This window comes from Meles meles, chromosome 15 (genome assembly GCF_922984935.1).
Source record: "Meles meles chromosome 15, mMelMel3.1 paternal haplotype, whole genome shotgun sequence".
Taxonomy (NCBI): domain Eukaryota; kingdom Metazoa; phylum Chordata; class Mammalia; order Carnivora; family Mustelidae; genus Meles; species Meles meles.
This window is the reverse complement of record NC_060080.1, coordinates 22,789,646-23,034,105: the sequence shown is the minus strand read 5'-3', so window position 1 is coordinate 23,034,105 and position 244,460 is coordinate 22,789,646. Positions and strand designations below refer to the sequence as shown.

General features: G+C 40.0%; 4 protein-coding genes, 1 long non-coding RNA gene and 3 other non-coding genes across 12 annotated transcripts; 2 read left to right on the top strand and 6 right to left on the bottom strand.

Annotated features, from left to right (window-relative positions):
- Positions 1 to 17,670: 17,670 nt before the first annotated feature.
- Positions 17,671 to 64,279, bottom strand: WDR43 (WD repeat domain 43). The gene is made up of 18 exons (XM_045979632.1): positions 64,029 to 64,279; positions 55,308 to 55,445; positions 52,255 to 52,376; positions 47,923 to 48,043; positions 47,020 to 47,159; positions 41,710 to 41,812; positions 41,090 to 41,154; positions 39,002 to 39,173; positions 37,026 to 37,112; positions 36,013 to 36,144; positions 34,315 to 34,446; positions 27,320 to 27,406; positions 26,486 to 26,517; positions 25,206 to 25,269; positions 22,684 to 22,797; positions 22,069 to 22,138; positions 19,407 to 19,456; positions 17,671 to 19,302 (listed from the first exon to the last, which is right to left on the bottom strand). Exons 1-18 carry the CDS (start codon positions 64,251 to 64,253, stop codon positions 19,111 to 19,113), a joined length of 2,046 nt encoding a protein of 681 aa, XP_045835588.1. The 5' UTR covers positions 64,254 to 64,279; the 3' UTR covers positions 17,671 to 19,110.
- Positions 35,636 to 35,711, bottom strand: LOC123926274. Its single transcript, XR_006815202.1, has one exon. It is a non-coding gene; the product is annotated as a small nucleolar RNA SNORD53/SNORD92 (small nucleolar RNA).
- LOC123926273 lies at positions 36,469 to 36,548 on the bottom strand. The gene has a single exon (XR_006815201.1). It is a non-coding gene; the product is annotated as a small nucleolar RNA SNORD53/SNORD92 (small nucleolar RNA).
- On the bottom strand, positions 47,470 to 47,554 carry LOC123926275. The gene has a single exon (XR_006815203.1). It is a non-coding gene; the product is annotated as a small nucleolar RNA SNORD53/SNORD92 (small nucleolar RNA).
- Positions 64,280 to 73,391: 9,112 nt separating the features above from the next.
- Positions 73,392 to 89,948, top strand: TRMT61B (tRNA methyltransferase 61B). The gene is made up of 7 exons (XM_045979450.1): positions 73,392 to 75,048; positions 80,145 to 80,247; positions 83,205 to 83,395; positions 87,889 to 87,980; positions 88,435 to 88,661; positions 89,363 to 89,440; positions 89,523 to 89,948. The coding sequence occupies exons 1-7, from the start codon at positions 74,338 to 74,340 to the stop codon at positions 89,564 to 89,566; spliced, it is 1,446 nt and encodes a 481-aa protein (XP_045835406.1). The 5' UTR covers positions 73,392 to 74,337; the 3' UTR covers positions 89,567 to 89,948.
- Positions 89,789 to 125,141, bottom strand: SPDYA (speedy/RINGO cell cycle regulator family member A). 2 transcript variants are annotated; one of them, XM_045979455.1, is made up of 7 exons: positions 124,289 to 125,141; positions 117,129 to 117,381; positions 114,932 to 114,990; positions 112,732 to 112,817; positions 107,775 to 107,946; positions 97,598 to 97,892; positions 89,789 to 89,916 (listed from the first exon to the last, which is right to left on the bottom strand). In XM_045979455.1, the coding sequence occupies exons 2-7, from the start codon at positions 117,361 to 117,363 to the stop codon at positions 89,828 to 89,830; spliced, it is 936 nt and encodes a 311-aa protein (XP_045835411.1). In that variant the 5' UTR covers positions 117,364 to 117,381; positions 124,289 to 125,141; the 3' UTR covers positions 89,789 to 89,827. The 2 variants fall into 2 exon arrangements, with proteins under 2 accessions (XP_045835411.1, XP_045835410.1); XM_045979454.1 differs by lacking the exon at positions 124,289 to 125,141 and having other exon boundaries at positions 117,129 to 117,656.
- A 5,212-nt stretch (positions 125,142 to 130,353) lies between these two features.
- On the bottom strand, positions 130,354 to 172,101 carry PPP1CB (protein phosphatase 1 catalytic subunit beta). Of its 3 annotated transcripts, none has more exons than XM_045979452.1 (9): positions 171,973 to 172,101; positions 171,614 to 171,753; positions 150,545 to 150,676; positions 148,172 to 148,402; positions 145,942 to 146,046; positions 143,553 to 143,624; positions 138,198 to 138,349; positions 135,177 to 135,311; positions 130,354 to 132,213 (listed from the first exon to the last, which is right to left on the bottom strand). In XM_045979452.1, exons 2-9 carry the CDS (start codon positions 171,663 to 171,665, stop codon positions 132,109 to 132,111), a joined length of 984 nt encoding a protein of 327 aa, XP_045835408.1. In that variant the 5' UTR covers positions 171,666 to 171,753; positions 171,973 to 172,101; the 3' UTR covers positions 130,354 to 132,108. The 3 variants fall into 3 exon arrangements, with proteins under 3 accessions (XP_045835408.1, XP_045835409.1, XP_045835407.1); XM_045979453.1 differs by lacking the exon at positions 171,973 to 172,101 and adding an exon at positions 171,905 to 171,950; XM_045979451.1 differs by lacking the exon at positions 171,973 to 172,101 and having other exon boundaries at positions 171,614 to 171,825.
- A 2,313-nt stretch (positions 172,102 to 174,414) lies between these two features.
- On the top strand, positions 174,415 to 195,714 carry LOC123925883. Of its 2 annotated transcripts, XR_006815100.1 has the most exons (4): positions 174,415 to 174,601; positions 188,880 to 188,951; positions 192,056 to 192,133; positions 195,661 to 195,705. It is a non-coding gene; the product is annotated as an uncharacterized LOC123925883 (long non-coding RNA). The 2 variants fall into 2 exon arrangements; XR_006815099.1 differs by lacking the exon at positions 192,056 to 192,133 and having other exon boundaries at positions 195,661 to 195,714.
- The last annotated feature ends 48,746 nt before the right edge of the window (positions 195,715 to 244,460 follow it).

Here is a 244,460-nt window from a genome sequence, read left to right as displayed (position 1 = left end):
GAGCTCAGCCCGGTGCCTGACACGGTCGGTGCACACACGTGCACCCGGGCCCTCACAGAGAAGCACTGTGACATAGATGTGTACTGAGTAACTTCCTTTACCCCTTCTTAATAGGCAGGACACCCAGAATTCTAAAGGACACCCTTCCAGAATGCCCAAAGAAAATACCCTAAACCAAGCCCCCAGGAATAGTTCCCGTAATGGCGCATTTAATAACCACAGCCAGCCCTCAGTCACCAGCCCAAGGGCTTTATAGACTCTAGCTCCTTTATCCCCACAACAATCCTTGTGGGTAAACACTCTAGGCACCTCCACTTTACAGACAGGGAAACTGAAGCCCAGAGGCATCACCCAGGGAGCAGCAGAAGGGTCAGGATCAAAAACCAGCTTTTTAGGGGTGCCTGGGTGGCTCAGTAGGTTAAAGCCTCTGCCTTTGGCTCAGGTCATGATCCCAGGATCCTGGGATCGAGCCCTGCATTGGGCTTTCTGCTCAGCAGGGAGCCTGCTCCCCACTATCTCTTTCTGTCTGCCTCTCTGCCTACTTGTGATCTCTGTCTGTCAAATAAATAAAATCTTTTAAAAAAACAAACAAAGAAAGAAACAGCTTTTCCGTTTCCCTCGCAGGTCTCCTGTACTGTCCAGGACTTCAGGGACCCAGACCCAACTTGCCCTGTGGCCTCGTGCAGATCAGTGCATGTCTCTGTTCCCCATTTTCTCATCTCTAACATGGGAATAAAGGTATTTTCCCGGCTTATGTCAAAGCTTATCCAAATTTAGGGAAGAGAAAAAGAAAGGAAATTAGCATTCACTGATCACCTACTTTGTGTCAAAGCACTCACACTGGTTCTCACATAATGGCTTCTAATTCTGCAAGAAAGATAAGGAACCTAAGCAGAAAGTCACCTGTCAAAGACCTCACAGCCAGGAAGCTCAAGAGTCTGGATTCAAAAGAGGTCTATCTGGTTTCAAAACTTTTGGTTTTTATGTTTTCTGTCCATTTGGTTTTGTATAACAAAATGTTATGGGTACAAGAACCCATTAGGGGCACGTGGGTGGCTCAGTCGTTAAGCATCTGCCTTCGGCTCAGGTCATGATCCCAGGGTCCTGGGATGGAGCCCCCCATCGGGCTCCCTGCTTGGCAGAGCATCTGCTTCTTCCTCTCTTACTCCCCCTACTTGTGTTCCCTCTCATTGTGTCTCTCTCTGTCAAATAAATAAATAAAATCTTAAAAAAAAAAAAAAAAAAGGAACCCATTAACATTGATGATCCAAGTCCCCTTGGGACTCTAGTCTTCTAGAATCCTCATCTGCCCCATGTCCTGCCTCACCAGCCACAGAAAGACTGCAGCTTCCAACTTCTGCAGTTGGGACAGGTGCCCGCCCTAGCCCAAGACCCTCCGCCTCCGAGTCATCTGTAGCACCCTCTGCTCTGTCCCACATCCAGCCAGGAAGTCAGACCCAACCTACTCAGCTTTCAAGGGGCGAAAACCAGAACTGGAGGGTGCCTGGCAAACCTCAAGCCCTGAACATAGAATGCCATATGCACTGCAAACCTTACAAAACTCCTTAAGCCCAGTGAGACTCCTCCTGAGGCCTCTCTGTGTGCTGAGTGTCCCGATGCTTCGTGAAACCCAGGTAGACACTTGTCTTTCTTGCTGCATACAGGAATGGCACATTCTTTTGCTGAGATCAAAGAACAAAGAGCCCGCATGCTGGTCTTGTTGGAGCTCCCCCAACCACCGGGAGTTGGTCTCATCCACCCCAGAGGCAGGGTGAGCCTGTTAGAGGCACCCTCTGAAATGCTGCCCAGGGCCACTGCTGAAGCCATAACTCTCCAAGGACCACTAGGGGGGTCCTTGGGGAACCTCAGGGGGGGTCACTGGGGGGGGGGCTCCTAGGAAACACATCCAGTGGGCACACTTTCCTTGGGACGACGTGTGCCACTTAGAGGAGGAGGGCAAAGGTAAAAAGGACAAAGATGGCCTCATCTCCACCAGATAGACCCACGGAGAGAAAGGGAGACTCCCGGGTTGGGGGGTGGGAGGCTGTGGGGGAAGACAGAGTCAGCAAGTGATGGAGAGAGCCAGAAAGAGAACGTCTATGACAGCCCAGCGCGTCTCGGAGTATGGACGCCAAGTGACCACGTGGGCATTTGCAGTGTTATGGGCAAAAATAACAATTTAACTCTTTGAAAAGATCGTCTCTAACTGGACCACAGATGAAGATGGGGGGACAAACGTACTCTGGGTCAGAAGAATTGATGCGGTACTTGACACCCTGCCGCTCTGTGGTCTGAAGAGTTTTATAACCTCCCTGAGGGTTTACTGAACACGGGGTCACGGGACACACTAGCAACTTTATTTTACTGCATCTTCTCCGCCGCCTTCAGAGCTGCACTCATCTTCCCTTTGTGGATGAGGACACGATACTCAGGGATGGTAAGAGCCTGGGTCCTCTGCACTACTCCAGAGTTTTTGCTGGACTCGATTTCTCTAGAGGAAAAGGCAGGCAGGGCCAGGCAATGGCTGCCTCGGGGAGGGCCAGCGTAGGCCACAGAGATTTCATGCATACAGTTCCTAAGCAGCGGGACCTGTTTTATTTCTAACTTTAAAAGATCCACATTGAGGAAGGAGTGGAGATGCCCTCCACTAGATAAATGGATAAAGAAGATGCGGTCCATAAATACAATGGAATATTACTCAGCCATCAGAAAGGATGAATACCCATCATTTGCATCAACATGGATGGGACTGGAGGGGATTATGCTGAGTGAAGTAAGTCAAGCAGAGAAAGTCAATTATCATATGGTTTCACTTACTTGTGGAGCATGAGGAATAGTGCAGAGGACCACAGGGGAAGGGAGGGAAAACTGAAGGGGAAGAAATCAGGGAGGGAGACAAACCATGAAAGACTGTGGACTCCGGGAACCAAACTAAGGGTTACAGAAGGGAGGGGGTGAGGGAATGGGGTAACTGGGTCATGGGTACTAAGGAGGGCATGTGTGGTGAGGAGCACTGGGTGTTGTTGTACAAAACTAATGAATTGTTGAACACTACATCACAAAATAAAGATGTACTATAAAAACAAATAATAATTCAGATTGATAAATAGTCCAGACTTGGACAAATTTCTTGAAATCTGACAATCCCTAAAAAAATGTTCTCTGTCTTTGCCCACTCAAACAATACATTTGAGGACAAGCCCGGTGGGGGCCCAACAGTGCAACATCAAACCTACGACTTCTCTCCCCCCGCTCCATTAAATAAGTCTTCCTCTTGTAAAATTTTACATTTGCAAACTTGCAGACTTCAAACAACAAAGATGGTTTTCTTCTACACGTGAAATTTCTCAAGTTCAGAGTCTTGCAAATGCCTCTGAGATGCAGTAGGGCTCTCCTGTGAAACTCATGAGCTGTCATAAGGCGGACGAAAAATGGACGCCATTTCTCTGGCGTTCTTGGGGAGTAGGCAGCTGTTATAAACCATCGCTGTGGTGGGGATAGTATGGTCTTATTTTTATATTTATAGATACATATGCACATAGAAAAGTCTGGAAGGATATATGCTAAAACATTACTACTGCTTCCTCCATGATGGAGGGATTATGGATGATTTTTACTTCCATTGGTATTTCAAGGTTTTCTACTATGAACATAGATTATTTATATGCATTTTTAAATTACTATAATAAAGACTATGTAGCCACATAAAAAAGATCAATAATCAAAAGTTAAATGAGACTTCTCCTTCTAACATGATGGACTAACATAGACCAGATTTATCCTCCCACGGTAAACAATTAGAAAAACAGACAAAATATATGAAACAATTATTTTCAGACACTAGACAACAGGCAGCACTGTGAATCCTCCAGGAAAGGAAATGGAAGTAGGGAGGCCTGAAGGAATCCTAGCTTTCTGCTTGGAGGCACGTTGAGACCACAGAGTGGGGAAAGGGAAGCCCAATCTGGCTGTTGTGGTTATGGAGATGGGGGTTCAGAGAAGCTGAGGCAGCCGGAAGTTGCAAGACAGAGTTCTGGTGGAGAGAGATGTAGATAGAAAAGCAGCTTCAAACTCTGCCCAGGCATGCCCTTTAGTCTATTGCATACCAAGAGGCTCAGGTGTAGAGTGCAATCCCAGGAGGTCAGACAGAGAGCTACCAAGAAACAGTGAGCAGAGCAGGTCCCAGAACTTACACAGCAGTTAAGTTCCACCTCGTCAACAAGGAGAGTCTTTGTTGGTAACTCAGGAGCATTCAGCTGGGACTCCTAAAGTTCACACATATTGTGATACACATGGAAACCTAGAGCCATCAGTAAAGAAAACAAAGAAAGAAGTAGAGCAGATAAAGTGTGATTTTTAAAACTATTCAACCAAAAGTCACAAAAGGGGGAGAAAGAACAAAGAGCAAAGGAAATAAATAGACAACTACTAGCAAAATAGTACACTTAACCCCAGTCATATGGATTACCATGGTAAATGGGCATCGTCTAAACATTCAGATCAAAAGGAAGAGAGAGACTGGGCAAAAACAAGACCCAACTACACGCTGCCTTAAAGACATACATTTTCAAATTTAAAGCACAGATAGTTGTGGGGCACCGGGGTGGCTCAGTTGGTTAAGTGGCTGGCTCTTTGTTTCAGCTCAGGTCATGATCTCAGGGTCCTGAGTTGGAGCCAAGTTGGGCTGTGCACTCAGCAGGGACTCTGCTTCGGGGAGTATCTCTCTCCCTCTCCCTTTGTCCCTCCTCCTACTTGCTCTGTCTGTCTAAAATAAATAAATAAATCTTTTAGAAGAATACTTCAAAACATAGGTAGGTGAAAAGTAAAAGGACGGAAAAAGATTTCTATCATGCACATGATAAGCATAAGGAAACTGGAGTGGCTATGTTAAAATCAGACAAAATAGACATTAGGACAAGAAATGTTACCAGGTGTACAGAGAGACATTTCACAATGACAAAGCAGTCCATTCATCCAGAAGATATAGCAATCTTAAATGTGTATGTACCCAATAACAAAGCTTAAAATACATGAAGCAAAAACTGGGAGAACATAATCACATTTATAGTTAAATACTTAGTTGAATAGACTTCTTTCAATAATTGATAGGATAAGTAGATGCAAAAAGTAGAAAACCTGAACAATACCATCAAACAACTTGACCTAATTGATATACTTTTTAAAGATGTATTTATTTATTTGGAAGAGAGGGTGCACCAGTGGGAGGGGCAGAGGGAGAGGGAGAATCTCAAGCAGACTCCATGCAGTGGGGAGACTGATGCAGCGTTCAATCTCATGACCTTGACTTCATGAACTTGAGATCATGACCTGAGCTGAAACCAAGATTTTGGCGCTTAACCGACTGTGCCACTGAGGTGTCCCAGCCTAACTGAGGTTTATAGAACATTCTACCCAACAATAGCAAACACCCATTCTTTTCAAATGCATAAGAAACATTCACTGAGATAGAAAATTTTGTACTGGGCCATAAAATAAGCCTCAGTAAGTGTTCTCTTACCACAACAGAATTAAATTAGAAAGTAATAGTAGAGGGGTGCCTGGGTGGTTCAGTGGGTTAAAGCCTCTGCCTTAGGCTCAGGTCATGGTCCCGGGGTCCTGGGATCGAGCCCCACATCGGGCTCTCTGCTCCGCGGGGAGCCTGCTTCCTCCTCTCTCTCTGCCTGCCTCTCTGCCTACTTGTGATTTCTCTCTGTCAAATAAATTTACAAAAAAAAAAAAAAAAAAGCCTCTGCCTTTGGCTCAGTTCATGATCCCGCAATCCTGGGATCAAGCCCTGCATCAGGCTCTCTGCTCAGCAGGGAGCCCTGCTTCCCTTCATCTCTCTGCCTGCTGCTCTGCCTACTTGTGATCTCTGTCAAATAAATAAATAAAATCTAAAAAAAAAAAAAGAAAAGAAAGAAAGCAATAGTTGAAAGATCCTCAGGAAAGCCCCAAATATATGGAAATTAAAAATCACACATCTAAATTATCCATGAGTCAAAGGAGAACTCACAAGAGAAAAGAAAAATTAGAGAATGTTTTATACTGAATAAAAATGAATACACAGCCTACCAAAATTTGTGAGTTGCAGTAAAGGGAAAGTTTCGTTTTTAATGCTAAACCAGAAACAACCCAAATCTCTATTAACAGAAGAGAAAAACAAATTGTGGTGCACCCATGCAATGGAACAGCACTCAGCAATAAAGGAAACAAACTACAGATTCATGCAACATAAATGAATCTCAAAAACATTGTGTTGAGTAGCCTTCACTGGAAACTCACAACCAAAAGAGAACATTTATATGATTTTACTACCATGAAGCTCTTGGAAAGGTATCTATTCCACAGTGACAGAGAGCCTATCACTGGTGGCCTCAGACTTACAGGAAGGGAGACATTTGGGATTAACTAAGAAGATGCACCAGGGAAATTTTTGGGTTGATGGAAATTTCCTCTATCTGGATCATGCCGCAGTTATACAGGTGTAAATATCTGTTGAAACCCATTGACCTATGTGCTTAAAATGTACGCTTTTATAAATTGTAAATTATACCTCAATAAAGGTTTGGTTTTCCTTTTTTTTAAGCTAGCATCACTACTTGTAAGACCATGTGTCATTATCTCACCTCCTGATGTGTTACAGTATGAAGTATACAGTGTCATCTTTGATGTCTAATCAAAACTAGGAAACCCAGGGGCACCTGGGTGGCTCAGGGTTAAAGCTCTGCCTTCAGCTCAGATCATGATCCCAAGGTCCTGGGATTGAGCCCTGCATTGGGCTCTCTGCTTGGCAGGGAGCCTACTTCCCCCTCTCTCTCTGCCTGCTTCTCTGCCTACTTGTGATCTCTGTCAAATAAATAAATAAAATCTTAAAAAAAAACAAACTAGGAAACCCAAATCTGATTAAGTCTTAAGATCTGTGCTGTTCCATACCACAGCAACATGTAGCTATTTCAAGTAAATGAATGAATGAATATTAAATAAAATGTAAAATTCAGTTACTCAGCCATACTGGCTACATTCTAATGGTTTGATGACCCCATCTGCCTAATGACAACCATACTGGACATTGCAGAGAACATTTCCATCATCACAGAAAATTCTATTGGATGGTACCAAGATGTAACATCCAGATTATAGAAAACCAGAGTTTAGAAGAATGAGTTATACCCACAACAGAGAAACAATCAAATCCAGCATGTGGCTCATTCTACAAGACAACTGGCCTGGTCGCTTCAATGTGTTGATACCAGAGAAAAACTAAAGAGGGAAAGGGAAAGAGACTGTTTTAGAGCAAGAGTAACCAAAGAAGACTTAACCAGATCCAATGAGCTAACCTTGACCAGATCCTGGCTTGAGAAAAAAGACAGCTATTAAAAAAAAGTAAAAGGAAATAAGTAGAAGACATTGGGGGGACAGTTGGGAAAAACTGAATATGAACCAGACATCAGACAACATTAGGGAATTACTGTTAGGTTTTTTTGGGTGTAATATTGATTTGTGATCATGTTGTCAGTCACAATTTTTAGGAACTTCACAGTGAAGTATTTGGAAGTGTCGTGATGTCTCCAATTTTCTCTATAAAAGATGGGCAAAACTAAACATGCCCACAAATATAGAGGATGCAAAATATACTATTAACAATGGTTTGATGTAACTGGTGTGCATACCGATAATTACACTATTCTTTCAGCTTTTCTGTATATTTGAAATTTTTGTAAGTTGGGGAAGGAAGTGGCAAAAATTCTATGCCCCTTCCATCACTGCCATAGTGTAAAATCATGGCTTCCATGGACGAGGTTCTGTAGGGCAGACGAATGCTGTTGGTGTATGTATGTGTGATTTTTCTGACTGTGGCTTTATCATTATTACTTTGTGAGGGAATGGAGAAAGGGAAACATCCATTCAAACTTCCTACGCTGAGCGACTCCCACAGACTGCTGCTTTTCCTGGCAGCTGGCCATTTTGTCAGACAGGCGCTTGTGGTCCCATGAGGGGCCTGGCGGGGGTGGGGTGGGGTGGCACGCAGCAGGCAGGTCTGAGAAGCGAGTTGACAGACCAGCTGCCTACTCCATGGCCACTGTCCGGAGGGGCCAACCAGCTAGAGACTCAATCTCCTCTAAATTCAGGTTCACGTCTGGGTCCCTCTCGCAATGCACGTTGCTGGGTTTGAGACCCTCGGGCTCTGTTTCTGGACCTGGACCCCAGAAAAGAGAGCTGGGCAATTTGCACAAAGCAAGGATGGCACCTAGTGGTTGTTTTTATACTGATGTTGTCCTTCTAAACTGAGAATGTACCAGGGCAACGGGGCAAGACCTGGTGAGGATGGGAGAAAATGTAATGCTCTGGTTCTAAATGCACTCACTGGGCTCAGCAGAGTCACGCCAGGGCAATAAACAACACACGTGTGCACTGGACACAGAATGTTGGATGGGGGACAAAGGACCATGTGGGGCTACCTGAGAAAATTTTGCCATAGGCTCTCTGTTCATCAGAACTCATTTTGGTTTCTTAAATGTGGATAGTCTCCCACGCTTCACTGACCAAGGATTTCAGGCTGAAGGTGTTCATGTTGGAAGTTTCTAGAAGGTACCTAGTAAGCATCTATTTGCTGCTCTCTTTCGTTGTTCTTGCTTCCTAAAAGACCCTCCCTCAGGCAGGGGTCAGTGTAGTAAAGTCATTCTGATTCCTGGTTGGGAGAAGTTTGTGTCCCCTTTTTCATGACTTCCATGGCACCCCTCTTGTGAAAGGAAATGACACTTACTTCATTCCACTTGTTTTCTAGTTAGTTGTTCCACGGTCTCTCCCTACTCATCTCCACCCCCAAAGTAGAAGTGCGGGCAGCAGCAATCCCAGGGAACTTCAACACTGAGTGTCAAATGCAATCGACTGTGTGCAAAGCGCTAAGCACCCAGCTCAGGAAGAAGAGAGACAAAAAAACAAAACAAAACAAGGAAACAAAAACCCTTCCCATTGAAGACACTCACCTGTGCAGAAGCCCAGTCCCTCCCTAGCCTATTGGAGTCCTGAACAAACACACAAAGTCATACAATCCTGAGGTAATGGCCTGGCAAATATTTTGTGCAAGAATCTTGTTTACTTTGCCCAAACTGGGATGTTCAGCCACACACACTCCTTAAGGATCAATTAGATCATTTCTCCCAATGCAATGACCCCAGCCTGAAGAGGTAGAAGCAAGAACCACCATTTCCCAATTTTAAAAAAAATCACAATCATCATGTGATATTCCTATCAAATGGGAAAAATAAATTTTAATGTTAGAATCTTTCAAAATGAAATCAGTTCTCTTAATGCACTGGTCTATTCCAGTCCCACCAGCTGGTCCTGATGCAGTTTGAAGGAATGAGGTGGTTCTATCTTACTAACTTGGAAAGTCCTTCAAAATACGCTGGCTAATAAAAGTGAGTTCAAGGGGCTCCTGGGTGGCTCAGTGGTTTAAGCCTCTGCCTTCGGCTCAGGTCATGATCTCAGGGTCCTGGGATCGAACCCCGCATCGGGCTCTCTGCTCAGCAGGGAACCTGCTTCCTCCTCTCTCTCTGCCTGCCTACTTGTGATCTCTGTCTGTCAAAAAAATAAATAAAATCTTAAAAAAAAAAAAAAAGTGAGTTCAAGTTGCAGAATACGGTATGATTCCATTTTCATGAGAAAAGAAGAAACTATTTCCTAAGAACGCATCTGTATGTACCCAAAAGCATAGGAAAAGACTTGGGTAGGGGGTGCCTAGGTGGCTTAAGCGACTGACTCTTCGTTTAACTCAGGTCATGATCTCAGGGTCATGAGATCAAGGCCCGCATGGGCTCTGCGCTCACTGGGGAGCCTGCTCGAGATTCTCTTCCTCTGTCCCTCCCTCTGCTTGTGTGTCCCTCCACCCACTGGTGCGTGCTCAGGCTCTCTCTCACTCTAAAATAAATATTGTTTAAAAAAAAAAAACTTGGAGGAACCCAAGTTTCTTTTAACCTAAAATAACCATGCTCCCCTCTGCATGTAACCATTGCAAGTGGCGAGAGAGGAAGCCAAGGTGGTGGGCACATTTAGTTTAGCCTTATACCTAGTGTTTTCATCCTTTCTTATAAGAATGTATTTGTGTTACTTGCCTAATTAAGATTTATTTTTTAATGAGGTGCCTAGAGTAATCAAACTCAAAGGCTGAAGGGAGAACAGTGGTTGCCAGGGGCTGCGGGAAAGGGGAGATGAGTCCGTGTTTAAAGCGTGAGGAGTGTCAATTTGAGAAGACGAAACGGTTCCGGAGACGGATGGCGACGGTGATGGTCACACAGTGTGAACGCACTTCCTGACACCGTACTGTGTACTTAAATGGTTCAAGTGGTAAATTTCATACTCTGTATATCCTATCACAACTTAAAACTTGTTAAATGTATTTTTTAAATGCTTAAACTCTCATGAGCAAGACAACAGCTCAACTCACAATGAACCTGGCTTTGGGCAGAAGACCGCTCCCCCTTGACTGAGGTGGGCTCCTGAAGGCACCCCTGTGGCACTAGGCAGTTGGACATGGTAGGCGCCTGACTGAAACGAAGCCAGACTGTCCCAGGACTCGGCAATCCTGACCGGCTCAGGCTCCCAGCAGAAAACAGGGGCACATCTGAGTGTCTGAAGAGTTTCATCACGGGGCTACTTACAATGGTGTGGCCCACTTACAATGGGGTGGCCCAAGTTGGGGGAAATTGGCCAGGGAGGGGGAAGCATTCTAAGACAAAGGCAAAGAAAGCAAAGCGAACTTGAAATGCAGCCATCAGAGGAGCAAAGAAAAGGGACTGTCACTGGCCTCCGGCTAGAGCTAAGCCCTTACTACCCCAGAGCACGGTGGGGAGCTCGCCAGCCCCAGGCAAATCAACATCGCCCTCCTGGCCCAGACATCCATTGCCGATCCCAACCAGCTGCCCACCCAGGAGCCAGGCTGATGCAGTGTGTAAAACTCAGCCTCCCAGGGCACAGAGCAGATGGAGAAAGCCGGAGAGTGGGGCTGGGAAGGCAGAGAATATCCAGCTCTCCCTAGGGTCAGCAGTGGCTGGATTGGAACATCCCAAATGTGGGCACTGTCGGGCAAACGACGGAGAGACTCTGAGGCAGCAGAGGGCAGCAGGTAAGGGACCTCACGAAGACCCTGGCAAGTTCTTGCCCCTGCCACCTGCAGTCCCTCCCCGAGGTCCAGCCGGCTCTGGCTGTGTGCAGAGATGCTTCTGAATTTTAATACACCTGTTTCGCTTAAGCTGCCTCCGGTTAAGTTTTTGTTTCTTACAACCAAAGAATCCTTCCTTAATAATATGGAGGAATGAAAAGGCAAACAAAGATTTAGTTAATATATAGGAATAAAGATACCAAAAATAAAATGAAATTAACTGTGAAGCTACAATAGTTCAAACTACTGAGTACCAACCCGAGAGAGGGGAGTGGACCGAGTGGACAGTACTGAGACAGACCAACGGCTGGAGCACGGGTCTATGGGAGAGAGAGTGTTAGTGGGTGCGGGCTGCTGTAGCAAACTACTACGGACTGGGGGGGCTTAGATGACAAATGACACTCACGGTTCTGAAGGCTGAGAAGTCCACGATGAAGATGCCGGCAGATTTGGTGCGTGCTGAGGACCTGCTTCCCAGCCTGCAGGTGGCTGTCCTCCATGTGTCCTCACATGGAGAAAGCAGAGAGAGGGAGTAAGCTCTCTCGGGTCTTCTCTATAAAGGCATTAATCCCACCATAAGGGCTTCACTCTCCTGACTTGATTAGCTCCCAAAGGCCCCATCTCCAAATACCATCACATCAGGAATTAGGGTTTTGACACAGGAATTGCAGGACACAAATCCGGTCCGTAGGAGACAGTATTCAACAGTGTAGGGGAAACTGATGTGTGTAGGGGGAAAGTAAATTAGAGCCTCATCTCACAGATACTCTGAAAAGAATTCCAAATGGATTACCTGCAGAAACACATTTTTACATTGCAACCTAACACATATATGCCCCTGAACAATTACTCTCAACTACATGCAACGTACTGATAGATTTTATAGTAATTATTTTTTCTACATTGAAAAGTGATAGTTGCAACCAACTTTATTTCCACAAGCATGAGAAATCACAACCAGTGCCTAGAGAAGTAAATGTGAGAGTGGCGGGGGAGATAAAAAGGGACTAAAACAAAATACAAGGAATATCTTCCTAGGGGAAAGGTGTTTTTTTTTTTAACTTAAAAATAAGAAAACTATAAAGGAAAATAGTATCGCACAAAAAAGGAAAAGGCAAACTGGGGAAAATATTTGTGGCATAAGTTTGGCAAGGGTTGAGTATCTTTAACATATAAAAAGCCTTTACAGGTAAATAAGACAAATCTTTTGAGGCAAAGATAAGGATGTGAACTTGCAATACACTATGGAAATACAAGCAGCTATGAACAAAGCAGGTGAACAGAGAGTCATAATAAAGCAGAAACACAAGCATTGCTTGTGGAGCTAAAAAATAAATACAACCTTTTTGGAAAATGATTTAGCAAATTTCTTAAGTCTGAAGAGACTATTCATGTAGAAAGTAACACTACTCCTATACATTTAAAAGGAAATATAAAATGTGAATAAAAATGTTCATTGTAGCATTACTTATAACAGATATAGTTCAAGTATAACATGGCGGGATACTAAAACCACAGACAGCACTATTTCAAAGGATAACTAATGATATTATACAACAAAGGGTAAAACAAACAGATATTAGGATTCCCGTTTCATAAGAAAACTGTGAGCACTCAGGCAAAGAGGAAAAGATTAAAAGTAGGTACACCAACAGTATAAATGGCTATGTTTTATTTTCCTTCTTTATGCTTCTTGCTATTTTCCAAATCTCACTCAATGGATGGCACTAGCTTTTAAAAAAAAAATAGATTTTAAAAATATATTAGAGGGGCACCTGGGTGGCTCAGTGGTTTAAAGCCTCTGCCTTCAGCTCGGGTCATGATTCCAGAGTCTTGGGATCGAGCCCCACATCGGGCTCTCTGCTCAGCGGGGAGCCTGCTTCCTCCTCTCTCTCTCTCTGCCTACTTGTGATCTCTCTGTCAAATAAATAAATAAATAAAATCTTTAATATATATATATATATATACACATATATATACACACACACACACATATATATATATGAAAGGAAAAATGATACATTTTACTTTTCACCTGTGGAAGTGGGGAGGGATGTGTTCACCCATAAGGCTGTGTGAATTTCTTTAAAATGCCAGACACAAAAAGGAGGTTGCCTTAGAACTCACACCCCATCTTCCCCTCTGTTAGAAAAACGTCTGACAAATGTTCTGAAAACTAGCTCCTCACCAAGTCCCGTGCCTTGGTGTTTGGTGTTCACTGTCCCCCAGACACTGTTCCATTTGCTTCTCACGGCATTCTTGTCACAAACAGCACGGTTGTTACCCTCCTGTCACACACCAAAAGAGAAGAAATTACGTAGATTTATCATTGCATCCTGCAGTGTGGGCCCAGCATGGAAGCTTCTGGCCCTAAATCGGGCCCCTCCACAGCATAGCAACTGTATTCACGTTTGCCTTCTTTCATTTCCTGCACCTGACCCTATGACAAATTTTACCAACTGACTTTGCCAGTTGCACAACAATGTAAATGTAACGAATGCCACAGAACCATACATTTAAAAAATCGGTTAAAATGCTGCATTTTAGGTATATTTCACCACGATAAAAGAAAAGAGGGACAGCCACATTTTTGCTAGCATAAATATAATGAACAAGGTCAAAGTTGGGCTAAAAATGGCAAGTTTCTTTCTTAGGTGTAACTGTATGGTGATGGTATCCATGGTCAGGAGAAAGCTGTCCCCTAAATGATTAGAATACCCTAACCAGCTGCCCTAAGTGGGTGTCTGAGGAGACCCCAAACACCAGCACTGCAACCACAGTGACTGTCCTGTTCAAAGAAGAAGGATTAGTATGAAGCGAGAGGACCCAGAGCGGCATAAAAGGAAGCCAAGCGGGGCGCCTGGGTGGCTCAGTAGGTTAAAGCCTCTGCCTTCAGCTCAGGTCATGATCCCAGTGTCCTGGGAACGAGCCCCGCACTGGGCTCTCTGCTCAGTGGGGAGCCTGCTTTCCCTTCCTCTCTCTGCCTGCCTCTCTGCCTACTTGAGATCTCTGTCAAATAAATAAATAAAATCTTAAAAAAAAAAGAAAAAGGAAGCCAAAATCTCAACGCTGCCCATAACACCAGCCGATAAGACTATCCAATTCACCTCTCTTATTCCAATTCCACCCTCTGTTGCAAAGGCAGCCTTCCAGTTATAAAGGCAGCTTCCTCTGCGATGCTGTGGCTTCCCTGCGCAGAAAGAAGACATGTCACCACCCAGCATGAACACTCCGCTCCCCTGGAGACATAGACTTCTCACGGTAAATACACCAGATACCAATTTTTCTTAGAAGGCTGGTTAATGACTTCACTCTATGAAACTGCATCAACTCTAAGGACAAAGATAAAACAAACTTTCTGAACCTGCGAAGCTTTGGCCCAGTTTCAGAGCAACGTGACCACACCGGGCCAGGTAAGGCAGCAACCAGGTGGCCTCAGACTTCAGGGACTGCACTGGCAGACCACCATGCCCCTTCCCTTCCTTCTAACTAGAAAACACACCATGGTGGGGGCGACGTAGAACGGAATGCTTTCACACCTACTTATCTCATCAGGAAATCCTTTACCTTCAGCAGCCAGTAAGTAGAGTATTTCCTCCCTCTTTGAGCCTCTTACTACCTGCAAACAATATGCCAGGCAATTTTTAAAGTGGTGATTTTCAACTTCCGGGTTAAAGGTTGTTTTGTTTTGTTTTGTTTTTGTCAGAGAGAGAAAGGAGAGCACACAGAGAGAGGAGTAGACTCCCCACCGAACAGGGAGCCCGATGTAGGACCCTGGGATCATGACCTGAGCCAAAGACAATTAACTGACTGAGCCGGCCAGGCAACTCAACTTTTGGATTTTTCATTTGACCTTCCTCACCTTAAGTGCATTTATAATCGCCCTGTTCGTCTCTGAATGATCTTACTAAAAATTATCCACATATTTATGACAATCTGATTAGAGTACTGCCAAGTACAGCCCAGCTGGTTTTCTCATGGCAAGGCAGCCAGCTCTGTACAGAAGAGTGAACCGCCCCCTGCCCTGGGGCTCTGCCAGACTGTTTCTGATCTGAATGATGCCTGCTCATCTGTCCACACGGCTGTGGCCTCTCGTTCTGCATCCTCTGATGCAGTATACAATTTGGACACATAATGGGTGGGCACAAGGGACGGTGCTGAGGGGCCATAAAGGTGAAGACCACGACATCAGATTAAAGAAACAAATTGTATGCCTGAGTTGCCTTCAAAGAAGGGTTCAACAAACGGTCATTTATGAAGGGCAGACATCATAACCCCTGCAGCCCTGGAGGATTGACCAGGAACATCACTTACAGTTTAAAGAAATCAGGGCTGAGGGTTTTCATGAATTCAGATTTGAAGAGCATGAAGAGTAAATGAACGCCAATCCTTCCTACCTTGTGGACACGCTCCCTTGGATGGGTCTCTCGTGGTCTTCTCCCATGCTGGGGCACCAGGCCTGGGTGCTCTTCCTCTGTGCCTTCACTCCAAGGGAAGCTCATCCAGTCTTGTAGCTTTACTGTCACATACATGTCAATACCAAATCTCTGCCTCCCTCTCGACCTTTCCCCAAGTCGACCGGGTATGTATACACATGCCTAATTTGGTATCTATAATTTAGCATGTCTGAAACTCAATTCCTGATCTACTTTTCTAAAACCTGTTCCACCCACAGCATCATCCAGGCGCTCTAAAAACAAAACAAAAAACCCCTGGGAGTCTTATCGGAATCCTCTGCCTCTCACACACCTCATAGGAAATCCCATTCGCTCTAACTTTAAAACAATCCCAGAAATCAACCGAACTCCATGACCATCACCCTGACTTAAGTTACCATCATCTCTTGTTTGGATTACTGCAAAGGCATCCTACTGGCTTCTGCCTGTTAGGATGCAGTCCTTCGATTTCTCAACATAGTACCAGGGTGATCACAAAAGCCAGAGCACAGAGCACTCCTCTGCATAAACGTTACAACCACGTTTCACTGAGAGCATGGCTAGTCCCTACAGTGGCCTGAAAGGCCTTATGCAACCTGACTGCTCATTATCTCTGCTAAACTCTTGAAGCATGGCTAGTCCCTACAGTGGCCTGAAAGGCCTTATGCAACCTGACTACTCATTATCTCTGCTAACCTCTTGAAGCACTCTTTCTCCCTCTGTTCGTCTCACTGACCTCTCTCTACAACACAGTAACAGGCATGTGCTAGCCACAGGGCCTTTGCTGTTTCCTCGCTCCGAACACTCTTCCCCAGATATGCAGTTGCTAATTCCCTCATCCCTCCCTATGATCAAATCTCACCATCTCAATAAACTCTAACCTGACGTGTACTTAATTCTGCAACCTACATCCCCCCACATAGATTACCCATTTCCGTACTCCACTCTCCCACCCCAAGTTACCACCCTCTAACATACTACACAGAATCTATTTACTCTTTATACATTGTTTATGCATAGATCTCTCCAGTAGAACATTAGCTCCTCGGGACATAACTGTGACGTATACCAAGCAACTAAAAAATCCCTGGCAGAGTTAGCAATTAGTCAATTATTTGTTAAATGAACGAAATGTAAAATGGCTAACTTCCGCAGGAAACAGCCTTATAAAGCATCAATATACCCAGTGTTCTCACTACCAAGATCCTGTTTCTGACCCTCAAACACCCCTGTGCACTAAAACTTCAAAAGTCCCAAACCTAAGCTTGACATTTACTTATATCAAAACATATTTATACTCAATATATATTCACCTATACCCTAAGTACTTCTTACAAATTAATCTCAAATATCATTACCTATTTAGTATTCTTGCTAAAAAAATTTAAGCCAGAATCTAATCAGACAAATCCAGATTGTTAAAACATTCTCCAACACAGCTTAATTTACATGGAATCATTTAAACATCAAAATCATCACACATACACACTTCTGGATTAACAGAGCAAGAACACAACTGAATACAATGTATAACCCTTGATGCTGATGGAAGGTTAACTTCTCAAAAGATGGGGAAGAAAAACTAATCTCAGAAAAGATGACCCACACACAAAGAATGTTGCCTGGATTAGGAATGGAAAATATAGTGAAAAATACCTGAAACCAGGAATGTCTTTGGGACAAGACTAATTAAGCTATGGATTAGTCTAACCCAAAAAATAATGAGTAAGCAAAATAATGATAACTACACACTGGAGTCCGTGGCTCCCTCATGAGAGTTGGGTGCAGGGAAGTTAGATTCACAGACAAGGCAGAATCCAGTGGATGAGCATTCTCGTCCTGGCCCTGGCAATGCCACTGCAGCCTGGGGCAGCGGAAGCACCGACCAGCAAACGGGGCTGCATCTAAACTCAAAGTTCCTGGTTCTTTCACTGCTTTGCAAATTCTAGGTTTTCCAACAAATCCTGAGAGTGGATTTTTAACTTTTTAATGCTAGCGGAGTAAGATCACTTTGACACCTGCACACGAGCCCAAATATGGCTACGTTCCTCTACAAAGACCACAAGACAAGCACCGGGTAAAGATGAATATTTATTCACTTTACAAAGAGAATGGTATTAAATTGCCATAAACAGTTCCATTTATAGACAAATATAACTGTACATTACACCAGTAGCGGCTCAAACTTGTCTTCCCAAGATGCTTGTGTGGCTCCAGCTCTGTGAGCTGAGCACAGAAATCTCTGTTCTGCCATTAAGCTTAAAAAGTCCCTCAGAGATAATGGTTTTGTGTTTTACATATTCACAGGTGGTAAAAATAAACCCATCTCCCTGGCCCTCCCTTAGAGTTGAGCTTCCATCTGCATGTTCCCTAGAGAGCACTAAACAAATACTGGCTCATTTAATTTAAAAAAAAAAAAAAAAAATTACTGATAATTTGAAAAGGCTTTTGTAGCACACCAAAATACTTATTTATACATACATAAAAAGTCTCGAGTCAGATTTATTATTTTAAAGGTAAACAGATACCCTAACACTGCCAAGAATGGGTAATGAAAAGGAAGGAAAACATTAAATTACTGAATTATAAAAATATTTTCTTTGGAAAAAAATTCCAGCAAGGTTATCATTAATATCTAAAACCAAAGAGAAAAAATAAACAGTTGTTCTTTGATCCATTAGTAATTTAAATAAAAATGAAAACCTCTTCAAAAGCAGCTATAACTGAATTTTTTAAAAAGTTGCAGATAATGAGTACTTCTAAATCTATACACTGATGATTCTTTACAGGCAACTTGCAGTCAAGAAAAATCCTTAATATGGCTAATTCTTCAGTTTTTTAATTACCATAATTTTTTGTGTGTTTTAAAAAAATATTCCACATGACAGCTTAAAAAATAAGTGGCTGTTTGGGGGAAGCACTCCAAATAGTCAACCTGACTCAAATCAGATCACCACCAGTAATGGGTAAGCTAGGGATACTGGTATTTAAAGTTTTTAAATCCCAACCGTTTTTACTCTGAATCTTTAGTTACCCCTTCATATTTTATGAAAATGTACCAAATTAAAAATTGTTTTACTAGTGCCGCTTCGTGTCTGGATCTGATGAAAGATACCAACCTGAGATAAGAGCTGACTCCTTCACAAAGTCCAGTTCTTGAAACCCTACACGGGAAATGTCTGTCTTCACTTATGTCAATTCTTGCTATAACCAACCATACTGGGATATTATATTATAAAAATATACCATATATCGGACACTTATGTCAGTACATTGCAGAAAATGTGTCTATCTGCTGTGTAAAGTTTATTAACATTTGAAGGAAACACTCTTATTTACACAGTGAAGTCTGGGGTGCTCCAGACAGCGAGATGGCATGGGAACCACCACGAGGAATCTGGAAATGTGCAACGGTCCTTGGCGCCTGTCCCAGAGACAACCCTTCCCCGGAGAACTTGGCAGCACTGGGAAGGTGCGCCAGAGGTGACAGCTCCATCAGTTTGCTCTCCGTCCTCATTCTTCTTCACTTTCATTTCCAGGATCTAAGTCAGAATCTCCATTTAATTCTTTCTCACTGGCCACATCCCTGTCCTCCTCCCCATTCTCATCTTTCTCTTCGGCATCTTCCTCTTCCTCTTCGTTCTCTTCATCAACATCCTCGTCTTTTTCACTTTCTTTCTCTTCCTCATCTTCATCCCAGTTATCCTGGTACAAACAGATGAAGCACGGAAAGCACTCATTAAGGACTCGTTTGTAAGAGCGCCAAGGGCGTAAAGGCAGATTTATGCACCAGGAAACAAGGTACTCACATCAGAGTCCTTCTCTGCAATTTCATCATCTGATTCCTCTTCAGAAGATTCTGCAAGGGGAAAAGCCCAGCCTTAAGTTTGTAATCAACAAGCAGAGGGCAGAGCCCTAACAACTAAACAGTCAGATTCCTGAATTTACTTTTAGAAATACTGCATTCAGCTATCATCCATCTAAGCAGTAACATTAATATTCTTACCCGCATAAAAGTCCGTTTATTATGTTCTTCCATCAAGATCTCACTGAGTAGGACAAAATACCAAAAACCTAACAAAATCCATCTTAAAAAAAACTAAGCCGAGGATGTGGAGAAAGGGAACCCTTATGGTACTGCTGGCAGAAATGTAAGTTGGCACAATCACTACTGCAAACAGTATGGATGCTCCCCAAGAAATTACAAAGAAAGCTACCAGATGTTCCACCAATTCCACTACTGGGTATATGTCAAAGGAAACAAAATCAGGATCTCAAAGGGATACACGCACCCCACGCTCACCGCAGTATCACTTACAACAGCCAAGACATGGGAACAACCTAAAAGTCCACCAATGGACTGGACGGATGTTTAAAGAAAATGTGGTAACTCCATTCAGCTATTAAAAAAAGGAAATCCTCCCATCTGTGACAACACGGACTGGCCTTGAGGGCACTGTGTCAGGTGTGTAAGTCTGACAGAGAACAGTGAGTACTGCATGATCGTACTCAGGTGTGCAACCTAAAAACAACAAACCAACAGACACAGAGAACAGACTGATGGTTGCAAGAGGGGTGGCGAGTGGGGGAAATGACGAAAAATCAAAAGGTACAAACTTCTGATTATAAGAGAAGTCAGTCTTGGGAATTCAACGTACTTAACAGTATCATACTATATATTTGAAAGCTGTTAAGAGATGGGCGCCTGGGTGGCTCAGTGGGTTAAGCCTCTGCCTTTGGCTCAGGTCATGGTCTCAGAGTCCTGGGATCGAGCCCCACATTGGGCTCTCTATTCAGCAGGGAGCCTGCTTTCTCTCTCTCTCTCTCTGCCTGCTGCTCTGCCTACTTGTGATCTGTCAAATAAATAAATAAAATCTTAAAAAAAAAAGAAAAGAATCCTTTGAAAGCTGTTAAGAGAGTAAAAGAAGTTCTCTGAGCAACTATGTGTGGTGATAGGCGTTAATTAAACATATAGTGGTGATCAGTTCACAATATATACATAGATCATCAAATCGTTAAGTTGTACACTTAAAAAATGTTGTATGTAATTATAACCTGAATTATATTTCAGTAAAACTGGAAAACAAATGAGGTCTAAGTAATAATCCAGGCATGCTTTTATGTCCTTCAGTTATGTTTTATTATTTTCTCTATAAAGGTTTTATTTCATTTTTTAGGTATTAGATATATATTTAGGTACTTCATAGCTTTCACTGCTGGCGTGAATGAAATCTTTTTTTCCTAATACATTTTCTGATCAGGACACACATCAGTAGACACACAATACATTACTGAGAAAATCATGCTATTGATTCCTTTCTGATCTTGGTGTCCAGTAAACTTACTTACGTCCTATCTCATTAACTGTAGATTCTCCTGCATTTTCTAAGTTGAAAAGGATAACAACTGCCACGGCCAAGGTTCTAGAATTCACTTCTTTCATATAATACCAGGCAGGCTATCCAGAAGCAATAAAAGGTACATTATTGTCTAGTTGCTGACTTTATGGGAATGCTTCTCAACGTTGGTCTGATAGAGATTAAGGAAACTCCTTTAAATTTGTAGGTTACTCATATTATCAATAATGAGATGAAGAGTGAATTTTACTGAATTCTTTTTCTGTATCTATTAATATATATTGTTCTACATTAATCTGTTCATGGTAATTAAACAGATTTCTTGATGCTAAATCATCTTACTTGGTAATGACATATTATCCTACTTAAGTACTTCTGAAATATTAACTTGCTAACTACTCAGGATATTTAAAGACATTCTAAAATGTTTTCTTAACTGTCCTTATCTGGTTTTGACTCATAAAATGCCTGAACTGTTATATTTGACAAAACTGACTTGTTCCTTGAAAGACTGATGAAATTCACCTATAAAAACTCTGTGCCTGGTATCTCTGAGCTAAAGCCACTGGCTTATTCAAGGTTTCTATTTCTATTTCTTTTTTAATTAAAGATTTTATTTATTTATTTATTTGACAGAGAGCATGAGCAGGGAGAAGGGCAGAGGGAGAGGGAGAAGCCAGGCTCCCCACTGAGGAAAGAGCCTGATGCCAGGGCTCAATCCCAGGACCCCGGGATCATGACCTGAGCCAAAGGCAGATGCGTTTAACTGACTGAGCCACCCAGGCGCCCCTCTAAGTCACTTTTGGTCAATCTTATTTCCTAAGATATTATCTCTTATTATCTAGGGTTCTAATGTGCTGGCATAAAAGTTTGTCCATAGTGTTCTCCTACTTAAATCTCTTCCATACCTAGTGCCCTTTCTCATTTAACTGTACGGTATTTGCACCTTCTCTTTTCTTACTGGATCGTATTTTTGCAACAGGTTTGCCCACTTTATTAGAAAATCTGATGTACCATAGTATGATCTTAGTCATGTTCTACAAAATAAGGTAACAGAACTCAATGTTAAAAATGAATATTCCAATTCTAGATCTACAGAAACCTCAAGCCTTACCTTCCTCGTACACCAATTTTGCCTTTTGTGCAGGACAAGTCATTCCCTTTGTTTTTTCTGATGCTGTAACCTGAAAGATAACCAAGTATTTTTATGAAGCGGAGTACAAGGTTATCTTAAGTATGTAGCCACCGCTATGCTCCACCTTCCCCAACAGTAAACTCGTCCTCAACCAGTATGATGGATGACCTCAATATGATGCAGATCAAATACAGGGCAAAAAACAAACTTGTCAAATACAAGAATAAAGAGTTACTCTATAAAAGCTGAAAACCTTTTAAGGTGATCAGAACTTGTTTCCAAAACTGCAACAATATCCTATATTAAGTTAAAATATATGTAAGTTATTATAAATATATATGTTATAAATATCCTGTAACTTGCTATTCATAGTAGCACAGCCATCCTAACTATAATAACAACTGAAATAGGACAGTGAGAACCGTTGAGGAAAAGCTGAAGCACAAGGAAGTTTACTTCCAGTTAAAGACTGGACCCTGATTTATCAATTTCTTGCTGAAACATGGGGCTTTCGCTGCTCAGGTAAACAATCCTTATTCCTCTCTATTCCTATCATATCCAAAGCTTAGCACAAAACAATCTTGATGTACTCACTTGAGTGATTAGAAGAATAAGCTTTCCATGAAGGTGGGAGAGTTTCTGAAAAGTTTTTACTCTGCTTTCCATTAACTGATACAGTGTTCCCAGCTGGGGTACCAGATCAGGCAACTAGGGCGGAAAAAGATATCTCACACTATCATGACAAAGTACAGATAACAGACACATATATAAAGTACAGACAACAGACATACAAATCATGCTCAGATACAACCAAGTATCCAGCCACGGCACCACAAACATCTGCTTACACCTCCTGTGGCAGTGGCTGCTTGGGACATACCCCAGTAACATCTTAAACTTTCACAAGCTGACCTTCAATGTCCTAATGGCAAAAGATGGTGTGCTTTCTAAAATAATGATACAGGCGGGAGGAAGAGGCCTGGGTGGCTCAGTTAGTTAAGCATCTGACTCTTGACCTCAGGTCAGGTCTTGATCTCAGTGTAGAGAGTTCAAGCCCTGAGCCTCCTAAAAAAAGTAAATAATAGGGGCCCTGGGTGGCTCAGTGGATTAAGCCTCTCCCTTCGGCTCAGGTCATGATCTCAGGGTCCTGGGATTGAGCCCCGCATCGGGCTCTCTTCTCCGCAGGGAGCCTGCTTCCTCCTCTCTCTCTGCCTGCCTCTCTGCCTACTTGTGATCTCTCTCTCTGTCAAAAAAAAAAAAAAAGTAAATAATAAAAAAAATTTTTAAATAAAATATTGAGAGGTCAATGTAATTGAAACACTAAATAAAAAAAAACCATCATCACGTATCTCCGGGCTAAAGAGGGTTTCTTCTGAAACTTACTCTTTGATAGTATCACATGATCTACCTCTACCATAAGCAAGCTAAAGAAAGCTTTCCACAGCTTCCAGAGACCAGAAAACAGAGTGACAGAGTACAAAACTGACCTTACAGTATTTCAAACATACATCCTGTTAAAGAACTCTCTGAACCGTACTTAAGGAATTAAAGCCTGAATTTTGTCCCTCTAGGGGGACAAAAAAAAAAGAACCCCACTCTTTGCCCTTTAATTAGCCTTTACTTGCCCTCTGACTGCATATTCAGTCAGAGTTTCATTCAAATGTTAAATTTTAAACAGCAAACACACAAAAATGCGTAAGACAAAGTTTAAGGTGATCACATATCAATTGCCATCATCTCTTTATCTGCCCGTATTCACACAGTAAGCTCCAGGAACAGGGGGACCACAGTATCTTGTCCATTCCTTAAGCCCCGTGCCTAGCAGTCCCTCAGCTTGGAGAAGGTAAGGACAACTGATAAGGAGGAGGAACCAAAGGGAAGGTGAAGGAAAAAGCACTGCTCTCTGACGAGAGAATTCCCACAGGCCCTGGAGCCCTCTCCACACCATGCTTCTTGGGTCTACTGTGCCATGACTGTGAACTTTACACAACTGCTACCCCAGCAGTTCACCCTTGGCTCCAGAAGGGATTTCTCTACAAGGCCTCCTAGGGCTCTTTTCACTTCTAAGCAAATGAATGAAGTTATAAAATAAGTGCTGTCCTGTTCACCCCAAGTCCTGATGCTTGTGGGAATCTTCTAGTGCCCATCGCCCACCACTCAGCCATTCCACTTACCACCACCCTCAACTGATCCCAAGATTCCAAACCTGGGAAACCCCACAGCCACTCTTAGTGTCTTATACCTCCCCTCATTCTAACACCCTGGCAGAGCTCTCCCCAGACGCAGAAAAAACAAACTGCTGGCCTCAAAGCAGGTTATCCCCTTGTTTCCCCTATTTCAAACTACTGAAGGCAAAATGAGCCTGAGACAGAACAAGGACAGCGACCAGGCAGAGTTGGGTGAAAATGTGTTAAGAAAGAAGAGCAATTATGGATTTTCTTCAACTATCCATTTAAAAAATCCTTCTTAAAAAAATCTATTATAAGGTGCTAGGTATTAAAGAGAAAGAAAAAAAGGGAACTGTGTAATTTTATTTCTAGCTTAAAATGTAACTGATTTAATGAGCAAAGAACCCAATTCATATTATGAAATGTATGTAAATATGTGTATTATAAAATTTGTTTCCTGGTATTGATTAAAATTTGATGTTTCCTCTCTTCCATTTGTAATAGAGTTGACAACAGCCCCACAAAATGACAACCATTTAATATTTAATTTTATTTTTACCACAAGCTATCTTCTATTGTCCTGGGACAAGGCAGAACAATGGAGAGGTACACACATTGTAAAAATAATTTTGCTAAACAGGTTATACACATAAAAAAACACCTAAAGGCTAACATGACAGTATGTTACTTTTCTCCTTTCTGTATTTCTCCAAGTTCTCTATAAAATGTATATTACTTTCAAAATCCAGGGCAAAAAAAGGGCCAGTTTTCAAAAGGCAACAATGATGACATTATTACATTGCACCTGGGGTAAAATAAAATCTTTAAAAGCAAGCAGCTGATGGTTGAAGGTTGAAGGGCAGGTAGAAGGAAGATGGTTTCATTAACACAACAGTTTATAATCCTTACTAAAGCCAAACTATTCAGCAACTACAGCTGAAGACTTACTGTGGATAAGTAGGATGCATGGACCGTTAACACACATTTTAGCCACTGAACCATTAAAACAGCACTGAAAAAAAGAAAGAAAAAATCCAAGTAAATGAATATTCATGATTTCAAAATTAAATACAATGGAGTTATAATATTAGATAAACTCAGACCAAGATCTATAAATTATGCCCTGTAAAAAAACAACCCTACTAAATAACCACTGACTTTGATGATCTTCTCGTCCCTCCATGAGTCTATCTGAGATCTGTGAAATAGAACCATCTCTTGGGGAGGAGGGAAGAGTAACATGGACTGAATCGGACAAAACTCTCTTCCTCTAAAACAATTCAGAATAAAGCCAATGCTTTACTCCAACTGATAGAAAGGCAGTAAACTGGGCTCAACTGACTACATTCTTACACCCATTGTCTACTTGCCATCAAGTACAAATAGCATAAGATTTCCATGCCAATTAAAAGACAAATATAGACCTAGAATGTGGAAGCTGGGCTTAATCAATGAATTCGTTGGCTTTTCTTTGTGAGCTCCAAACACGAATGCAGTCTATTAGGGGGAAAAACTTGAAAAGGGGGCACCTGGGTGGCTCAGTCGGTTAAGCATCTGCCTTTGCAGCTCAGGTCATGATCTCAGGATCCTGAGATACAGTCCTGAGCTGGGCTCCCTGCTTCTCCCTCTGTATTCCCCCTATACTCCAACACCACCCCACCCCGCTCATGTTCTCTCTCGCTCTCTCTCTCTCAAATAAGTAACATCTTAAAAAAAACAAAAACAAAAACCAACTACATACTGTAGCACTGAGAATACTACACTGTCAGCTTAGGATCTCTGAGATACCAACTCCCTATTCAAATACTTAATCATCAAATTATTAACAAAAAAGACTCACAAAATCCAGTCCTAACAAAATATTTCCTTACAGTGTCTTACCAACTACCAGAGGTTTGGGGAGTTTGACAAATGGCAATTTTATATCTGATCAGGACTAAATCATTACATAAGACTAATTTGTTACAAGACCTGACAACAAAGCTAGAAAAACTACACAGCATTTTCCTAAAAGAAAGGGAAAAACTATACTAAAATCTTAGGAATAAAAGTCATTCAACTTACAGTAAGAGGGAAGAGCAGTATCTGACCTTACAAATACACAGTCTTACCAATTAAGAGTGTGGAGCTGCCCACTATGTAATTTCAAGTCAAAAACTGTTTTTTTAAACAATCGCCTCTAAAATATTGATAAAATCAAAGCAATTTAAGCCACCTAAATATCTTACCTATTAGGATGTCCCTGCAATCTCTTTGTAAGCTGAGGGAGGAAAAAAACTGTATTAGCAGCCACACTTCAGAGGCAGCCCATATGCACCAATTCCCACAATACACACATCCAGGAGAACAAAGAAAATACAGAAAAAATATTTAAAGGGGCGCCTGGGTGGCTCAGTTGGTTAAGCACCCAACTCTAGATTTCGGCGCAGGTCATAACCTCAGGGTCCTCAAAGTCGTCAAATCAAGCCCTAAACTGGGGCTCCACACTGGGTGGGGAACCTGCTTAAGATTCTCTCTCTCCTCCTCCCTCTGCCCCTCTCCCCAAAAAAGACTTGAGAAATCACTATTCCTAAAGGATTCCTAAATTTCCTAATTCCTTAATGTTCAACCAACGTATCATAATCTAGGAACACATTCCCACATGAAGAATAATTACCTGATAAATATCTAGGCTATAATTTATATAAATGAAAATTTAGAACAGGCAAATCCAGGGACAGAAAATAGTCTCTGGTTGCCAGAAACCCGGGGTAAGGGAGAATGGGGAGTAGCTAACTGGTACATGGTTTTTTTTTTTTTTGGTGTGACAACTGCACAACCTGTGAATATATGAAAAAATACTGAATTATTATGCATTTAAATAGAGTGTATTTTATAGTATGTGAATTTAATCTCAACAAAAAATACATTAAAAAATGTGGACTAGGTAAATTTTTAGTAGATCTATTTTCTACTGTAAATACCTTGCTTGCTTACACACTGCAAATCCGCTTCTCTAAACAAGAGATTTTCTCTTTAACTCACAGTGTTAGGACCTTAAAATGAAAAGAGTATTCAGTTACCTCTTGCAACAACGGAATAACCGCATGCAGGGGCATCCTTAATACAGTCCTCTTAATTAGGTTTAAATTCCTAGTTTGAAGTACTTTCTGTGAGAAAATAAAGGAAACATGAAGATAAGCATATGCAGAAGCTAAAGACACTACAGGAAAAACAGTAAAAATGATTTTTTTTTTTAAATTTAAAAACTATTTAATCAACATAAAATATATTACTAGTTTCAGGGGTAGAATTCAAGGATTTGTTAGTTGCCTATAACACCCAGTGCTCATCCATCAAGTTGGACATCCTTAATGCCCATCACCTGATTACCGCATCCCTCTTCCCATCTCCCCTCTAGAAACCCCAATTTATTTCCCACAGTTAGGAGTCTCTTATGGTTTCTCTCCCTGTTTTAATTTTATTTTATTATCCCTCCCTCGCCCTATGTTCATCTGTTTTATTTCTTAAATTCCACACAGGAGTGAAATCATATGGTATTTATCTTTCTCTGATTTCGCTTAGCATAATAGCTCTAGTTCCCTTCACGTCAATGCAAATGGCAAGATTTCATTCTTTTTGACAGCTGAGTAATATTCCCGTGTGCGTGTGTGTGTATGTACACACATCATCTTTATCCATTCATGTTACCAATGGACATTGGAATTTCGTATTTTGGCTATTGTGGATATTTCTGCTAAAAAACATTGGGGTGCCCCTTCAAATCACTATGTTTGCATCCTCTAGATAAATACCTAGTAGTGTAATTGCTGGGTCATAGGGTAATTCTATTTTTAACTTTTGAGGAACCTCCATACTGTTTCCCAGAGTGGCTGCACCAGCTTGCATTCCCAACAGTAGTGTAGGAGGGATCCCCTTTCTCCGCATCCTTGCCAACATCTGTTTTCTGACTTAATTTTAGCGATTCTGACAGATGTGAGGTGATATCTCATTGTGGTTTTGATTTGTACTTCCCTGACGCTGAGTGATGCTAAACATTTTTTCACATGTCTGTTTTGAAAAACCAAACATTAAACTATCAACTGAATTTTAGGCTGGAGGGACTAACTAGACAATGTTATGTTAATGTCTTTGGCTATCAGGAAAGTATTATCTTCAGGAATCAGGACATTGACTTTCCTACAGATTCTAAACTTTATGAACAAATTTTTGTATAAAATACCTCTAGACACTTAAATACAGTATATGCCACTACAGAGAAGCTGTCAAACTGTTATTTTATGAAGAGACATATCCATATGAGAATGAGCAAAACACACTAAAACCACACTTAGCAACAAATCTTTCAAAATTGACAATTTTTGGATAAAACTTTAAGCCAAACAAAAGATCATATATAATGAGTGCTTGAGTCAAAATCCTGGGAGCGTACATCAACTAGAGAAACCCAGTCTCCACCGCAGAGTACAGAAAAGGAGAGATGAGTCCTAATCCTGGCAGGCCTTTCCATGTCTCAAACCCCAAATGCTTCATCTACAGGAAAGGATGGGAAATACAAGACTTTTCAGGTCTCAAAACCTTGATCTCCCCATTCCTCTTGAATACTTCTATATATTTATTCTTTCCAAAGGGCTTAATTCCCAGAGGAACTTCCCTGATGACGGGCGCATGCTGTTTTGGAGGTGGTTGGTACTACAAAAGTCATGCCTAAGATACAAAGAGTGGAAGTACCAAAGAACAAACAAAATATAGAAAACTGGTTTACAGCCTATTTTAACAGCATTCCTTTCAGAATTCCCTATGAATTTTATTTGCTTATAAAAATATCTTTACACAAAGCCCTTCTAATAAATCCATCAGGAACTATATAAAAACTACACTGGCATAACTACACAGTTTCTCATGCAAAAGAAATACAACTTTTTATACACAATCACTGAAGAAATGAGGGATGGACTGTCCCTATTTAACAGTCCCAATTAACCTAAATTTATATTTTCAAATAATCAGAATACAGGACTCAAAGCAAAATATGTTGATTAGAACTTTTACAGTAATCAGAAGGTGTGTGACAATACTAAACATTCCTCAAATCACCTCATTTTATTGTAACTATTAGTTATCACAAAGTTCCAACAATGTACAGGTTATAGGGAACAATGTGTCTGAACTAGTCTACAAATTAGCGTTTGAGGTAAGACATGTTCTTGTTAAGATTCTGAATTTTCACAGGATGTCCACCAACCCATCAGGTTTCACTATCTTAACTGGCCAAGTAGGGCAGCTGCCCTTCAGGTCAAGGAATACTAACTTGAACCTGCTGCTGTACATTATTTCTACGAAGCTTAGTTATAAAATAATGTAGGAATGAGGGTTTAAAAAATACGTAGTTTGTGAAATCTCCTGGTACTCTAAATGTAAGATGATCATAAAATCTGTTGTCTGAACTGGGACATCTTATAACAACAAAAGAAGTCACTAGTAATTACGATATCAAGAAAAAAGGTATAAACCAGAACTATCAAAGGCAAACAAGAGTACCGATAGCCTAGGGCGCTTGGGTGGAGTTGGTTAAGGGTCCAACTCTTGATTTCCGGTCAGATCATGGTCTCATGGGGTTGTGAGATCGAGCCCGGCCAGCTCTGGACAGGAAGCTTGCTTAAGATTCTTTCTTTCCTTTTCCCACTGCCCATCCCCATCTTCCCTCCCTCTCTCTTTAAAAAAAAGAAAGAGAGAGAGAAAGAACCTATGGCCTAGCTATTCAGAAGTTAAATCAAACTGCAGGGCAGAAGAGTTTTTAACAACCTCTCAAGAAAGTCTTATGCCAACTAACAATAGGCTCTATGATAATTTTCAAATTTAAAATAAACAAGTAAAAATAAGTTATCCCAAAACAAAGTGAAGCGTTAATGGATACAGAAGTTAACATTAACTTCCAATGAAAATATATTTAAAAAACAACCCTATAAACCACAGTTGTAACTAGCAAGAAGATACTAAAGGTTTTTTTTTTTTTTACAAGTCTACACCATAAATGAAGCATAATAAACCTTACACGCCTGAAGTACACTATTTAATCAGTCTGACATAAACATCTGTCCATGAAACTAACACTGTGATAAACATTCCATCACGCTCAAGTCTCCTTGGGTCCCTTAACGTTCTATCCCTCCACCCCCGCCCTCAGGCAACCACTGAACTACATATTGGTCTGCATTTCCTAGCACTGTACGTAAGTAGAATCACAGAGGGCACGCATTCTTTGTCCAGCTTCTCTCTCACAGCGTTAAGTGTGAGATTCATCCATGTTATTGATGTATCAATAATACATTCCTTACACTGCCAGATAAAGAATTTGTTTATCCGTTCATATGAGTAGGGTCACATGGGTGCTGGCTATTAAAAAAATAAAGTTGCTATGACCATTCATGTACCAGTCTTTATATGAATATATTTCTGATTCTCCCAGGTAAATACGTAGCAGGAAAAAGCCTGGGTCTTAAAGCAGATGAATCCTTAACTTTAAAGAAACTGACAAATTGTTTCCCAAAGTAGCTGTACCATTTTATATTCCCAACCAGCAAGATAGGAGGTTTCAGTTGCACCACATTCTCACCAACAGATGGAATAGTCTTTTAAATTTTAATCAATCCATACCGGGAATACAGTGTTAGCTCACTGTCATTTTAATTTGCATTTGTGATGATCAATGATGTATAATACCTTTACATGTACTTATTGGCCATTTGAATTCTTTTATGAAGTATGTGTTCACACCTTTGCCAACTACTTTTTATTTGAGCCTCATTCTTAAGTTTTTTGTATCTTCTGGATATGAATCCTTTGTCTGATGTAGGAACTAAAAATATTCTCCCAGCCTGCAGCTTGCCTTTCCACTCCCTTAACAGTGCTGTTTCTTTTCTTTTCTTTTAAGTAACAGAAATTTATTGAGAATTCCTGGGATGGTGGTTATCACCTCCCCACCTGGAAGGAGGAACCAACACTGCAGGAAATCACTCAGAAATCACAAACACTATCATTTCAAGAGCAAAAGATTTCAACTTTCATTAAGTCCAAATGATCACTTTTTTCCTGTAGTGTGTAATACTTTTTGTGATGCCACCTAAGAAGACTTCATCTGCTAACGTTTGCATAGATTTTATCCTATTTTTTTCTAGAAGTTTTGTAGGTTTGGGTTTTATATTTACTTATTTTTGGTCAACTTTTGTGAAGGGCTGAGATGCATTTTCTTCCATATGGATATGTGGTTGGTTCACGACCAATTGTTGGTAAGATTTTACTTTCTCCATTAACTCATCTAAGTACCTTTACTAAAAACCAATTGTTGAGTGGTCTATTTCTGGACTCTCGACTTTGGTTCCTCAATCTGTATTTTTTTTCTCACTAATATCAAACTACTTTGATTACTAAAACTTTACCTTGAAATCAAGTAGGCTAAACCCTCCAATTTTACTTGGAGATGCTACTGAAATTTAATTGGGAATGTACTGAATATACAGATAAATAAGGGGAGAATTCCTCATTTTAACAGTACTGAATCTTTCAACACATAAAGGTGGTTTACATCACTATATACTCAATCTCTTAATTTCTTATAGTTTTTTGTGTAATCATCAATGTAGAGGGAGAGGCTCCTTTCATAGATTTATCCTAACTTTTGGTACTACTATAAATGGCACATACAGAAATTATTTAAATAAATTTTTTTAAAACCTTAAAAATATCTGTCCTCTGTAGATGCCATAAATTACATAAATGACTAGGCCTCTCTTCTCTTCTTCTCATAAGCTATAGACATTTTCTTTGAGTCAAATTTCCACCTTCCTAACGCCACAAATTTAATGTCAAGTTTCTATGTAAGGATTCTTAACCTCACTTCTAGTAGTATGGTGCATCTCTGCCACTGCTCACGTCCTTCATTCTTGTTGTCCTCCTACTAAATTTCATGTATTCCATAAGGTAATTTTTGGGAATGGGGAAGACTATTTTTAGGAGAAAAAATATATGTATTTTTTTAACTTGCCCCCCTCTCTCTTTTTTTTAAAGAGAGATGTACAGAATATGAGTGCATCGTCTCCTAGGTAATATACTATGGGAAAATCTCCATACTTATTTTTTTATAGGATTATTTGAAACCCTTCACTATAACTTTTACAGGTTTTTTCCAGGATTCTAGTTTCCAATTACTTCTACTGAAATAAAACAATGTATCACCTAAAGATCCTTAATAATGAAAAAGTCTTATGTGTAGAATACTTTACAATTTAAGAAGTGCTTCCATAAAGATCATTTTTCTTCCAACAACTCTGTGACACCTGATGACACAGTCATCTCTGAAGTGCCAAAAAATTTTAACCTGAATCTCTATAAGCTTCTAGAGCCAACTACCAGTGTATAAGAAACATGTCAGAGGAACATGTTAAATGATACCATTTATCAGATTAAATTAAATGACCCAACAATACGGAGTTTTGTGGGAAGCAAAATCCAAAATGTGAGAATCTCTATAGGGCAAAACTTAGCTTCTCCAAAAAATTAGCTGCAAGAGATAGAAGAGACCTCTCTCCCCCATACTGTGTGGACTTTATGGAGATTCTGTTTTGAAGAAAGCAAACATAAAAACTTAAGTTTATGAGACAATCAGGGAAATGCAAACACACTATCTGGATATTTGACGATTCTGAGGAATTACTATTTATTTTTAGGTGTGATAACGGATTGCAGTTGTTTTCAGAGGAGTTGTTATTGTGAGAGTTGAACAGAGATGTATTTATGGGTAAAATGAATGTCCCTATGCTTCACTATAACCTGGGGAGGCATGTGGGCAGATAGATGACACAAGGACAGAAAGATCTGGCTAGTGTTGATAATTTCTGAAACTGAGTGATGAGTTCATGGGGGTCCACGCTAGTAATTATAAATGTTTTGAAATGTTTCTTAAAAAAAAAAACAACTGGTAGCTGATTTAGTTGTACTACTGAGAAAGGTTTCAAAGGACAGTTAAGGAGATAATGGCAGATAAGTTATATTACATTTTAAAAACATTGTCCATTGTTTTCCATAGCTTATTTTTCACCTAGGTTTCCATGCCATGTTAACCAAAAAACCACTTTCCAAATTACATACACTCACAAACCACAAGTAATTTTAAAAATAATTTTAGAATGTGCTGACTTCCCCTCTCGTTTTGAAAAATCACCTTAGACACAAATCGTATTCCCATTTAGATCAAAATATAAATCAGAAAGACACTATTCATAGGTTACCTGAATAAAGTAACATATGAATAAAGTCACATCAATACTAAGTGGCACCATAATATCATTGAATCACCAAGAATAAATGCACTTAAAAAAATGTAAACTGTTTTAATCTAATCAGGAAACGCTTAAATCCAATTTTTACACTTACTTTTTTTCTATAGACCACTATTAAATTCTGGAGTCTAAGAGGATTAAGTAACTTCATACAAGCAGTCACCAACTTACAAACACAGGAATAATAAATGCCTCCTTTATACAAATTTCTAGTATTTTTAACCTCTAAATACTTCACAACATAACCCCCAACCCTCTTGAATTTTTCCCCCAAACCTCCTACCCATTGCCAAGGTTCCACCTCACTGCCCCCTCTCACGGCCAGGGGGACATAAGTTTCTGGAATCCAGAGTAAAAACTCAGGAACGCATTTTCCTACAGAAAAAAATATAAATTGTGATCTAGAATGCTGAGTATTATAGTTCAGCTACACTATGTTTATAAAGGCTTTTGTGAACTAAAGCCTAAAACCTAATAACAATTCATAACAATATTTCTATGAGAAAATGCATTCCAGGTTCAAAATAATTTAATACAATGCCTTTGTAGGTTGGTGACTGTCTGTATAGTGCCACCAAGTGATAAATGTTTGACTAGACTCACAAAATATATTCAAAACAACTACATCATGTGACTATCACTCTGAGTATGCTATGCCAATCACTTTCTAAGAAAAATTAACTGTGTTAATTCATTTTAAAAACTGCCAGAATACTTACATTTAGCATTTCGAAATCATTACTTTCTAAACCCTGTGTGAGAAGAACTGGAAAGCTATTTGTCTGTGGAAGGTCATCCTTTTCTTTCTTTGTATCTATATCCAGTGCTCCCAAGCGCTCTTCAATGCTAATCTGCAGAACAGAAACGATCTATTAATGTTAAACCAGACAAGGCCTAAAGTTGTTCAGTCAAGGGGTGACTGGGTAGTTCTGAGATCGGTGATTCACAATCCAAGTTTCCAGATTCTAGGGGAAAAAAAAAAAAAACAAATGCCCAAGGAACCGTGATTTAAAAACGTAATTCATAAACACAGCTATATAAGATTCAAAAAAGGCAAGCATCTGGCATCTATTACTAAAACACAAGAAAAGACCTATTATGGAAGCTTTGTCATCAGCCCCAGATCTGCAAAAAGGAAACTAGTATTATCAAAAAGAAATTAAAAATAAAGACAACTATGTTGTTTTATTAGTTCCAAATGGTGATTTATTTTCTAGAAGATACTCTACTACAACAAAGTTTCCTTCATAAATACCTAAAATTTAAGTATAAATAAACATGATTCAATTTGCTACACAAAAACTCAATTGTAGGGGTGCCAGGGTGGTGAAGTCAGTTAAGCATCTGACATTTGGTTTCAACTCAGGTGCTGATCTCAGGGTCATGAGACTGAGCCCAATATCAGACTCTGCACTCAGCGCAGTCCGCTTAAGACTCTCTCTCCCTCTCCTTCTCTCCCTTCTCCACCACCCCATGCACACATGCATGTGTGGGCTCTTTAATAACTAAAATCTTAAAAAAAAAAACAAACCCACAATTGTAGAGAATTGATCTCTTATTAAAACAAAATAACCATGTTCTGCCAGCCTCTTAGTAACTAAATTAAAATACAAATGTTCTACAACTACCAAACCAAATAAATAGGCTTTGGCAAAGCTTCCTATTTGGGTTATCTTATCAAAAAAAGCAGGAGGAAATTAAAGAATTGGATTTAGGCCAAGCTAAAAAAGCGGGCACATTATTTTTAAATACAGGTATCATGCTATTGAGAAATAATTTTTATGAATAGCTATTCAGCCCCAACCCCCCAGCCAATAAAGACATTTAAAATCGCATGAAGAAACAGAACACTCTTTCTCTAAAGATAGAATAGTTAAAGCTCTAGAACATTTAGGGTGACAAACATAAAGGGCTGCAGAGACAAGTACAGTAACCACAGGAAGGAAGGTTTAGGGAGTTGAGAAAAAATGAAATTTATATGCACTTTAAGAGGTTATAATGACCACTTCTAAAGACCAACTATCACTGAACTAGCCAGGACTGCTCAGACAGCCAAGAGAAGAGGCATCACTGATGGTCAGCAACATGCGAAACCCAATGGAAATCATCACAGCAAGTCCTGGCTTCATGTATTCAATTATGTGATCCAGCTGACCGCTGACAATGGCCAAACAGCACCCTCTGTAGTTAGTGCAAGTCTGTCTTCTCCCTTAGCCTTAGAAGCGACCAAGTAAACGTCTCACAGACTACAATCTGGAATTTCGGAACCTATGCTGCTGGGGATGAGAAAGAGGGTAACAGCAGCAATCTCAGTGAGTTCCTGAAGTTCCAAGTTTGGCTCTATCCAATATACTTGCTAGAGTCTCACAAGTCACCTTAAATTTCAAACTCAAAAATGGTAAAAGTGATTGTATTACCTCATTTCCCCCCAATTTCCTCTTGCTCTCTACTTCCTCAATTTGTGGAGGAGCAGGCTTGATAGCTGCATGATGACCAGGTACCCCTGGCACTAGAACTTTTGCTTCAGAATTCACCATTGGTGTTCTCACCTGTTGAACACGAACAGCGGGGGTGTAACAAAAAAAATGTCTTAGTCCTGGCAAAACTGAGCCTCAATGAGAAAACAGCATCTAAACAGCTTTTCTACTGGAAAAATCTAATATAACTTAGTATGTTATGAATTAAAGATAAATTTTAACTGAATGTTGGCAAGTAAATTTTTAAATTATAATCTGAAAGTTCATTAACTTTAAAGTTTTCAATACCAAGTAAGAGTAAAAACCAGGAACATTTACAGATTACAGATTACTTAAAAATGTTAGAGTGAAGTTGTATGTTTTATGACCACCTCCAGGAATCCAGCTGGGCCAGAAATGCTCAGACAGCCAAGAGAAAGGTGTCATCTCTGGAATTCAGCCAGAAGCGAAACCATATATGGATGTCATCATAGCATGTCTTGGCTTTCCTTTTCTCATTAAACTGCCAAACATATGATATCTACATGAGGATACCATGTTATATTCAAAACAAAGCATCAAGATAATCATCTTATACAGTGTTCAATTCCAGACCCCTAATTCTAGGCTTTATTCCACCCTTAAATATAAGATTCCTCTCAAAGCTATGCTCCTTTAAATAGTAACATCAGTAAAATAATTTATTGATAAAGGTGATATTTATTTAATGATCATACATGGGGGGAGGGGCTAACTCCAAGGCCTTAAACTTCTACTAGTTGTCTATTCATTCATGTATTCAATAAATCAAGAGCACGGAAACAAAGTGATTTTATAATCTCGTTACCTGAAAATGATTCCTACGAATTTGTCAATTATAAAGAGGATATTAAAGAGTCTAAACATAATGTTATATTTTAATTCAATTTATCCAAATCTCTTTTTTCTCAACTTCTAACATGAAATGCACTCACCTTTGTTACAGCTGTTTCTACTTTGGGGGCCCAGCAGTTTGAAATATCTCTTACTAAACACATATGAGATTCTTTGGAATTTAAAGCCTGGGAATATAATTTTAAAGGGGAGGGGGTGACAAGGGAGGGAAAAAAAAAAAAAAAGGAATGTCAAACAAAGCAACTGGGAATAACATGAAAAGCAAATTCCTACTCATGCATTTTAATAAAAATACAAAAAAGTACAGAAAGGTTCCCCAAAGCTTTTTTCCCCAAAACTGAGCCATTCAGACTGATGATGGCAGCTGAGAAAAGTGGAAAAACACTGAAGATATTAAGCATAATGTGTACTTTCTTCAGTTACGAGCTCCTCAAATTTTTCACATGTATAGCTTTAAAAGATCAACAGGCTTTTAAAATGTAACACATTTTTTAGGGGTGCTTGGTGGCTCAGGTAGTTGAGTGACTGCCTTTGGCTCAAGTCATGATCCCGGGGTCCTGGGATCGGGCCCCGCACTGGGCTCCCTGCTCGGTGGGGAGTCTGCTTCTCCCTCTCACTCTGCTATTCTGCCTGCCTGTGCTCTCTCCCACTCTGTCAAATAAATAAATAAATAAAGTCTTAAAAAAAAAAAAGGTAAGAGATTTTAAAGAAAACATTCCCATCTGTCACCATTGTAAAGAACAGTCTAGGCTACAGGATGCCTGGGTGGCTCAGTGGGTTAAAGCCTCTGCCTTCAGCTCGGGTCATGATCTCGGGGTCCTAGGATCAAGCCCCGCATAGGGCTCTCTGCTCAGCAGGGAGCCTACTTTCCCCTCTCTCTCTCTGCCTGCTTTTGATCTCTGTCAAATAAATAAGTAAAATCTTTAAAAAAACAAACAAACAAAAAATAGTCTAGGCTAAAAAAGAATGGCCCTACCCTAGAACTTCCTACTGCTATACTTTTCACAAGCAGGTCAACCACAGCACTGCTAAAGAACAAAAATGTTCTAGGGTGGACCTCTACATCCTGATGTGGTACTAAACGGGGGACAATCAGACACAGCAAAGTACATGATACCCATACCCCTGAGGCTTTAAGATTGTATGTAATTCTCTATAACCATATAACAAATCCACATCCGGAAGGACACAAAACAAGCAGGAAACAATGGTTTTACGGGCAGAGGAGGCTTAGGGAATCCACATATGACAAGACGACTTAGGTGTACAGCTTAACAAGCCTGTCTCCTTTTTTTATTAAACCATAACCATGTGTTAAATTTTCAAAATGCGAACAGTTAAACTCAACAAGAGCTTAAATTTAAGTTTTAATTAAATGTGAGTTTAAATTAAACTCAACAGAACTTTGCCTGGGCATGTGCTGTTCCACTCATCATCTCCCAGAGGGCCTTACTGAGTAAAAGCAGTACAAACACAAGCTGAAGAAATCACCTACTGGACATGCGCAAACTCACCGAAAGTCTTCAAAGAAATTTCTGTAATCAAAAAGTTAAGTGACTAAAACCACCCATTACATTTCCAGAGAAAATTCAATGAGTACTGTTACTAAGGGCTCTTTCATGAAGATTTAGCTTTTGGGTAACTGGGCAAAATCCACTCATATCTACGCTGATCAGAGTATTTGCCACTAGGGACGTGGGGCTACTGAGCACTTGAAATGTGGCTATTCCAAACTGAAATGTGCTTATAAGTGAAAATATACACCAAATATCAAAGACATAATACCAAATAAAGGAGAGAAATAAAATATCTCAAATAATTTTTCATACTGACTCAGGATTAAAATATTTTGGATACTCTGGGCTAAGTAAAATTAAATACATAGCTCTCACAAACTAAAATAAACCACTCAATGAAAGGTCCTTCAGTTAAGGGAAAATGCATGACTTCTTTTTAAGGATTCCAATAAGCAGACCAATGAATCATTTTGAAATCATTTTTTTCCCATGACCTTGCTGATGCTGCATTGCTCTACGCCAGAGTAGCATTTACGTACCACTCGCTCAATGACGGGCTGAAACCAATTTCCATATACAAGCAACAATGACATTTTGTCTGAGCAAAAACCAGCTGCTAGAATAGGGATGGGTTTTGGTGCTGATTTCTTGCCTTTCCCAGGTGTTGCTATCTGAATTGTGCAGTTTGAAGTCAAAGGCTTTTTGCAGTATCTACAAGTGAAAAAAATTAATTAGAAAATTGAAGTAACACTTCATAAGAATGCTTTGAAGTTGGCATCAAGTCAGGAAATGTAACCTTCCTGTGGCCTCCACACTATAACCAGAGTGACCAGGGTCACCACAGCAGCAGTGTTGCTGTCAAGACCTCACTATCAAAATCTGCCTGGAGACCACGTACCCTTCTATCCCACTGTCAAGCCCCAAAAGGGGCCGAGCTCCAAGTGCTCTCTTGCTGCCTTGAGCTTGAACCCTAGATGACTCTCTACATGTGTTCCAATCAGCTCCATCCCCAATTGTTTCAACCCCCAAAAGCCTCACTATGATCTCTGCAATACAGTTCAGGGAGCAAAATTATCAGCAAAGCGTAATCAACAGAATCTCATCCTCAATTTCTTCTCTAAGGGTTTTTTTCACCTTCTCGCTCTACGCTATCTCATCAGGGCAGATCTCCCAAGTTGCAGCTGTTTTCCCTCCATACTGTGTGTCAGAAACCTTGGACATGATTTAAGTGTGTTCCTTGTTCTTCACGATTATTTTAAGATAAGTAGTCTCCCTCTTTTACCTCTATAACCTTGGAAAGTGTTGTCACCAGATACCAGCTATCCCCCCCTCCTGCTGTCATCCAATGATTTCTGGGTCACTCCCCACCTTATTTCTTAGAGATTCTAGTGGCTCCACTGTCATTCTGTCCAACATTTTAAGTGGTCTCCAAATCCACCACACAGGCTGATTATATTTCTGACATACTATCCTCCCAGTTCCGAACCCTTCTCACCTCCAACAACCATGGCCTCTCACACCATACACATCTTATCACCAGTAAGTACACCGCACTATCCCTATCTTTCCAACTCACTTCCCTTAGTTATCCGGACTCCACCATCATCTCTATCCAGGACTTCTGGCCTCTGCTTTGGCTTTTGATCTCTCTGTAGTCTATTCTCAACACATCAGACAGAACGACTTAAACCTTAATGCCTAAACACTTAGGTTAAACCTCATCAATCTTCTGCATAAAAGCAACTGCTTACTACTATTGCCCAAGGAGAGGGGCCCAAGTCCTCACTGCAGCCCACTACTTCTGGGCCCTCAAATATATATTCCACATACACGTAACTTATGTAATTAAAGGCCTCAAGTGTTACACACGAACTGTTCACAGTGACCTCCACGGAGCAGAACTCAATGGAGGGAGAATTAGGCTTTATAATCAACTGCCTATATAACCAAATGTTTTTAAAATAATGTTTTATGCTTACATATCTATTTTATATTTAAATAAATTGCTACACTAGTATTGTAAAAGGAATGATACCAACTTCACAAAAAGTTGAAACCATTTTAAAATTTACACAACTGAGTCTTAGATCATGTTTATAGAGTATAGCAAAGATTGGAAAACTTTCTATACAGAGCAGATATTTTAATTTTGCAGGGCCACATATGGTCAGACTGATTTCACCCACAGATCAAAATTTACTGAGCCTTGGTCTATGACTACACACATCCCAGCAACAACATTCCCTTCTATTCACCAAAACACTAGCATTACCGTGCTTCACTGATCCACATATGTATTATCAAAGTTAGAAACTAAGGTCTTACCAAGATCACAAGCTAAGTTTTCCAAATGAACCACTTTCTTTTTAAAATGTATTATTAGAACTGCCAACATTTATGAAAGCATGTATTGTAAAACTACTTTACTAACCACAAATATGAAGAAATGGTCAATGACTCCAAAACTCGAGTTCTTATTGGGAATGTATATACTCATACGGATAAAGAATAATGTTTTCAAAATAATCTAACTGAAAAGGAATGTAATGCAAAAAATATTGAGGTGGGAATAAAAAGGAGTAACAAATTAGGAAAAGAAAATAAACTTGACTTGAGAAATTTCTTACCCATTTAGTATGTGTTCAAAAAGATGAACTTGACCATCTCTGCAAACAACAGCTAACTTGACAGGCTAAAAGAAAAATTTAACTGATTACTCTAATGGGTTAATACACTTCAACCTACTCTAATGGATAACTGCTTTAGTAACTTAACCAAATTCCAACTATCCTTCCCCCCCTTCCGTGAAATAACCAAAGAGAAAGTTAGAACACCAAGGGTGCACAACTCCTGCATTTAAAAATCATACTGTCATCAAAATGACAACTGGAGTTGTTGTTGTAAAGCTTAGAAATAAAAGTTTAGGGGAAGAAGAGAACAGCCTGCAAGTCAGAGGAGCAAAGTCACTACTACCAAGTGTGGAGACTGACAAAAGGGACCTGGCAGGTCCTACACAGCAGAGCAGTCAGGATCGCTGAAAATGCCTCTGCACGCTGACCCCTCCCCTCACAAGTGCACTACGATGATTGAATGCTCACTCTGGACAGTCTAAGATTTTTGTTATATTTTCTTCTCCCTCCCTCATGTTCCCTTCTTTCCCAAATCATTAAATCATCAAAACAGTAATTTTATAATAATACAATTTGTGAAATCCAAAAAACAAATTCTCAAAAATCAAGCCATTTACCTCTTCCTTATTTTCTGACAAAGTCAGATCAATATAGACAGGTTCGTCTGTAACTGTAAAAGACATCACTGCATTCTTTTCTTTGTTTTCTGACCGGACCTGCCTAGATAACAAAACCAATGATTAGATAAAAAGAAATTAAAAAAAAAAAAAAGAAAAAAAAAAAAAGATGAGCACCTATGGGGAGTCACAGCATTAGATTTGCCACAGCTTTTGCATCCTGAAAGCCATGTAAGGGGACTACCGATCAAACTTAGTGACCCATCTGTGTCACCGCCATTTAACATGGCTGCAGGGAAAAGAAAAAGCACTAATGCATTTATGCAGATTTGAGCAATGAGTAATGTTCTCTATTCTTTTTCATGAACCTATTTGCCTATCTTGATGCCAATACCATGCTGTATCGTTTACTGTAGCTTGTTGAGTCAGGAAATCAGGCAATGTGAGCCCTCCAACTTTTTTCTGCTTTTTCAACGTTGTTTTGGTTCCTCTAGGTTCTTTGCACTTCCATCTGAATTTTAAAATCAGACTGTCAATGTCTACAAGAGTCTTCTAAGATTCTGACTGTTCTCATTGAATCTATAGATTAATCTGAGGCGAATTTATATCATAGCACTACGAAGAAAAGAGTCCAGAAATAGACCCACAAATATATTTACCCAAATGATCCTCATTATTTGTTGATTCCTTGAGAATTTGTCTACTTGCTAAAATTTATTTGTAAACCCCCAAAGCAGTATTTGTGGAACTTCCAAGGTCTTTAACAGGTATGTTCAGAGCAGTGAAATTAAGAGTTGCCAACGATGTTAAACAAGGCTATATGCTCTGACTTATTTCAGCTCTCATACTATATAGTAATAAGTATTATAAGTATTACTTAGAATACTTAAAAGATTCTTTCTAGTGCCACTTTTTTTGCTTTTATGTTTTTTGTTGGTTTCACTGTTTAAAACATCTCCCAAGTATAATGATGAAGTGCTATCTAGTGTACTTAGGAGAAAAAAGCTGATATTCCTTATGGAAAACAAGTATTTGAGCTAGGTAAACTCTGTTCTGACATGAATTAATGAACTCACACTCTCTCTCTCTCTATATATATATAAAATTATTGTGTTGTGTATATGTGTATTATAGTATGTGTATATAGTTATACACAGCAAGTTATGTGTGTATATAAAATGAATTATTTTTAAACAGAAATGCATAAAACAAGGTTACGTATTGATTAGATGACAAAGATGTGACCGATGCTTGCAGAAACCTAACCCTGTATTTCCCAGATGAATAAATAGTTCAGCATCACCAACTCAGTGCTCATAAGGATTTTATACAACATAACTACTACAAATAATGAGGACTGTATGTGAATACCCATGTATATATGCAAAACCAGTTCACTGGTTCAACTTTTCAACAAATGGTACTGGGACCACTGGATAGTTTCAATACCAAAACACACATTTCCTTTCATTCCTTGGGAATGCAAACTTGTGCAGCCATACTGGAAAACAGCATGCAGGTTCCTCAAAAAGTGATCCTAGCAATCGCACTATAAGGTATTTACCCAAAGAATACAAAAATATGAATTCAAAGGGATACATGCACCCTGATGTTTTTATAATAACAAATACCTACAGTAGCCAAATTATGCAAACAGCCCAAATGTCCATCAATTGATGAATGGACAAATATGTGATACACACACACAAAGACACACTACATTCAATACGGAGTATTACTCAGCCATAAAAAAGAATGAAATCTTGCCATTTGCAATGACATGGGTGGAGCCTGCTTAAGATTCTCTGCCCTGTACCCACCACCTGCCACACACTGGTCTCTCTCAGGAAAAAAAAAAAAGGAGTACACTTGTGATGAGCACCAGGTGCCATATGGAAGTGTTGAGTCAGAATACTGTACACCAGAAATTAGTATTACACTGCATGTTAACTACACACACACTGGAATTTAGATAAAACTTCAAAAAAAAAACAAAAAGGCCATGCATCCTTGTACCCTACACAGAAAATAAAACATACCACAAAATCAAATGCAAGACTTAAAACTAAAACTTTCAGGAGAAAACCTTTGTGACCTTGGATTAAGCAAAGATCTCTAAACATGATCTGGACTTCATCAAAATTAAAAAACTTCTCTTCAAAAAGACAAGGCTATATACAGGAGAAAATACTTGCAAAGTGCATACCTGATTAATGGGTTTATATTCAGAATATACACACAATCCTCAAAACTCAGTAAAAAAAACAAACCCAATAACAGACCAAAATATTTGAATAGACACTTCATCAAAAAACATATCCAGACAGCAAATAGGCACATAAAGATTCTCAACATCAGTGGCCATTAGGGAAATACAAGTTAAAACCACACTGGGGGGGGCGCCTCGGTGGCTCAATGGGTTGGGGCCTCTGCCTTCAGCTCGGGTCATGGTCTCAGGGTCCTGGGATCCAGCCCCGCGTCAGGCTCTCTGCTCAAGCGGGGAGCCTGCTTCCTCCTCTCTCTCTCTACCTGCCTCTCTGCCTACTTGTGATCTCTGTCTGTCAAATAAATAAATAAAATCTTTAAAAAAAAAAACCACACTAGGGTAACACACCTATTAAAATGGCTAAAATTAAATGAGTATATCAAGTATTGGTGAGAATATGAATTCACACTCTTAAACCCAGCTGGTTAGAATATAAAATGGTATAATCACTTTGAAAAAACTTGACAATTTCTTTTTTCATAGACCCTATGCTCAAAGTGGGGCTTGAAGTCACAACCCTAAAATCAAGAGTCATGTGTTCTGACCCAGCCAGCCAAATGCCCAAATTTGGCAATTTCTTAAAAAGTTAAATATAGGGGCACCTGGGTGGCTCAGTGGTTTAAGCCTCTGCCTTCCGCTCAGGTCATGGTCCCAGGGTCCTGGGATCAAGCCCCGCATCTGGCTCTCTGCTCAGCGGGAAGCCTGCTTCCTCCTCTCTCTCTCTCTGCCTGCCTCTCCAACTACTTGAGATCTCTGTCTGTCAAATAAATAAAATTAAAAAAAAAAAAAAAAAAAAGTTAAATATACACCTATCATATGATCCCCCCCCCACTGCACTCCTATGTATTTATTTACCCAAGAAAACTTAATCCTATGTCTATACAAAGATTTCTACACAAATGTCCATTTATTTGTAATGTCCCAAACATGTCAGTAAGCCTGGCCACTGGAGTGAGGATGAGGATTATAAAGGGATATGAAGAAACTCTTAGGAGCAATGCACCTGGTCACTGTCAATTGTGGTAACAATTTATGGATATATACGTATGTTAAACTTTATCAAATTGTATACTTTGAATATGTGCTATTTATTCATAACCCCTAGAAGCAGGAGAATGGTGGACCCCAGGTCCTGGAGAGCAAGAGAAATGGAGAGAGAGGCTGTTGGTGAAACGGTACAAACTTTCAATTATAAAATGAATAAGGTCTGGAGATCTAATGTGCAACATGGTAATTATAGTTAACAATACTGTATTATATACTTCAAAGTTACTAAGAAAATAGATCTTAAAACAAGAAGTCTTGCCAGGGTCTGGGAACTGAGCCCCACAATGGGCTCCCTTGCTCAGCAGGGAGTTTGCTTCACCCTCTCCCTCTGTCCACCCCTGACTTGTGCACGTGAACATACGCACTCTAATAAATGAAAAATAAAATTTAAAAGAATAAAAGACTGAAACACCTGAGTACTATCAGGAGGCATTGGTAGTGTTTAACTTTCTGGCTTTACTAATACATAGAACTAAAAGGAATTATCCCAATAGGCACATCTCAAAATCCAAACACAGGACAGAAAACCAACACAATGTGATTATCAGAGGCGTAATTAGGAACTACGGCTCAGATGATAGTTTGAAGGTTAACAGAGGTCCACAATGTGCCTCATGAACCTGTCCCACCCAACTATGTCAGGATTATTTATCTGATGAGGGCCGCTTCTACATGAATATTATTTGGTGTAAATTCATAGTAACTTTATATGGTCAAGAACATCCTCAAATGATTATTAAGATGAGAAACTACATGTCTTTTAAATCTCCATTTATTTAAAAAAAAAACCGTCACCATCAGATCTCATAGAATCTAAGAAAACTCTTATTTTTCTTAAAATTAAAAACTTTCTGATAGCTGTTTAATACCAAGTTAATTTTTACTTTTAAAAGTAGTGCCGGGGCGCCTGGGTGGCTCAGTGGATTGGGCCGCTGCCTTCGGCTCAGGTCATGATCTCAGAGTCCTGGGATCGAGCCCCGCGTTGGGCTCTCTGCTCCGCAGGGAGCCTGCTTCCTCCTCTCTCTGCCTGCCTCTCTGCCTACTTGTGATCTCTCTCTCTGTCAAATAAATAAAATAAAAAATTAAAAAAAAAAAAAAAAGTAGTGCCAGGTTTCACTCATATGTGGAATATAAGGAACAGAGCAGAGGACAATGGGGAAGGGAGGGAAAACTAAATGGGAAGAAATCAGAGAGGGAGACAAACCATGAGAGACGCTTAATTCCAGGAAAGGCTGTGGAAAGGGAGGTGTCAGGGGTATGGGGCAACTGGGTGAAGGGCACTAAGGAGGGCATGTGATGTAATGAGCACTGGGTGTTATTACACAACTAATAAATCTTATCAAAAATGAAGTACTATAAGTTGGCTAACTGAATTTAAATAAGTAAGTAAATAAATAAGTAGTGCCAAGGGTGCCTGGCTGACTCAGTCAATAGAGCACATGACTCTTGATTTTGGGGTTGTAAATTCAAGCCCCACACTGGTTGTCAACTACTTAAAATCTCAAAATAAATAAATAAATTTTCAAAAAGGAAGTTTCAAGGAAAATTAGGAACAGCAACCATTGCAAAAAGCAAAAAAAAAAAGCGGGGGGGGGCCTAACTGAGAATTTTCATACAAAGCCAAGGAATTAAATGTCCTCAGTAAAACATCAGTCAGTAGACATTACTGCACTAACCCAGAAGTCCTATCTTCTTCAACAAAATCAGAGATTATCCCAAATCTTTAAAAGAAGATTATTTATAATTTGCCCAGTCACAAAAATATTCAGACTGTTCTACCTCTAAACAAACAAAGAGGAGGTTCTATCATATAATGCTCTTAAATTTTTCTCATAAAGATTGGTTTTTTAGGCAGGCTCAATTCTTCTTTACCAGTAAAGGTAAATCTAATACTAAATACAATAAAGTAAGACTCACATTCATCACTTGTATTAAACATACAAGTTGACACATTCTTTCAAGGCAATGCTACCTCCCAGATCCAAAAGACTACATACCAGACATTAAGTAACCGGTCGTGTACTGCTCCAGACAAGAAATAAAGACCAGTGATTCCATCAAAGGGCTGGCTCTCATTAGGAGGTCTGATAGTAGTGAAGATGAGTGTCGAAACTGGTGTTGCATGGCCTGTGAAGTGCTGGAGAAAGTTAAATCTCATTTAGGAGAGGGCACATTGCAGTAAAAAAAAATTAAAAGAGTCCATGTGGACCATAAGCAATATATATGATTCATATTTGAAATCAGAACTCCAGGTAAAGGTAACAGCTAAATTTAATTCTAAGCAACTGGGGTTATTTGTGCTACATTCCTCTCACTTTTAAGAACTCCATCTGAAAATACTGAAAAATCAAAATGTCGTTCTCTTAGGTCCTACCCACAATCTCTCTTTCTTCCATTTTTGCATTAAAGATCCACTTAATTCAATCCATATTTAAAGGGGTGCCTGGGTGCTCAGACACAGCCAAGGAATTGTAGGTCCTCATTTTACTCTCAGTGAGTCGAAACCACAATTTTAGGGCATCATCACAGCACCAAAAGTACACCCCTGAGCACACTCAAAACGTAACACTATATCTCCACAGTCAAATACTACAAATGTACTACCTGCCAGAGGTAAGCTAGAAACCAAAACTATTATCATTACACAGCAGAATAAAAGATTTTTAATTCAAATTCTCCTTATTTGTTCTACTCAAATGCACGTGAAATGAACACATCTAACTTATTTAGTATCAACAAACCAGATTTGGAGACTAACTTTTATCTACTGATTCTGTTATTTGATATGCCTGAAAACAAATCTGTATTCTTAAAACAATATGCTACAGTTCAGACTTCCTGCCCTGCTCCATACTTACTCTAGATGACTGTTAGGCTTACAACTAATTTGATTCACTCACTCTGTAGATTTCTTTGGTCTCCAAAACCCACAGTTTGATTGTTCGACCAGCTGAAAGCAGCATCTTTCCATCTGGGCTGATACACAGGGAGCTGACACTGCTATTGTCGCCTTTCCATTTGCTGTTTTGTGAAGAGAAACAAAAACGTCTCAGTGAATAGGGAGAAAACTTTACTGAGAGCAAAAGGACAGGAAAGAAGCAAATCAGGCATTAAAAATATCACTTAAGGTTCTATGCCATGTTGCAGTCCTTAAAAGCCTGTGTCAAGTGACTAACCGTGGGCACTAAGGTAAAGCCTGCCCAATAAAACAGAGTTTCTCAAGAGGTTCCAGAAAATGGAAGAGTCAGAGTTTTAAGAATGTAAACTGGGTAGTTTTGTGTCCTGTGAGGTATATGTATATCTACCACATATCTACATATGAGGTAGATTTTAATACCCCGGGAACTATCAGGCTGTATACCAGGACCACAAGTCCATTGCATCCCTCTGGAAAGGACTTCCAGAGCAGTTACAAACCACAAATCATAATGGCAAAAATAACCTGATTTAAATAAATAAAACTTCTGTACCACAAAGTAAGTCATAAATTTAAAAGCAAAAGGCTAAGGGCACCTGCGTGGCTCAGTTGGTTTAATGTCTGCCTTTGGGTCAGTTCATGATCTCAGGGTCCTGGTATCAAGCCCTGCATCAGGCTCCCTGATCAGCAGGAAATATGCTTCTCTCTCTGCCTCTCCCCCTCCCGCTCTACCCCCTTGAGCTCTCTATCTCAAATAAATAAAATCTTTAAAAAGTAAGTAAATAAAAACAAAAAACTTTCTAGCAAAAGGCTAGAAAATACCAAAAACATAAACTTTAAGAAAAGGATTAATATTCAGAACACATAAGCTCTATATTCAAGAACTAACTCAAGTTAAAAAAAACTCAAAATAAAAAAACACAAAAGATATAAACAGGCAATTCATACAAGAAATTCAAATTGTCAATACACATGAAAACACTCAACCTCACTAGTACGCAAGGAGATGCAGCAATAGCGTAGACCTTCTCCCTTACCCTTTCCAGCTCCTAACTCTTTTGACAATTTCTCATCAATTCCCAGAGCTGCTACATTTTATATTCCCTATTCCACACCTATTCACTTAACATATATATTAAAAAAAAAAAAAAGACAGGATCACCACCTGACAAGCTTCCCTGAATCCACCTCCCCAGTCAGCACTAAAATGCCGGGACAGAACTAACACCACTGCCACAGCTTTCTTCTATCCCCCATTAAGAACTGTGCAACTTACAGTATAACCTCCTACACTGGCATCACCTGGAGACTTAGAAGATTTCCAATTCCCAAACCCCAACTGGACCTACTGAATCAGCTCTATCTGCACAAGTAATTCACATGCACACCAGAGCCTGAGAAGCTCTAGATTAAAAGATTCCTCTCTAGGAAATATGACTGGTGCCAAAGTAAAAACCCACACATACTGACATCTGAAGGCTTCCCCATCACTCTACAAATGAAGCTCAACAATTGAGCCACCCACCCACACGGGCCTTCCAATCAGCTTTTTAATGTTTCATTTTCAAATAATGACAGGCAGCCATCCTCAGTCATTCGAAGAATGCCTTAAAAGACAGAGGCTAAAATCAATAAAAATCAAAACACATCCTCAAGAGGGAGATGATATAAGGAATAAAAGAAAAATACTTTAAATCCTATACTTATTATCTTCAGGGAGTTAGAAAATATTATACTCGTGAAAGAAACATGGTACAATAAAAAGGAAATGGAGAACAAAAACAAAGTTCCCAGAAGTTAAAAATATGGTTAGAGAAATAGAAAAATTCCCTAGATTTGGAAGATGAAACTGAGGCCATCTTCCCAGTAACAAAAGAAAAGGACAGAAGGGAAAATAAGAGGGAATAAACTTAAGGGATTAGCCCAGGATAAAACATCTAAGTAACAACAGGTTGCACTTAGAGAAAGATCAAAGACAACAGAGGGATGAAATGGTCAAACACACACTAAAATAAAAAGAGCAAGATCTCCCGGACTAATGGTCTCTTGACTGCCAATGTAATTCACTGACTAAACATAAGGACAACCAGTACTGACAGCTAAAAACCAATGAACCAAAAACAAATAAATAAATAAAAATAAATAAATAAACCAATAAACCAATGCTTGAAATCCTGAGAGAGAATTATTTCCAGCCTATAATTATCTTCAAACTATAAATCAACCATGGGGACACAATAACGGTGCTGGTAGACAAGGAAAATCCCACGAAATTTACCATTTGCATACTTTTCTTAGGAAGCTACCGATTGGTGTGTTTTACAAAAAAGAGGAGAGTAAACCAACAAAGAGAAAAAGGGATCCAAGTAATAGAGGCTCCATCTGACAAAAGAATTTTCAGGATGATAATGTAAGAATATCCCAGGATTATTGCTGTTCAGCAGATCCTGGAGGAAAGCGGAGAAGTCCTCCAAGAAACAGATGAAACTGGAGGGAAGCTGTCAAAAAATAATGTAACTGATTAACGAATGTGCCCCAAAATAATATGTTACTGTGAGCATGGAGCTAATGGTAAGTATATAGGAAATTAAGCAATGAACAAAAGGCAATTATACACCCCCAAGAAAATAAGAGTTTTATGCCCAGAAATAATATAAACCTGGTAGAGTAGCGTACAAGGCTCATCTATAATGATATCTAATGCAAACAATGACTAGCCCTTCATCGAAAATTGTAATGTACCAATACTCAGAGAACAGAGAGGGGAGAGGCGAGAGGCCGAGAGCTAAATCCTATTTCTCAACTGTAGAGCCCACCACACAGCGTTAGGATTAAATCCAACACTGTGTACAAAGTGAACAGAGCCTTGAACACTGGTAGCCCCTATGTGAAGGACCTGACATTATGAACTCTCATCCAGACAGCATTTTAAAAAATACAGTTCCAAGGGCCCCACCCCAGACCCAGTGGGTGAGAATCTGCACAGGTGTCTCTGACAGTCATCAGTGGGAAACTACTGCCACAGGTAAACGGAGACACACAATACCGAAACTCTAGGCAGATGACCTGCTCATCTGCACTTCCTGCCCCAAACCCCCTTCAAATTCTAAGCCTCTATCACCACCCCATCTGCTGGGTCTTGCCTTTCATGTATTATTTCAAATTCAACTTCTCTGAAAACTCAAAACCATTTTGTTCTAAACTGTACCTCTATTCACCTAGGAAGTTCACAAAGCTGAAAATGAAGAGCTACATTTAACTTATGTCTGTTACTTAATAACCCCTTCCATGCTACCCAAATGTTCTTAGTTGGTATCTTCTCCATTCTCACTTCCTACTTTTATCATCCCACACTTGAACTACTACAACCACCTGGAATCTGGCCTTTCTGCCTTGTTTTGTTTTGTTTAATGACTTCTCTGCCTTTGAATCAGCTCCTTTCCATTTACTGTACACAATACTGGCAGAGCACCTTTTCCTAAAGCATTATCTTGGTGACTTTATTCCCAAGACATTACCTTCAGTGGTGCTCTCCTGCTTATGACACAGAATCTAAAACTCCAAGAAAACAGTTCTAATGCAGTAGAAAAACACTGTACCAGAATTCAAGATAGTATGAAAGAACTTCTTCCCTGCCACTTATTAGCTATAAGATCATGAGTATCATTATCCTTCCTACTATCATTTTCCTATCCTTCCTATCCATCCTCATCTGCCCAAGTTGAACCAATTCAACATTCACTGAACAGCTACTATAAAGCTTATCACAGGATTAAGTGCTTGAACCAGAAGAGTGTTAAGGCCAGACTCTTAAAATACTTTGGCCCATATCCTCTACCAGCCATTATTCCCTAGTATGTAAATCCTCTATAAATATCTTACTTCCCTTTCTCCTAGCCTTTAGTCTTCTCATCTCCCCACCACCCTTCCCCCCACTCAAAAGGATTCTCCCACCCTCTTTATCCAAATCTTACCTCTCCTAGAAGGCCCAACTGAAATCTCTTTTCTTCCACCAGGCCTTGCCAATGCTATCCAACTCATTCGACCAGTACCCGCATGCTATCTTATGGTATCTCTTGTGCAATTATTTCACTCTTGTATCATTACTTAACATTCGTGTATTAAAATCTTGCATGCCTGATTTGATTAAAAATTCCTTGAAAAGTCTATAACCTCTTTAGTATCTACATTCCTCTCCGTGTTCAGTATCAAACTTGACCTACCACCAAGAACAGTCGATTTGTCCAACTCTAATGCATTTCCAACAATAACCAAGTTACCCCTCCAGTACCATGGAACCTTCAGCATTACTCACCACTTTACTTTGCATGTCTGTGTATTCCATTCCACAATATATTTATCATCTGAACAACTATACAAACAGCCATTGTCTTGATGCCACTGTATGCAATTAACCTTGTTGTCATGTCCACCACTCTACAGATTAAAAAAAAAAGATTAAAAGAAAAAAAACAACCTGATATAACATAATTACACATCCCAGAATCACTACTAACAGTTAACAAAAAAGTCAGGCTTTAACCTAACTAAAAACATCCTAACCTACATCTATCCATTTCTAGTATCAAAACTGAAACAAATCATCTATAAATTCATCAAATGTTAACTTTCTCTTCTCTGCCGAAAAAATACACTTCCACATCATTAAGTCAAAGGATGCTAGCTTTGTTCGTTTTTTAATGATTTTATTTATTTACTTGACAGAGAGAGAGAGAGAGAGAGAGAGACAGTGAGGGAGGGAACACAGCCAGGGGGACTGGGAGACAAGCAGGCCTCCCACTGTGGAGCTCTATCCCAGATGACTTGAACCAAAGGCAGCCTCTTATCAACTGAACCACCCAGGTGCCCCAAAGGATGCTAATTCTAAATGCCACTTGCTTTTGACAGGTATGCCAGCATTAAGACAAGACAGTGGCCAAAGTTTATGATTTACAATATACTATTACATCTAAATCCCGAAAAAGCATGCAAGGTAGGTTATAGAATACCCATTCAAGAAATGAGAAGTTCAGCTACTTACCCATGACCACATAACTAGAAGGAGTCAATCTCAGGATGGAACCTCGGTTCCAAAGACTGATCCCCTTCTACTTCACCAATCATAATCCCAACATCCCTTATTCTGATCATGTTGCTTATTTTTTAATACACTCATTCCCTGTTAAAGATTTATGTATAATCCCATGAAATACCAAAATCTAAAAAGGAGTTCTAGGGGCGCCTGGGTGGCTCAGTAACTAAGTGTCCACCTTTGGCTCGGATGATCCAAGAGTCCTAAGGTTGAGCCCCGTATCAGGCTCTCTGCTCCACAGGAAGCCTGCTTCTCCCTCTACCAAGCCCCCTGCTTCTGTTCCCTCTCTTGCCATCTGTCAAATTAAAACAAACAAACGAACAAACAAAAAACTTTAAAAAGGAGTTCTAGGTTTCATTAGCATTATGTCCACATCCACAGTAGTTAGTTAAAGCAGCTATCACACTGCATGGATTGCAGGCACCTGTTCACCACAAACGATTGATCAAATCAAAGGATGGGCTCCCAGCTACAGTGGGGTAAAAGCCTGCATGAGGACAACACTTGACTTGGAGAGGAGGGAGGAAATAAGAGAAATTCCCTTACTATCTATACCTCTAAATGCTTTAACTCGCTTTACAGTTGTATTTTTATAATATTTAACATGAAAATAAGTAACGTACTTTGAAATGCAGATTTAAAGTCAGATAAAATTTTTCATATATCAAATCAACTGGGCTTTTGTTAACGTTATTGGTGTTTTAATGGTTATTTCCAATGGCGCAAATAATGCTATTGGAAGACAGGTACTCTTTCCATTAGTGACACATAAAATTAGGAAAACTTTCTGAAACTATTTGAATACCATGCATAAAAAGCCTTAACATTAAAACCCTTTCACTCAGGGCGCCCTGGGTGGCTCAGTGGTTTAGGCCGCTGCCTTCGGCTCAGGTCATGATCTCAGGGTCCTGGAATCGAGTCCCACATCGGGCTCTCTGCTCGGCAGGGAGCCTGCTTCCCTCTCACTCTCTCTGCCTGCCTCTCTGCCTACTTGTGATCTCTGTCAAATAAATAAAATCTTTAAAAAAAAAAAACAAAAAACAAAAAAAAAAACCCTTTCACTCATTAATTACAGGTCAGTAATTTTGGGAATCCATGTAAACAGCAAACAAAATGTGTAACAACAAAAAACTGGAAGGCTCCTTAATGGTCAGTAATAGTTAAATCATCAAGGGACTACCCAATTTTGTGGACTTTAGGCAGTCACAGAAAATATTTGTAACTAGTTCTTGACAAATACAAAAACTGCTCATGTTGTAATTTAATGGAAAACATCGGGATACAAAATAGATGAGAATTCAATTAAACATATGCACAATGAAATACACACTCTATTAAACATCTCTTGGTGATGTAAGAATAATTTTTCCCCTTTTCAACATTAATGTAGTTTCAAATTATCTATGGAAAATGTTACTTAAAACAGAAAACACTGATTCATATATACAGAAGCATTCCTATACAAAGACAGAAGTTCAGTGAACACCAAACACGTAATGTAACAGACAATGTCCAAAACAAATTATGCTAAGTTAAATCACTGCCCTGGAGTGCCAAGCTCTCACTCTGCTCTGTGACGGTGGGGCTAGACTCCACAGACCACATTCCTGCTTTGCCAGCTAGATGGCCAGCAGGCACAGCCAATAAGGGGTGCTAGAGACAGACAAAGCTGGAAGAGGAACAAGGGACTTGTTCCATCCTGTCTCCTAGTGTGCATCAGCCCAGCATTTCTTCATCCCAGCAGAGCAATCCTTTTGGTAGAAGCTGAACCCAATATACAACTGTTCCAACACCAGAGGAACAAGTCTCCCCTTCCTTCCAGGACACCAGCAGTCAGTTAAGAGCTCTGTCCTCAGAGGTCTGGCCTCCAAGCCCATGGGGCCACTCTTCCACAAGGGACCGCAAGCAAAGAGAACATCTGCTCCTCAAAGGTTTGTGTTTCAGCAGTAATCCCACCTCCCTCATTTGTTCCCTAGAGGTGGTGAGCTCTTTCCTGCAGTCAGTTTGTGGTACTTAGAACTCTTTCTACCCTTTATTTTAAATCTAGCCAACAGTTCTTCATATTCTCACCTGTAACAAGGATTATGTTACCTATTATAGCTATTAACAAATATTACTGTTCACAATTTTAAATGTGGGGGCAGAAAAATGCCCCTGTAATAAAGATCCTACAACACTATTCTGTTTTGTTTTTAAATCTCTAATGATCAGTTTCCCCATTTCTTTTATATACAATACACACACACACACACACAAACACACTTATCTATACTTACTATCAATTTACTGTGTAATTCTCCTTTTACTGTACTGTATAATAAAATACTACCAACTGCTGTACCAATAGCCAACAAGTCAATCTGGTTATTCGTTCCTATAGCTTCTGATTTCCTTTTTTTCCTCTGGGGACTTTCCTGGGGGGGAAAAGAAAAGGTTCATTTTGTATTTCAAACACAAGACATCATTAATGCATAAATACAAATGCCCACTGACCCACAAATGAAATGTGACTGTTACCAAAAGACACTTAACATTGGCGGGGGGTGGGGGGCGGACAGATGACTCACTCTCAAATGCTTTCTCACTATTTGGGGGGGAAAAATCACCCCAATGGAAAAGAAGAGCTTGTAATTCTCTGTCCCTCTCCCCTCCCTCTCTGGAAGGAACGGGACAAATAGGACACGCTCCTGGTATTCTCTTAAAAGGTCCAAGCAGCCTCACTGCTGCTTCTACCTCTCAGAAATGAGCCACTTGTGACAGGACCAAATGAAGTCTCCATTCCCAAGCAGAGACTACAGAGCCATAGCCAAGCAACCAACATTTCCCCTTTTTCCTCCTCATCTCTCCTGTGTTCTAGCTTCGTTCTCGGGAAAGGGGACTCAAACTTGTTTTTATAAACACACATTTATTTCAGTCTCAGCCAAAAAACAGTCGGAACTAGTAGAGCACAGTAGAAGTTGCCCTAGTGTGTGAGAATTATGGGATAGTCCGAAAGTTCCATGCGGTCTTCTTAGTGATCCTAATCACTTAAGAGGCACAAGTTCCAACCTAGTGTCAAATGCCACAAGACTGCTTTGATTTGCATCAAAAACAGTTCTGAAGCTGACAGTCCAAAGACAATCAATGATCACGACTTCAGGGTATTACATCAAAGTTTACAGTGCTGAGGGGCGCCTGGGTGGCTCAGTGGGTTAAGCCGCTGCCTTCGGCTTGGCTCAGGGTCCTGGGATCGAGTCCCGCATCGGGCTCTCTGCTCGGCGGCGAGTCTGCTTCCCTCTCTCTCTCTCTCTCTCTCTCTGCCTGCCTCTCTACTTGTGGTCTCTCTCTGTCAAATAAATTAAAAAAAAAAAAAAAAGTTTACAGTGCTGAAAACATATAATTTAAGAACTTATTTACCACATGATGTTTTTTAAATTAAAACTTGCCAGCCTGTGCTTTAGTATAAAGCTCTGAGATATCCATTCTTTTAACATAAAATAGACCATTACCACAGGAAAAAGAACATTTTCTCAATAGTGCAAGATTTTTGCTCTACAGCACAAAGCAGAAGCCCAGGATATGTAAAACTTTACCTAATCCAAAATACACCAATGAAAACTATGATGTTAAAAGTGTATAAAGAGTATCAAGGAGTAGAGATGCCTGGGTGGCTCAGTCTGTTAAGCATCTGCCTTTGGCTCAGCATCCTGAGCCAGAGTGTCCCGCACTGGGCTCCCTGCTCAGCGGAGAGCCTGCTTCTCCCTCTGCTTGCTGCTCCCCCCTTCTTGTGTGTGCTCTCTGACAAATAAATAAAATCTTAAAAAAAAAACTATTTTAAAAAAAGAATATCGGGATGCCTGAGTAGCTCAGTGGGTTAAAGCCTCTGCCTTTGGCTCAGGTCATGATCCCAGGGTCCTGGGATTGAGCCCCGAATCGGGCTCTCTGCTCAGCGGGGAGCCTCCTCTCTCTCTGCCCGCCTCTCTGCCTGCTTGTGATCTCCGTCTGTCAAATAAATAAATAAAATATTTTTTAAAATAAAAAGAATATCAACAAGTAGATTTAGAAAGCATTTTCCATTTTATTTTCATTTAGTTAATCTTATGGAGATGTTACATTTGAAGAATTTTCTTCACTTAACACATTAAGGTCAACAAAAAGTGAAAATATTTAACAAAAAAGGTAACTTTTATACAAAGAAAATTACACATTTTGTAAGTCTTAAGAAATGTATCTACATTAATAAACCGCAAAGAGAAGTTATGATTAAACGCCAAAGTATAAGAGGCACCTGGATGGCTCAGTCAGTTAAGAGTCTGCCTTCAGCTCGGGTCATGATCTCAGGGTCCTGGGATGGAGCCCCACATCGGGCTCTCTGCTCAGCAGGGAGCCTGCTTCCCTTCCTATCTCTGCCTGCCTCTCTGCCTTCTTGTGATCTCTCTCTGTGTGTCAAATAAATAAATAAAATCTTAAAAAAAAAAGCGCCAAAGTATAAAAAAATCTGATGGTTTTATCAGTAACCCTTAAATTCCTGAAACAGTGAAACCTTAGCACAAGCAATGTCCTAGGTCCCACCTTCAGTTTAATGAACGTCTAAAGCCACCTCTGAATGATCCCACAAGGCAGATATGGTTTCAGCACAAGGTTATGAACACAAACGCCCATCTCAGGCAAGGGCAGTAGGGGAATGTGTACCAACCTCCTACTACATTTCATCAGAAAACTCTTCTCTGAAAGATTCTAGAAATTATTTCTCCAACTCCTGGTTTTACCAAATCAAGTTAAAATCATTTCACACTGACGTTTCTAATGTGTGAAACAGAGGCTGTTCCAAATACATGTATGCTTTTCTGCAGATACAAATGCATCTGCCTTTGGCTCAGGTCATGATTCCAGGGTCCTGGGATTGAGTCTCTCATCCGGCTCCCGCTCAGCAGGGAACACGCTTCTCCCTTTGCCTGTTGCTCCCCCTGCTTATGTGCTCACTCTCTCTCTCTCTGACAAATAAATAAATGAAATCTTTAAAAAAAAAAAAAAAGCACAAAAAGGGGCGCTTGACTGGCTCAGTGGGAAAAGTACCAACTCTTGATCTTGTGTTACCAGTTCAAGCCCCACACTGGCCATGGAGATTTTTTAACAAAATTTTAAAAAATTAAAAAATTAAAAGCACTAAGAAACTTCATATATTAATCATTAACATATTCAAACCCTATTTTCCCTACCAACAAAATCTGTGTATTTTGGGAGAAGCAAGCAGAGGCAAGTGGAGGAGCATCCACAGAACTTATGCCCAATTTTGAGGATCAATGGTCCAAGCCTAAATAATAACACAATTAATGCAACTCAAAGAACTACTCAAGCATATTTTTGCAGAGCTGGACCATCTTTTTAAAAAATCACTCCCCAGTGAGCAGGATGAGCATGTCTGAACAGGTCACCCAGATAAGTTTATATAAGCAATGTGTATTTTAGTAAAATCTGTTTTAAATATTACCCCTTACCAAGTATTTCTGAAACCAAGAATTTAGTGCTGATAATTACAAATTATGACAGACTTTTGTCAGCATTTTCTTTCAGAATCTGTTGCTCCTGTAATCAAAAACTTCAATGACTCCCCAGGGAAGAATAAATCATTGTACTGGCATCTACAATTTGCCTCCAGACCACCTTTTCCAACCTTATTTCCAATTTCAATTTTTATATTACATTCCCTAATCACTAACATCTTCCCATTTTGCTTCTGCTTTTCCCTCAACTTGGGAACTGCTTTTCCCTCAATTTCCTTTTGGTTAAAAAATCTATACATGCTTCAAGGTCCACCCCAACTCTCATCTCTCTACAAAAACCTCTTCTATATTTTTATGTAAAGACTTTATTTTAGAGAGTGCACGGTGGGGAATGGGATTGGCAGAGGGGGAAGCAGACCCCCACTTAGTAGGGAGCCCAATACAGGGCTCTACCCCAGGACCCTGGGATCATGACCTGAGCTGAAAGCAGATGCTCAACCAACTGAGTCACCCAGGCCCCACCTCTTCTTTCTCTTAAGGCACACATCATACTGTGCTCTGCATTACAGACACGGTATATCTGAATTGTCCACTTCTTCTTTGCTGTGTCTCAATCATACTCAGTTTTACTTCCTCTGAAGTACCTAGCACAAGGTTATGTGCACACTCATTTTACATGTAAATACACCAAATAATGAAAAGGGTTAAAACTTTAGTTCGTATCTGTGACTAAAAAACTGGAGTTTCTAGAGGTACCAGGAGTGAAGACCCCAAAAATGTGATTTCTTTCAAGAGTCTTTTTCAGGGCACCTGGGTGGCTCAGTGGGTTAAGCCTCTGCCTTCGGCTCAGGTCATGATCTCGGGGTCCTGGGATCGAGTCCCGCATCGGGCTCTCTGCTTGGCGGGGAGCCTGCTTCCCTCTCTCTCTCTCCCTGCCTCTCTGCCTACTTGTGATCTCTATCAAATAAATAAATAAAATCTTTAAAAAAAAAAAAAAAAAAGTCTTTTTCAGTGTGAAAGTCGGACTAGGCTAAGCAATAAAGAGTAGCACCGTGGGGCAGCAGGGTGGATCAGTCGTTAACCAGCTGCCTTTGGTTCAGGTCATGATCCCAGGATCCTGGGATCAAGCCCTGCATCGGGCTCCAGACTCCCTGCTTGGTGGGAATACTGCTTCTCCCTCTCCCACTGCGCTCCCTCTCTCGCTGTATCTCTCTCAAATAAATGAATAAAATCTTAAAAGAAAAAAAAAAGTAGCACCAGTCTGAAAAAGTTTATCAGCATTTGATCCAGAAGGCAATCAGAAGGCTGAGTGAGTCCCAAGGGGTTAAGTGCATGATTTACAAAAGCAAGACATAGGGCAGACGTGGTGAAGACAAAGAGGAAAAAGGGAAAGTGCTGAGAAGTCTGAATTTGATCAAGTAAGCAATGACGTTTTAGACTGAGATCCCAAGGAAGAAAAGTTTACATTGAGAGCTAGTACATACACTCATAAAAATATATGTACATATAACTGAAAGCAGCTCCACAAGAAACTTATCCTTTCCATGCAAAATACATTCACTTTTTTTACACTCATTTTTTCAACTCTATCACAACCCACTAAACCTGTTTCGTAATGATCAAAACCTAATTTTGAAAAATCCCGACCTCTAGACACTGAAAATTATGCCCAAGTTTCAAGTTTCAGTCTGCAAGTTAGTCTCCTATGCCTTTTCTTGGCCCACCTTAAGGTCATTTCTCTGGCAAATGTTTAAGTCATGGGTAACAATGAACAAAATGTGTGCATTTTACATGTAATTACATGGTATTTATATCAAAAACAAATTCTAATAACCAGGACCTTCTATTCCTGCCAAGAGTATCTAATCTGCACACTTTTCCTTGTTTTGAAGTTTACATACTGGAGAGACCCTAAGATACAGCACCACACATTCAGGAATATACAGAGACTGCACCACATCTCCAAGGGATAGGAATGGGGATACTCAACTCAGATTCTTCAAAGAAACATTCTTAATGCTACTGTGCTTGCCTTGTCTCATGCCTGAAATGCCATGTGCTTCGTTTAACAAGAACTAAGCTGTGTGAGATCATTTTAATTGCAGTAACAGCAAAGCAGCATGGTAGCTGAGAGGAGACAAAGTCTGTTTCTTCAGGGCTATACACCAGCTAGGGAAGGAAAGTGAAAAGTTTTGAGAGATTTTAGGGGGCAACAAAATAGGGTCAGTTACTAGGTGGGGCTCAGGCACTTATTTTGTGGCTCTGACATATCATTTAACAGCTCAGCCTCAGTTTACACACACACACACCTGAGAAGCTTTAAAAACAGCATCCATCTACAGTCCAACCATGTGTCTCCTTGCACTTTTCTTATCATTTGAGGTCCTCTTCCCCCCCAGGCTACATCAACCAAATGAAATACTCAGCTATTTAATATGTACAAAAACCATCCAAAAACTTCTGTGGCATAAATGTGAGGTATTATGATCATTCTTGGCCAAGAAAACAATACGGTTTTTCTAAACATCCAGGAACCTCTACTTTAACTCTTCTTACCCAAGTAACCCAGCACTAATTCATTTTATTACTCACAGGAGTAACGTCACCAAACTTTGTCCTTGGGTGGCAGATTGCCAATTACTGAACCAGATACAGGATACTCTTATAAAATGATTTACACTGAGGAATGTAGCAGTAAATTATTAAAAGAGCCCAAAGAGAATGCTCACTGTATCATTCAATAATAACACCTAACATTTACTACGCACTTACTACACCAGTCATATACACTGCCTCGTTTAATTCTCAAAGGACCATGAAAGGTGGGTAGCATAATCTCTACTTCATGTTTGAGTAACAAAAATCTTAATTAAGCTGTTGGGAACACAGGCTTCAGAATATCATCCTTACCAAGACTTATACTCTAATCCTCAAAGATTTAAATAGGTTTAATAAAATGAGGGCATCTTAAAACTTCAGTGGCAAGGATCCTAACCCAGGGACCCGGGACCAGAGACTGAAGCAGCTGCTACAAGTCGCTCTTCATTTTCTAGCTTTTAAAAAAAATCACATGACTTTATAATTTTATCCTGTAATAAACACAGGATAATAAATAAAATGTGCGCATTTAAGAGAACCACTTCTCCCTCTAATCTTCAATAAAATTGATGCTCTAGAAGGATACATCCCCAATATGATGAGGACCAAATGTCCTCTCTATATTCCTCCTAGCTCTCAATTCTGTGACTCAAGATCTAGGGTTACAGTGTAAGAACAGTGGACCAGGAGTCAGGGGACCTTGATTCTTTTTTTTTTTTTTTTTTTTTAAGATTTTATTTATTTGGGGACCTTGATTCTTATGGTCATGGTCTCTTTACTGGTTACTAAAGATTTGGTGAAGTCACCTGGAACTTCCTGAGCTCTGACTCTCAGTTTTTAAAAATTTTATTTCAGGACATTTCATAGAGCTGTGTGGCTAAAATGAAAACATGCAGATAGAAGAATACTGAAACCTATACAAACTTTTTTTAAGTAGCCAAATTCTCATTTTTCAATGAGGCCCTCCAAATTAGTAACTTGCTCATTGTGACAAAAGCAAGTTTGAGTTGAGTCCTAGATATGAAACCAAATCCAGATATTTTTCTACTATTTCAGAGTGGTATACATAATCCAAACTCTGACTTTCAACAGGAAATTTAAGATAAGGTCAAAGTTTTATTCCTGAGGCATATCCTGTGACTTAAGTCAATAGAAAAGCAAGGGGGGGGGCAACAAATTTTTACTATCCTAATATTAATTATTATTTGTTGCAGATAATGGAGCACAAAGCTCTAAATACTTGAGTTCTAGTCCTGGTTCTATTTCTGGTTTTTATGCAAGCTGACTAATTTTCCAGAGTCTCAGTTTCTTCTTCACAAACAAGGCAAGAAGTTAGCCTTTATTTACCTGCAAGGACTAACCATACAAATCTGAGATATTAATACCAACACTTGCAGCACTTACATAACACTAATAAATATTTCTACTTTACTAACCACGTTCACCTTCACAACCAACCTGAGGTGGGTACTATCACCCCTCCCTGTTCTACAAACGAGAAACTAGAAGTACAATCACCACTATGAAGCCAAACCTAGATTCAGAAGTAAGCAGTAGAGCTTGGATCCATGCATCTAATCATTGCTCCATGTATTCCCCCAGCATCAGTCTTATCATCTCTTTACAGGACTGTTAAATAGAAACACAGAAAACAATTTTAAAAAAGAAAAATACGCAGACTGCTGTAACTTTAACAATGGCTATGTTTCTTTTTTTCCGAAGTCCAAGTTCGCCTTGACTTAAGAGCCCTGATAAAGGTTTCTTTTATTTATTAACTAAAGTCACTTCATCTAGAAACTAAGAAGCTCTATCTTAAGATCCGAAAAATACCTAAACATACTCACCCAAAGCATAGTTAGATGTACCCCTACTTTCAACCTAAAAATTTAGCACACATTTACCGCACCGTAGTCAGATGGGAGTCAAAAATCTGTCTTGAATAATAGCTTTTGAAGTTTTACACGTAGTGTCAGCTAAACATTCACGATACCTGTTCCTCCAAATCCCATTAGACTAATTCGATTGCCTACCCTATACCTGTAGTACCCACGTGCAACTGCGTTAGAGCAGACGTGGTCGAGTGATTCAACAGTGAATGACATCTTACCTGAGATGGGGCCCTAACAAAAAAGCCTTTCCTAACACGGCAATGTCCTGTCTCAGAGAAACTTCACCTGAATTCACATTCATTACATTAAATCGACTACTTCACTTTACCTCCACATCCTAATACAGACTTCAGACTTGGCTAAAAGGGGGTGTATAAAAGGGCAGAGGTTTAAAAAAAAAAAGGCATAAAGTTTCAAATGACTGAGAATGGAAACGAGCCTGAGAAAGTCAAGAGTTTCAAGAGTGAGACTACCACACACTGGACGTAGAAGAGAACACGTGGTGAGCCTGCACCCAAGGGTTGGGGGGGGGGGGGGTGTCCGGAAGCAAGGAAACAGACTTATTCATTCCAATCTCCTAAGGCAAAGCCGATGAGCTAGAGAAATCAGAATAGGGTACTACAGCCCCAAGAAGGGGCTCTGTCAAAGTCCAGGACGCTAAAGAGCACATGTTGCTGCGCCAGGCTTCGCAGAAAGAAGCCGCCCTGGGGAACTGGGGGCCTACGCGAACATGGCGGCCCCGGCGACAGCGGGGCGCGGGGCGCAGACCGCATGGAGCCAGTCAGGAGGGCTCCAGCCTACGGCCCGTCCAATAGGGCCGCGCCCTCTTTATCGCTACTCTGCGGGCAGGCCGCACGCGGGACTGGCGGAGCGGATCGAGTCCGCGCCGCCGCCGCCGCACTCCGTGCCTCCTCAACCGGGGCCTCGGAGGGCCGCGCGAGATACCGGGCCACGCACCGTCGGACCAGGGGTGAGCTGAGACTGAGTCCGGGCACACGCCCGCCCCCCGCCGTCCCGCCAGCTTTACCTTGGCCTGCAGTCGCGCTGGCGCCCAGGCCAGGCAGGTGCAGGTACCGCTGAGGTGCGCGGAAGGCACGTACTCTTGGTGCAACCTATTGTTGGCGGTCTCCCACACTCGCAACTGACCGTCGGCAGACGCCAAAGCGAAGTAGGCCTGGTTCAGCGGGGAGAAGGCGCACGGAACCCCTGCCGGAGACAGGGGGTCGGCAACACCACGGCCACCCGCCGCCATTGCTGCCCTGGCTCCGCGGCAGCCACGTGTTCGCCTGTGCGCCTGCGCACCGGCGTGGGGCGGAGCCTAGAGGGAGGAAGTGGGGCGGAGGGAGAGCAGAGGCCCGAGGGAGTGGCTCCTCTCGTCTCTAGCGGGTGTTGGGCAGGCCCGACCTGTGGACGGTGGCCTGGAGAGCTCAGAGCTAATTTGTACTGGTTGGAAGAGGAGACGTGTGGAGGGATGTGACTGCAGACTGGAGAGCACGCCCGTTACTTTGAAAAAACAAAAAAGAGAGAGAGAGAGAAAAAGAAAGAAAAAGGTTGGGTTTTGTTTTGTTTTTTAATAACATGATTGAACTCAGTGTTTAAGAGACAATCACTTATAGCGCCGTGATTGTGGCAACTGTTTTGGTTTTTCTTAACCACTTCCAGGCTGTAATCATGTATACATATAACAATTTATTCAGTCATAGTAGTGTGAAAGTAACGGTGGGATCTACTGTCCTCCCACCCACCATTTCGTCAGGATTAATCCCATGTTACTACATCAAATAGATAATTTGTCCGCCATATTTCACCAAATCTATGCATTGTGATTCGAGAAGTGTCAGATTAATATTATTCTGCCCACAGTTTATTGCCCAGCAAGAAAGACAAAAAACGCCACCCTCAGGGATATGGGGAGACTAAAACTTTTACAGCCAGGGAGTGCCACGGTAACATTTGTGTTTTAGATTATTTGTAATGACAAACATGTACATGTTTAAAAGGCCTCCTGGACTCCACGGAGACGGTAAAGAGGCAAGAAGGAAAACTGACACGATATAGGACAGTGCTGGGTCAGACTCAGATGAAAGCAGTAAAGGTGGGGAGAAGCGCCCAGATTTCAGATAGAATCTGAAGTTAAAAGTCAACAGGACTTGCTAAATGATTGCAAAGGGAGAGAAAAAGACAAGTGAAGGATGACTCCAAGGCCTGAGCAAACTCATGAATGGTAATACCATCAGCTAGATTGGGGAAATGGGTTTAGTTGGAGTGGAAATCGAGAATACTGTTTTGGACCGTTAAGTATGAGTAAGCTGAAATCCATGTCAAGTGAGGGAGCTGGGGGCAGCCTGTGCGACTACCCCTCCCTCAGGACCCTCACTGGCCCCTACTGGCTATGGGCTCTCTTGGTCCCCAGAGTGGTGGGGGCTGGGGCTGTGAAGGGAGGAGGCAGGTGACAGTGAGGTCCTGGGGGACTGGAGTTGGCTACAAAAGATCACAAAGATGTAAATTTGGATGCACTAGCATACAGATGCTATTTGAAATTGCCGGACTAGCCAGATCAGGTTGGGTGCAAGTATAGATAGAAAAGAAAGTTTAGCCCCAAACTGTGCAATCTTTAAAGGTCAGGAGGAGGGGAAGATCCAGCAAAGAAGATTAAGAATGGGTAAGATGAAAGCCCAGGAGAGTGAGATGTCCTGGAAATCAAATCTTTGTAAGGATTCAGGAAGGAAAACTTGATCAAAGCCATGTCAAATGCTGTAAGACGAAGACTGAGCATGAACCAGGATTTGGCAACATCAAGGTCATTGGTGACTCTTCAAAAGCATTTTAGGGGCACCTGACTGGCTCAGAAGGCAGAGCATACAACTCTTAAACCCGGGTTATAAATTCAAGCCCCATGCTGGGTATGGAGATTATTTTAAAATAAAATCTTAACACACACACAAAACAAAACAAAAGCATTTGGGGTAGGGGACTTACTATGGAAAGTAGAAGAGAAAAAGGGATGTAAGAGTATACAGAAAAGGGATTTTCATAAAAGTTTTCAAGGATTTCTGTTATAATGGAGCATATATGAGTCTGTATGAAGAAAAGTCTGAGCTAGAGTTATAAAGTAGTCATAAATAAAATAAAAGCTTATTGCACTCACGGTATGTACTGTTCTCTGTGTTTTATGTCCATTAATCCATTTAGTCCTCACAATAGCCCTAGGGTGTAGAAACTGTGAATATCTCCGTTCTTCAGGTAACAAAACTGAGGTATAGAGCTGAGCAGTGGAGGAGGAGCTGGGTTTCTAACCAAAGTCATCTCTGCGTATGAACAACTTGACCCAATGAAACTATACAGAGTTCACGTAGATGACCCTTCAATACCCAAAATGTCTTTCCTTGACTTCCTTCCTTTCTATGATCCTTTCAATGATCTTGGCCTCTACCCTACACCAGCCACTTATTCCCATGGGTCTCAGTCCCATATCTCAGACCTTATCATTACAATAGCTGCACTCCCTTCATAGTCTCAGTTTTCCCACACCACTCTAACCACTGACTCCTGTCTTTCCAGCTTGCTCCCGCCAACTTCCAGGCTCCAGGCAATCCTTCTATCCCACCCAACTGTCAAACCATTGATCCTAGTCTTTTCACCTACCCTCACCCCTCCTCCTTGATGGCTGCTCTTTCCTCTAAATTTATCTTAATCTCAATCATTACAACCCTCAAATCCCTTGCGTCTTTCCCACATCATTGTCCTTCTGTGGTAAAAGTGCAAGCCTGGTCAAATCTAACTCTCTGCCCAGAAGCAGCAGAAAGCAATGAGAGAAAAGTCACAGCTTCCTATTATGATTCATATCCACTTTAAATTCATGGTCACAAACTTCACATGGAAGTCAATGCTGCCAAGTTATCAGTTGTTCCCTGGCCCATTCATACTTCCATTCTTCTCCTAGATACTGATTCATATCTTTCTTCTCCTACCACTTCAAACCTATCCCTCTCTCCCTGCTCTCAGTGAATGACTGTGCTTCCTATTTCTTGAGAAAATAGAAGCCATCACAAGAAAACTTCCACAAGCTTCCAGTACCATGAATTCTAACCAAACTGTACTCCATCGCTCCTGGCACTCCAGATGGATTTTCCATGCCCCTAGAAAAGGCGACCATTCCACATAAGTTCTAGATCCCATTATTCCAAAAAGTCTTTCCTCTATCTACAAGCATCAATTTTACTTCTCAGCTTAATCCTTCTCATTAACATATAAACATACTGGTTTTTTTTTCTTTCTTCCTAAAAAATAATATTTCCTTTACCTTACTTCCCCCTATAGTCACTCTACCAATCTTTTCCTTCCTTAAAAAAAAAGGTAGTCTGATTTTCTTTTTTTTTAAGATTTTATTTATTTATTTGACAGAGAGAGAGCACATGCATAAGTAGGCAGAGCAGTAGGCAGAGGGAGAAGGAGAAGCAGGCTCCCCGCTAAGTTGAGAGTTCAAACCTAGGCTTGATCCCAGGACCCTGGGATCATGACCTGAACTGAAGACAGACGCATGACCGACTGAGCCACCCTGGCACCTCAGTAGTCTAATTTTCTTAATCTCTCTCTTCCAGTGGGACTTTCATCCCAACCCACCACTACCCCAAAATTCCCAGTAGAGCCACCTCTAACCTCCATATTGCTAAATATGTGTCCATTCTAAGTCTGCCTCTCATGTGACTTGTCATTAGCATGCCTGCCTTCCATGACTTCACACCTCTCTGGGTTGCCTCTTACTTCTCTGGCTCTTCTTCTCAGTCTTCTCTCTTGGTTCTTCCTTATCTCTTACTCTCTAACATCAGGGTGCCTCAGGGAACTTCTTTACTTGGGCAAGGGAATTTCCAGAATGAAGACTATACATTTTCCAGCTTTCTCTACAAATTGTGAGGCCATATGACTAGCAGCCAGTACAAAAATATCCTTAAAGTTATGCTATTCTTCATTGCTTTTTTCTTCTTAATTCTTGGAACTCAAATGTTATGGCCAAAAGCTAGAGCATCCATGATGGACTTTGAGGAGAAAACAACATGGTGAGAAGAGTAGAGCAGCAAGGCAGAAGGAACTAGAGACCCTGAAATATGATATAAGTCCTGCACCAATGCCTCGGACCTCTTTTATACAAGAGAAAATAAACATCCCTGTTGTTTAAACTATAGTATTTTGGGTGATGTTACATACAGCTGAACCAACTTGTGCTCATTATTTTATATCCTTTGCCTCAGTTGGTGATCCCACCAGCCATCTAGTTAGCCCCTTGAGAAAGTCAGAAATAAGCCCTGTTTATTAACCAATCCCATATCTCACTTCTGCCCAAACACATAACTCACATCTGATCAATCACCAGATTCTCTTTTTATCTCTTAAATAATTCTCTATTCAATTTCCTTACCTCCATCCAATTCTAACCACGTCTGTTCTTATTGTGCCTTGTCACTCTCACTGGAACTGCCACCAATGCTTGTATTGGACTCCCTTTCTCCATGCCAGTCTGCTGGTATGATCTTTGTAAAATATTAATCTGACCACTCCACTTCTCTACTTAAAATCCTTCACAGGGGCACCTAGCTGGTGCAGTTGGTTAAGTGTACAACTCTTGGTTTCAGCTCAGGTCCTGAACTCAGGGTCCTGAGATCATGCCCACATTGGACTCCATGCTCAGCGAGGAGTCTGCTTAAGACTGTCTCTCCCTCTGCCCCTCCCTGCCATGCTCTCACTCTCTCTCTAAAATAAATAAATCTTGGGGCACCTAGGTGGCTCAGCGGGTTAAATCCTCTGCCTTCAGCTCAGGTCATGATCCCAGGGTTCTGGGATTGAGCCCCGCATGGGCTTTCTGCTTAGTGGGGAGCCTGCTTCCTCCTCTCTCTCTGCCTGTTTCTCTGCCTACTTGTGATCTCTGTCTGTCAAATAAATAAACAAAATCCTTAAAAAATAAATAAAATAAATAAATCTTAAAAAAAAAACTTCACAATCTTGCTGGCACCTATAAAAGAAACTCTATGCTGTTTAATATATTTGGATTACAAAACAATCTGTAAGCTGGTGCCTGTCAGCCTCCCCAACAACATCACTCATTAGACCCTCATCCTCATCTTCTTCTGGTTTCCTGCCCTTATCATCCCTGTCATGGGTCCTGCTCTTTTGCTCTGCCTATAATTTAGGCTAACCCTGTTCCCTCTCTGCCCCAATTCCAGCTCTCATCAAACTTACTAACAATTCAACTTTTTATTGTTGTAGATAAAGTTGTAGATAAAAACCAATTATTTTTATCCTAAAAGGTGTTAGATACTACAATCTCTAATCCTTAACAACATACTTGCAAATCAAGTCAGCAATATATATATATATAAAAAAGATTAAATACCATGATCAATTGGGATTTATTCCAGGAATGCAAGGTTGGTTTTACATTCAAAATTCAAAAACTATAATGTACCATGTTAAGGGAAAAAAGGACTAAAAATGCATGATAATCTTGAAAGATAAAGAAAAAGATTTTAACAAAATCCAACATCCATTCATAATTAAAAACAAACAAACAAATTTTGGGGGTGTCTGAGTGGCTCAGGTCCTGATCTCAGAGTCCTGAGCTCAAGCCCGGTCAAGTTCCAGGCTCAGCACAGAGTATGCTTGAGAATGCTACCCCCTCCTTCCCCTCCAGCACCCCCCACTCCTCCATGACTCGCACTCTCCCTCTCTCTCAGATAAGCAAACAAACAAACTTTTAACAAAGTAGGGACAAAAGGGTATCCTCAACCAGATAAAGGGAATCTACAAAAAACCCACAGCTCACTTCATACTTAATGGTGAAAGATTGATGCTTTCCTCCTAAGATTGAAAATTAATGTCTCATCAATTCTATTCAATATTTTACTGAAGGTTCCAGTTAGTGCAATAAAGTAAATAATGATGACGATGATGGTGGTGGTAGCATCCAAATTGGGGAGAAAGGAGTAGAAGTATTTTTATTCACAGATGACTTATAGAAAATTTCAAGAAATCCACAAAAATTCTAAACCTAATAAATTAATGTACCAAGGTCTCAAGATAGAAGATTAATATATAAAATCAATGATATTTCTTCATTCTATTGGTGGACAATCAAAATTAAATTGAGAATGACTCCATCTACAGTAGCACAAGAAAGAATAAAATACTTGGGAAAAAAATTAACAATAGTTCAAGACCTGTATTCTAAAAAGTATAAAATATTGCGGAGAAAACTTAAAGGAGACCTAAATAAATGAAAAGACATTGCCTGTTCATGAATTGATAAACTCAATATTGTCAAGACAGTGATTCTATTCAGTTTGTTCTACAAATTCAAAACAATCCCTATCAGAATCTTGGCAGGACTTTTTGTAGAAATTGGTAAATTAATTCTTATGCAAAGTGAAATGATTATCTAAAAGAAGAACAAAGTTGGCGTCCTCATACTACCTGATTTCAATTAACAGCTAACAATTAAGCTACAATATCAAGGCAGTGTAAGAACTTCTAAGATGTACTCTCTTAGCAACTTTCAAACATGCAACACAATATTAAAAATTGTTGGGGTACCTGGGTGGTTCAGTTGGTTTAGCACCTGCCTTAGGTCATGATCTGGGAGTCCTGGAAATGAGCCCTTTTCAGGCTCCTTGCTCAGCAGGGAGTCTGCTTCTCCCTTTGTCCCCCCCACCCCCATTCATATTCTCTCTCTCTCTCTCTCTCTCTCTCTCTAATAAATAAATAAATAAATAAATAAATCTTTAAAAAACAATATTATTAACTATTGTCACCACATTATACATTACATCCTCAGGCCTTACTTATTTTATAACTAGAAATTTGTACCTCTTGACCTCCTTTGATTGACTCCTTCGGTTTCTAACATACAACAGTAAATCCTGGAGGTGTTCTACAGAAGCAAGACTCAGGCTCAGCAGTGACTGGGGAAACAAGTGAAAAAGCAAGATAAAAGCAGTTATATTCTCAGATTTAAATACTTTATCTTCCACTAAAACTTTTTTTAGTTTTAGTTTTTAACTAAAAGTTAAAAAAAAAATTACGGGGGCGCCTAGGTGGCTCAGTCATTAAGTGTCTACCTTCAGCTCAGGTCATGATCTCAGGGTCCTGGGATGGAGCACTGCATGGGGTTCCCTGCTCAGCGGGAAGTCGACTTCTTCCTCTTTCCTCTGTCCCTCCACCCTGCTTGTGTGTGCTCTCTCTCTTTCAAATAAATAAAATCTTTTAAAAATAAAATAAAACTTAGATCCATGTAAAGATATACAATGAAATATACAAGTATTAAATATATTTGGGTCATATTTGCATGCTGAATTATTCAGTATAGTCACTTAGGCATCAGGACTACTGGTTTTCTCATTCCCTACTTTCTTCATTCGTTTATTAAGCAAATATTTATCGAGGGCACATTTTGTTCCAGGCACTATGACGGGCAGTAGAATTACAATAATGAATTAGACACAGCTCTCTCCACGATCTTATCCTCCAACTTGGGAAAATGGTAAATAAAGTGATTTCATGTAATCTGACATGCACTGTGGAGGGTTGGCCTGAAGACAGGATATACCAGTGATTTGGACTTACTGTAAGCTCCCATTCTGGTGAGGCTGATAGCTGAAGGATGAGGAAAAAATTATACAAAACACAGGAAAGAAGCACACACAAAGAGGTAGAGGAGCACATCTGTGGAATTAGAACTAGTGATCTGGAGATTCTGAAAATGTGAGTCATTGGCCATAGTACTTCTTGACAGCTATTTGGGCTTTAAAGTAATTGCTCACCTAAACGCCACTAGAAGACAGTGTCTTTCTGACCTTATAACATAAACATGATGAGTTGATGCTGTCTCATACTGTCAGATAATTTCAGAGTGCAGGCTGATTGTTTCATAGGGAAGTCAGAAGGAAAAGGAAAAGTATAGCCAGAAATAGAAAGGCACAGATAGTGGCCTTTTTTTAAGAGCTTAAATATTCTGAAGGATCATGAATAAATAAGGAATAGTTATGTTTTTCAACATATGTTAACGTATTTCGTTAGATGTGTATAGGATAAAACATAACATCCTGTCTTATTCAAACAATATAGTGGGATGTCATTTACTGTTTATAGTTTATCTTAGAAATCAAAGAGATGTAAGTTTTTTCCCATTTTCTGTCAAAATATCTTCTTCTTTCCAAGTCCTACTCCTTCTGAAATAATAGCCAAATATCATTTAATCATCTTTAAGAGATAATAAAGTAGGAATGATAAATTTTAGAACCATTCATAGGGCTTAGGATTCAGAAAGTTCAACTCGGGCCTTCCTTTGACAGTAATAATAAAAAGATTGGTCATAAAAACTAAAAAAAAATCAAAACCAGAAGTGAGACCTACAGGTGGAGTGGAGGCAAGAACAGTTTCTTTATGCATTTTTAGGACTGAAAAGAGAGAAACCCTGATAATGGATTTTTGTGGTGGCTGATGTTTTAGAGAGCACAGTTTAGAAAGTACTAATTTATGTCTTCAAAAGCGATAACAGAACTTACTTTATTAGATTTAAACTGAGCCCATAGCCCTTTGAGCATATTTTGACTTTAACTCTAAATTCAGTTGTACTGTTGACTGGCCTTTGAGAGGGGGTGTTGTAGTACAAAGGGCATGGACTGCTGAACCAGACTGACCTAGATCAGAAACCCTGTCATGCCATTTGTCAGCTTTGGGATGTTGCCAAAATCATTTAACCTCCTGGGTCAGTTTTCTTATGCACAAAGCAGGAATACTTATTTCTAACACAGGGCTGTTGTAAATTTAAACGAAGTAAGTATCTACTGTGCTTGGAATTGTCAAACCCTCCATAAACTTTTGCCAAGTGAATTAATATTAAACAGGTCAGCAATATTTAATGTCAAATTAGACTTTGGACTCTAAAGATAACTTTTTCTGGTTTTGTTTTATTTTTAGGATTAAATCAATTTATTTTTGTTTAACTCTTTTGGGGTGGGCTGCCAAAACCTGGAATAAGTGATTAAAAAATATATTGTATTTATTTTATATATATATAGAGAGAGAGACATAGCAGGGGGAAGAGCAGAAAGAGAGGGAAGGGGAGGAGAGGGAGATTGATAAGGGGCACAATCCCAAGACCCTGAGATCAGGACCTAAGCTGAAAGCAACAGTCAGGTGCTTCACCGACTGAGCCACCCAAGCATCCTTAGAATAAATGATTTTTAAACAGGTTCAATTAAAAAAAATCAGAAAATGCAGATAATCCTTTTTATTTTCTTACACAACAAATTAATTTTCTCACAGTTTTGGAGCATGTTAAGTCCAAAATCAAGTTGTCTGCAGGTTTGGTTTCTTCTGAGGCCTGTCTCGGTTTGTAGATGGGCATCTGCTGCCTGTCTTTAACCCATCTTCCAAGTGTGCCTGTGTTCTAATCCCCTTTTCTTATAAGGACACCACTCATAGTGAATTAGGTCCCACATTAATGACTTCACTTTAACTTAATTACCTCTTTAACCCTGTTCCCAAGTACAGCCACATTCTGAGATACTGGGACTTCAATGCATGAATCTTGAGCAGATTAAATTTAGCAATACCCTTCTGCCCTACAACCTTGTTTTAGCAACGGCTTTCCCCCCCTTAAATAAGATTCTGTTGAGTTTTGGGGGTAGTAAAAGAATTAACTTATATTTTAATTATCAGAAAAAGTTCTGCTAAATAAGAACCCAGTGAGTAACTTCAGTCGGCCCTCCTCGCCTCCCTAAGCCTGGGGCGGGCAAGCAGACAGTCAGAGCCCAGTCGAAGGGAAGAACTTCGCAGTCAGTTGGAAAGGAACGGGGATCAGCAGGTGGCCCTTCCAAAAGGCGACAGTCCAACGCATTCTGGGTTTTTTAACTCCTACATCTTGGGGGTGACCATGTGACGTTCCTCTTTCCGATGACCGACGAGCCGACCCTGGACCAGGACTTCAGTTTACACAGCACTTTGACAGGCTTTGTCTCTCTTTAGCTTCCTGTCCCCAGCGTGAGACTGGTGGGGATTTGTCAGCGGCCAACTGTTTACTCTGCACACATTCCGAAGAGGAAAATGTGCCCCTGCCCCGGACTGTGACTCACTCCTGGGACAGTTACTCAGCGTCACCCCGCAGCCCTTGCGCTCCGCCCCCCACTAGGACCACCCCGCCCCCTGACGCATGCGCAGGTTGCGGAGCTCTTCCTGCGGAAAAGCAGCAGATACCCTGACGGCTGCGTCGTGCGTCCAGCGCGGGGAAAGGGCCTGGCCCGGCTTTACGCCACTTGTGTGCGACGGCGCCTGCGCCGTACACCATGCTGTCAGCCGGCCGGCGAGGTCTGGTCCTCCTCCGGCTGCGGCGCCCCGGGAGGTGGCTAGGGCTCGGAGCTTCTCCGTTCCTTCGGGGCCTTGAGCGAGAGCTCTTGGAGACAGCCGGGTCACTGTGTTGCGAATCCTGTCCTAGAGACGCACGAGACGGAGAGAGACGGCGCGAAGCGTCACGGAGGAAAGCCCCCAGCACAGAGCCTCCATCTCTCCCTCTGCGCGTCCGAGGCACTGGGATCAGATGTCTTTCCTCACTGGAGGTCCTCAGACTGCCGACGCCGCAAGAGGAGTCACCCTCTCGAGAGCGCGAAGACTCGAGCGGATACCAGGGCCAGCCCGGTCCCGTCCGCCAGGGTTCCGGGGGTCCCTTGCCCGCCTCCATGGCCCAGTCCGTGACTGGGGTAGAAGAGCTTCCTGGCTCCTCTTCCTGGCCAGCTTCCAGGGAGGGGCCCTTTCGCGCTGGGGAGCTGATCTTAGCTGAGACTGGGAAGAGAGAAACACAATTTAAAAAGTTATTTAGGTTGAGTAACGCCGGACACTTAAATAGTAGCTGGGGGAGAGTCCCATTCAGCGAGATCGTGGGAAAGTTTCCCGGCCAGATACTGACTACTTCTTCTGGCAAGCAGCTCATGCTGAAGAGGCCGGCATTGGAAGACTATGTATTACTGATGAAAAGAGGGCCTGCCATAACGTATCCTAAGGTAATGCGGTGGGAGTTAGGTGTGTATTGGTTCCAGAAAGAGCCCAGCTACAGTCCCGATTCATGTACTTAAAGCACATTTCAGAACGTTCAAAGTTTTTATTCTCAGATTAAAAACAAAAAACAATGGATGGGACTTATATATTTTATGATTGCGAATTTTAGGAGGAAACAGCCACCTTTTACTTTTATACTGGGAGTGTTGACTCTCATCTGTAAAATGAAAAGAATATTGACCTAATATATAGAGGTATGTGAGCTAATCAGGCACTTATGTTTGTTCCCCATAACCCTTAAGTTCAGGATTCGAAAATGTTCAACCCTTTGGTACCGTTATGGAGATATTTCAATCATCATTTAATTAAATAAAGTGTGTTACTAGGTGTATGTTTCATCAATGGTAGATATGTTACTGTGCTTTTCTCTTTAGGGAAAAAATAGAGTTTTCTATTAAAACATGTAACCTTAAACATTGAACATACAAGAAATATTCTTTATAATAAATTAACTGCCTAGTTTCTTGTTACAACTGCATACGAATCATCCATTGCTAGGTTTATTTCAGTTTTGAATCACAGTCACAGCCCTTGGGTAGAATATTCCTTTGTAACAATTCCTATCCCCAGATGAAGAGTCATTCATCATTTATTCAGCAAATAATTACCTATCTTCTATAATCAGGGTACTATTATAGGGGAGGTATGGTGATGAGCCCCAGTCCTTGTTCTCAACCTGGACGTTACATCCTAAAGGGGGTGACAGAGAACACACAAGTAAATGAAAGGGTGAGATAATTTCAGGTAGTGCTAAGTGCCATGAAGACAAATAGATTAACAATGACATGCTGGGTGACCTGGGGGAAGAGAATACTTTATGTCAGATGGTTAGAGAAGGTCTCAAAAGAGGTACGTTAGATAAGAAACCTTATATAAGGAAAACCCAGCCATGCAAAGATTTTGGAGCCCAGTGTTCTCACAAAGGGAATAGTGCAGAGATCCTATAATGGCTTGAGTGAGTTAGGTGAGGGGGAGAGAATTATGACGTGGTTATTCCATGTGCATTGGGTACCACTGGAATGTTCTAAGTAGGAATCCAATTTATGTTTTTTTTAAAAGATTTTTATTTATTTGACAGACAGTGATCACAAGTAGGCAGAGAGGCAGGCAGAGAGAGAGAGGGGGAAGCAGGCTCTCTGCTGAGCAGATCCCAGGACCCTGGGATCATGACCTGAGCCGAAGACAGAGGCTTTAACCCACTGAGCCACCCAGGTGCCCCTCCAATTTATGTTTTAAAATATCTACCAAGGGACTAAGAAAACCTTTTGAGGCTTTAGGCCGGGGGGGGGGGTACCATAAACTCTTGACAGAAACTGTCTTTTTCTTATTTTCTTTTTCCTCTTCTGACTGTTCAATCTAGCTACAAAAAAAAAAAAAGACTTTTGTAATTTCATCTTGCTTCCCCACATCTTTTTTCCTCCACTAGACAAAACTGAGAGAATAGTTATATTTTATAAAGTTATAAAGATGAATCTTTAGTGCACTTTCTGCCTTTCCATTTGTTACAGATAAAAGTCACAGTGCTCCATTCTGAGGAGGAATTTATGTATGTATGTATGCATGTATGTATGTATTTACTTATTTTAAAGATTTTCTTTATTTGAGAGAGCACAAGTGGAGAGGAGAGGGAGAAGCAGGCTCCCCGCTGAGCAAGGAGCCTGATGCGGGGGTTCTACCTGAGCTGGAGGTAGATGCTTAACTGACCACCTACATACCCTCTTCCATCCTAAAAAGGACTTTAAATACTGGATATTCTAGGTGTTGACTTCTCTTTTTATTTCCCAAGTGGTGGCTACAGGAAATTTGACTTCAACCTTTACAACTTTGAAATGCTTTTTAAGAGAGTACCTCATTAGGGGTGCTTGCATGGCTCAGTGGGTTAAAGCCTCTGTCTTCGGCTCAGGTCATGATCCCAGGGTCCTGGGATCAAGCCTGGCATCGGGCCTTCTGCTAAGTGGGGAGCCTGCTTCCTCCTCTCTTTGCCTGCCTCTCTGCCTACTTGTGATCTCTCTGTCAAATAAATCTTTAAAAAAAAGAGTACCTCAATTGACTTGAAAGCTGGTCTCTGTTTTAGAATTACATAGTTTTGTCTTAATAGTAAAAGTGGTCTGTGGAGTAATTTATTTATTTATTTTTTGGGGGGGAGTAATTTCAAATAAACTTTCTAACAGATACTTGTGAAATGTCAACATTTCACATTGGTCAGTATCAAGCACTTTTAGGTTTGGAGTAGAAATATAAATGGAAACATTCCCCAAATTTTATTTTTTATTTTCTTAAATTTTAAAATACTTATTTGTTTAATTTGAGAGAGGGAGCACACATGTGGGAAGGGCAGAGGAAGAGGGAGAAAATCTCAAGTAGACTCAGTGCTGAATGCAGACCCTGACATGGGGCTTGATCTCAGGAATCTGAGATCATGACCTGGGTGGGAAACCAAGAGTCAAGACAGTTACCTGATGGAAGCACCCAGACGTTCCCGCTCCCCAAATTTTTTATATTAATCTTTTCTGCTGATATGCATGATTGTGGCACTTACAGAAGAACAACGGGAGAGTAGAAGTTGTTGCAACTTAATGAAGCCTGAGTGCAGCCTACTTACTAAATCTTTCCACGGAGGGTTAGATTTATATTACTGAATTAATCAGGAAAGAGATTAGAATTCATGTTGAGGAAAAAATGGAAGTTTGAAAGGGTTGTTGTTACCGGAAGTCCACTCTGGAAAACAGCATGGAGGTTCCTCAAAAAGTTGAAAGTAGAGCTACCCTACAACCCAGCGATCGCACTACTGGGTATTTACCCTAAAGATCCAAGTGTAGCGATCCGAAGGGGCACCTACACCCAAATGTTTATAGCAGCAATGTCCACATTAGCCAAACTCGATGTCCATCACCCGATGAGTGGATAAAGATGATATGTGTGTGTGTGTGTATGTATATATATACACACATATATGTATATATATGCATATATATATAATGGAATATTATGCAGCCATCAAAAAACGAAATCTTGCCATTTGCAACAACATGGATGGAACTGGAGGGTTTATGCTAAGCGAAATAAGTCAGAGAAAGACAATTCTCATATCATCTCTCTGATATGAGGAATTCGAAAGGCAGGGTAGGGGGTCATGGGGGGAAGGGAGGGGAAAAAAATGAAACAAGATGGGACCAGGGAGGGAGAAAAACCACAGAAGACTCTTAATCTCAGGATTAAGGGGGTTGCTGGGAGGTGTAGTGGGGAGGGATAGGGTGGTTAGGTGATGGACATTGGGGAGGGTATGTGCTATGGTGAGTGCTGTGAAGCAAATAATACATTATATGTTAATAAATTTTTTTTTTTAATGCAGAAAACTCAATAGTAGAATGATAGTTTGTAACTTTGGAGGACTCTCCCAATAGCTTTAAATCCCTTTTGGGAAGAGGTAGGGAAGTGATTAAATGCTAACGTCTCCCCTCCCCAAGTTTTGAACTGAAATTGCTAGAATATATATAGTGAAATCCAGTCTAGAAAACTCATCCCATTGATACCATGTAACCTGAATAGCAGGAAGCAAAAGTTAAAGTGTGCTTAAGTTTTTATTTCATAATAGTTGGGTTCTTTATTTTATGTGATCCGAGAAAACAGAATCGCCTTCTGCAGGACATTCCACTGTTAAGACTACCCAAGCTGCTCCTACTTCTGTGTGAAATTGTACTCCCTCCCCACTCTGCCCCTAGCTAGGTGCCTGGTATGTGGGAGAGGTTATGTATGTCTGCAAGACTCAGCATTTGTGAATGAAACTTTTGGACTAATACGTCTTAAAAATTACGTGTCTGTGTATCATTTGGCCCAAGCCTTAGCCCTGCATTTCAGAAAATACATTTTGGCTTTTAATTGGACAACTTAACCTGTTGAACATTTTCTTATGCAACCAAGCCTATATTTAATATACAACTTTTTGTGACTCGACAGGATCCTAGAAATCTCCTCTTTAAGAATTTTCACAGCAGCTTTTCCCGGAGAAGGAAAACTAGTAAAAGCTTCCCAGATGTGCTGCTTATATATTAGCAATTTTCAAAGGTTCAGATAGGGGAGTGTTGAAATACATGCTAGTGTTTAAAATCTTCTGTATAACAGGTAGTATAGTGTTAATGATCAACAGCATGGTCTCTGTGAATTCAACATCCATTTTACTCCTGACTTGCCCACTTAAGTCCTGGCTGTGTGACTTTGGTAAAATTACTTAACGTCTTTGAGTTGTATTTGTAATGGGGATGATGATAGTTTTCTCATATTATTATCCTGATAAAATAGGTTTATGAAAGCAATTTGTATTCTTAAAGAAGCCTGGTTCATGGTAAAGCTTCAATAAATAGCCCTTATTATTATCATCCCTGATACTCCTGTTAACAATTCTTCAGTTACAGCGTTTGTGAAATAGGTCCTCTCTATCACTGGTATTCTAATGCTAAATGAGTTCATTTCCTTTCATACAGAGATTATGTAATACTTCCTAACTGGTCTTACTGTGTCTAATTTTTCTCTTCTTTAGTATATCCTGCATTTCTCTGTCAGGTTAATCTTCATAGAATGCCATGTATATTACCTTGGTGACAAGCCCCAGTTACTGACCAGGTCAAGTTCAAGTGCTTTAGCCTGGCATTCAGTTCTCTCCTTTTCTCTTCTTCTGAGATGAGGAAACTGTGTTTATTCAACCTCTGTTTTCTTTAATACCATTTCTACTTCGTGATTGTTTCCTTAAATTCTCTGTGTCTTTAAGTGAGGGCCTTCTGCTGATATCACTATTCTCTGGGCTTCTATTGCTACTTATTGTCTATAATTTTGGTATTATGCTGAAGTGCTCCTTTATTTGCTAATTGATTGCTGAATCTCTTATTTCGTCAAGTAAAATGTCAACTCTTGGGTAGGCTGGGCCAGATTTTAATACTCTTTTTCACTCCTTTCTTTTCCAGGTCTAACATAGTGTTTGATAAGAGTCTGTGCTTAGTACATATTTATTGGTCACTGAGTCACCCATACTATGTTTCAATCATAGGATATAAGTATGATACTGTTGATGATGGATATCCACCCAGGGGATACTGTTTTGGAAGCTGGCTCAGGCTCTGGTGGAATGAGCTTATTTTTATCCAAAGCAGGTAAGAGACCGAGAGAAATGAGCTGAATTTAGATGGGCAAAGAAAACATTCAATCTTTCATAATAACAGAAAATTAAATGGATAAAGATGTCTTAGAAAATATTCACATAACTGTGATGGAGAGCATTCTCCTTGAAACCAAATGCAGGCAACTGTTTTTCTTTCCACCTTGTATATTTCTTCTAGTCATTCTCTTTCTAACCCTCTCTCCATTTTTTGTGCTTTCTCTTGTGCCTTCCATGTGTTTTAAGGCTTCTTTTTTTTTTTTTAACTGAACTTTTTACTGGGACATAACATAGCTATAGTGCACAGATCCTAAGTGTGTAGACCTCAAAGAATTTTTAATATAGTGATCATACTCAAGTAGTTATCACCCAGATCAAAACAGGGACTGTTGATGCATCACAGAAATTTTCTCATGTCTCCTTTTAGTCATAATCGATTCTCCCTAAAGGTAACCACTGTTCTGCCTTTTACCATCATTGATGTGTTTTGCTTGCTTTGAACCTTCTATAAAAAGAATCATACAGTATGTACTCCCTGAATGTGGCTCCTTTCATCATTCTGTTTGTGAGTCAGCCATTGCGTGTAGCTGTAGTTCTTCCCTTTTAGTGGCTTTGTTTATAAAATAGCTACACCATTTTATAAACAAATCATAGCTTTTCCATTCTGTTCGATGGGCATTTGAGTTGAATATTATGAATAGTGCTGCTCTGAACATTCTTGTATTTGTCTTTTGGTTCATATGTGTACATGTTTTTTGTTAATAACAATTCCAGATGATTCAGTAGGAGAGAATATAAAATGTAGAGGGCGCTCAGCTGCAAAGTCTCTAAAAATTGTCAGTTGGTAAATGTATTGCCTGAGGGCAGCACCTCATCAAAAATCAAGAGGTATACAGTAAACATAAATATCTAATGGATTATTGCTCCCATTGACTGTTTAATTCCTCTGAGTGTCAGGATTGCTTTGGCTGCTCTGGCTGCCGGTGCAGTTGTTCTTCCTCAGTTAATGACGGACCACTGAACAGTGACCGCACTTTCTGTGGGTAGATTTTTTTTTTTAAACCATTCATGTTCTCTTTAGTGCATTCTTTTTTAAATAATAAACTTTGTTAGAGCTGTCATAGGTGCATGTGGGTAGCTTGTATAAAGAATAACGATAGAAATATACTGAATTAAACTTTTTGTTCTTTCACCTAATGGCATTACATACAAACATAATCCAGTCTCTGCTAGGTCAGGAAATCCATTCTGGCCTCCTCAAATCTTTTTTGATTCTTTTCTGTACATAGTTAAAGGCAGTCATTTCTTCACAATCGGTAACTGAATCCTAAATGCATTTGACAGACCGAATTTATAGAAATCTGTGAGAGAGGAGGAGTGCCCATATTTCTAACATCTACAGTGTCAGTGTCATGGCATGAATAATCCCAAACTATGAGCGATCAAGAAATTATTGCTATTTACCTTTGCGATGGATTTTTTTTCCTTCATAATTTTCCAATTATTTAGTGTATGCTATTGTTAACATTAAATTCTGTCCCTTGAGAACATGATGAATTGCAGCTGGAGTTATATTTCAAAAGACATTCTAGAATTTAAATTTTTCATTAGTAAACTGTAGACTTACTGATCTAGGACAACTTCTAAATGATATCAAATAACCTCAAATAGAGGTGGGTGGGAAATGAATCGCCTTTAATTAAAATGCATAGTCTTCTGCAGAAACTATTACTATGACAAACAGTTTAAAAGTTCTTCACACACACACAAAAGTACAAATATCTTTTAAATATATGAAATGCCTAATATCCATATTAACATCCATAACAAAAGAAATGAAAATAGAGCTACCCTACAACCCAGCGGTTGCACTACTGGGTATTTACCCTAAAGATACAAGTGTAGTGATCCGTAACATAGATTAGGGTTTGGATTAGGGCTAGGGTCTAGGTTTCGTCCACAACAAAAGAAATGTAAATTACAACTACAATGATAAAACTATATTCGGTTTTTAGATTGACACAGGTTAAAAGTTTGAAAAGTCTTTGCTGGAGAAAGTATGGAGAAATAGGCACTTTACTACATTGTTTGTAGAATATAAATTGGTATTATTTTTTTGGAGGATAATTTGGCAATTTCAAAATAAAAAAGTCACATACCTCTTGAGCTTATAATTTCATTTTGACGACTTTGTCTTTTCATGGATACAAAGGTTTAGGCAACAATTTTCATTGCAATGTTGTTTGTTAGTAGCATAAGACTAGAAACAAGCTGAATGTTCATCAGTAGATGACCAGTTAAATAAACTATGGTATAGCCATACAATGGAACATAATAGCTCTTAAAAGGAATGGAGTAGATTATTAATCACTGAAATAACACTGGTAAGTAGGAGGAAGTATAGGACAGTATATACAATACATGTATGTGTTTTTTTTATTTTTTTATTTTCAGCGTAACAGTATTCATTGTTTTTGCACCACACCCAGTGCTCCATGCAATACGTACCCTTTCTATTACCCACCACCTGCTTCCCCAACCTCCCACCCCCCGCCCCTTCAAAACCCTCAGGTTGTTTTTCAGAGTCCATAGTCTCTCATGGTTCATCTCCCCTTCCAATTTCTCTCAACTCCCTTCTCCTCTCCATCTCCCCATGTCCTCCATGTTTTTTGTTATGCTCCACAAATAAGTGAAACCATAATTACATGTATGTTTTAATGTGTGTTAAAAACAGGAAAGAACACTAGGTATCTTGCGAAGAGTAAATACCTGGTAATATGGTTCCTCTGAAGAGGAAAATTGGTTAAGGGTCTGGGATAGGATAGTTTTCTAAACCTTGAACTATTTGAATTATTTTTTTCACATCAATGTAATACCTTTGCAGAATATTTTTATATTCTTTTATGAAATGATACAATAGTGAAATATTATAAATTCTTTTTTTAAATTAAGTTGGATCACAAGGACGAGTCATAAGTTTTGAAGCACGAAAAGACCACCATGAATTGGCTAAGAGGAATTATAAAAACTGGTGTGATTCATGGAAAATGAGTCATGTAGATGAGTGGCCAGACAATGTGAATTTTATTCATAAGGATATTTCAAGAGCAACCGAAGACATAAAAACTTTAACATTTGATGCGGTAAGTTTTCTAAAGTGGGTCCTATGATATCTAATACTGACTATGTAGAAAACAAAGATCACACTTCTTTTGTGTGGAGAATGCTCTTCCTTTATTATTTGCCCCATTTCTATCTCTAGGAGTAGGAGGAATATTTTCCTTTAATATTATGGTACGATTTAGAGCAGAGAGATATGCTGAATCAGGTGCCAAAGCTGTTAGTAAGTGTGGGGTAATGACCAGATAGTAAGAGGAGTAGTGGAGCATCATGAACTGCAGCATTTCTAGGATAAAGGAATAATAATTTAGGAGCAGCTTTGGGAGCATATCCCAGTACCTGACATCATGTTGTGAGATTTGGGGGACTAAATAGCCCTCATTTGTGGGGGAACAGGCAAGAGGCATCTTTAGACAGTTAACATGAGGATGTAGATGAGTGTTCAATAAAGATACTGAGGTTGGAGGCATGCATTATGAGCATAGCTCCAGAAGGTGGAGTGGATGGATTTGTGAGGAGGAGGAACAGTGAGAGGTTGAGTTAGGGAGAAGAAATAGAGTAGTATGAAGATAAAAGGATAGATGATGAGGGAATATTTTAGGCTGACCAGTGATGGTAGTGATGTGGGACGTGGAGGTATTTAGTTGGCTTCACAGGTTCAGAATTCTAATGTAAGTTGCCTTATCCTTGATGATTCCATTATCATTTCATAGCTTGGCACTACAGACTGAGATCCAGGTTGTCTTTGCTTTTTTTAATTGGCTGTTGGAAAGTAGGATTACTTTAGGACATTTATGGGGAAACTAGTTGAAAAATGAAGTTCAAAGAGATTTTTTTTTTAATCAGGACTGGTTCCTATCTCTAATATTAATAAAGTCTGTAGTTTTGGTGACTCGGATTCCTGGATACAAAGACCACCGTTCTTTTTCCTCATCCTTGTTTGGCTTGCATATTACAGCTCAGTAAGGGCCAGAAAAGAGTAATTTCTTTTCATAGACCATCCATCAGAATGTTACAGTTACCTGGAAGGTTAATTGTCATCAGAAGTTTGCTTGATGATCATGAAACACAACAAAGGATTTTAATGATACCGTTGAAGCTTTGTAGAAACCTGTCGAACCATCCCTGATCTAAAAGAATATTCCTTACCAGATTTATTTGATGGACTGTCTTGAGTAATAGCGTCAGATGATTGCCAGTATGAGAAATTAGAGGAGGAGGAGCCATACTCCTACCATCCAAAATGATGATAAATTGAACAAATAAGGTGTTAAACCACAAAGACAAAGAACAAAAGGAGAAAAAATGGCTAATAAAATATTTTAAAATTTAAAAAGCCCAACCATCAGAAGAATGAATGGACAAATGGAATACTTTAAAAATAGTGTTATTTAACATAGTGAAATAAATGTACTATACCTACATCAGTATATCTCAAAGACATGGTGCTTAGTGAAAAAAAGCGTTATAAAAGAATATGTATGGAATGGCCGCACATATGTGAAATTTAAAACTATGCAAACAGGACAATGATTACCTGAGGAGAGAAAGGGAGAGAAGAGGAACTAAGTTTTGGCGTCCATTCAGTCTGGTTCACTCTTGGGCTCCCATAAAAGCCAAGATGATCTTGGATAAATTACTTAATCTTTCTGTGCCTCAGTCCCCTCACATATTAAACAGGAATGATAATAATAGTTCATATTTCATAGAGCTGTTAAGGATTAAATAAGACACTTCATAAAAAGTACATAGAACAGTACCTGGTGTATAGTAAGCATTAAAGAAATATTAGCTATGATTTTCATCATTATTATTTCTTTCCTTTTCTCTACCTATTTAGAATCTATTTTTCTCTCAAAGTTTAGATCAAAGACCACCTCTTTCATGGAATGTATTTTACTCATGTAACCGGGGGATTATCCTCATTTTCTGAATTAGTGAACCACTGTTTCTTGATTCAACAAACATTAAAGACCTGTTATGTGCCATGTACTATGCTAAGACAGAAGTGAATTATATATATTTATATATCTAAATATATATAAATATATTTATATATAAAGGAGCTTTCACTTAGAAAATAGACATATAAACAATTACTGGAAAGACTCTGAAGCATGGAACACCATGGCTGTAGAAATTGAGTATCATGAGATGAAACTGCAAATGCAGTCTTAAGGGGCTACATAATGAAGAACACTTATATGTATATTAAGTTAGGCATAGAGACATTTTCTTTTCTTTTTTTTTTTTTTCAAGATTTTTATTTATTTGACAAAGAGAGAGAACAAGTAAGCAGAGAGGCAGGCAGAGGGAGAGGGACAAGCAGACTCCCCGCTGAGCAGGGAGCCCGATGCAGGGCTCCATCCCAGGACCTTGGGATCATGACCTGAGCCGAAGGCAGCTGCTTAATCAACTGAGCCACCCAGGTGCCCCGAAACATTTTCTTATAGATAATGAGAACTACTGATGAGTTCCTAAGTGGAGGAGCAGAATGTCCAGATTCCTATTTTAAAGTAATTCATCAGGTGTAGAATACAGTGATTCAGCAATTCCATATATTGCTCAGTACTCATCAAGATAAGTATACTCTTTCATTTTAGAGTAATTCTGGTGGAAGAATAAGGCTGTGAGTCTATGTAGAGACCTGTTGTAATGTTACAACAAGATACAATGAGGTCCTGATTGAAGGCATTAGCAGCAGGATAAATTTGAGAAAAATTTAATAGATAGGTTTGTGGGGCTGAGTAATATTAATCCAAACAGAAACAACAAAATCCCACAGATTCTCAAAAGAGAATTCAAGGTAAAGAAAATGATGACTCCCAACAAGTTTCTGGTTTGAGCGACTGGATGGATGGAAGTATTAATGGAGAACAGAGTATTCAAGAGCTTTGGCAAGTTTCTTGGTTATGTGATTTTTGGTCCTTGTCATTAACATAAACTATAGCTGAAGAAGCCCATTTATGTTTATGCTGTTGACCCATTGATTCAGTCATTGAGATCTTTCCTTGAAATCTAATAGGCATTTTAACTTCCTGTCCAAACCTGAATTCTTGATTATTTCTGCCAAGCCTGCCCCTCCCATGGTCTTCACCATTTTCCTCATTAGAAAATGACATCTATGTTCTTTCAGTGGCTTAGCTAAAAACACTGGATTCATCCTGACTCCTCTTTCTCTGGTATCCTACAATCGATCCTAGTTCTAATTGGCTCTATCTTTTCAAAATATATACCCACTGGTTATCACATCTAGTGCTCTTTACTATTGCAAGTCACCATCATCCTTCCTTGCCTTCTCCTGGTCTTTTCTATGTGTAGATTTAAAAAATAAGTCAGAATGTACTTATGCCACTGAATGTTACACTCACAATTCATCTCTTACCATTTTCCCCCTTTTGTCTCCACTGCAGTGACAGTGGCCTTCTCAGACTCTCCAAGTATCCTACAGCCTCAGAACCTTTGTATTTGCTGTTCTGTCCATCTGGAGCATATTTCCTCCCTAAATTTCCATAGGGTAAGCTTAATCATTTTCTTCAGGTCTCTTCACTGACCAGTCTATGTATAAAATAGCACTCCCTTTCCATTACTCTCTATCCTTCATATCCTGCTTTATAATTCTATAGTTCTTCATGTCACTTGTCCTCCTCTGACTTATATATATATATTGGATTTTTATTCAATGTCTGTCCCTTTATTAGAATATATGTTCCCTTGAAACGAAATAGAATATAAGCTCCTGTTATATCCTTACTACTTAGCAAAATGCTTGGCACATGGAAGGTACTCAATAAATATTTGGTGAATGAATTAATAATGAATGATGACCCATTAATACTATTTGAAAAACACATAAATAATGGGATAATTTCTAGTTTAGTAAATATGTTGTGTCAACTACTCTTAGCTTTCTAGAGTTATCCATCAATAAAAGCCACTTTATTTTCTATTTTGACCATATTTATTTTTGTTTTAAATGAGTTTGTTTTTTAAATTTCATTTACTCATTGTATTCATTTGGCATCTTTTATGAGTACAACACTGTATTCTGCAGTTGGATGAAGAATAAAGAACTAAGGGTCAGGATTCTTGCATTTTAGAATCTCTAAAATTAATACTCATAACTTTCCTTTTGAACATAGAAATACATATTTGAGATAATGTGAATTTCTGTTGCCGAAAGCTGAACTAAAGCAGTAAAACTTATTTATATACATGTGCATTTGTATATATATGTATATATTAGATACAGCTGAAGAAAGATTCCTGTATTATTGATATTGCCAAGTACAAGACACACCATTATGATTTTCATGTAGTCAAGTACTGTGACATACTGTATAATAATAAGGATGCCTTTTTGAGAGCAGCAAAATGGCAGCAAATAATACTAGAGTTTAAAAAAATGAAGATTTTAACCAGGTAATTGCTTTCCAGAAGTGTATCATTTTACCAGTAAGAAAGAAGACCTGTACTTTAACCAAAACTTAGTCTGATATGCTTTCCCCCCTGACAGGTAGCTTTGGACATGTTGAATCCTCAAGTTGCTTTGCCTGTTTTATACCCAAATCTTAAACAGGGTGGTGTGTGTGCTGTATATCTAGCAAAGTGAGTAATGTGGCTATTCTTCTTTGTTTTGTGATGTTAAACACACTTTTGTTTTATCTCAAGTAGTTGACTATAATGTTCATTTTGTAACCGAATTAGGTATATATGTCATCTTGTAAAACTGTTATGAAATGATGTATGTCCCAATTAATATATATTGCTATTTAAATCACCCTTTACCTGAATGGTAAAATAAGATGCATATTTCTTACAAGTTAGAAAAAAAGTTATAAAAGTTTAATGTGAACAATAATGTTCAATCATAGTCTCTGTATTTTTTTACTTATTATTCTATGAAATTGCGTGTTATGTGCTCTAACTTGCATGTTTATATTTCCCCTTGGTTTAACAATAGCATTTAAATTTGGGTTAAGAGGTATAGTGAACTTAAAATAAGTATCAAGTTATTATTGTAATAGAAATTTAAAGTACTTTTTTTTCACTTTTCTAAAAGCATCACACAGGTTATTGAGCTTTTAGATGGAATTCGCATCTGTGAACTTGCTCTCTCATGTGAAAAGATAAGTGAAGTAATTGTTAGAGATTGGTTGGTTTGCCTTGCAAAACAGAAAAATGGAACTTTAGCTCAAAAAAGAGAACCTAAAATCAACACAGATTTACAATTACATTCTCAAAAGAAAATCAGAATTGAAGGTGAGATGTTTCAAGAGGATGACATTGGTGAGCTTCAATTTTATTTCATACATGTTTCTAATAATAAATGGAGAATAGGTTCCTGACTGTATTGACCAATGATTATAAAACTATTTCTCAGGGATTTATTCTTTTTCTGTAGAGAAATTGAAATGTATTTATTCTGTTAAAATCTCTAAGGGACAGAATAATGACTCTTCTTGCCTTTTATGTAAAACTCTGATACCTTTGAAGTATTGAACTTCTTATAGTATTAATATTTTTCTATCAAGGAGGTTGGCTTATGAAATACTTTAAATATATTAAAGGATATTTTAAATTTAGGGCAGTGATTATTACCGAAGGGAAAGAATTTAATAGGACCTGAAATGCAAATAGCTAATATTCCAAAAAGCAAGTTCCAAGATGCTACTGAAATTCCTCAAAGAGCTAAATTTAGGTCCTTGTTGTGTGTACACACTATATACGCCATGAACAAGTTTTCAAATATCCATTGATTGATGATATATAAGCTTATCCATTTGGTTATAAAACCATATATGTTTATCATTTAATCCTTGACAAATTGTTTCTGTAAGATAACTAGCAGAGTAGCTCCAAAACAAATGCTGAAAAAAAATGTCTGAGAGAAAAAACTTAAAGGGGCAGTAATTTGTATTTTAACAATTTTATGAACAAATTCTAAGATATTTTATATAGCTTATAATATATATTTTGTTCTACAACAGAAGAATCACATTCTGATTTTCCATACGGATCATTTCCCTATATTGCTAGACCTATACACTGGCAAACTGGTCATACAGGTGAGTGAGGTTTTCAAGCCATATTAAATGGTGTTTTCTTCTAATTTTGCAATGACCTTACTTTTTTCTCTCCTTAAATTAGCTTTTCTTGTCAAGCTGAGGAAGTTTAAACCACAACATAACTGAGTACCTCAGATGACAGCAAGTGATTTGAAGATGGAAAAGTATCAAAATAGAACTTTATATTGTGAATCACTACTTTCATAAGTTGGAATTGTTAGCTATCATTATGATTTGTATAACTTTTACATATAATTTTGAAAAACAACAGCTAAAGGAAGATGTGTAACATTTCAAAACTGTTTAAATGTCCCATTTTAACACTTGTCTTGTAGTTAGTTTGACATTTTGTGGTTAATGATTCCAAGTTGGTTTAGTTGAGCCATCTCATTCTTCACTTCCTGTAAACCACTCCATTGATTTGTCTTTCTTCATAAAATTAGTTTCCTTTTCTTTCTTTGATTGATGGTCATTGGCTACCAAAATAAAATATGCATTTTAAGATAAATTTTATGTATCTGTGTATTTTAAGTACATATTTTAATGGCTTGTATCTATCTTAAAAACCAAAGAAATCTGGGTTATAGTAAGTAATAGGAAGAAAACTGATAATGATATAACCATCTTAAAAATTATAAGGAAAGTTGTAACAATTCTTGAATCTCTTTTATCCTTCTCAGAATCAATTTAACTCATTTGAAAAAACATCAGAATTAATTAGGGGTTTATTATTCATATCAGTTATTTAGCATTTACCAGGAGCCCTACATTGTTTTAAGAACTTTATGAATTTTTTTCATTTAGTATGTATAGCTCATCTTTAAGGTTATCCATATTTTACAGATAAACAAAAACTTAGAGTGGTTAGGTTATTGTTTAAATATAGATGTTTTATAGGTTTTAAAGGGTAGTGCCTGGGTGGATAAATGCTGCTATTCCTGGGTTTATCCCTTAGGCTGGAGCTATTTAAAATAATATATATATTCTAAATAACATTTTACATATTTTCCATTATGTGGAAAATTTTAACGTAAAAGCTCTGACTTTTTAGACTGTAGTCTAAAAAAAAAGCCTAGACATTAAATAATCATACAAATATAAAACTAAAATTGTTATAAATGCTCCAAAGAAGTACAGAGTAATATTGTAGGGACTTTGCTCTGGTTAAGTAATTACCTGTGCAAGTGACAATTGAGCTGAAACCTGAATGGTAAGTACAAGTTAATTATAACTTGTAGGAAAATGAGTACAAAAGGGAAAGTACAAAATGAGTACAAATAGGGAAAATGAGTACAAAAAGGCAGCAATGCTGGGGTTGAGTAAAAGAGACCAGAAAAACAGGTAGGGGTCAGGCCATGCAGGATCTTTTAGACCTCTTAAGGAGTTTATTCATGCTAAGAAAAATAGAGTCTCATTGAACAATTAAGTGAAGTGAAGGGTAACATGTTTAGATGTGTTTTGAAAAAAAAATCACTCTGGTTGCATTTCAGGAACTGACTGAATCATAAGCAGAGTAGTCTTCTGGTGTCATATTTTTTTTTTTTTTATTTGACAGACAGAGATCACAAGTAGGCAGAGGGGCAGACAGAGAGAGAGAGAGAGGGAAGCAGGCTTCCCGCTGAGCAGAGAGCCCGATGCGGGGCTTGATCCCAGGACCCTGAGATCTTGACCTGAGCTGAAGGCAGAGGCTTAACCCACTGAGCCACCCAGGCGCCCCTGGTGTCATATTTCTTAATGGTAACTATATGAACAGTTATACAGTAATAATGACTTTACAGTTTTCATTACATTGCCAGATATCTAGAAGCTCTGAAGTACATTTTAAGTTCTGTCAAATACTTCCCTTTTGGGGTGCCCAAGTGGTACAGTTGGTTAAGTTTCTGCCTTTGCCTCAGGTCATGATCCAAGGGTCCTGGGATCAAGCCCCACGTGGGGCTCCCTACTCAGTGAGGAGCCTGCTTCTCCCTCTCATGCTCCCCCTGCCTGTCCTCTCCCTCCCTGTGTCAAGAGGGACAAGAGAAAGGAAGGAAGGAAGGAAGGAAAGAAGGAAGGACTTCCCTTTCTTCTGCCCTTCTAGTTAATCAGTAATAAAATTCTGTCCTTCATGTATTGTTTTGAATGCAAGCTGTAATTGTTCTACTTGGAGAAGGGACTGGGTTAAGAGCAAAGAAAAGTTGTACCTTCTACTCCTATTTCTTTTCCCTTTTTTTTTTTTTTTAAAGTAGGCTCCATGCTGGGCACTGGGCACTGGGCCCAACGTGAAGCCTGAACTCATGACCCTGAGATCAAGATCTGAGCTGAGATTGAGTCAGAAACTTAACCATCTGAGCACCCAGGTGCCCCATTCTATTCCTATTTCATGTAGAATTTTGTTCCTGTTTGGTACACTGTGCTCAATAGTTGTTGAACAAGTCTTTAGCAGTGTCCATTCTAATATTAAGCTAAATTGAAAATCAAACTATATAAGCAAATAAGCATTTATTTATATGGTTGTAGTTCAGCTTAAGCCCTTTCTCCATGTCTCCACTAGAACATTAAGCATGTTTGTAGTCTTACTTACGGGACAGATGAGGTTTTCTAAAGTTAGCCTTCTAAATTCACATTTGGCTGTCATCTATCATACTGTAAACTCCTCCAGATTTGTGACTGACTCAACTGTCTTCCTAGTACCTTCCAGAGTTTCTACCTTTTCCACTCAGTAAATGGTCAATAAAAGTGTGCTGATGGCTGTAAGCCCATACTTGATCATGTATTGTTTTATTTGTTGCTTTGGTTCTAGGGAGAGATTTAGGCACATAGCTCATGGACTATGGGAGAATTGGAAGTTTGAACTCTGTACTTCAGAGGCAGTAGGGACTCCTGAAGGTTCTACAGTCATGTAAAAGGAGGTATTTTTTTTTTTTAAGTTTGTAAGCAGCATCTGAGTATGTAAAGGAAGGGAAAAACAAGTGAATTAGAAATTTCACAGTAATACATAGTATACATTATGAGTTGATTGGTAGTAACATACAACTTTGAGGTGAGGAAAAGGCAGAGATGTAAAAAATATTGTGAAGGAATAACCAGATGTGTTGGTGATTCATTGGATGTAGAGAGAATGAAGCTATATATTTTCAAAGCTTTATCTGCTATTCAGAAGCCGTTTCCCTTCTTTGCTGGGCAAAGCAGGACTTAGTCAATCCTCAGCTCATATATTACTTCCTCTAAAAAGTCTTTTTTTTTTTTTTTTTAAAGATTTTATTTATTTATTTGACAGATAGATCACAAGTAGGGAGAGAGGCAGGCACAGAGAGAGAGAGGAGGAAGCAGGCTCCCTGCCAAGCAGAGAGCCCAATGTGGGGCTCGATCCCAGGACCCCGGGACCATGACCTGAGCCGAAGGCAGAGGCTTTAACCCACTGAGCCACCCAGGTGCCCCTCCTCTAAAAAGTCTTTAAGAAGTCTCTCATCCTACAAAATTAATTCTGGAATCTTTGTGTTCCTAAATGTTGATCATGTAATTAGCATTGCCCTGTTACATCATTAATTTATAAGCCCTCATTATGCCTTATTAAGTATTAGATTTTAAACCTGTATGACTACATCATTTGTAGTGATTGAAATAAATTAAGTTCAGAAAAGGATTTTTTTTTTTGAGGAAAAATTATTTGGTTTTAGATATATAACAGTTGCAATGTCCCATTCCTGCCTATGTGATCCAGGAATAAGATTTGGCATATGCTTTTTTTCCTTTGGCTTCACTCTAAAATCTGAGGCATGCTCTGCATATTCATGTTTCAGATTAATTTAAGTGTCATAAGGCTTAAAACAGCATAAGGTAAAGAGAAAATGTCATTTAGTGTAAAAATAGGCTATTTAGTCAGATAGAAATGGGTCCCATCTTGCTGGTTTTGTTGTTGCTGTTGTTTTACTTTACAACTGTGACTTTTCTGAGTTTGTCACTAAATTGTCACTAAAAAGTGTGTCATGATGCCACTTAAAGATTTCTTGAGCGGGGTGTTCAATGTTAAAGAGACTACCTTTATAATATGCCTGGTACATGATTGGTGATTGTGAGGTATATAAATTCATAAGGAATGCCTCATTTATCTCCCAACCTTGTCAAAGTGCCAACTGTTTTGTTCCTAATAAATGTCATAAGCATGTTTATGTAAAACTTGTTTTTTAAACATGTTCTGAGAGAAATTTTTAAAGGCAGAAAAACAGGTTTTTACCTAAAAAGCAAGAAGTTGCTTGTTTGTGTCTGAAGACAGAAGCACTGATAAACATCTACTGCTATATTTTAGCACAAAAGCCTGAAGTAGAGCATTGGCTCTTTGTGTCTTATAGAATGCTGAATTGAGTTTTCTGCAACTGCAAACCGTTAGGTGTTTCCAACCACCTCATATAGACTGAAGGAAGAAAATTTTGCTAGCAGAGGTCACTACTGGGAATCAGCAGCTGCTGAAGCAATAAGACTGACCACTGCTCCCGATAAGATTGTGTTACCCTTAAATGCCCTCATACCCCCAAAAAGCTCACTTCCAATTAAGCCTACTGAGGGAAAATGAATGTATATGTTTACTGGTCAAGGGTATGTACGCTCAATTATTTTTCTCTATTTTGTCTACCCTCTATCATCCTGAAACAAAAGCTTTACATTTAACTTTAATACTCTGAACAAAAGAAGATTGAGTAAATACTTGTTTCTTCCTGTACAGGATCTGTATATATCCTAAACCAGGGATAGGATGAAAGCACAGTTCCATTTATAACTCCCTTAAGTGTTCCACTTCTCATCCACAGTCCCTCAAAGTCATGCACTTTTTTTCAAAGCAAACTGACTGGCAGAGTTCCTTCTTCCCCGGGCACACTGTGCTTTCCTGTTGAGATACAAAGCCTAAAATATAGTGTTACTACTCTTGAAATCTACAGGCGCTAGTCTGAGTAAACCATAACTACTCATGTTCTGCTTTCTATAAATATCTGTTCAAAGTGAGCCTAGAATTTTCTCCCAATTCACTCCATACAATCTTTCATCAGGAACTTGGTTCTTAGTACTTTCACTGTCTCCTTAGTTCTTAGTAGTCTACTAAAAGACTTCTGTGGCAGCTTATTTTCACCACCAAAGGTGAAAAGATTTCATCAAAGGGGGCAGTAGAGCATAAAAGGAATTCAGGCTGTAGTCTAGAGTCAGACAGACCTGAGTTCAATTGTCGCTCCACCACTTTGGGCAAATGATTTAACCTCTCTAAGCCTCAGTCTCCTTATCTGCAAAGTAGAGATAATAGTATTTATCATAGGGTTGGCTGTGAACATTGAGATTATCAATGCAAAATGTTTAACACATTGCCTGGAACATTTTAAATATCTAGTAAATCTTACAAGAGTCAAAGAGTACAGGTAAAAGTTGCTGGGATAGAGGGGAAGGATGCTAAAAGGCAATTTTTATCTTATAATTTAGCCTATGGTATATCCTACTTACCTTCAGATACAAGTGAACCAATAAAAATTAAGCTTGGAGGTGTTGCAAGGGAAGAGACTGGACAGTCAGTCAAATTTGTTTAGTGATTACTAAGGCCAGGGAATGGAACAATGACTGAGATGTGATTCCTACCTTGAAGAGTCTTAAGAGTTTAGTTTCTCTTTTAATAAAACTTCAGTAGCCACTGTTAATCTCATAAGGATACAACAAAAATAAATATGTGATATTTTGAAGTAATACAGGTCTCATTATAGAATTTAGGAGGAACCATAAGAAATCTCAGTCTTATATCTTACATGGGTGAAAATCTAGAAGGGCTTTATAAGAAGTAAAAGGGATCACTGCTAGTAGAGTATTAATGAGAACTGAGAAGTGTCAGAAATACTCTACCTTTATAATTTGAATGAAAATTATGGTGTGATTGACTAAAAGTATTTCTAGTTCATATGGTTATTTTATAATTAAGGTACCATTGTTGTGCTCGCTTCGGCAGCACATATACTATAATTAAGGTACCATTGTTCAAAGTCAGTCATATAAATCCCAACAAAAATGAAATGTGCAAATATATTATGATACTTATACCATGTCACAATTAAAAGTCAGGTTTCCTAAGACTAATGACATGGGGGAAATGCTTTATGATAAAGTGAAAAAAAGCAAGCTTAGATGTAGTATGCTTCTAACTTTTTAAAAATAGAAGATAGAAAAGTGTATAGTATTACAGAACTATAATGATCAAAATAGGATGGTATTTGCATAAAACTGACCCACAGAGAAATGGAACAGTACAGAGAGCCCAGAAATAAACTCATACAAATATGGCTAATTAATTTATGACAAAAGAACCAAGAAGTGAGAACAGATAGTTTCTTCAATAAATGGTGTTTGGAAAACTGGATAGTCACATGCAAAAGAAATGAAGACCACTGCACAAAAGTGGTTATACCATGCACAAAAAAATCAACTCACAATAGATTAAAGACTTGAATGTAAGACCTGAAACCATCAAACTAGAACAAAATGGGAGACTTTCATCTTGCCAATGGCTTTTTGGACTTCACACTAAAAGCAAAGGTAACAAAGCAAAAATAAATAGCGGGATTACATCAAATTAAAAAGCTTCTGTACAGCAAAGAAGACCATCCACAAAAAGAAAAAGCAGCCTATGGATGGGAGAAAATATTTACAAGTCACATATCTGATAAGGGGTTCACGTCCAAAATATATAAAGAACTCCTACAACTCAAGAGGGGAAAAAAACCACAATTACAAAATGGGCAGAGCCAATGAATAGACATTTTTTTTTCCAAAGAAGACATATAAGCCAACAGTTACACAAAAAGGTGTTCAACATCACCAATTATCAGGGAAATGCAAATCAAAACCACAATGAGAGATCATTTCATACTTGTTAGAATCGTTATTATCAAAAAGATAAGAAATAACAAGTGTTGGTGAGGATTTGGAGAAAAGGGAACCCATGTACACTGTTGGTGGTAATATTAATTGCTACAGCCACTATGGAAAAACAGCACAGTTTCCTCAAAAAATTAAAATTAGAACTACTATATGATCCACCAATTCTACATCTAGGTATCTATCCTAAGAAAACAAAAATCACTGTCTCAAGAAGGTATCTGCACCCCCTTGTTTGTTGTAGCACTTGGCAATAGTCAAAACGTGGAACAACCTAAGTGTTCTCTGCTGATGAATGGATAAAGAAAAATGTGTGTGTATTTGTGCACGTGTGTGTGTGTGTGTAGACTATCATTCAGCCATATAATATTGGAATGGAATATCATTCATCCATAAAAAATAAGGAAGTCCTGCCATTTGTGACAACATGGATAACCTTGAGGGCATTATGCTAAGTGAAATACTTTAGACAGAAAAAAATGTGTGATCTCACTTATATGTGGAATCTAAAAACAAAGCAAAACAAAAAAATGAACTCACAGATACAGAGAACAGATGGGTGTTTTCCAGAGGTAGGGATACACAATGGGCAAAATGGATGAAGGTGGTCAAGAGATCCAAACTTCCAGTTATAAATCAATCTTGGGATACAATGAGCAACATGGTGACTATCGTTCACAACACTGTACTGCATATTTGAAGGTTACTAAGAGAGTATGTAAGTTCCCATCACAAAAAAAATAATTAAACTATGCGTGGTGATAGACTTTTAACTTATTGTGGTAATCATTTCACAGTATGTCAAATCATTACATTGTACACCTAAAACTAATACAATATTATATATCAATTATTCAATTTTAAAAAGTGTATAGCAGAAAACCCATACTTAATCACTGATAAAGCTGGTGAGATTACAAATAAATTTATTTTCTTTTTGAAACTTATATTGAATAAAATATTTCAAAGAAAATGATTCAGGCTCTTCAAATACTTAATACTTTAAAATACTTGAGACTCATGGTATATTAGGCTTCAATTAAAATCACAATAAAAATCTTTTAGTGTAGGTAAGCTACTACAAAAACAGATATGGACACAAGACAAAAAGAAACTGAAAAGGAGAAGACTATCAACACTAATTTAACTCATATTGTTCTAGTATATAAAATTATTATGTATCCCTGCCTGTAAGGACCGACCACAGGTCAATAAATAAGTTGGATTTGTTAATAACTTACATAAATCTAATTCTGACATAGTACTAAATCATACCTTGAGAATAGCTAGAAGCTCGAGAAGGATCGACTACTATGTCCATTGAAAAGGAGTTGTGTGATTCCTGAGTATGTTTCTCCATCACCTCTACTGTATCACTGGATGAAGATGATGAAGACAATCCCAGTCTAACATATCTTCCTTTTTTACCACAGAGTGAACAATCTACTGGTGTGGCACTAGGTCCCCTGGGCAGTTGAACTTCATCTCTGTTGTAGTTTCTAACAGCTCCACTGTGATGCACAGAGCGTTCCCGTTGCCATATATAATGGGTTGGAGCAATAGCCATAACCTATGATGGAAAGCTTTCTTTTAGAATTTTAGAAGACTTTGAAATTTGGTAAAATAAAATACAAAAATACCACTCACAGGCAGCTATCTTTAAAATTAGATCTAAAAACTTAAGTTACTTGATGTTAAAAAAAGAAGAAGAAGAAGAAGGCATCTCCAGATAAGACAGTTTTACCTAAAAGTGATTTCACTGCTAGGATCCTTAAGATAATACAAAGTACTTAAGTTATTTCAAATATTTCAACCTTCCAGGTTTCTCAGTTCTGAATATTCTAAGTTTGGGGTAGATAATACAGTTAGTCCAAAACAAGATGTAATTCTTAACTTTGGAATATACTTGGTTGGAAATAGCATTGTTAAGTTTTCTAACTATGTATGTTAGGCTAATCTTAATATGTTTGCAATTATGGCAAGGGAAATGGTGAATAAGAACATGGACAAGTTACTTAACCTCTCTGTTCCTCAGTTTCCTTATCTGTAATATGGAGAGAATAATAGAGTCTCCTTTAGAGGGTTTTGCAAGAATTAGATGAGGAATTCATTATAAAACACTTAATATTTGTTGCTACATGTTGGGCATTATTCTCCAAGGCTAGATAAAATACTGCCTTTTGAGTCAGGATGGACTTAGTTCCTTAACCTGGCTCTGCCACTTGCTAAGTTGTTGGCAGTATTGGGCAAGTTTCTTAACCTTTCTGAGGCTCAATTTCTTCATATTTAAAATGAGGATACTATCTGCCTCATAGGAGGGTTAGATATGTGTAAAATCCTTATCACATAGTAAGCAGCTGGCAAATGATCGTCATTTAAGGAGTCAAAGTAGGGAAACATACCTACATATTTTGACCACTTGGTGTCTAAAATTTCTAAGCAGAGTGTTAGAATGTTACTTCTAAGCAAAATTGTTCAGTTATAGTTATCAATGATCAAAGTAAATGAGAATTGTAGAATTTGTTAGTTAGGCAGTGCCTTATTAATGCCTAAACCAGTGATTTTCAACTTGTTTCAGGAGCTCTGGGTTTTCACGGACTGTATTAGGGGTCCCAGGATGTGCGATGGGAACACCAATCAAGCAGAGAACCTCAATTTAGGGATTGTGTATAAAATATCGCTTGGAAAGAAAGGAAGCTTTGTTGTTAAAAGTGAAAACCTTAAAACCCCCAGATTGAGACCAGTCCACTTAGAAAACAGGGTACTTGTGGCCTCCCCCAAATTAATGGCATAAAGAATGCTAGCTACGCTAATTTTTAAAGTGTATTTTAGGATTGAATTTATTTTATAATCCATTTCTTAAATCCTTCAAAAAGTTTCAACAAACATGTAATAAAGTAACATTTTTAAAAAAGTAGATGTAAAAATATTAATTCAACAGTATTTCCATAACAATATAAAACTAGGTTCAGAGCTACCTGAAGTGAGGAAGTAGAATATCAGAATTTCTTAAGCAGACTCCCCGCTGAGCAGGAACCCCCCCCCCCCCATGCCGGGCTCGATCACAGGACCTGAGGATCATGACCTGAGCTGAAGGAAGCTGCTTAACCAATTGAGCCACACAGGCGCCCCAGAATATCAGAATTTCTTATTCCTTCCATATTTATCTATTTCTTCCTCAACACTTGTACATCTATATTTCCCATTTTTGGAATGTCCTCTCCCTTTTGTCTTAGTATTGCTTTTCCTTCAACGCTGAACATAAGTCCCACCTTATCTAAAACTCCAGTTTTTAGATTGTACTGTTTTATTGCTAATGCTACATTAGGACTTTTAGCATGTGTCTAGTACTCAGATATACCTTTTTATGAATGTAACCAAGCTACTGAAAGCCTTCTGGGCAGGACTAGTCTCATACACCTATCAAATAAATGCCTTCCACACAATATTATGTAGTTATTGTATATTTCTTATTGACAGATGAAAATAATTAAGAATTAGAAGCCACTGACATTATAAACTTCCAACAACATAATTTTTTAAAGAATCCTATAGCAAATTCTAGTGAGAAGAGCAGAGAAAAATAGGAAGCAAAGGGCACAAAATAGGTTTAGCAAACCGTTCTTTGTATAACAAACTAGGTATCATTCTCTCTGCATGCTAACCCAGCCAGAAAAATGCATGCACACATACTTGTATACTTTAAAATGTTTGCACGTATTTTATACATACAAATATTAGAATATTATTGTGATAACAGCAAATTGCCAGGAAAACTGTAAGAGGGTCGAGAAAGCAGGATTTTGGTCTTAAGTTTATTAGTTCTATGACCTTGGGCAAATTACATAATCTGGGCTCCAGGTATCTTTTGTATAATGAGAAAACAGGTCCTCAAATTCTGTGATTTATGAAAGTAACTTCTTGAAGCATTACTAGCACTTGAGCTACTAGAAATGTTACCCTAGTTTTTACTTTACTCTTCTGTCATTCTTAGTGATTTTTTTTTTTTTTTTGGTGTCTTTGATGGGTGTTCCAAAATTTAATAGTTGGCCCCGTTTTTCTCTATATATTCTACTTCTCTGTGATCTCAAAAGATAGTATAGTGTAGGTGTTAAAAACACTGACTCTGGAATCAGACTGCTTAGGTTTGAATACTAGCGTGCTGCTTGACTAATTGTGTAACTTAGAGAAGTCATTTAGCCCCTCTGTGGCTCAGTTTCCTCTTCTAGGATTATCTAGCCAGCTGTAAGAATTGTTGTGAGAGTTAACATACATGCAGTACCTAAAACAGTACCTGACAAGTGCCCCCAAAATATTAACATTACATTTACCTTGATCTCTTATTTACTCTACCAAGCTTTAAAAATCACTTATATGTGATGACTCATACTTTACTCATACGTGTTGACCATTCAAATTGATTATCCAAATATCACCTTAAGTCATATGTCTGATACCAAATTCCTTATTTTCCCAATAAACCAGTTTCTTTCTCTTGTGATTCCTATTTCCATTATGGAACCCATCACCCTTTCTGTTCTATGGATTTATAACTCTGAACGCTCACTCTCCCATGGGCCCTATATTCAACTGGTCACCGAGTAGTGACAAGTATTATTTCTTAACTGACTTCTCTTTGGCATCACTATCTTTAGCAGTAGGTTTATAGCTTTCTTTCTGAACTACAGCAAGTTTAACAGTTTCCAGTAACTTCCCTATATTGGGTCTCTGCTACATATGGTCACTGAATTTTGTTCAAAACTCTGTTTATATCACATCTCTACTTTCTAAATTCTAATGTGGAATCAAATAGTAGTGGACAGATATATCAGTTCTGATGATACTGTGCCATCTAGGACAGAGTACATCACAACATAAGAACAGAGAAAAGCTTCCTCTTGATAAAACTGCCACCTCCCATCATGCATAAACTGACTGGAACTGGAATCTCATTCTCATCAGATTGGCATATTCCATAATCTATGAACAAATCTAGAAATTAAGCTATCATCAACCTAAATAATTTCCACCTCAGAGGAGCTGATATCCAAAAAGGTAAACTGATTGTAAGATGATAATAAGATCAGAATAAATAGGGAAGTTGTCTTTACTCGTTTCTGGAGAAGCCCTACAAATATTTTTCAATATAATCATACCTCATCTCTTTCCAAAAAAGGATTTGAGGCAGCTGACAAAAAGTAAAAAAAAAAAAAAATCATTAAACTAGGACTCAAAAGGAAAACTTTGGCTAAAGGGAGCAGGAAGACATGCCCATAGTAAAGAGTGATAGAATTAATGCAGTTAGGTATACAACTTGGCTCTTAGCTTCTTTGCAACAAGCAAGGTAAAAAGAGAGAGAGAGAGAGAGAGATGAATTAAACAATTTACACTATCTGAAAGGAGCAAATAAGTTTTTTGATAGTGGTATATAATGGGAAGAGTGCCAAATTTAAGTACTAGCTGGCCCTACCACTTATAAAATGAATGACCATGGACAAGTTACAATCCTTCTAAGCCCCCGTTTTTCATCAGAAAAATGGAGAGAATACTTATGCTACTTCAGTCCTTTTTAAAAATGCTATTTAATTCCTGAGATAAAATAACACAATAGACATAAATGTGTTTTCCAAATTAACCAATATAAGCAGTGGGAAGCTAGCTGTCAGAGAAAACAACACTGGGAAGTCATTAAATGTGAAGTTCTCGGTTTGCCACTCAACTGACATATGATCTTGAGTAAACCTCAACCTCCTCAGTCCTCAGTTTCATCAGATGTCAAATGAGACTTCTACAACCCTCACAGATATTTTTGTGAGGATGAGAATTTATATGAAATTATTTATGAATTTGTACAGCGTAATGCAGATGTAAATTATTGTAAGCCAGTTTGTAAATACTATCATAACTTGGGTTTACTTTAGGATGAGACTAAAGAAACGGGTTGGCAGTAATGTCAATACCTGGCTCTCATTAACAAATGCATAGAATACTTAACTCAATTTCTAACAACATGTCTTGCAACTTTAATGCATCAAACCTCAGGGCAAGAATGATATAATACTTCTTGATAACAACCCCCACAACACTCAACTTGAGTCTTACTCCTAACTTAGCTATTAAATAAATAGTTAAGAGAACAGGATAAAGTCCAGGTAATTTCCTTTCCTATATACCACCATGATTCAACTGGACCTAGTTGAAATAGCTGTAAGAAACCCTATCTCTGTGCCCCTGTTTTAACAGGCAGTGCTAAATCAGCCCAGTGAAGAACTTTTATAGTTTATTGTTTTTCTACTACACAGATAAGAATGTATGAAAAAATGAAAAGGAATCACAAGCTTTACATTCCACTCATTCTGTCAGTCAGCAGTATTTACTGAGTACCAACTATATGCCACACACTGCTCTAGGGACTGAGGAGTACAATAAGAAAATAAAGATCATGCCCTCTTGGAATTTATATTTTAGCAATAGACATTGCACGATAGGTGAAACAATATATTATATGATGGTTACATGCCATGAAGAAAACTGGGAAAATACAGAGGAATAGTGGGAGGTACTACTTGTTATTTTAGCAGCTTTATTGAGCTATAACTCAAATACCATACAATTCACCCACTTAAAGAATACAATGGCTTTTAGTATATTCACAGTTGTACAACCATTACCACAGTCAATTTTAGAATATTTTCATCACTCCGTAAAAAAAGAAATCACACCCCATTTTTCCCTCCCCTCAGCCTCAGGAAACCTCTCATCTACTTTTTATCTCTTTGGCTTTGTCTATTTTAGACAGTTCAGCTAAATGGAATCATATAATATGTGGTCCTTCGTGACTGGCTTCTTTCATTTAGCATAATGTCTTCAGGGTTCATCCATTTTTTTTTTTAAGATTTTTAATTTATTTGACAGATAGAGAGCACAAGTGGGCACAGAGGCAGGCAGAGAGAGAGGGAAGCGGACTCCCTGCTGAGCAGAGAGCCCGATGCGGGGCTCGATCCCAGGACCCTGAGATCATGACCTGAGCCGAAGGCAGAGGTTTAACCCACTGAGCCACCCAGGTGCCCCAGGGTTCATCCATGTTTTAACACATATCAGTACTTCATTCCTTTTAATTGCCAAGTGATATATAATATTGTTTATCCATTCATTTGTTGATGGACATTTGAGTTTTCACTTTTTGATTTTTATATAATAATGCTATGAATATTCATGTACAAGTTATTGTGTGGACATAGCTTTCATTTCTTTTGTGTGTATATAACTAGGACTGGAATTGCTGTGTTGTATGGTAACCCTTTCCTTAGCCTTTTGAGAAACTGCCACACTGTTTTCTGAAACAACCACACTATTTTAAATTCCCACCAGAAATGTATGAGGGTTCCATTTTCTCCATATCCTTTCAACACTTGTTCTATTTGTCTTTTTCATGATAGCCATCCTAGGGGTTGTGAAGTGATATCTCCTTGTGGTTTTGATTTTATGATTCCTTGATGGTTAATGATGTTGAGCATCTTTCCATGTACTTTTTTGCCTATTTGTATATCTTCTTTCAAAAAGCCTTTTTGGATGCTTGCTCTTTTAAAAGTTGAGTTGTCTTTTAATTGTTGAGTTGTTCAGGCTCTTTATAAATTCTAGATACAATCCCTTATTGGACAGATAATTGGTAAAAATTTTCTCCTACTTTGTGACTTGTCTCTTCACTTTATGGTGTTCTTTGAAAGACAAAAATTTTTAATTTTGATGATGATCTCTATTTTCTTTTGATGCTTGTGCTTTTGGTATCATCTCTTCAAAACCTAATGCAAGATAATGAAGATTTATCACTACACCTTCTTTATCACTACACCTTCTTTTAAAAGTTTTATAATTTTTAGTTCTTACATTTGAGTCTTTGATCCATTTTGAGTTAGCTTTTATATATAATGTGAAATAGGGGTCCAACTACATTCATTTGCATGTGGATATTCAGTTGTCCCAGCACCAATTGTTGAAAAGACTATTGTTTCTTGGTACCTTTGTCAAAATTCAATTGAACATAAAAATGAAGGTTTATTTCTGGACTCTTCAATTTTATCCCATTCCAGGAGATACTATTAGATAAAGGGTGGTAAGGAAAGGTTTCTCTGAGATGATAAAGTAGTCTTGAATGAAGGAGGAAGAGAAGTATTCTGTTATCTGGGGGAAAAGTACTCCAAATAAAAAAAAATCCTAAAAAAAAAAAAAAAAAATCCTGAGCTGAGAATGTCCTTGTTGTGTTTAAAGAATGGCAAGGAGGCAGGTGTAGTTGGAGGGAAGTGAAACGAAGTAAAGAAGAGAGTTGGCAGACTAGGTACCATGATAAGGGTTTTGCCTTTTACTTATGTGAGATGGGAAGTCTCTAGAGGATTTTGAGTAGAGGAGTCATGATTTGATTTGGTTCTAATAGATTTAGTCGGGCTGGTGTATGAAAATAGAATACAGGAGGGGAAGATTATAAGAGAGACTACTTGGAAGGTTATAGCAATAACTGAGGCAAGAGGGAAAAAAGTAGGGCTTAGTGGTAGAGGAGGTGAGAAATGGTAGGATGCTAGATTATTTTCTTAAGGTATGGATGTTGGAAGCGAAGGACAACAGCTTTTTTTTTTTTTGGACTGAACTACTAGAATGATGAAGTTACCATTTATTAACATGTGGAATCTTGTAGAAGGAGTTAAGTTTGGAGGTCTATGTGGGGGAATCAGAAACTGGATTTTCAGCATGTTAAGTCTGAGGTATCTACTAGATAATGAAATATAGATAGGGAATTTATATGCACATCTAGATTTAGGGAAAAGATCTGTTGTCAGTGTTGAAGCCTTGAGAAAATAAACTTTTCTGTCAATCTCATTACAGAACTAACTTTACAGCGATCCAAAACTTTTTAGTCTTTTACATATTCACCATTAAGCCATACCATTCTCTGGCTGTTTAACACTCTGATGCCAGCAACGGAAGTAACCCCAGCTCTAATCATGTAAATTAAGTTGCTGCAGTTATAATGCAAGTCGTTCTTAGGAGCGGGTGGGCAATCTGCCATGAGGTGAGCATTACCTAGCCCAGCCTCTTGCCTCTGGTACCCACTCCATGCTCTTAGCTGGGTATTCCATGGGGCTTGTTTACTTTGGAAAAATCAGTGTTCAAATAAGGCCTACTATTATGTCCAAGGATGGCATAGGTGCACAATTTATCCTCTAGGGAGGTAGTGATAAAAAACAGCAATACAGGACTCTTTCAATGCTCTGTAATTGGAATGAGTTGTTTAAATCCTTTTGTGAGGATTCAATAATATGGGGAAGGTATACACACCTGATTTTTCATATTTTTCTATTGAATTCAATTCTGAAAAAACTTGGCCTGCTACTCAGTCTTCTTGGTTATTTTTGAATCCTTTCATTTCCCCCAACATTCAACAATCCTCTTAGTCTGATCCACGATTATGCTTGCTTTCTAATATCTTCATCTCATTAATATAATTAAGAAAGTTAATTCTGGAAAGAGTTCTATGATGCACCTCCAAAATAGTCCCTAAAGTTTGACATAATCCATTAATTGGTTCTTTTGGCCTATCATCATTGAACTGGATATGACTTCATTTCATTATAGCATTATCTAATTCACATTTACCAAACTTCACTGAACTAGTATAGGTTTACAATGATCACTGCCTTCCATTTAATTTTCTATTCTAGAATATTCTTTAGTTTGAAACATTAACTCTTTTCTTTAGTGAAAATAGAATGTTAGATAAAATAACCCATCTTTTGTTTTTATTTTTAAAATTTTATTTAAATTCAATTAATTAACACATTAGTTTCAGAGGTAGAGTTCAGTAATTCATCAGTTGTATATAACACCCAGTGTTCATTATATCACGTGCCCTCTTTAATGCCCATCCCCCAGTTATACCTCTGCCCCACCCCCACCGGCAACCCTGTTTGGTTCCTATAGTTGAGTCTCTTATGGTTTGTCTTTTGTCTCCCTCTCTGCTTTCATCTTATTTTTCCCTCCCTCCCCCTATGATCTTGTTTTGTTTCTTAAACTCCACATATGAGTGAAATCATGATAATTGTCTTTCTCTGACTGACCTATTTTGCTTAGTGTAATACCTTCTAGTTCTATCCATGTCATTGTAAATAGTAAGATTTCATCTTTTTGATGGCTGAGTAATATTCCATTGTATGTATATGTGTATGTATACATATATACATATGCATCCATACCACATCTTCTTTATCCATTCATCTGTTGATGGATATCTGGGCTCTTTCCATAGTTTGGCTATTGTGGACATTGCTGCTATAAACATTGCGGTGCAGGTAACTCTTTGGATCACTATGTTTGTATCTTTTGGGTAAATACCTAGTAGTACAATTGCTGGATCATAGGGTAGCTCTATTTTTAATTTTTTAATTACACTGTTTGCTAGAGTGGCTGCACCAGCTTGTATTCCCACCAGCACTATAAGAGTGTTCCCCTTTTCCCACATCTTCACCAACATTTGTTGTTTCCTGACTTCTTAATTTTAGCCATTCTGAGTGGTGTGAGGTAGCATCTCATTGTAGTTTTGATTTGTATTTCCCTGATGCTGGGTGATGTTGACAGCATTTTTTTCATGTGTCTGTTGGCCATTTTTATATCTTCTTTGAAGAAATGTCTGTTCATATCTTCTACCCATTTCTTGACTGGATTATTTGTTCTTTGGGTGTTGAGTTTTATTAAGTTCTTTATAGATTTTGAATACTAACCTTTTATCTGATAAGACATTTGCATGTATCTTTTCCCATTCTGTCATTTGTCTTTTGGTTTTGTTGACTGTCTTCTTTGCTGTGCAAAATCTTTTTATCTTGATCAAGTCCCAATAGTTCATTTTTGCTTTTGCTTCCCAAAATAACCCATCATTTAATTTTTAGTGTCTTATTGTTTTATCTTAAAAGAATCTGGCACCAAGGAAACATACTTTATGTATTATTCTATGTGAAAAGAGGTACGATTTTTAACATATTTAAATTTTTAAAAAATTTTAGACCATGCAGTTTGCATTTCAATCTTGGGAACTTGAAATTTCACAAACTTTATTTAATGGGAACTATTACTCAGCTCCAAATGTTATTAACATATTTTGGAATGTGCACACTGCTCTTTCCCAATATATTTGTGATTTTTTAGACTACAGAAACACAAACAAAAATACTTACTACAGAAGTAGGCTGCTCTGAAAAACAAATGACAATTTTTAATTATTGTGGTATAAAATTAAAACATCAACATTGTAATATACAAGTTGTACTCATGATAACCATCAGGGTTAACAGTCTACTCTTACATATACAAAAAATGAAATATTAGAAGCACATTAAAAAACAAGACAAAGGAAATTACATAAAGAGAAAACCGAGATTACATATATAAAGTACTTAAAAAATCTTACCTCCTCACAGCATCGCCTGCTTACAATAGCCCTATAGTCAATTCTATCCCAGAGTTGGTCCCTTAACTTTAAGAAATTAGGGAACAATTTTCTCCAGTTTTTCCCTAAAGCCCATGGAAAAATTTCATATTTGGATTCTTCTTCATCTTCTTCAACTGTATTAGCCAGATACCTAACAAAAAAGACCAACAACTCAAAAAAGAAATGGGAAAAGGACATGAACAGGCAGTTCACAGACGGACAGACAGACACACACACGATCGCTTCTAAACACATAAAAGACATTCAACCTTACTCATAATTAAAGAAATGTAGGTCAAAAATAGAAATAGAGTGAATTTTACCTTGTTGAGTTCTGCATATTTTTGTATTCCTATAAATCTTGAGCTTTGTTCTGGGATGCAGTTAAGTTACTTGGAAACAGTCTGATCCTTTCAGGTCTTACTTTTATGATTTGTTAGGTAGATCTGGAGCAATGTTCAGACTGGGGCTAATTATTCCCCGCTACTGAGGCAAGACATTCCTGAGTATTATACTCAATACCCTGTGAATCACGAGTTAATTCTCGCTGGTGGGAACAGGCACTATTTTCAGCCCTGGGTAAACGTAAGGCACCGTTCCCTCTAATCTTTTGTTATGCTCTTTCCCCACACCCAGGTAGATTCCTTATACACATACGGGAATCTGTATCATCTTAAATACTTGAGGGGGTCAGGCACACACAGAAGCAGGAAAACATGATCCATAATAAAAAGAATCATCAGTCAAAACTGACACACGTTAGAAATAATAGACATTAAACAGACAAGGACATTAAAGCAGTTATATTTATTCCAGATGTTCAAAAAGATAAGAAGACACATTCATTGCGCTTCTAGAGATGAAAACTATATGTACAATGAAAAATACATAGAGCGGGACTGATAGACTAAATACTGAAGAAGAAAAGATCTGTGCACTGAAGACAGCAATATAAATTATCCAAAACAGACACACACAGAAAAAGAAATAAAAATAATAGAGGTGAAACTGGAGTCCCTAACGGGTACTGGCTGGACAAAAAAAATTTTGAAGAAATGGCTGAAAAATTTGGGATTTGATGAAAGCTATAAAATATTAATAAGCTCAATGTAACCCAAAGCACAAAATATGAAGAAAATTACAACAATGCACATCATAATCAAATTGTTCAGAACCAGTGATAAAGAGAAAAATTTAAAAGCAGTCAAACAAACAAGCAAACAAAAAAGACATGTTATAAAAAAAAAAAAAAAGACATGTTATATAACACAGAAACAGAGATTAAGGATAGGGATTTCTCACTGGAAACAATGAAAACCCCATAGATGACTTTCCAAGAAAGTTAATTACAAAATACGTAAGAGAACAAGGCACCATAAAATGAAACAGACCCTGAAGTGTGAAGATACTGAAATAGACAAACACCAAAGGAAAAAAGTTCTTAAAAGTAGTAAGAAAGGAAGACAAATGATCCCAAGTGGAAAGTTTGAGATGCAAGAAGGAATAGTAAGCAAAGATGTAAGCATGTGGGTTAATGTAAACAAATATTCAGTGTATAAAACAACAACAACAACAATAATGTCTCTAAGTTTTTGGAGGGCTTTATGTAGAACTACAGAATTGCAAAACAAGAGAATATAAGTTGAGAAGAGGGTGACTGAAGTTAAAATACTTAAGGTTCTTGATTAAAAATAAATGGGATAGAGCTTCCTGGTAGATGAACATGTGGAAATCAGATGTGCTGAGAGGGTATGGAAGCTCCATGCCCTTTTTCCATACCCTGTCCTATGCATCTCTTCCATCTGGCTGTTCCTGAGTTACATCCTTTTATAATAAACCAGTAATCTAGCAAGTTTAAAAAAAAAAAAAAAACAAGTAACTGGGATAACTGTTAAAAGAACAGATATAGGCTGCATAATTTCCTAACAAGTAGAGGACAAAAGGTATCAAAAAGTAAAAATTTTAAAAATCTCAATCAAAAAGAAGGTAAAAATGGAGTGGAAAGAATTAACAGAAAAAGTGGGACATAAAGACAAGATAGTAAAAAAAAAAAAAAAATCAAATACATAAGCAACAATAGAGTATCATTCTGCAGCCAAAATGAATGAACCAGGGCTACTCATTTCAGTATTAATGGATCTCAAAATCCTAAAGCAAAAGAAGGAAGTTACAGAACAGAAAACAACTATTCTACATAGTCACTGTAGTTTAGGAAAAACTAAACAATATATTATTTAGAGGTTTACACATAGAATAAAGAAAATCAAGAAAATTACTACCTTGGAAGGAAGAGGGCTCTATCTGGGAAACTGCACAGGGACCTTCTAAGATTCTGCAATGTTCTCTTCTTGAGTCATGGGTACGTAAGTATTTGTTTTGCTTTTTCTTTTAACATACACACATATATACACTTCATACACTCCTTATGTAGATATTTCACATCAGAGATTTCCAAAAGGTACAGAAGTATATAGTACACTTTTATTTGGGTGATATATACACTGGCTCATGTATAGAAAATTATTTCTAGACAGATACATATGAAATGTTCATTATCCTTGAGGAAGGATGTAAGGTCTTGAGATATAAGGAAGACTTACTTTTAATTGTATATCCACTTATGTCCTTCAAAAAAAACTATATGCATATTCAATTTAGTTACATTAATATAAAATTCACACCAACATATTACTTTATCCTGCCTTAAAAAATTGTACATATATTACCTTAATATACAGCACCTCATTGTTAAACCCATTCAGTTATATGAGTCAAAACATGTCCTCTGAAATTACATAAAGTAATTCCTTAGCTTAGTATCCCTGATAGTTCTTATTCAAGGGTAGATAGAAGCCAGAGGTTGGCCCCTTTCATGCTTATTGACCAAGCAAAACATAGACTATCTATAATGTACTATGGTTCTATGAAATCCTGACTACATTGTAATTCTATTCTAGATTAACAATTTTTCAGGCTCAATGTGATAAAACATCTATATTGTATACATGTAAGTTGTCTTCTAAATTGAAGTAGATTTTCTTGGAGCAGAGTCCATTTTTTTTTTTTTTGGTATAATAGTTAATTATATTTATCCAAATGAAGAATTAAGAACATCCATATGTTAAGGATGCAAAAAAAAAAAGATACACATTCCTTGCCTTTAAGAAACCTACAGTCAAGTAAAAGAGGCAACTTAGTATGAAACAAATAACTGTACAAGAGAATACGGAATCATGACAATAAAAGTTCAGAGTGTTGTAAGAATACATAGAAGGGAAAAGAACTCGAGTTAGAACTGTGGCTAACTGAGAAAATATTTACTAACAACTATTAGGTCAGGCTATATAAAAATTATGATTAGATACAAAATGGAAATTAATAATCCATGTTATTTTTAACATGGAACTTATGCAACATAAAATGCAACTGCATATACTACTACATAGTGTAAACTGACACAGTGCTTTACTGGTTATAAGATTACTAAAACATCAAACAAATCCAATTTCAGGAATCTGGTAAGAATTAAAACTAAAGCTTCTTCTGGTTTGCTTTTAATTTTCAGGTGGGGAAAAACTACAAAATAGATATTGCATCAACATACAGATATAATACTAAAGAGATATGTAAACAGTGGCTAATCACTGAATTTGGTCATTGGCAAGTCACACCTGAATTTGCAACTGAGCTCTGCCACTACTAACTTTTGTGAGATTGGAAAGTACTTATCTTCCTAAGTCTACTTCCCTATCTGTAAAATGAAGATAATTAAATAATGTATTTCATAGAGAAGATTCAAGGAGCTTATAAAAAACATTTTTGGGATATCTTGCATATAACATTAAGTATTAGCTAGTACTATTATATTCCCACAATTTAGCAATCATCACCAAATGTTATAGAGTTCATTTTTCCTCATGCTTGGGGAAGTATGTCTTCTGAACACAAGAAGAGATCGGTTTCTTCAAGTCCTATTCACACTTTGAGTCTGAGTTAAAGACTTTGAGTTAAAACTCACTCATCAGTGCTAACAGTTGTGCTGTTCACCTTAAGTATTCATATGTAGTTCCCTAGTTAAGTCCTTTTAATTCTATCACACATTTCCAACTGTAGTATTATATCTAGGTAGTGGGTAGAAAACGTTTTGAGATTGAGATTGATTTTCTTAAATTATATTGCTTCTAGTAGAATTCTGACCTATAGATCAGAAAGCCATGTTATTAAAACCATTTAATAAACTACAAAGTTAGTATGAACTGTCTAATACAAAGTCAATGGAAGAACTGGAAAACAAACCATATTCCCTGGTCAAAGTTCAGTGCCTTAAGTAAAAGAGTTAAGTCATTTCTAAAGGTATCAGATATGAATAACTTCTATGTTATAGACATAAATCTACAATTAGATGTCTACAGCATTTCCACAAGCTGTTTAATGTAAAAGGGCAATGATGATGATTTTAACCATAAATTTACTGGAAATTTCAAAGAGACTATTTTTGTTTTTAAAACATAACTAAATCCAAAAGAGGAAAATTTGGGATAATTTATATGGAGCACTCTGAAAAACGTAAAAGGTAAAAAACAAAGTTAAGTGGAATACAGGCGTCTAGCAGGATAAGATCAGTGAAAAGAACATAAAAATATCCTACTAAAGTAAAAAAGTATGTCTTCTATATATAAAGGCCTGTTCAAAGATATAGATCAGGTTTTTAAAAGCCTGTTTTTTTTTTTATGAGTTACAATGTTAACTTTATTCACTTATTTCTTTAAGTAGGTTCTATGCCCAATGTGGTGCCCAAACTCAGAACCCAGAGATCAAGAGTTGCATGTTCTACCAACCAAGCCAGCTACTGCCCCAAAATAGTGTGTTTTAAATAAGGTATCACGTATATCACAAATAAGAACCACAAAAATCACTTAGTAGAAAGCATACTTACAGAGCAATAAAGAAATTTATCCTGGTATGCTCATTTATAGTAAATTTAGCTCTCTTGAAATAAACAAAGGTCATAGCCAAAAGATACTATAAGGAAAAAAGTAAAAGTTAATATTAATGTTTTGCTTTCATAAGTAAAACGGCTTTAAAATAGTTATCTTTGAGGTGAATAATAAGCTAAAAACAATAAAGCATGAGTTATTTTTATTACAGAATTATTTGGGTCCTTACTTTTTGACTCCTGTAGTCCCTATACATGGTGAGAAATAGTTCTGAATCATTTATTATGATTAAGATAAGGAAGAACTCCTAAATTTTATTATTGCCAATATTTTTTGAACTAAAAGCCAATTTTTTCCTACCTTAAATCTCAAATCCATAGAGAAGTTGAAATAATAATAAAACAAATAACCATATATCCTTTGCATAGATTCACCAATTGTTAGTATGTTGCCACATTGGCTTGATGCAGATATCTATACAAAAACTTTTTCCTGACTCCTTAACTGCAGACATCCATACTCACTTTTTATTTATTGGTTGATTGAATGATTGAAGGGTGGCAATTTTTAAATTGAGGTATAACTGACAAAGTTGTATATATTTAAAGTTTACAATGTGATGTTTTGATATACATATACATTGTGAAATGAATACCAAAGTCAAGTTAATCAACACATCCATCACCTTATATATCTTTTTTCCTTTTTGTTAAAAACACTTAGGATCTACTCTCTTAGCAATTTCATATACTCACTTTTTAAGATAACCTTTTAAAAATAACTTCTAACCAGAAAGTAGAATACATGGCTCTATTTTCATTGGAAAACAGTGTTTTAAATTTGTTCTAAAGAAGTATCTAGGCTGGTATTAGGACACTATGCCAGGTCCTATCTATCCAAATTAAAAACAACTTATAGTACTGATGTATTAGATTCCCTCTCATAAAATACCTATTTATCCTATCTTCATAGGATTGACTACAAAGGTTATTCCAAATTTTCAAGGTACTTTCAGTAGAGAACTCTTGAAATAGTGTTGATACGGTATGCCAGTTAGTTACTTTAAAAGCACTGCCCCCTGCTGTGCAGCAACTTTAATTACTGCAATGCACTTAATGTTGAAAACTACAACGCCACATGCACATCTACATAGATATTTTATATGAAGGCATTACTGCTAATTTTTAAAAAATTAGTGACTTTGTGAATATGTTTAAAAGGATTTCATCTTCTGGAAATACATCATCTTGAAAAATGTATGGACAAAATATTAGGATGTCTGAGATTTGCTTCAAAATAATCCAGTTTGGGGAAGGATTATAAGAAACAAGCAGAGCCATGAGCTGATGATTATAGTAGCTACATGATGGGCACATGGAGGGTCTTTGTTCTATTTTCTCTACCTTAAGATATATATGTTTGAAATTTTCCAAAATTAGAAATTAAAAAAACAAACTCTAATTTTATCTTTGCTACCTTAAGCTTGAAATAAAAAAGTTTACATCAGTATTAACTTAATAAATATTTAATCATAAGCTAGTCTTCCATACATCCCTTTCCCATTGGTTGTTACATTAAAATTAAGTGTGATGTGAGTCACAATGAATTTTCTGATATGACTACTTGGTCTAAGATGGCATTTATAAAGCTGAAATCATAACTGTTCAGCTAAATCTAAAGAGTATAGAAATATCATGGTCCCTATGTAACGTAAGGTAGCATCATGATGATCTCTTATGAAACACTGATTCTTAAAGAACATAATAAACTAATTTTACTATATGAAATTACTGGGATTTGTTTTATCTAAGTTACCTACAAAATATCAGAATGTATAACAGACTTCCTTAGTGGAATGAATATCAGAATATTCTTTCTCCACACCTTGGGAAAAGGTAGTAATTCTGATCAAAACGTATTAAGTCTATACTCATTTTTATTTCCAACCGGACAAATATGGACTTAAGGCCATTTAAATCTCATCAGTAATATTCTACAATTCCTCAAGTATAAAGTAAATCTCTGACATATGCTAATTTCAAAAATTAATGTGTAAGGACTTCACTTTGAGGGAGCAATGCAGGTTCTTTTTCTAACCTTAATTAATATGATTAAAAATTCTTATACGGCTTTTTTAAAGTTCTGATGGTCTAGTAACATAATAATACCGATTAATGATTACACTGTTACCAAATTTACCTTGTCTGCAATTTTACAGCAGCAGTCCATCCACAAGAAATCTTGAATTAAATCGTCATCTACAACAAAAGATAGCTATGACTTGTCTTTTAAAAACAGAATCCTTCTGAAGAATTAACTTCTAGATAGAGGATTATAAATGGTGCTTAGAAAGCAAACAAAAATGGCCAGACCAGTGTTGTCTAAAATATAGTTTGCATTTCTTTGGTAACCATGGCAAGCACTGTACAAAAAGCTACTGCTTTACTCTTGGGTTTCCCATTTGATTTGCTCAGATAGGAGGGGAAGTGTCAGAAGTGTTTGATTTCTTGACTATCCCAATAGCTCTTCGAGAAAGATGTCTTGGGTAACTCCAGATTAGCTCTTTATTACTTCCCAAAATCTATCTTTACTGGTGGAAATGGAATCTGACAAAAGATAACTCAGTCTTTAGTAAATAATGACTTAATGAATATTACTTGTTTTATTCTACTACTTTCTCCTATTAGATCTCAAGGTATTTTTCGTTTTGAATTCTTCTTTTCATCTCCTATTTATCTCTGCCAATTATCTATTATCTAAATACCAATGAAAATGTCTATATAAAGAAGATTCATAATTTATTAGCTAATAATTATACTGTTTGGAAAAACAGTATTATGACAAAAGATGAACAAAAATACTTTTAAAAATATGCAAAAGTAGGTCAGAAACACTCAATTTTAAAAGGCTAAAACATATAGTCCCAAATATATGAGTAGTTGTCGGAATATAATCTGAGAAAATCTGCCTTTTCCCATTTACCCCCTTCATTTTAAGTTAAATAACAAACAAAACATACTTCTTTATACTCATTTTTACATCCTAGAAATATAAATATACTCAAATATACGGAAATTCCAAGAATAAGTACCATTTTCTTAGACTAATTAATTTCTTCTTAATTTCATTTTTCAAAAGTGAACTCTTAAGCCCAACATGGGGCTCTAACTCATGACCCCAAGATCAAGATTCAGTTGCATGTTCTACTGACTAAGCCAACCAGGCACCCAACTATTTCTTAGCTTACTTACAGTAGACCCAGGTATATTCTCTTTTTCTCATGATCAGTTATGAATAATAAAAACATTTGTGGGTAATGGTTTTGCACTAGTCTCAAAGAGAAAGGGAAACTTATATTAACAACATTCTAGATCCTAACAGGGAATATTCTGGTAGTTCAACATTTTTCTACTTATACTACTTACATTTTTTTCTTCTTTTTTGCTTTTCTTTAAATCTTAACCAGATTGCCCACCTTCCTTCCTTCCTTTCTTTCTTAAGATTTTTGTCTTCTGAGTAGGGCAAACACTCTTGTCCCCAACTCTCTTATACACTTCTGCCTGTCACCTGGATCTAACAGACAATGGTATCTACTTGCTTCATTCCTATAGATATTTACCAGATTCATCTATTCTACTCTTCACTGTAATCTGTATACCTTACCACCTTACCTTAAAAAATCTTCCCTTTCTTGGCTAATAGAAGTAATATAAAGAAATTTCTTTTTTAAGAAATTTGTCAGCAAGTAGTATTGTCTCGTGATCTGAACAAATAAATTTAAACTCAATTTCATTATATGAGTATGATGATAAAGCATAATTTTTAACAAGATCCCCTTATGTGAAGTGCCTGGTTAGTTCAGTTGGAAGAGCATGCAACTTTTGATCTTGGAGTATGAATAGGAGCCCCATGTTGGGTGAAGAGAATACTAAAATAAAAACAAAATATTAAAAAAAATATATTCCCTATATATAATACTGAAGCTTCTCGAGGTTGACCAATCTTCCCACTTTGCTCAGTTTTAGCACTGATAATCCTGGGAAACACCTCAGGCCTAGTCAAATTGGGTCAATTGGTTCATCTGAGACTTCATGCAGCTATTTTACTGAGGTGACACAAAACTCATAATATGAACTTGAATTGCCCAGAATTCACATTTGACACTTGGATTTAAGTAGTCCAGAAGCTAGATGAGTCTGAACTTCTAAACCAAAAGCAATCCAAAATAACAAAAACAAAAACGACCTAAGTAAAACAAAAACAAACTTGTTGGAGACACAAATCTGACATAGAAAATAACATCCTCTTTGATTATTATGAAAACAGTAATAGGCCTTTAGATCCTCTCAGTTTTAAGTACTTTACAATTACTGCTATTAAAATATTTTAAACCTACCAAATAACTTAAAGAAAGCAGTCATTTCCTGACGCTGTATAACGAGACAGGGCCCTTTGGGGCGTTTAGACTTGTTGCTATTATGTACATTTTTTTCAGATGCTGGCCAACTATCTTTAAAAATAGGACGCTTCAGATTAATGGGTTTTTTAGGCTGATGTGATCTATTTGACCCTGATTTTACATGAACAGTGACAGTAGGTGGTGTCTCACAACACAGCTGATTATGTCTCATTTTGGTTTCCCAAGGTTCCTGTAAAAATAAAACATATAATTATTTACCACACTCTTGTTCATTTCTATATAAAAACAACTAATCAGATGACATTACAGATGCATTCATATAAAGTGTTACTGAACTTGCTACTAAAATGTTATTTGTGATAGTGACCCACGTAAGAAATTGCTTTTAGAATTCAGTGCTAAGAAATGCTATGCTTTCTTTGGGTAACCGATATACCTTCTCTTCCCAACAGTAAGATCCTGTACCATTTTTCTTTGATGGCTAGGGACCCAAAACAAAATTTGAAAATTAATTATAGGAACTATGCTGAATATATATTTGTGGTATTCTTTTTTCTTAGTATTTTATTTATTTATTTTTTTTAAGATTTTATTTATTTATTTATTTGACAGAGAGAGAGAGATCACAAGTAGGCAGAGAGGCAGGCAGAGAGAGAGGAGGAAGCAGGTTCCCTGCGGAGCAGAAAGCCCGATGTGGGGCTCGATCTCAGGACCCTGAGATCATGACCTGAGCCGAAGGCAGCGGCTTAATCCACTGAGCCACCCGGTGCCCCTTTTCTTAGTATTTTAAAATTCTGCTTCTATTGACATAATTTTATCATATGGTTATTATATATGCCACTTAAAATTTTTTATGGAAAAAGGCAAACTATTTCCAGAACTAAATTAATATCAGGGGCGCCTGGGTGGCTCAGCGGGTTAAAGCCTCTGCCTTCGGCTCAGGTCATGATCTCAGGGTCCTGGGATCGAGCCCCGCATCGGGCTCTCTGCTTGGCTGGGAGCCTGCTTACTCCTCTCTCTCTCTCTGCCTGCCTCTCTGCCTACTTGTAATCTCTATCTGTCAAAGAAATAAATCTTTAAAAAAAAATTAATATCATATGAAGTCTTATATTGAAAGCAGTCCCACACAAAATATTTTTTTATTGGTTAATTCCTTGATATGTTACATAATTCACTTATTCAACAAGCATTTACTGGTATTTACTGAAAAGATCAAACATTTCTAGCAAAGAAATGTAGGGTATATGTGCTTTAAGGAAGTCTCATAAATTGATCACTCTAATTTTTAAAGTTGTAAGTGTATGACCATATTATTTGAGTGATTGATTATAAGTGTACATGAATGTACAGTGTTATAATCCAACAAAATTAGAAACAAAATTAATTAATTCATCAATACTTAACAATATGTATAATCACTACCATGTTTGGTGGTAATCAGTTCACATAATTACTACAGTTAGTATTACTTTTGTGGTCAAAGTATTTATAGAATAGGAAAAGGAGATAAGCATAGGCAAAGCAGGAAACTACTCTAAGACCCTAATGAGAACCTCTGAATCCATAACTCACAGTGACCCAGGCAGCCATGCCTCCCTTGGTGTTCAAGGAGTTAGGTACAGATTCTCCTTCCTGACCCTCAGAAACCTCCCTGCTGAAGGAAGGAATGGAAAGTAAGATTGGATATAGTAGGGCTAGATCAGCAATGTCCAATATAATGTGAGCCACATATGTAATTTTATATTTTTTAAAGCTGTAGTCCATTAGTATAAATAAGCAAATGACCTGAATTTTAGTATTTTATGTAATCTAGTATGTCTAAAATATCAATTTAGTGTGTAATCAATATAAAAATTAATGAGATATTTTACAAACTTTATTCTTAAACTAACTCTTTGAAAGCTGGTATGTATTTACACATACAGTATATTTCAATTTAGCTACTAAATTTCCAACAGTTAGAGTGAAATGTAGTCCTACCAAAACAATAGTGTGTAAGTAAAAAATATTTTATACTCCTCCAGTAATTAAATAAAAGTAAAAATTCTTCAGTTGCACCATCCACATTTCAACTGCTCAACAGCCACGTGTAGCTAGTAGCTACATATTAGACAGCAAAGTGCTAGATAATGAAGAACTAGGCAGAGGAAATTATATTCAATTGTTCTATAATTGCTTCTCCTTCCTCTGTTTCACTCTCCTCCCCTCACCTCATCTATCTTCTTAGATCCTAAGGGCCAAACCTAATTGAAGGCAATTATGGAGTTGGGGGGTGCTACAAACTCCACAGAAAAAGGAATGAGTGATAAATTATACCTTGAGACTTGCGTAAGAGCTTTCTGCTCTTTCCTACTGACCTCATTGGGGAGACAACTGGAGGTCTCATCTGCATCTTTTTTTTAAAGTAAGAGCAGCCTTACAACATAGAAAGAATTAAATTTGGGCTTTTCAAATTGGGGTGAAGGGGCTAGGCTTGGGGTTGGAATGTACCAGAATATAGAATAACTATGGTATATCTCCCAGGAGGTAAGTTTTACTCAATATTAAGTAAATAACTTAAAATAGTGTTGTTATATTAGGACAACCATGGATATATTGTGGAACAGAATGCAAATACTGTCAATCAAATAAATATGTTCACAGTATAGCTTTATACTATTCCACTAAACCCTTATGTATGTGTTGGGATACTTCAAATAAAATTTGAGGAAATAGAGAAAGAACTGTGTGAAATTCCCCAAACAGAGATTCATTGAAGTTAATCAGTAAACACTGGCTGGAAAGTTATGGAGGAGCTTAAGGACAGAAGCTATCAATGGTATGTTCCTGGTCAAATTCCACCTTGAAATAGTTTAGTTTAATTTAATTTAATTTTTATTTATTTGAGAGAGAGAGATCACAAGTAGGCAGAGAGGCATGCAGAGAGAGAGGGGAAAGCAGGCTCCTCGCAGAGCAGAGAGCCCGATTCGGGGCTCGATCCCAGGACCCTGAGATCATGACCTGGGCTGAAGGCAGAGGTTTAACCCACTGAGCCACCCAGGTGCCCCTAGATAGTTTTAAATTTTGTTTTTTATTTAGATATAATGAGAGAATAGAGTTCTCATGGCAAGTAAGAAGAAAAGAATACAAGGCAAATAAAAATATGAGCCATTTCAGGGGGTATCTGGGTGGCTCAGACAGATAAGCATCTGCCTTTGGCTCTGGTCATGATCCCTGGGTCCTGGGATCAGGCTGTGTCAGGCTGCCTGTTCAGCGGGGAGCCTGCTTCTCCCTTCCCTCTGCCACTCCCTCAGCTTGTGCTTCTCTCATGTGCTCTCTCAAATAAATAAAAAAACTCTTTAAAAAATATATGAGCTTACACTGCTGGTGGGAATGCAAGTTAGTGCAGCCACTTTGGAGAACAGTGTGGAGATTCCTCAAGAAATTAAAAATAGAGCTTCCCTATGACCCTGCAATTGCACTACTGGGTATTTACCCCAAAGATACAGATGTAGTGAAAAGAAGGGCCATCTGTACCCAAATGTTCATCGAAGCAATGCCACAGTCGCCAAACTGTGGAAAGAACCAAGATGCCCTTCCACGGACGAATGGATAAGGAAGATGTGGTCCATATACACAATGGAGTATTATGCCTCCATCAGAAAGGATGAATACCCAACTTTTGTAGCAACATGGATGGGACTGGAAGAGATTATGCTGAGTGAAATAACTCAAGCAGATAGAGTCAATTATCATATGGTTTCACTTATTTGTGGAGCATAAGGAATAACATGGAAGACATGGGGAGATGGAAAGGAGAAGGGAGTTGAGGGAAATTGGAGGAGGAGATGAGCCATGAGAGACTATGGACTCTGAAAAACAATCTGAGGGCTTTGAAGGGGCGGGGGATGGGAGGTTGGGTGAACCTGGTGGTGGGTATTATGGAGGGCACGTATTGCATGGAGCACTGGGTGTGGTGCATAAACAATGAATTCTGTTACACTGAAAAGAAATTAAATAAATTTTAAAAATTAATTAAAAAAAAAAAAAATATATGAGCCATATCAGGAAAAGCCAAGAGATAGGGAGGAAGGAGGAACTAGGAGAGACTATGCTCATATGGCAAAATCCTTTAATGAGTTTTTACATAGACTCCACCAATATGAAAATAATCATACCAGAATTCACACTTGAATAGGGTATTTTGGATTTTTTTTAATAGACCACAGTTAATCTATAAGCATCTGAAATAATTTCTTTTTTCTGGGGGTAATATAAAGAGTGGCAGGGGTGGTGGTTCACAGAACCATATAGCAGTAGTAGTATTTGGGGACTCGTGTGGCTATATGAAAAATCTAAGAGCAATATCCAATGGCAATTCAGGGCAGGCAGGGAAAACTTAATTTCCTTATAATTATAGTCTCACACTAAGCACTTAATATGTGCCAGACAATGTGCTAAAGGTTTTACATGCATTATCTCACTTAATCCTCAGAACTTTTCTATAAAATGGGCATTATTTATCCTTATTTTCTAGATGAGAACTTTGAGGTTTAGGGAAGAAGAAAATGGCCCACGGACACATATTTAGTGAGTGATAAAACTAGGACTTGAATCTGGGACTGTTTGACACCAAAGTCCCATATATTTTAACCACTAAAAAACTTTTAAAAAATTAAATGAAGTCATGTGTAAAACACTTGACACATGGTAAGCAGTCTAATACTACTCACTGTCATCTTGCCAGGAAAACAAAGCCAGCTTATGAGCTTTTGCTTTATAAAAATTTAAGTCTAGCATTTGCATTGTAAATATGGCCGTGACACTGTGACTTAGTGGTTAAATAAGCCATTGTTTTAGGGGAGAAAGACGGGTTAATCACTGTTTTGCTAAAATAATTCTTAAAAAAGAATCCTTATTGAAATGACTATAGCATCTTTCCTTATCATAACCATAAAACTTAAATTGTTAAAAAACAATATAGCAAATTGAAGAAAAATTTTCTGGCAAAATTGCTGGAAGCTTTCGTGGGGCTATTATAAAATCTCCATTATTCTTATGTTTTAAATTTTCTTTCTTTTTTTTTCCTCTTTTTTTTTTAAAGATTTATTTATTTATTTGACAGACAGAGATCACAGTAGGCAGAGAGAGAGGAGGAGGCAGGCTCCCCGCTGAGCGGAGAACCTGATGCGGGGCTTGATCCCAGGACCCAGGGACCATGACCTGAGCCGAAGGCTTTAACCCACTGAGCCACCCAGGCGCCCCTTAAATTTTTTTTCTAATTTAATTTATCACCTAATGGTTATAGAATACTTTTAGACACAGCCAAGCTCTAGGTGTCTAGTAAAATTACAAGCACAGCTGTTTCAATAAGAAGTTGATATCTGATTAGAAATCCAACCCACTAGTGAATAAACCAAGACACTTCAATTAAGTGGTGGGAATAAATGGAAACTAGACAGAATAGGATGACAGGTGATGTGTTACAAAAGGATGTGCATGAAGTGTGAACTTACACTCCTTCCCTTTGCTAAATGTGGCAATCGTTGGAAAGAAGAAAATGAACAGCAGCTAGAAGGGACAATAATCAAAGGAGAATTTTTCTTTTAAAGACAGGATTCTTCTTTTTAAGATTTTCTTTATCTGACAGAGAGAGGAGAGAGAGCACAGCATGGGGAGCAGCGGGCAGAGGGAGAAGGAGAAGCAGGGTCCCCAAGCAGGGAGCCCAATTCCGGGTTTTGATCCAAGGACCCTGGGATCATGACCTGAGCCGAAGGCAGCCGCTTAACCGACTGAGCCGCCCAAGTGCCCCAAGAGACAGGATTCTCAAGTGCGCCTGAAGGCAGAAAGGAAGGAGGAGCCAGTTGAGAGTATATGTTAAAATACTGGAGAATAGACCTTTACTAAGACCTGATTCTGTCTCGCTATGTGACTTTAGGCTATTCAACTCCTGGGAACACCCATGTCCTCACTTATGATATTATGATACTAGAAACACCTGTTTTCTTAGAACCTGGTACATACTAGTTACAATAAAAATTATTAGATATTGTTAATAATCCATATTTAGTAGGGTTAATGAGCAAAGGAACGATATGGATAATGCCTAGCACAGTGCTGAACCCTTAGCAAAAACTCGAAATACAGCGGTACTATTATTTTATCTTTTTTATAGGTAACGGTACCTTTCAAGGAAAGAAGAGTCAGGATATGACAGCCACACTTCATCTCCAGTAATAAATATAATTTAAGTGTTAAAATTGTATTGGTGACAGAGATCATAGGTATTGTAAAATGCGCTTTTGTTAGAGAATAAAATAAGTTAACAGGTGGAATCTCAATTTTGACAAAGCATGGGTTTTTCTGTCTTCAAGTGTTCGACTACTTCACAAGTTTCTTTTCTACAACTCGGAGCTGGCTGGCCTGCAGCCGTGCGGGACCGGGCAGGAAAGGGCACAGCGAAACCGGGAGAACGGCTCGGGCGGAGCACGGAGATGCAGCCGCTCAGATCCCGCGACTACGGTGCGGTGGTGCTTGGGCAAGAAGACGTGATGAAGGCGGCCGAAGGAGAAGGGGCGGACGCAGAATGACACTGGCCCACCCGGAGGATAACTTTGGCCAAGGCCGTCCCCGCCCCCCACCCTCGGGCCTCTCTGCCCCGCTGCGCGCCGGGGGAGCCCGACGGCGACAAGCCGTCCAGGCCCGCGTCGGGAGGCCACCGCCCAGCACGTGCGAGCGCGTCGTCCCTCCGTAGCTCCCGGTTCGCAGCCGGCCCGCGGCCTCCCGCGCGAGGGCACCTCGCTCGCGAAGCCCCCACAGAACGACGGAGGGGACCGGCGAGCTACAGAGGGTAGCGCGCCGGCTCGCCCACGCCACCGCTCGTAGTCGCCTCCCCTCGCCGCTCAACTCCGACCTCGACACCCCCAGCCCCTCTCCCCAGCCCAGGCTCCGCACGCGGGGAGCGCGTGTTCCCGTAGCGGAGAGGGAGCCTGAGGGGACTCACGAGCGGAAGCGCGTAGGAAAGGGGCCGCAACGCCACCCCATCCTCACACACGGTGGGCGGCGGGGCCCGCTGCCAGAGGGATGGAGGGACCAGGACCAGCCGCAGCTGGAGCGTGGCCGGTGAGGCCCGAAGCCAGGGCGGGAGCGGAAGATACCTGCGAAAGCCTTGGGCTGCGGAGAGGGCGCCGGGCCGCGGGACAGCCTCCCCCGGATGCTCTGAGGCCTCAGACAGTTGCTCGCCACTCGCTCCACTGCGACCACTACCCGCTCTGAGACCTCCCGCCTACCGGGAGCGAGGCTCGTTCGGGCCAATCAGCGCACAGAGCCGCCGCCGGGGGCGGGGCCCACCCGAGGTTGCGCGCGCCGCGCTCCCCCAGCCTAGCTCCAGCTGGAGCGCTCCTCCTCCCGCGCGGCTGCTGCGTGCGGAGCCCCTGCTGCCAGCTGACCTACCTGGCGGTGCGGACCCTCTGGGCCCGGTCCTGCCAGAAAGTCGCCACCCTCCCAGACCTCTTCTGACCTCCTAATTTAGCCCCTTCCTCTTGAACGTTTATCAAAGCCAGGACTGTATTCGAGCCTTTTCCCTTCCCTTCGGTTAGATGGAGAGGCCCGGCGGGGCTGGGACTTCAGGTCTTCCCAGCTCCCTTCTACCTCACAGCACCAGGCGGGGCGCCTTGCACACACACACTAGTAGATACTTGATAAACAGAAACGTCAATAGTAGGAGGACAAAGAATCAGAAATTAACTTTGCAGCAGCAATTGTAATGCCCAAAGTTACTGCTACGTTAAATAACTGTATGAACAGAGGAAGAGATCACTTAAACGAAGAAATGTGTGAACACCGTGGCAGAGGTGGTGTTACACTATTTCATTGAATCTACCGTTCTAAGTTGTAAATTATTCTACAGGAACCTTTTCATTTTGGTCTTATTGTAGCCCTTGGCCAGGTGCCTGGGATGTAACTGATGCTTAGTAAACGCTTGTAAAGTTTAGTAAACGCTTTTCATTCTAAATGTATCTCCCCACTTTTTACCACTTTTTCTTTACTCCAGACTTACATACTTGCTTTTCTCAGAGCATCTCTTAAAACTTTCTTCTTGAGCTGGCATATATGGTGCTCTATTTTTCACCTTCATTTAAATTTTCTTATATCTATCCTTTAAGACCCAACTTAAGCCTTTGGCCCATCACCTGAGTACTTAGTGCAAGACTGTGCCATTCTTGAATTCGTGTAGCACCTTCTAAAGCTTTGATTTTTGCAATCTTATTAACCAGCTCTTTAATAAAAAATATTTTATTATGTGTACATATGGATACAATTTTACATAAGTGGTGTTGCATACATACTTTAAAAAATGGAATGTTTGATATGTACAAAAGAATAGTATATATATGTATATATATATATATATATATATATAATAGTATATGTATGTATAGTAACATACATGCAGGCAGCAGAGCATAAAACAAAAACCGGAGAAGCCACTACCCACCGAAAAAGGCTGAACCTAACACCCAAGAAATAGAACGTAATACTGATGAGCTCCTGTATGTTCCCCTCCTCCTCCCCTTACTTTCCTTCAGAGGTGACTTTGGTTTTTCCCATTCCCTTAAGATTTACTGTTATCTTTAAACACAGATTGTTTGTAAATTTAATACTTTGTATTCTTCATAGTTTAAGATTTTTAACATGCTAATGCAGAAATTGTAAATATTTTTTATTGTTGTATAGAATTCTGTTCTATGAATATACTGTAATTATCACCATACTCCCATCAATGGTCATTTGGGTCATTTTTGCTACTGTGAAAACTATGAGCCTTCTTGTACGCAGACTTGGTCATCAGTGGCTGTGCTTCGGTGAGACCCTATTAGTTATAGCTGGTACAGTTTCTGATTAATTGGGTAGTCTGATTGGTTGGTGCCCATGTTTCAAATATTCAACCACTACTGCTTGTACATGCCCCATGGTGCATGCAGCATGTAGTTTTCCTATAAATGCTTTGAAGTGAAAATGATGGGTTTTAGGGTATACAATTTGCAAGATTACAAATGCTAAATTCAATTTCCAGGTAGTTGTACAAATTTTATTATTTTTATTTATAAATAATCTGTATGTTCAACGTAGGGCTCAAACTCATGACCCTGAGATCAGGAGTCACAGGCTCTACCAACTGAGCCAGCCAGGAGTCTCCAGTTGTACCAATTTTAAGAGTTCCCATTGGTCTACATCTTGCCAACTATGCATTTTCAGACTGACTAGATTATTCCTTAAAGTATGTCATAGAGAACACCTTTGGATTTTCTTTTCAACACACTTTTTATTCAACCTCCCAAACCACTTGGCTGCAAGGATAGCAGATGTATTCATACAGTATCATCACTCTTCTTCAGTTGTTGGGAGTCATAAGCATCTTTCATCCAAGCTGGGTCAAATCCTCTTCCTGGAATTTACACTAGCACCCAGAATTCATTGTGGCTGACTACTCTCTTATATTGGAAGCAATACAACTCCTGATACTCCTGTATCAGGATGGTACAATAATCAATCTAACAAAAGGACTGCATTAAATTTTTCTCTAGAATACATTTCTTCACTGTACCTCATTTTTTTGTTCCTTACTGAAAATATCATATCTTTCCCCATACTTGCTTCTATGATACAATCTTTATTTGTTAAACTGAGGCAACAGCCTCTCCATTAGTTTAGATTCCTAATTTTAAGTGTTCATAAATACTAGGCGATTTTTGAAAGACAAAATGTTACACTATACCACTTTTTTAAAAATGTTTGAAGTAGCTCACAACAAAGGTGACCCTAAAGTTAATTAAACAGCAAACGTAGACTACAGAAAGGGGGAGGGGCAAGAAAGGAGCCATAAATTTCTTGCCAAGTTTGATTCTGAACAAGAGGCAATTTCCTGGGGCACCTGGCTGGCTCAGTGGGTTAAAGCCTCTGCCTCCAGCTCAGGTCATGTTCCCAGGGTCCTGGAATCGAGCCCCACATCGGGCTCTCTGCCTACTTGTGATCTCTATCAAATAAATAAATAAAATCTTTAAAAAAAAAAAAAAGGCAATTTCCCCAATATGCCTGTCAGGTGCCACCTGGGAAGTATTTCTTCAAGTAACTGGACACAATTTTTCATGCTTTTAAAATTAACTATTATTATTATTTTGAGAAATAGAGCATGTGAGTTGTATGGAGAGGAAGGTGAGGGAGAGAATCTTAAGCAGGCTCCACGCTCAGTGCAGAGCCCCACATGGGGCTCAATCTCACGACTCTGAGATCATGACCTGAGCTGAAATCATATTGGATACCTAACCAACTTAACTACCCAGGTGCCCCACAACTTCTCATATTTACCAATATTTTACCAAATGAAGATGATAGTTTTGACAATACACTGAGGATAAATGAAATTTGGAACTGTTAAAAACAAGTTCCAGGGTGTTTTTTCTTTTTGGGCTTTTTTTCCCAAAAGATCAAGGTGTCAAAACACCAAGTTTTCAAACTCATTTGCATACATTAAAAAAAACTTGAATGCCTACTATGGGCCAGGCACCACTCTAGAAGCTAGAGATACACCAGCAGGAAAGAAAAAAAGAGACAAAAAATCTTTGCCTATATGAGCTTACATTCAGGTCACAATTAAACTGTCTAAGGGGCAAATACAACAAAGTCTTAAAGGAATGTCCAATATACTAATTGATCTGTACAACGAATAATTGATTTTCTTTAAAAAATTGAATAGACCATAGTTTGCGTTAATCTGTCAAAGAGCACACCCAAAGCGTTTAGGGAACTCAGCTGATGAAAGATTAAGGTACTTCATTCAAAACAGGTGTTACAGTACAGTAACAGAAAGCTTTTAACCTAGATCTGTGATATTATCAAATTAACCTCAGTGGAGTTACCAGGCCCTAACTAGGCATGGGCTATAAAACCCGAGGCAATTATTCTGGGACACGCGGATTTTCTTTTTTCTTTTTCTTTCTTTTTTTTTTTAAGATTTTATTTATTTGACAGAGAGATAGGAGAGCACAAGTAGGCAGAGCGGCAGGGAGAGGGAGAAGCAGGCTCTCTGCTGAGAAGAGAAGGGAGCCCGACACAGGACTCAATCCCAGGACCCTAGAATCATGACCTGAGCCAAAGGTAGCCACTTAACCGACTGAGCCACCCAGGTGCCCCAGAACTTGTTTTTAAAACTTTTTTAGTTAGATACTACACAACAGCTACATGTTGAAAGTTGGGTCCTGGGCGTCACACATTTTTATGAGATAATAAAGTAGTTTATTAATTTTAATTTGGTAAATTGAGTAGCTTCATGAGTTCTACCAATAAATGATTTCTCAAGTAATTCCATCCCTTACACCTGCATGAGAGAGGTAGAGAGACCTGAATGAGAAAGTAAATTACAGTGACTAAGAAGTTTATAAGTCAACTAATACAGGAGGTGGTGGCTGAAGAATTAAGTTTTGACTTTTACAATTTTCTAACTAGGGAACTTGTTTAGAAATTCTGGAATTCAAATGTACAGGTAAAATCCAATTTTAACAGATCAAAATTATTGCACTGAATCTAAATTTCACTTTTGTTGAATAAACATTTTAAAGAGAGCAAAGATAATAAAACTCTATGTGTATACTTACATGGAATCGGTTTATGTCTTATTTAACTCCTGCTCATTTTGCAAGGTATGAAAATCCCTTTACCACTTTAAAATCCCTTTAACCACTTCTTACCTGTTTAAGGAAATTACAAAACACTGAAAACTATTAGCAAAAGGGACACAGTATTTCTCAGTGGAAGCCACTGGTATAGTTAGGCTATTTAGTGTCTTCTCAGGCACAGCTTTGATTCAGGGATGGATTCATAAGGAAAGAAGGAGGAGGGTTAGTTAGGTCAATGTAGATAGACCGGAACAAACCTGACCACTTTCCTTCTCTAAACACATTTTTGGTATATAGATGTGAAAGAAAAGAATTGTTCTTTTGGTTCAAGAGTTATGGTTGCCAAGGAGACAAAGGAACAAACATACCTGAACTTATAAATGATACTATTTCAGTTCCTTGGCTCAATGAATACACTTTAATGTTCTTAAGGCATACATCTCAAGATGTTCCTGGTTTTCCCTCAATGGAATTTTTTTTTGAAAGGCATATATATCCTTTCAACACTCCTAACACTTCCAATTAACTGACCACCTTTTAAAGCTTTAAATTCTTCTTGATGGTATCCTGACTCAACATTTTGCGCAAACCAGTATTGATGTTCATGATTAAATTTGTCCCTAGGCAAAATTAAAATGAAAAATGTTGAAGTTTCAAACACAAGGAGTAGCACAATGTAGTTGATTTTTTCCAGTTAGGAACTAACAAAAATATAACCTGATAATCTGTGATCCATCATACTAGCATGTTTAATTTTAAATGTCATGACATTTGGATTAAAGATAAATTTGAACATAGAAATTAAAAATCAGAGAGGAAGAGTGACATAAATTAGTGACACTAGAATCACAGGGTATTTTTCTCTTAAGAAATGGGAGTTTTACTTATTTGAAGTAGCAGTGTTACCAATAATATTTGTAACATTGTATGACAGAAACTTTTAAAGTGGTTTTTAAGATGGCCAAGTAATATTTTTTTTAGTAATCTCTACACCCAACATGGGGCTCAAACTCACGACCTTGAGGAACGAGAATCCTATGTTCCTCTGACTGAACCAGCCAGGAGCTCAACTGCTTGAATAATTTTTAAACACAGATTTCTAGCCTTTAAATTGAGTGACCAATATTAACATGCTTAATGACTATTTTTTCATATTCAATACTGACCTGGATGAATTACTATAATAACACAGTAAGTCGAATTCAAATTAATAAGTTCTAACACGGAGATTAATAAAAGACTGCCCTGTCTCCTGCCAAAGATTTATTTTTCTAGACCTGCTTCACTATGGCTATTAAGAATACATATCTAAACTTCTACTAGAAATTGCTCAACTTTCACTCCGATTAGGAAGATATTTAAATCACATTACATAAAAGCCTGTGTAACCTAACCCAATACATCATCACATGTAGTATATGAACACTTCCAGAAAAGAATCAACTCAATATATGTCAGACATTAAAATCTATTTGAATAGAATGTGTGTCTAAATGTCTCATTGTAAATGGGAAAAAAAAAAAAAGGAATAAAATGACCAGTCAGGCTTCATATCAATTAGACAACTTTTACTAAATGAGAAAACTACATTTAAAATGTGCTTTAAAACAAAATGGAATTAGAAAAAAAGACATATGCATTTGAAAGAACTTTGCACTGTGCTGAAAATCAAATCTCTTGCAGTAATACAATACGCCAATTCATAAAATGTAAGTTGACAGAATTCTCAATTGAACATTTTCAAAGACAATATTAAGGTCAAGAATTTCACATCAATGGTAGCACATATAGAAGAAGGGCATTATAAATATGATGTCCATCCCTATGAAGCTTACAAATTTGACAATACTCAATAAAAGCTTTTAGAATCACATCTAAAAGGGTCGCATCCAAAGAATTACAAATCTGTGTCCTGTAAGTTCTCCTTCTAAAACCTTTATGTTGACTTTTCTACTCCTTGTCATTTGCTAATACTAACCCTTTAAAAAAAGAGAACAAGAAAAGAAATGCTGCAATAAACCCTTGATCATGTACAGAAATTATTGCTACTATAGTTCACTACAAAGCGTGTCTATACAATATTGTATGAACTTTGATCATGAAAAATCAGAATAAAAATCTTTAGTGACATAAGCCTTACAATCGTATACAACATTCACATGGCAATATTAGACAGTTAAGCACCCAATAACCATAGTTGACAAAATGTCCCACTGACCAGCATTCATTTAAATACATCCTTCGTAAAGAGGGAGGAAAAGAGATAGTGTCAGCTTTCCAAGGCTTGTCAAAAAAGGATTCTCATGTTCTGTGAATCTAAAAACAAATAGCAACAACAACAACAACAACAAAAAACCAAAAAAAAACCAAAACCAAAACCAAAAACAAAACCAATGCAGGTGAGGGTGTTACCAGAAAGTTAAGCATGCCAAAAGGTGTTTCGTGCGAATTAAAACCTAAAGCCAAGGTACCACATAATCACATTACCAACTAGTTGGGTAATACTATATGAGCCTTATCTTAAAAGTTAAATGAAATGCTACTGCACGATAGAGCATCAATAAGTTAAAAATTAGAGTGCACAAATCCAAATCAGTGGCAATTTCTGTATAAAGCAAAATATTCACTATCAGCTGTAAAGTTTGCCCAGTCAAACTGTTTGATTCAATCACTGGATTGGATAGTTTGCCTGTTTTTTAAAAATATCAATCTCTAAAATTCCTTTTTACTGTAATGAGGCATAAGTTTTCTCAGTAAGATCAAACAGGTACATAAGTAAATAAGCAAGGGAAAATAATAGTTGGTGAATGTCTTTAAAGCTCTTCCCACATTTCACTTGAAAAAAATGTTCAGGGAAAAAAAATTTAAAATATTTGCCATTATTCTAGCAAAAACAGAACAAAACAAAAAACAAGCCCAAAATAATTAAACAACCAAGCAACACTAAAACCACATTACACAGATGGATCATCATGCTTTCATCTGGTTTAACTATCACATCTAGTTTAACTGGGATGCTTTTCAACTTTAAAAACTGTGATACGTGAAGATGTAACTTTTAATGGGTAATTTTGAATTTGGATTTAACTTTGCTGAATATTATAACAGAGTATACTTATTACAATACAGTGTAGCACATCTTTCTATTAGAAAAAAATTTAAGATCCTTTACCCGTCTCCTTAAGTTAAAGGTGTGACATCATAAAGGGTGTCAAATGGCTGGATGGTTTTACAGTGCACACTTATATATTATGAAGTATGTCCTTAACAAATCTGATGGTTTCTTTACAGAATTCCTTTCTTCACCTTTTCTTCGGTGGATTAGCTGTTCGAGGTGGAGTGACAGGACGTCCTGAATTCAGTCCACCATACTGGTACTTAGCTTTCTTTTCAGATGGTTTCAATATCTTAAAGTAAATAATTTATTAACAGTGTTATTCTTTCAAAAGCAGGAAGTTAAAGAAAACTGTTAGGAAGTGGACTTTTCAAGAAATAGCAAATTTTAAATAAAATATTTACGTAATTACACAAATTGCAATAAAAGTACAAAAAATAACAGAATTTTCATGAACATTTCTCACATTTAAAGTTTGCAAAGATAACTAAATATCTGAATACTGTTATTATCTGTCATTCTGTTAATTTAATAACAAAAGCTCAAGCACACAAATCCTATCAACTTCCCAATCCTTTACGTTAAAAAAAAATTTTTTTTTTTTTTACTTTAATTTCTTTATTGTGAAAGAGAGAAAGAGAAGGAGGTGGGTAGAGGGAAAGAGAATCTTAAGCAAGCTCCAGTCCCAGTGTTATCACCGTGGAGCCAATGCAGGGCTCAATCTCATGACCCGGAGATCATGACCTGAGCCAAAATCAAGAGCGGGACATTTAAACAACTGAGTCACCCAGGCACCTTAAATTTAAAAAAAAGGGGAGGGGGAGAAGAAGAAAGAAAGAAAGGAAAAGAAAACGAATTTAATTATGTATCTCTGTGGTGAGTGAAGAACACTTAGTTTATGAGTCAAAAGACGGAGCTGGCTACACATGGGAAAAAGTGCTCAAGATCACTCATCATCAGGAAAATACAAATCAAAACTATGCTATCACCTCACACTTATCAGAACGGCTAAATTTAACATAGGAAACAAGATGTTGAGAAAGTGGAGCCCCCTTACACTGCTGATTCTGGGAATGCAAACTGGTGCAGTCACTCTGGAGGTTCCTCAAAAAGTGAAAAATAAAACTACCCTACAACTCAGCAATTGCACTACTAAATATTTACCCAAAGGATACAAAAATACTGATTTAAAGGGATACATGTACCCTGAGTTTTACAGCAGCATTATCAACAGCCAAATTATGGAAAGAGCCCAAAAGTCCATCGACTGATGAATGGATAAAGATGTGGTATAGATATACAGTGGAGCATTAGTCAGCCAAAGAAAAAGAATGAAATCTTGCCCTTTGCAATGATATGGATGGAATTATAGTGTATTATACTAAGGAAAATTAAGTCAGTTTGAGAAAGACCAATACCTTATGACAGAACAGAGGCACAGAAGGGCAAGAAAAAAAAAAGGGAGACAAGCAAACCATAAACCATAAAAGACTCTTAACTATAGAGAACAAATTGAGGGTTGACTGGGGGAGGTAGGCAGGGGGATAGGTTAAATGGGTAATGGGTATAAGGAGGGCACTTGTTACGAGCACTGGGTGTTATATGTAAGTGATGAATCACTAAATTCTATTCCTGAAACTAGTATTATACTGTACATTAATGGACCCTACTACTATTTATTTAGAGGGTAATCAGTCACAAGCTCTTTAATTGTACTTTATGTGTAAATCTTAAAAAATGTATTTAAATATTTTACATACCATGAAGTTCAACTTTAAAATATACAAATCAATGATTTTTAAAATACTTAAAAGAGTTGTACAACCACTGCTACAATCTAATTTTAGAGTTTCTATCACCCCAAAAGAAATCTTGCTCCCATAAGCAATCACTCCAGATTTCCATTCTCTACTCCCCTAACTCCCTTCAACTCCAAGGAAATACTAATCTTTCTCTACTGATTTGTCTTTTCCAGCTATTTCATATAAATGAAATCATACATTGTGACTGACTCCTCTCATTGAGATAATGTTTTTGAGGTTCATTCATGTTGTAGCATGTATCAGTACTTTATTCCTTTTAATTGTCAAACAATATGTCATTTAATGGATATTCCACATTTTGGCAGTTATAAATAATGCTCCTATGAATATGCATATACCTGTATTTGAGTATCTCCCTTCAATTCTTTTGGGTATACCTATGAGTGGATTTGCTGGGTTATACAGAAAGTCTATGTTTAACTCTTTGAGGAACTACCATACACTTTTCAAAAGCAGTTGCACCATTTTACACTCCCTCCATCAATGTATGAAGGCTCCAATTTCTCCATATCCTCACCAATACTTGTTATTGTCTGACTTTTTTACTGTATTTATTCTGGGAGGTGTTAATAAAGTTTTAACCTACATTATACACAAAATTTCAATATACAGAAAATTTCAATATTTACACAAAAAGTGTGTAGAAAAGATTTATGAAGCATTTCTTAGGACTATTCAGAGCATCAGAGGATCTCAGTGAAAGAGAAATTAATTCAATTCCACTATGCTAAATGTTGAAGGATAAGGTCTAGTTCCTATGCATAAATGAGTAGTCACATATTTACACACATCAGCTGTACCAGCTGACAGAAACAGTATAATAAAGGGAAGAAGGATAGGAAAGCCCCTCTACATTTAGATAAAGAGAAATATAGTACACACATGAGAGGGACATAAAACCCTTTGCAAAAACCAAAGTACTGAAGTTGTTTTAGTCTGTGAACAAGAATGATTTTAAGTAGCAAACTATAAAGCCAGAGTTGGTCTATTTCTTGCAAAAGGAAACAAAATCTAAGTTACTAACTGAACTCACATTCTTTTCTTAGGTTAAGTCCCTATTCCAAGAAGTGATACAGGAATTTAACAATTCAAACATCTGCACCAAGAATGACTAACTTAAGTTCTTCAAACTGTAATGTTTGATAATGAAAACAGAAATCTCTAACAAATCTGTGATAATCACTTAAAAAAAAGATTTTATTTATTTATTTGAGAGGAGAGAGAAAGAGAGAGACAGATCATGAGCAGGGGTGGGGGGTATAGGGAGAGAGAGAAGCAGACTCCCCACCGAGCAGGAAGCCCCATGCGGGGTTCAATCCTAGGACCCTGGGACCATGACCAAGCTGAAGGCAGCTGCCCAACTGACTGAGCCACCCAAATGCTCCAGACAATCACTTTTGAATAAAACTGATTTATATATATTATATCATACCTGAAACGAACACATCAAAGTTTCATCCACACTCATCATTCCACCAGCATTATCAAACTCGCCACAGTAATTTGGGGCTGAAAATAGGGTTACCAATTGTCGTTTAGCAAAAAATTCATATCCATCTTCTACCACCTGTGAAAGGAAAGGTCAAAGAAAAAACTCACTTATTTATAACTAATTGTCAACTGTCTATATTGTTTACTGAGATTACTGCGACAAAGACCTAAAAATAAACACTATTTTGTTCTGGGAGCTTGGTTTTTAAACTTGTCTTAGAATACTAAAATTGGTATCCCTTTTCTATAATGGCAAGGTTTAGCTTAAATGAAATAATACATTTGTGATAACTAAAATGTTTAAAAACTATACCATTTCTAAGGCTCTCCATATGCTAATAAGTACAGTATCTATAAGGACTTTGGGTACCAAGTACTTCTTAGATAATGGCATTATATCACAACTATGGAATCCTTAATTCTTTAATGATTTAACATGATTTCTAGAATCTGTTACCAACTTATGAATGATTTAAACAACTTATGTTTCTCAGCTCTACAAATCTGAGAAGTAGACGCAATGACACATAAACATTTTATATTTATTTATGGTAGGCAAGAATAATTTTTGAAGTCTTTTAGGCATCCATCAATTAAGCAAAATTATCCTATAATACTTGCTAATAAAAAAGCACCTCTAAAATAATTTACATTTATTTTTTATTTAAAGATTTTATTTATGAGAAAGGGGGGAAGGGGAGGAGGGAGAGAGAGAGAGAGATTAAGCGCCCATGCACAAAGGGGAAGGAGCAAAGCGAAAGGGACAAGCAGACTCAGCACAGAGCTCAATGTGGGGCTTGATCTCAGGACCTTGAGATCATGCCCTGGCTGAAACCAAGAATTAGACATTTAACCAACTGAGCCACCCAGGCTCCCCCCAAATAATTAATATTTTAAAATAATTCCTACCTTAGTATCAGATAAATGCTCCTACTGTAATTATATCATGGAAGAAATTAGGTATTAACCTTTTCTGTTAAGATCTTGGTCACCTTATCTACTCTAGCTCAGCTATACACAGTGTTTGGCATTCAGCATATCCTTTTAATTCTTAGTTTGCTTTTTCACTTATTCATCACACATTTACTAAACAAACAGGTTTATTGTAAAAGGATGTATTTGTACGTTGTGGTGTTTCCCAGCATTAGGTCTCTTAATTTTAGAGATAATATATTTGACAATAAGCAGAATACGATTTTGGAAGAGTCTGGAAAAAGACTGTCCAAACCAACGTAGTTCAATAACTTGACTTTAAAAGAAAACCATCGTCCATTTCTGTAAAGATCAGTGAAGGGAAATCTATAGTTGAAAAATCTGATTATCAGTGGGTATCTTCTTAGGAAACTTAGCAGCTCTGCACTGTTCCCTACTAGTAGGTTTATATTAGTTAGTTAAATCATAAAGACAATATTTACCAAAAGGAAACTGCCAAAAGCAAAGGATTTGGAGATGGACTTCATTTCAACAGAACTAGGAAATTCTGCTAGGAAAAAGGCATGTGACATATAACATGCAGAGAAAATGAAAAGCCAGTCATCTTTGTTTACCCACAGGATCACATAAAGAAGTAGTCAGGTAAAGCATCCCCCAAAAGGGAAGTATTATGGAATAGCATATACCTAATAAACTCTGCTTTAACAGGCAAAGAAAAAACAAGGAATCTTTAAAAGTATTATACTTAAAATTTCAAATACTTTCAGTACTTTCAAAAGTAGCAAGAAAAAGTTTATAAAAAATACCTGTTAGTGAATGTATTTCATAAAAATTATATTTCAGAGGGCATGAAAACTTGATATATTAAACCATTAAAGTAAGCTTTGTTAATTCATTTATTCAAACACTAAATGCATGTAGTATCTAAGTTTACAAGGCAATGGATTTTTAAAAGTCAAAAAGTCACAATTTCCTCCCTAAAGTATATACAACATAGCAATGGGAGTAGACATTAAAAACAAAACAAAACAAAAAAACCACCCCACAAGTAAACCTAAACTGTATATATAAGGCAGAATTCAATAAACTCTCATTTACATACCAATTCAAAAATTACTAGGATTCTGCTACATTTGTTTCATTCATCACTCTTTTCTTTCTCCTGATGTGTTTTTTTTTGTTGTTGTTGTTGTTGTTGTTTTTTAAAAATAATCTCAACACCAAACGCGGGGCTCGAACTCAGCAGGCTGAGATCAAGAGCCACATGTGCTACTGACTGAGCCAGTCAGGCATCCTTCTGCTGGTATGTTTTAAAGCAAATCCTAGACATGTCATCTTACCTCTATATACTTGAGTATGCATTTCTGAAAGAACGGACATTCTTCTTACATAATAATGCTATTTTCACAAAGCTAAAACAATGACTCCTTAATATCTAAGACCCAGTCTATAACTGAATTTCCCCAACTGTCTCAAAACTGTCCTTTAATACTACTGTCACTGGATTCTTATATAAAATACATAAGACATCATATTAAAATGGGATCAAATGTTTCTAGAAAGCTTCAAACACCAAAAAAATCTGTCAGCATTGCAGAACACTGCAAAAATGTATTTAGTTTGAAACATTTCCTCCCCGAAGGTGAAAAATGGTTAACAAATCATTAGACTGCTAAGTATGAGATCAAGGTATAGGCTTCACCTCTCTTACTACTTTCCTTGTATAATTAGCTTTCTTGGATCTCAGTTTCCTCAAAAATGAAAAAAGGCAGATTTGTGCGAAGTCAGTATTAAAATATTCAAGTTTTATATATTTATTTAGTTTTTATTTTTATTTACTTGACAGAGAGAGAGACAATGAGAAAGGGAACACAAGCAGGGGGAGTGGGAGAGGGAGAAGCAGGCTTCCCGCCAAGCAGAGAGCCCGATGCGCAACTCGATCCCAGGACCCTGGGATCATGACCCAAGCTGAAAGCAGATGCTTAATAATTAAGCCACCCAGGCCCCCCAAAAGTTTTATATTTCATACCTGATGAGCTCGACAAATCAAGTCTAAATCATGACGATTCAGAAATTTACTGACTACATCAGCTCCAAAAGTGAAGGAAACACCACGATCATTTTCTCCCCAGCCTTGCACATCCTTATCTGGGTCAGACCACAGCAAATCACAGAGCAAACCTTTAAAGAATAAAAACATGGCAATGAAAAAACAAAATAAAGTTTATAAAATAAAGTTATCTGTATTACATTTCTTCTATCACATTTCTTCTTGTGTCCTTTTTACCCGTTAATAAATAGTAACAATCACTTGCTCCCTAATATCCTGGCCTACCAAATTTAGCCATGCTTTGCTAGCCCAACCATATAAATGTAATTTTGCCTGGCTGAAAAATAGCACTTTCCAACTCTTTCCACATATAGGAAATGTGTGTACAGCACACTCTAAGCATACAATGTACGGAAAGGCTATTCATTTTTGTACATAGTTTCTCCATGTGGATAAGCAACTGACCCAGCAGCATTCCTGAACTGAAGCTATTTACACTACTTCTGGGTGCCAACCTACTCAATTAATCTATTTTATTTATTTATTTTTTAAAAATCTGTCTTATTTATTCTTAAGCCAATAAGGTAAGAAAGCTTTTAAACACATCTTTATTATTTGGTAGGGGTTGTATCTCCACTTAGTATTTTTCTTCAGGATTGTCTTGGTTACTTTCAATCCTTTGTTCTTTCACATACATACTTCCGAATCAGTTTGTGTAATTCTGTGAACCCAACTAAGATTTCACTGGAACTGTATTTGACCTAGTGATTGAAGGAAGAAAACATTTTTTGTAAAGGTCTGGAGGACTTAAATGAAATATAGATGAACAAAATCAGAACAGATCCCTGGCTTTAGTTCTGAGCATTTAAGAAAAGAGGTCAGAGCTAAAAATATTTATCTGAGTATCTTCGTCATACTCATTATTGTATAAATCTTAGGAGGGACTCAGACTACCTTGGGGATGACAAGTGAGAAAACTAAGAAATGAACTCTAAGAAAGCAAACATTTAATATGCAGGCAGAGGAAGGAGAAAGGGGAATGAGCAAAAAATACTGGGAAGGAATAATCAAAACAAAAGGAAGAGATTAGAAAAGTAGAGCTCTCCTGAAAGGGGTAAGAATTATCCAAGAGTAGGAAATGGTTAAGATTCAAGAACAATGAATAAATGGAACAGGACAAAGACCAAAAAATATGCCATTTATAATTTTATCAGCAGACCTTAATGAAAGCAGGTTGCTGACGGATGAGAAGAAAATGGTTAAAAGTCAAACTATAGTGAGATGAAGAGGGGAGGATGTTGAGATGATGATATTAAGTACTTTTGTAAGAGCTACAGTGCTAAGGGAAGGAGAAATCAGTGCTGAGGGATGATTTGTTTTTAAAATAAGCCAGTTTCAAGATTTTTGTGGGGGGGGGGATTCATGAACTTCATAATACAGGTTCTATCAGGAAAGAACTTCTTTTTGAGTCATGATATAGTTTGTCTTAATAGGGGAATTACTAAAATACCTTGTAGAATTGGTGGCAATGTACTCTTAATTTGTATTACTATTTTCTAAGCTCCTGCTATGATGCCTGACAAGTCCACCAGCATACAAACCCCACTGGGATGGTCTAAATTTACAAGCTCTTCCTGATTTTTAAAGAATCACAAAATGATTCTTTAGAACACACACACACACACACACCCCCAAACACACCACCAGCACTCTATAATTATAGTTTTTCCAGTTTGTTTCTACAGGTGAAGCAATGAGCAAGAGGCCAAGATATTAATCTTTAATTTTAAGGTGACAATAAAACTAGAATGCAGTTGCTTTCCAAATTACTTGGGAAATATGACAGTCTGGATGTATATAAAATCAAACAACGATAACAACAATGTGGTATTTTTCAACCTTAATGGAACCAAGACAAGAATCTCAGAGTCAAAGTTCAACATTTTATAATTCAGTTCTGAAAGAACAAGCATCATATAATCATTTGGCTATTTTTAAAAATGTATTAATTTATAATACATAATATAAACTTCTGAAGATTACAGAGAATACGAAGTGTTAAAATGTCCATTTTCAGCATTTCAAAAACTTGTTTTATCCTTGAAAGTGACTTACGTATGAACTCTACTAACAAAATCTGAAGATGTAATGACTTTACATATGTATTTATATTGTACCTTATTTAAAAAACATATTTTAAATAAATGGCTATTATTTATTTTATTTTTAAAAAAGATTTTATTTATTTGATATAGAGAAATCACAAGTAGGCAGAGAGATGCGGGGAGGGGGAGCAGGCTCCCCACTGAGCAAAGAGCCCGATGCAGGGCTCGATCCCAGGACCCTGAGATCATGACCTGAGCCAGAGGCAGAGACCTAACCGTCTGAGCCACCCAGGTGCCCTATTTATTTTATTTTTAAATTCCATGATCATTAACTTACAATGTTATATTAGTTTCAAGTATACAATGTAGTGATAAAACGTGCCCTATCATTATTTAAATACTAGTTTCTATTAGGTTTAGTCAAATATAGTCTATAATTATAATCAAAATCTGATAAAATGCATGTTTTTTTCCCTTTTGTACTCAAAACAAATTGTTACTTACACAAATTAGTCATGAGGCAACTTACTACAAAATGCAATGCCAGTGGCTTATTGACAAGAGGATCTATACATCTGTTTATAATGGCTGACGTTTAATCATAAGTAGCATTTTGAGTGATATTATCAGGCTTTCACTACACTGAGCAAAACAATTCAATCATACTTGAAATCAAATAGCCAAATGCATGTTCTTAACAGTTCAATTTAAAGGTTTAGCCATGTTTTGCTTAGGTATTCCACTCATGAATATTTTTTAATAACTACTTTTTTATAGATTCTGGATCATATGAGTAGAAAATGGAAAGAAAAAAAAAAGAGTAGGAAATGTACTGAGTAACCATCTAGTTTAGCCTTATTTACCATTTTTTTTTTAAAATATTTTTTATTTATTTGACAGAGAGAAATCACAACTAGGCAGAGAGGCAGGCAGAGAGAGAGGAGGAAGCAGGCTCTCTGCTGAGCAGAGAGCCCGATGTGGGGCTCGATCCCAGGACCCTGGGATCATGACCTGAGCCGAAGGCAGAGGCTTTAACCCACTGAGCCACCCAGGCGCCCCTTATTTACCATTTTTTACCAGTACTTATGAATAATCAAATCCTCTTTACAAAACTACGTATAAGCAATCCTCTTATCATGTGCTACAAGACTTTTGGTTTTTCATTTACATGATCTTAATATACAAAGAATTTCTAGACCCTATGGCAGTCTAGAGCCTAAGGCAAAAGAACTTCTAGACCACCCTCATTTTGAAGATATTCAAGTCTATTGAGAATTGATGAATACAATACATAAAGGTTGAGTCTGATTACACAAATGACAATGGGATAATTAATTCATTAATGTAATTTATTAAAAAAAAGTCTGGCAGAAACTGAAGGGACAGTTTTGCTTATGTTAATGCCTTTTTAAGTAGGCTCCATGCCCAGAGTAGACCCTATTCATGGCCTGAACTCAGAATGCTGAGATCAAGAGTTGGCTGCTTATCTGACAGGGCCACCCAGGTGCCCCTGTTAATGGTTGCAATAGTAAGACAGTGTGATATAATAATGCATTTGGTCTTTGTTCCCATTCCTGGCATAGAGCTCCTAAAACCTCTGGAATTTCCTGACTGACAGGGTTATCTTTTGTTATTTATAAGGAGCCCCTTTCTACCACACTGCATTTATGCTAATGAAATGATTCAAGAGCCCCTAAAGCCGTTCAGGATGGGACCAATCAACAGAAAGACCAAATACATGATTAGAGGGTTGGAATTTTCAGCTGTCCCCTCCCTCTGGAGAGGAGGCTAGAAATTGAGTTCTATGAAAACTCTTGAACAACTACACTTGGGAAGTTTTCAGTTGTTGAGCACACTGATGCCTAAGAGTGTGGAAGCTCTTCACCAACCAATAACCCCTCCCCATACCTTGCCCTATGAATCTCTTCCACTTGGCAGGTCCTGAGTTGTATCCCTTTATGATAAGCTGATGAATATAAGTAAAGCATCTGCGGAGGTAGTTGTGGGAATCCCAGCATTTTGGCTAGGCAGTAGTGTGGGTCTCCAGAGAACCCCACTTGAGGCTGACAACCTAAGTGGGGACAATCTTGTGGAATGGAGCCCTTACCCTGTGGAATCCTGGGTAACTCCAGGAGTTAGTGTCAGAACTGAATAGACTGTCAGACACTCACTTAAGAGCTGAAGAATGAGGTGTGTTGTAAAAACCACATACATTCAGTGTCAGAAAATGGCACAAAGAAAAGTATTGATGTTTTCAGCAAAAGGTGAATGAAAAGCAGAACAATCTTACTGCATTCAACTCGTAAGTTATAGCATTTTATGATATGAATGCCACGTTTAGTACACATCTTAGTATGTACACTAGCACTTAACTATGAATAATTACTATTTAAAAGCTAAAAGGAAAGTTAGGCAACTGTGCCCAGAATTCATTTATAAAATTACATTAGGCCCATTTGTTAATCAATACAGCAATTTATCCCCAACTGGAACTTATTTGCTTTTGTTCTGACTTGCTTCACTTACCTAAGAGTTATTGAATGTCTGAAGAGTTAATTTTCATTATTCTTTCACAACTTTTTCATAAAACTCACCAAGTATCTCTACAACTTTCTGAACTCTCCAAATTTGAAATACAAAAGATGCAAAAAAATAACAGAAAACTGCTAGATAATTTTTAAAAAGGCAATTGTATCTTCAGCTAGGAAAGATTATTTGATTTAAAATTTATTAAATTCTAAAAAATCCTTAAAAACATTTTTAAAATTTTATTCTTTTTAAGTAGGCTCCACACTGAACTTGGGATCTGAATTCACGACCCTGAGATCAAGAGTTGCATGCTTTAACAACGGAGCCAGATAGGTGTCGTACTTTTGACTAATTTTTAACAAGTCTTTGAAGGATATAGCCAATGTTGATATGAATGAGGCCAATGACAGGAAGGTAAGGAAAGTCAATAACAAGATCTTTTGTGATATTAAGTTTAACAGAACTATACTATGGTTACATATGAAATTTAAAAGTACTGCACCTTGGGAAATAATCAGTGGGCAGTAAAATATATTACTGCAAGTAACCTCTAATTAGCTTATTGATGATTTAAAAAGCTCTTATTATTTGTTACATAAACCAATCCTACTGACACTAAATATATAATAAGGTTCAAATTATTTGTTATGTAAACATTTTACATAAAACAACTAATTAAAGTTCTCTGTATACACTCAACCTGTATCAGGGACATCAGTGGGTCTCATAATTCTCCGAATCTGCTCCATAGATTGCAGGTCTGGTGATAGTCCTATAAATAAAAGATGAGTCATACTATTGACATCTAAGCAATTTTTCACTCAAATAAAGAAGCATTTAAAGTAGATTCACTACGTGAAATTAAATATACTTAAGGTTTTTTTTTTTGTTATCCTACTTTATATAATTGAACATTATGATTAGGATCCACTTTTCCTTACCAGGGTAATGAAATTCCCTTTCATTTCAAAAGATTTCTCAAGGAAAGAAATCTTACCACTCTTCTTTCTTTCCAACCATTCCCTGCCCTTCCACAGGAACATATCCAATTTCAATACTTTTTACCATTTCTATCACTTCTTACCACCCAACATTAAACATGTTTTCTTCCAAGTTTAAATGCCTTATTCTATCCCATAAGACCTTCCTACATCCCACTCCAATATGCTCATTATCTTCATAAAAGCTTCAGAAGGATAAGCAAGAAAAAGCACATGAAAACACTCTGCAATCTTTACAAAATGGTACATAAATATAAGCTAGTATTTCTTTTATAGATAAATCCAAGTGCCATCACATACTTCTACATTTCTGTTTTTAGCTATACCAATGTGCAAGAGCTACAATTTCCTAAATGATTAGTATCTACTATAAAATGTTTCAATTAATAGAGTGATTTATGTTCTAGCAGAGAATAAATCATTTTTTACCTCAGGCCCAGACAAGTACCATCTACCTTTTTCAACATTTCCCCACTTAATTCTTCCTGCATATTGACAAAAAACCAATTTTCTTACAGTATTTTTAAAAAAAGATTTTATTTATTTATTTGACAGACAGAGATCACAACTAGGCAGAGAAGGCAGGCAGACGGGGTGGGGAGAAGCAGGTTCCCCACCGAGCAGAGAGCCTGATGCGGGGCTCCATCCCAGGATATCAGGGTCCTCGAGCTGAAGGCAGAGGCTTTAACCCACTGAGCCACCCAGGCGCCCCCTTACAGTATTTTCATTAAATTATTTCCCTATACAAAAACCCAATATGGTAATTAAACCATTCAACAAACTCTGTGCTCAGTATTCAAATCTCTATAATCTGATACGTTATCATTCACCAACATGTACTTGACATTCTAGTTAGGCCAGTCCTCACACATTCCTTGAACTAGACAACATAAAAAAGACTGTCTCAAGTTCTCTTCACCTCTCCAAAGTGTCTACTTACCCTCTAAAACCCACACTTCCATAAACATCTACCCAACAATTCTCTCCCTTTCCAGACTTCATAAAAATTACTCACTACAAATACTTTGACATAATTAAATCTCTTTCATTATACAGTATCTGTTTTGAAATACACTTTATCTCTCTCTTAAAGATTTATTTTATTTCAGAGAGAGCTTGCGTGCATGGGGGAGAGAAGGAAGAGGGAGAAAAGCAGATTCCCTTCTGACTGTGAAGCCCCACACAGTGCTTGATCCCATGACCCTGAGATCACAACCCAAGCCAAAATCAAGAGTCAACCAAGCCCCTGAAATATACTTTCCCTTACTCTTCTGGAATTACACATTTTGTCAACAGGTTTTTAATTTCTCAAGACAGGCAGATCAAACACAGTCTGTATCTTTTTATGGCACCTAGCCAATTGCTAGACACATAATGTTAGTTTTTCAAATGACCTTTCATATACACTTATTTAACAAGTCACACAGAATAACTTATTATTCTGGGGCACCTGTGTCGCTTGGTCAGTTAGGCATCTGCCTTCAACTCAGGTCATGATTCCCAGGGTCTTGGGATCCAGCCCTGCCTTGGGCTCCCTGTAGGGCCCTGCTTCTCTCTCTCTGCCCCACCCCACTGCCCATGCTCTCTCTTGCTCTCTCGGTCTATCTCAAATAAAATCTTAAAAAGAAATAACTTATTCTATCAAAACTGGACACGTTACATAAAGCTCAGAACTCTTGGCATACTGGGAATAGTAAACCCAATTACATTTGGATTCTGATGAAAGGTATTTAAAATAGGCAGGAAAATCATCATGATCCTCTTATTTCTACCAACAGTAGAGGTATCCTTCTGTCAAAACTGAAGCAAAGACATTTTTTCAAAGAAAACTAGTTATTCTCCTCGCATGTAAATTCTTAGAGACAAGTACTAAACTAAATTTTCGTTTTCATTACATATAATAGTCATAAATTTCTGATTACTAAAAGAGATTTTAGCCATGTTTAGAACAGTTCTAATGATTTGAGTTTTCACACCTGCACTGCTTTGTTTTCCCACAATATGCATCTTAGTTACTATATAGGTCTTTTCTAAACAATGTTAGGGCAGTAAGAAAAATCCATAAAGCAAGTTTATGGATTAGTTTACCTCCATGACAACAGAAGATCTTCTCATCCACAATGGCAGCTATAGGCAGACAATTAAAACAATCGGTGAAGGTCTTCCACAATTTAATATTAAACCTTCGTTTGCCTGTGAAAAGAATAAGCAAATAGAATAAATAAATCTATTTTCATGTTATCTCACAGCTACAGGATTATGAATAATTTCAATTTTATTCTTTATACAGTACTTTGTTTTTTCTGTAACAAATAAATATTTCTTATACACTTTTAAAAACTAACTTTCAGCACCTTCCTGTAAAGTTAAAAAAAGCCTGCAAGACTGTGCTACGTATTTTATGGAATGAATATATCAAACACTTTTGTCTTTTAAGATCACTATAATAAAGCAATTTTGAAACAGTCTAATAGACTACTCGTTTATCTTTTCCATTCAATATGCACATTCGTTAAATACCTACCCAAATAAGCAGAAGTGAGAGGGTGCCTCTAGAGACTGTCCATTTTGACTCTAATGCACTGAGTAACACAGCATAAATTTATTGCCAAGAAAGGACAATTTCCAAGTGCCTGATTGGTATCCACTTCTGAGTGAATTACAATTTGGCACTCTTACAGAAAGTATAAATAGAGACACACAAAGGCTATAATTTTCCTGTAGTCTAGCATAAAGAGCTACAAAAAAAGACAATCTCAAGTGTATGTTCACCTTTTTAGAGTTACTTGATTTTCCTGAACTGGACAGTAAGTTGCAGCAACTAACCCAGGGGACGGAGGAAACACATAAGCAATAATTTCCTAAGTTTTTATACCATAATTGCCACTCAGTGAAAAAGTACAACTAAATAATTAGTATCTACTATAAAATGTTTCAATTAATAGAGTGATTTATGTTCTGGCAGAGAATAAATAATTTTTTACCTCACGCCCAGCAAGTACAATCTACCTTTTTCAACATTTCCCCACCTAATTCTTCCTGCATATTGACAAAAAACTCATTTTCTTACAGTATTTTTTAAAAAAGATTTATTTATTTGACAGAGATCACAAGTAGGCAGAGAGGCAGTGTTTAAACTCAAAAGCAGTATTTAAAAACCGTTCTCAATTTCATTTGATGTCATTTCTATCCTTGAGGATATTCAAGTCCATACTATATCCTTAAGAAAGCACCTCTACTCCTGATACAGCTTTATAAAAGTGGTTATAGTCAGATGTACTACTATAAGCCACTTCCTCTCTACTGGTCTGATTTAAACAGATGAAACCATACACTGAACCTCAGAAATAAAGATGCAATGCAAAAATCAAATGTGGCATCAGTCCTATTAGAACACAGCTCCATGAGAACAGAGATCATCTGTCTTGTGCACTGCACTACATTCTTAGTGTTTAAAGTAGTGCCTGGTATATAACAATTCCTCAAACATCAGTTAAATCAATGATTATATAAACCAAGGAGATAGGAGTTTGGACTCTACCAAGAGAAAGGACTCTACCATATTTAAGGTTGGAAAAAAGCAAAAATAGGTTCTAATGGAGAATTCAGCACCAAAAAACAATAAATTCAATTTGAAAATCACTTAATTGGTTCTAAATTATAATTAACCAAACATATATATTCTTTCCCATGGTCTAACAAAAGCAAAAGGCCAAATTCAAATGTAGTAATTTAGTAATAACACTTGGAAAAAACTACTACAAAACACAAATCAGTGATTTTTTACTGATGAAAAAGAGTACAGTAAGATACACCAGAGTAGTTAGTATCCTTATCTCTAGGTTTACAGGCATAGATTAAAATTTCAATACTAAACTTCAACTTTTAAATAATTTCATACAACTTTTCAATATTTCTTATGTCACAGGGCCAATGAGAATTTCCATCATATCATTAAGAATGCTGAGAACTAAAATCTTAATGGACACTAGAAAAGTAGAGGTTATTATCTATAGTGCCCTCTGTTTCATGTGGACATTTTACTCTGTAAACTAGTTACACGTGGGTCTTTCAGTTGTGTAAGCCACAGTCAACCTGAAATAAGACAACCAAGGAGAGCCCAAGGAAGCAGTTTAATTAGTAACATGTTTCCCAGTTCCAAGGCCCTCTACCATGAAAGACTCTTCTTGGTCCAATGCTTGATAAATTGTATTTTTTAAAAAACTGAATCAAAGGAATTTTTTGAACTGCAAAATTCTATTAGGGAATATTAAGGAATTTTCCCATTAATAAAAAATAAATTTTTATTTTTACTTACATTCATCATAGAACCCATAAATGCGATTGATGCTAGCACACTCATGGTTTCCTCTTAACAGAAAGAAGTTCTCTGGATATTTGATTTTATAAGCCAATAGCAAACAAATGGTTTCCAAAGACTGCTTTCCCCTGTCCACATAATCGCCTAAGAAAAGATAGTTGGCTTCTGGTGGGAAACCTCCATATTCAAATAATCGCAGTAAATCTGTATACTGTCCATGAATATCTCCTGAAAATAGAAAAAGCCAATTTTAGAACACTTGGTTACTGTGGGAAGCAACTACAAATGATTCCCAATGTTTACACCCTTGTGTAATCATCTCCCCTTGAATGTGGGCTGGATCTGGTGACTTGCTTCTAACAAACAGGATTCAGCAAAAGAGGGGAGGGCTGTCACTTCTGAGACCGGGTTGCAAAAGATCATGACTTCCACTGTGTTTGTACTCTTCTGTCTTCTCTCATTCCTGATGCAGAAGCCGGCTGCCTTACGGAGAAGAACACATGGCAAAGAACTGAAGGAGGTCTCCGGCCAACAGCTCATCAGGAACCAAGTTCTCACAATCCCCTGGCCCATAAGTAATGGAATCCTTTCACTGAGCCTTGAGATGAATGCAGTTCCAGATGACACCTAGATCACAGCCTCATGAGAGACCCAGAACTAGAGGAGACAGCTAAGCTGTGCCTGAATTCCTGACACACTGAAACTGTGAGGTGATAAATTCATGCAATTTTAAGGCATAAAATTGTGGAGTAACCTGTTATACAACAGATAACTAATACAGTTACCCTTATTAGCTGGTAGTTTAATAAAGGTTACTTTGTTATACCAAAAAGCGACACAAATAGCCAGAATTTAGAAATATTTAGTATGACTAACTTTTCTTACCCTCAAATTTTCTCTGTATCAAAGCATCTGAAAGAGTACCTTAGAATTTGAATCATTTTAAGATGTTATAAATAACTACATTTGCTTCGTTTAGAGTCACAGAAAAGACTGATCATTTCCAGAAAATTTCTTTTTCTTTTTTTAAAGACTTTATTTTTAAGTAATCTCTACACCCAACATGGGACTTGAACTCACAGCCTTAAGATCAAGAGTTGCATAACTCTATCAACTAAGCCAGCCAGGCTCCCGTCCACAAAATTTCATGCTACTTCTTACTTAAAGGTGATACACTAAGCTAATTCATATCTTTAACAAACTTTTCCTTAGCTAATTTCTTTTATTAGTTAGGTATTATGCCAAGAAGCACTAAGCACGTTACTTAAACACAGAAGAAAGCAAAAAAAAGTATTTAAAGAGCACATCAAACACCTGCAGTTTACAAGGTATGAATGTGGATCACTAAGAAACATGCAGGACAATGAAAATTTTTACATATAGAAATAATTTTTGATTGAGCAAAAGATGATGATTAAGTCCATGAAAGCTACTTCATAAACACTAACAGCCACTACAAGTTATCAAATCAAAAGCCAGTATGATACAGTACTTACCCCACTTTCCACTGTTATGTGAACTATAGAAAAATACTTTCTTTACAACAGTTTTTTTTTTTTTTTTTAAGATTTGTTTATTTATTTGACACAGAACGAGAGAGACATCACAAGTAGGCAGAGAGGCAGGCGGGGCTGGGGGCAGGCTCCCCACTGAGCAGAGAGCCCGATGTGGGGCTCCATCCCAGGACCCTAAGACCATGACCTGAGCCTAAGGCAGAGGCTTAAACCTCTGAGCCACCCAGGCGCCCCATATACAACAGTTTTTCTGGCTGTAACAATGCGACCACTCAACCTAAGATTGTGAGTTTTTGTTTTTGGACAGAAGCCAAATATAAATTTGTAATATATGTAATATAAACTGTAATGTTATATCACCTTCAAAATAAAATCATAACAAAGGTAGAACATCATAGATACTGCCATACTGACCCCTAAAACTCTGTTCTTGTGTTTTTTTAACTGGTATATCAGAATACCTATTTTTCCACACCCTTGACAACACTGGATTATCAGTTTTAGACATTTTTTTTTTCAATCTGACTACAGTTTGGGATTTGTTTTTAAATTGCATTTCACTAATTACTAGGGAGGCTGAGGATCTTACGTTTATTGGCCATTTGAATTTCTTCTAAAATCTGTCTTTAAAAAAAAATCTATTGTATTGTCTTTCCTGTTTCTAAGAAACAATCTTTCATAGCAATCTCTGTAACATCATTTTATGAGTTTTAATTTTTATGTTTTATGTAATCAAACCTATCCATCATCTTAAACATAAATTTTGAAATGTTCTCTCTAGATTACCTTCAATGTAAATTCGGGAGGAAAAACTGATATTCAAGTAAACTGTTTCTAGCTCTACCTATTTACATACCACAAATTTTCAGCGGTGCTTCCAACTCCAAAAGAATAGGCTGGCTGAGAAAGATTTCCCGAGACTTGATACATAAGCCCCGAACTTCTGCTTCAGTCATCTGCACAATCTTTCCTGGACGACATCCTCGTACTGTTAAACAATAAGTAAAATGGTCAGTTTTTAAGAATTTATCTACAAAATAATAATCCTTAAAAAAAGTCATGCCCATAAAAATCAAGAAGGTCACAAAGGCAGCAAACTACCAGATACCCTATGGTGTCCTTTGGTTAACAGTAAGACTATCCAGTGATCTTTGGCTTCCATCTCTATTTTTTTTTTTTAAGATTTTATTTATTTATTTGACAGAGAGAGAGAGATCACAAGTAGGCAGAGAGGCAGGCAGAGAGAGAGAGAGGAGGAAGCAGGCTCCCTGCTGAGCAGAGAGCCTGATGCGGGGCTTGATCCCAGGACCCTGGGATCATGACCTGAGTCAAAAGCAGAGGCTTAATCCACTGAGCCACCCAGGCGCCCCGGCTTCCATCTCTATTATTGCTGGTTCCTGATTATGTTCCTCCAGGCTGCTGCCAAAGAAACGCAGTCCTCTTTGTTCTCCAGGGGCCAACCTCACCGCCTAAGAGATCCAAAGGGTTGCAGGGACAGCACCTTTGAGGACAATGCACTCTCTCAGCAAAGTCTTACATTTAGAAAAAGGCCAAAATCCCATCATTAAAAACCAGTGATTATGAAGAAAGGGAAATTAAACAAAAAGTAGCCGTCGGCAGGTGATTCCGTTTTTTCACACACTTCCTTGGACTATTAGAAGCAAGCCTAAGAACTAACCAACCCCCTCCATTTTCCAATCAAAACAAAACAAAATTTAAATGGTACCTACCAGACAGTTATTAAATTTTAATGATTATGTTTACAGTAAGGCATTATATTAAAAAACTCTAAAAGCTATTTAGATGGAGAAAAGCCACTTTTCAAATGAATGAGCAATAAAATCCATGAACTAATAAGTAACTTCTGGAATGACGTGGGGAGGAATGTTACATGAGGAGTTCCTTATTTGCCCTACTGAACTGAAATTGTAATCATTGACTCCCATTATTATCTTCTCCACTGGCTCTCTCTAACTAGACTCCTAGCTCCCATTTAATCTTAACTGAAAAAGGCATTTAAAAAAAGAAAGCAGAGACTGTATCTCTCTATGTCCCCACCACTTCCCATTTCCAATTAAGTCCACTCATTTCTTGTTAAAAATTGCTGATTCTTTTGTAAGGTTGAGAGGTTTAAAAAAAAAAAAGGCCCCCACATGCAAAAGCCATCCATGTAGCTATTCCATTAATATAGTAGTATCTAAGTAACAGAAGAGACAGAGACATTGCTGAAATGTGCTTTAGAAAATATGACAGTTAACAAGATCATCCCTGAAATTCAAACATGACCAGCAGAACTGCTTTTATTATGGGAACTTGGGCATAGCTTCTGTATTAGTACTAGCTCTCAAACATCAATTATCTACTTCCCAGGGATATCTGGATTTTTCTAAGACCAAAATGGGCACCCTACTTTGTACTTTCCATTAAGTATCTACAATACTAGCTTAGATTCAGTTCTCTGTAAAATTCTTAACCTTGGCATTACGTTTTAAAAGCATGGGAAATGATGGTTACAAAATACAGCCCTATCATCAGTGCATCAAGTACCTATCTTCTTTTTGGCATACTAAATAGTATTTTTCTCAAAGGATTAAAAATCTCTCATTGATTTCAGATGACCAATATTTACCTAAAAATAATTATTTAAAGGTAAGAGCAATGGACAAGACAAAGAAAATACTTTTGGCTCCTTTTAGAAAAGTTTCTACAATTTCTGTTATGATTTTGTAGTAATAAAAACACTTTAGGTTACCAATATTTAGTTGTAAACTTGATGACAATCATTATTAAAACCAGTGTGGGTGGGCGCCTGGGTGGCTCAGTGGGTTAAGCCGCTGCCTTCGGCTCAGGTCATGATCTCAGGGTCCTGGGATCGAGCCCCGCATCGGGCTCTCTGCTTAGCAGAGAGCCTGCTTCCCTTCCTCTCTCTGCCTGCCTCTCTGCCTGCTTGTGATTTCTGTCTGTCAAATAAATAAATAAAATCTTTAAGAAAAAAAAAAAACCAAAAACCAACAGTGTGGGTCACTTTGATGAGACAATTTAAAGTGTCTAAATTATAATGGTGAATACTTTATCTCATATTTGTTTTTTCTCTGTAAATTATGTATTTAATTTTGATCTCCCGAGTAAGTAATTTACACTAAGGTGTACTCTAACATTTTTACAGAGCTAAAAATGGTTCAACTTATAAGTCATTCTAATCCATAGAAACTAAAAATTTACCCAAACAAAAACATGCCCCATGAAATTTCATTGATTTTGAAATGCATGTTTTTCCCTAATTAAAGATCTATCAAGTTAGGAGATGCTTTGCAATCAGTAATTTCTTACAATTTTAATTGGCAGTCACTTTAAGCCTTTCAGTAGCATATAAAACTAGTAGTGCCTTTCATAATCAAATCACTTCTATGAGTGGATGAAATGCAGTTAGGGAATCTAAGCATTTTTCTAAAGGTTAGGCATTTGACAAATGACCAAATTTTAGTTCTAAATTAGCTAAATATTTGGGAAAAGATGGCAGCCAGCTAATGGCAATCCCAGCTGTCAGTTCAAAAGTCCTACTCCCTTATGTAAACCCGCCAGTTAAGTACACCCAAATTTCCAAAAGCATTTCAAATTTCTCCCAGTCATCTGAAAAAAAGGAATAAATCAAGGCAGTCTATTACAAAGGGGAACTAGATCACTACCACAATATCCATGAGACATTCAAAAATTTGGGTATATGAGCTCAGATGCAAGTATCTAGCTGGATTATGAAGATACTATAAATCTGCACAATTCATTAGGTACAAAGCAATTTCACATCAATCGTCTCATTTAATCCCTTTGATATCCCAAGAATTAGAAAGGGAAGTCATTATCTATACTATACATGATAGAGCTAAAAACCTTGTACAAGATGAGGGAGCCCACGTTTTATTAAGAGTACAGAGAGTAAAAAGCAGCAGAAAAAAATTTAGAACCAGTCTTCTAACTCAAAATTCTTTCTCCTCTACTACCACACACAAAAAAAAATTTTAGTCAATACTTTACAAGAGAAAAAATTCAGCAGGTAATAATTACAAGCCAGGTAAAAACACAATTATAGCATACTGTTTAGAAAATACTTTGAAATATCACACATATACAGTACAGTACACTAACATGATGGGCATTTACTCAATATATTTTAACTATGTCTACACTTAAGTAGCCATCATCGAAGACACCTGTGTGGCTTAGTCAGTTACGCATCTGCCTTCAGGTCAGGTCATAATCCCAAGGTCCTGGAATTGAGTCCTGCATCAGGCTCCTTGCTCAGCAGGGAGCCTGCTTCTCCCTCTGCCTGCTGCTCCCCCTGCTTGTGCACTCTCTCTCTGACAAATAAGTAAACAAAATCTTTAAAAAACATATTAAAAAAAAAAAAGTAACCACTATCCACGGGCAAGATACAGAATACTTCCAGCAGCCCTGAACCCTTAACCATACAATAATAATGCCCAAGGTTAGTATTTTTACCTTGTCAGTATGATTAATCTGACCCATTTTTGTATTTTGGATAAACAGAAATATACAGAGTATATATAGTATATACTCTTTTGCTCATTGAAATCTATCCATTTACTGTGTTCAGCAGCCACCTAAAGTATTGTATTGTATCAAATACCACACTGTATCAATTCTATTGGGTCACTTCTATTTTGGCGCTATTACAAATGCTCAAGAATATTTGCATATATTTCTCTGGGGTATATATACAACACAGGAGAACTGCTGAGTCATAGGGAAGGCTCAGCTTAATTAAGAAGCTGATATAGCCAGCTTCCTAAAGTAGTTATACCAATTTATAACCCACCAACAATGTTGCTCTACATCTTTACCAACACTGGGTGGTATCAGTCTTAAATTTCAGCTGTTTTATTGGGTGTATGGTGGTATTCAATGAGACTTCAATTTGCTTTATCCTGGTAACTAATGTTGAATATCTTTTTATGTGCTTAACAGGTCATTTAGAAATCCTTTTTTGTGAAGTTCATTTGGACTGTCTCTTAAAAAACTGATCTGTAGAAATTCTATGTCCCAAATGACTCTTTTGTTGGAGCCATGTATTAAAAGTATTTTTTCCCAGTTTATGGATTGCCTTTTCTCTCCCTCATGCTTTCTTTTGATGAAGTTCCTTATTTTAAAGATTTATTTATTTATTTGAGTGGGGGAGTGACCATGGAGGGGGGAGGTGGGGAGGGATAGAGGGAGGGAAAGAGAATCTCCAGGAGACTCCCTGATGGGCTCTATCTCATGACCCTGATAATCGTGACCTGAGCCGAAATCAACAGTCAGACTCTTAACCCACTGAGCGACCCAAGTACCCCAATAAGTTCCTTATTTTAATACATTTAAATCTATTTTAGTTAATTTTAATCAATCTTTTTTGGTCACTGTGTTTTACATCTTGTTCAAGATATTTTTCCCTCCTTTAAAGATATTTCCTTATGTTTCCTTCTAGATTCTTTAATGTTTTCTCACCTATCTTACTTGATAATTCTTAATTTTGTGTCTGGTTTGAGGTAAACACCAAGTTTCATTTTTATCCACACAGATATCCAACTGATTTCGCACCTTTTATTGTAAAAACCACCTTTTCTCCACAGAACTGCAGGGGCAGTGTTGTAGAAAAATCAGGTGACCATATACACAAATGGGTCTATTTCTAGAAATTCCATATAGTCCCATAAACCTGTTTATTTTTATATCAGTACTACACTGTCTTAATTATTGTAGCTTTTTATGAAGTCTTGGTATCTGGTAATAAAAGCATTCCAACTCTGCTAAGATTGCCTTTGCTAATCTAGGTCCTTTTGTATTTCCAAATATGTTTTTAAATTGGCTTTTCTATTTCCCCACACCCCAACTTGTGGGAGTTTTAATTGGGAATAAGTACAGTTCAGGGAGAATTATCTTAACAATTTTGAGTCATCCAATCCATAAACACGGTATCTCTTTTATTTAGGTTGTCATTTGTTTCTTTCAGCAATGTCTTGTAGTGCTTATGTGGCAGTCTTGCACATTTTCATTAAACTGAGTAGAGGGGGCACTGCTGTGTAAACATGGTTTCTTGTTTCATTTTCTAATTGTTTGATATTAGTATCAATTTCACTGATTTTTGAATACTGACTTTGTTTCCTATTCTAACAGTCTGAAGATCTCTTTGGATTTGCCAAGTATACAATCATATCATCTGTGAAGGCAATTTTACTTCTTTTCCAATTTTTGTATCTTATTTTTCTTCACTGAATTTGCTAGGACCTCCATGACAATGTTGAAAAAACTGTGCTAATAGTCTTCTTTGTCTTGTTCCTGAACTTAGAGGAAAGACCATTCAATATTTCACCATTATGATAGCTACAGTTTTGTACATACTCTATTTGGCTAAGAATTTTTATCAGGAAAGGTGCTAAAATTTATCAAATACTATATATTCTCATCTATTGAGATAATCATATAATCCTCCGTCTTACTCTGTTAACATGATTTATATTGAATATTTAGCTTCCCTTGGATTCCAAGAATAAACCCCACCAAATTATGACATTATCTTTATTTTAAGATTCAATTTGCTAATAATTTGCTCATGATTTCTGTGGCTGTATTTATGAGATAGTGGCTGGTAATTTCCTTTCCTTCATATCTGTCAGATTTGGGTATTAGGGCTGTGATTTAAAACAAAACAACAACAACAAAAAACAAGTTGGGAAGTGTTCTTTTTCTGTTTTCTGTGACAGACTATATAAAATTGACCTCATTTCTTCTTTAAATGTTTAGGTCAGTAGTGAAATCAAATGGGCATGGAATTTTCTTTTTGAGAAGTATTTCAAGTATAAATTAATTTTAACATACGCAAAACTATTCAGATTTTCTATTCCTTGTGTCAGTTTTGCCAAAGTCAGTTTTTCATCTAAACTATAAAATGTATTAGCCTTGTTTACAAAATCTTTTGTCCTTTAAAATACGTAAGTATAACTTTTCTCTAAACCACTTGAGGATAGACTGCATATATACATCATGCTCCCTTATCAGTGTATTACTTCCTAAGAATATTCTCTTACATACAGCACAGAATAAGTTATCAGACTCAGGGAATTTAACACTGATCTAAATCTTCAATGTGAAGAATAGACTACAATTTTAAAAACTGTCCTAATCACGTCCTTTATAGCATTTTCTTTGGCTCTTGCACAGAATTCAAGCCAGGATTACATTACTGCTTTCAGTTGTTCCATGTCTTTACTCTCCATTACTAGTCATATCTCCTGTATCTTTTTTGATATTGGTAATTTGTTTTCTATTTTGTATGTTATTAGTATTTCTAGGAGGCTTTTCATATTATTAATCTCTCAACAACTTTATTTTAAAAAATTATACATTTGCTTTTCATATGACTCATTACATTTGATTTCTGCTCTTATCTTTATTACATATCTCTCCTTCTACTTTTTTGGGGGGTTATATTTGCTTATTCTTCCATTGTCCTGAAATAGAAGTTTAATGTTCAGACTCCCCTCTATACACTCACACACACTCACACTCACACACACACACACATACAGCTATAGATATCCCTCTAAGCATTGCTTTTGCTGCAAATGCACAAATTTGACACATATTTCATTATTATTCAGGTCAACATATTTTATAATTTTTAACTGCTATTTCTTAGCCAGTAAGATATGTAAAAAGACACTGCTTATTTCTAAATATTTGAAAATTTTCCAGTTATTTGCTACTGGTTTCTAGTTTATCATTAGTGAAATCAGAGCATCTGAGACCTTGTTTGTTTCAAATTTACTGAGATTTGCTTCATGGTATATCATATGGCATATTTTAGTAAATGTTCCATACATATATTTTTTTAAAGATTTTATCTGACAGAGAGAGAGAGATCACAAGTAGGCAGAGAGGCAGGCAGAGGGGGGCGGGGGGAAGCAGGCTCCCCGCCAAGCAGAGAGCCCGATGCGGGACTCGATCCCAGGACCCCGAGATCACGACCCTGGCCGAAGGCAGCGGCCTAACCCACTGAGCCACCCAGGTGCCCGATGGTCCATACATATTTGAAAAGTGTGTATATCCTGTAGTTGTTGTGTGTCAATTAGGTCAAGTTTATTGTGTTGTTTAAATTGACTAGACCCTTGACGATTTTTTCCCTTTGTTTTATTAGTTACTAAGAAAGGGGGATTACTTAATCCACATACTTGTGGTTTTGTCTATTCTAACCTTTTGGTTCTATCAACTTTTCCTTTTTTGTGTTTTAGATCTATAAAATTAAAATTAAATTTTAATTTTATAAAAACTAAAATTTATAAAAAACTAAAAAATGTAAGATTGTTATATCTTCTTGCTGAATTTATTCTTTTAACATTAATCAATACCCTTCTTTACCTCTAGTGATACTTCTTGCCTTACTATTGCTGGCATATACAGCCAACCCGGCTTCTTTTGGTTAATATGTATATGATGAATTTTTCCCACTCTTGTACTTACTCATCTGTGCCCTTAAATTTAAAATATGTCCCTTGTAGGTAGTAGAATTGGTCGTCTGGGCTTTGTCTTGACTATTTACTCCTTTCTAATTTACTATAATTACGGACGAAGTTGAGTTAAGGTCTACCATCCTGTCACTTGCCTTGTTATCACATGTTCTTCATTCCTTTATTTCTCTTTTCTTGCATTTCTCTGGAATAATCAATTATCTTTAATTATTCCATTTTCTCCTCTACTAGCTTTTTAGTTACATATTCTTTTTCTTTTGGCAGTTACTCTAGAGATGACAATTTTTTTTTTTTTTTAAGATTTTATTTATTTGACAGAGAGACAGACAACTAGAGAGGGAACATAAGCAGGGGGAGTGGGAGAGGGAGAAGCAGGCCTCCCGCTGAGCAGGGAGCACATGTGGGGCTCCATCTAATCCCAGGACCCTGGGATCATGACCTGAGCTGAAGGCAGATGCTTAATGACTGGGCCACCCAGGCGCCCCAAAGAATGTATTTTTGACTGAGTTATCACTTTCTAGCCTTTTATTCTATAGTTGTCCTATATTGCTTCCACACATTTGAAACCCTACAAGCCATAATTATTATTTTAAATAGTATTAATATATATTTACACATATCTATCCTTATTGTTGTTCATTTATTTCTGCAGTTCTGTTCTGGGATTTTCTTTCAACATGAATTTTAATACTTTCTAGTACCAGTCCAAATCAAAACATTTTCTCAACTTTTGTGTCTTCATTTTGCCTTCACTTTTGAAGGACATGCTCACTGTATTTAGATTTCTAGGCAGCATTCTTTCCTTTCCTTCAGCAGACTGAGAGGCTTTTCTATTGTTATCTGGTGTCCATAGTTCCAAGTGATGTATCAACCATCATTGCTCTCCTCAAGGTACTGACTTATTCCTCTGGCAGCTTTTAACATGTTCTTTTTCTTGATTTTTAGTGGTTAAGTCTATGATGGGTCTCAGCAGGGTTTTATTTGTATTTTTGCTACCAAAATCCAGAATCCACGGAGCTTCTTTAATCTGTGTTTTGGTATCTTGATCAGTATTGGAAAATCCTTGGTCAATATTACCTCTAGACTGTATCTCCTTTCCTCCTGGAACTCCCCCATTATGCATGTTAAGCCTTTCGACTATCTCCTGCTTTATTTCCCCTCCATTTTTTTCTCAGCACTACATAATTTCTATACAACTCTTTTTTTTTTTTTTTTTTCCCTAGCTTACTACTGCCTCTGTTTCTAGTGTGCTAATAAGCCCAACTCTCAAATTCTCATTTTTGGCTTATGTATTTTTTTTTTAGTTGTAAAGTTTCCAGGACTCTGGTAAAATTTTCCATCACTTCTTATCTTGAGCATATTAAATCAGTTACAGTCTCTCAGTGATAATTCTAACATCCAAATTATCTATGGATTTGTTCCCCTTTTTCCTCTTGATTTTTGGTCAGTTAAGCCTGTCAGCAATGTCCTGTACATTTTGCTGAATGAAATATCTGATTATTAATGAAAACTGTGTAAGTTCTAGATGACAATCTTCTTTTTAGAAGCAGTAGGTAGAGTGACAATGATTTACATTTTCTTGAGGGCTATGGTCCACTTCAGTTTTGCTCTCAATCTTAAGGAATGGCCATGATGGGGTATCAACAGAAAGTCCCCTCAGAGTGGGGACGCCTGGGTGGCTCAGTTGGTTAAGTGGCTGCCTTGGGCTCAGGTCATGATCCCAACATCCTGGGATCGAGTCCCACATCTGGCTCCTTGCTCAACAGGGAGCCTGCTTCTCCCTCTGCCTGCCGCTCTGTCTACCTGTGTTCACTCTCTCTGACAAATAAATAAATAAAATCTTAAAAAAAAAAAGAAAAAGAAACCTCACAATGTAATATAGCCTCTTTAACTTTGCAGTCTTCAATTTTTACTTCTGTCACTAGGGTAATGCTGGAATCTCTACTCAGAATTTTAGCTTTCCAGTTACTGTTTTCTTCTGGGCTTCTTAGAATCTTCTCTTGCACGTGTGTACCTTAAAAGTCAGTCAATGACTTCAGGAGGGCTAGACTACAGATTTTAGGATTAGTTTATGTGATTCTCTCCTCTTTCAGATTTATGTTTCAACTGTTTTAATGGCCTCAGACATCCATGTCTCCTCTAATCCAGTAAAACTGCCACTTTTTGTTTGGGATCTATTCCCCTATACCTCCAGGAAAAAAGCCAGAGTGACTGGTGAGCTTACTGGTGCTTACCTTTTCTCAAAGATTGAAACCCTCAAACATTTCCTGTGTTGGTTGCTCAAGTAAATATAGAAAAGGACACAAAATATGATTAGTGGCCACACATTAGATTCAGATGATTACATATAAAGAAATTTAAAGAATACCTTGCAAAGGCCTAGACACTACGGTCCTAACCCCATATTTTACCAGCCCTAACTCTATCAGTCCCACTATTTTGGTGGGAGCATTAAAATCTCCTCCTCCTGACTGGTAATCTTTCTGCAAAATCACGTCTACATCAGGAAAGGGGGAAAACATGAAGATCCGAGGATCAAATCCAGCCCAATGCCTGGTTTTGTGAACTGTTATTTTTTTTTTAATGGAAAAAAGACATAAAAATTATATAACATTTCAGTGTCCATATACAGTGTTTTATTTTTTTTTCTCTTCTTCCCACCATTATGTATTATCTATGGGCATTTTGGTCATACAATGGCAGAGTACATTACAGAGTACGTTACAACGGAGACTCAGAGACTGGGCATTCCCCCACTTCACATGGCTTCTTATGGTACTACAAATTTCAGAGATACAATAATAACTCAAAAGTGTCTTGAGTGTCATGCTTGTTGCTGTATTGCAACATTTTGCTTTTAGTACTGCAACATTCTGATTTTATTACAGTGCATACTCATGTTAAATCAGAAAAATAGAATGCAAATGCTACACTTTTAAAGCACAGCGGAGTATGGATTATTTTATTACTGAATTAGATGGCTAGGCATTGTATTTGTAATATTACAACTGTGCTTAAAAACATGTGTATATATATATGTTCACGTTACCAGAATAAGCACTCATCACAACATCCCCATTTCACCAGAAAGCAACAATCAGAAAAACTTTAAAATTTTAAACAGAATCTCATCAAAGCAGAATCTCTTCACAAAAATAAAAATGAGACTGCAACTGAAGTTAAGTTTCTAACCGGCTCATATGTTAGCAAGAGAGAAAAGCCATTTACTAATGATGAGTTAATGAAATCAAGTTTGATTGGAAAAGCCAAAGAAATATGTCCTGAGACAATAAACTTATTTAAGACTATTAACCTTTCTCTAAAAACAGTTCTTGAAATGTTGAGGACAATGAGAGCAACATCAATAACCAGTCAAAAAAACAAAACAAAACAAATGATTTTGAATGGTCTTCCTTGGCTCTTGGGGAGTTCACAGATACTTCTGATACTCAGCTGTTTCTTATCTGGGGAGCCAATACTGAATTAAGTGACTGAAGTTAGCATCTATGAATTGTCTCTGTGGAACTACAGGCAAAAATATTTTCAAGAGGAAAGACTGGGTGGCTCAGTCTTTTAGTGTCTGCCTTTGGCTCGAGTCATGATTCCAGGGTCCTGGGATCAAGCCCCACATCCGGGCTCCTTGCTCAGCGGAGAACCTCCTTCTCCTTCTGCTGCTCCTCTCTGTTTGTGCTCTCTCTCTGACAAATAAATAAATAGAATCTTTAAAAAAAAGGTAAAAAAAATTTTTTTCAAGAAGCCAAAAAAAAACCCAAAACGAAACGTGATGGTGGCAAAAATACAAATGGAACTCAAAAAAACCTAGTTGGACAATTTTACAAAGCTTATGAAAATTTAAAGTGTCTATGGTCCATGAAGCAATTGATCAGCAGAACAGCATTTAATTTTTTTTTTTTTTTTTTAGGGGGGGAGAGGCAGAGGGTGAAGCAGAGAGAATTTTAAGCAGGCTCCCAGCCCAGTGCAGGGCTTGGATCTCATGACCCTGAGATCATTACCTGAACCAAAATCGACTTAACTGAATGAGCCACCCAAGTGTCCCAAGAGAAAGATATTTTAATCGATCAGGTATTGTTGAACCAGTGGTATCACTAGTGAATGTCATTAGTGTTCATGAACTTAACCACGGTCAGTTCCATGGATATTTGTCAGAAATAAAAACCGAGTGTCTTGAATTGCCCCACCACACAGCAGTATGATGGCCTAATAGTGACAGCTTTATTTTGATTTTTTTGAGCTCAGGGCCAATACTGAAATTTTTCTGAATGACAATAATCACTATCACTACTACAGGGAGTTTTATAAATTAAGATTTTGTTGCAAACCTGATGGTGTTTCCTAATAATTCAATCTAAAATGTAAGGCAAAAAATACTTACACGCAAAACATATACTATGGTAAGTCATTTTGATAACTAATGCTGCCTGAATCACAAGCAAATGTCAAAGCTGCTTTATACACTCCCAGTGCTGTCAAAAGTAAAAACAGGATATTCATTTCCTCACAGATTTGCAATGAATATATTTTCTAAGCTCAAACCATAGTTCCAACAACATTCTTTATATCTCAATGCTAGTGCAAAATATATCAACATCTATTTAACTGTGTAGTTGAGGAGCTTCTACCTAGCCCTCTACTGGAATTGATTAGTGTGCAATGTGATGACATGCTAAAAGGCAAGTATCAAGAGGGGAGTAATAGAATTCTATCAATGCTTTCCAAATGATGACTAAAATCATATGCTTGTGGATTGATATCAGTATTTGGAAGTACCTATCTGTGTTAAAAGATACCTTCCAAGATGAAATACGAAGATCTCATTACAGATCAGCATTAACAGATGAACACTTGCAATCGAACCTCAATTAAACAAGATACTATCTTCTCCCAAAAGAAATCCCCTCTCCCTATGACTACACAAATTGTACTCGTTATATTTCAAATTTCATATTCACGTAAAAACTTTTTCAATTCACGTCTGTCTTTTAAGTTACAAATGGTATGTGACATACAGGTGTTTTTATGTGTAGTTTGTATAAACTAAATTTTATGTTTCAATAACCATGTGCTATTTTTTCCAGCAAGTTCTAATAACTGTCTTCTCTAAAATAGAAAGGATGACAAGAAAAAAGAAGCAACCCCACTAGTATCATGTTTGCCCCATGAAATCTTAGTAATCTTCATTAACCTTTAATATTTTAATTCACACTTACTCTACTCTATCCTGTCCCCCCAAATTTACTCAAGGATATATATAAATCAAAAGCAAAGTTAACTTAAATCCAGACCTCTTAAATTTCCCAAATTTTTTTTCCGTAGGATGAAATGGCAATTTCACCATTATTTAGCCCATAAATCTCCCTTTAAGCCACAAAAAGTAAAAAAAAAAATTAAAAAAGTAAAATTTTCACAAGTGGCTAAAATGTGGAATTTGGGTTTTAAGTGAATGAATTAGGCAGCTGTCACAATTTCAATTTAAGTCTCCTGATAGGAATAATTAATGTGGCCTTCAGGAGCTCTGTGCAATACCTCAAACTGTAATACTGTGTATATACATGAACGCATTTTTCTGAGAAGGCCTATGGCTTTCATGAATTCTCAATGGGACCTGTGAATAACCATACGTTAAAAAGGGATTCCAGATACACTGGTAAACAAATGAGAAAAGAGTAAAGAAACGTAACAGATATAGGTGAGAGCCAGATGTTTCAGGAACAGAGACAGAGTACCTAGCTCTAATAGGATCAAAGTGTTATCCCCCTTTTCCACTACGCTGACAACTGCATGGTACAAAATAATGGTGGACAAAACTGCTAGCACCTAGGACAAACCAAAGCAGTGGCGCCAAACTGTAGTGGTAGTTGTGACGGCATTCACTGCCATGCACTTTCAGTAAAACAAAAAGTCCAGTTTCATGGAAGAATGCCCTCGAGTAATAAAAATTGCCAATTTTATTAAATCTCCACTGCTGAGTATGTCTTTTTAATATTCTGTACAATGAAATGGAAAGTATCTATGAGCATTTCTGATGCATACCAAAGTGCAATGGAGGTCTTTAAGAAAAGCACTCGTGTGACTGTTTTAGCTCCAAGCCGATCTAGCCACATTTTCCACAGAAGATTTTTATTGTAAAGCACAACTGACAAACTACAGTTGTTTACACTTAGATATTTAACAGATACTCTTGAAAATGAACAAAGTGAGCCTGTCATATCAAGGAAAACAAGTGACAGCATTTGTGTTAACGATAAAACCCAAGCTTTCAAGTGAAAATTAAAATTCTGGAAACCTTGTACCTAACACTATGAATTTGACAGCTTCTCCATACTTAAAGCCTCTTCAGATATCTTGTAGTATTAACAATTATGATTTTTAAAATATTCTAGATGTGTCAACGTTTGAACATCTGAATAACCTGGTTTAGCTGGTATTTCCAAATGACCAAGGCATGTGACAAAGAATGTGTAAGATACATTTAAAGTGCAAGATCACTGGATTTTCATGTAAAGTAACCAAAAAACTCACCGATATTTCAGATTCCACATTACAACTAAGCTTTAAGAAATTACCACTTGTTGATTTTTAATATAACATGAAAGAATACCCATAATTATCTAAAAAGACTACTAAAATACTCCTTCATTTTCCAACCCTGTATTTGTATGATTAACTCCTATAAAGCCAGACATTAGAGAGATTTAGTTATCACTATTTTTGTTGTTTTAGAAAGCATTATTTATGCTAACATGTAATGGGTTATTACTTATGAATGCATTAGAAAAGATATTTTAAAATTGTTTTATTTCTAATACAGTACTCATTAAGTCACATAAATAAAAGCTCTGGTCCTCTATTCTTTTTAGTAGTATAAAGTGGCTCCTGGACTCAAAAAGTTTGAAACCCATTGGTCTAGTCCCTAGCTAAAAGAAGGCATACAACAAATCTCCTTAAATTACCTTTCACCACTGTGTTCTGCCTGGAAGTATCTCTGTCCCTCAACACCAACACTAGTATGCCAAACCAGATTACAAACTCTGGATGATGGAAATAGGAAAGAAGTGTTTTACACATACATACACATATATGACAAATGTGGCTGTATGCAACTAACATAATATAGAGAACAAAATGTATGTTAGATCCTCACACAGAATAGTCTCAAAAATTACTATGGGGAGTGTTCAGGGCTCAGCAGCATAAAGAGTCCTCTATTACCTATTTCTCAGTTCAGGTTTATACTAAACAGTAACAGCAGCTAACTCTGACCTTTTATTATGTATCATGAATTGTTCAAAGTGATTTATCTGTTCAGTCTCTAAAGATGTATTATGGAAGTAGATATTTAATACCATCCCCAATATGCAGAAGAAACTAAGCCAGGGTTGAAATTAAAATACAGGCAGAACCTGTACCCTAAGCCAGTATAAACATGGCCTCCCACTGTATCAATACTGATGTATCTTGAGCAAATACATAACTGAGTGAATATCTGATTATCATTCAGGATTAGCTACTGCAGTTAAGGCCCAATATTCATAAAATACATTCCTTATGGTCACTGTATAATTTAATCTTTCTCTCTCACACAAGCCTCGTCATTTTCTCTGATTACTTTGGTTCAATTATTTGATAAATATTCAGGTAACATAGTTGAAACCTACAAATACCTATGAAGTTTCCTTCTCAATTTACTAACTGAAATAAAAACTCAGTATAACTGAACTATAACATTCAAGAAAGCTATATAATAGATGTCTTTAAACTTGATTTCTCTCAATCTTGAAAACAGTAGGTAAAACTAGGGGAAAAGTTCAAGTGGTGTTAGACAAATACTCAAAGCAAGAAAATGCTTTGGTCAACCTCTGATTGACTAGATGGGGAACTTAGAGATATTCTGATGAACATTCTGGGAATGAAATTCCCTTACGGTGAAATAAACTGTATCAAAACCTCCAAATTACACAGTGTCGGCACATATCACGACCCAAGGGCAATGTTCCTACAATTAGATAAAGACCTCTTATTTGTCCTTGCACAGATGCACGTAAATTTGGGAAGGCAGAAAGAACCCTGAGGCCAGGGATTTTCAGGAAGATATGTACACCCTCAAAAATCACTCTGCTAGACATGTGAACAGAGTAAAAGCAGAATAAAGGACAATTGCCACTGTCCTTTTACTACTTTTTTCTACTGCATTGCAAGTACCCACCTAGACCAGGGACTGAATTGCTCCATCACTAGGAAAAGACTGGCTACTGGTTATTTATACTTGCTTGACTTCAGAATGAGTTTCTGTATTTTTATTCTTCTACCTCTAAGTGAAGAATAAAGACTATTTCCACTAAAGCATTTTCAATTTTATCTAACAGATGGAAAGCCTCTCTTGTATGGTGTGTTTCAAAAAACGAGGTGTAAAAAAAAAATTGCATTCCACCTACTAATAACCAAGACTTCTAAGGCAATCCAATTCAATCCTGGGGAAAGGCTGAGGTTGTACAAGGAAAGAGATAGAACCCCTATGACTTTCTCCTTCCTGTATTCACTGATCCTCTATGTTTCCAGGGAAAGTGGGCCTTGAAAGGGTTACTTACAGCTGCTAGAAGGGCAGTGACTTCTGTGCCAGGGTATAAATTTGTATCCACTCAAAATTAAATTCTAGAAAATTCAACTGAAAACTCCCATCATCCACTGCCACACCACTGCTAAACCTACTGCATTTACAAACCCTTTCTTCTCTTTGCATCCCTATATTCCAAGTCTTCCAGGATAATCTTTGCTTCAGAAGTCCTTAAATGATTTCAGTTATTATTTCTAGATATCTCAACATATATGCCAATATTATTTTACCTCTGTTAGAATTGAGGACACATAGCTCCAGAATGTCAACACCGTTAAATAGTAAACATGGAAAGTAAGGTAGTAGAGGGGAAAAAAGCCTACTGGATACAATATGCTAACTTCCCCATTAATCCTAAATTTTAATATATAATCCTAGCTCTAGATTCAGATGTGAACAGATTTCTAAATCCCAATGAATTTGAATCTTGGATTTAAATATTTACCAGAAAAGCTCCAGCTCTGCACTCAAATAACAAAATGAAAACAGACCTAATTTCCGAATCAGTTTTTAAAAATGTTCCTCCTTTATATATCCTCTACCTTCTTATCCAGAAAGAAGCAACAGGAGAGAGAGAGTATTCCTCAGATAATCTTCCTTACTCCCCAAACTGCTCTTTTCTAACAGACCTAGCTTTGGCTCTATACACAACACTTTCCCTGCGAAAGCTGAGGTTGCCAGGAGCGCTAGACTAGCACTTCCTTCAAACCGCCTAAACTTTAGACTTCTGGTTCATAATTAAACAATTTAATTGCGGGGGGGGGGGCTTTAAAGAGTCTGGCAGTTCCTCAAAAGACAAACACATAGGCTTACTGTATGACCCAACAATTCCATTCCTAGCTCTATACCCAAGATAAGTGTCCACACAAAAACCTGTACATGTTATAGCAGTATTATTCACAATAGTCAAAAAGGGGAAACAATTCTAATATCTGCCAAGTGATGAATAAATAAAATGTGGTATATTAATACAGGGGAATATCATTCATCCACAAAAGGAATGCAATACTGACACGTGACACAATATGGATGAATTTTTAAAACATGAGAAGAAGCCAATCACAAGAGACCACATATTACATGTTTTCATTTATATGAAATGTCTAGAACAGACAGAATCCTAGAAACAGAAAGAATAGTGGTTACCTAGTGCTAGGAGAGGGCTGAAAGGAAAAAAGCAGTGTTGGCTAATCACAACAGGACTGTGTTTGAGGGTGGTGGTGGTGAAAATGTTCTAAAATTGTGGTGATGGCGGCACAGCTGTGACTATACTAAAAAACATTTAATTATACACTTCGAATAGGTGAATTACGCAGTATACGAATCACATCTCAATAAAATTTTTATTTAAAAAGAGAGCTTTAATGTGGTTTTATTAATCTACTTCATTTAAATCCATTCCTTTTTTAACCTTCAAAAGGACATGTAAGAAAGCTTCCTATGTGCTTGGTCTGTCTCAGCCTAACAGAATTTTTAGAGTATGATCCACAAGAAAGGAAATGATCAGTTTCACAAATTCAGGTATATATAACACAAAGTATATATACATATATGATATACATAATAACATATATGATACATATAATAGGCATGTGTTAATGATCAACTGGTACAAACGAGTTTGTTTTTTAAAAATTTTTATTTATTTGAGAGAGAGAGAATGAGAGAGTGAGCGAGCACAAGAAGGGAAGGGTCAGAGGGAGAAGCAGATTCCCCTCAGGGCAGAAAGCCGAACAAGGGACTCCATCCAAGGACTCCTGGATCATGACCAGAGCCGAAGGCAGTCGCTTAACCAACTGAGCCACCCAGGAGCCCCAAACGAGTTTTAAACACTTGGATGAAGTCTGGTTGGGAACACAGCTAGTGGAAGCAGTTTCTTATCCTATCCTCTTCCCAAAGGCATCAATCTACTCAGTTCATTTCACCTCCTCCCAAAATAAACGCAACATTTCTAATGTGAATAAAGTTTGCAAGGTGATTATGCTATACTCCCACTGCCATCCTAACTCCTTTTGGAACTAATGATCAAAGTAAAAAGCTTTCACTGGGTTTTCCAGGACACCCAAAGGAACTAGATTTAATTTAAAGAACCAGTCAAAAGCACTATTATAAGCCACAAGAATGTGGTAACAGGGTCACTACAGGGGATAGCGTGGCCAGCATCTTTGGCTTTTAGTACCAAGTAAAACCTAAGCCAATATACTGGAGGAATATGCACTATTCACACAATAAATTAGTACAGTGCTTTGCATTAAATGATGAAAATTTTTAAATGTTCTAAAGGCACTTTGAAATTATCATCATATGCCCACTCAAAAAAGAAAAAACACAAAGCAACTCATAAAATATAGTTACTGAAAGTGTTACAGCTAATTGGCAATTTGATATAATGAAAAAAAATCAAGAGCATGTTTTGGAATTACAACCAACATTTTAAAATGAGATGAAGTCCTGCTGATGTCCCCTAATGTGGAGGCACTGTGACCGAATTTTAACTTACATGTTTATTTAATACTTAAAAAAAAAAACAACTAACTGTAGCTACTCTGCTAGATAGCTTTACAAAATACCATCATTTCAATGAGTTAAATTTAATGAGCAAGTAACATCACTGAAAACCAAGGCAGACAAAAAAATTTTTATTTGAAGACTAAAAATAATTACTTTTTAGAAAATCCAAGTCTGTTCTGGATGTCTCTGAATAGGTCTAGATTTTGGAAGGGGAAAAGAAAAGGAGTCTGCAGAATTTAAGAATTCCAAGGAGGTACTGTCAAACTAAATATACTTCCTGGGATTAAGAAGCAAGTAATGAAACTCTACCGATGGGAGTGTGCTGAATATATGAGCAGAGAGGAGGCTGGAAAAGCCCAGAAGTCACTTTAGACTGGGAGCTCCTCGTGTTTTCTCTTTGGATTCCTGGTGACTAGCATAAAGCAGGTCAATAAATGTTTGCAAATTTCAAATGGAAAAAGTCCACTAGATTTCTCATTCCAAAAAAAAAAAAAAAAAAGTGGGGGTGGGGGGGGAACATCATCCAAAACCAGAACCAAACATTTAATTTGAATTCACAAAACTAATGGAATCACTCAGCATATCCTTTTCCCTTCATATCTTTCTTCCAATAAACTTAACAAGCCACTAGTGAAGTTTCTGAGTATCATTAAAAAGAAAAAAGTGCATCTGACTCAAAAGATTAAGGATCAAACATTTAAAAACATGTAAATCTCCTGTTTTATGCATATAAAGTATACAAATATGTAAGTATGAAAAATACAAGGAAAGAAGTTGAGATGCAAACACCAGACTTCTAAAATACTTAAATTTACAAACCAAGCCTGGACTTTCCCCAAAGTTACCTAGACATTAAAGTTTCTAAGTGGCTTTATTTCCCTCTTGGAACAATGCACAATTACAAAATTCAATTTTTTTTCAAAATAAATATCTCACAGACCCAGCAAGATGTTCACATCTGTTAAAGTCCACCAAGTCTTAAGCAGTGAACACTGACTACAGGCACCAGGGGGCCTCCCAGGAATAACTTGATAGTAAAGGAAAAGGTAAGAGTTCCTGGCAAAACTTTGCTTCTTATCCAGTCTTAAGACTGCTGCAAAGCTTTCACATCTGGAGGAAATAAACTGTATTTTGTTACACAAGGGGCACACTGAACTGATGAGATAAGACACATCCACTGAAAAAAGGAACTAGCTCGTCCCCCTCCCCCCAATACAATCTTCTTTGATGAATTTACAAATATAAGTATACACTGCGCTTTCAGTTACCTTCAGGTAATCTGAAAGCAATTAATAAGTGCATATGTACCCCAGAGAAGACTAAATTTTCTTAAAGGGTTATTTTCTTTTCTACGCACTCAAAAAGCAAATTTTAGATAAAGGGATTCACCGACAGAACACTACGATTAACTCTGAATTTTATCCCGGCCTCTCCATCTTTTCCCTTTCCCTCAATCCCCCACCCCAACATAAAACTGTTCAATAAAAACAGAAGGACCCGGAAACTTCAAAAGCCACAAAGACTTGTAAATGCCTTTTAAACACGAAAGCGTTCACAATAGACCTTTTCTAAGTTTGTGCAGAAATTAAATCCCGCTCAAACCCGAAAGCTAATCCCTTCAGCAAACGCGTCTACATATTTCTCCTTTCTCGAGTGCATCTTCAGCTCGATCAAACACTTCTGTTTTACTCCTTTTTTTCCCAAACCAAATAATAAATAGATTCTCAACTCCCGCTAATGTTAACGTATCCTTAAATAGAGTTCGTCCCACAGCATCATGTAAAAATGCAGAAGAGATCCAACAACTGTCTCAAAGAGGTTTTTATAAAATTCACTCCCGGAACAAGAATCGGAGGCAGCCAAAGGCAATGCATAAAGAGAACAGAGAAGAAATACACGTTCCACGGACATACAATGCACAGAAGCTCGCATCCTCGCACCCTCCTTGGGAAGGGTCACCCAGCACCCTTGGGCTCCTCGCATCCCCCGGCCGGGGCGACGCCGTGACGGTCCCCGAGGGTCCGCGGGGACACTGTCAGCCGGGCCCGACCGGGCCCCCCGCGAGGACAGCCCCTCTCTCATTGCCTCCCACGGACCGTGCTCCTGGAGGCCGCTCCCCCCCGGCCAAGCAGCCTCTTCGCCCCCTCCTCTGCTGCCGCCGCGGGGCGGGAACGGGGTCCCCTCGGGTTTGGGCGGCCGAGGGAGAGTGAGGGCTGAAGGGGGCGCCCCCTCCCCGCGGCCGGCCGGGCCCCGCACTCACCCTCCAGCAGTCGGGTGATGAGACTGTCCACGTTCAGCTCCCCGTCCGCCATCTTGTCGGCACCAGACGCTCCTTCCCGGCAGCGGGAACAAGGGCTTCACGGCGGCGGAGGCTGCGGCGACGGCTCGGCGCTCCCTCACCTACAAGTCACGCGGCGTTTCGACCCCGGTTCCAACTCCCCCTTTTCCCCGGGCCCTCCCCCCACCCCCTCCCCACCAAGTAGTGGAGCACGCGTACAGTCGGAGGCACACGCGAGAAATAAATAAATAAACAAGTGGGGCCCCCACGAACCGGGCCGCGTCAGACCCAGCCACCACCTCCTCCTCCTCCACGGCACCGCCCAACTCCGCAAAGCTCACCAGCGCCGCCGACGGCCCCACCCGCAGCGCCACTCACTGCACACCGCCCTTCCCCGCCACCGCGCCACGCAGCCCTCCGCGCAGGCGCACAGCGCACGCCTCCGCGGTCCCACCCCGCCGACAGCCCCGGCCTTCGCGCAATCGCAGTGGACTCGGTTCTCCCGCCGCTGTCGCCGCCGCGGCTTTCGCGCAGGTGCGTCGCCCTCCCTCGCCACTCCCACTGCGCCGAATCGCCGCGGCGGCGCAGGCGCCCCAAGGCTGGCGGGGTTTGCTGGGATGGGGAAGCTCCCATTAAGCAGAGAGCGCGTAGGCAGTGCTGACCTTCCAGCTTCTCAGCCTCCCTGGCCGGTGCGCTCCGCAGGCAGTGTTGTTGGGCCTTTCCCAACTCGTTTTTCTTTTCTTGGCTTCCTTCCCTAGTTTTGCAAGCAATTCTTCATGTTTCCGTTAACCGGGAAACGTGGACTGCATTGCCCATCTTGGAAACCCAAGTTGACGTGTTTGGGAAGCCAGAAGGGGTTACTATCCTGGAAAAGTTTGACATCGCACATAAGGGATTTTATATATCGTTCCACCAGGCTAGTTGCCCAAGTGCCTGGATGAAATATATTAAAGTGGGCTCTGGAACGGTTAGCAATAATATTTCACATGGGTACTGCTCTCTACCTTCTGTATCCTGTTTCCACACATCTTTCATCTCTGTCCACTATGTGCACACTATTTTCCCCAGTGCTTTTTGTTCGTACTTCTATTACATTGCTTAATCATCCTCCCTTGTAACTGTTTATGGATTTATTTCCTACACTGGATTATAACCTTCTACAAGGTAGACTCATCGATGATCTGGCACGTGGAAGAGAAGGACAAGGAAACATGGAAGTTCTGAAGGGTTGGTTGCCCAGCTGTTCTATGCACCACATAATTCTGCCTCTGGAAAGGCAGGAGGAAGAGTAACCATAGAACGGTCTAGACAAGCAAGAGTTTTGTTGTTGTTGTTGTTGTTTTTAATATTTTATTTATTTGACAGAGAGAAATCACAACTAGGCAGAGAGGCAGGCAGAGAGAGAGGAGGAAGCAAGCTCCCTGCGGAGCAGAGAGCCCGATGTGGGGCTCGATCCCAGGACCCTGAGATCATGACCTGAGCCGAAGGCAGAGGCTTAACCCACTGAGCCACCCTGGTGCCCCCAAGCAAGAGTTTTTGCCCTGTTCTAAAAGGTGGTCAGATCAAAGATCTTTACTCACTCCTCAGGTATTTGTACAGAAACTCCGACAAGGCGCATTCCCAGGCTCAAGGCAGTGCTTTTCCCATTCACACATCACGAACACTAGGTAACATTGAGATTCCTGTATTTGCTCTGGCACTGTTCTAAGGCTTCTACATTGTCCTATTTAATCCTTAAATCAGCCCTGTGAGGTAGGTACCATTCTCTCTACTTTGCGGATGGGATTAATTGATGTACAGAATGATTAGATAGTAGCCCCAAATTACACAAGTAACTAACACATCTGGGATTCAAACCCAGGCATCTGGTGCCAGAGTTTGCACTCTTAACAATTGTGATATAGTCCCTCCTGGTATATGTAAGCTGAGTTGCTTAAATATGCATGTTCTATTTCACAAACTTGGAAAATAGAAATCATAGGGATTTCTTTTTGTTTTGTTGTTATTATTGTTGTTGTTTTGGAAGGCCAGGGAGGGCGCTTTGTCCAATCAAGTGCTTTATAATGCCCAGATGACTTACAGAGCAAGGATTTCCTAATGCCTTTTTTCCTTCTTCTAACTTTTTTTCTTCTTCTAACTTTTTCTCCATTTTTGAATTTAGCTTGTACGTTGATGGTGAGCATAGAACAGGTGGTGATCCTGTCTGGAGTGTTTTTCACAGACTTTTATTGCCAGTTCATCTTGGGGGCTTTTAGGGGTGAAGAAAGGGCTCATCACATCCTTATTCTATTAAAGAACACTTTTTATACCCTGTTTTATTCCAGAAGAAGGGATTTACGGTAGCTTATGAAAATATACGCTGTAGGATAAATTAAAAATAAGCACAGAAAAAAAAAGGACAAAAGAAAACAAACTGGGAAAGATAAAATAAAGCCAGCAGTTTTGAATGCAAAATGCATGGAGTAAGGTACTATTGGTTTGCTAGAGATAGGCCACAAATATAATTCTAAGCTTTTTAGCAACCAGGGAAAAGATCAGTTGCAAGTAGAGTAAGTATTCTAGCTTAGCTGGAACTGGGACTTGAATACACCAGCTGTGAAGTTGGATGTCACTTTCCCAGATCTCTTCCATGAAGCTCTTAAAGAGTAATGCTTGGGAACAAGTAAGTGACTGCTTATCTTCCAGTTTTCGTGGGGCCCATGAGTCCCAAGAAAAAGAACTTTGAACCCTGGCCACAATTACGGCTTAAATAGATACAGGCATATTTAATGGACAAGGACACCCAAAGGAAACTCTACTGCACAAGGAGAAAGTCAGCATCTGAAGAGAAATCACCACAAGTGGGGCAAAGAGAGGTCAGTCTCAGCAGAGTTGTGGGAGTCAGAAGGGACGGAAGAGTGGTCCTGAGTACTGCTTGCAGACATCCCTCCTCCAGGTTTTCTAGTGCTTTGGAACCCTGGGAAGGAAAGGGTGAGTATAAAAATGAAAGAGCTAGGGGCGCCTGGGTGGCTCAGTGGGTTAAAAATGAAAGAGTTATATCCCTAGAGGTCCAGCCAACTTTTCTGTGGGATCTCCTTCCAAAAGAATTATATAAGAATTCAGATTCAGAATTCCTCAGGTTTTGAAGTTTAGCTGGTGCATATACTATATATTACTTAACACCCCAACAACTTCTGGGGCAGCTCGCTGTAATCTGAAAGATTTTTTTTTTTTTAAAGAAAATCATATGAATATTCACATCATGTAAGGTAAATAAAACTACATTTTGTCGTATATCAGTACAGGTCAGATTTGCCATTAAAGGAGCTCCCTCCCCCTGCCCCCCCAAAATAAAAATGTATTTATTGAAGGAAATTTGGAAAACAAAGATAAAATATAAAAATCACCTATAATTTCATCAGCTATAGATGACCACTTTCCTGTCTTATACCTGAATACAATCCTAGTTTATAAAATTGGGAAAATAAAATAAAATTGGGATCATGCCTCGCTTCCATTTTATCTTACTTTATTAAATGAATTTTGGTGCTGCATTTATGTGAAACTCAGTTTTCAAAGTTTATTTGGATTTTAAAACATGGGTAAGAGGGGCTTCTAAGGTGGTTTGGTTGGTTAAGTGTCTGACTCTTGACTTCTGCTCAGGTCATGATCTCAGGGTCATGAGATGGAGCGTCATGGAGGACTCTGCTCTCAGTGGGGAGTCTGCTTGAGATCCTTTCTCTCTCTCCCGCTGCTCTTCCCCCTGTTTGCTCGCTCTCTCAGTCTCTCTCTCTCTCTTTTAAGTAAATCTTTTAAAAACGTGGATAAGGGATCAAGGACAGAGGAAGAGGTAAGAGGTGGAGATCTGGAGACCGGAGGAGACAATGCTGTAGGCAGTAGCAACAGAGGCAGTTGGAGCCACCATGAAGATGAAGGGTAGGTGGCTACCAAGTTGAGAGAAACCCTACTTGGCAGATATTGACACTAAGGAGACTCTTGATGTGAATGTGAGCAGCGTCCTATTGGCAGAATGGAGGTCATCAGTTAGGGAAACCAGCAGCTTGGACGAAGAGACATGAGAAGGCTGCCAGCAGTGTAACAGACATTGGTTGGACCAGGTACTGTGGTGGGCAGAAGCCCTGCAGAACTCCCATGCCTGGAAACCAGAAGACTTTACAGCAGGGGACTGATAGGTAGTGGTTCTGACTGCATGTAGGAACTGCCTCTGAACATGTGGCAAGACTTCGGGAAAGGGATCATGGTAAGGTCCTGCTCCTTGTTAGAGCAGGATGGTTAATCTCACAGGCCAAAGGGTAGATGATTAGCTGGGACTCCCAACCCAGGTGGCTTTAGATAGTGGTGTGCTGGACCTGCTTACACGGGCTTGTGAGAGTCAGTTGTTGAACTTTTCAGGAATTCTGCAAACCAGTTGTTAAACAGAGCCATTATTTTAAAATTAAATTTTATAGACTAGTAAATAAATTATACTAAAAACAAAGGTAATAATTACTCCAAAACTCATCATGTCCTATTTATTTTGCTACATTTTACTATTATGTATAGTCTAGTGGTTGTTTAAATTTACTGTATCTGTATGGGGGAAATACTATGCAACAATATGCCACTGTGTATCTCTTGTCCAACTCCATGTTCAGTGACATCACATTGGCCATGGTAGGAATATTTACACGAAGGAAATTAGCAAATGCTGTGAATCTATAGCTATTTCTGCCACCTGGCTTGTTGTTAAACATTTACCATTACCATTGGGTTATACATGACAATATCCTTGGGTAATTCCAGGAGTGTCTATGGAGGGAAATTAGACTTCCTGATATCAAGGGGCTTGGAGAGTCATAATTTGGGGTATCAATAACATCATGATCTTATATGTACTTACTAACAGAAAATGCCTGGGACCCATCAATGCCCATTAGACAAAGGCAGACCAGTGCTCAGAGGACCCCAACCATCACTATGCTGACACCAGAGAGGTGTCCCTGTGGATTGTCCTCAAAGAAGGCACTTTGGAACATAGTGGACAGCAGCGTCATTATTCCTTTTAGTAAACACAGCATAGACTTTCTTAAGAATATTTTATATGCCTTTCAAAATTGGTCAATAGCCAATAAGGTGTGAAAGTAAGTAGGTTTCAGTAGGAAAATGTGGAGGCCATGATAGCGATGTACAGCTCTTTGCTGCCCTGGCTAATCCAAAACAGCTTTATAAATGAATGAATTGACATTCTTTGGGCTGGGCTGTCCTTTCAGAAATATGATTCCTCTTAATCAAGTCTTTAATAAGTCTAGAGTGGCAGCAAGTTCTAAATTTTACTAAATACAGCTTGAGGGCAACCAATCTGTATATATAATATCAAATATTATAGACTTTTGTAGTCAACTCAATCCAAGCAAGCATATTGAGAAACCATACAAGGACACGTGCGTTAGGAAAGGAACCAACCCTTGCGATATGGAGCCAGGCTAAGGTCGTAGATGAGGTCAGGGGCAAGATTTTTTTCTTAAGATTTAGTTGTGGTTTTATTTTATACACATATGAGAGAATAACCAAGTACCGAAGTTATCAGCCAAGTCATAAGGCATGTCCTCAGTCATTTTAGCCCCCCAAATTGTAAAGCCAGGTTTAACCAAGTGCCCTTGGCCAATAACTGCCCCCCCCACCCAATTCTGACCCCCTGACACACACATACGAACCCTCAGTGGAGCATTGTCTCTTAAGCTGTTTCTGGTATAATCTTCATTCTAAAATGATTGAAAATAAATGCCTAGCAATTGAAGGAGTTAACTCGCTATATAGAACGAATAACAATAAGACAGTGAGAGTTGGATGGGCAGCTACCACAAATGAAGACTATTTAATTTTTGAAGAGTCGACCTGTGGTCCTTATTTTTCTCTTGTAATTAGATTACAGGGCCAGCTGTCTATTTAGGTCACTCCTACTTGGTTACAATAAAACCATGTCATCTGCACATATGAAATTGTTTTTAGGTGCTCTCCCATCCTGTTCATTCAAGATATGGGGAAATAACTAAATGTGTTTGTAGGTGAAGAAAAGAATACAAAATATGTGAAAGTTTGTTTCAAGTGAAACAATTTAAATGTTTTGTTTCTAATGATGGCCACTCTCCTCATATGGCAAATCTGAATTTTGTATGAGTCACCTTTTCAGTTGGAGAGGGTTTACTTCTGAATGGTTTCATAAGTCTGTTTCAGTTGGTTTTGGTAAATAAAACAAAGCATTATTAAGTTTTCTAGTGTAGTTATAAATTGAATAGCTTTCCCCTAAGACCTTGTTAAAATTAATGGCATGTATCTCTTAAAACTAAACACAAATGTGTCTGTGAGCTGTAAAAAATATTTATTGATCCAACACTGACAGGTCCTGTTACGTGGGAAACATTGGTTAAATAAAATATTTATGAATTATTATTCAAATCTTGACTGAAACCAAGTCTGGTCTCTTATAAGTACTGTACATTCTTAATTGAAATGTCCTAATGGTACTTGTTGTTTAAGGAAATCTTATAGTGAGTGGACCTTTAAAGCAAAGTGAATAATGAACCAATTAAGTATTTATGAAACATTTAGTATATTTGATTCTCTACTGAAGACATGATCTTCCCAACTATGAAGTAGTTTACTGACTATGTGGGGGAAATGACCACAAAATGATTTGGATAGTGGGAAAAGCATTATCTTGGAGGTGGGAGACAAAATAGCTAAATAACCTGAGACAGATCTTTCTTTTTCTGAATCTTGGCTTTATTACCTACAAAATTAGTTCATTAATAAATGATTAGCAATACTTCTTCCAGTTCTAACGAGTCTTTAATTCTAAGACATAAAAATGAAACCAAAAATGTAACATAATATTGTACAGGCCGTCCCCAACTTAGGGACTGGATCAACTCCAAAAGGTCAATTGTTTGGAACACAGAATATATTTTCCCACAGAGACTGTGGTACAAATGGTGGTTAAATTCCCAAATCAGTCTGCAAAATCAATTTAATCCTTAATGTAACTGTAGGAAAGTATCCATGGTAATGCAGACTCTAACCACCAATTATAACAAAGTTTATGGGGAAAAGCCATTGAGGATTCTAATTTGGCATAGCAGAAAACATCTATCAGCGTTTCCCACTACCCTGTGCAACAGGCACAAAGACAGTTCCTGTCGAAATTCACAGGCAGACCTGAGCCCTAAATTTGAGACTGTTAGCGTGGAGAGTGAAGGAGCCTGGGATACCTCTGATCCTATAAGAAGAGGTGGACTGAGGACAGTTCATGGTGTCTAGGGGTTTGGTTGCCAGGAAGGAGTTGGTTCCAAACCAAAGGAAAGGGAATGTAGGGGAGAAAGGGAGTGAACATATGTGCTGGGAACTTTTTAAAAAAGAATGTTACTATTGATCTCACTCACTTTGTGGTTGAGGAAGTTGAGATCTGGGAAGGTTAAATTGCATTGTCTTAATAATGAAACTAAAACTTGAATCGGAAACTTATGATTCTTAGCCCAGATAGCGACCTACTTCTCCCTCCCTCCCTTCCTTTCTCCTTCTCCCTACCTCTCTCCTTCTCTCTCTCTCTCTCTCTCATTTTTACTTGAAAGCAATGGCATTGTGCAAGCACCCATTCTTTTCATTCCCTTTTCCCTGTGCAGTAATCACCTAGGACCCTGCACCTTCATGCCCATTCTCATTGTTGGCAGCCTGGCCAGCAACCAGCCCAGCAGTTTTCTGTTTTGCCCCAATGTGTTTTAAACAGAGCCACCAGCTCGAAGAATGTAGTCTGGGTCCAGTGGCTGCCATCTGCTCTGATAGCAGGGTGAGTTAGCTCACAGCAGGCTAGGAGTGAGAAGAAAGTGAGTGATTTCACAACGGGTGGCAGTCTTCAGGGATGAGAAGGAAGGAGGGGTTATTTTTTTTTTTTAAGATTTTATTTATTTCTTTGACAGACAGAGATCACAAGTAGGCAGAGAAGCAGGCAGAGAGAGAGGAGGAAGCAGGCTCCCTGCCGAGCAGAGAGCCCGATGTGGGGCTCGATCCCAGGACCCTGAGATCATGACCCGAGCCGAAGGCAGAGGCTTAACCCACTGAGCCACCCAGGCGCCCCAAGGAGGGGTTATTTTCAGCCAGAGCCAGGGGAAGGTTGGAGTGCCTGCCCCATACACCTGAGGAGTGTTCCTATAATCAACACATGATTGTTGGCATGACTCTGATGTGTCCATATTCTTATGCCAGGCCTACAGACCTAGGGCTTAGGAGTGTGGTCCAGACCTAGACCTAAACCTGTTAGAATTCCAAAGAGGGAGAGGGCAATGAGGTTAGGTAAGGACTTTATACAAGTGATGCAACCAAGGGACATGAATAGTGTGTGAAGTATTATGGGGTTAACTTCAGTGTCTTTCAAAGAAAATGTCTATGTGCTTATTGTCAGGATCATCTGGGAACTTTTTCAAAATACCACTACTGTTTGATTCCCCTCCTCCCCCCGAGGAAGTCCTATTTCATTCTCAGCTTTGGGACAGGAGGCTACATATTTTGAAACAATGCCCTGGGGAATTCTGATAGGAACCCATGCATACCTCCTCCACTTTTCATTTGTATAGATCTCAAAAAATAAAACAAAACATAAAAACATTTGTATAGATCTCAAAAAATAAAACAAAACATTCTGAGTCAAGGAGACTGACTCAGAAGAACCAGGGGAGGGCTCTTTGGGCAAAGGGATCATTTCTGGTAAAGTTCAAAAAAGTAGAGGGAGACAGGAGTACTTGGGGCAGAGGTAATGGTAGGAAATAACATGGGGTAATTAAGATGGGCCAGCAAGAGGGAACTGGAATGCTGGGCCAGAGAGTGTAAACCTGAAGCTGTTTGTAAAAGGAAAGGATTATGTGTTCACTTTTCAGCAAATATCTCTTGAGCACCTACTCTGTACCAGGCACTGTTATGTGCTGGCTGTGCAGCTGAGAACAAAAGTCTTTTCCTCATCAAGTTTATATTCTGGTAGAGGTGGTGTAGGGTGATCAGTCTATCCCAGTTTGCCTGGGACTTCCGGGATTTTAGCACTGAAAGTCCTTCGGCCCAGGAATCCCCTGGGCAAACCAGGATGTTTGGTTCCCTAGGAGACAGACGGTGTGTGAGTGTGGTGGTAAGGGTCAGGATGAACAACAAAGCAGGGGAAGGGGCTGGGGATAAAGAAGAATGTACTTTATTTTTTTAAAAGATTTTATTTATTTATTTGACAGATAGAGATCACAAGTAGGCAGAGGCAGGCAGAGAGAGAGAGAGAGAGAGAGAGGAGGAAGCAGGCTCCCCGCCAAGCAGAGAGCCCAATGCTGGGCTCTATCCCAGGACCCTGGGATCATGACCCGAGCTGAAGGCAGAGGCTTTAACCCATTGAGCCACCCAGGCGCCCCAAGAATGTACTTTAGATAAGGTGGTCAGGGAGGATCTCTCTATAGATGTAACAAATGAGCAACAATCTGAACAGAATGAGAGAGAGAACCATTTACACATTTCAGGGTGAGTTGTAAATGGGTGATTATTTCTGGAAGAAAGTACCACCATGTAAGGGCTCTGTGGTGGAGACATGCTTGGCATAGATGAACAACAGCAATTTTGGCAGAGGGGCTGAGAAGAAAGTCAGAAGCAGAGAAGGGCTGGATAGAGTGAACCATGTTAAGGACCTAAGATTATATTCCGAATGTACTGGGAGCCAATGGAGGGTTGAGAGCAGAGGCATGACCTAGTCACTCAGAAATTAGGGTTACAAGAACGGAAACAGGAGGCGCATTTTGGAAGCAACTTCATTCAGAATTCTTGAACAGTTCCTTCTCAAAATGTTTGATCAGAGCAATGTCACTGCCGTAAATGAGCCTGCTATCAGAAGACCAGCCTGGGCAGGCTGGGCTGATCCCCCGCTACCCTACAGGAATGGGCCTGGGAATTAGGAGGAGGAAGCATCTAGAGTTACCTTGGAGATGGGATTAACAGAAGTTGGTGGTGCAGGATTTACAGGGGGTTGAAGGAGAGTGGTGGATCGAAGATGATTCCTAGCTACTCTTTCCCATGCTAGTTTTCCAGGCTTGAATTTCTCCCTCAGTTGTCCAGATCCAAACTTCATGGAAGAAGAGAACGTGTTATACTCTTTTTTTCCAGAATGAGGAAGGTTCCATGACAGAGTAGCTCTTGCTACTCTTGGGATCACACAGACCAGGGCTTACACCCCAGGTCCACCACAGGCAAGCCTCACCCCTCAGGCAGCTCATCTAAGTGTCATCAGTGTCCCCGCCAGTAAAATAGGAATGATGATGCCTCTCCAGCCGAACTAGTTGGAGCACTGAATGAACTTGCACTCAGAAGAACCGAGTTCAGGACATGGCAAACCCTCAATCTGGGTTCATCCTCTCTCCTTGTTTGCACCTTTGGAGTTGAGTATGTATGCCTACCTGCTTTCAGAAGCAATCAGTATTTTATAAGCCATTTTGTGCTCTTTGCCCCCTCCCCCTCTCCCCAACCCACTTATTCCATAAACATGTGTATTGGTGGGGCCCAGCCCCACTTGGTCCCTCTTCTTCATCCTCACTGATACTCCCTCTGTGCAAATCTGCCTCTCTCAGGGCACCTGGGTGGCTCAGTGTGTTAAAGCCTCTGCCTTTGGCTCGGGTCATGATCTCAGGGTTCTGGGATCGAGCCCCACATTGGGCTCTCTGCTCAGCGTGGAGCCTGCTTCCTCCTCTCTCTCTGCCTACTTGTGATCTCTGTCTGTCCAATAAATAAATAAAATCTTTAAAAAAAAATCTGCCTCTCTTTTCACTTGGGCAACCACAGAAACCTCCCTGGTCTCACCCTCCCACCCACACTCTCACATCCTTCAGGCCCTGTACATCACCTACAGAGTAAAAGCCAAACACTGAGCAGCACCTTGCGCAATCCACCTGCCTCTGCTCACTTTGCCGTATTCTGTCCTCCCTGATTTGCCCCCGCCTTTGGCCTGCCCTCCACCCCCGCCAAGTGCACATGTTCATTCTCAGTGCTTCCATTGGGCTTTGCACCTACTGCTACTTATCTCTGCATTATGTCTGTATAAAAGGGTGATGGTATTTTGTGCAGGGGTTCAGAGTTCATGCTCTGCAGCCTCCCAATCTCCATTTCATTCCCAGCCCTGTTACTTATCAGCTAGGCCTAATGAGTAGAGATTAATTTAAAAGATGACTCTATTTCCCTATACTGGAATACTTGACCAAGTTATTTCATCATTGCGCTTCAGGGAAAATGATAATACCCACCTCACCGGTTGTTGTGAATTGTAAGAGTTAATACATCTAAATCACTTAAATAGTACCTCCTATATAGTAAGCCCTCAAGACACATTGCCTATAATTATTACATCTGTCTCCGAGTTTAAGTTCCATGAAGGATGAGACTAGATGGAATTCTCTTTTTACAAAAATCCTCTATTGCCTCTTAATAGTCCTTCAAATGTTTGTTGAACAAAGACCTAAGCAAATCTTCTTTGAAAGACTTTGTCCTTGCCTTTGCTTAGCTGTTTCTTGCCTACAACATTTGGTCTATGTCCAAACTTTTGTTAATAAAAAATGCAGTTATTAGTATTTTTGTCAACCTTTTATTTTCATTCCCATTATTCCCCTGTAGTATATTTCCCAAAGGGGAATTATCAGTTCATGAAAGGAACAGTGTTATAGCTTTCTTACGTATTATCAGAGTGTTCTACAGGGAGACTTGTTCAATGACAACTTAAATAGGAAACCAGTGAAACAATGGTTTTATTTTTCTGTACAAAATATTATGCAGCCATTCAATAACATGTTTCTTCACAATTTAACCTCACTGGGTTTTTATCATTTCCACTTACTTTTGCTAGCTTAATAGGTGGGTCGTGATACATTAATGTCATTTTAATTTGCATTTTTGATGAGCCTCTTCATTTTCCCAGATGGTGATTTACTACAATTATAATCAAATGTGCAAACTTTTGATTCATTCCTCTAAATTACTTATGGAATATAATTAGATACTGGTCATACACATTTGAATCTATATATTTGTATCAATTACTATCAATATATTTTGGATGGGAAGATCCTATTTTTTATGTTTAGCATAGGTATTTTTCTTCATTCTGTGTTTTCCTTTAAATATATATTTTATGTTCTGATGTATTTTTTTTTGTTGTTTAACTTCATCTATTTTGTCTCTATCAATGGTATCCATTAAGTAAAACAGTAGAATATTAGGCTTGGAGGAACTTTACTGTCATGGTGGTTCTTGTTCTTTTTATGGATGAGGGTTCTGGGAGCCCAAGAATCTGACTTACTTAATGCCACAAAATTGTCATTTTTTAGGTAGCTGAAACAAAATTTTCTCTAGTAGCTGGGGTCAATAGAATGTTTTCTAGTTTTAAATAAAATCCCTGATAGTCCTGTGTAGAATGGGATTTGCTTGACCCAAAAGAAATGTAAATGTAATGTCTAAACTACTCAGAGCATGAGAAGAAACATTTGTTTAACACCTTCTGTCAACTATGTACTGTACTGTGTGTGCATGTGTGTGTGCCTGTGTGCACTCATGTGTTGATGGATGTCTTCAAGTGGTAAGGAAAAAAGCAAAAGAGAGAGACACGGAGAGAATCTTTAACTCTTCTCCTCAAGAGTCCTTCTAAACAGTGGTCCATTTGCTCTGATGTCTACAATGATTGATTATCACAGGGTTTTTCAAACAGTGAAAAATTAGAAATAACTTAGTGCCTAATGGTTAAGAGTTAGTCTAGGCATGGTGGTTTCATAGAGTGGAATACTATGAAGCATTATAAATTGTATTGTAAAAGAATATTTAGTGACAGTCTTAAATATACATAATCTAGTGTTAAATTTTTAGAAAGTGAAAAATAATGAAGGAAGGTTTAAATAAGAAGTTATATATCATGTTCATGAATTAGAAAATTCTGTATTAAGATATCGATCTTCTCCAAATTAACCTATAAATTCAATGGACTCCTAATAAAGATCTCAACTATCTTTTTCTTGGTGGAAGGGGGCATCATGGTGGTCAAAGTTGACCAGCTGTCTCCAAAATATATATGGAAATGCAAAGAATTCAAAATAGACAAGAAAATCTTGAATGGAAAGAACGAATTTGGTAGGTTTTACCATCAGATTAGAAGATGTAACATGAAACTACAGAAATTAAGATACTGTTGTATTGGTGCAAAAATGGACAAACTAGTAGAAGAGAATAAAGAGCTCAGGAACAGACTCACACATATGAAGGAGAATGGTCTTTTCTGTAAATTATTATAGAGCAATTAGATATTTTAATGGAAAAAATGACCTTTACTTTATACCATACAAAATAGGTTAACTGGAGATGGATCAGAGACCTAAATGGTAAGAAAATAAAGCTTCTGAAGAAAGCACAGGCGACTATTTCATGACCTTAGGGCAGTCAAAGACTTCTTAAACAAGATACAAGAAAAATTAACCATGAAAGGAAAGATCAATTAAGTTGGATTTCATTAAAAGTAAAAAGTTTTATGGAAGGGTAAAACAAAGGCAGAGAGAAGATATATATATATATATATATATATAGATAGATAGATAGATATATAGATATATATATATCTCGTGTGTGTATGTATAATATATAAATATATACATATCTAACAAAGAACTTGAGTTCTATAAACCAATAAGAAAAAGACAAACAAGCCAATTTAATAATGGGCAAAAGACTTGAACAGGCATTTCATGGAAAAGGATGTCCCACAATATCTAAAAAAGTGTTCAGCCTCATTAGTCACCAGAGAAATGCAAATGAAAACCACAATAAGATATCACCTCATACTCTTCAGAATGACTAACTTTGAAAAGACTAAGAATATCAAGTGTTGGGGAGTGTATATAGTAGAACTCTCACACATTGCTGATGGGGGCTGTAAAATGGTACAATGAACTGGCTCATCTACAAAAGTCAGGTCTAACTACCCTGTGACTTAGCAATTCCACTCCTATGCGTATACCCAACAGAAGTGAGTGCACATGATCACTAAAAAGCACGGACAACATGCTCACGGCAGTCTTATTTTTAATAATCAAAATTTGGAAACAAGCTAAATATCCTTCAACAAGGGAACTGATAGGTAAATTATAGAGTATTAACTTTGTGGAATTTCAGACAGAAAAAATAAACAAAAGCCAGTCCACTGCTGTGTATTAGCAATACGGATGAACCTTACAGGCATCAAAATGAGTGAAGGGGCGCCTGGGTGGCTCAGTGGGTTAAACCTCTGCCTTCGGCCCAGGTCATGATCTCAGGGTCCTGGGATCGAGCCCTGCATCGGGCTCTCTGCTCAGTGGGGAGCCTGCTTCCTCCTCTCTCTCTGCCTGCTGCTCTGCCTACTTGTGATCTCTCTCTGTCAAATAAATTTTTAAAAAAATGAGTGAAGAAAGGAAGACATGGAAAGTGTTTACGATTCCATTTATGTGAAATTCAAAAATATATAAAACAAGTCAATTTAGAATTTACCTATTTACCTATACCTACAGGGATACTGACCAGGAAGTGGCAAGTAAGAATTTTCTGGAGTTTTGCAGAGTTCTTTATGATGTCTAGGTGGTGGTTAAATATGAATATACTTAAATAAAAGTGTGTCTGTGTGTATATATAAGATTAGTACACCTTATTCTCTCTATATATATTATGCTTCAATAAAGAGTATTACAGAACATTTTAGCTTTCTTCTTTTTGCTCTGGGTTCTTAACGTTCTCACTTTTTTCTCAGCTATATTTTCCAAAAAAACCAAAATGAAGACATGATAAATTGTAACAAGAGAAAAACAGAAGTTATTTTTAAAAGCTAGAACTGTATCTCAGCTACCCATCCAGATTTAGTGACTTGAGCCCTGGACCCAGCTAAAAATAGCTCAGGGCCTTACCAGCCTGTGACCCGGGAGCTGGGCAATGTTTAGCAGTCCCAGCACACCAGTGAAATGGGATGGGTTAGGCGGAGCCTCTTGCGGCTGGTAGGTGTGGCTTTCAGCAGGCTGTTCAGATCACACCTGCCATCAGTAACTGGCTGTTTCTCCCACTGCACACCAAGAGCATAGGCTTCCAGTTTGCTGCGAAGTGGAAATGAGAGGGAGGAACAAGAACCCACACTGATTAGAAGGGGAGAGGTCCTGCGTTGTAAGCACATTGGACAAGAAGGAAGTCAGAATAGCTAACCCAGGGTATACCTTCCTTTGCTCTTTGCCAGGTTAGACTTTTAATTTTTGTTTTTGCAAACATGTCTTCATTTTTCCACGACTCAGTTTTAAATGTTATGCTTGCATTTGAAGAAATTAGTTGCAGAACTATTTAGATTGCAAAGATGAGAGAAGCTCCCTGAGCGGTTTTACTGCTGAATCAGCTTAACCTGAAGAATTGACTTCGTTTAACCTCTTCCTTTAATGTGCCCATCTCAATTACAGGAAAGACTAGTAATTATCCGTGTCATGGGGATATTTTGAGGCTTAATGAATGTTTATAACCTGCTCTAAAGTATTCAGATGAAGAGACAGTTGATCGGAATAGTGCTGCCCGAAGTTCCATTTACAAACTCTGACAAGTTGCAAAAATGGTGTGTGCTTCCAAGGGAGCCAATCTGGTGTCTCCAAGATTCCACTTTATTTCATTAGAATCACTGTCACTTGCCCCTTGACTCAGGAGGGTCTATTTCTACATTTTGCTCATTTGTTATAGGAGATTGTAAATATGAGAGTAATTCATAACAAGGGACAACATTTAGGGGGATGACTTTAAATAAGTTGGTATGTTGCTACTGTCAGTAGGCAGAGAAATTTTAGCCCCAAAGTAAGATGCAATCTTTTCTTTTCCTTTCTTTCTTCCCTTCCCTCTTATTTTCTTTTCCTTCTTTTTCTTTCTTTCTTTCTCTCTCCTTCCTCCCTCCCCTTCTTCCCTCCCTCCTTCCTTCCTTCCTTTTGGAATTGAACTTTCAAGATAGGGCTAGGAGTGCCAAACGCTGAGATCACATAGAATCTTTAAGTCAGACACTATAGATGCCATTGGAAGGCTTCTCCAAAATAAGTCCATCCTGCTGCATGGTTTGAAATGGCTTAGGATACTATCTTTTTCATCCTTAAGAAGCAGACACCCTGAAGACACCCTGAAATCTCATCTGTGAAAAACAATCCGAGAGAGGTTGCTAAGACTATCAAGAGCATACTCTTTCTTATCACAGTAGCCAATAAACTTGGCTTTGCTTGATAAAAAAAATTTAAATCTGTTATGAAACAGGTGTAGTGGGCTGAATAATGACAGTGAACCAACAATAACGTTGGTGGGAATAATAAGAGCAAGCATGTATTGAGGGCTTACCAGGTGCCAGACGTTGTTCTGAGAGCTTTACAGGTCTTGACTCACTTGATCCCGGCAATAATCCTAGAAGATAAGACCTATTATTACCTCTACTTTACAGACAAGTAAACTGAGTTTTGGAGAAGTCAAGTAACTAACTTGCCTGAATTATCCAGCTCAGCAGCTAGCAGTATTTTCAAGACACCAATGTGCTTACACCAGAAATCTAGTTAAAATATTGTTGTCAGCCCAAGACCAGAGATTTTGATTCAGATGTGTGGGATGGGCCTAGAAAATGAAATTTCTAGAATTTCTAAATTCTAGAAAAACGCATTTCTAATGAACACCCAAGGCAAATTTATTGTAGGTGGCCTTTTTGACCACCCTTTGGGAAAGAGTGGCCCAGACTTCAAGAAATGAGAGGCTGGAAGTCAGACTTTGCCAGCTTTGTCCAGCAATGGCCTTCCCTGTCCAGCTGAATAGTAAGATCATTTGCCTAGTTGGGACTGTATGTCCTCATGGTGAAAAAAAGGCTGTATCAGGCTGCCGTTGGTTAATGAAAATAGCCCTTCGACACATCCAACTTGATTTGTTCAGCTTCCATATTTAACATTTAACCTTCTGACTTTAATTTGATTTCTTAATAGATTCTCCTACCATGTGCCGACTAACAGACATGAATTTCAGCTGGTAGTTAAAGTTTTCACAGGTAATGAATAAATGGTGTTGTGCTTTATTAATCAATCCGTTATAATTCTGGTTAATGTGACTCAATTCTCTCCTGAATGGACTGAGAACAATGAGTTTATGAACCTGCAAACCTCAGAGCCATCATACATTTTGATCTATTAATCCTGATTTATCCTTTCCTTAGCAGATACACATCACTGAGCTCGAAGATACATTCTGAGACTGAGAATGTTGATACCCACGTCTCTCCAAAAGGGTACGTTTATCAGGTTTAATAAAACAATTCCCCAAAAATCATTCACATGGCTTTCATCTTGCAACTCATCAAAAATTCTTCACATATCCTTTTGAACGGTGTGATCATGAATTTTCTACATCCTTGCCCTTTTGCTCTTCTCAAATGTCATTTGTCTGATTTGGAACATGTATCACCTGGTAAATCTGGAAAAGACACACAAAGGAGTTTGGCCAGAGACAATGCTGTGGAGACTGAACCAAGCCATATTACACACCCATTTTTCCTTATAATATATTTTTTAAATAGAGCAAAAACATGAGGCAGTGTAAAGCAGTTACAGTTTCCATGGTCCTTCTCCATGAGGAAATATCAAGGCATTTGCCTCTCTATACATTCCACATTCTATGCTCTGGGGAAGACATATTGCCACCCTCCTCCTTGCTGGCCACACTCCTGCGGCACTGCCCTTCTCTTCCGCACTCACCAAACCTGCTCCACCCCTCTGTCTCAGGCGTCTTCTACCTGTAATGTTCTTTACCCACATCTTGCCATGATTGGCTCCTCTGTCTTTCAGGTCGCGCTTAAATCTTGCCCTTCAGAGAGGCCTTCACTGACACCCCTTCTAAAGTGTTGCATTATTCAGTCTTATTCTCCATTCAGCACTTAGTGGTTGCTAATATTTTTCTTGTTTGTTTTTTTAATAGTCTGTTTCCCTCAACTAGAATGTAAGCCCCAATGGATAAAGAATCTTCTATTAGGGGTGCCTGGGTGGCTCAGTCAGTTAAGCATCTGACTCTTGATTTTGGCTCAGGTCATGATCTCAGTGTCATGGGATCGAACCCTGTGTCAGGCTCTGGGCTCAGTGCAGAATCTGCTTGTCCCTCTCCCTCTGCTTCTTCCCGTGCTCTCTTTCTCTCTCTCTCAAATAAATAATTTTTTTAAAAAGTCTTCAATTAAATCTTATTTATTTACTTATTTATTATTTATTTATTTCTTTTTAAAAAAATTTATTCATTTAACAGTGAGGGAGAGTACAAGCAGGGAGAGCAGCAGGCAGAGTGGGAGGAAGAAGCAAGCTCTCTGCTGAGCCAGAAGCCAGATGTGGGACTCGATCCCAGGACCCTGGGATCATGACCTGAGCCTAAAGCAGCTGCTTAACAAACTGAGCCACCCAGGCGTCCCTTACATCATATTTTACTCTTGTATCTACAGTGCCCCCAAGTATGCCTAACACAGGAAAATAGATGTCTGAGGAGGAAAAAAGGAAAAGATTGGGGAAAGCCATTTCTGATCTGAGGTTGATTCCAATTGTCAGAGGCATCCAATCGACTAATTCTTCACTTAAGAGGAAAATATTTTTATCCACCTCCTTTGGAAACAAATCAGAGATCTTAAAGACATCTTGACTTTATTGCATAAGACTATTTAACAGATGTTTAAAAAAACATGAGTTACACTGAGAGTCTTTGCTAGATACTTGTCATCATTAGCTCCATCTCAGTAGTTACTCCAATATGAGATCAGGTGCTTGGATTCCGGTAGTTGAGTGTCAAAGTATAATGAAAAACTGTTATGCTAAAAGGCTTTCTTTCCAAAGAGCTCAGAGATGCCTTTTGGCAATCAATGGGGTAATAGTAAAGTATCTTTCCATAGAAATAGGAAATGAGGGTGCCTTCTCAGAGTTAAATCAGTAACACACACACACACACACACACACACACACACACACACAGATTATAAGTTGACTAAAGATGTAAATTGATTGATAACCCATGTAACTGAAGAATTCGGAAACACCCATAGCTTCAGGGTAATTTTAGGATGGCAAGCACCAGAAGGTGACTGTTAATTTAAAAAGTGTAAAGCTGATCAATTGTTTGGAGAAAGCCTGGATGAGTAGAGATGGTGGGCAGAGGTGCTGTCAGTGTATAGAATGGAAGACCTAAGCCTGAAAACCCAGAAGTTGAGGGCACCTTCAAGGGAGAAGGGGCCTTGGCCCAGGGACTTGAGCTGTCAGGTCTCTCTGGCAAAAAATAAGTCATGTACCTACCTCTCCTTACTCAGATTTCATGCTCTAAGTACAGAATTGAAATCATTTTGTTTCCTGTCTACAGGAAGCAAATACACCCCAGTCTGCTGATATGAGGGTCCATCTGCTAGCTGCTTGCATTTATCATTAAAATGGAATACACTTTATTTATTTATTATTATCATTTTTTAAGTGAGCGCCAGGCCCAGTGTGGGGCTGGAACTCACAACCTTGAGATCAACAGTCCCATGCTCTGAGCTAGCCAGGCACCCCCAAAATGGGACACACTTTAATTTTGTCTATACAGCAGTCTCTGTGAGCTTGGGTTAGTGTGAAGCTGCCCCTGAGGTAGAGGTTGAGGGCAGAGTGACTTGTGTTGTCTCTATACGGCATGACAGAGAATGGGCCAGAATTTATATTGCCCTGTGGTGGGCTGGCTCTGAGAAGATGAGGGTTGACCTAAGCTTGGTTACTTCTCTCAAGTTCACCAATCCCATGCTTCACACGAATTCCTGAGAAGATACTGAGTGAGGGAAAGATGAGAGGCCAAGACTGCATTCCAGCTGGACGCAGCCTCGAGAACTACAAGTTCTCAGTGGAGGAGCCGTAAGTACTCTAGTCCATGCGGTGACAAACTTCTATAAAGGACCAAATAATGAACACATTAGGCTTTGCTCCTTGAGGAGACAGGTGAGCCCAGAAAAGGGAACACAGATTGGAGGGGCCCAACAAGACAAGTGCTATTGCTTCCTAGAACACTTGGGAGAACTAGGGTTATTAGAGCTAAAGCTGGGGGTGGGGCAGGGCAAGATGAGGCTTTCTAGAGAACACTGAAGAGAAAATACCCCTTGGCCAGGAATGAGATGAGCTCAGGTAGTTAATTGGTGGAAAGAACCAGATCCAAGGGTCTCTGAAATGTCTTGTAAAGGTCTTCAAGCTACATACTCACTCGTCCATGGATCTGTAACTGACTGGTTCTGTTGGGTTCTGTCAGTCCTCTACCATTGATCTGGGCAAAGGGATCTTCCCCAAAAGCTTGGATAAAGTACCTAAATTGCAGCCCAATGAATGAATTGACATCATTTTGAAACAGGATCCTCCAGCTACAAATGACTATCTGTTTCCTTGAGGGGGGACCAAGACTTAAATGAACCAGCTTTGCTGTTTTGGGGTAAGTTTAGAGACAGTCTAAATATATTTTTTTCCATGGTAGTTTTTTCATTATATGTTTTATTCTTTGGAATTTAAATCACTTTTTAAAAATTCTCTATGCTGTACTTTTTATCCCTGTGACTTATTCATTCCATAACTGGAAGCCTGTGCCTCCCACTCCCCTTCACCCATTTTGCCCATTTCCCTACCCACCTCCCCTCTGGAATCTATAAATAGATTCTGCATTTAGAACATGAAATATGAGTAAGAAGAGGTAGGTAGATGATTGATCAAATTCAAAAATATGCAGATGAACATATAAGTGTAATTGACCAGAGGGGAAACCAGGATCACAGAGCAGTTGGGGAGTTGGTGGCAGAAATGAAAATGGAGCCTGGGTTCCAGGTTCTAATCTTCTCTTGTCACTCAGCTGCAGTGATTCTCAAACACTGCAATGGACAAGGATGGGTGGAAGCAGCTTTTCAAGCTGCATAGTTTGAAAAAGCTCTTATCCCTCCTTACCCGCATTTGACATTCACTTATCTACAATTCATCTTCTGTTGCTTTGGATCTTCTTGAAACCTCTTCAAATAAAATTTAAAAAGACAAACCAAAACAAAACAAATATGAGTCTTATAACGCGAGCTAGAGAATGGTTCTCCTTATTTAGAAGCAGCCAACAGAAGAGCTATAAAGAACAGAATGATTCCTGAATCAGCAAACCCCACAAGTTTGGATGATGCAAAACCAAGAGACAGTGGCTGGGATCAGTCTCATTCACTGGCAAGAAGCCGCCCCATAAATCACAAGATAGAACCATTTTAAGGCCTCTCTCTTCTAAAATAGAAGAGGGGAGTGTGTCAGACTTGTATTTATTCCGAAAGGAATAAAGACAAGTAACTTCTTTTAGAATTTCAATCTGTGGCAAGTAAGTAACTTGAGTAAAATGATGAAACCGTTCTCCACCAAATGAGGGTGAGTCGAAGGTGTCCTGCACTTGGCAAAACCCATCTGTATTAACACGCCTCCCACCAAGTGTAAGAGGTAGCTGTTGGGCTTTAGGTAATGTTTCAGGAAAACGTTAAGAGGAACCTGAAATAGACAAGGGCTGATCTTGACATCAGCTTTATGGAAGTATTGTGGCTTGATACCGGTCTAGCTATTAAGCATCTTCCCTGAAATAATATGAAACTTAGAGTCATCAAGTAGAATCACGTACATTTTAAGTTTGAATGGACTCTAGAGAAGTTACCCAGATGGAAAAACCGAGTCCCTCCTCTGAACTCAAAGTGTTCCCCTTGAGTAGCCCCATTGTCTGAATCCTCTAGACTGGGCTCCTTGACCACAGGGACTTTTTTTTTTTTTTTTAATCTTTGAATTCCTAACACCTAGCTCTGTATCTAGCACTTCCAGAGTGTCCAATAATGTTTGTCAAACCAATCAGAAGGCGCAAAAGTGTAAATCCTGGAAATAGGAAATAAAAATAAATAAAAATATAGAGGAAAATCCTTCTCTGCTCTCCTAGGGCATGGCAGGGCAAAATCACCCCAAAAAGCAAAAGTAAGCTTGACCTCAGCGTGTCTTTTTTTTAGTTGAACACCCCAAGTCACATGAGCATTTGCTAGACTTCCCAGACCTATCACTTCTATCTTTGCCACTAACAGAGCTTGCTTATTTTGTCTTGCGTATCAGAATGAGTTCATTCACAATGAAGTGCCCTGCTTTAATTACAGCAGAAATAAAAATTGGGCAGACAAGTGATTCCCATTCAAGGATATCAGAAATCTTTCACTCTTGAAACCTGAGGTATTAAGGGAACATCAAAACAGCACTGTTGGAAGTTAAAAGTACAGGTGACTTCCTCATGGAAAAAGATTCAATGTAATTCTACCCAATTTATGATTATAATCATTTATCAAATTTAGTAACTGTTGGGAAACAATCATATCTTTTCTGTATCTAAATTATTTGGTTCTTTCTTTTAAAAGAATGAAAATACTATGAGCCCTTAATTTCAATAGCACAAAGAATTGTGCATTGCATATTTTTAAGTCAACCGCAGGACAAAGGGAAGCCATAAAGAATTAAACATCACATTCTCTTAAGAAATACTTTTTTTTTCCAGGATTACATAAATATCTCTGCACTTTTCCATTTTTTTTTTTGAAACCAAGTAACCCTATGACATTTCAAACTGAAATAACTACACATGCAATTTTTATATTGAGGCTAGGATGACTTTTTTTTAGAACCAAGTGTAATTAACCACACACGGCGTATTATTCATTGTCCTATGACCTTTGTTATTTAATTTCATATTCTGAAAATGTTTGTTTCTAAATTTAGTCAGGAAAATGAAGAAATGTCATGGTTGCTTTGTTGGCTGTACATTACAGAGATTATACATAGAATTTTCAAATGTGAATGTTTAGGAAATAAATATTGTTTGCCTGCTTTGACATGTGAAAGGTTTAATAAAGCCCGGTAATTTGGATTTACAGGGGAACTCCCCATCCAAGTTTCAAAAGAATTCTAAGTAACAGTAAAGGGAAGTGCCTGGTAAGGTCAAGGAGAGGAGGGGCAGGTCTATTGCCATAGGGACCAAGAGCCAGTGGCTGTTGTTGTCCCCCCAAAACCCCACTGCACCCCCTCGCTGTCCCTCCTCTCCCATTGTCTCCAGAGACCATGATGGGGCAGGTCCAGATCTGGAGTTCAAAAAAAATTTTTTTTCAAGTTGTACAATCCCATCTTTCAAACAAAAACAAAACCAAGAACATAGCCTACACTACACATCAGGGGACCGGGAGCTGCTGTGGCTGATGTGGGGTTTGGGGGTGGGGGTCCAACACACCACCAGAAGCCAGCTCACCTTCCCCACTCTATGCTGGCTGGAGCCATGGGAACAGTGGGACAGATGGTGCCCTGTGCTTGGTGCCCAGACAAGGGGGCTCCTGAAGGCTACAATCCAGCCCTGGCTGGATTGCCATACCGAGTTCCTTGGTTCAGGGCGGCTTTGACAAGGAGGAGAAGGTATCTTTCATATTTCATTTGCCTGAAGAGGATATGGTTTTTTCCCTAGCACAGAAGTCTTAGGAGCTGGCAGGGCCCAGGCCCAAGGCTGTGGGTGTTTTTGAGAGAGCTTCTAACCCTACTCCTATCCTGATATTTTTGGCCCACCTGTCCTTGGGGTTGTGGTGCTCCCACTAGAGTGAGGAGTCCTCAGATCTGCACTATAGGGCAGTATATTCTTGGCTGTCAGGTCCTGAGCAGGAGACTGTCTCTCAGCCCAGCAGCTTGGCCTCAGCGCTGCGCCGCACCCCCCCCCCCCCCCCCCCCCCCCCCCCGCCTCACTGTGAAGTGGAATGGGAGGCTCTGAATGGGCCCTGCCACCAGCATTGGGAAGTCTGAGCGCCTGGAGCCCTTTTCTGCTTTGGGCTCATTCCTGCTTCTCCTCTCCCCCTTCTTCCCTTCTCTCCACATCTTCACTCCAAAGGAAAAGACTCTTATTATTATTTTTTAAGTTTTTTTTTTTCATTTATTTGACAGAGAGAGGCACAACAAGAAAGGAAACACAAGCAGGGGGAGCGGGAGGGGGAGTAGCAGGCTTTCCACCAAGCAGGGAGCCTGGTGCAATGCGAAGCTCAATCCTAGGACCCTGGGATCAGGACCTCAGTCAAAGGCATCAAGATCAAAAGCTTCTGCACAGCAAAGGAAACAGTCAACAAAACAAAAAGGCAATCCACGAATGGGAGAACGTATTTGCAAATGACAGTACAGACAAAAGGTTGATATCCAGGATCTATAAAGAACTCCTCAAACTCAACACACACAAAACAGAGAATCCTATCAAAAAATGGGCAGAAGATATGAACAGACACTTCTCCAATGAAGACATACAAATGGCTATCAGACACATGAAAAAATGCTCATCATCACTAGCCATCAGGGAGATTCAAATTAAAACCTCATTGAGATATCACCTTACACCAGTTAGAATGGCCAAAATTAGCAAGACAGGAAACAACGGGTGTTGGAGAGGTTGTGGAGAAAGGGGAACCCTCTTACACTGTTGGTGGGAATGCAAGTTGGTGCAGCCACTCTGGAGAACAGTGTGGAGATTCCTCAAGAAATTAAAAATAGAGCTTCCCTATGACCCTGCAATTGCACTGCTGGGTATTTACCCCAAAGATACAGATGTAGTGAAAAGAAGAGCCATCTGTACCCCAATGTTTATAGCAGCAATGGCTATGGTCGCCAAACTGTGGAAAGAACCAAGATGCCCTTCAACGGACGAATGGATAAGGAAGATGTGGTCCATATACACGATGGAGTATTATGCCTCCATCAGAAAGGATGAATACCCAACTTTTGTAGCAACATGGACGGGACTGAAGAGATTATGCTGAGCGAAATAAGTCAAGCAGAGAGAGTCAAGTATCATATGGTTTCACTTATTTGTGGAGCATAACAAAGAACATGGAGGACATGGGGAGATGGAGAGGAGAAGGGAGTTGAGGGAAACTGGAAGGGGAGATGAACCATGAGAGACTATGGACTCTGAAAAACAACCTGAGGGTTTTGAAGGGGCAGGGGGTGGGAGGTTGGGGAACCAGGTGGTAGGTAATAAAGAGGGCACGTATTGCATGGAGCACTGGGTGTGGTGCAAAAACAATGAGTACTGTTACGCTGAAAATAAATAAATAAATTTAAAAAAAAAAAGGCTTAACGACTGAGCCACCCAGGCACCCCAGGAAAAGACTCTTAAACTTTTCCCATCTCCAAGGGTGTGGGGGCATGGTTCATTTTCCCTTCAAGGTGAATTTTAAGTGTGCTCTGAGAATTATGATCACCCAAAGGAATTCCTGAAATTTTTATTTTTATTTTTGGAAAGAAAGGCATAGATTTGGGCCATCCCTCAAATTCCCCAACTCATCCATGATATTTGCCTGGATAACCTGGACCGCTCAGGAAGCAGTCCAGACAAGGGCACAGATGGAGGCCTACATACCCCATGTCTACACATTGACAATTTTTTTTTTTTTAGATTTTATTTATTTATTTTGACAGAGATCACAAGTAGGCAGAGAGGCAGGCAGAGAGGCAGGCAGAGAGAGTGAGAGGGAAGCAGGCTCCCTTCAGAGCAGAGAGCCCGACGCGGGACTTGATCCCAGGACCCTGAGATCATGACCCGAGCCGAAGGCAGCGGCTTAAACCACTGAGCCACCCAGGCGCCCCCACATTGACAATTTTAAAGAGAGCTAAAAGATGTTAGCTAAAATGTGTCATATCCTTCTGTCTTGACAAATCAATGACGAAATCCCAAAAGCTTTACAAAGCTATGGTCTTTATATGATGAAAGTTGGCAATATACCAAAGATGAGTACATTTATTTTTGCACATGAGTACAGTTATTTTGCACATGTTTGGATGAGCTAGAGACATTTTGCATGAGTAACAAAAGACACAATTCACAAATCATTTATTTATTCTACATCTATTTTATTTTCTTCATTTCAGCAAAACCACTAAATGTGTTGTTACATATTTCCATGTACTTTGTGTTCAATTGATAGTAATATAAGATTAAAGATAAAGTGTAATTGTTTTTAAAATGTTTAAAAATTGAGTGTATTTTTATCAAAATTATCAAAATTCAATAAAGCGAGTGGCCATTTTGAAGTTATAATTACTTTGTATATTTTCAAAAGTTATTATTTGAAAATATTTATGCTCTCTATTGACACTGAAAGGCAAAATTTAAAAAGAATACATGAATACACCAACGTCTTAAGTAAAAAATATTTAAATATGGTGGAACTTTTTTTTATTTTTTAACTTTTAAATTTAACTCTCTGAGGGACACCTGGGTGGCTCAGTCAGTTAAGTGTCTGCCTTTGGCTTGGGTCATGATCCCAGGGTCCTGGGATCGAGCCCTGCATTGGGCTCCCTACTCAGCAAGGAGCCTGCTTCTCCCTTTCCCTCTGCCTGCCACTCTGCCTACTTGTGTTCTCTCTCTCTGTCAAATAGAGAAACAAAATCTTAAAAAAAATAAATTTAACTCTGTGACTATTTGGTGGAATCTTATTAAATACATTTAATATACAATTAAATTAGTGCCATCCTAGTGTTCAATATCCATCTGGTTTTCAATACAAAGAATCAGCCTTATGTTTCATGCAAGCTACAGCTACATTTATATATTTAAATTTTAAGAGTAATATGAATTGTTTGCTGTTGCAGAATATCCTCCATCACCTCTAACACCTGTTGCAAATACCATCTCATTGTCCAGTGCGTGCAGGGATGTGAGACAGGAGAACAGAGATGTTCAGCACTCCCGGCTAATGCTACTTCGTTATGCAAGAGTGTATTACATTCACACTCTTTGAGAGAAAGGATTTGACAACTTAATTAATTTGTCTTCTCTTACCTAGGAGCTTCCCCTGCTCAAATCTTTCCAAAGCAGTTTTTATTTCTCATACCACCAGCAACAGAGCCCATGAACCTTCTCTTGTTTTGAAGGCATAGGACAAGAGAGAGGTCCAGTGGTGTTTCTGTGAGTCCTGGTTGGTGTTATCTCAAGAAGACTTGTTTAGGGTCCTGGGGAGCTCTGGGCCAGCGTGGTGTTTTGGGCCCCAAGGTCCAGAGGCACCCATGTGTTCCTCAATCCATCTAGTGTGGGGGGGGTAAAATGCAGTGCAGAGCAGGGCTCTCTGTGGTCCGGTATCAGGGTAGTACTCCCTGGAGTTGTGGGAGAAATCATCCTACAAAAATCCTTGTGTCGGCATTCAAAGGCAGAGATCTGAGATCTGTTGCTTCCACGGAGATCCTGCTCTCACAAGCAAATTGCAGGGGGTCCCTGCATGGCTCCGTCAGTCAGACATTCAACTCTTGATTTTGGCTCAGGTCATGATCTCTGCGTCCTGAGATAGGGCTCAGGGCTGGGCATGGAGCCTGCTTAAAATTCTCTCTCTCCCTCTTCCTCTGCCCCTCTCCCCACCCCAATTGTGCACCTGCATGCATGTATGTGTCCTCTATCTCTATTGATTAAAAAAAAGCAAATTACACATAACAGTTATGCTAAAATTTTACTTGAGAGTAGTTCTTTTTTTTTTCTTTTTCCTTTCTTTTCTGGCTTTTTCCCCCCTTCCTTTCCCTTTTGTTCTTTCCCTCTCTCTCCCCTCACCACCCAACACATATTGCCAGCACAAATCTAAACTGCTCTGGGATCTACCAGTCAATTTGCATTCTGACCTTGGTACTAGATTCCTTCCTTCCTCCCCTACTCCCTCCCTCCCTCCCCTTCCTCCCTCCCTTCCACCTCCCTGCCTGTCTGCCTGCCTGCCTTCCCTCCTTCTTTCCTTTCCCTCTTTTTTCTTTTTGGTTAACAGTCTGATTGAGATATAACTCACATACCATGCACTTTATCTATTTCAAGTATACACATCATTTTTTTTGTATGTTCACCAAGTTGTGCAACCATCATCACAGTCAACTTTACAATATTTTCATCATCCCAAAAGGATGATAGTCATAGTCATTCTTAGACACTCTCCATACCTCCCTGCTCTTTCCCTTCCCTTCCTTGACCCCAGACAATCACTAATCAAGTTTCATCTCTATAGATTTGCCCATTATGGACATTTCATATGATTGGCATCCTATAATATGTGGTCTTTTGTGACTTTTCCTTCACTTATAATGTTTACTTTTTTTTTTTTAATTTTTATTTCTTTGACAGAGAGAAATCACAACTAGGCAGAGAGGCAGGCAGAGAGAGAGGAGGAAGCAGGCTCCCTGCCAAGCAGAGAGCCCGATGCGGGGCTCGATCCCAGGACCCTGGGACCATGACCTGAGCTGAAGGCAGAGGCTTTAACCCACTGAGCCACCCAGGCGCCCCTGTTTACTTTTTTTTAATAAGATTTTATTTATTTATTAGACAGACAGAGATCACAAGTAGACAGAGAGGCGGACGAAGAGAGAGGGGGAAGCAGGCTCTCTGCTGAGCAGAGAGCCCGATGTGGGGCTCGATCCCAGGACCCTGAGATCATGGCCTGAGCTGAAGGCAGACGCTTAACCCACTGAGCCACCCAGGTGCCCCCACTTATAATGTTTTCAATGTTCACCCATGTTATAGCAGGTGTCAGGACTTCATTCCTTTTTGTTGCTGAGTAATAATCCATTGTGTGGTAGAGCACATTTTATTTATCCATTCTTCAGATGATGGGCCTCTGAATTGTTTCCACTTTTTGGCTATTACAAATAATGCTACTATAAACATCGTGTGCAAGTTTTGGGTTGACATATGTTTTCATTTCTCTTAGGTATATACCTAGGAGTAGAATTACTAGGTCATATGGTAACTCTATGGGTAACTTTTTTTTTTTTTAAGATTTTATTTATTTGACAGACAGAGATCACAAGTAGGCAGAGAGCCAGGCAGAGAGAGAGAAGGAAGCAGGCATCCCACTGAGCAGAGACCCGATTCAGGGCTTGATCCCAGGACCCTGAGATCATGACCTGAGCTGAAGGCAGAGGCTTTAACCCACTGAGCCACCCAGGTGCCCCATCTATGCGTAATTTTGAGGACTGTTTTCTGGAGAGGTTGCACCATTTTATATTACCACGGGCACTGTGTGAAGGTTCCAATTTCTCTATATCCTTGCTAACACTTGTTGTCTGTCTTTTTTATTTTAGCCATCTTAGTCCGTGGAAAGTGGTATCTCACTGTGAGTTTGATTTATATTTCTCTAATGGCTAATGACGTTGATAGTTCTTTTTAAGTGACTATTCCCAATGAGAAAGAACAAAAGTCTTTGTGAATGCCCTCACTCAGGGCCTTGCTTATGGTATTTAGAAATAAATCAAGGGTGCCTGGGTGGCTCAGTCATTAAGCACCTGCCTTCAGCTCAGGTCCTGATCCCAGGGTCCTGGGATCGAGCCCCGCATTGGACTCCCTGCTTGGCGGAAGCCTGCTTCTCCCTCTCCCACTCCCCCTTCTTGCATTCCCTCTCTCTCTGTATCTCTCTCTGTCAAATAAATAAATAAAATCTTTAAAAAAAAAAAGGATGAAATCAGCTCATAGGACAAACATATGGGAAGGGACCTGGGACCCAGGGCAAGCTCCTACCACACAGCTCACCTGTGGTACTGGGTGTCCGTTGTTTCCACTGTCAGAAAGTCCTACTCCTTAGTGAGAACTTTTTTTTTTTTTTTTAAATCTGAAACATTTAGTCACTGGGTCTGGCTTTGCTGTCTCAAGCAAGGCAAGCTTTCTCTTTACCCTAGCACCCTTCTCCTTCACTTGACTCAATCCTTCCACATAGTTGTAAAGACCAGTGTTGGCCATCCACTAAGCTGTTCACTTTTCCTTTCCATTTGAGTTCCCATAATGGGGCCGGAGGCTGGTACGTGGACCTGGCCGTGGCAACTTCCAGGCTGTGGCAACTCGGCAGGGCTTCTCAAGGGAAGTCCTGCAAGTCCGAGGGTACAGACCAAAGGGGAAGAAGGAGTGGAAGTAATTTGAAGAAACATTCTGAAATCACCTTGCTTTGTTTCTCATGACTAAACTGATTTTGAAATTCCCAAGAATTTTAAAAGAGGGTACATGAATTTTATGTTTACTGGAAGGAAACCCATGTTAAGAAGGTGTTAGAATGCAGTCTATAAAAACAGAGGGTTGGGGCACCCGGGTGGCTCAGTAGGTTAAAGCCTCTGCCTTCCGCTCAGGTCAAGATCTCAGGGTCCTGGGATCGAGTCCCGCATCGGGCTCTCTGCTCAGCAGGGAACCTGCTTCCCCCTCTCTCTGCCTGCCTCTCTGCCTACTTGTGATCTCTCTCTGTCAAATAAATAAATACAATCTTTAAAAAAACAAAACAAAACAACAACAACAAAAAAACCAGAGGGTTGGCCGTCCTGTTTCCTGCATAAAAAAAGATGCAGTTAACTCATTTCCCTCAGCCTGGCATACTAAAAAGGTGGCTGCCGTGGCGGTGCTCGTGTGTGTGTGTGTGTGTGTGTGTGTGTGTGTGTGTGTGTGCGCGCGCGCGTTCACGTGCCGGTTCACCTATCTCCCCCGCCACCCCGCGCCCGCCCATGAGCCTGATGTTCCCACTGCTCTTCCTGTCCAGTTCTGTGTTCTCCCTCCTCAGACCTTTGTTGAGGATTCTCTCTCCTGCTTCTCCTCAAACTCTGAAACTCTGTGGGCAAAATGCCCTAATTCCTCCTATTTCCCGTTTCCGAATGCCCATACTTCCTTTCTTGAAGGCACTGTGTCCCATTCCCCCTCTCTTAGAGAGACCCCATCCTTCTTTTACTCTCTGCCACCACCTTCGGAGTCTGGACTGCTATGTGGGCCTCTCTTCTCGTCCTTTCGAGTTCCAGTCTCTTTCTACCCTGTGCCATGGCTGCCGTGATGATTTTCTGGAATGACAGACCCTCCCTTCCTATGGAATTAGAAAGTTTTTAACATTCTGAACCTCTTACCTTTGGTGGGGGCACTTCTTGGCATGGTTCTAGCCCAGCAACCTAGTAGCTACAAGTGGCCTTTGTGTGTGGGTGACTAGATCCCTAGGAATGGCTCCCTGAATTCCTTCCTTTTCCCTGGAATATACAGAGCCAGTGCTCCTCTCATAGCCTTTACACTGGGCTGTTTCCTCTGGCTGGAACACCCTTCCAGGTGTTTTCCTTGGGCTCACTCCTTGACTTCCATGACTCAGAGCTCAGATAGCATTCCTCTGAGCCCCTTCCCTGATGACCCTCAAATGTAGCTCAGGGATGGAGGGATTTCTGTCTGCTTTGCTCATTGTTATATTCTTAGCACCTAGAACAGGGCTGGCACATGGCAGGCACTTGAAAAATACCGGCGGAGTTATTAGAACAAAGCAGCTTCTACAAAAAGGACTGAGTTGCATAAGTTGTGGCATTCTGTGGGCAAGACAAGAACAGGAATGAACAAAGAAGGGAGGAGCAAAGAAGAGGAGAGAGGACAAGAGCTCTTGCAGTGTGGAGGACACATGTGGGTAGCTGGAGACAAAACAGGGCACGGGGTTTGGGACCCTGTCTCCACCTTCTCCGACGTGGAAAATAATCTGTGATGTGATTAAAGCCAAATGCAGTTTTCACTCACAGACAAGGACATTCTTGAAGACATCAGAAAAGGAGACAATCTCTCCCCATCCCTCCAGCCGCTCTTCCTCAGTTTCCAGATTTGATCACCAAAATAAGGAATGGGCAGATAAGTGTCGATTCCCACTGCATTTTAGGTGATCCCCTCGCTAAAACTATCAGCCAAAATGGGATCCAAATTCAAAGGACCCACATTATCTAAATGGTCTGAAATTTTAAAAAGCAGTCTCTTCTAAAAGTGCACATTATTTCCTAAGACTCTTGGGCTACTCACTAAAGTGCTTTTGTTCACGATGGAGCGAATTACCTGTCGTGGTAGAAACCGATCGTTTATAAAGGACGCTCCCAGCTCAGAACCCCATTGTGCAAACATGCTTGATCTTTTTTGCCAAACTGGATCTTCTGCTTCCTTTGCCAGCTAAAATCAAATGGATGCATTAGGTCACGGCATTAATATGAAAGTTTTCATCCTTGTTTTTCTTTCTCCTTTCTTACTCCCTTTGTATTACGTGACACAAGTCAGATCCTAATTATGAAATGGAGGAACTCCAGCAGCTTGTTAGCACACCGAGGCTGAGCAACATGGCCCATCTTGTTTCCGCCTCTCTCGGTGAGAGCCCAAGGGTGTTAGTCACATGACTCTTTAGGATGAGCAACCGACTGAGGCTCAAATGACATCACCAGAGTGAATTACTCTGGGACTTTGGAAATCTACAATGTGGGATTTTCCAGAGAAAATGAAACCATCAGCTTTTTTTTTTTTTTTTTTAACAGCTCCCATCCCTACTCCCCAGGCATATAGTCTTCTTTTTCTAGTGGCTTTGCTTTTTGCTTTTTATGTCCAAGAGGAACTTGGTCTAATTTCTCTTTTTGGTACGTGAAAGTGTCACAGAAACTAAGGCTCAATAGATGTGCTATCATTGCCCCTACTAATGTCTTAATTTTTGTTTCTCAGTATAGCTATCCAGCGCTTTAGATATCTGTATGCGCTATTTTTCTATATCTCTGGGTTTTGGTGTATAATGTTTCCTCTGTCTATCATGGTCTTCTCCTTGGCTTTCATTTCAAATGACTCTTGCTACATGAATTTTATTTATTCATTTATCTATTTATATATTTAGAGTTTATTTTTAAGTAATCTCTACAGCAAACGTGAGGCTTGAACTCACGACCCTGAGATCAAGAGTCCCATGCTCCACCAATTGAGCCTGTCAGGTGCCCCTCCTCGTAGGTGAATTTCATTTCATTGTATTTTATTTTTTATGTATTTATTTTTAGAAAGATTTTATTTATTTATTTGAGAGGGAGAGAGACATAGACAGGGAGAGAGAGCATGAGCAGGAGGGAGAGGGAGAAGCAGGCTCCCTGCTGAGCAGGAAGCCTGATGAGGGGCTTGATCTCAGAACCCTGGGATCATGACCTGAGCGAAAGGCAGATGCTTAACTGACGGAGGCACCCAGGCGCCCCCTCTATGTGAATTTTATTTTCATTTATTTTTAAAGATTTTATTTATTTGACAGAGAGAGACCACAAGTAGGCAGAGAGGCAGGCAGAGAGAGAGAGAGAGAGAGAGAGAGAGAAGCAGGCTCCCTGTTGAGCAGAGAGCCTGATGCGGGACTCGGTCCCAGGACCCTGAGATCATGACCTGAGCCAAAGGCAGTGGCTTAACCCACTGAGCTACCCAGGTGCCTAAATTTTAAATATGTGTGTTTAGAGTTCTTACATATCCCTGATGGGTTTAAACCATTATCAAAATGTAGTGACTCACTTTATTTCTAATAGTGCTTTTTTTGTCTTAAGCTCATTTGTTTGATATTAATAAGAGCCACATTAGGGTTTTGTTTTTGTTTGTTTTTTGTTGTTGTTGTTTTTGGTGTTTGCCAGCACTGTCTTTTTGCATTACTTCTATTTTCTGTCCTTTTGCATCCTTAGAGTCCAGAAAGTCTCTTACAACAAGGATATCTGGATTTATAACGTTTTTCAATTTAATATTTTCTGTATTTTTAAGAGGCCAGTTTTGTCCATTTACATTTATTGTGATTACTGAGAATTGATTATTTAGATTTACTGCTATAATCTCATAGCTTGTGTTTTCTGTTTGTACTGCTTTCTCTCTGCTTCCTGCTGTCCCTCTTTTTCTAATGTTGTAATAACCTTCAACTTCACGATTCTTTCATTTTCGTAAACAAGTTGGATGTGCTACTAGTATGGGAGGATTGAACTAGAAGGTTTCTGTCTTCTTGTTTCTTAGAATTTCTTCTTTTAACTAGGCAAATAAGAAAACTCTAGAGGATATGTATGACTACTCATTGTATCATCAAGAAAGAAGAATAGCTAAGAGAAGATCTGGAGAAAAACTGTTTCCTAACAATTCTCACTGGGGTCTAAAGAAGTTTAACAGCCAGGTAGCTGGTTCTCAAAATCACGAGTCAGCATGTAGTGTAATGCTGGATACAGGAAGATGGAATCTGTATAATATGTCTGCTTCTAGTGTGAGGATGGTAGCTAAGGGCGATCCTTGAAAGTTTGCCATGCCTGTACTACCTGCTGTGTGACTGCATGAAGAAGCAATTCTCCCAAGATTTGTCTCTGTTGAATTTACTAAAAAGCCTTCATTCATTCAACGTGCCATAATGGTATTTGGCCCTCTCTTGGCTAGAAATCTAACATAAACAAACAGAAAAGGGAGTCATTAAATTGTGACAGGACTCAGTTATAATTGGACTGCTCAATGATCCAGGATATGCTTACATCACTTTTTGAGATTATCATTTAAATACAAATACATATTTTTAACATATTTATTTTAAGCTTTCCTTTGTAGTATCTTTTTTTAAATTTTTTTTTTCTGGAAAAAACAAGTATATCATAACATTTTAATAGCCTAGAGTCTTGGGTTTGAATCCTGATTCTTCCACAGAGTAGTCATGTGATCTAAGACAAGTGACTTGATCACACTGTCCTTATAGTCTCTGTGAAGCTAATAAAAAATCTTCACATAGGGGTGTTATGAGAATTTGATCAGTTAAAACATAATAAATTATTAGGGTTTTGGCATAAAGTTAGTACTAAAAATTGTAGCTATTGTGATTTCCTTTTAAATAAATAAGGAATTTCTTGGAGTCACTCCTTCTTCAACCCCCTGCCCCCTAACATAGAATAATACATCCTGGGTTGGAGCTGGAACTAGGGAATAATTGATCTCTTTCTTTCAGAGATTTACTAGGCTGATATGGTAGAAATCCCTTTGAAGTTTAAGATACTCTAAAGGAGGTCAAAGTGTGACTTATGTGTGCTATCCTGAGCCAACAGATATCATGGATGTTGGTAAACTCTCTGTTTCAGCAGATGTGTCCTCCTTGATAAGGTTGTCATGACCTTATGCCCTCAAATCTTGATTTCCTCCCCAAACCCACTTAGAAAGCTATCAGGCACCATCTTGCCACTAACCTTCTCATTCTCAGGAATCCCTATTTCAAGGGCTAGAGGGAGTCCTGTCCTCTCATGCTGAGTTAGAATTGGGAAATCATTTTCCTATAGCATGTGACTATTTGCAGGTGATATGTACTATCAAACTCAGTACTATTAAAAATGGGTAGAAAAAGACCTTTGGGACCTACCTGAGATTCTAACTTCTTTAAATAGCATGTTTCCCTATGGAAAATATGTTTCCAGTTCCAAATAACTGATTTACAAATAAAATATTGAAACATAAGCCATTAGGAAAGTGGAGCTGCAATCCTGCACCTCTCTCTCTTTTTAAAAGATTTTTATTTATTTGGGAGAGAGAGAGCACAAGGGGAGGGAGAAGCAGAGGGAGAGGGAGAAGCAGACTCCTCTGCTGAGCAGGGAGCCCCATGTGGGGCTCCATCCCAGGACTCTGAGATCATGACTTGAGCTGAAGGCAGATTCTTAACCAACTGAGCCACCCAGGTGCCCCAATCCTACACATCTTTTGTTCAAGAAAAGGAAGGAACCTTCTGCCAATCACCTGAAGTGTATAAACAGTTGAGCACTCTGCATTTTTCTAAACTGGAATTTAGAGAGGACAGCAGATGAATGGTTTCTTGCCAAGAGCAACACTGGCTCCTTAGTGGACACCAATGAAAGGGACGTTGAGTTAGGTTTGATCCCATAGCCAATCCTGTGCTCTTGCCATATCTGGATGCTGCATTATTCCTTGGATAGTCTTCCTCAGAGGACAGAAGACCCCTTCCCTCCCAAGCCTTTCTGGAAATTTATAAGTATTGCCTAGAGAGGTCCTCTCTGTCTATACTCCTTTACCCAAAATTGCCTTGGCTCTAAGCAGCTCCTAAACTCTTTCCAAGATCATTCTTTGTCCTTCTGTCACTCTTATCTCTGATGTTTGACTGCCCTGGGCATGGATCTCTCACTGATCAGTCAGTTAGCAGGTAGATGCCTGGAGTCCAAAGTTGCTCAGAATTCCTCTAGGCTCTGTGGGAGTACAGAAAAGAAAAAGACAGGATCTCTGCTCTTAAGGAACTCACAAACTAATTCAGGAAGCAGAATATACTAGATCTTAAAACATGGGATTCAAATTAGCATCCCTGATCTGAGTCCCTGGTGCACCATTTCTTCGCTGTGTAATTAAGGTCTCAGTTTTTTCACCTGTACAATGAGGATGATAAAAGTAGCTATCCCATGGTGTTGTCATGAGGATTGTGCTGTGAAATACAGCACTTAGCGATGCCTGCAGAGTAAGAATGCAATGAATGTCAGCACTCATCATTGTTACCATTACTCAAAAAGTCTGAGATGGGGTATAGACTAGTCTGAGTTATGGAGGACCCTAATAACACTTTCCCCAGTGCCCTCTTTAGTCTTCCCAGACCTGGGGGAGGAAATGCTTTCTTGTGGTTCACAAAAGTGGACCGGGATGGATTAGTGGGAGAGGGCTCTTGGGGGCACAGTGAGGAATTTCTCTTGACTTCCTGGCGAAGGCAGTCTTCCTGTCTCGGCTCAGTTCTGCACCCAGCACCTTGTTGGGCTTGGAAACCAAACAGGTGACACTTCCAATGAAGAACTTGCCAGCCAGGTGGGGATTCAAGATGTACATGCATGACGCATATTTAACATAATAATGAAGGAGCATCTTCATTAACAAGATATGTTAACTCCGATAAATGTTTAAGCAAGAAATACTTATTGGTGAGTCTAAACTCTGGACTTCTGGGTAAAATTTTCAGAACGAGTTAATAGCACCCATAACTCTGTGGCAAGCCCCACAGAGACACCCTTTTTTTCCCTATCCTCCCCCCACCAGAACCTTGCCTCTTGGTCCTCTTTGTGTGTATTGGTGTTTCTCTCCCCAGACTATGGTCTGTACCAGCCATGAAACACAATTCTGAATCTTGCCCACAGCTTTGGTGATTTTGGATCAAAGGCTGGAGTGATCTGCTAGGAGACCCCCATGTCTGTTTTCATTTTGAAAGCAGGGACTCGCAGAGTGATGAACAATGAAAGCTCTCCCTTTCAAGGAGTCCGGTTAACTTTAGGTGACAGCTAACTCCAGCCTTTGCTGGAAAGAATGTTTACTTTTCAGGTTTAAGGACAAGGCTGGCTTTCTGGGAGTGTTGCAATGAAGAAATTCAGACAGAGACCTCCTCGGACCTCCTCCCTAGCAAAGCTACTCCATCCGGCACCGTGAGGATAGTACCACAGAGTTTAGGATTTGGGTGTGAGACAGAGCTCTTGTCTGAAGGTTTTTCACCAAATGTCTGTGTGGTTTTGCCTTCTGGAGAAACGGGTGTGTTCAGCAGCAACTCTATCTCCTGGACTCATTCTCTCAGTTGTTTCTGAGACTGTGAGAAGAAAAACAAAAACAAAAAACAGGGTCATGATTCTATAGTTGTTAAAAATGTCCTTATGGAATTTGAAGGCACCATAGGAATCATCAGCAGACAGGAAAAACTGAAGCCCAGAGAAGGCAAGTGTCTTCTTCAAAGTCACACAGCAAATGAGTCAGGCGCAAACCCTGAAGCCCAGGTTTTTCAGCCCCCTGTCCTCTTCTATCATTTTTCTACTTCTGTTGACAACCATGGAGAGTTCTTTCTTCCTTTTGTTGGACTCTTCCTTCTTCCCAAACCCTCTCAAAGAGCTGAGATGATCCAGGAAATCCTAACTCACTTCCAAAGGCACTTTGTTGTCTGTTGGCCATGCTGTATGGCTCGCTGTTTCAATTAAGTTTTTTGACATTTCATAGGAAAGTATGCAAATTACCACTGACTCTAAATAAATCAGAGTTTATTCAGGGTTTATAAATACGGCCAATCTCACTTTCCTCTCATTCTCTCTTTTTCCTTGGCTTTCTTCCCTCCACTCGCCTCCGTGAAGACACTTTCTTTTTTTAAGGCTTTACTTGGGATACATGTTTAATTCTCATCCTTTACATTTTCCCTCCATCCTGTCTTTATATTACCATCATTAATAATGACCTGTGTTGTCACAATTTATATTTTGCAGAATTTTTTGTATATTAATTTTGTGATGTAACTCTCAGCTTTTCTAATGAGGAGGAGGATGCCGATAGGACTAGGTAGAGAGACTTTTGAAAATGTGGGCAGGGTGTTTATGAATGTCTGGGCAGTGGAATATTTTTGTGGCATGGTGGGTGTTTTGAACTCTCTGGAAACTGACAAGCAAGCTCCACACGTACGCCTGATGGAAGTCCTCCAGGCTTTGGATAACACAGGAGCCTTTCAGAGGTCTGAACCGAGTCCAAGTCAAATTACAGCCCAGTGTGCTTGTGCGAATGGAGGCAGAGCAGATCAGAGGGAATGACACCGATCCGGGACCCCCAGGAGCCGGGTGCTGGGTCTACCACGAGCACTAGCTTCCCTGTCTATACAAAGGGATAATAATAGCTCTTACATCATGGAGTTCCTTTGACCATAAAAATATAATAATGTCTATAAAGTGCTGAGCACAATGCCTGGCACGTAATAAACATTTGTTATTTGTAGGAGGCACTAATGGGCTTCTGGGGGAACTGAGAGTCAACCAGAGAAGGCCTCCATTTAGGCAGTGAGGCACCAGGGCTACAGCCAGAGGCTTTGAAGTTAGACAGCTGACTGTAGATCTCAGCTCTAGCATTTTCCAGCTGTGTTATCCCGGACAAGTTACCTAACTTCTTTGGGCCTCACTCCCCATCTCCTAGTGCTGTTGCATGGATTAGCGACACAGCCCACGTGCAGCTCTTGGCTTAGTGCCTGCCACGTAGTAGATGCTGGGTAAATGGGGGTTATTGTTCCAGGGCCTTTGAGAAAGGGGCCATGAGAAACTGAAGGCATGAGGCAAATAAGACAGTTGTTAAACTGGGAGAGGGGAGGAGTTAAAAGAAACTAGGAGAGCAAGATCAACATCTTTGGGGGCATATATTAGTCTCCTGTGCCTGCTGTAAAAGGTTAGCACTAACTTCGTGACTTAAAACAACAGAAGTACGTGCGGGGATGGGTGAGGCTGGTGGTGGGTATTAAGGAGGGCATGGATTGCATGGAGCCCTGGGTGTGGCGCGTAAATAGTGGATTTTGGAACACTGGAAAGAAATAAAATAAAATAAAATGGAAAAAAAAGAAGTTTAGTTTCTGAACAGCTATTGTGTGTATTGAGTACAACAGAATTGGCAGAATAATGGGTTATTTTATTAAAAAAATTTTAATGAAAGTTTAATTTTAATAAATTTAATAAACTGATAAAACAAACAAACAAACAAACAAAAACAACAGAACCGTGTTCTCTCCCAGCTCTGGAGGCTGGAAGTCTGAAATGAGTCTCCCTGGGCTGAAATCAAGGTGTTGGCTACAGAGGCTTTAGGGGAGAATACTTTCTTGCCTTTTCCAGTTTCTGGTATCTCTTGACATTCCCTCCTTTGTGGCTGCATCACTCCAGTCTTTGCCTCTGGCTTCACATGGCTCTCTCTCTCCTCTCTCTCTCTCTTTCTGTGAAATCTCCTTCTGCTTCTCTCTCACAGGGACACTACAGTGGCATTTAGGGCTCACCTGCCCTGGATAATCTCTCCAGGATAATCTCTCCATCACCGGATCCTTAATTTAATCACACCTGCAAAGACCCTGATTGTTTCTTAGAGGGCAGCATGAGGTTCTAAGGATTGGGACCTGATCCCTCCAGGGAGCCATCATTCTGCCTCCCCGGGGGTCTAAAGCCCCCATGGCTGGGCGAGGTTTCCAGCTCGCCTTCCCCTGGAGTGATGCAGCAGGGACTGGAGTGTGATGAGGAGGGGAGGAGAGCTGTCACCAGGGCAGAGGCAAGATGAAACAGGGCAGAGCAGGGACCCAGGAGAGGCTGGCGGGGGTCACGTGGCCTCAGGCAGGCTGACGTCAGCGGAGCCATGGGGCAGAGTGGAGCTCAGCACCAGGATCTGGGCTGGGGCACGTTCCTGGCCTCCAGGAAAAGGACTGAGTCACTTGGACACCGGCCAAGGGAAGGAGGAGGCCAAGGCTTGCCCGACTGCACTGGTGGGTTCAGAGCCATGGTGGGGCCTCAGGCCGAGGGCCCTTGCCCAACCACCCTCAACAGGGGGCCCAGCTGGGCCACGCTGACCAGGATGCAGTCCCTGTCCTTGGCGCACTCACATCCTGGTGGGGGACGCAGGCACATCTCCCTTTTCACAGGGCTCCACAGGGCTTCCCTCTGTATCTTCTCTCTCCTCTTCCATGTGTATCTCTTCCATGGACACTTCTTGGATTTAGGACCCTCTTGAATAATCCAGAATGATCTCATCTTTGGATCCTTGACTTGATTACATTTGCAGGGACTCTTTTCCAAAGACATCATATTCACAGCTTCCGGATGTGGGCGTATTTTTGGAGGTCATCAATCCATCCACTCCACTTCCGCTGTCTGAAGTTACCTGCCCTCTGCTTCATTCCTTCAGGTTCCAGAGAGATGTTACATATTCGGAGCAATAATGCTAATGACTTCATTTCTTATCTCTCTGCCTTACCAGAGAACTCTTGGAGACGTACTGCCTTTGTCAAGAGAATGGCTTTCTAGGAGCTGGACTATCAGGTCCCACTGGAGCCCCTGAAAGAGAGGACTCTGGGAAAATCCTCTGGTACCAGCCACCTTCCCAGGAGATCACAACATCCTGGACTTGCCCCTGTGCTCCAGTCACAGGAAGGCATGGCAGAGTGGGAAGCAGGGTTTCACCATTCCATCTCCTCCTGGCTTTCTAAATAACATTTGCTTCTCTCTGTTCCCAACCCTTCCCTTCCAGCCCAGTTGATAGTAGCCCTACACAGTGCTGAGTAATTTACAAGTATCTTTTTGGGGGCTTGCTTTATTTATTTATTCACTTATTTATTTATCTAATTTTACTTATGAGAGAGTATGTGTGGGAGCACAAGTTAGGGGACGGGGTGGGTAGGGCAGGGGTAGAGGGAGAGAGAAAATCTTTTTTTTTTTTTTTTTTTAAAGCAAGTAAATTCCTTTTATTTTTTTTTAAGATTTTACTTATTTATTTGACAGACAGAGATCATAAGTAAGCAAAGAGGCAGGCAGAGAGATAGAGAAGGAAGCAGGCTCCCTGCGGAGGAGAGATCCTGATGTGGGGCTCGATCCCAGGACCCTGGGATCATGACCTGAGCCGAAGGCAGAGGCTTTAACCCACTGAGCCACCCAGGCGCCCCGGGAGAGAGAGAATCTTAAGCAGGCTCTACACTCAGCATGGAGCCCGATGCAGGGCTCAGTCTCCCAACCCTAAGATCATCACCTGAGCTGAAATCAGACAGACACTTAACCAACCGAGCCACCCAGATGCCCCAATTCAGAAATATCTTACTTACTCCTTAAAAAATTCCTGTGCGTGTTCCTGAGTATCTGTATTGTATTTCACGGAAGAAGACACTGAGGCTTTGAGGTCCAATGGCTGAACCAAGACTTAAAGCCAGGCTGTCTCTTTCTCCAAATCCATACTCTTAACTAAGCCCCTGAAAAAGCTTCTGCAGGTCTTTTCATGGTGTTGTTCTTGGACCTGGGCTGTCGGGAGCATGATGGAGGTGGTCAAGGGACCCAAGGTGGAGGACACTGGCCCTGCTTCCAGAAAGTCAGGATGATGGAGTGTGATAGTTGATCCTTGAGGTCAAGAGTGTGTGTGTGTGTGTGTTTATTTATTAATGCCACCATGACTGAGAGACCCCCTTCTTTTTAGGCATGAGCAGTCCCAGATCAGCAAAACTGAAAAGGATGAATGTTTGAAAGGACCAAGTGGATTCTCCCCAGTGTTTTTGTGTGAGCATGAGTAAAGGCAAGAAAAGGAAGAAAATACCATTGAGAAAACAAGTCTAAGTTTGTGGTAAGGTAGGATGCCTTCGATGCCCATAAAGGTATTAAGTAACCCCATTTTCCCAGACCAAGCAGGAAGAACGTTTGCCCTGGTGATGGTCTGTTGGGCTTAACTGCCTTCCCTCTCAGGAGGGACGGAAACCAACATTAATTGGATTTTCAGACTATTTCCCTTGTGTTACTTAATCCCGAAATGATCCCCTGAGGAAGACATTACTGCCCTCATTTTACAGACAATGCAGTGGGCCTCAGAGGGTGTTTGTGGTTTGCCCAAGGTCACTGGATGAGTCAAGGGCAAAACCACGTTTTGAGCTTATGTCTTCTCACTCCAGTTTCAGAGTTCTGCTTTATATTGTGGCTCCACGGTGATTTGAAAACCCTGCGGTGCTTGATTGCCTGGTTAGACGTGGGGAAGGAGCCACTTGTCTTACAGCAAGGTGAAATCAAGAAACACGGAAAGTCATGACTGGTTTCCCCAACCACCACGTGCCTCCTTATCCCCTCACCCGACTATGCCCACCTCTGCCTAGAAGACTCCTGGAACTTTAAGACCCGCCGTCTCATCTCTTTGAAACTTTCTAGATCCACCTGTCTTTGGCCCCAAGTAGAATAGCTGTTCTTTTTATATACTCCCTCGGACCCACATACGTATGTGTGCGTTACTAACAGGTCACTTTTAATATGCCTGCGTCCCCCACCAGGATGTGAGTGCATCAAGGACAGGGACTGCATCCTGGTCAGCGTGGCCCAGCTGGGCCCCCTGTTGAGGGAGGTTGGGCAAGGGCCCTCGGCCTGAGGCCCCACCATGGCTCTGAACCCACCAGTGCAGTCGGGCAAGCCTTGGCCTCCTCCTTCCCTTGGCCGGTGTCCAAGTGACTCAGTCCTTTTCCTGGAGGCCAGGAACGTGCCCCAGCCCAGATCCTGGTGCTGAGCTCCACTCTGCCCCATGGCTCCGCTGACGTCAGCCTGCCTGAGGCCACGTGACCCCCGCCAGCCTCTCCTGGGTCCCTGCTCTGCCCTGTTTCATCTTGCCTCTGCCCTGGTGACAGCTCTCCTCCCCTCCTCATCACACTCCAGTCCCTGCTGCATCACTCCAGGGGAAGGCGAGCTGGAAACCTCGCCCAGCCATGGGGGCTTTAGACCCCTGGGGAGGCAGAATGATGGCTCCCTGGAGGGATCAGGTCCCAATCCTTAGAACCTCATGCTGCCCTCTAAGAAACAATCAGGGTCTTTGCAGGTGTGATTAAATTAAGGATCCGGTGATGGAGAGATTATCCTGGAGAGATTATCCAGGGCAGGTGAGCCCTAAATGCCACTGTAGTGTCCCTGTGAGAGAGAAGCAGAAGGAGATTTCACAGAAAGAGAGAGAGAGAGGAGAGAGAGAGCCATGTGAAGCCAGAGGCAAAGACTGGAGTGATGCAGCCACAAAGGAGGGAATGTCAAGAGATACCAGAAACTGGAAAAGGCAAGAAAGTATTCTCCCCTAAAGCCTCTGTAGCCAACACCTTGATTTCAGCCCAGGGAGACTCATTTCAGACTTCCAGCCTCCAGAGCCGGGAGAGATTGCATTTCAACTGTTTGGAGCCTCCAAATATGCGAAATTCATCATGACAACGTCAGGAAACTAAGCGAGTACGTGGAAAACCCAGGGCAGCTCAGAGGGAAGGTCTGAGGCGTGTCGGTCTGTAGGTGTGAGCTCCAGCACTTGGAGACGGAGAGAGGCTTCTGGGGAAAGGCCCACTTTCAGTGGCTCTGGTCTCAGTGTACTCCACCTCTGGGCTTTCTCACCTCGTTCGCTCAGGAGCTTCTGCCAGTTTTGGCAACAGCAAGGACGACTAGTATTTATGTAGCTCTTACTGTGGGCCTGCCAAAGGCTCTGAGCGCCAGGCCATGAGCCAGGCAGGCGGGACCCCGGCTCTTGCAGCGTTCCCAGTCTGGTGGAAGTGCACGGGCCCTGGACCTGAGTCCTGGCTTCTGTTCCTTCTGTGGCTCACACTTGGATTTGGCACTGGGGTTGCAGACATGCAGTTCTGACCTTCACCTGTTGCTCTACGTGTTTTCAGCTTCTGCTATTTCCTGGGCCCTGCCCCTCTTCCATCCGCTCCTTTCCCTTTCCAGGGTTGGCACTGGGCTCCTGCTGTATGCCTGGCCCGGCCTGGCCCTTCCGGATCAGGTGACGCTGACTGCTCTATCCGGCCAGCAACCCATCGCGGCCCCATCCCAGCTTGTGAGTCCATTTTCTGGCCTTGGCTCCTAACTTCCTGCTTCGCCTCCAAAATGTAGCCTCACATTTGGTCTTTGGATTCAGTCACTGCTCCTGCTCTCCTGATTTCTGACCCTGAATCAAAAGGGGGTGTTAGTAGTTTGGAGACCTTGGCCTGCCCCAACTCCCTGGGTCTAGGTTGCTGGAGCACCCAGAGCAGGTTAAAGCAGGTCAAAACCAACCAAACCAGATTTCTACGTTGTTGTGATCTTGATATGAATGCCAACTGCACCAACGGACATTGACATTGTCACAGTGCTTCCCAAGTAGGGGACGCTTGGCTGTTTCTTCCTTATGCATTACAGGTTAGCTCGGGTTAAAATAGCCGCACTTTGTAGACAGTAAATGATCTCTTTGTTCAAGGCGATCTATTTATTTTGGTGTGTCTAACACAATGACCAGCACATACTGGCCTCCCCAACTTTCTCTTCAGTTCTCTTAGTCTCTCTTCTCTCTCTCTCTCTCTCTTTAAAAAAGTTTTATTTAGGGGCACCTGGGTGGGTCAGCCAGTTAAGTGTCTGCCTTTGACTCAGGTCATGATCCCAGGGTCCTGGATCAAGTCCCACATCGGATTCTTTGCCCAGCAGGAAGCCTGCTTCTCCCTCTCCTTCCGCCTGCTGCTCCCCCTGCTTGTACTCTCTCTCTCTCTCTATTGAATAAATAAATAAATAATCTTAAAAAAAAGATTTATTTGAGAGAGAAAGGAGGAGGGAGGGGCCGAGAAAGAGAGAGAGAATTCCAAGCAGACTTTCCACACTGAGCACGGAGCCCAGTTGGGAGCTCGATCTCACCACCCTGAGATCATGACCCTGAGATCATGACCTGAGTCATAACCAAGAGTCAGAGGCTTAACCAACTGTGCCACCCAGGCGCCCCTCCTTCTCTTTCTTGCCAAAGGGCAAGAAAGGGTGAAGGTGAACATTTGAAATCTTTAAACAAAAGGAGTATGTGTCTGAGGTTTTTAATAATCAAACTGTACCTCTTTTTAGAACACATCGTTCTGAATGTATCTTTCTGCTTATTGTCCTGCAGTCTATGTGGCAAGGGAATGGGAAGGGGGGCGGGGGGCTGACTTTTACCCCATGTCTCTAAGTACCAGACACCTAGGCAGGTATTTTGCAGATATTATCTGACCCAAGGCTCACAACTATCTCCAGATAGGCTATTATCTCACTTTATAGAGAAGGGAATTGAGGCAGAAAGCTAATAAGACTTGCCGAAGATCATGCAGTTGGTATTGGGAGCTTGAACTTGAACCCATAAAGGGACATAGGTGCCCTAACACAAAAGGAGTCATAATAACGAAACGCTTTTTAGAAATCAGCTGGGAACATAATTCAAACTGTAGTCCAAAACATTCGGGGCCTGTTATCTCTTTGCTGGAAGGAGGGCTGACATGAGTTTTCGAAACCTTGAATTTCTTTCTTAATGGAGGCTTGTAGGTTTAAAAGGAACTGTGGTTGTAGCTGGAGGTTGCCGCCTGCAAGTCTGCTTTTTTAGACTGTGTCTTGCATTAATTAACATTCCCAGAGCTCTTTAAGATATAAAGATAAGAGATGTCATAGACATGACAAGTGTGACTACAATACTGCCCTCAAAGCGAGGAAACATTCCAGAGACATTTCCAGGGCCCAGCTGATGTGTAGGTGGGTTCCAGTGGCCTGCACGGGAGGGAAGGCCTGGTGCTTGGAATCAGACCTCTTCTCTTTGGAGATGCATGAAAATAAAATTCTGCAGGGAGAATTTCAGTGTTTGGGTAGAGGGCTCTGACCGTCCTTAAAGGATAAATGCTCTCTGGAAAGTATTAGTGCTTATCTGTAACTTTCCCCTGAGTGGGAAGGAATTTCAGATCAGGTCCAGACATCAGGTTAGGTTAGAAGGAGAGAAGAGCGGAGGACCTCATGCCAGCGGCTGGGAGGAGGAAGGCTGCCCCAGGCTGATCAGACAAAAATGAAGTCGAAGACCAGCTCCACTCAATCCTGCATTTTGCTTTGGGTTGGTCCATAGAAGTAGGCAGTTAAGGGCCTGGGTATCAGCCTACATTTACGCACTAACTGCACATAACGACCTTAGAAGTCGTTGGAAACTTTGAGAGAAAGAAGATAAAAGCACAGAGTGAGTCAAGGGCAGAAAAGTATTTCAGAAATTGAGTTGAAATGATTTCCCCAGGGCAGGGCTGAAGACAGGGACCCAGATGAAGCAATGACAGATCCGCATATCGTGGGAAGAAGATTTAGAACCATCCAACATGCCTCCATTATCTTTGACAAGACACAGAAAATGCGCTTGTTGCTGTGTTTGCTGGGATAGCTTTACCCTCCTGACAACACCCCTCGGAGACAGTACTGTTACCCATTTTGGGGAAGCCGAGGTCCAGAGAGGAGAAGTCACATGTCCCAGGTCACCCAGTTAGCAGGTACAACCCTGGATCCTGGTGTTCTGTCTCCACAGCTGTCCTCTTCCCACTGCTTCCTGCAAAGGTCATTAACACAGATGCGAGGAACCCAGAGACATGAGTGGACATGGCACAGAAAACCCGAGCTGTGGATTCAGCACATCTGAGTTTGCCCCCGGCTCCCACCCCCACTTGTGGCATTGCCTTAGCAAGCATCTGACCTCTGCCTTATGTTCCCTAGTTACTGAACGGGCCTGGAGCTCCTGCCTCTTAGATTTTTAAGAGGTGCCCTATTCACCTCGCCCCAAAAATAAAATGCAGGTGATGATGAAAAGCATCGTAGCCCACATGCATTGAGTAATTACCATGTGCCGGCCCCTGTTGTAAGCACGATCCGTATATTAACTGCTTGAACTCTTCCCACAACTCTATAAGATGGAGATTACCTTGGTCCCCATTTTGCAGGTGAGGACACCCACACACACAGAGGTTATGTTGCAGAAAGCCCCTTGGGAATAAGTGTAAACGTTCAGTAAGAAAGGCACAGATGGACCCCTGGGACTGGGGCTGGGGAGATCTGTGAGGACTGGGGCGGTGGCCTTGTGCCCACTCTGTGTCCCTCGCGGGCTTTGCTCAGGTGGGAGCTCAGCAGGTAATGTCCTCAGGGATCCGTTTCTTCTTCCAGGTGCTCCCTGCCCATGTCATTTCCCCCAGTGGTGACTCTATCTCCAGCCTATTCCTCCATGCCGCCTGGTAGCTGCAGACCTTGTGACTCAGTTTACCTCTCCTGTTAGGATTTGTTCTCCTCCATCGCGTCTTGACTCCATCATCCCTCACAGTCCCCACCCCTCCAGGACTCCCTGCTTCCTTCTTTCCTTCTAGTTCCAGACCTCCCATCACTTCCCTACCTTCGCTTCTCAGAGTCTGATCCTCGGAGGCAGATCATACTGGCTTCAGCTCCCTAAGCATTTACCGCCAGGAGCACCACCTTCCCACCATCCCACCATCCCCTCCCCCTCCCACGCACCCCCCTCCCCTCAGGGAGTCTGCATGCCAACGTGGAAGACGGAGGTTGGATGTGATTGACCTTTGAGAGCACTCTGCTTCCAGGCAACTATTATTATAAAGGAGCCGGGAGCTGGAACGTGCTGATCCTGACCCAGGGAAGCAGAGTCCAAAGGATGCCCGCCCGGAGCTCCTGGTCACAGGCTGCCCCCAGACCCAATAAGGCATGTGGCATCAAGGTTGAATTCCAGGGGCAAAGCCGTCCATCCAAGGCCTTGCAAAGTAAACAGCCCTTTTGGCTGGCCTTCCTGTTCCAGTGCAACTCTCTCCACTCCACCCCTACCCCTGGTGTGTTAAGAAGCTACAGGTGGTGGTAGTCAAGTCACTGGACAATGGAGTTTAAAAAAAAAAAAAAGTCACTTCGGTTACACGGGGCAAAGCTGGAAGGGCAGAGATACCAAAAGCCCACGGGCCACGCCCTTAGGACCGGTGAAAGAGTGGTTGGAGCTCGGGGCAGTGCACCACGAAACCGCGCGACGCTTCCCGGTCTCCGAGCGCAGGCACAAGCGCCCTGCGCGCAGCCGCCGCGGTGAGTAACGACAGGTGCATTCCCAGCTCCCGCTCTGAAGCGGCAGAGGTCCGGAAGCTTCCCTTCTGGCTTCGCCGCTGCCCCTGGGACTCCTGGGGGACTTCCAGGAGGCGGAGCTGCGGGTCTCCCGGTCCCTCCCCGCAGCGGCCTGGGAGGGCGAGGAAGGCTCCGCTTTCTGGGCGGGAGGAGGGAGCGACCTGCATGATCACACCCACCTCCCCCAAAGCTCCTTTTAGCGCGGGCTGTTCCACTTTCTCTGTAGCTTAGCAACCTGAGCCCCTGACAACTGATTTACTGAAAAACAGCTTTACTTTCTTGGAGCAGGTTTTCTCTTTTCTTTTCTCTTCCTCTCTCCTCCCCTCTCCTCTCTTTTCCTCCCTCCCTCCCTCTTCCTTCCTTCCTTGGTTCTTTTTTTCAAATCATCAAAACCTTGACTATAACAAGGTTCTTGTGAATTCCTCTCAGAAATTCAGAGAAGCTAATTTCACTTTTTTTTTTCTTTGCATGCATGGACTCCTGTACAGACACCAGCTTTCTCCCTGAACTTTAAACCTCACATCTCACCCCAGTCCTTTCTCCACACTGCAGCCACATTGATATTTCTAAAGCTCTGTTCTAATAAGCTTCCTCTCTTACTTAAAAGACTTGGACAGGGGCGCCTGGGTGGCTCAGTGTCTTCTGCTCAGGTCATGATCTCAGGGTCCTGGGATCAAGCCCTGCATCAGGCTCTCTGCTCAGTGGGGATCCTGCTTCTCTCTCTCTCTCTGCCTGCCTCTCTTGCCTACTTGTGATCTCTCTCTGGGTCAAATAAATAAAATCTTAAAAAAAAAAAAAAAGCCTTGTACAGCTCCCAGGAGATATATTCTCCCCTGACACTCAGCAGCTGCCCCATGATGTCACACCCTCTCTACCCCACCAGATTATCATTCTCTTTCTTGCCTCCATGTCTTTGCACATGCTGTTCCCTCTGCCTGGAAAGCCTTATGTGGGCTTACTTAGCTGTGAGATGTTCTTTAAGATTCTGCCTCAACATGGTCTCCCTGCGAGCCTTTCCCAACCATCCTCCAGGCAGCACTGACTATCCCTTCCTCTACTTTAATGGGTTATATATACGGGCCTGCACTGAAAATGTCCTTTTTTTTGGTGGAATCATCACTAGGCTATGAGCTCCTGGATGGCTGGGAGTATTTCTCATCCTCCAGCATGTCCCCAGAGACCAGCACAGGGCCTGACAGGTAGCCAGTTATCCGTACGTGAATGAGTGAGTGAGGAAGGAAGGATGGAAGGAAGAAAGGAGGGAGGGTAGGCTGGAGGGAGGAAGGACTATATGTTGGAAACAAATGCCTGAGAACCCAGAAGCACCATCCAAGGGGCAGAGGAATGAAGTCCAGGTGGCATCTGGTCTCTAGAATGAAGAAGCCACTATATGACTTCTCTTTGATTCCCAGGCTCCAACCTTGTGGATCAAAGGCAAAGCAAAATGGGCTTCTGGAGGCCTGGCTCAGGTACCTGGTAGGAGAAAATGAAAAGCCAAACCAGCCCGTTTGCTCCCGGACCTATTTCTTGCTTGTCTCTTGCTCTTCTCTGCATCCCAAGGGACCTGACCATGGAGGCTTCATATCAGTGGCTTCTGGCTGGGCTTGCCCACTGGACATGTTGGGGGGGACCTGGAGGGTAAGAGGAAGGGAAGTGACGGTATCTCTCTCAGCCTCGTGGCATTTCTTGCAGTGATTTTTTGAGTCTCTGGGTCCTGCCAGATAGGTGTGCAGCTATCAAGCTCGCTTCCAGCTGCTGGAGGAGGCTTCTCGATCCTTCGGCAGAGCCTCAGCTCTGCTGTCATTCATGTAACTAACTCCCCGCGTTACACCCCCTGTAAATATCCAAAGTGTTTTCTCTTATGTGGGCCCTAATATACCACTTTTGTTTGGTGACCACTCTAGGGGGTCAGATCACCAGTATTGCATTGGAGGAGGGGGGTGTATTTATTTTTATCTTTTTCTAGTTGATTATGAGTGGTAAGGTGGTATGGTGTGTATGTTTAAACCAGGTGGGGAGAGTTGAGTACAATTGTTTGGTCAGCCAGACCGCACTGCTGCTCAGTTTGAGCTCTGGGGGCTTCTGTGTAAGTTCGGTATCGCTAACAGGCCCTTGGACTTGAGTGACTCTGCGGGAGTCCTCTCCCCAGCCCCCTGCTCCTGGGGAGATATAGGGGTGGGGCCTCAGCTCCTGAGTTCCTTTTGGGAAAGTGTCATAAAGGGGGACGTCAGGGGAAGGAATAAGAAGTGTGAAGAAGGCCAGAAAAAGCGAGGTGGGGAAGAGAGAGTACAAAGGTATATTTGTGTTTAACACAGTGTTTTATGTAGTAGGGCTCAACTGGTGTTTGTTGAATGAATGAAAGAATGGGGGAAGTGGAAGAACAGGTGGAGAGTGTGTGGGTAGTGCTGGCAGAGATCTCTGGCCCCCCAGCTCCATTCCCAACGCTTCACCTTGCTTCCGGGCTTCCAAGTAGCTCCCCTATGACCACAGCCTCCCAACTGGTTTCCTGACCTGCAGTCTTCCTGACCACTGTTTCAGGGGACTTTTCCAAAATCACCATCTCAGTGGCTTGAGCCGAATGCTTTAGTGGCTCTTGGTCAAGTAGTGATGAAATTCTGTGGACTACTTACAAGCCTCTAGTACCTACTTTCAGTCTGGACTTTTCATACCATTCCCTGCTCCTAGAACATGTGAGGGGATAGTTTACCTATAATGGATGGTCCTTACCCTCAGTCCTGTTCCCTAAGTGTGCTTCCTTGGTTTCTATTTTTGTCCTTTAAAAAAAAAGAATTATATATCCATTTGAGAGAGAGAGTGGGAGAGAGAGGAGCCCAATGCGGGGCTCAGTCTCACGAGCCACGAGACCATGACCTGAGCTGAAACCAAGAGACAGATGCTCAACCGACTGAGCCGCCCAGGTGCCCCATTATGTTTGTCCTTTTAAGGCCTGGGAGCCAACTGTGATTTGAGACAGGGTTAGAGAAATGCAAGTTGGGTACCTGAGCTCAGATCTGGCCCTTGACACCTCCGGCTGCTCTTCTTCCTTCTATAAATTCCTTTTAGCCCTTTAAAAGTCTAGAATGGTAGCCCCAAGCCAGGAGCCTGGAGTTCACTCACAGGGGTTCCTACTCTGGGCTCCTGAGAGAGAGAGAATGAGGAGTCAGTCTCTTAAGGCACAAAAGGGCCAAGCACCTCCCTCCTGCTCCCTGCCCTGGACAGGCTTTGTTCATGTTCAGTCTCAGGATGCCTGCTGCCAAGCTGCGTGCACCAGAGCAGACGTGAGGTCTGGCTCTGGGCAAGGGAGGAGAAGACAAATGAATTCCATGTGCTTCCCTACTCCCAGGTGGTATAGCTTGTGACTGCATGGGAAGCCATGCTGGGACTTGAAGATCCTTTTGCTGGCTCTGCTGGGGGAGCTAGAAGAGGCCTAATTCAACCATACTGCTCAAATTCAATGCAATAAACGTTTTCAAGTGCACATAGTGTGGCATGGGGGCTTTGCTTTGCAGAGACCTGGGTGTGAATCTCTGCTCTCCTCCTTAGCAGCTATGCAGACAAATTACTTAATTCCTCATTTTCTTCATCTGTGAAATAGATGATACCTTATAGAGTTCTGAGTATTTTGCATCTAATAGGACTTCAGTAGAAGGACACCGTGATTATAACTGCTATTTATGAGTTTATTAATTATTTGGGACCTCTTGGGGCTAGCTAGACTCTGAGCTTAGATCTCAAGGCCACAGGTAAAGGATCAGGGATAAAGAGGATCTTGCCAGTACCTTAGGAAGTTGACAGTATAGAGCAGGGATGGGCAAACTATGGCCTGTGGGTCAATTCTGGCCTAGTGTCTGTTTTTATAAATAAAGTTTTATTAGAACACAGTCATGTCCATTGAGTTGCATACTGTCTATGACTGCTCTCATGCTACAAGAGCAGAATCAAGTAGTTGCAACAGAGACCATATGACCCATAAAGTCCAAAAGAGTTACTTTTTTATACATTTATTTGAGAGAGAGAGGGAGAGAGTACAAGTACGTGAGGGGTGAAGTACATGAGGGGTGGGGGGAGAGGCTGAGGGAACAGAAGAGAGAGAATCCCTAACTGACTCAGCACTGAGCATGGAGCCCAATGCAGGGCTCGATCTCATGACCCTGAGATCAGGACCTGAGCTGCCACCAAGAGTCAGCCACTTAACAGACTGAGCCACCCAGGCATCCCCAAAATCATTATTATCTGGACCTTTATAGAAAAAGTTTGTTGACCCTTATGTCTAGAGAAGATGGATATAATCTGGATGAAGCCAGTTTCAGGAAAGGTGTGAGTCATCTAAAGTGATGGCCCCCAAAAAGAAAGAATTCATTTTGACTTGGGTAGGCATCAGGATTCTTAAACCCGGCTTTGAAGGCTGAGACGAAAGTTGATCCTCAGATCCCTGGAGTGGGGAGGAGTGGGAAAGCATGTCAAGTTGGAGTGCAGAAATTTTGTAGGAAGTTCTTGCAGTAGAAGACGGAAGAGCCTAGAGATTGAATGGCTAGCCCGAAGTCATCCAACGTCGGAGTCAGAACTTGAACCTGGTTCAGGGCCTTGTCAAGTTTACCTTAACTAGTATTTAGATAGCATTTCATAAAATACAAAAGGCATTTACACATATTGTCTTATTAATTCTCATCCCTTTAAGAGTAGGTATGACTAGTTAGATTTTACAGATGAGGGACACTTAAGGGGATTAAGAATCCCTCAGCCAAGAAGTGACATTGCTTGGCCTTGAATCCAGGGAAGGGGTCTGTGACTGTGGCAAGGGTAAAAAGCTCATGCAGGCTGGAACTCTGTCACAGGACAATGTCCTGGTTAGCTGGTGTATGATGTAATTGACAGACCTAAAAATCCAGACAAGATAACCTTAGTCCTGCACACCCTGTAGGTTATTCAGAATTCAGTGTCTTTAGTAAAGACCTCTTGTGTGCATGTACAGAGCTGGATGCTGGGAGAGAAACCCAGAGAGGTAGGAGACAGGACCATATTGGCCTCCAGGGATTGTGGGGTTAGTTGAGGACACACCCTCAAAGTGCCACAATATTATGAGACCGTGTATGCCAAGTGACCAATGGTGCAAACAAGGGCACAGGAATTAGAGGCTGTACCAAGAGGGGTTGGTAAATGGTGTGGGGCTGATTCCATGCCATGGGTGTATTCGGGCGGCCATCTTCTCACATCGCAGAGTCCTCGTAAAACCTTAGAACTTCAGAGCTGGAAGGGACCCTAGTTCTATCAGTTTACAGATGGGAAAACTGAGTCAACAAGAAAGGATTGAGTTGCCTGAATCAGTACTGGGATAGAATTCAAACCCTTTTTTCCCTTGGAAGTCCAGGGCTCCCTCTCAGCATTGTTCTTCCCTTTGCTTCTGAATTAACTCCACAGACTTCGAGCTTCCTTTTCAAATCTATCTTATAGATTTGAAAACCAAACCTCTGATGGGTATGTGATGCCCTTTTTTCTCTTCTCTTTCTGTCCGGTCATTTTTAATATCTCCATGCTACTGTCAGGATAAAGACCAAGTCTTATCATCCGGAGAGGCTGTTCAGAATAAAGAAAAGGGAGTGAGATCTGGCCTCAAATTGTCTGGGTTTGAACTCCTGCAGTACCACTTAATCACTGTGTGACCCTGGCAAGTAATACAACCATTCTGTGTCTTTGTTTCCCCATCTATATAATGGGTCTCCTCCCAGAAATTACCTCAGAATGCTGTAAGGAATAAATGAGATAATTTATGAACAAAACAGATAAGGATCTAGCATCTAGTAAAATGCTCAATAAAATTTAGCTAAATTATTGTTATCAGCCTGGTATTTATCTGCCCCTGGAGTTGAACTCCAGCCCATCACCTCTCTGTCCTGGCCTCCCTAAACAGGTCTACTTACTATCTTTTATTATCCTTGTGCCATTTTGCCTCCTGAACTCTCCTCTCTGTTCCCCTTTTCTTCTTTGCATTAACCTTACCCTCTTTCTACTTACCTGTTTTACTGGATACCTTTGAAGGCCCAGGCTCTGTTCACCTCTTTTTTCTTTGAAGTCCTACAGCGCTCAGTCTGAACTCTCCTGTGGAGTCCCGCGCTGTGACCCATCTTGTGGGCCCATAGTCAGCCATTCCAAGAGGACAGGTGTTCTGGGTTCAACTGGTAATTCACTCCCAACTTTGTACATGAAGGGGGGCCAGCAGTCTTCATTAATTGAGTACCTGTGATATGAAGAGACCTTTACCACACACTTGGGACACCGGATTGATGAGCGCCCTCTCCAGCCTCACAGTGTGGAGGGAGACAGAGTCTCATGGCTAAGTGCTCAGCCCTGGAACGGAAGTGGGACCACAACCCAGGGGAGTCTGTGGAGGGAAGAAGTCATGATGGGATGATGTTTGAGGGTGACGAGGAACAAGGGTGATAGAATTGAAGAGGGAGATGCCAGAGTCATTATGCTAGAAGGGAGTGGATCTGGGCACCGAAGGACAGGGAGGGGTTAGAGCTGTTCTGGGCTTTCCAGCCTCGAACACTGATGGTCTCTGTCTGAGATGTAGCCGAGCTTGGCCAGGGCCGCTGTGAGTAGGGAACAGCATGAGGACCCAGGACCCGGCTGAAGGAAGGTCTGTTTGTCCATCTTCAGCCAGCAGACACACTTGGTAAGGAGGGAACTCACGGCTGAGGCTGGGGCACAGCAAGCGGACTGATGGCCAGGGAAGAGGGCCATCTGTGCACGTGCTGGAGGAGTGGCCCGAAGAAGAGGGATGGGAGGCAGCAGCCAGGCCAGAAGGGCCACAGGCTCCTAGAAGGGTGGCTCAGGAATGGACTCTGAGCGTGGCCACTTCTGAGAGCGCTCTGGGCACTTGAGGACGGGGTGGGCTTTTGATGGCCCTGCTCGCACTGGGCAGTTTTATTGGCAGAAACAGGGAAGGGCAGGAGGAGGAGAAGGGGTTCACTTTTGATTTGGGGTGTTGGGGGCAACAGCACCCTGACCCTGAGACGCTGTCTGTAGGTGTGATCACTGGCGCCCAGAAGAGTGCTGGGAGATATGAACTTGAGTTCCGGAGATTTGGGGGTGAACGACTTTGAAGAGGTGGCCGACGCTGGGGGGGGGGTGTCTGTCCTCTGAGGGAGGGACCATCAGGGAGGGAAGAGGGCTGAGGACCAAAGGGACTTGGGGGTTGGAGGAGAGGCCCCCGGTGAGAATTTAGAGTGGTAGGATGAGAACCAAAGGAGGTGCCTCGGAAGAAAAGCCAGAGTTAGAGAAAGCTTCCTTGACTCAGGAGTGGGTCTACTTCCTGAGGCAGTTCTGGGGGAAAAGTCCATATTGGAGGAATGAGCACGGGGGGTCCCTAGTCCACTCACTTGGTACCAAGAGATAAACCAAGCTGTTCAAGGTAAGGAGAGGTGGGAGGGGCCCACAAGGACTTCATAGCAATTTAAGTCTATGCAAATGTCGGAGCTGACCAACAGCAACATCACGGAGGAAGAAGTTCCAGGGGCGTCTTCCAGTGGCCCTAACCCCTTGCCTTGTGAGAGGGAGCAGATGCGGATGGTGGAGGGGAACACAGATAGTGAGAGACTCCCAGGGAATAACAGCACGTGAGCTCCCTTAATGTGTGGGAGTCTCGGGATGGGAGATAAAGAGAGACTGGCCTCAGGGAGCTTCCAAGAGAGAGAATGCAGTTAGTAAGGGAGGCTCAACCCCACATGGAGTGGGACAGGTGACACCGGACAGGTATAAAATATCCATCGTTCCAGGAGGCAGGGTGGGGTGGGAGGCTGTGGGTGGGCCAGGGAAGCCCCCCAGAGGGCAAGATTTCAACAGGTGCAGCCAAGGGAGGGTGTTGTATGTGGGGGACCAGCACAAGGAGGGATGACACCGGGAAGGTAGACGGCAGTCAGATCGTAAAGGGTCCTGGATATGGGGCTGAGGAATTCAAACCGGAGTTTGGCAGTGGGAAGCAGCCACTGAAGGTTTGGGGCAGGGGGCACACTGACAAGGACTTGATTCAAACTGGCTTTTAGAGCTCAGTTTTGTCTTCCCACCTCCTATGGATTGAGGTAGGAAGTGCCTGGCACCAGGGAGCCCTTCCAGAAGGCTGTCACTATAGTCCAGTGATCGTTTTCCTGAATAGGACCTGGAGCCACCTTGCCACCCTCCTCGCCGTGCTGACCCTCACTTGCTGTGGCCGACAGGGCTCCTGATAAGAAGGCCAGGTTACATAGGCTGGCGGGAGGACGTGTCACAGATAAGCAGGGTCTTCTCTCGTGCCCTGACCTTATCTAGTCACTTCTCCAGGGGCCCGGGGTGGGGGTGGGTGTGTGTGGATCAAATAGCTGCCCCTGGCTTGTCCCTTTCCAGTCAGCTCTCTGTTTCAAAACTGGGGCTTTTTATGTGTGTCTGATGGTCAAGGGGGTCACCTTCCCAGCAGGTGACTTGTTTCTTTTTTCTAAAGCCCATGCTGTTTACAAAGTGACTTGTTCCTTATTATTCACCAGTATTTATTTACTTTCTTGGGTGAGGAACTACCTGGAAGTCAAGAATTTTGTCTTTTCCACAGCCTTCCGCAACCTCACACCTTGCTTTGTGCATAGCAGGCGCGCAACGGTCTTGTCAACTACAAACCCAAGGAAACAAACTCTCCTTGACTCCCGCGATTCTTCAGTCCTGTGCCAAGTGCTCAGACAGATTCCCGGCCTGGGTGCTACAGGATCTCAGCAAGAGGAGAAGGGATACTTATCAAAGAAAAACATCCTTTTGGCAGCAGCATTTTCTGAGGGTAGCGGAGGAGTTGTTCTCCCTTAGGGGTTTCTGTAAAGGTATGCAAAGGGTTAATGAAACCTCTGTCCCTGGGACCTGGCCATATAAAGGCATTCCACCCAGAAGGAATGTGGGAGTCGTGCTGGGAAGCAGGTTTCACTCTAGGCTCTGGGGCCTGGAGAGTGCTTGAGCCAAGGTTAATGTCTGGGCCGTGGGGCTGCAGACACAGGGGGGCTTCCGGTCCTTGGGGCCACTGAGAGTGGAGAGTATCTGACTCCCTCTGCCTGGCCTCTGGCTAGAGCAGAGGTGCCCCTGTGAGCCCAAACAGTGAGGGGCTCCTGAGTGGGGAAGCCTCAAGACAGCGGTAATCATGAGAACAGCTGGGTGTTGCCTGTGAGCCGGCACGCTGCCTGGAGCTCTTCCTATGGGACCTCACGGGCTCCCCTCGCTCTGGGAGGACCGGTGGCCAGGGCATCCACCTGCAATGCTGGCCCTCTCGGCCTGTCACATGTCCTGGTCCTGCTGCTCATCTTCTGTGTCATTGTTGTTCTCAGCTGAATCCCCTGGACCAGGCACAGAGTAGGTCCTCAGGAATGACTAATGTTGGGCTCTTACCTTTGCTCCGATTGAGCATGCAGGACACAACCGCTCGACTTCTCTGGCTCTGTGAGGAACTGGTATCCCTCGGCTTGCCAGGGAGAAACAGTCCTCGTTCTTCTCCTCTCTGTTGACAGAAGCTTCATTGCTCTAAGACTGTCCTCAGACATTTATTCTGTCAAATCTTTCTAAATTCACTCTCTCAGATCTCCATATATATATATATGTGTGTGTATATATATATGTATATATATATATATACACACACATATATATACACAAAAACAAAAAGCTTTGAGTCATACAAAAAAAATATATATATATTATATATATAAATATATATAATATATATATGTATATATATATTATTTTTTTTTGTATGACTCAAAGCTTTTTGTTTTTGTTTTTCCCCTCTCCAACTATTTCCCTCACCTGCTATAACCCACTCTCCCCCTGCCAAACAGCCTGGCTTTTCTGAACCTGTCACTTCAGGGGGCGATGTGGCAGGGTGAAGGAAGAAACAAAGGCATCTTCTTGTTTGGGGGACACCATAAACTTTAGGATCCTTGAGGGGACTCTGGGCACAGACAGGGGGTTGGGGGGAAAACACCTGAGGAAGTGCAAGAGAACTGAGCTGGGGGGCGAGAGAGGGGAGGCCCTTCCGGTGGCAAGGCCTTCTAAGGGGATGACTTCAGGGTGAACCTTGGCCAGTGCCTCACAGAACTTCCTAGGCCCAGTGTGGCACAGAATAATAGGGGAATTTGTCCCCTGCCCTACGCATGGAACGACAGGAACAGAGAACACCTAGGGCAACCTGCGTGGGGCATGTCAACTGAGGTCTAGGTGTTGGTCAGTGAACCCCGGACCAACCTGTGGATGAGATGCCCCCTTGGCGCTTTGCAAGCCCCCCAGAACTTCTGGCCACCTCAGAGAAAGGCAAGAGGAATCATGAAGTGACAGAACTTCGGTTTCTGCATCCCTGGGGAGAGAGACTTGGTGTAGAAATTAAGTTCTTAGGGAAGAGAGTCGTAGTTAAGCACTGAGCCTCTAGAACCAGACTCTGTGGATTCAAATCCCAGCTAGCTGAGTGACCTCGGGCAAGCCATTCCACATCATTTCTCTGCGTCTCCATGTTTAGTTTTTATTTTTTAATCTCTCACATGGCTGGGTCTAAAATGGCGATTCCTATAATTTATGAGACAGACGTGTGTTCGCATCCTGACTCAGCCACTGACTAGCTTGTGGGACTCGGGGACAGTCACTTAACTATTCTGTGACCACGTTGCCTCATGTAACCCCTGTTGAACTCACAGGCTTGTCAGAGATCACACAAGATGCATGATATTCCTTTGCTGGTGCTCTGTTGTGGAGTTAATGTCTAACTCAGATGGATTTTATAAAAGCTAATTATTATGATGATTCTTGTGACTTGTAAGTGGATTATGAAAAATGTGAGGGCAATCCTGTTTTTCAGCTGTGCTAAGAAATGGATGGGCCACTCCTCCGTCCTGTCCTGCCCCAGCCTGGCGTAGGGTCCTATCACAGAGCGGCTCAGTAAATGTTGGTTATTAATAGGGATTCTTCAGAAATAAATGTCATTTTGTTTGCAAAGAAACTGAACCCAAGATTTGGTTCTGAGGGTCCGAAGAGGGAAATCTGGGCAGGGATTGCTTGGTGGGGGCCAGTAGAACTTACAATTTTGACTTTGCTCCGTGCTGGGGCTTAGTTTTCTAAGTGGGTCTGACCCCAGGCAGTGGTCCCAGGAATCCGCCGGGGGTGTGGGCATCTCTCCCCTTTCTTAGCTTCCATATCCTGAGTGGTGTTGGCCAACGCATGTGAATTTTAGAGGCGATCTAAATCTCAGCTCCATGGAGGACAAATGTTGTGGGGTTTCTGGGGCTGCCTATCAGCCCCTTCTGCCTCAGGGGCCTCATCTATGAAGTGTCGCCAGCACCGTCCACTTGATGGGGTTCCTGTGGGCATGGAATCTGATCACGCCTGCCTGGCCCTCTGTCTGGTGCTGGGCACAGAGGTGGTGTTGCCGACATTCCTTTTCATCTCTTCCTTCCTGCTTGGGGAACTGGGTTAGCAGGAAAAACCCAAAAGCAGACAGTAGTTTTCATCCTGCCAAGGAAGGGTTGGCCCACAAGATGTTGGCCTCTGACGATTTACTAGATGGGCAGCCACTTAGAAGAAGCCTCCTCAGGGGTCAGAGAAGGTCAGGCTTCTGTTTGCGAAGGGGCGTATTGTGTTCCGAAGACATGATACACAGCGTTAATATTTGATGAGGCCTTGGAACCTGCTGTGCACTTACTTGGCTGGCTGCTTGCTGTGTGACTTACAAGCTCTCCTGGGCCTGATGTGACAGGCCCCAGGACCTCTCTCCTACGGGGAGGAGTGGCCCACCTGTCCCTTTAGGGAAGACAGCAGGGCTGATCTGGCTCCCCATTGGTCACTCTCTTTTTCTTGCTCTCATTTGAGAGGAAAATAATGGTAATACGTACCAACTACTGACTGCTTAGGTCAGGCACTAACGGGTCTTCTTTCCTTCAGTCCTCAGAAGGGCTCATTTTACAGCGGAAAAAACCAAGGCCTGGACAAGTAAGAGCACTTGCTCAAGGTCAAATAGGAAGCTGTGATCTGAGGAGGGTCAGCTAACCAAGGGGAAGTGGAATGTGGGTCGACACGCCCTCAAGAACAGGGGACTTCCGTAGGGCTGGGGCTGTGAGGCACTGGGGAAGCTGAGGGAAACAAAAAGGGTTGAGAAACTTTGTTCCCGGACACCTGCAGGCCGGCCTCATTCTTCCCACAAGGATAGTGGCGTCCACCTTTATGCCTCTTTCCATTTTAGCTTCCCCTTCCCCACTACTGCTCTTGGCTTGCTCCAGATCTTTCCCTTCAGGAGCAAATACAACCCAGGAATTTTCAGTTGCTTTTTGTGGGGCTGAACAGCTCCTCCCCACCTGTAGCCTAGACTGGAGGCACCCATTGTCCCCTGGGTCTTTCGCGTCGTGTCCACCGCTCTGCCCTGCCCCCCAGGACTGCTGCTGCAGGTGGCCTGCGTGTCTCCTCAGATCGGGGGCACTCCCTCCTGGGCGCCCACGCACTTAGCACTGCATCATGTTCAGTCTGGCCATCTGTGGGCTCTCCAATGTGGGCACAGCCCTTGTCGGTGTGCAGTGAGGGAATGACGGTCTGAACAAGATCTGGGTGCAGAAGCACTCACTGCAGGGGCTGGCCTGTGCTAGGGACTCCATCCGTATAATTAGAACTCACTTTAAAGATTTTTTAAAAAGATTTTATTTATTTATTTATCTGTCAGATAGAGAGAGAGAAAGAGAGAGAGCATAAGCATGCAGAGTGGCAGGCAGAGGCAGAGAGAGAAGCGGGTTCCCCGCTGAACAAGGAACCTGATGTGGGACTCGATCCCAGGACCCTGGGATCATGACCTGAACCGAAGGCAGTGGTATAACCAACTGAGCCACCCAGGTGTCCCTAGAACTCACTTTAGAAGGGAAGCATGGATTTTTGTTCTGTAAAGGAACTTAACACGTCTTGACTCAAACCCCACGCTTTCCCAATGAAGACACTGGGCCCCAGAGGGTTGAAGCAGCCTACCTAGAGTCATATGGGGAGTGACCTGGGTGAACACCCCGAGTTCCTGGATTAAGGCTTTATGTAATATAACAATAACACCTTCCTTTTTCAATGGGGGTATAATCGACATACATTATCTTAGTTTCGGGTGTATAACGTAATGATGAGTTCTTTGCATGTATTCCTAACGATCACCATGATAACTCTAGTTATATCATCTGTTGCCATATGTAATTACAGAATTTTTTTCCTTGTGATGAGAACTTTTAAGATTTACTCTCTTGGTAACTTTCAGGTATGCAATGCAGTGTTATTCATGAGAGCCCCCACGCTGTACGTCCCATCCCCATGACTTATAAATTTTACGACTGGAAGTTTCTAACCTTCTGACTCCCTTCACCCATTCCACCCACCTTGCTCCCCACTGTCAGTCTGTTCTCTGTGTCCATGAGCTTGCTTGTATTGTTGTCTTTTTTTAGATCCCACATATCTGTGAGATCACAGGGTACTTGTCTTTCTCTGTCTGACTTATCTCACTTAGCGTAACACCCTCAAGGTCCATGCATGTCACAAATGGCAAGATTTCCTTTATCATTGCTGAGTAATATCCCATCGTGGGTATGTGTGTGAGACACATCTTCTTTATCCTTTCCTCTGTTGATAGACACTGAAGTTGTTTCTGTATCTTAGCTATTGTAAATAATGCTGCAATGAACGTGGAAATGCAGGTATCTTTTTGAGCAAATGTTTCCACTTTCTTCAGAAACATACCCGGAAGTGGGAGTGCTGGATCATATGGTAGTTCTATTTTTATATTCTTGAGAAAACTTCCTACTGTTTTCTGTAGTGGCTGCGCCAATTTACCTTCCCACCAAAAGTGCACGGGTTCTCTTTCCTCCACATTCTTGCCAATGCTTATTATTTCTTGTCTTCTTGTTAATAGCCACTCTGACAGTTGCGAGGTGATATCTCATTGTGGCTTCGATTTGCATTTTTCTTTTTTCTTTCTTTTAAGATTTTTAAAAAAGATTTTATTTATTTATTTGACAGAGAGCAGCACGCACAAGTAGGCTTGTGCAGCGGCAGGCAGAGAGAGAGGGGGAAGCAAGCTCCCCACTGAGCAGAAAGCCCAACGCAGGGCTTGATCCCAGGACCCTGAGATCATGACCGAAACCGAAGAGAGAGGCTTAACCCACTGAGCCACCCAAGCGCCCCAGATTTGCATTTTTCCCGTGATTAGTGATGTTTTCATGTCCCTGTTGGCCATCTGAATGTCTTCTTTGGAAAAAGATCTATTCAGATCCTTTGCCCATTTCTCGATTGGATTTTTTTTTCTATTGTGTTCTTTATATATTTTGAACATTAACCCCTTGTCTGATACAAAATTTACAAATATTCTCCCAGTTAAGAGGTTGCCTTTTCATTTTCTTGAGGGTTTCTTTTGCTGTGTGGAATCTTTTTAGTTTGGTGTGGTCCCACTTGTTGATTTTTGCTTTTGTTGCCTAATACAAAAAATCATCACCAGGACCAATGTCAAGGAGCTTACTGCCTATGTTTTCTTCTAGGAGCTTTATGGTTTCAGGTCTTACATTCACGTCTTTAATCCATTTTGAGTTAGTTTTTATGTCTGGTGTAAGAATGTGGTCCAGGTTCATTCCTTTTCATGTAGCTGTCCAGTTTGCCCAACACCATTTATTGAAGAGACTGTCCTTTCCCCATCGTGTATTCTTGGCTCCTTTGTCATAAAATAATTGACCATATATGGCATGTTTACTTCTGGGCTCTCTCTTCTGTTCCATTTCTCTATGTGTCTGTTTTTATGCCAATATCATACTTTTTTTCTTTTTTGAGGGAGAGAGAGAGAAAGGAAGAGAGCATGATTGGGGAGAGGGGAACAGCCCAGGGAGAAGGAGAGAGAGAATCTTAAACAGGAGTCTTACATGGGGCTCGATCTCATGACCCTGAGATCATGACCTGAGCCAAAATCAAGAGTCGGATGCTTAACCTACTGAATCACCCAGGTGCCCCAATACCGTACTGTTTTAATTACTATAGCTGTGTAATATAGTTTGAAATAAGGGAGCAGCTTTGTTCTCTATCAAGATTGCTTTGGCTCTTTGGTTTTGTGTGTGTATGTGTGTGTTTTCATATAAATTTTAGAATCGATTTTTCTATTTCTGTGAAAAGTGCCATTGGAATTTTGATAGAGATTGCATTGAATCTGTAGATTGCCATTGGTAGTATGGGCATTTTAACAGTGCAGTAATACCCTAAGATGTCCTCTCCTACCCTTGGCTCTGGAATTTAGAGGACACCCCCCCACCCCGCCCCGCTACAGCCCTCCTCCAGCCATGCCTCTCTTTATGAGTAAGGAGTCCACAGGGCCAGGAAGTTGTGACTAATTAGACTCCATGCCCCTCTTTGAGAACATTCTCTAGATACCTAGGGAAACTTTTGGGAACCTAGAAGTCCCAGACCAAATGGCCCTAAACCTTCTTCTAGTCTTCTTCAGGCCTCTTTTCTAGGTCCATCCTACCAAAGACAGAGAGCAAAGCCAGTATGGCCAGTCTGTGCTCCCCTAGGATCAGAGAGTGGTAAGCTGGATGGCTGTTCATAGGAAGTGCGGCTAGAGGTTGGACATGTAGTTTGAGACATGGGCAGGGGGGAGTGGGGATAGGAAGAGGAGTCCATGAGCCCAGGGATGAGCATTTGGGGGCAGGCTCTCTCTGTACAGCAGAATTCCAAGGAGGATAAACGTTCTACATTTGCATGTGGACTTCTAAGTTACTGTGAATATGCATTTGTCATGATAGGATGGTATAACGTATCTTATTTGCTTGTTAGCTTGGTCTACAAGTTTTAAATATTAGATGCATGTGTATGGGCCTCCATTTGAACTCTTATGCTGTGCCCCACGAAGGTTAGAGGTGGCCTGCATCATGATGATCTATTCTGAGAGCCTCAGAACAGATGAAAAAGCCAGAGAATCCCTCAATGAGGTGACTGGGAGAACATGGCTGAGTGTTTCTTTTTCCTAGTACCTAGTGGATGTTCAAAATACCAAAAAGCACAGATGATAGTGTGAGAATGTGAACAGGCTGTAAGTAGGACTGGCAGAATCATCGGCACTGTTGTGTTAACATAGTATCTGCTCTTGAAAAGAGCTCTTTGGTCTTCAGATCAATTTTGCTTTAAGTTAAAAAAATTTTTTTTTTCATTTTAGAGAGAGAGAGAAAGCCCATGAATGGGGTGAGAGAGACAGAGAGAAAGAGAGAGAAAATCCCAATCAGGCTCTGTACTCCGTGGGGGAATGCAGGGCTCCATCTCACGACCCTGAGATCATGACCTCAGCTGAAATCAAGAGTCAAGATGCTTAACTGACTGAGCCACCCATGTGCCCTAAGATAACTTTTGCTTTCAAATTGAAGGAAACTTTGAAAATGCTGTAAAGTTTTCACTTCTAGGTCTAATCCACACCAACAAGGTCTTTTATTATAATAAACAGACTTTTATTCCCTATTCCTCAAAATCAGGGGTCCAGGGAGGGTGTGCAGTTTGCCCTGTGCCTGTCTCCTTCCTTTGCCTTCTCTCCATGAATAAGTTTCTCAGACTCAAAGGTGGGGGGATGGACACCCGAGGGCAACGTGAGGTTAGAACCTTCATTCAACCAAAAGAAAACCCTTTCCTGTGTGCTGTCAGCTTGTCTAGAAAGCTGGAGAAGCTGCCTGCCTGCAGATTCACCTTCTTGCTGTGAGGTGAGTGTGCCCTTGGCTGTGACGCTGCCCTGCCAAGGTTGGTAGGAAGCTACACCCTGGGCTACTGTGCAGCCATCCCTACAGGAAAACTTCCTTCCCTCCCCTGGTGGCATGTTCGCTGTCTCTGTTTATTGCCCAGCCTCTTGTTCCCAGAACTCTCTGGAGGATTCACAAGTCTCAGACAATGAGGTGTCTCATCTGGAGAGAAAGGAGGGGCGCGGAAGTCACCGGAGTCCGCATGGACACTTTGACCTTGGAGTGGCTGTAGCTGCTTATTCTTGTTGACTGAAACTACCCAGCAGGGCTCAGGGTCTGACTGTGTTGCCAAAATGGGGTGTGGGGGAGCAGGAAGTGCTCTAACAAGAAATTTGGGGACAAGTTGAGGGCTCATCTCTGAGGTCAGAAGTGGAGTCCTGTGACCCCTCAGGTAATGTAACACTGAGTTATTCCCCCATAGCCTGGGCCAGAGGGACTGACCTTCAGCAAGAGTATGAGGTCAGGCAAGTTTGGTGTTGGCCCAGCTCACTTTCATTGCCTCTTCCCCCTAGAACCCTCTAGAACGAATGCTTGCTGCTCTGGTCTCTCACCCAGCATTTACCTATGCCTCTCAGCTCCCAGGGCTAATGCTGGGCTTCCTGCCTGGGTGCCATCGTGCTACTTCCCTCCTGGATGACAGTTTCTACCCTTGAGAGATAAGGTTTGCACAGACACACAGAGTTCCCTGGTTGGCTTTTTCTCTTCCCAGAGCTCTAGTTACTAACAGGAGGCAGGGTAGGAGTGACCCTCCTGTTCCAGGGAAGCGTTGTTTCTTTAGTCCCAGATCTCTTGTTTCCTAACAGCCAGCTGAGGTATGCTGGTCCATAGGGCAGGCTGCCTATGAGAATTCGAGACTACCACAGGCAGGCACAGGGCCTGCCGGGTGGAGTTGAGGCAGGATTCCAGACTTCCTTGCCCATTGCCTGGACACCTTGGTGCTCTGAGGTATCTCTTATCTGAATGTACCCCACAGGAGTGATTCTAATGGGAAGGATTCCAAGCCCAGGAGGAGAGGAGAGTTTCAGACACAGATGAGCCCCTCTCATGAAGGTATCTATTTCACCGACTCTGGTGCTGAAGGCCGGATGTGTCTCACTGGCTCAGCCTCTGCTAAGTATCCAACCCTGGCAGAATCATAGACGCCCAGTTGTGCGTGTGTGCCTTCACAGTGGGCCACACTTTTAGGAACATGATCTTATTTGATCCAGTGACAACTTTGGGCAGTAGGAAGGGTAAGAATATTACACCTGTTTTACAGATGACAAAACTGAGACTGAAGTGATGTATACAGATTCACTCGGCTAGAAAAATGACAAAGTTGGAATCACCCGTCCTTCAGTGTTACCGGTTCAACAACCACGCCATGTTGTCTCTTACCAGACAGACTCACAAAGACCAGCTTTCTTCTTAATTTTCTAGAAGGTACAAATGTTTCAGAAGTCGTTCGTATGTCTCCGGACTATGGCCCATTTACCGCCACATTTTCTCATGTCCTACTGGTCATTTTGACTAGGGTGTCCTAACAGCGTTACACACCTGTTATTGTTCTGGAGAGGCCTTTTCCCCACAGTCTCAGGAGGCGGGCAGGGCAGGTCCTCTGTGAGGTACAGATGAGCAAACGGAGATGCCATGCTCATACGCCTGGCTTGGCACCAACAACCAGGTCTTCTCATTTTCAAGCCCAGTGAGCTTCTGGCCTCGTCATGCTGCCTCTTCCAGAGGGCCAAGGAAGCATAAGCAACTGCCTACAGGAAATATGCTTCCCCTCCTCCACAGACACCGCGTTCCAGGAGAACCAGACTCCATGGAAACAGAACAGAGAGGGTGTGTACCGGGCATGTCTTCTAGCTGCCACCTGTATTCCCAGGGGGTCGGTACTCCTTTGTAGCCTCCTTCCCAACACACCAGAATCACTGACTCACAGAATATCAGATGAGAAAGAGAACCACCGCGTCTTCTTTCTAGTCTACTGCCTTCCTTCTACAGAAGAGGAGATTGTTTTGTAGTTTTGTTTTGTTTTCCGGCTTTCTTGGCAGTATAAAATTTGTAAGATATCTAAAGGTACAGTGTGATGATTTGGTATATGGATACACGGGAAAGGCTTTTCCCTGGTGAGTTAATTAACACGTTCTTCACCTCATGAATTTATTTATTTATTTTTGTGAGAACATCGAAGTTCTACTCTCAGCAAATTTTGGTCGTACAGTACAGTGTCATCAACGGTAGTCACCGTGTCATGCTTTAGAGCCTCAGACTTCATTCATCTGAGACCTGAAAATTCTTTTTTTTTTTTAAGATTTTATTTATTTATTTGACAGACAGAGATCACAAGTAGGCAGAGAGGCAGGCAGAGAGGGGGGTGGGGAAGCAGGCTCTCTGCTGAGCAGAGAGCCTGATGCAGAACTCAATCCCAGGACCCTGAGATCATGACCTGAGCTGAAGGCAGAGGGTTAACCCACTGAGCCACCCAGGCACCCCCGATAGCTGAAAATTCTTACCCTTTTACCAACCTCTCCTTCTCTCTCCCACCTCCAATCTCTGCCAACTCTTCCCCTACCCTCCCTTTCTAGGAGTTCAATCTTTATTTTTTATTTTTATTTTTTTTAAAGATTTTATTTATTTATTTGACAGAGAGAGAGCACAAGTAGACAGAGAGGCAGGCAGAGAGAGAGAGGAAAGCAGGCTTGCTGCTGAGCAGAGAGCCTGATGCGGGACTCGATCCCAGGACCCTGAGATCATGACCTGAGCCGAAGGCAGCGGCTTAACCCACTGAGCCACCCAGGCGCCCGGAGTTCAATCTTTAAAAAAAAAATGTTTTTTTGATCGCACGGGTAAGTGGTACCATGCCGTATTTGTCTTTCTTTGCTTTATTTCACTTAATGTGATTTTCTCTAGGTGCATCCATGTTGATGCAAATGACAGAATTTCCTTCCTTTTTTTTAAGGCAGAATAATATTCTACTGTACATATAAGCCACATTTTCTTGATCCATTTATCCACTGACAGACACGTAGGTTGTTTCTATAACTTGACTATTGTGAATAATGTTGCAGTGAGCATAGGAGTGCAGACATCCCTTCAAGATAATCGTTTTATTTCCTTTAGATATACACCCAGAAGTGGGAATCATGTGGTAGTTCTATTGTTAATTTCTTGAGGAACTTCCATACTGTTTTCCATAGTGGTTGTTCCCATGTACGTTCCCATCAACAGTGATCAAGTGTTCCCTTTTCTTCACATCCCTGCTAGTATTTGTTACTGTTTTTTGTTTCTTTGTTGTTTTTGTTTTTGTTTTGTTTTGTTTTTGAGACTAGCCATTCTGACTGGTGTGAAATGCTATCTCACTGTGGTTTTGGTTTATTTGCATTTCCTTGATGATGAATGATGTCAAGCACCTTTTCATGCACCTGTTGGCTATTTCCATTTCATCTTTGGAAAACTATCTATTCAGATCCTTCCCTCATTTTTAAATTGGGTTGGTCTTTTGCTTTTGAGTTGTGTGAGTTCTTTGTATACTTTGGATATGAACCTCTTATTGGATATATGGTTTGCAAATATTTTCTCCTATGTTACAGGTTGCCTTTTCATATTGTTGATGGTTTTCTTTAGATATCCTATGTTCATGGACGGGAAGAATTAATACTGTTAAAATGTCCATGTGACACAAAGCAATCTACGGAGTCAAGGCAATCTTTATCAACGTTCTGATGGCATTTTTCACAGAAATAGAAAAAGCAATCTTAAAATTTGTATGAAATCACAAAAGCTCCCGAATACCCAAAGTGATCTGGAGGAAGAAGAACAAAGTTGGAGGCCTCACACTTCCGGATTTCAAACTACATTTCAAATCCATAGTAATTAAAACCATATGGAACAGGTATAAAAACAGGCATATAGGCCAGTGGAATAGAACAGAGCTCAGAAATAAACCTATGTATATATGATCAATTAATTTTCAACAAAGGAGCCAAGACTATACAATGGGGAAAGGATAGTTTTTTCAGTAAATAGTATGGGAAACCTGGACAGCCACATGCAAAAGAAGAAACTGGATCTGTATTTTATACTAAACACAAAACCCAACTCAAAATGCATTAAAACTTGAATGTAAGACTGTAATACCCCAAAGAAAACATTGGGGGTAAGCTCCTTGACATCAGTCTTGGCAATAACTTTTGGGGTTTGACACCAAAAACAAAGGCAACAAAGGCAAAAGTCAACAAATGGAACTACATCAAACTAAGATGCTTCTGCCTGGGTACAGATGAGGAAACAATGTGAGGCTCTAAGAGAGACAGGTTAAGTGACTTGCTCAAGGCCACCCCCCCTAGCTGGGGTAGAGGAAATATTTTACAGTCTCATACTGAAGTTGTTAGCTTGGGTTCTGCCTACACATATCCGTAATCTGGAGATCAGTCCTGGGAACGGTGCATGGCTGCTGTCCTCTGAAGAAGACCGAGGAGACACAGGGTGAGGAATGTGGAATAGAAGGTTGGCAGCTCATTGCTTGCTCTCAATCTGAGGTCCGGGCTCAGCTGGCTTGCCCTGACTCCCTTTCACCTGGAAGAAAAATATTTCTACTTTTGTACTTAGCCATGCCTTTTGTGTCCTAGACCTGTTGCTTTACCCCTTACAGATTCCCATTTTTATTTCTGGGAAAAGTGGATTCCTCAACACACATTTACAGAGTACTTCTGTCGTAAAAGGCCTTGTGCTAGAACCCAATAAGCAAGGCAAGCCTGGATCCAGTCCTCAGTCTAGCAGAAGCAGAATGGCTGCTTAAAATCATTAATCCTAGAATTAGTTAATTCTATAATTAATCCCGAGAATGCCTTGGATAATCAGCATTCACAACTTGGTCGGGCTCATGTTAGGTGGCCCCCCACCTGCCCTGTTCTGGATCCTGAGCTGCTTTCCCCACCCTCGGGATCTGTACTATTCCGTGCTGGTTTCCTGATGCCCACCTCGGGCCCCAGATAGTGATTTATGGGTATCTACATGGATGACCCACACCACTGTGTTCTCCTGCTCAGCCTGAGTACCTGAGTTTATCCCTGTGCTAGTTACTGGGGATGGGATCATGAACAAGTCAGACATGGCTCCTGTTTTTAGAAATGCCTGCTGGTTCCTGGCCTCTATTCTCTGGCTAGGGATATTAATGTTTTTCCTGTTCATTTGGAGCCGTTGAGCATTAGCTTTGGCTCTATTACACAGAATCTAGCTTACGTGTGTCTTCCCTTTGATCTCACATCCATCTCCACCCTAAACTTTGATGTTTGGGTTCACGGCAACTGTACATCTCCTTCCCTGATGATCAGACCCCCAGCTATAGTCTTACGCAAGACAGCTTCCTGCCACCACGCCCACCAACTTGGCCTACTTTCTTTTTTTTTTTTTAATTTTTTTTTAAAAGATTTTATTTATTTATTTGACACAGAGAGAGTGAGAGCAGGAATACAAGCAGGGGAGGCTGGAGAGGGGCAACAGGCTTCCGGTGGAGCAGGGAGCCCGATGTGGGGCTCCATCCCAGGACGCTGGGATCATGATCTGAGCCGAAGGCAGATGCTTAACAACCGAGTCACCCAGGCGCCCCTGCTTGGCCTACTTTCTAGTTCTATCCCTTCTTGGGCCACTTCGTCTGAGGCAACCCTGGAGCTGACCCATCATAATAGACCCTTGATATAAACTTATAAATTAAATCAACTCCAGAGTGGTTCAGAAATTTCAAGAGCCTCTAGAACAATCTAGAAGAGTTGGCTGTAGTCCGATAGTATGTTCTGTGTTGAGATTACCTCTTTTATTCCAGGGCTTCTCTATGTTCCAGAAGTTTAAAAGAGAGGAAAGAGAGTCTTGTGGTGGGTGTGCATCAGGGGGAGATGAGAAACTCATCCTACAGAACTTGAGTCTCTAGAGAGAGTTGGAAGCCTCAAGCCCAGCCACCTGGGGGGCCTTGACACCTCCAGATATTGGTGGAACTCAGGTGCTCCCTGTTACTGACTGATCCGGGGGAGTATTTTCTTCCCTCCAGGCTTCCTCAGAACAGGTCTGCCCACACAGAAAGCAGAAACAAAGCTGACCTGTGAGCTGCTTTGTTTTCTTTGAATGCCTTTTTAGATTTTTGCATGGGCTATTCCTTTGGATTACAAACCTTTGTTGGCATTCATGAACTTCCTTCATACCCACACAAGGTAGATGCAGACAACCACGTGGGCACCAGAGCTAAGGCCCTCTGAGGCAGATGACCAGGCCCCTGCTGAGGGGCAGCCACTGGGAATTTTTTCTGTTGTTTGTCTCGATTCAGCCACTGGGTTACTAACGAGCCTACTAACTAACTATTCTAGTCCCTGCTTAAAGTGAGCTTGGAACGTTTCCCAAATTCTGGTTCTTTTTTATTGAGTTCACCCTCAGAGTGAAAGAAATATTTTCCCTTCTTTCTGGAACAGTGGTTGAGCCCTCATATCCTGATAGACAGCCTCCAAGATGACCTCCAACGATCCCCATCTCCTAGTGTGCATACTTGTATGTAGTCCCCTCCCTTTGAATGAGGACAGACTTACTGACCTGTTCAAAGAATCAGATTCTCCCCTCTCCATCACTTCTGTCTTTTTTCTCCTCTCTCTCTCTCTCTCTCATCATTTACACTGGGGGCGGGGGAGGGGGGCGAGGGAACTGCCTACTTACAAGCAACTCTACAGAAAAGCCCATGTGGTGTGGTCAAGACCAGAGACCCTCAACCCAGCAGCCTTCGAGGAACTGAAGCCTGCCAGCTTCCCATGAATGAGCTCAGAAGTGGGTCCTTCAGCCCCAGCTGATGGCTTTACTGCAGCATTTTGAGAGACCCTGAGCCAGGATCACTTAGCTAAACTGCTCCTGGCTTCCTGATTCCCAGAACTATGAGCTAAGAGATGTTTGTTGGTTTAAGCTGCTAAGTTTTGGAGTAATTTGTTATGCGGCAAGAGATAAATAACATGCATCCATCCGTGCATAGGAGCTCCAAAGACATGGCTCTCAGTCCGTGTCCTTCACCAGCAACTCCTTCATAGCCTTCTTGCCGTCTGCCTCTGCCCCACCAAGGCTGCTGCTCACCCATCAGCCACCTTCGTGCCACTTAAGAAGAGGGACCCATTCCTCAAAACACCTTTATCCCTTTGACTGGAAAATTGTCATGAACGTCCACTCTGGGATGCCTGGGAAGGGAGCGGTGCCCGGTGGGTGGGCTGCCTTTGTGCATCCTTACCCGTGGTGACCCTGGCCCTATTCCTGCTGTGAATCCTCTTGCCAATGTCATCATTGGCTTTCCGTTTTGCATATCTTATAACCTATCCTGAGTTCTCCTCTTCTTTGATCTCTCCATTTTACCTGACAGGGTGAGCCGTTCCCTCATCCTTGCAACTTGTTATGGAGGATTGGAGGAGACAGGACCGGACAGAATAAGGATATAAGTGGTTGATTGCCAAAAAGATTGATTGGCAACTACAATAAACCCAAGCCCCACCACCGATGTTTTAGGAGCCAGTCCTCTCTGGTCATTCACCCCAGATGTTGCCTGGGGTCTTCCTGTTCCGGGAAGACCAGAACAGGGTCATCCTCAGGGTCACTTCAGGTTCCAACTTCCGGTCTCTGGTGAGTTCTCCTTGTCTGCTTGGGCTTTGGGCATCTCCCTTTATCACTACACTGGTGTGCCAACATGGAATTCATCCTCTGTTCCTCACTTCTTACTCAAACCTCCCTACTTTAAGATTAGTGTTTGAGGAGACAGAAGGCGTGCGTCTTCCTTAAAGAGCTGCAAACGATGGAGTGGCAGACCCCCCTCTTCTTAGGAATTCTTGGGCGATTCTGCAGTCC

Excerpts from the sequence above, each read along its gene's own strand:
- SPDYA (XM_045979455.1), bottom strand. The coding sequence starts at position 117,363 with ATGAGACATAATCAGCTGTGTTGTGAGACACCACCTACTGTCACTGTT. Across the intron at positions 114,991-117,128 it reads TGCTTTCTTTAAGTTATTTG|ATGACGATTTAATTCAAGAT; the intron begins GTAGGTTTAAAA and ends CTTTTGTTGTAG. Across the intron at positions 97,893-107,774 it reads GCAGGCGATGCTGTGAGGAG|GTTATGGCTATTGCTCCAAC; the intron begins GTAAGATTTTTT and ends TTTCCATCATAG.
- PPP1CB (XM_045979452.1), bottom strand. The coding sequence starts at position 171,665 with ATGGCGGACGGGGAGCTGAACGTGGACAGTCTCATCACCCGACTGCTG. Across the intron at positions 146,047-148,171 it reads TTATGGGTTCTATGATGAAT|GCAAACGAAGGTTTAATATT; the intron begins GTAAGTAAAAAT and ends TTCTTTTCACAG. Across the intron at positions 135,312-138,197 it reads TGATTTGTCGAGCTCATCAG|GTGGTAGAAGATGGATATGA; the intron begins GTATGAAATATA and ends TTCCTTTCACAG.
- TRMT61B (XM_045979450.1), top strand. The coding sequence starts at position 74,338 with ATGCTGTCAGCCGGCCGGCGAGGTCTGGTCCTCCTCCGGCTGCGGCGC. Across the intron at positions 80,248-83,204 it reads CTTATTTTTATCCAAAGCAG|TTGGATCACAAGGACGAGTC; the intron begins GTAAGAGACCGA and ends TTTTAAATTAAG. Across the intron at positions 89,441-89,522 it reads CTGGCAAACTGGTCATACAG|CTTTTCTTGTCAAGCTGAGG; the intron begins GTGAGTGAGGTT and ends TCCTTAAATTAG.
- WDR43 (XM_045979632.1), bottom strand. The coding sequence starts at position 64,253 with ATGGCGGCGGGTGGCCGTGGTGTTGCCGACCCCCTGTCTCCGGCAGGG. Across the intron at positions 55,446-64,028 it reads CAGCGCGACTGCAGGCCAAG|GAAAGTCCCCAGAGGAAAAA; the intron begins GTAAAGCTGGCG and ends TTTCCCCCCCAG. Across the intron at positions 41,813-47,019 it reads GACCGGTTACTTAATGTCTG|GCAGGTCCGGTCAGAAAACA; the intron begins GTATGTAGTCTT and ends TTTGTTATCTAG.